Source organism: Sinohyriopsis cumingii, chromosome 7 (genome assembly GCF_028554795.1).
Source record: "Sinohyriopsis cumingii isolate HCF-2022 chromosome 7, ASM2855479v2, whole genome shotgun sequence".
NCBI classification, from domain to species: Eukaryota; Metazoa; Mollusca; class Bivalvia; order Unionida; family Unionidae; genus Sinohyriopsis; species Sinohyriopsis cumingii.
The window spans coordinates 100608497-100833340 of NC_142967.1; the positions used below are offsets into that span (position 1 = coordinate 100608497).

A 224844-nucleotide genomic window follows, 5' to 3' on the forward strand; every position below is an offset into this window, starting at 1 on the left:
GCTATAAGCCTGATAACACTGTAACAAGGACGATCAGAACAAGTATTTACGAAACGATGATACTTTCATGGTTAAATTCGTAGGAGAAATGCTCTCTGACATTAATTATATAACGCGGTAGGGTCAGCATTACGTATAACATACTAGTATTCAATTTGAAGCTGTGAACGGTGAAAATCAAAGAGAGAGAGAAAGGGGGACAGAGAGATTGAATGTTAGTTTAAAAAGTTTACACGATAGCGCGAGTGCTAGACTTAATACATTGCGTGGTATGTATTTATGCATACATCGTTTAGATTACCCCACATTTAAAAGGTGCAGATCTGAATCCAGTATGGTAATAATGGTAGCCTTCCGGAAAATTATCGTATCTCCTCCTCGATGCATGGTAAAGTTGGCATTTTTTTAATATTTAATGGTAGTTTTGGACTTTATTGCCAGCGGCGAGGGATATGGAGTTCAGAGGCAAAGCAGCCTTTATTCTTTACTTTTCAGTAAAGATTTTGGACTGGTCTCAGAATATTGTAGAAATGTTGCTTTATGACGGTAAAGGACAACGTTGTAGCAACATTCCAGCTGATTAATTAGCTATATGAAAATTTGTCACAAATTTAGTGCAACATTGCTTCAAGGTTGAATTAGTGGCAGGTGATGAATGGCATAATCTGATTAATATTGGTAGAAACATTTCGAAAAGGTAAGTTCCGGAGAGGTAAAATGTGTAATCTATCAAAATCATTTACTAATACTTGGACATCTTACACGTTTGATTTTACAACTATTTGTCTGTTGCCATTCAAACAGGTCGAGCAAACGCGGCAAACTAGCTCTACTTGGCTACAACTATATTAATTATAGCTACAGGTTGCTGTATATGCAGTTATCAAACCAGGTTTATTTGCATGAATTCCGTACACCGCTAGACACAGAGACTAATATTGAAACCAGGAAATGCATACTAAATTGGTTTTTCGTAAATTCAAATATACCAATTAAGTATTATTTAGGTTTATTTAAGAATGGGAGGCTTTATTTTGTTTATCAAAATTTATTTATTAATATGCAAGAGGAAGGCGTAGATTACGCAGTAAAATCTATATTAAAAGGTTATAGACAGGGAAATGGAAAGTAAATGTTGTCATTAAGATAAAGAGAGACAGACCGACTGAGATAGAAATAGAGAGAGAGACAGAGGGACAGAAAAAGAGAAAACGATAACAGTTGTAACAAGATAACAGGGTTGCGATCAGATTATTACAAACAGCACTAATGATGGTTAAAAAAACAATGTTTATTTATGAATGATTCAAAGAAAAAGATAGATTTAAATTAAGTGGGAAATCATATGCAAGAAAAAAAGATACAATACAATATTAATGTTTCAAAAAGTGATTACACACAAACAATGGAATCAATGATTAACGTAAACATGGACAATAATCCAAACAAAAATAAGTAATGATATAGTTCACTCAGATAGTGAAGTATGATGTGTTTCACTCACTTAGTGAAATATAATGAGTTTTCACTCAAATAGTGAAATATGATATGAAACATTGGGGAAATATATCTTGCGGAGTCGAAAACAAAGCCAAAATGTCATCACAGCCCCCACGCTCTGTCAAATGGTTGAGTAGATACCACGTACGGTCTGTTCCTCCTGGTCTGCCTAAAGATCCGTAAAATGTCTTGTTCTCTGAAAACCCGATGGCCCAGAAGCCTTGGCTCTTCACCATGTGATGACCTTATCTTCTTCCGGTCAACTTAAGCCCAGACAGCAGCACACTGGGTATAACCCAAATTAGCACCATAGCTAAACAAATCCTACAATACGGTGCATATATTGAGATACAGTATGACTCACTGGGGCTCTCATTCACTTCTTCAGAACTACACTCAGCATTCACCAGTCACCAGTCACCGGCAATCAGTCAATCAATCATCAATCAGTCAGCTGAAAATATAATATCCTAATCCAGGCATTAAACATGACAAGGTCGCGTAAAACAGCACGTAATGATGTTATATCATGTAAGCATGAATTCATTATTGTTTGCAAGTTATATTATCGGGATTACTAAACAATGTCATAATTAGGTTCAAAAGTGAACCTGTGACTGGCAAGAATCTTAACACTTAACGTAACACCTTCTCTTCCTTAATGAATACAACATTATTGCGAATAGAATCGCTGTTTTAAGTTACACACAGATAAACTAGAAAACAGGCTATAGCATTGCATTTATAGGACACATGTCGGAATTTCTTAAAATATAAGAAAATTGTGATGGTAAAACAATTATATCCTATAATACAATTAGGAAAATAATATTTAACTCACATACCTCTACAGCTGGAGATCGAGCGTCATAAAGTGAACTGCTCACTGACAAGACTCTTCGTAATGTGATGTTTATCTCTACGAGGAGTTACTTTATATACAAGCCATGTTGCCATATACTGCTTGAGCGTTCAAGGTATATTGGTATTCCCATTGTAAGCAATTTGCATGTGCAGCATGGATTGAACCGAACCCGCCATTTCAAAATGATATACAATATACGTAATATCCAATATGAAAAAATCGTGCAGTAGACAACGTGGCATATAAGTATCATTTCATCAAACATTTTGTTTTCATGTACAGATTATTTTTCAGTTTGATCCTTCCATTCAATTTCAAAACACAATATTCTTACTTCAGATGTATATGAATAGGCATGTTCAATTCGGCTTTGAATGATCATTCTTAGCATTTATTTCAGTGTTCCATCAGTGTTAGTACTAACACAGCTGTAATGTTTTGGTTTTAAAAATCTATATGTCCATGTAATTGAATATAAAACTCGTCCTAATACTATTGTAATTTCATCTAATTGAGCAAACGAATATTTTGTCCATCTATCAATCCGTTTGTCACGTTGTCATTAAATTATAATGCGCAAAGTTTGACAGTTCTAAATCAAAATATTAGCATCGTAACCTCTTTGGGTTGGGTGACCTCAGATTTGTTGTTTTCATTAACTTTTTTTTTCTTTGTGTGCCTTACAGTTCAGCTTCACAGCTGCTACGGTTAATCCCTGTGGTTGGCTTTATAGCTTGCACCACGTCGAACCCGATCACTCCGATAACTTTGAAAGCTCGGGTCACTCGGATCACTAGACATTCTAGACACTCTAGCCACTCTGGACACTCCAGACACTTTGGGCAGCTCTAAACTCTCCGGACACTCCGGACAGCTCTACAGCTGAAGATGTGCAAGTCCTCCAAGTACACCGCTGACTGGCAAGACTATCCGTAATGTAAAGAGTTTTAATTACGGTGAGGCATTTGTACACAGATATAGTATGTGCATTGAAGGCATTCGGTTCTTCCAATCGATTGCACTTCGCACTTGCGGCACAGGATGAACCGAACTTACTATTTCGAAATACAACACAATATAAATAAATCACCCTCAGGTATCGTTGTACACAAAAAGCGAAAACCCTAGTACATGTATTTAATAAATAAAAGTATTTATACAATTCCGTGACAACCACTTACACAAGAATAAAAACAAATATTTATGAGACCATTATTCAAGGACTGAATAAAGTTTTAAAATGGTAAAACTACCATCTCAACCATTGTGACTTAACACCATTGCAAAATGTGTATATATATAATCCATAAAGGTGAATTGTTGGCTAATTTAAATTATTTTGGATGTGTAGTCATTAATTCACTCCAGCACTCTACTATGTAACCAAACAAAACATATGGCCGATTTTGAGAGCAACTATACATTTAACAACTGCACATTTAATTTTACATTAGATAACTGAAAGGGTCTTGTTAAGTAATAAGGCTGATGAAAATATATAAAATGTTATTCCTGTATAAGATATACTAAAATTAAAAAAGAATGTTATTTTTTATATAAAAAGAAATATGCTGACACCACAGGCAGACATTGCCTAACGTGTAAAGTATGAAGTTGCCCACTAAACGTAATTGTGACAATATTTACATTGTATTTGACATTAGATCACTGAACGGGTCTTCACAAGAATAAACGCTTTTGAGAATGATATAAAATGTTATTCCTGTATACAATTTATTTAATTGTTACCTTTATGATAGCAAGGGATAGCATCATCTTACTCATATTTCCATCTTGTTCATTGATAAGATCCAACCTGATTTAAGGTTTGATTGGAAATTTAATTTAGCACACTTCTTCAGTCCGTATCAGCTATTATTATATAAGGTCATGGTCATCTGACGTAGCAGATGGATGACTAAAATTGAACAAGACTGTTGTAAATAAGCTAAATGTGTTGAAACAACATGTAGCCATTGCCTAAGATATAAAGTATGAAGTTTCTGAATAAACATAACTGTTACATGAGATAATGTTCACATTTAATGATTTGAATTTGTTTTGGATGAAATGGTTTAATTGTTATTCGCAAAAAGAACTGAAATCTGGTACATTGACTCCACATAATCATATTATTGTTCCTGCATTTTAGGTATAATTAATGTATGAAACAATGAAACAACAACCGATTGAATATAAAAGGAGATGTGGAAGATGATGGGTGTGCTGAAAAAGAAGATAGAGAAAAAGATAAAATCTCTCTCTCTCTCTCTCTCTCTATATGGGTTTTGTAAGTCACTTCCAAAATTAATCAAGCAATTATTAAATGCTGACTAACTTGCTAATGTAGCTAATCGAAGCACGATCTTTTCTTACATGAAATAAAATTGCACTTTAATTATTTGGTGCCGTACTTGTAATAAAACAAAATAATGTCTCTAAAATAAAATCTTTCCTATAGCCTTTAAAATTTTCACCAAAAGAAAAAAAAAGATCTGCAGCTTTAGTGATTGCTTTTCCCAGTTGTTTTTAAAAGGAAACGAATAATTTCAAAGACCAGAAAATAATTTTTTTTTAAATTAAAACTTAAAACTGGAAAATGCTCAGTGAAATGTTATATCAGTGAATGTTTTAGTATGTAGTAAACATCTTTCAATCACCTCATAGAACGTAAATTTCTCGAAAGAGCACGCATTAAAGAATATTTGCATAAAAAAAATACGATGCTCATGCTATTTGACTTTACTTAACTCCACATCTTATCCTCGATGTGAAATGATCCCATGACAATCCTTCGTGTTAATTGCAGTAGAGTAATAGGACTTATTAGTAAACACGCATTTTATGACATGCACTGTATCGTTGTCCGAACTTCCTGAAGGCTTGTTAATTCATCATTACTTAAAAATAGAAAGCTCAGAAGCGATCCAACAAGACTTGTTAGTTTCAGATTAATTGTATCTCAGTTACATCTCTGCTTCAACGTACATTTAAAAAAGAACTCGTCTTTTATCCATTTTGATTAAAATATCGAACAAAAGTCAGCTCTAGTGGGAAACTGATAAAGGACTATTTGATTTTGCTTTTGCTTATTCAGAAGTGTAGCTAAACAAGATTATGGCTCACAGCTGGAAAACACAGACAGTATGAAACCGGTTGTATGGTATGATACAAGGTCTGAGAAACTTGGTTTTCCGAAGATACAATTTAGGTGTCACTCGCTGCCGGACACCCATGATATGATAATCCAATATAGATATACCGGCAGCTGGCTACGAAAGGGTAATTCCTTTAGTACTGATAACAAAAAGTCGCGAAATATATATCATGTCCAGCGTAGATCGGATGAATGTGTTACCGGTGCCCTTGATATTCACAAACTGACAACATAGGCAACAATGAAATGTACATTTCGATCCCGAATTAGCCCGATAATCGTACTTAATTGTATGTCTAAGGTCAAATTTAATGACAATCATTCAATCCGCGCCGGTAATTTTGAGATTATTGTTTTAAAATGAAAACGGTGAACAGAAAGCGTTACAGATAAAATTTCACACAATAAATTAATTTTCCGTTTCGTGTGTTTCGATAATTTTTGACGCAATAAATTAGGCTGACCACACCGTCCTTGTGCTTGACCGGAGGGAGGGAGAGCTATTCCTGAAGCCTACAAGATAATAATAAAATTAACATAATTTTTAATAAACAAGAAATAATATTGTCATATATGTAAGACACATTTTTGTCTTCTAAATGATAACCTCTACATTCCTCGATTCCTGTCGTAGGAACCTGGAGTAACTGTGTTCTTAGATCAGAACGAACTACTGAGTCGATATACGGGTGCCTCTGCTACGCCTGTACCATCGTTTAAGAGAGAGCTTAGTTAGTACTGGCAGGGAAGGCGATGAGTGCCATAACACTTGGATCCGGGTCATCATCTATGTAGAGTAAGAATTAAATTCCCTAACCTAACATAATGTGATTTCTTCATGCGTATATATACATATGATCTCACAGACGTTCTATACATTGATTCACTGAGAAATGTCAAACTGGAATTTTGCTTTAAGAAATTTGGCAATAAATAAGTCTTTCGTTGTCATTTCTATTTCCTGCAAAACTGAAAAATATGTTGCTAGGAAATATTTGACCCATACTGATTTGATTACAAACATCAACATGTATGCACACGCACATGTACCTGTAACTAGTAACAGCGCTCAAACAGTTTAAAAGCGTTTGTTCCACTTTATTGCAGCAATTCGTGCATTTATCTTCTTGTTGTTTTTTTTGGTTTTTTTTTGGGGGGGGGGGAATTCCTCTTTTTACATTTACATGCGAGAATACCTAACACTGTTTGGAGTCTCTCTAAATTAATAATATATAAAAGCAATGTGCCCTAAAACTGTATGTTAAGTGTGAATTATGTAATCATGACCTTATCTTACAGGCATTTATTTCATCCTATTGATAATTAGCCATTGAATATATGCCGGGATGGTGGAGACGTTTTATAAAACAAAGTCACATGTGAGAACCTTCATGTAAACTTGATATAAATTACATTTTATTATGTAACACCACACATATATTTGTGCTACATAACTTTTAAATTTCCCTGCAATGTCTGCGAAAACATAAACAAATTTTTCTGAGCTATGCGGCACCACGTTATATTATGTATATTTAATTTATATTGTTTGCCCTTTATCCATGACTAAGTAGAGAGGTTGAATGTGTACCTGATTTGAGACCTGTTTGTAAATTATAAATAAGTTATTTGTTGATATTTGTGTTGAAGTTCTAGCCTTATCAACAAACTTAGAATGTTCTTGAAGGATACTTGTGATCCACGTCCTCGTCGTTTTATTGTGACTTAGGTTTTTAATTAATATTATAGTTAACAAAATTTTGCATTCTTATCGGTGTGTTGAATTACGTCTAGCTGTATTGAAATATAATTTGAGAGGAACATCAGAGTGAATGCACTGATTGTCTTTCCGTGGGCGATCATCGGTGTCTTTAACACTTTCCTGCCATCTAACCCTCATCAGATTTCTCAGGCAGCCCGTGTGAAAACAGATCAGTTGTTTGGCACAGAGTTGGTACATTTTTCAGGTTTCGCAAGCATACAGCAGAGTTAGCAACAAATTCGCATACATATGTGTTTTTGCTGTTGTGGAGTTATAACATTGTTTTGTGTATTATTTTTTTTACAAATAATGATTTTGGTTCAAATCTTAAGTGTAAGTGTAAATTACGTTTGGTATTTTAACATTTGTTTTGAAGATATATATGCGGCACACTTTGGTAGGTTTCCTGCGTCTGCTAGATACTATCAGACGATGATGATGTCCAATAAAATACAAAGACTTCAACGAAAGGGTAAGACGATTGCTTGATATTGTTTATAATTGGAACCTCAAAAACGAATAATCCAATAAAGAAGAAGGAGCCATAAACAAAGAACCTGACAACATGCCCAGTGAAAGAATTTAACAGAAGTCAGTTGATAGACAACGAACTATTTTATCAGGAAGGATTGTGTATGACAAAAACATTGTTTTGTCACTTTAGAACCACAATGCCAGTTATGGAAGAACAGCTAAATGTTGCACATCAAAACGTACTCTGTCTCTGAACAACGAAGGTAATACTTGGCGGTGAAGAGAGTGGAAAGGATATATTGCTAAGGCCTTACATGCGTACGGTACTCTATTTATCAAGTGTTATGTTGTCTTTATACATTACGTCAATTTATCATAATTCATTACATTCATTATTCACAATGAAGGATGAAAAAGCTCTTCAATTATTCTCAGTCTAGTATTATTGTATAAAAAGGTATATGTTGTTTTACCTACGCTCTAATGAAAACGTTTATTGAACCTACTGGTTTTAATTTGACTCCAAATTTAAACAAAATAGGTACATATTAAATTTGAAATGTGAAATTAGTACGTATTAATGCGCTTTGTGTGTGTGTGCGTGTGTGTGCTTGCCGAAATTCGTCAGCAAAAAATAAACTCACCTAATGAAATAAATGTTAATGATAAATTGATTAGGGCTCTTTTGATGTAATCAGTTCAATAAGTACACTACAGTTTGCGTAACGGTACCATAGCGTCCTCACATTACAATTTGAAAACCTTGAATACAAATCTGACAAAGTATGGCGCTAAAATTTATATTTTTGTTTTTTCATCAGAAATTGCAGCCAGCGAATATCGAAATTGCTCTCATAAGATCGAATTTCCTGTCATCTTTATTCTTCCATCATATGCCTGGAGAATACACAGCCACAGTGTATTTACCTCATTTCCGTCAGAAGACCTATTCAGTCTTATCTCGTACATAATTTGTGTTCCCTCCCCAAAAAAGAATTGTGCAGGTTATCCTTACTGGTCATCGAGGTTAGTTAAAACGTACTCAAAAACTGTTAAAATAACAAATCCCTTGATTTTGATGTGCGATTCATCGGTGTAATTTAGGCTATATAGTATACAGCTTGACTTCACTTCTGACGTACATCACTTAAAAAAACTCTTAACCAATTTTACTTTCTGGACTGCAGTGAGAAATATGAAAAGTTTTGCCGATAGAAACCTTTAAGATATTTTTTGTAAATCCTGATTCATATTTTGCGCTTTCAAAGGTTATTATTGTCTAATTTGACAAATTTGTTCTCCCTATTGTAATACCTGCTAGTATATGTGTAATATTGACTAGTTTAGTTATCGAGTACATGTGAATAGGTTATTCCAAGAACTGTTTGCTCTAGCCATCTTATTGATTCCCTATTACTAAATATCACGACATTTCAGTCACAAAACATTAAACTAGATTTCTCTCCATTGTATTTGTTGCAAATACAGCAAAAGTTCTCCTTATGATTACATTCGCTCATAAATCCTTAATAATTTCGAAGTTTAGCCATTACAATACATCCGCCTTATTGTTCTTTGTAAGAAATTCCTTCTAAACGTTATTTCAGCAAGATTTACTCCAATTTTTCGAAAACATTGTTATCTGGCTTTTGTTAGTTCTGTTAAACTGTTCTTTTCTTTTTTTGTTCTCATTTTATTGAACTATAAAGATAGATTTAAATATAATTCATTTTACAATGTAATAACGACGATTAATATTTATATCTTGTTGCCCGTTTGTACTATCTAGATAAAACTCATTGTGTGATGTATAGGTGAACATAATAAGGTAACAACTAAAACATTTATGCGTGCATATGATCCGATCGATGGTTACGTAGATCAGAAGATCTCAAGCTGTGGTACTCTGGTGGTCGGCGAAAAGTTTGCGAAACAATCGAGAAAATGAACTTGCTAAACAAACAGGTTCATCCATTACATTAAGAAGGAAAGATTACTGATATCAAAATATAAGGTGTGCACTTTTATTTGCAGAAGAAAAAAAAATATTCATTATTGTTAAGTTAATTTATATGTAGCGCTTGTATGCAAAGCGTTATATCATAGTTAGCTAACGGTACAATTAACATTTGGAATGGTAATGAAGTGGTTCGCCAAGACCCTCAACAATGATCAAGTGGTCGGAAAACAATACGTTTAAGAAGCACTGACAAATACATTACAGACCTTCTTGTGCTACCCATATTTCTCGATACAGAATATATAAATCTCGCTGACTTACAGTCTCTTTTACCATAGGCAATAATGACCTTCACAATGCACAATCTTGGCTAAAATAGGCTGGAGTTTGAACATCAGTTTATACTCCAAAACTTGAAAACTTAAACACTGCACTGATGTCGTTTTATAAAGTTAATAGGAATTGAGATTAGACTCCAACTCTCAAGGAATCTAAATGTTTATTTTTGTTAACATCAAAGTTGTTTGTTTCTGGTTTACAAAATCTCAAGCCAAGACTCCAACACAGACGATTCATAAACCCCTGTCCAGATGACTTTACATTCCCAAAACAGATGCTTGACAAAAAAGCGACGGGATGATAAAATTGACATATGATGCATGTTTATATCTTCCATAATATTTGACAATTCCATACTTTAATATTTCACACTTGCAGTATTACAATATTTACATTAATTACATCACTGGGTGTATATAGAATATGAAAAATATACCAGTAATTAGTAACGTTGCCAGTCTATTCACAAGTTATAAACCAGACTGATTTCATATTATAGCGTGACGTAATGCGTGATTATCTCTGCCATGGAATCTAGGTTCTTTTTGTTTCAGCCTTCCATTATTTCCGTCGTTGTTACATTTCTCGTTTACTACTGCGTTATGATGTTATTCATAAACCTGGTTGTATACACATGCCAGTCATTGTAAACGTAGTGCTTCAGAGGTTCTTCTTTCTGGGAGAAAAACTAGAATACGTTGTTTGAACCTTTAGTTATCCAAATTGCAGTGATTGCAAAACATATATGATTAAATAATATGACCTCTACAGCCTACTTTACTAAAAAAAAAGTGTGTTTGGACAAGAATATCCGATTTAATCATTAAATTCAACGTAAACTTGTTCTAACCCTACTAGGCTCTAAAAATATATAGAAACCCTCTCAAGGAGACAGCTTTTGCTATATCAACCATAACTGTTGATACAAAAGCGGATAAAATTGTACTAGTCAATATGAAAACCATATTCCAGGCTAATTGTAAAAAGTGCAAAGTAAGTTACAGTGTCAGAGTTGCGCAAGATAGCCGCTATCGCTTAACCGGATTGAATCAGCTGTTCCGTTTTTGGTGCCGTATTGATGATAAATGTGCTTGTTGCCTGTCATAGTCTAGGTTATTGTGTTCATCAATTCGTATGTCTTTCTGCATCTCCTTGCTTTGGTAACGAGAACAATTATACTTTTTCTCAGCTGTCTTGTTCCACTGCTACTACTTCCTTTGTTGTTGAACAAACTGCCATCACGTGATACTCGCTAGTCAACCCGTTTATGCTATGATGGACCTTCGTTAATTTCTTTAGATGACCACTCCTGGGCTCTCCACGTTGTGTTCAAGACTAAACTAACTGGGACTACACTCATCATTACTTAAATGTAAACAGAAGCTGTCCGGCGGAGAACAGGAAGAAGAATTCCAGTTATCTCCCTTATGCCATTTCCGGCTCAACACTTTAAAAATTCGACCCTTAATTTTGATAACCTAATTCCAATTCCTATTAAGTCGTCAACCTTTGTGCCAACTATCCAAGATATAAAAATGCGTATTGCATTATTCAATGCCCAATCAGTAGGACCACCGGAGAAGCTCACAGAAATAGTTAATGTTATCAACGACCAGAATATCGACGTCTTTTTCTTGACAGAAACAGGGATTAAAACATCAGGCGATGAGCCCAAGTTCGCGAATTTAACACCCACTCGTTACTGCATCAAGTCGTTCCCCGCCACTCTCGCGGAGGTGGAATTGCTGTCATCACAAAGAACTCCTTGATCAAATGTCATAACCACACCACAATTTTGAATTTCTACTACAACAATAAGGGCAGGATGATGATGATGCTGTGTCCACATATTATGAGGAGTTAAATTTATATTTCTAATTATTGACAACCTGTTATTATTCCCAAGGTGCAGACAATTGAATAGCCATGCGTGATGGATGGTATTCTGTATGATATATGTATATAATTTCGACCACACATCGTTTGAACTAGTCCAAACCACACTCACACTGGAGCAAAGGTCAGTCCATTTTTCTGCCTATATCGCCCTCCTCCTAGTTGAAAAAAATACAAGCTGACTGGATCTCGCTTTTTTGGAGCAGTTTCCGAATCTCCTGGAGTATGGAAATTTGATAGGTGGCAACCTGGTTATTCTTGGAGATTTCAACTTTCACTATGACTGTCGCGGAAACACAAATATAGAAAAACTCTTATATTCCATTAATTTTTTCAACCTCAAACATACAGTTAACCAACACACCCATAAACATGGTCACATTTTAGACTGGATTCTTCATAGACCTGATGATAACATCCTTCCTGGTATCCCATGAACTTGCATCAGATTACCTATGCATTATATGCCATATTGACATATCAGTCCATAACACTCCACCTTTATCTCTAACTAAGAGAAACAATCGTACTATAAATAGTACCAAACTAATGCACGACATCCAAGCAAACCTAACAACTTGCTTCTCATCTCCTAAGGCAGAACAACTCGATAACTGGCTGCGTTCATTGCTTGACAAACATGCCCCAGCTACTAAGTGCAGAGTATAAATTCAAAAGTGTTCTCCATGGTATAGCAGTGTTTGGGACCAGCTTCGCACTGCTAAAAGAAACCTCCGTAAAGCTGAAAGGCTTTGGCTTTCCACCAGACTCGCTATTCATAAGTATATCTATGAAGCCGCTAAGAAGAATGTCACAAATATAGTCCATGCAGCGACATCAGCCCACTGCAGTACTAAGATCATGGAATGTTCCAGCTGCAAAGAGCTCTTAGAGATTACTACCAAGGAACAACTGTACACCACTTCCTACTAGCTTCTCTCCAGTCGATCTTCCAGACATGTTTGCAAATTTCTTCCATGACAAAGTACAAACCATCAGAGATAAGCTTGACACCACAATATCAATTGACTCGTCGTCACCATACAGTTGGGATACAGAATTTGAGCGGCAACTATTAGTAGCATTTGAACATGATTATATGGATTTCGTACGTACAATCCTGATGTAGAGTGCACCAAAGTCATGTGCACTTGATCCAAGTCCAACACCACAGCTGCTAGAGTGTTTAGATCAATTATTACATTCACTAACTGATGTTATTATTACCTCTCTCTCATCCGGAGAATTCTCATCATTTTTCAACCCTGCCGTTGTAAAGCCTCTGCGGAAGAAACCAACACTAGACAATAACGATTTATAGAACTGCCGCCCAGTTTCTAACCTCCCATTCATATCATAATCTTAGAAAAGGTTGTTCTATCCCAGCATGTATCTCATCTGAAATCTTTTTTTAGCAATGTACAATTTGCATATCGCCCTTGCCACAGTACTGAAACTACTCTTCTAAAAGTAGCTACTGACATTCTCTCTGCGGTGGATAGCGGAAAGATTACAGTCCTCACCCTCCTTGGTTTATCTGCAGCATTTCACATAATACACCATGATAAATTACTTCACCATTTCCAGCAGGTATTTGGGATTCATGCTACAGCTTTACTGTGGTTCAAGTCCTACTTGGTCAGCAGGACACAACTTGTCTCTGTAAATGAAACACACTCAAGCCAGGTTGATCTAAGTTGTGGTGTTCCACAGGCGTCTATTATTGGACCTGTTATCTTCATCCTATACACTCAGCCGCTTTCAAGTGTCATAGATTATCATCCAGTGTCTCACCAATTGTACGCTGATGACACCCAAATATACAAATCTAGCCACCCAACTGAATTTGATGCCACCATCCAAGGTGTAGAGAGGTGCATTTCTGATGTGAAATCATGGATGACATGTAACAAGCTGCAGATGAATGATGATAAAACTGAGGCCATCCTGATCACAACACAAAAACTTTCTCATTTACATCCTTTACCTCAAACAATAAATATCAGCAACATCAATGATACTTAGAATACCAAGATCAGAGCACACCTATCCGCTGCTCTGTACCCTACACTGGCTCTCCATTCGATCCAGAAGCAAACACAAAATGAGTTCTCTGTGCTACGTTTCACTGACGGACTTCAGTCCATCATACCTATCCGACCTCACCTTGTGTACACATCAGCAAGATACTTACGCTCCTCTTCTGACAATCGTATATTCATTATTCCGACTATGAAAACGAAGTCATACGGACAACGTTCTTTTGCATACCAGGACCCAGCAGCGTGGAATGAATTGCCCACTGAACTTAGATGCAAAGACACAATGATTCCATTCAAGAGTGCTCTTAATACAGTTATTTCTAATTCAAGAACAAACTTAAATACCTAATAATGTTTACTACCTTAAATATTTTCGCATGTTTTTTGTTTTCTAATTTCATGGTGTTTATTTTATGTAAGCATATCATTATATGTGTTTCTTATGTTGTAGATGTTGTGTAAGGTTGTAAAGCGCTTAGATCTTCTAAAGATTAGGCGCTGTACAATGTCCACATTATTATTATTATTATTATTATTATCATTATTATTATGCAATTTCGCAGTCCCATGATTTTACCTGTGCTACTCGTCATGGTATACGATGATGCAACAGGGCTTCTGAAAGGATTATTCATTGGAAATAACCTAATATATGTGGCTGATTTAACATTTTCATCAAAAAGCATGATATTCCTCTATGCTTCTTTTTATTGATTTTGAAAAAGCATTTGATTCTGTCCCATGGTCATTAACTGTTAATGTTATAATTTTGTTGCTTTTGTTGACATATTTTGTTGCTTTTTTCGTCTGCTTTTCTTTTGTTTGTGCAGGCTGCTAATTTTCAATGTGAAATTGGGTCAATCTTTCAGTCGAAATAATGAATAAATTATAATTTGTAATGGTCAGCTCTATAATTGGTTTGGTATCCACTTATATAAATGTTTGTATACATACAATTTATCCCATAATATAAGAACAAAATAACAATATGTATGGAATAAATAGTGGTAATATAACATATGCTTTTCCTCGATCGGCAGATCATACATAATTTACTCTTTACTTCTTCTAAATCAATATTCAAAAAAGATTTACCTTAGTAACAAATGCTGACAAAACGAAAGTAATTTGAATTGGAAGTACAGCATGTAGAACATTAAATAATGTTCAGAATTTGGTTTAACCGAGTTTGGGGGTTTAAGTGCACAGTTTTCAACCAATTGTAAAACTATAAGTCTTACTTATCCATCCATAATTCAGGAAATTATGAACCTGCTAATTAAGATGAACAATAGGTCTTAAGAACCATTTGGGAAAATTACAAAAATGTTTGTTTTCTCTACAATTAATCAGTGTGTTTTCATTACCAAAACCGTCTACACAGGTAATTAGCGAAATCAGAAACAAAAGTGTCTCATTTTGTGCAGAATGAAATTATTTAACCATAATTAGAACTAGCTACATCATTCCAAATGGTCACAGCCGAGGACGTATTGAAATAGAAACATGGTTTAATTCTTATAATTCAAAAGATCGAAACGTTTATATTACAAACATTATTTCTTTATCTTTCTTATTTTATCTATCATTTTCTCCTAACTTATTGTGTCATCTCTTTAACTAAATCCAAAATAATAATAGTATTATTGTGCGGAGTAGAAGTTATAGCTGCGCATGTATTAATTGTGAGGCACTTAATGTATGTCGTACAGTAACAACACATGCATATTTACAAAGTGCTCATACATGAATCGGTGCCCCGAGCGGCTTGGTGGTCAAACGAGTCACCGTTATTGATCACTGTCATCTCACGTCTGTCTCCATGGGTTCGCGTCTCGGGCATAGCCAATGCGGGCATGCGACAAAGGTTGCCAGTATCTTCCCAGTCGCTGGTTATTTCTGGACATTTCCTTGGTTCTTCCTCTATCAGTTACACTGACTGCCGTATTTAAAACAAAAACTAAAAGCAGTGTGAATTAAATCCCTAATAGTCCTAAAAGTTATATAAAAAGTCCAAATGTATAGAATATTCCAAACTAGCAATTTATTTAAATAAATCATAAAAATCAAATAAAGTGAAAGAATTAACAATGGTACATGAGTTCCTAGTATATTATCCTAAATTGTACTAACAAATTCACACTAATCCAGAAACTGTCTAAAGATATCCCCAATGAAGGTTCGAATTTGTATACGCGCTTAAGTGCTAGCACCACTGAAGAGTCATTGTTTAAAATCCAAATGGTTTTACTTCAAGGCATTCCTAAAGGTAGGATGCCACTTAAATTCTTAAACGTATCACATAATACAATATAATTATTTAAATATTCAAATCCATAAATAGATTCACATAATCCAATAGGTACTGACTGTTCAAATTAAAGATTAACGACGCTGCTAATCCAGTGAACGAATATTTAAAAAATCATAATTTATTATCAACGATTGTTACGTACAGGCGCTATGTCATATTTATATGTAAACATGATCACCTGATCCTCAATATCGCAATTATGCCTTTCCAAAATTGCGAAATACTTAGTACTAATAGTGATGTTTAGAGGGACAGAGCTCAGAGTTGTGTGGCTTTCAAACACTTGATGTCAAGTTGTTTTCTTCTGTTGTAACAAGTATTGAGATTTTTAGTGTTTTAGATTTTTAGTTTTATTTAAATTGTTCGGGTTCTTAAAGATTAATTCTTTTTTCCTAGAAAATATATGTGCTCATACAAAATTCTTGAACAATAACATTTTCTTTTTTTAAAAAATCGGATTTCAAAAACCGGAGGAATAATTTTTGTGTTTATACAAGATAATGTAGACTTCAATACAGTACAGGTTACAGCATACATAATCGCCTTCTATCTTGGATTCTTCGTTGGGACTCGAACTTGAAATCATTAGAATATTTCATTATTAGGACTTCAAAAATTGTATTCGTGGATTATTCTTGGATTATATTTGGATTTGATTGTTAAAACCGTAGGTTCTTTCTTTTTTTCGTTTGTACAGTAATTTTCCAGTGAAATAAATAATTTGTTACATTTTGTAAAGCTTGTTGTTTTCACTCTTTCCTGTGTTACTGTTTATTCGAGCCTAACCACGTAACACGACTCTTACAGACATGGCACAGACTGAAGATTGAGATGGTGCGTTTTACATTTCTTTATATAGCCAGCACGTACGCATCAAATAAACAATATTTGAATTACTAAACGATTTTCAAACATTTAAAAACTTTTTCTTAAAACAACTCAAGAGTCATGATCTGACCGTATAGAATTACTGAGCCAATCAACATTTAAATCGTACGTGATAACTTTAAGAGACAACTGCGCGCTTTCCTGCTGGTGATGTTAACGTAAAATCCATTCAAAATAATACGTGGCGTATTTGACTGAAATAGTTTTTGATTGGACTTTAGTAATTGACTTTGATTTATAAATGAGATTTCTACAACGTAGTGTACATGTACTTTACTTTAGTACCAGCCACGTTTTTGTAAATTACTAAACGTCTCGATAACTTTGAATGTTTTAGTGAGGTGACATGCCTACATTCTGGCTCCTTTGTTGCATCTTAGCTTTTTATATAATATTGTTTACTTAAAAACGTATTCTTCCTTGCCTTAATCTCTGAAGCTGAATAAGTCAGGTTGTAGTGTTCAATTTTAAAACTGAATAGATTTATTTACTTAAATATCATTCTCTGGAATTACAACGTGGTCACTTATATTCTTTGACTAAAATATCAATATATAAAGATAGTTAATTCAGACAATATCGTCTTGTATTATACTATTGGTATACATCAAACGAATTTTAACACATCCAAAACGCCACCTACCCAAACCATTGCCACATTAACAAATTCGAGACTACAGGCCCACTAATATATTCAATATGAGAATGTTTTGGGCACCACTGGAATTCAACTAGAACTTGATACATTTGGACTTGTAGTATAACTTTTAGGATTATTTGGGATTTAATTCACAATCCTGTAAGTTCTTCGAAACTGTAGACTTCATATTCTACGTAAATAAAATTAATTTTTGAATTATACAAACCTTGTTGGTTTCCTCTCTTTTATGTTGATTAATTAAGACCTTAGGAGTTGTAACAAGTTTCTTTTGGCAAAATAAATGACATATATGATAAAGAAAGGGGCTTTAAAAGACCCGTATTGCATTTCTTGCGTTGCTATCGGTCTACTTGCCCTTTTGTGGAAAGATTGTTTGTCCGACTGCCTGCTAGATTGTTATTCTTGTTACCTAAACTCCATCTACTTCTAGAAAAGGTTTGATATTTATGATGGCTTCAGTCCTGTGTTTAAATTTCATTCTAAGTGGGTGACAAATAACCATAACACAAAAAATCTATTTATAACATATGGTGAAAACTACCGATATGCCTGTTCTTATCTGTCTTTGGGTGCGAAATGCTTGCAAATTACAATGAAAATGATCTCTCCTGCGGTTAACATATCATTGGTATATAACGTATGCTATATTTTTTATATGCCACCTTTTGTATTAAAAGGAAACGAGGCTTGTCGTGTATCCTTCGCCAAATGTATATATGCTGCATTTCAAAGATTAAGCGCACATGCTATGCATTGATTTTATTTATATAACCGATAATTTTTATATACTCTAATCCGAACGGAGTTGATGAATAACTCTTGGAAACTTTACTGACTGCGGGAGTGAATTATTCACATCCCCTCCCACTGTGCCTGCTACAAAATGTAGTTCTATACGTATTGTAGTTATACGCAATCCATTTGAATTCTGTTATTGTAATTTTAATTTGTTTGGTATTTGTATTCATTCATATTTATCAACTACATAAAGTAGATGCTTAGGATTTAAATGTGACTTTTGGTTTAGAGCATGACGAGCACTGCAAGACTAGAATTCCATTTAACTATAGTTAGCCATTCCATCACAGACTAGTGCATCAAAATGAATGAAGAATAATTTAAGAGAAAATGAAAATGATCTATAGGAACAAATAGGCATACAGAACTTCCTTTCTGGTAAAAGTCACATGCTACTAACTAACAGAAGTGGCGATGGGTGGGACTATTACTGACTATAACATTATGTATGTCGTACATATCCCAGTGTATGTGCTAATCGTTTATTCTCTAAGTTTTGTTATCATAAATCGGAACAGGAACAGAGAAGGTGATATTATATATTGGGGCAAAAGTGACATACTGACTGCGCAAACAAAACCGACTCAGTGAGAGAGAGAGAGAGAGACTTTCGGATATTTTAAATAATAGAAACCACCTGTTTTAGAACCTTATACCTTTTTTTGGTAAAAAAAAGCGAAATCAATCATCCAATAGATTATAGTATGTGCATGCTAAGGAATTTACCGTTTGGTCTGCTTATTCCTAAGGATTAATTCATTTTATCATGGGTATCATAAATCACTATATACGAATATCATGGAAGGTGTGCACAAGCCATTATAAGGACTGTTTTTTCCTCTAGGTTACTTGCTAAGGATCAAAGTTTTCATCTGCTTGTAATTCTCTCACTCCACATATTTCAAAGTATTTTTCATTTACTGTATTAAAGCGACAAAAAAAGAGATAAAATATATGTTTCATATTTTGATAATAATTGGCAAGGATAATTATTTACAGATCTAGCGAGTACAGAAGCAAAAGCCTACTCTTGATACCTTAGTTATACGGGTCTTGAAACTATAATTATATGTGTATTATACTCCATGGGCGACTTCCAGTTCAATATATCAACTTGCTCTCAAAGTAAATAAGGTCCGAAGAACTTTATGTAAACTTTGTGAGTAATTAGGTAAAATTTACACATCCATAAACACCCAACCACGATCATTTAATCCTTATAATTCCAATTTACTTCCTTTCTAACCTCAGATCAGCATATTTAATCACCAAAACATTCACTTGTATGTGCATCGAAGTGTTCTGTCATTAGCCTCTTAACTGCGATAGACTACATAGCCCTATCTTCGCTAGCCAAGATCCGTCGATTCTTTATACAGTGATACGAGGTAGAATGTCATAGCGGGTCATGCCAGTGATATATTGTTATGATAATTATTTTAATATATAAACAATGGTTATTGCGGTTAAACTAGAAATATTCCACTTTTTTTAATCATGCTTGCGTATGGCACGTGTTGTTATAGCAACGTTGTTGTTACTTTCTCCGCATTTCGATCTTTCAAAAGCAAGATCGTGTCAATTTTTAGTGACATCCCTTGGTTGACATATCACACTGACCTTTAATAACAGCTGCTGTAAGATGTTGTCGAGGTGAAATGTAATAATTTCCGAAGACCGGCTTCTAAAGCCTGCCATATGTCTTCTTCGGCAAAATGGGTGAGTGTTGGAGTGTAGGAAGGTCAGTTTTTAGAAAAATGTGTAAACTTAATAACTTGCCACTGCTTTCATGTGCGATGATAGTATTACATTACTTACGGTATGTTATACAACAAGGATTGCAGACGTGTTACTGTCGGTGACGTAACGTAAAATGCGTGCTATGGAATATGCACGAATCTTGTATACATGTTATGATTAGGGTTATACGGCGGCGTCATACATCATTGCGCTTGGCTTTTACGTTTCCAAAACTTTATTCTGCTCTGCATAAAATATTTCCATACTTAGACATTCTCCACGGTTAAAGAAAAGCATGCGCTCTGGCACGGTTCACATCTAGAGATGTAATTTTCTACTTAGTAAATTGTTTATAATTCAATTATACGATTGACTTGCAAATGTGTTCGCATATACCAGTGAAGCTTTCCGTCTGTAATAATGCTTGGGACGAAATGTCCACAAAACGTAAGACTCTTCTCTCTAGGGGAATATAATTGTGCCTAGAACTTAAAACATATTTACATCACTAAAGCTCCATTCCAATGATGCATATAAGGCTTTACTGATCTGCGATACTTTTTTATCTAGCTATTGTGATTGTTGCATGAGCTGGCTTGATTGTTGTAGGAACTGTTCTTCTTGAAGAAGCCACCGTAGATGTTGTAGGAGCTGCTGTGGTTGTTGTGGGCGCTGTTGTGATTGTTGTAAAAGCCAGTATGGTTGTTCTCGCATTGAAGTATTACTTGCAGGAGCCAATGCTGATGTTGTAGGCCCTTGTGTAGTTGATTGGGGAATCAGTCTTTGTATGCATAAGCCTCGGAAACACCCCTGTTAAATTATCAATATACAATATATAATTATCTGCTTTTCTATCTCTTTCACTCTCTTTTTCTATCTGTTTGAATGTTAGTTTTCAATCGAATGCATACCTGTAAAATATTTTGTTTCTGGGGGTTCGTGTTGTAAATAGATCAAGCTCAACATGCATTCTACCTATTGGTCGGCAAATCTTATTTCCGTTTTTAGCGACAATAAGAATTGAGAAGGTAAATGGAGTAATATTTTGATTTCCAATACTGACCAGTTTACAATGCCACGCTACGTATGAAGTACTGATGACTCAAGTCATTTTAAACAAAATAGGTGTTGTCAACTGAGGTTAAAGAATGCGGGTAACCTTCTGTTTACTTCCAACTCAAGATGGCATTAAACATGAGATCCACATGAGATATTTCCGTATCGTCTATTTTTGCTGCATGTGACCAGGGCTGATATTATGTGCCATATTGTTGTTGGCTAATTCAAGCCTTCATAAATAGTGGCATTTAACAATTTGAGATAAATACTCTTTACACAGCAACTTAAATGTCACAAATTATGAAACTGACACTAAACTAAACACGGATGCAACTGAACAAGATATAATTTTACAGATTTTTTTCTTCTGTTTTTCTTTGGGATAAATGGCAGCCTTTACTAGGCCAACTTGATAATATATCAGTATTGATCCTGTCCCTTATATTTCATTTTGATTCTCATACGTTCGTCCGTGTTGCTGTCAGTATGTGATTTAATCATTCTCGTGTGTGTTCGGAAAGCATAAATTGTAGCTATCTATCGAGTTGTTTAAAGGTTTTCAAAGTCAACAAAAGAGACAGACACCGACAATCATTTTGTTTAAACTGCAATGACTGAACAATTTTCGAAAACACTTGTCGTTGGGTTTTCATACTCCTTATTCAATGTCACTTATGACATTCAAAGGCGGTTTTGAAATGTACTTGTCTAAAGCGGTCATACCGCTAATTATCACCATTTCTATGTTTTGATATTGTATTTATAACATTGGCGGTATTTTACTAGTAAATAAATTTGGCATTTAAGGTAGTCCTTTCTTGTCACATCTATCATCATCGTGTGAGTGTAATTTGAGCACCTTTAACCCAGGTGTATCACAGCGCTGTGAACTCTGGGACATGTTGCACTGATAATGACATATATAATTATAATAATCACAATACCATTCCTTTGAAAACAAAATAGTAGAGTTATGGCCCAATCAGATGGGATGGACTAGTGGGCCATTTGGCCCTGATCACATCTCCTAAGGGCATCAAAAAGCGTTGTTTTAATAAATAATTCTGAAAAAAATAAACATACTTCGTTTTCTACTTAGTTTTCTTTGAAATCTTTATATTTTAAATCGTATCGGCTTGTGTTGGCATTCCCAATTTCAAGATAACCAGGACCCACGGGCCTCACGCAGTCGAAGTGGCAGTGGGTTCTCTCAACCTCTGAAGGAGCCTGATACAGTTAACCAAACATGATTAAGACCTTTGGAAACCTTTTGTTATTTACGACTAACCTTATTGATATGCATGCGTTTTGTTGTGAACAACCATGTGATCTCAAGAATTGTGACATAGTGAAACCAAATTCACACACCAACCTAGAATTATCGTTGTGTATTTGATATAAGAAGTCTAAAATCTCCAATCTGCGCAAATTTTAGGACTTTTCAGATGCTCATTTATAAAAGGTGACACGGAAATTGTTTTAATAATTTTCTATATAATGATTATTTCTTGCTTTAATAAATGTTAAACTAAATATAGCTGAAGACAACGCAATTTCTTTTAAAACTTACAATCCTATATCAATGCGAATAATGAGCAATCAAGCGGAAAATAGAGCTTAAAAATCCAAACAGACATCACATTCGATATTGTATTTCTCAGACTTTCATTTGACTATTCTATGTTGACTATTCTAATTTATACGTCTATGGTAGCAGTGTACATACAGATAAACATCAAGTAATACAGTTAGACATACAAATCCATTGATATGTTCTATATCTTTTAAATGAAAAATTCGCCTTGTATAATTATGAAACCGTCAGATATTATAAACGCAATGTGACCGCAGAGTTGATAATTCTGATATATTCAAACAAAAAGACAAGTTAATATTTCCCCTTCCAGTTAAGACCTGTTTAGTTCCGGTTTTGTGAGAGAGTCTGAGTTTAGTCGGAGTAAATATATATCTTGGAAATCTTATTATGGCAGTATAGGGACATTTCGAGCAGGTATCCATGCCACGTTATTGGCATTCATTTTTAACTTATTTCAGTGCTAAGACCCCATACTAAAGGTTATATCAATGTTCCAAAATATTTTTTAAACTACTTTTTACATGGAAATATATTTTATTATCTAAGAATATAAACAAAACACAGTTATGCTTACCCCGTGCAGCAGCCCCGGGCATGGGGAATGGTCCAACACTTGGAACAGGGTCCCATTGCAACCCTTTGATGTCTGACATAGAATCCCCATGTAACACATGTCACCTCCCTATGAATTGAAATAAGTCAATTTACCGGAACGAAACTTCACCTGTTTCGTACATTCATTTATCTATCTATAAATATCTTGCATTCGTCTGTGACATCTCAAGATCTTACTCGCATACAAGAATATAGTGTTTACTGAAGAAAATTGAAATATTTCAGTACTTTCTGAAATAACATGTGCTTTATTGTTACAAACGGTCTACCGATTAAATATTATTTCATAAATACAGATATTAAAATCATCATCAATTACTTAATAATGTAAATAGTACCCTAAGGTGAATAAATTAAATTGTTGTTAACCGATTGTGTAGTGACTATTACATTGTTTTCCTATGTCATCTGCATTCATTCATATAAAAGTACAGGAACGAAATTACTTTCAGTAGGAAAGGGTACTCAGGTTTTGGGGTTTCTTTCTATTAATACATTTTAATGCTTTACGCAGTGGGAATAAGGAGACAAACCGTAATATGGACAATGCATCTTACAATGTACCAAACACTTATACCTTGTGAAAAATGGAGTCAGTCACCATGAAATAAAGCCATGAGGACCTATTCTAGAAATACACAATATACATTTATTTTTGTCTTCTCTTGTTCCTCCTGGTTTGAATGCTAGCAGCACATTATACCTAAAATAAAGTGGGCTTTAGCAGTGTAATTGGCCATTCATTTAATGTAGCTTTTGCAGGTATTCATGTTCAAATTATATATTAGACTAAATTATGATAAAGACTGCATTTACGCTGGGTATTGAATAATAATAATAATTCAACGGCTTCTCAGATGGTGTTGAGAACAATATAAACTGTCTGACCTGGAGCAGTCTGTATTGAATATGTCGTTTGGGTAACCTCTGAGTCGCTTTTTGAAGGGATATGAACATATGAGCAAGTACGTAACTATATTGGTGATGAAAAAAGCGGCACAAGTTCGATACATGTAATCGTTTTCAAAAATGCTTAAAAATCACAATAAAATCAAGAAGACGTAGCCTGAAAGAAATCCATTTGGACAGTAGAGTTCTGATCGAAGCTTGTTTTAAAATACCACAATGTTTGATGTTGCTGATGAATGTCGTACGTATACCTATTAGACCCTACGTATGTGTGCATGTACGGACAAGCGCCATCTGGTATCATATTTTCCCCACCATCACCGTCAACCTCATCATTATCATTATATGAAAACCAATTCCAAACAGACCAAAACAACAAAATCAGGAACAAAAGAAAAGTACAAAGAACATTCTACTAGGAGAAAAACAGTGCGAAACAAAAAAAATAAAAACTTGCGATAGCAAAAGGTTTAAAGGAAACAATAAGAGCAAGATAAATAAATAAGACAATAGAGGTAAAATGTTATAGTAAAACATAACATAAGATGAAAGTGTAGAAGAAATTAATGAAATAAAAACGGACATACCGCGTAGCATGCATATGATGCCGATCCAAAGGACAATTGACATTGCAGATCCAAACTGAGTACTTCGCCACCAATATGCTGTGTTCCGTAGGCTGTGTACTCAGCATCGGTGAAAGAATGCTGACATGTGCACCTATCTGTCCTATACATATAAGATATTTGTAAGGTCAAACTCTTGTTACAATATGCATTAAATTAATTTAATTCTTTTATTATTGCAATATATGCGTCAAAACAACGCACATTATTAAGTTCAGGTTGTATATCAGAAATACACAAAATTTGAAACATATAAATAGTATATCGAAATCAGATTAGCTTTAGCGTAAGTACATTATTTTGGACACTATTCAGTAACCGGCCTTTTATTATTTTTACTGCGATTACCAAGATATGTTCTGTTACTTTTAATTCAATACAGCTCAGAAATCAGCATTTTTTATTTATCCGCATGTAACAAACATAACCCAGCGAACATAGTTTGTCGAGATCTGATGTCGCGTGATTCGCCGACGAGTTTTTCTCCACCTCATGCATTAGACGTCATGAGTGCATACGTAAAGAGCCTTTTGAGACACGCCGAAAGCAGAATGTTGATCTTTGGGACATCAACGATTCTGAATCAGAATAAATTTTAAAACGATAACCTTCCTTTGATTGAAATGATACATAATCATTTGGATCATCTTGTCTTACTCTTGGTAATAAAGCACAATATTGTCCTCAAAGGCTTCTGAAACGTGCAATAGCATGTTTATTCGTTACGTCCTTAGCAGATTTGCAACACTTTTACATCAAAGAAGATAATTTACCCCAAGCTATGCAAAAAATTTGTCATAGACTGTATGTTGCAAGAGGAAAATGTGTGCTGGATTCTTAGTGCTGTTTCATTCGCTGCGTAAGGGGACACGACCATGCTGTATCCATACGAACAAGAACTACTTGCGGGCCCATGATCTGCTGAGAGGCTGAAATAAATAAATATTTTCCCTGCAATCTCAAATATGAGAACAAATGAAAATGGCAAATGAGACAATACACCTATCGTTCACAGCATTTATCATTTTGGAAACCCTAATTAAATCATTTAAATCAATTCGTTTAGGGGACAAATATGCAATCAAAACAATATATCGTGCATGTATTCCACAGCAATCTGTATATCCGATGTATGTCAAGGAAACATGTAGCTGTCTGAATACATTTAAAGTCATGAGATAATATATTGTTTGTGGAAACGAAAAGGTGCCAAGCATACCAAGTGCAAACAGTCAATAAATGGCAGAGTTCCATTTTGCTCTTTGATTTTGCTCAGGTATTTATCACACACTCTTTCTGTGTCTCTATCATCTTTATGAAAACCCCTAAAAGCAACCTATCCAGGATATTAAACCATTCTACAGATTGATTCGAAAACATATATTGTTCGCAATGTTTCAGCGCAGTATCACCTTGCACCTTGCATTAATAATTAGCAAGTTCCACCTGGCCTTCGCCACCCTTCATCGGTTATCTTGCTTAATTCAAAATTCAGTGAACCGCTTCTAACTTCAGGTTTGGGCTTGTATGAATCATTACATAATAACTATTGCACTGATACGCTTGTCTAGCACTGAGGTAGATGATTTACTACTGACTATATAGTACGGTAGATATTCGTAAACAACTTGTACACATCTAAATTGTTTAGTTCTTCACTATATTCCTGTGATACGTTTCTTATAACGAAAGGTTAATACTTTAGAAAGAAGATATTCGAATTTATTTTTAAAATATTAATCAGCACTCATGCTATATTGAGTACATTGACACGCTGTTATACTACAAAAATAATTTGACATTATGCTTGAGTTTGTTACATTCATTACAGGTCATGTTTTCTCATACCTTCTTTAATACAAAGCTTGGTTTCAAGTTCTAAGTATGACAGTATATTTATTAAATTTCTGTATTTACAGGTTAGTGACATATATGTTCGGCGCATGTATCATCGGGCTCTAACACGAGATATCTTTTCAGGCTCTTGTGGCCAACAGTTCCTATGTTATGTCCTATCTCCTATATTGCAATATACATTGCTGCTCAACCTAACATGTTCCAGGAGTTTTTATTCGTGCTATAATATGACTTGAGCAGTATCTATTATTAGAAATGCATGTGCTACTTGAGTATAAGCTCATTGGTGGATTAAAAAGGCCTTATTGTAAATGTTGTGGTAAATAATTTATAACACATTGATCTCCCAAACAGATTAATGCTTTTAAAATCTAGGCTTCAAACTAATATTTAAAACTTTTTTAACAAATGTTCCTATAATTAAAATATTGTTAGTTGAATGTCCTCATGAAAGATTTAGTGATTTTTATCATGTAGGGTACGTTTTACAATATATTATCCTTAGTAGAAGAAACGAATGTTCCACAGTCGAGCAAGTGTGTGCTTGTTTCTGTGCGTGTATGTGATGGGGTGCATTTGTTTTGATTTGACTTGTGCAAAATATAAATGCGTGATTTCTGCTTATTATTGAAAATGTACGTGAAAATTATCATTATCGTACTTTGTGGTAACTGATGTATGTACTTGCTGTCTGGAAATACCAAAATAATGAGCATATACCTTGATGTATTTAAATGTTTGCCGTAGGCCTAGGGAGAGAAATTGTACCTTCTGTTTCCACCCTCAGGCTCAAAGTCTTCTTTCGAGTCGTGGCAAAGGTTTACATTGAACCAACTGTGTATGATCCCTATCTTTAAAGTGATAGTATTTTAATGATTCTGTAGGGATGACATCTGCTGCAACAATCCATGTTTACTGAGCGGATCTTTAAGACAATCCCATTACCTTTATATTTTATCAACCTGGTTCTACGTAGTGCTTTAAAGTCTTAAAGAAACCGGGCCAAAACTAATGTGACTGTTACTTTTGATTTGCGTTGAAGAGTCAAAAATAAAATGGAATTGTTTAAATACTCTTAATAACCACAACTGCATTGAAAAGAATAAAACTGCTCAAACGTCAGCAAGAAGTATATGGCATCTGGGACAACAAATATGTATTTAAGCTTACCATAAATCGACTTGACCAAACCTCTGTTAGGAATTTTGTCATAAGTTAAACGTCCATTAAACAGCATGAACCTTTCTCGGTACATTTAACAAGATCAAGTTATAATGCGTAATGTGTGAAACATTTTTTAATTTTGAATTTCTTACCAAGCTACGAATCTATGGAAAGATGGAGAGAGGAATCTGATTCCTTGGGTGTCAGTGTAATAGCATTACTTGGAGATATATAGTTGGTATTTTACAAAAATGCTAACTAATCTTTCATTTACATTTCTTTCACCATTAACTTTGAAAACAATATCCATTTTTAAAGATTAAATAGGAAAATCTTCCAATCTTCCACCTGCAGTCATCCTCAGGGCTAGATTAATTGGTTTTCTTGATGTGTAATGTCTGATTTCAGTTTCGTTATGAACTTGAATGTGAAAAGTAATATCCTAGGGTTTGTTTTGCTGGTAAAGGAGTGTGGTAAGAAAGACACTTGCTTCCATATTCGCGAAAAAGAAATAAAACACTCTGTAATATAGATTTGTACTTGAAAGCATTTATAAGAAACAACAATAACATCAAACATCCCATTATATTCGCAAGACGCTATTACTTTGCAATTTATGCAATAAGTTCTGTTCAAAATACTTACAAATGACCCAGCTCAACAACAGCATCCAGTGGAGTACGGTAACCTCTGTCTTCTATAATGGAAGCATGATAATAGGAATCAGGAAAACACGCAGCCGACAACCAGGTTCTACCTGTAATGCAAGAATGTTCGCATAAAGTATACGGTATGAAATATGTCTAAGTGTGCTATATGATTTATCCTCGCATATCACTTATACAGACAAATATCAGACAAAGAACGAAGTAACAGATTCCTAAACATTTTTCTCAAAACGATATTTTTATTCAAGTACCAATCCCTGGACACACCCATCCTCACCAAACTGATCCCATGAACTGTGTGAAGAGAAAGTGGGGAGGGTGACTTTACCGTTGAAAATTAATTTCCTTTTACTCCGATCTAACCTGCACTACTTTCCACAGAACATCCTTTCGAATCCGATAATATTTGGACAATGGCATGCCTTATGGAAATAACACAAGCGAATTTCAAGGTTTGTTTGGTTCAAAGGGATGGTGTATCAATCATGTATTAATCATTAAAAATTCTCCCTTTGTCGTATTTTCATAAATTATACATACAGCCCATGGTTCCATAAGCTAAGTGTACCGATATCGTCCAACCTCATGAAATCGGTCATGTCTTGCAGAGGCTTGCAAATGGCCAAACCTGAGTAACGTAACTGATGGGTCGCTTAATTGGTGTTTGACAACTCGTCAATATACGAATTTATATCATGATGATATATTGCTATTATAAAAGAAGATGGCAATGACTCGCCGTGTTTACATATAGGTATTGCCTCGAAAACACCCAGAGGCGGCAGGCCAGATCCAGAACGGATTCGAACCTACACCAACACCATATGTCCGTTACACTAATGAGTTGACCTGTGGCTGTATGTAATTAGTTAAGTATGATCACATTTTAACATGGTCGAAATACAATTGTTAAATACTGAGTTGCGGTGGCGTATAGAAAAGATATCTTGAGTTTTTAAAAGAAAATATGCTTGTCCGAATTATTTAGCCAATAACATATACCTGATATCTACATATTTCATGTGCTTTATTCGTCATATTGTTTAAAAGATACAATATATTTTAAACTATAGAATATAGATTCTTAACGATATTAACGTAATGAAAACGTGGCAATATTGATACCCACCCACTCCAGTTCCTTGAAATTTCTTTCTGTAAAGAAATAAAGGAAAAATGTCTACAGGAAACAGTATTTTCTACTATTTTATTTTTTCAAGGCTATTTTATTGTGGATGTACCTAAAGAAGAAATTTAGTTTTGAATTTGTCAAAGCTGAAGGCCTATTATATTGGCTGAAATATGACAAATATAACACAAAGGACGTCTACATAAATTATTCAGTTAATTTGAGACTTAATCACAGTAAATGAAAACGTATATCAAAATATAATAATAAATTGCGAGAGTTTGTGCACTGCTTCTAGATTGTGATATTTAAAAAATTCAAAAGGTATAAATGATACAGAATATTTGCAAATGCGAATTAAAAAACCTTCTGCCAGAGTCAGGTAAATGACTCTTGAATGGCACCAATCAGATTGATTGTTATGATTAATTTTGTCTAGTTGTCTATGAAGCACATGAAATTCAACAATATCCAGTTTAGATACTAACTTAGTCATTGCCATGGCATGGTCATAATGGAGGTTGTTAGCAATTCTGTAGTTCATTTGCCAAGTCGAAAAGTTATTCAAAGCTTTGGATGAATTCAGGTTTCCGCTGAAATCTTCGGCGTCATATGACCATGGTGCACTGGAAGCATCCTGATAAACAAAAGCACCTTACATGTATCATCACCGTCATGACCTTAATAATTGCAATAAATATTTAGTAAATTAATGTAGTGATAGACGCAATTATGCACCAAAACAAAACATCGTTATAATGAAATTAAAAATAACCAAATTTACTGATCCAGATATGCAAATTTTCCACTTCCCCCTCTCTTTCTGGTATGTACAAGACGTTGAAACATATTTTTAATCTACAGATTACAGTTCTATCGATTGACGTGTTTGTATAATCAGAAATATTCGTGGAAATACATTTTCTTCATTTGGAGGCAAATGAATGATTTCGTGGGATTATAGCATTAACCTTAGATTCCAACAAATATTATTTTTCTTGTGAACTTAATTTTCATGAAAATTATCTACCATAGGAATTCTTGCACGTATATTTCTAAAGATGTAATATAGATAAATATACATGATACATCACTAAATACAAATACCGATTAGAAAAATGCATACCTACAAATATGAAAGAAAGAACCAAGTTCACAAACAGAAGAGAAAGACATATGGATTTTGAAGAAGAAAAAAAATGGGCAGAAATTATAACTTACCAAGGCGAAATGAAGCCCCTTTAAGTATAGTCGAATATCAATTCCCAAGGTGCTAGCATATTTCACTTGTTGATATTCAAGATCCATCTTGCAATGTCAGCACATCAAAGAAAAAGACATTAGAAACTGATGTAAGCTGTATATCCGAAAATATATGATCAAACATCACTGATAAATTTTCTAAATTAATTTGTATTTCATAAATAAAGGCATACAAAAAGCAGTCAACATACCTGCCAATAAAAGCATAATATAATGGCAGATAGAAAGATTGATAATGAAACTGTTAAACAGTGGCAGACAGGAAGAGCGGCAATAAGTGACATTATAAGTGTAATAAAGTGGCATACAGCAAGAGAGGCAATACGAGAAAATGAAAGCGTAGTACAGTTGCAGACAAGAAGGGAAGCATTACTTGATAACAAAAGTGTAATACAATAGCAGATACGAAGAGACGCAAAAGTGGATATTTTATTACATCGAATCAATTTCGAGGTAACAGCAAAAGTAACGAGAACTGACTGAAAATTGTGCTTTTATTTTGAAGTACAAATTTCAAACCACGATTAGCCTTGGAACATGACCTGTATGGCAGCGTGAAGTCGAACAAGATTTTCACGAGTTAGAAGCTAGGACATTTCTATTCAGGAGATAAAAGAAACTCCGACTTGGGTCTCGTGCTTTGCGGATCAGACTGTCTCCAATATCTTAAATCGGAAATGTAAATTTTTGTATCGTAGAAACAATAGAATTACCAGCCCGTGGGCGAATATAATTTAAGCTAAAAACAACACTAACTATCTGGGTAGTTCTGTTAAGAAAGTGATTTGACCCATCATCCACATATCTATAAGTCAGACTTCCAAGAAAAACGTTACGGTATGTTTCGTAGGAAAACATCAGTCGATGAAAAGCAAGCAAGTCGAATCTAAGAAACCATGTTCCGCTATGTGATACAGACATGCTGCCAAACTGAGTTTGTTTTGCAATCTGAGAAAACCAGGCAATAACAAGATTTTTCATGAGTGCGTAAAATTACGTCGTTTATAAGTTAATAAGTTTTCAAATCATTACCTATTTCTGGACAACACATTAGAAAATAACACCTAACATCTCCGCGGCGATTATGTTTTCAATAGACAATTAGTAATTATAACAATTTTAGCGTTATCCACAAAGCAACTAGCATGAATTACCTCATTACTGATTATTGCGTAGTACTGTTGCATCATCGCCAAGGCTCTGGTCATGTTGCCATACAAAGCAAGAAACCTACGAATTATGAATATAGTATATATACTCAACATGGTTACATGCAGCATACAATAAGAACTGTCATTGTTTTCCACAGACCAATGAAAAACTACCATATACCAAGTGAATCATGACTTACAGAGTGTGAATCCTTCCATATCAATTTAACTTCTTGGTAATATTGTAATTATAACTTTACAATTGTCTTCTTTTTCTAAATATTAATAATAATAATAATAATAATAATAATAGGAGTAACAATAATAATAGGAATAATAATAAGAATAATAACAGCAGATACTAATAATGATACAAGCAAAACAAAACGTGTCATTTTCGTTCGTTATATTTTCCTTCATTTTCTCTGATAAAAATAAATTATTTAGCTATATTTCAAAATGTTCTATATGCGAGGGATTGTGCATAGTAATACCTTTTGTAGATTGATTCATCTGTGAATATGTAAAGTTCAATTATATCTATCGATACCGTTTTTTTCACTCTACCAGGTTTGTCATCAGTACCGGAGATTTTATTCTGGTTTCCAGATTTGTAACCCGATGGTTGAAGCTCTAAAATAATATTAATAAATATATATAATTGTCATTAATTTTATTGCGGCGACCTAAACGATCTTACATTCCCTCCTGACGTTGTTTATTCTCTTGTTATAGAGTTTAGTCCTGTCTATATCTGTTTTCTAATGATTACGAGTAAGTACCTTATACAGTACAGACGGTACTCTGTTGCTGTATTCATTTAAATAAACAGGCTTGCCTATAATGAATTCGCTTGATACAGGTATGGAAAGGAATACATCTCTAGATCACTACTTATCAAGCTGTGTTGACAACTTCTGGTGCATCCAAATATGTTGATTTTGTGCATAAGATTTGTAGTACATGAACCAAATATTTAGTATGATTATTGTCTAATTTAGTTTGCTCTTAATTTGTTTTTAAGATTAACGAAGTGAGTTTTAATTATGATATAGTAACATGCGAAGCTATAGAAGTGTTAAATGCAACTATAGCTGCAATAACGAATGTGCAGTAAATCATGTTGAATCTATTAAATCAGACGGTTTTGTGTGAAATTGGCTGTCATGCGAGCAAACGAAAGACATTGTACTACATGCAGTAACGTTAAGAGCTGTAGTAATAGTTTTAATAATATATTCATGGTTTAGTTTCGCCATTACTTAATCGCAAGGTACGTGATGGTTTAGGCTGAGACTTTATTAAATGTGTATAAAATTATAATAATGGAGAATGTTATGAAAGCAAACGTTATTTCGTGAACATGCTGAATGAATACTACCATAACAAATATGATGCAAATAGGATGGACTTGGTACATACTTTGTCAAATTATAGATCAACTATACATAAGTGTAAATATAATCATAACAGAGAATTAACGACCACGTTTGTTCTGAGCTGGCTGACTAAGGGACTAATAATGCATCAGTGACGGCGCCCTACACGTACTTAATAATAGAAGGTAGGATGCATATTTACTTAATTTTATTAAATATCTATCTTCCACCTATAACTGGCAATCCATGTACACCCAAAGGCATGTAAGCCATTTACAACATATAGCAATCTATGTATATAGTAAACATCTCAGGTAAATTGGGTTGAAAGCACTTGCCTAAATGCTTTCTTCACATAGTTTTAATAAGCTGAATTTCAAGCAAAAACTGCGAAACTAAGGATGGAAGTAAAGGGAACGGATGATTATGTCTGTGGAAATATTTCAAAACAAATGGCACAGTTTTCATTGTTAGAGAAGACATTACATACACAATGTAATCAAAACGTTGTAATATTGATCAAAACTACCAGGTATCTGCTGTGAATCTCCGTGCATGTCGGCGTCCCTCTTATCTAGACGTATTTCAGTCACAAAGTGTTCTGCTTCTGATAGTTCGCCGGTTGACTCAAGTTTATATTTTTTGCCATTTAACATATACGTGCCATCCTAAAAGAATCATATGATATTACGTTAAAATAACAATTATGAATACAACGTATAATGTTGTGTTATGGCATTAAACTACAGTTAATACGAAAAGTGCTATTAAAATGTTATTCGGACTTGAAGTGAAACGTACAGATTTTGAGGGGAAGCATTTTATGCAGTCGCCTTCTTTCTAAGTAGATATTTAGATGAAGCATTCTTCTTTCGACAAAATAATCGAGATGCGTCTTTGTCATAATGATTTAAGATTCTCAGATTTGCTATAAGATGTTTTTGTTATTATATTTCGATGGTTCATCTGGCGGAGGCATTTGATTTTCCTTTTTATCTGTTTGTGTGTTTGTTGTTGTTGTTGTACTTGTCTTTATTTTCCTCATTACTCTTAGATAGATATTACCAGCTGACACATCCTTCCTAGTCTGTCACATTTTACCATCACCGCAGCTTTTGTCTTTGTATCCTGGTAATAACCATACATCTGTAACAAACAATTTTAGGCGTTAATATTGTTGATCAAACCCTTATTGCTTTATCGTATTTAATTCCTAAACAGATGCGACCGGCACTATCTCCCTGGAATATTAAGTAGATGAAACAGCGTCCTGACCTGTGCAATATGTGAAGGCAAATCTAGCATGTCTAAGCTTCAGTTTCAGATATATAGTTTACAGCTCTCAGCCAATCATAAGCGATCTTCAAACATAATGTCAGTTGTGAATGGTTGAAACAAAATCTCAGAATCAAACTCAAGCTTTAGAGTTTGTGATTACCGAGTATTTTTATTTGCTGAATGCAGCGCGCAATAAATGCATTAACAATTCGTATACATAGAGGCGTTGAAAACTCGTCTCTTGCAAATCAGCTTTTTCATTTCAAACTGTCACTAAATCAATGTGGTTTTTTTAATATTATGAAGTGAACAGTGTCAACAACGTAAGGTTTGAGAACAATACCATTGTTTTCACATATGGTGGATTTAAATTGTATTACTAAGTTTGTCGAAATGAACCACTTAATGTTTGCAGTAATCTAATGGTCAAATTTTGGTTTAAAAATGTCACATTGAAAAGGCTCTAAAAAAACACCAAAACGAATGATATTGTACAAAAGTTATTTATAATCTGCACATTATTTGGTAAGACTAAACAATACCATTTCGAAACCTTTTGACTGACAAATTTATTGAATTGCAATAATGAATTCCCATCTCCTAACCCACATGCACCACAATGCACGTTCTAAATTGCTGTTCGGAAAATAAAAATAGAAAAATTGTCACACTAACACACTTCCCTTAAAAACAAGATAAAGACCAGTGGAAACAATCCCTTACAACTCAGTGCAATAAAAACAAGAACCCACTGCAATATTCCCTTTATCACTGTATGCAATCAAAATATCATTGATACACTTCCATTAATAATGAAACACACACACACAAAGTGAAAGAAAGCAACCAGTTGTGTCAGAAAGGCTATAGGAAGGATATTACATGTTCTGTGGACCTCGTGTCACAGTCAGACATTAGTAACTAATCACCGATACCGATAGTAGTTTTCAATGCACGACAGTTGCTTTCCATCGCTCGTTTTTACCTCACTTGAAATACGTAGGTCAGCAAGTTAAAATATAACATGCAATTCTGAAGTCTTATTAAATGAATTAGAACCCGGATTGTTTTGATCCTATTAAAACAAATGTATACACTTATAACTTTTTTAACTGCTGAATTCTTGCAACAAACCACCCCTTCCTGCCTGCGTGCAGAATACGTTTGGTAAGGAGAGACGAGACATTTGCATCTAACGTTCATAACCTGTAACCTTGTTCAGACGTTAATTAAAGACCCAAACCATGCGCCAATTGATACCATCTTGTCAACATCGCCCCTTCGGATATAAAAGTCCTGCTCTAAAAAGCAAAACAAACTATCGTTTTCTAATTATGGTCAAAACCACTGCAATGTGTCATACTTGGTTATTTAATTAGTATATCAGCGTGGAATATTTGTATAAATCGGAATATTGAGCAATATTTCATTAAGTCTATATAATTACGATCACTAACGAAAGATGAATGATAGAAAGAATGAAGAAGCAGATTAAAGTAAACTGGCAAAGTGCAGATATTGGATAAAAACAATGAACACTTGCAATAGAAGAGTGTAATAATTCACTGATTTATCATCAAAGTGTATACTGTTTTTTTTAGAGATATATGTTCAATAGCATCATGCGATAAATATATAAACTAAACCATTGCTTTTAGATGCAGTCAAAAAAATGGCAAACTTTTTGCAGTACGAATTAATTTCAATCAATCACAATGAATATATACTAAGAGAATCTATGCTGGGGTGTTCACCGAGAGAAAGCAATCCCAGTCATGGGGTTACATTATTTATGTCACTACGAGGTTCTGGCGAGCGGTGGGGCGACAAGACAAGTTAACCCAGCAATTAAGATTTTCTTGTCTTAGTACTAACAGCGACACAGTTTATTTTCCTCATCCAATTTTGTTTTCATTTAAATTGTTAGCAGATTCGAAAATCAGTATTCATCAGGTATTATTTTCCCTTCTCTCTCTGCATGAAGGTAATCAGGTTCTGCGCTTCTTTATGATAATTAGAATACTTATCTAAGTTGAATCTAACTATATACTGCCTTTAGAAAAGGAACACAAAAACTAAGAGAAAAAGCAAGTATCGCATAATGAGCGTCTCGAGCCACTTGCTTTTATGCTTGATAGAATATGGCTTTTTGTAGTCAGAGATGTATATTGAAATTTTCAGGCCAGCGTTATTAAATCTAGCTAAAAGGTATCTAATTTCACGTGAAGTATTTAAAGCTGATAAGATAGTTTTAGCTAGGTTAAATGTAGCTGTCCTGAAAATGTATTAAATTACAGATAGGATATAATTCACCATGCTGTGTGTAGTTTCTAGCATAATACCAAATAACTCAGCCTCGTGCGCGTCTGTATGCCTCTCTTGTATTGTATGATGTGTTATCAAAGTTGGAGAAACCTGAAGTTGGTTTATGACTGATTTTATTTAAATAGCTTGATTTGTGGAGGACAAAGGCAGACGTTGACAGCCTTACAAGGTTTATATTTACAAATTTACCTTCTGTATTGAATGGCGATTTAGCAATAAAACAAGTATTGCATTTCGGTTATTAGTAACCTTCTAGTAGTATGTTTTGTTTCACCAGTATGCAAAGTGCCCAAGTGCCATGTAGTACATGGAATGTAGTGGCTGTATTCTACAATGTAAGACATTGCATATGTTAATTTTTTTTAGTGCCTGATGCTCAAGACATTAATATCAGCGTCGAGGTCTTACATGTAGAACTCGCAGTGGTTGGTACTTTTCAGTTGGATGGTTTCAATAATATAGTACCTGTTCGAACTCTGATACGCTAATTTGTTTTCTGCAGATGTTTAGTTATGTTTATGGTATATTCTCTTGTATATTACAGAGTTTTTTTGACATCTGAATTAATCAGTGAATCGTTTTTGTTTGACATGTTGTGTATGGGCGAGAGCACACGACAAAAGATCCGTACAGTTTACATGTATTATGTATTTCGTAGCTGTATATAAAACTTCTGAATACGTTTTAACTCAAAGCATTCCATTTTCCATGGAACATTGAAAATATATATATGTACAAATGGCACACGGTGCCAATAAATTTATGTTGGATAAAACTTCCATGATAAGCACGTGGCTCGTGTAATGTCACAATCTTCGTTGCATGATTAGTTATGAGAAATGTTCCAGTTATTATGCTTTCATATCTGTCAGGCAAAATAAAATGTCAGCCGATTGTTTTACAGAAATATTGTTTTGATTTTCCTTCTATTCCCCTTTTATTTTCTGTTACATGAACTCACCTCTTTATCATGTTTAGGCGTTTCCATCAGCTTTGTGACACCATTCTCAGTCACGTGTACACTCACATCATCCCTGATAAGGTTGTTCAGGTGAAGATCAAGTACAACAGTTTCTCCGTTTAGTCTAAATATAAACCTTTTATTTGCAGGCATCCCAGAGCTTCTGACGGTTCTGTCCCCTGGCTCCTCGATTGACATTTCTCTTAATGTTACTATTGCATTAGTAAAACAAAATAAAATACATATAGTCATTATTATCATCACGACGGCGATGATTATGATGATGGTGGCGATCACCGGCAGTGAAGACAATGCTGTGGTGTGATGATGATGATGGTGATGGCAGTAATAACGACGCCGTGGTGGTGAAGATGATCAGCCATGCAATATATTTTCATTAGTATAGAGAAGAAAATTAACTCGACTGGTATTGAAAGTGTTATGCATATATTTTTTTAAACTCCTGGTACATGATTTTGTTTATTTTTTATAATTCTTATTCATGCCTGCCATGTGTACAGAATATCTTATGCTAAGGTTGGCCTACGTGATATGAATATGTTAAGAGAATAGTATTATACCGGATTTATAAACAGATGAATACGTATGTGATGACAAGTAGTAATAATAATCTTAATAATAAGACTTACAATTACACCTATGGCGTAGTTCCTCAGTACCTGATGGGATATCGATGTTTCCAGAATAATTGTGTGGCTTCCTATTGGTTGTGCGAGGTCACGTACATATTCTCATTTGACGCAAAATCAATAGTGTATGATGTAACATGGGGTCTATTGTCAAGTAATGTTGCAATATAAGATGGATGAGAAGAGGAAGTTAAGCAGGCGGAGTCATTTCGAAGTTTGGAGTCACTGATGCCTATTGTGTTCCTGTTGTTAAGCCTATAGACGTGTTTGATGTTGTACGTAGATATTTTTCGAGAGGAAAAACATTTATTTGTACCGTTCAGCAATAGAAGGTGATCATTATTTTGACTATAATATTATTCTGGAAGTATCATACATTATTCAAAAGAATTCTGAACAACTCCATTTTAAAATTTCATTTGGAACTTTCCTAGACCTTTATTGGGACTAGTTGTGATTTACTTCATAATAATAATAAGTTCTTCTCACATCTTTCATTTATAACTTTGATAATTAAAATGTTGTTTTAAGTGTTAAACATCTTGTTGGTTTTGCTACGTTTCTGTTACTTACGTTTGTGACCACAGAGTCGTTAAAAAATGGAAAGGACAAAATATTGTAAGATTAAATTGATTATTTATTCCTTACATTGACCACTGTTAGACTGGTTAATACATATATGCGTACATTTCAGGCATAATATAAAGTGATAGACAGATGGGCAGAGGGATCAAGATATACATTAAATGTGGTCTGAAATATTTGAGTAAAATTACTCACCAGTCGTCCTTAACTTCGTGTCATCTTCCACGAGAGGTAGACAAAAGACCAAGGACATCAGTAAAGTAACAATACGCAGAATTAACATTATCAACATGACGAATGACAAAACCTGCGAATGAAAGATGTCCGTCTTAATGCAAGCATTTTTGCGAGACTACAATTAATGCCAAAGAAAAGGTGTATTAATTAATGCTAGCATATTTACTTGCTGACAGAAAATCGAAAAGTTGTCGAGAATATGAAAGTAGTAAGCACTTTGAACCAAGAGGAAATATCAAATGGACGATATAGGCTTAAGCCCTAAACGTAATGACAGCAGAAATGACAAATTTCTATAATAGATGTTTAAAGGAGAATAAAAAAAAACATCTAGAATAAATTATAAGAGAATGATGAATTTATATATTATCAGTATTGGTAAGTATTCAAGTTACATTCAAGAGAGCAAGACACTCTGCAGATCTCAATTTACTTTTTATGTTGACGTCCTCAGTGACTTAACAGTGACTCTTTAAATGAATTTCAATCTTGACAATCTATATGTCCGGATAAGCTTCCATCTACTTGGAAATGTTTTAGGAAAGGTTACTTCATCAGAAATTATATGCGAGAGGAATATTGAAATAAGTAGAATACCAAAGGACAATACGATCAAAATAATTGCTACAAAATATTGAAGAAGGATAAAAAATGAGACATGGGTATACCTCCCATTATATGTTCTTGCTGCACAAGGAAGAGAAAATCATCGTAAACATAATGAATACATACTGGCCTAGCTATAGAGAAGGAAGTTGTCATGAATAGTACTGGCATGGTTCGAGAGGGGGAAAATTGTCAGGCATAAATGACTGCAAGAGCAAAAAAGACCCCCTGATACAAGCACCGTTCCTACCCGCTTATAAGTTAATTACAATTTCAAATTGCACTAACAACGATCTGCGTTGCATAATGTGACGGCAGAACTAGGTCTGTGCAATCTGATAGGAGCAGTCAGTAGAACAAACAACATATATCCTGATCTAAGGGCGCATTATGCTACGGCAGATTTGGATCTTTGTTTCTTGTAGTTTGACTCGTCTTATAACATGTGCATACGGTACGTAATAAACGTTCTGTCTTAATAAATATGAATGGTCTGAAGTAAGGCAGACAGTTCCATCACTTCTAAATATTAAATGCAGTCTTGCCTCGAGCTCCTTTCATTATCACATTCGACACACGAAATTTAAGTCAGAATGAGACTTCACTGTTTAAAACAGTAGTCCAAGTGTATGGGTTTCTTCATAAATAAATAGAAAGAACGAAATACCAAAGAAATAACAATGCATTCTGACGTCCTTTGTTGTTCTTATAACTATCAAAAAAGTAATTTACAGCAAATTTTTGTCAGCTCTGAAAGCTCAGAAAGTCTGGAACAGAATATTAGTCTCAGTTTCACTTAATTATATTTTTTTCAAATTATGTTATATAATTACTGTGCAAGAAACTGGAAGAAAATCGGAGCTCTCAACATACACTAAATAGTAATCTAACGGAGAAACCCGTTAAAAAACTGTTCAAATGAGTACAGCCCTTTTCTCAAAGCATTTTGCCTTCTCATAGAATATCAAAACTTTGTTGATTGTGTAACATTGTATATAAAGAGTTTTTTTGGCTGAAACCATGCTACTTTAAAGATACTTGGTACTTTTTATGAGTTTAATTACTGAAGAACATTCATTACTTACCTGATGTCTTTTGTCTGAAAGGACTAAATAGAGAACTATGTTCCGCATGCACCGTAATATTAGGTGTTATTCCGTGGCTACAATTTAAGTACACTAAAGAAACCTGATTGTATTTTAATTCGAAATGCTCGATATTTTATGATTCAATTCTAAATTTACTTAATCTCCATATATCTGATTTAAAGATATGCCGATATAATAATCTAATCCCTTTTCCTGTGACATAACCTAACACAAATTAAATTGTTTAATTAGTATTTTCCCATACTTTCACATTTTTCAGCTATTGGTAGGGCATAATATGTTCATGAACTTAAAAATAAAATTGTAATTTATATAATTCGACTGTGTTCATCTAAGAATATCGCCGCGCAAACCTTGATGTAAACCTCTAACTAGTTTTAATTTGTCAGTGTATTCAGATGTATAGATTGAGCACTAGAAAAATTGTGTGAAATCAATACACACGAAATACATGTAAATACCCAATGAGGGATGAGAAAGGGTAGATAAACCTGTGAATAAACTTACATAGACTCAGACAGCAGAGAACCATTTATATCTGTATAACGTTTATCTTATTCACGAATTAACATGTGGAACTAATGAGCTAAATCTAAAAGAATAACTATATATGGGAATAAAAAGCGAAAGAGGAATATTACAGGAGGTATTACATTTTCAACGAATACATAAATTAATATTTTGATACCAAACGATCAGCTTACCTAGTGGTTCAATTTCGCTAGATTCCAAACGGTTTCTAGTTAATGCGCTGAAACGGACACACCGAAAAATATTAAACTGCATTCAGATTCGGGGATCTTATACTTCAGGTTATCGGTCTAATATTGCTGACCACTGCACATATGAGCACTAAAATGCTCTTTCGAAATCGTATGACATCAAACGACATAATTATAGGTTATACTAGGTGAATAACTGACCGAGCAAGCCAATACCTAGACTGACTGACGACTTTCAAGCATTAAACAACGGTCAGACTAGGTAAACAAAACTGCCTACGGATTATATTGCCATAATGATAGATTTGTACGGAAGGGTGAATTTCAAGAGCTAATGGACCGGTTTTGAAAGTCGAATTATATTGGCTGTAAATCAAGGAGTTAAATTGTTTCAGCAGTTGTGGCTTGTACGCTTAGCGCCATTTTTTATTACATGATAGACTATACATGGCGGCCAGTATATCTGGTTGAGGACGAACCTGGAAAAATCTCGGAAAGAACTACCAACCCACGGGAAGCTAATAACAAGCTTTCTCATATACAAACATTGACATACCCCGAGACTCAAACGCACGCGGCAGAAGTATGATGTCTGATCGGTAAAGTCGGTCACCTTAGATCACTTGGCCACGCATGTCCCTTGCAACGTGATTACATGGTTCTCATTCCTAATTAAATACTGAAGAAATAGGTTCACCAGATTTTAGAAGCGGTGGATGTTCAAAGAAATATTAGATCAGACAAAATTGAAAACAAAGCGAAAATATTTTGTTAAGTGGGAAGGCCTTCCAGCATCATATAAAAGTCGTATAGCAACAAAGCGCATAAACGACGCCACTCTTAACCCTGCATAAGCAAAATGGATCTATATGTGTACATAAAAAATGACAGTAACCATTACTTTCAAGTGTATAACTTCAAAGTACACTTAAAATTACCACTTTAATGTAATGGACTTTGCAAAGTTGGACTAGCTTCAGATTATGACTCTTTCAGAGAGATGAATGGCCAAAAGGATAATTTAGTCAGTAATGCATTCTGAGTGCAGGCCACCATTTGCAAGGAAAACATTGTAAAAGGATCAGAACAACCTCTTTTGAAAAGATTACAAATCTACTCTCAAGATGGAAGAGTTAAAACTTTGGTATATTAATATATTTACCAGTAAAATAAAAAGAAAATATTATAATTGAATTGTATATTAAGTCAAAAGTCATTCTTGATTTCACCAGTGTCACTGCTACTTCATTTTAAGCAATCTCTTCATTATTCAAAATTGAATTCATTGTTTTAGAAAATGTTACCACCAAGCAGTCAAGTAGATGGATTGAAATATATTCATTCTTTGATAGCATCGATAGACACACATTTAAATCAGACTGATGAACGTGGTCCACCATCGCACGAAGCATCAATAAAATTTGATGATGTAGTACAAATGCAGTTGAACAAGCTAAATACTGAATTGAAACTTGATCAAAATAATATGAATCTTAAACCACTACGCACGTTTGTAATGCAACATAAAGGAAAAGGAAGCAGAAGAAGAAGGACGACGCCATAAAAAAAACTTGAAGGCAGACAAACTCGTGAAAATCAGCAAACAAATCAAAGGGGCGGTCAAAGAACTAGGAAATAATTAGTGATTTATAATTATGTCTCCTATTAAACTTAGCAAACGGTTATAAGGTTTATTGCCAGTCAACTGTGCCTTTAGATCTTAATTCAACAAAGGTAGTGGTATCAGATATATCTAGAAAATTAAACACATTCAGAACTGTCTTAAGACAGTCTTATTAGATTTAGAATCAGTGGACAGACGTCATTGAACTCTTTAGAACTGAATCGTTCATAGCTTTATATATCAAACTGAAGGTGAAAAAGTAGATGATATAAATTTAGTTGACAATAAAAACATCAGACACGTGATTTTTTTTCGCAAGCTCAGTTATCTGTCATAGAAGTTATGTTGCAAAATAAACCAGTTATAACAGTTTATATAGAGCTATGATTGAAACTTTCCTAAACTATGGCCAAGATACTAACTTTGCTCAAATAACTACACAACAGTTTATCAAAGATGATACGAGCACATTTCTTGTGATTTTCATTTTTAACGTAGCTTTAACATATTATTTATATCACTACGATGTCAACAATGGGGCAATATGCCGCAGACATGAAACATCATGTCCCACCCAGACACATTATCCTGACATCTGGCCTACTAGTCCTAACACTAACATCCAAATGCTGAGCGACTAGCGAGGCAGCTGTTAGTACAATTTGTATAAGTCTTTGGTATGACTCGGAAGATCACAGTACATTAAAATTGCAGTCAGCCCAGAAGTGCGATGATATAACAAATATATATCTACTACCAAGCAATGTGAGAGTCAATCCTACAGAGATCTATGGACATTCTAAAATATTTAAAAGCACTAATGCTAATTATTGATTCAACAGTGCAGAGTGGCGAACACAGATAATTGAGACAATAATTACCTCATTTCACTGAGAAAATTTATTTCAAGGACAAAACCCAGTCGAGTCATAGCTGGGTTTGTCACATCAAAGGCATTGTCGGGAGATTATAGTTTAAATAAATCTTTTCGATTTTTCTAACCGTATCCAATATGTTTGCCTCTGTTCTGGTGGTGCTAGAGACAATCCAATAAAAATAGACGTCGATATGTTTGCCTCTGTTACAGTAAACGTAGACTTCAGTACAACAGAGGGCCATGCTATTATGCTAGCATCCACGAAATTATTTCAGTTTACTGAAACTAGGGAAGATAATTCCTGGAAGTATATTACTAGACTAGATTTTGGCAAATGAACAATATGTTTGCATTTCAACCTGAACCTTACTTCTGTCAAAATGGAATATTCCTTTCCCTAGTGACGATGGAGAATGTGACACTTAATGTACAGCTCAAGAATGCCCCGAGCAGTGAAAGTTCGCTTCAAAGAATACTCAATTAAACATTTGAAATGCATAATCGTATTATTTTTTAAATGATTATCATTTCTGTATTACTTGTTTTCTTTCTCTTTCGAGAAATCGGCTGTATAGTATACAGTGTGTCTTCATGAAATGTTGAGAGACAGAGACAGAGAGAGAGAAATCGTAACAGAATTAAATCATTCTTAGATATAGTGTTGCATTCATAGCGACCTCATTATAAGAAAACACATAGATGGCGTTTATTCTGCAGACCTTTTACTAAAATATCTTTCAAGGTTAGCACAGATAGTTATGGAAAAGACCAGATCTCATTGTTCTGACTTATAAAACAAACATGCTACCGTCATTATTTTATTGAAAAGTAAAGTAAAAGTAAATACAAAGTAAATATTCAAACGTTTGTGGAATATAATCTTTTTTTTGTGTTGTTGCTGTTTTCATTATAGATTGAATATACAGCCATGAAAGTGATTGTGAAGTTTTTCAGTTCTATAAATTTCTAGTTTAATGATCTGTTGTTGTGGGTTTAAGATAGTCTGTGCATGGCTGCTAGTATAACGGGCAGAAGAAGAACGCGGGAAAACCTCAGGAAGAAACAACAACCCAATGGAAGCTATTGAAGCTTTTCATTTAACGCCGCTGACCGAGCCCAAGACTCGAACTCACGCGGACAGAGGTGAGATGGTCCCGATCGGCAAAAGCGAGTGCTTTAGACCACATAGCCAACCGGGGCCCAAAAATGATTTATTTATGTATGAATGTATACACTATACTTATCTTCATTGTTTTAAAGGTGAATGCATATATAATAAAAAATAAATAAAAGGAATATAGTGAATAAAAACAAATGATGTATATTTGTATGTATTTGTGATATCTGTTATATTTATGTTTTATTTTGAAGTACATCATCAAAATAAGAGATATGCTATTCTTTTAGATTCGTTTGAGTTTTATTTTTGCATGTGATAATACTATGATGACCTGAAATATGAATAATTCAAGAAGAATTGATAAGGTAATACAATTTTGAATTTCTTTGTATCTGTAACATTGCTGGTTTATCGTACATTTTGTGAAAGCGTGTTTTCAACATGTTTGCAGATCCTCCCAATATAATATTTTATTGCCATTATGTGGAACAAGACTTGTTTCAGAAATTAATCAGTTTGTTCCAAGCAGCGAGTGTTTTGAAGTTTATCATCCAAAAAAAAGATGGAAACGTGTGATGTGGATTCAGAATATAAACTGTTGATTATATATGATCTACTGCAAAAGGCATTCCACAACATTGAAATTGTTCACCTGTGTTACCAATATAGTTATCACCTTCCTTTTTCAGAATGCATTTGCAGGAGGGTGAACAGCAATTTCATTCAATCAGTTTAAATTCCCATTATCTTCTATTGTTCGATAATAAAAGAGACTAAGTTCAAATTTCGGTGTCTAAGACCTCAAAGCTCCAAGTCCTAGGACCTGGCTATTTAGGCAGGTGCAGAAGCATTAGTCAGAACAGCTGAAGAAAGAGATTAAGAGAGGATGAAAAGGGCTTTTGATAGTTATGGGTAAACATGACAAAAATGTATTTAACACGACGTAGGATTTATTTTACCTCATTCTTCATCTTTGGAAATGTGTTTTCTGTGGAAATCAATTTCAAAGAAGTGACTAATTTACAACGTCGTGCGTATAGAACAGAAGGAAATAACTTACCTAATAGGACACGACAGAATTGCAGGTACTCTAGCAAATTATTTCACGATTATATGTCGTTGTTTTAGAGCGCAGTTTCACAAAATCCACTCCCTGCCAGTCAAAGCTATGAAATAGCAACACCTTCATTCAAGATATTATCTGAATTTGAGAATGTATATGTACGACTACGATTTGATTATCCACAGCAACATAATGCACAACCGGTTGAAAGAAGCATGCATTCAGCTTCACGACTGAGTGCTTTAATTATGTATTTCTTAATCAAATCATCGATCGCAATGACTTTGTAAAATATGATTCGTTGACGGACTTTGCTAACATTAAAATGAACATCAAGGATTATTCAAAATCATGAGCAAAATGTCATGGTATAAAATATGACAACTATAGATCCACGCTCGTTTGGTGAAACTAATAAAACTAGTCCTCATTGTCGACGTATGATACACATTACTCTTTCGAATGAAATTTTTAGTGAGTATCAGTAAAATGAATCTTTGCAAAACCATATCGATGAGTTTAGAGAATATCCTAAGAAATGCTTCTCAGCGGAATGTGAAACAATTAATACGATTGGAAATTCCTACCGTGATATAGTCTCTCATACCAGAAACACCTTTTTTTAAAAATATATTTTCCTGTAGATACATCTCCAGATTCGTTAGATCATTACATTCCCTTGAGCATGAAATATACATGGTGGTATCGGTTATCCAGTACCAATATCAACATTGAATAAATTTTTGCCTCATAATCTATGAACTTATGTTAACAGTTTTTCATTTAAAAAAGTGAAATGTTTCCTATATAGATAATTAGAAACTTGAGAAGAATTTCAAAACATGAGCAAATGGTTCTCGTGGAAAATATGGAGAAAAAGGATTTCTAATATGTAATTATTACAACGATTAGCGGATATAAAAATCTGGCCTTCTGCCAATTAAAATTGTCACGAATATAAAACTAATTATATCTGACTCGATATTTCTAGATAGTCTTTTGATGGAAATCAGTGGCAAAACTATTTCATATGCTTCATATAAAAATAAATGTTAAACCAAACAAGAACAAGAACTTATGAATGAAATACAGTCATTAGACAATAGTACTTTGGCTGAAAATTACCCGAAATACACTTTAGATTGTCTACTAAATATAAAAAATAACACAAGTCCTGGATCGGTTGGTTTCGCGGCAGAATATTTGAAAAATCTTCTGCAATGATATTGAGGAATTTCTAGTAAGAGCAAATAACAAAGGATATGGCATTAGATCTTATCCAACAGTTTTTTGCAACAGGGAATTATAACTTGCATACCTAAGTAAGATCAATAAAAAAACAACATCTGTAAAACTATGCCATTAATAAATGTCGCTACACACGAACATCATAATGTATTGCTAATAAAATAAAGTCGGTACTGAATGATATAATATCTTATGACCAAAATGGTTTTGTTAATGGAAGATATATTATTGAAAATACAAGAATTAATTTTGATAGGATGCATGTCACTAAAGAATTACATCTTCCCAGTATTTTATTATTTTGATTTTGATAAAGCTTCTGATTCCATCTCATAGAAATTCTTGCATTATGTCCTAGCCTTTTATAATTTTAGACGGTATGTAAAAATGTATTTTGTAATAACTCTTCAGGAGTGTTTCAGAACGGCTTTATTTCACAATTTTTGTAGATATTTTCAGAGGATGTAGACTGGGCGACCGACTATCTCCATATCTGTTTTAATGCATCGATACTATTGAAAATAAGAATATTAAAGGTATTGCACTAAAGAAAACATGATATTTACTCTCACAGTTTGCGGATACATTGAGTCTTGATGGTTCTTTCGAATCTCTGAAATCTTCCATTAGTTTTATGTGCAAGGATCTCAACTCTGAAATTCAATATTACTATAACAAAAGCAGTCTGGATAGAAAGTAAGAAATACAGTGCAGGAATCTTCCATTAGTTAAAACTGCAATGGGTTACTGAATTTGCTGTATTTGGTATACAGTTTTCAGCCATCCTAAATAAGACGAAACAGATAAATTTTGAAAATAAAACACATGTGATAAAGTACTTTTTGTGGAAACAAAACCTAACACCAACTGGTAAAATAACAGTTTTGACGACCCTAGTGACTTCAAAAGTAAACCATTTGTTCATTTCCTTACCAAACTCTCCTCAAACATTAACTAATGAATGGAATGAAATATGTTTCACATTTATATGAAAGCCAAAAGTAGATGGAATTAAAAGGGTGATTATGTTTCATAGCATCTAAAAAGGAAGGTTAGCAATGATCAATATTAAAACAGTTATATTAGTGCTAAAAATAGCTTGGATTCATAGACTTGGTACAATTCAAAGGATATTGTTTCCGTGTTTGAATAAGAAATATGCAAGATCAAAATAATTGTCATACTAAGAGATACATATTCAGAAAAATAACCAAATATGATGAAACTGATGTTTTTTGTGATGTTTTACTGGCTTAGGGACATTTAATACAACGAAATATAATTCAAGCAGGAGAAGATGTTATGACCATGAACTTGTGGTCGAACACTCTAAAAAGAGTAAACAAAGTGCCCATCGTGTACAAGAAATGGATTGAAGATAATAATATTTATACTAGCAATAAGCAAGGGAATTTTTTCTTCCCTCTGAAAGCTTTAAAGAAATTTAAAACATCATTGTTGTATCATGCCTTCCAGTCTCTCACACAGACTATACAAACATTATGTAGGAGAATAAACATAGAACTGAATAAAGGCACAAATCCCAGACTTATAGTCCGTAACAAATTAAGAATTATTATTCACAGTGATAAAGGTTGCAAAGATTATTACAAATTACTTTTAAGCTTGAATGTTTCACAAACCTGTGAAAATTATGGCAACATAATTTTGACTTTACTAGTGATTATTATCCAGATACATTCTGAAATATTCAAGTAACAAAATATAAAAAGTACAATAGTCTTAATATCACGTTGCACATAAATTCCTACTGATGAATACTTTTTGTAGTATAAACACATGCTAATGATACTGATAAAAGTACATTTTGCAATGGCTCAAAAGAAACAATAGTGCATTTATTTTGGGAATGAAATAAGATTAATAGATTATGGTCTGATGTGTCTCAATGGAGTTAATATGTGAAAAAAATAATCCTTACTCCAACGGCCTACTTTTTTTTGTTAATTCTGAGAGCAATTGAATAAAAATCCTTAATATTGTAATTTTCTTCATAGCAAGTACTGCATATACACATGCACGATGAAAAGAGACATTCTTACATTAAATGGCCTTCAAAGCTTCTTTAAAGCATATTATATATTAGAAAAATACTTTGCAGTCTTAGCAGACAGACAAAAAACATTTCATGATAATTTGTGAACAGTGGAAACCAATACTTCTTTTCAAGCATATTTAAATTATTTTATTAAACTTAATATACACAAACTTACATATGTGTATTGACTGGAACATGACCATTCTCTCTCTCTCTCTCTCTCTCTCTCTCTCCACAACATTGAAATATATATAAATATATGTAATATTTAGAATCTATGTTGATGATATGTAGATGCAACAATATGTAATACTTGCAAGGGAGAAGACTTTAATGTTGTGCTAACACATTGTCTGACCCCATTACCAATCTGTACAGGAAATAATAAAAAATGTTTTGGACAACAATAATTATGCGGAAATTAGAAGTCTTAGAACATACTTAAAACTGTTCCAGTAAGTGAGAGAAATATGCAGTGAAAATGTTTCTTTTCAGTCACTTGTAATGAAATTAATAAATAAATGAAAACAAAGCAACAACAAAAAATGAAAAATTAAAGGGATCTTCTTGCCAGTCAAAATTGTGGATATGGATATAAAATGGATATTTCACACAAACTAAAGCGTTACCAATGTATCCGTTTGTTACGGCCAGAAATCGTGATACTACTGGTACATTGCATTCTGGCAGTTTTCAATATTTCCTATGTGTGAACACATCTGTCAAAAAGGGTGTAGTATTATCAGAGTGTGGAAGACTAGTCACTGTGGTAGAAAATGTCCTGGTTTCTATCATATGTTGGCAGGTCTTGCACCTTTTATCGCCACAGGGGCCAAATTGACTAGTGTGGTCTTGGTTAGTGATTGGCATTAGCTTCGCCCTGACCAGGATGTCCTAGAGGTAAAGGACAGGATGTCCTTGCCAACATATGATAAAAACAAGGACATTTTCTAGCATAGTGATCAGATAAACACTGAACATACATGGTCCAAGCAAAGCGTGCAAAATAGAGAATGTAATTTATCTCATCACATGTTAGATCTGTAGCATTCACTATGTCGGAGAAACTGAAAAACTACACAAAAGGATCAATCTTCATTGATCTGATTGGATGACAAAAAAGCTATATAGAAGACCAGTCGCAGAACACTTCTCCTCCCATGGTCACACTTTCAGTGATATAACACTTGTAGCAATTGCTCACAACCCCAAACGGAGTTCCAAAACCAGGAAAGAAAAGGAATCTTACCGGATACGCCGTCTTAGAAAATTGAAACCATGCGGTTTAAACCAAAAAGACTAGAAAAAGACAGCTATTCACAAATAAATTTATATTTTTGCAGTCGACATGTTTTCTTTTCAATAATTTTCTAAATTTGCTTATTAGTCACCCAATAGCTTTTATAACTACAACTATAATAATGAAATATCTGGGATATAATTTGCGCGTACATAGATTTACATAAAATAACACATGTCGCTATGGCTCATCGATTTCTAGGTTAATATAAAATATCTTCCAGCATCCGTAACAAGTCATAGTCATCTAAACTTTTGCAAAGAAAACGGTTTTTCTATTTTATTTGTTTGTCTTGTCTATGTTCTGTATTTGCCTTTGAAAAAGACTCATTAAGAGTCGAAAGCGCTTAGGCTAGATAGATACTAGTTTTGCACTATTCGTAGTCAGTTTATTACATACATATATATATATATATATATATATATATATATATATATATATATATATATATATATATATATATATATATATATATATATACTGGCAAATTTGAAATATCATTTTAACCTGACCACCTGGGCAGAAAGATAATAAGATATGTGTTTTGTGTTTGTCTTGCTATCTGGCCCTGTCTCTGTAAACACATACACAAACACACAGTCACACACATCCAATCACATGTTCATCAAACCATCAGTGAACACGGATAAATACATGTACTTATTTTGATGATATTTTTCTTTGCTCTTTGTCTACCTTCCTCTGTATTTGCACAATCACGCAAATACACAAACATAAATATCAAATCATATTTTCACCCAAATGCACAAAGCATGAAAGAACAGACTTTCACTTATTTCTTAAAATAAAGTATTTTCCTTATTGGCGTCTTTTTTGTTTTTCTGCCTCTATCTCTCTTCATATAAATACACACACCAGAGCATGCAGATAAAATATCCATATAGAATTTATGTTTATTTATAATTTCCTTCTGTGTGTCACTCTTCATACATACACAGAAACACAGATTTTAAAGGATTGTTTCCCTGAAGCGGGTTCTCTGATACAAAAACAGATACATTTATTTGCATTAATCTCTCACTCTCTCTTTCTTTATTTATGCATCCAACCAGCATGCAATATATGTGAAACGCATACAGATTTTATGTTAATATACTGGGTGTAGGAATCACAACTCGCCGAACCAACAGACCCCATTATTGTTTATGTTCACTTTGATGCAGCTTAATTAATTCCTGTTTGGTTTAAAGTAGCAGTAAGTACAGGAAAAAGATTATCACTGCCTTCTTTCTCTTTAGTATCCTGTGTCTTCAAACATGTCAGAATTGTAGGCTAATGTACACGTTGTTTTAAAACAAAAGCTGGTATCATTATCATTATTATTATTATTGTTATTATTATTATTATTATTATTATTATTATTATCTGATTCATGTAGTTTGATTTCATGGGCACATATGAGAATTGGCAAACTTTAAGACAATTATTGGGTCTTAAAAATAAGGAGTTAATGCATCGGCCAAATAGAATTTCATATTGAGGGTATATTCACATAGTAATAATCAATCACTGTCTAGTGTCTTGTATGACTTAACTGACCATATAAAGAAATTTATATATAATTTCCAAGGCTGGAAGGAGACAGGTTGACCTGTGAAATAATTATTGGTTAAAGTAATTTTGCTACTCTCTTATCAGAGAGAATACAACAAAACCCGTTCATGCGTGAAATTTTCTGATGAGACATGGAGAGTTATTGCTTTCAAATGTTTACTATAATTTTATTTCACAGGCTGAGTAAAATTAAAAAATAAAATAAAATCTAATTGACTTACTGAAATATTGTCTGCGTTTCAGTTAATGCCACTTATCAAGATACATTGCTGCGTTTGGTTTATTATTCGTATGGTTCCGGCAATCGGAATATATCGTAGTTTTCCCCATGGTCAGATTTCGTGAGGGCGATGTCAGGTGTTTGACGTTTTGACAAGACCGGTTTCTCATTAAGGTCACACGCCGATAGCTAATGTGTCATAACCATGTAACACGTTCACGAAGTATGTGTACTAATTATATTACTAATCGGCATAAAGATCCGGCTTGAATTTTCATCTGGTTAAGATTAGAGATGTCAACATTTTGGGAAATATTCTACAGGTGCTCGACGCGAGCTTGATGTTAAGAAAGGAAACAAAAAAAAAAAGCAACAAAAAAAATACCAACACTAATCTGAAGGGGAAAATAAATCATACAGAGTGACAGACATACATTAGATTACCCCTATGACCCGTTCTGGCATGGGACCCTCTCTATCAATATATAAGAGAAAAGGTACGTAACTTCCAAAATACTTCGTTCCACCCATGACCCTCGATTTCCTTCTGCTATTTCCGTCTTTAAAGGCACACGACCATACTATATAGCTTGTTTTACTCCTTAGATATTTTCATATTCATCAAGCCATCATTGACTCTTCTGCGTTGTACCAAACTAAAGTTACGGGCTCAGAAACGTGCGATTTTCGCGAATTTTTACTGCTGAGACGGGTCTCACTAAACACCCCAAGACACCCTAGGACACCCCAATACTGTCAAAAAACACATCAAGACTCAATAATTTACCTACTTTAAATTTCAACAACAACACAAACAAACATACGAATATTTAGCGATTGTTTATTTAACAGAAAAAGTAGCAAAAAAAAAATCGAAGATTTGCCAAGGGAAACAACTCTCGTTTCGACGAAGAGTGTTCGGGTGCAGTAATGTGAATATTTATCAACATTTTTAAATAAGTAGCAATACCACATGGGAGCAAGACATTTCGACCCCAAGAAAATTCCCTAGACATTTCGACCCCAAGACACTTACACTCCATTCAAGGGATAATTCGCCTCCAATTCATGCATATTGAAAATAATAATTAGCACTAATATTAATTTCCACTAATCACGCCATTATTCATTGACGTCTACAATTAACGAAGATACCAACACATCTCTAAGTCGCCAAAAAAGATGTCAACAGTAAATTAAAATTAAAGTCACATTTATTAACTTAATGAATGCACGCTAATCTGAATGAAAAGAAATTACATTTACTGCACACTAGAAATTTGCATTTAAAAAATCCGATTTGTTTTAGAAACAATAATTAGCACACTGCTAATGGTTATTTCCACTAATCACATGGTTATTCATTGATGTCTGCAATAAATTAAAAAGAGATGCAAACAGTTAATTATAACTAAAGTCACTTTTATTAAGTTAATCAATGCACGATAATTTGAATGAAAATAAAAAGGTTTGAAAATTAAATGCACCACATGCTTAAAATTTGTACAAAAGAGCCACACGTGTGTAAATTGTGGATTAATTTATAGTAATTACAGTTCATATTGTGACATTTCGATCGGATATATTTTGGTACAATATGAACTGAAATGTGTTAATTGTTACTATAGCGTTTTATCCTTGTGTACAATATCATAATCATGTCAGGCCTCGTTAGCTTATTTTGTCTTGTAATATATGCAGTAAATGACAACATCGCATTTGCGATACAGGTTAGTGTAATGATTCATTATCCTTTTTTATTCTGTCAGTCTTCCTCTCTTAAATATTTATTTATTTATCTATTTCTGAATTGAACACACCAAGTAGCATAGATGTTGCTTGTATGTTCATACATTTTAGATATAATAGTATATATATAATTATTTTTTCCCTTAAAGATTACCAACTCCATACAGTTATAGAATTTCTTTATTTTTAGAACATAATGCAAATAATTAAATATTGAATCAATTAACGATTAGTAAAAACATCTTACTAATTTCGATATTTCAGGCTGACTCCAACATTGTTTGAAGTAGTTGCGAAAGATTAAATGTTTGACTTTAAATGCCAATATATCATGTTCTGTAGTTTCCAAAATTATTTCTAAATTAATTATTAATGAGCATGAAGTTGGTAGCAAAATATTCTATACAGTAAATCAATACTACGATTACAGATACATGTAAATTCTTAATATCATTTAACTTTCCAAAACACAACATATATTTAATAATTAGTAGTATATAATAATAGCTTTATTAATTACGGTGTATTTTCCATTTAGTGGTTTCATGTACTTTGATTTCTATATACGTGTAATGTCCTTGAGGATGTTTGCGAAAATCTCCGTGGTTTGCTTTTCGGATTTGCACCTCCAGACGCTGTCATGTATGTGAAAAATGTGGGGTTTTTTTTTTCGTTAACTGATAATTCACGCTGTCGTAAAGAGCGCTTCTGTCAACAATGAAATGGTGCTGTGTCATGCTGAAAAGTTTGTGTATTAGTTCTTGCGCGTGTTGTGGTTTCCAGTCAAACGAAAAGTTGTAGAATGTTATTGATGGATGCATTGTCATTAGTCAAATTCATGCGTTCAGTATTTTTGCAGCTATCTTTTTGAAAAAAATATTTATGTAGTCTAGGTTTCAAGTTATTTATAAAGTATAGTGCAAATGTCGGATGCTGTTCTTTGATCACTGTTTCCAAAAGTTCCGATCAACATTCAAAATCTATTGTAGTATTTGTGTCTGTGATGACACCGGTATCAAATATTTGGGTCTTTATTATATCATGTTCACTCTTTTCCACACATATTTTATTTTGAAGGAAGTGCCTGACATTATCTTTCAGATGTGTCGTGCAAAGATAGCGTGTAACCGAGGGGAATACAGGCTATATTGGCTTGGTTATACTCTTCTCATCATCACTTCCAAATTCAATCATCTCAAGCACTTTTACTTCCACGGACTCAACACTTCTATCTAGCTCTGTAGCAATATGTTCCTCAAAGCTCTTGTAAGTTCTGTTAGAAGCGTCTGTATACAGAAGGACAGGATCAATACATATCGGATGATAGTTTATACTGTTTCCGACAACTCATTGATACATTATACCATCGTTTTACTCATCAATAACTCTTTGATACGTTGTGCTATCGTTTTACTCATCAATAACTCTTTATGCAATTTGTTTTGTAAATATAATGCGAAGAAAGCACAATTTGCTAGAGAACTCAATAGTCAATAAATATGCATTGTTTTTTATAGTATTGATAATGGCTTGATTTACTAAAAGTTAATTTTATATTTTCTTTATGGAAACATTGGAAAGTTATTTTGGTAAAAATAAATGTAAATTCGATAGCTCATATATATTCTTTCTGATTTCAGCTAGAAACTTGCTATATTAAATAAATTTAAAACGATGAAAATCTACCTTGTATATTCTATTACTTTGCTTGCGAAAACATTAATAACTTCTAAATAAACCAGTTATGTGTGTTTCATCGTTTTTCTTCTTTTAATCAGTCTGTAATTTGGGTAATATATTTGGCGTGTCTTCTGGATTTGCTATTGAGACAGAGTAATTCTTACTGAGAATTAAACGACTTCGTGGTTTGTGAGTTATTGTTGATAATTAATTGTCTATGTGACTGTACCAATCATTAAATGTCCTATATAATCAGACAGTTTAGATAAATTACATCTGATATATCAAGCACGACATTGATGTAAAATCGAAAGGAATTACAGAGCAACTTTCCTTCATGGCTACATAAAATCAAGGGAAATCACTCGCGTGGAGCTTGTAACACTCTTTGGTCATGTATTCTAAACGTCTCTGTCAAAAATGTTGATGCACGATTTAAAATTAAAATTTGTATATAAACAGTTTATAACAAAATAAATGAGAGAAGTATGGTGCATAGCCATTAAATAAGGAAATTGTTTAATAATATTATAAAATTAAAGAGATCTGATGCATAAGAGTTAGTTTCTGTAGGTTATTGGAAATAGGGACATCAATCAATACTATTAATCATTGATGGTAACAATGTCCGTATGTGTTTTTGCTTTGTTTTCACTTCTTAGTACGTTTTTGAGAGCTTTGGTGCCAATATATGTAATATTGGGGTGTTCTTGGAGAGTCTTGGGGTGTTTAGAGAGACCGCTGCTGAGACAAGTCCGAACTCGTGTGATAATTATAAGTTACTGCATTTGTATAGGAAAATATGAACTCGTTTTTTGGATGGAATACTGCACGACCTTGTGAGTGCAGTATATCCATCTGACAAAACGAGTTCATATTTTCCCATACAAATGCAGTAACTTTTTTATTATATGTTCATTTTCTTATTCTACCTAAGGCTTAATTATATAAACAAAATATGCTACAAGAAACAGCATAAATGAATGTATGCCATATTCTAAATTAAATACACAGACGCATATTTATCATTACACAACAACATTATTACTATGCACATAACTCCTCCCAGATAAATGTGAACTTAGTCACGCACTCGACATAAGTTTCAAAAGAAAATTGCGAGTCTAGTTGAAATTTGGAGTCATATTGTGAATGAATGTGCATTGCAACAACTTTTCCATTTGATCTGGAATGAATAGATTTTGGTATTTTTTTCAATTCTACGAAATTTCGTGATTATGGACTGGATTTGTATGTGACAATTCCACATGAAGTACATCAGATTGAAGAAGCTAGGGAGAAGCGTGTTGACATCTGCAGATGTGTTTCTGTTTCTGTCATTGAATGTTTGAAATCATAATCTGGGATAAATATGAAGTGTTTCAAATGCAATTATCAAAAAGATGCTATGGAATTTAATGCTTATTTCATTTTGAGTACAGTAAGGAGGATGTAATTGCACTTATCGAACTTACAGTACAATTTCGAAATGTGTAATCAAGATTAAGAACCTATGACATGGCTCATGTAATTCGGATCTGCAGAACTAAGAAAGTACATTTTGAGGAAATTCAGGATGTAACACTAAGTATATTTTTTTTGCCATTCTTATCATCAGCTAAAGAAGACAGTATATGACTTGTCACTTGTATGTTATTTGTAAGGACCTTTTCTTACATCTGTTGTATACTGTAGCTAGCCTAAATCCGAAACATTGTATCAGTGCAGAATGTGCCAAAGCAGTTGGTATGTGGCAGTCCACGAAACATGTTTTAGTTCATTCAGAAACAAATTTAAACAACCACAACGTAAAGCGCCTCTTACGCGAGTGTACATGATTTGTTTACAAATCAAAAGGGCTGGCGTCTGCGTCCATTGTTTGTTTACAGTAGAAAGTAGTTCCTTTATGCACGTGAATGCTATATGTGTATTGGCGCGTGGGTTCAGTATCAGGTAATACTGCACGATTCTGACAATGTAAAGTTAACGGGGAAAAAATAGGCATATGATAATAAGTATAACCCACTGAGCCATTCATATTTAGGCATTGACGTGTGTACCACATAGTTTACCTATTTTGAAAATAGAGTTGCATGTATATGATGTATGTGCAGTGAAGAAGACAATGTCTAATTCTTGCATGGAACAGAATCAATGTTGAATCAAGTTAATTATAAGTAAAAACTTACTTTTGAATCTACCACTGTTCTGTGATTCAAGAAGGGATGCATTGTAGAGTTGCAAACATGATACATGTAGCGGTTTTCACATCTGCATGAACTTTGGAGCCCGTAACTTTAGTTTGGTACAATGCAGAAGAGTCAATGATGGCTTGATGAATAGAAAAATATCTCAGGAGTAAAACAAGCTATATAGTATGGTCATGTGCCTTTAAAGACGGAAATAGCAGAAGGAAATCAAGGGTCATGGGTGGAACAAAGTAGTTGGAAGTTACATACCTTCTCTTATATATTATGATAGAGAGGATCCTATGTCAGAATGGGTCATGGGAGTAATCTAAGGCATTTTTGTCACAGTGACTGTGATTTTTTTTACTTCAGATTATTGTTTTTTTCCCTCAACATCAAGCTCGCGTCAGGCACCACTGATATCTACCGGGTACCCATCAGCATGCTCCAGCGTTGTATTATCGGAGCAAATGGGATTTTCCGATTAATTATTTTACATGCACCGTCTAGTGGATGTTTACAGATGTAAAGCTGTTGCCAGTAAGGATGCAAATATCTTATAGCACAATTTCCTCTAAAATATTAACATTTTTTATATAGTTTAGAATGGAAAAGAATGAATATCACTTTTTTGTAAAGTGCATGCAATTACGTTGATAATCATGTATAAAACAGTCGAACTTGCTATACCTGCATTGGCTTTGATAACAAAATATACCCTTATGTCGGCCAGTTTTCTGAACATCAGGTAGTTCTGCGCAATGATAGGTAATTTCTGTAAACATTGGATCTCGTGTTATGTTCGGTCAAAATTCCATTTTGTATCAAGAAAGAATGATCATACTTTAACTAAGAAAAGTGATATTCATAAAGTGTACAAAAAATATACCACATTTCGACTCGAAATGCCTATGAAAATGTGATTTCTAAATGTCAACATGAAGACCCACTCCATGACCTTCTTGAACCTGTAACCCAGAAAATGCTATTTACTATGTACCTTTTAGAGTCATACAAATAAATACATTATTTAAAGTATGGAAATGAATACTTAAAAAAAAATTCTGCATCTTAATCCAAGTTTCCAATTTTGCAAGAAGTTGTCCCATACATACAAATTTGTCTGATACCCAACGTCAACTTGCCGCTAGAACATGATTCTCAAGAAATTCCCCAGCATGTAGTCTGTTTTTAAATTCTTTAGTATTTTTTCCCATAAACAAAACGTTAACACATTATATCCTATTTGTTGTTGTTTCTCTTCTACATAATAGCTAATTTTGTATAAACTGTTGAATTTTTTTTAAAAAATAACAATATTGGTTTGGTTTGTTTAATATCTCTTGCCATTTATTGGCAATGTTATGTTGAGTTTGTACAACTAGCTATAAACCTGACCTAATTACTCAACTGAACAGCTGACAGAAACAGTCCAAAGTAATGTATTTCATTTCTATAGCTGGATGGATAAACATACATCACTTCAAAGCTGTACGCAGAATAGGCCAACATATCACGAGTCTTGCAAATACGGGGGTGGTATCTGGTATATCCAAAATTAATATTATTTTGAACAGAATATTCTGGTGACAGTTGCATGATTCAAATGGTAAGCATTACAGTACTTTATTTTCATCAGTCAATCAAATTTGGTATGCGTTTTGCTTCAGTATTCAAAACGGAAACCTTATGTGCGCAGAAATGCCCGACAGCATTGTATTCAGTGTATCATCAGATGTTTGATGATTATAGGTCATATACTAATCTGACATAAATGTCTTTACAAGGTTAAGAATGCATTTTCATTCCATGGTAGCCAGGATGGACCAAAATTGACCAATTTTGCTTACGATGATACTTCTCATTTGTAAATAAGAATATAATAACAGTTAAACTTACTTGAAATCAGTAATATTTCAGTCATAATAATAGTGTTTATATATTATATTTCTTTGCACACATTGCATTTAAGATTCATATTAAGTTAAATAATAGTTGTTTTTAATTTGTAATGTTGTTATTCCACTTTAATTACATTGGTGTGTTTGATTTGATTTATTGTGTAAATATTCTTCTAGTACAAGCATGGACATTTTTTCCCATAGGTAAATTGCAATTTATGTTTTATTATAATACCTGCATGCTACCATACCTATGTTAGGCAATTACAGCGATAATATAGAGTTGTTCCACCATGGTACTGTAATCTGGGTCAGCCACCATAATATACTGTTTTATTTATATTTACGTTCTTCGATTGACAAAGCTTTTATATCGCAATAGAAAAGAGAAAGTCACTGAAACTTTACAAATTAGTAAACAGCAGTAGCAAAACAGTTTTAATATATACCAATAAGAACATTAAATACCACGATAATACAGCATTCCAGGCTACTAATGATATGTTACCTGAGTACCCGATCAAAGGGAAATTGTATTAAATGTGAATCTGAACTACTTTGATGTAGGTTCACACATGCCAATGCCCAAAGAGGTATAAGCATAATTATTACTAATATAAATGGCAAGAAAGGGTAATCTTAGCATAAAAAGATCAATTTTTATATTACATGCCATAATTACAGAAAAGTGTGAAAAATGTACATTTAAATTTGCTACTTACCAGGATCTGCAGTTAAAATTTTTGCCACAAATTGGCTAAATTCATGTGGATTATTAGTTAGGAAAAGAGTATAGACAAAAAAGAAAGTCTATATGTCTTCAGTAACGTTTGCGAATAGGCGTAAAGTCCACAAATGATGATTGTTGTGTTATCCTCAACCTGCCTTGCACGGTTCATCCCTTAACGACAGTCCGGTGCAAGTTTAACAGAATCCCTCTCCTCTAACATTTTTTAATCATATAACATCCATCAGTCACATTGATACATCGCAGATTGTTTTTTGGGGTTGTTTTTTTAATGATATCTGGCAATGCTTATTTTCAGTTTAGACTGGCCTGCTATCTGGGTAGTATCAAAATAGAATGAATCTGAGGAAAAGTGGTTTCACATTAAAGAACCCGTCTGTTTTCTTGCAACTGTTTGATGTAAAATTCATGCAAAAATTATCACATTTACACATATGGTGAAATTTTATTCGTTTTATTATTTCCAATGTTATTAAATAACAAAGACTTTTTTCCTTTATATTTAACAATTTCAATGAAAAATTTCATTCAGTATAGTTGTCAATTTTGTTCCTTTTTCGTAACATGGTATGAGAAGTGCATGTTTTTGGAAACCAAGAGTTTGTGTTGCCTTTGCTGCGACAAAAAATATGCCTTGGCAAAAATGACATTAGTTAAACCTGGCATTTTTATTGTGCTTTTTTTCATTTGGATTGTAGTATGTATTTAAATTTTATTTTGTTGAATATTTCTTAATCAGTACTTACTGTCACTCTTAACGAAAGGTATTGACCCAGTTAATGTTATCAGGATCTCAAAACAAGTGTGTTTAAGTCACGAGAAAAATGATACACGAACCATGGTTAGGCACGAAGTTATGACAGTCAATCTTGAAATATCAGCATTGATTCTTAAATAGGTCACACAAGAAAGGACTGTATTATTGTATTATTATATAGTACATGTATGACAGGTAAATTGTAAGCAACCATACTAGCCCTATGATGATGAATAAATGTGTACACGACATGAGCTTTGAACTGTAATCATTATTCTGTCTCAATCTGAACTTGGAAAACTTTTCATTTTTTTAAACTGTTAACCGGTTATAATAATAATAATAATAATAATAATAATGACCTTATTTAAAGAGGGTAACACAATTAGCTAAAAACTAATCTACCTTGAGGCCCTCATACAAAGGAATTTATTTATTTAAGCTGCATCTCTGAAGCCACTGGATATATTGGGTTTGGAAGAAGGAAATAGAGTGGGCATTTCTAATCTCAGCTGGAATACTATTCCAGAGCAGAGTTCCAGAGTATTGGAAACTTTTTTTAAATAACTCCTTATTTGGTTTGGGAATTTTATACTGTTTGGTAGACATGGATCGCAGGTGGGGAGTATTACCAGGTAGCCTATACTGGAATAGTGATTGTAAATATTCAGGAGCACTATTCTGAGATATCCTGTACATTAATTTGGCTTTTCTCAAACAGATTCGGTCTTTAATAGGTAATATTTTTAACCTACCAGCTAAACTTTCCTTGCTTTCTTTCTGGATTGATATTAGCCCAAATGCTCTTTTTTGAAGATGTGCCAGCTTTGCTATGTTTTTATCATTTGAATTACCCCATACTGTACTACAGTAGTCCAAATAGGGTTGTATGTAACTGTTATAAAATAGTTTCCTGTGCCTTTCAGGGAGAAAATGTCTTATCCTACTGAGAAGCCATAAACTTGAATTGACTTTTTTACTGGTATGTTTGATATGTTCAGTCCATGATAGGTTATTATCTACCAGAACACCAAGTAGCCTATCATGACAGACTATTTGCAGATTTGTATCCTTCCATGTCAGACATAGTTCATCACTATCAAGATTTGTCCTTCTTTGCCGTGTTGAGATAAGTAATATTTTAGTTTTACCAGTATTTACCACCATGCCATTACATGTGCACCAGTTTTCCAGTTTGTTTAGTGCATTCTGTAAAGAAATTTCGAGCTCATGCTTTGTGTTTTGGATGTCTGACAATGTTGTGTCATCTGCATAGAGATCTGTAGATGATATTGAGTCTCTTAGTAAAAGTGGTAGGTCATTAATAAATAAAATGAATAGTAGTGGACCTAGAATTGAGCCTTGTGGTACTCCATATCTAATTGTTTCAGGTTCAGACAGAACATTATTTATGTAAACATGTTGTGTTCTCTCATTTAAGTATGAAGTAAACCATCTAATTGTTCTTTCATCACACTGGTAGATTTTCAGTTTCTTCAAAAGGATTTCATGATCCACCATGTCAAAAGCTTTCCTGAAATCTACAAATACAGTTCCTATTATTCTACCTTGGTCAAGTGCTTCAAGCCATTTATCAGTTAGGGAGATCAAGGCAGTCTCACAGGAATGGTTCTGTCTAAAGCCTGATTGATTAGGGTGTAACAGCAAGTGTTTGGTTAAATATGACATGAATGAGTCATGGACATGTTTTTCAATCAATTTTGACAAGTTTGGTAGTATTGAAATTGGTCGGTAGTTATCAGCATCATCCTTAGAACCAGATTTGTGAATAGGAGTTACTTTTGCAGTTTTCCATATTTTGGGGACAGATGAGGTTGCAATACTTAAATTAATTATGAATGTTATGCTATCTACAATAGCAAAGGCAGAAGATTTAATGAGTCGTGGACCAATCTGATCAAGTCCTGTAGCTTTCTTGGTATCAAGTTCACTGAGACATTTTTTAACAAAGTTTTTTGACACTGGTGGGATAGAGAAACATACCTCCTTTGAGATTTTACTGCTGCAGAACTTTTTCAGTTCATTAAAGTTGTTTTCTATCACTGGCTCCTTTAACTTTGTGGTAATGTTGATGAAAAAATCATTGAAAATATTTGCAATGTCAGTTTCATCAGTGACTATGGTGTCATTTACCAGAAGTGAGTGAATTTTATTTGTCTGTTTTTTGTGCGTTCCTCCAGTGAGTTCATTGAAGACTTTCCAAATGGAGTTTGTGTTGCTCTTTTTGTTTTCAAGCAATGATTGATAATAAGTTTTTTTAGCTTTTTTGATCATACTTGTTATTTTATTTCTCCATACTTTATATTGTGCATGGTTTTCCATAGCCTTGAATTTGTCTCGTGTTTTCATAGCATCTAGGATTTCAGTAGTAAGCCAATTAGGTTGAATATCAGTCTTTACTCAATGTACTTTCAGTGGTGCATGCTTAGATACTACATCCATAAATTAGTCAGTCCACACCCTCATGGCTTCATCTATGTCATCCAAATTTTGGATCATACTCCATGGAACTTTATATAGGTCATTGAGAAATTGTTCTTCATTAAAAGTTTTGAACGATCTGTAAGTGATCGTTTTATGTGTATTTTTCTTATTTTTCTTGCATTTAACCTTTCTTGTCAAAAAAGTAGGATAGTGGTCACTAAGACCAACATTTGGTACATTAACACAAGCCACATTGTCTGGTAGGTTAGTACAAATGTGATCAATAAGAGTGCATGATATTCCTTTTAGCCATGTGGGCTCATTTACCAGCTGGTCTAGACCTAATGATTCAATAAATTCCGTCCAATTGTTCCTTTTTTGAGTATTGAGAAGGTCCTTATTTATATCTCCGAGTATATATGTTTCTTTCTCCTGTGCTAGAACATTTTCTATTTGTTTCAAAAAGTTATCATTCCAAAATGCTTTGGAGGAAGGTGGTCTATAAATGAAACCAGCTAGGAAAGATTTTGCATTATTTTGAAAAATTTCCACCCAGATACTCTCAATTTCATGTGACTCCAAGTCAAGTCGCCTTTTTACATTTACATCTTCCCTAATGTATACAACAAGACCCCCCCCCGCTGTCTCTCTGTCCCTACGAAATGGTTTATTGTAGCCTTGACAGTGAAATAGATCATCATTGTGGTTAGCATTTAATTTGGTTTCAGTGAGTCCTAAAACATGTATATTATTTTCCATGGAAGACAACATTAACTTAATCTGGTCTATCTTTCCCACTATACCTTGTACATTTAAGTGACCTATGTTAAAACCTTTTGTATTTAGTTTCATATCAATTACATGTATGTCATCATGCAATGGGGTACTCACTGAGATTGTCTCCATACTGCTTTTATCATTCTGACATCCTATTTCTATATTTAAATGTTCATATATATTAGCATCTTCAAAGTCACATACAAACCCTGAAAATCCATTTACATTTGCATCTACAATAGTGTCCATTGAATAGTTAGAGTCAAGAGTCCCACTGGGTACATTTAGATTTTTGGAAATGAAGCGTTGGCATTCTCCTCTTTGCCAGCTTCCTAATATGTATACATTGATGGACAAAGTCTTTGTTTGTGTCCATATTTATGGCACCTAAAACACTCGATCTGTTTGCCATGATGGCATACCTGTGTCATGTGCCCAGTTTCTCCATAGTTAAGACAACACTCTTCATTAAAGTGCTTGAAAATAGGGGCATACATGTTAATATTTCTCAGTAGCTGAGAGGTTCCTTTTCTGCTTAGATGAATTTTGTCTCTGTGGTAGAGACTAAGGTTGACATCCTGATTCTGAATGAAGAAAGATTTGTATTGTGGAATGTTCATTTTATTACCCAGGTTATTATCAACAGTCAGGTACCCAAGTATCCATTGGTAGCTTTAATTAAGACAGATTGCAGAGAAATGAGAATGATCCTAAAATAAAGATAAAAATAAAAAAGCAATAAGATACTGTACATGTACAGAAAGCATGGTTATATGATTTTAATTAGGGTAAACAGTTCTTTGTACAGCTGTCATTTGGCCATTCATTAGAGGTGGAAGTTATGCATCTGATCTTTTGTGCTAGTCTGTCAAAGATAGTCATCAAATAATCCGACCCATTTTGAAATTAAATGCAAATCAAATCTAAGATTTGGTTTCTATGCATATAAATGAACACGAGGCTCATGGTTATAAGGTTATGCCATTTACGTTATTGAGTAGACAGTGATATTGTGGTTACTCTCTATAACAGGTGCACAACCTTTTTTGACCAAGGGCCAGATTGCATTTTCAAAGACCACTCTAGGGCTGAAAACACTAATTTCTTTAATATAATTACTATTCACTGGCCAGATTTCTGTGTTGTTTTAGTTTGCCTGAGGGCCGGACAGAACACGTTTGTGGGCTGGATCTGGCTTGCGGGCCAAGAGTTGTGCTGCCCTGCTTTATAAAGAGACCGATTATGTCTTTATTGGGTGGGTGGGGGGTAAACAAGGATTTTCTTCTAAATTTTATAAAGCTATTTTTATTCCTTTCATCACATAAAGATGTCTCTAACAGTGATGATGAATAGTATGAGATCTTTTTTCTACAAGTTAGAGCAAGATGATTTGTGTAAATTGAAAATGTAACTTTTTGGTTTTTCAGCAAATCTATACAAGATGAAGAGGAACAGTTTGCTTTTTCAATGTCAGGCAGGATTGTGCAATTTACAAAAAACAGGTATTATTAACATACATTCCCATTTGTACTCCTTACCAATTTAAAAAGAGCATCAAGGATATAAAATGCACACAACTTAGGCATTTCAATTCCAGAATGTCACCAGGAGTTCTCAAACAGTGTCAGCTCATTCGGGCTTTGAATTAAATGGGAGCTTCTGTAGTAACATGGCCACTATATTTTCATAGGTGAGTCTAGGTTTTTAATCAACAGATATGATATAGTTCACCATCTTCAATAATTGCAATAATTCCATAAATTTTGGAGTTATGTCTCTTTGAACACATGTATACAAGATTTCCTCCATTTTATTTTGTTCAAGTTGTTTTAGAAGTATTAAAACTAGATATTGCAAATATTGGATGCAGATGACACTGTTTTTACTGAAATGGACTGTGTGACACACCAGATGACACTGTTTTTACTGAAATGGGCTGTGTGACAAACCAGATGACACTTTTTTTACTGAAATGGACTGTGTGACAAACCAGATGACAATGTTTTTACTGAAATGGACTGTGTGACAAACCAGATGACACTGTTTTTACTGAAATGGACTGTGTGACAAACCAGATGACACTGTTTTTACTGAAATGGTCTGTGTGACAAACCAGATGACACTGTTTTTACTGAAACGGTCTGTGTGACAAACCAGATGACACTGTTTTTACTGAAATGGACTGTGTGACAAACCAGATAAAGACAGTGAGCAGCCTGTCTGCTTTTTTACATCGACAACTTCCTTTTTGTTTGATACTAGTTGACATTGTTAAGGACCCCCTGCTAACAGTCAGGTTAGATATTAAAAATCAATGAATGGAATGACTACATTTTTTGCATTTGTTATATCCTTGATGCTTTTTGCTTTTTTAAATTGTTAGGGAGTTATAAGTGGGTGGGTTTGCTAATAAAGGAAAACTCTTTTGAAGTTTGAAACAATGCATTTGCTGCACAGATAAAGGAATCATAAACAACCCAGAGACTGGACACTAATCTTTAGGCTGTGAAGTACAGTATCATTATCGGGTACATTATTCTAGTCCAGCAAATTTTCTCCACCTGATTTTATTTATCTGATATCTTGATTCCCAAAGGGAGTCATTTTTCAGCTATTTATTACTTTGCATTTCAACGTAGAACATTATGGCGTTGTCCTTTTCGTAAGGAAATAGCCATGACAGTCTTAATTGTTTTGTTTGTCTCTTGTTTTTTTCTTTATTTACATACCGGTATACTGATCAGGATTTCTACTGAAGGAAATGGCCTTCACTTTCTCGTATGTGCCCACCTAGAGCCATAGAATTTGGGCAATAAGAGGATTAGATGGAATGGAAGGTAAGGGTGGGGTTTTATGTGGTGTAGAAATGATAACATACAGAGGCGTCCCTATCCTTCAATCCACTTTGAATCTCCCCTGATATGGTCCTGATCATTGTGACGGACTCGCATCTTTGTAAAGTGGCAATCAGTAAACCTGCTCTTGATAAGTTATGTTGTTCCTTGTGATACAGACATTTAGGTCTTTATATATGGCACATAATGGCTTTCTTTCAAATAAAGACTTTTTTGTTTCTTTATTTGTATGGTCTTCATTGGGTGCAAACTGAGTTGGCCTCAGGGCCCTTAGCAACCTGTATGTGAATATGCAGCTCACAGTTTACACAGTAACTCAATTCTGTCTGGTTCATTTCAATATCTGCTCCAGAAACTTCAAAAAGTTCAAAACACAGCTGCTCAGATCATACTTAGAGTACCACGATTAGAGCACACCTCCCCGCTGCTCTGTACCCTACACTAGCTATCCATTCGATCCAGAATCAAACACAAAATTTGTTCTCTGTGCTACGTTTCACTGTTGGACTCTAGTCCAACATAACCTATCCGACCTCACCCATGTGTACACACCAGCAAGATATGTACGCTCCTCTTCTGACAATCGTATACTCATTATTCCCACTATGAAAACAAAGTCATATGGACAGCGTTCTTTTGCATACCAGGACCCAGCAACTTGGAATGAATTGCCCACTAAACATAGACACAAAGACAGTGATCACATTCAAGAGTGCTCTCAAAACTCACTTATTTCGACTGCAAGAACAAACTTAAAGACCTAATAATGTTTCCTACCTTAAATTTTCTCAGCATGTTTTTCTTTTTAATGTTTTCTGATTTCATGGTGTTTATTTTTGTAATCATATCATTATATGTTTTTTATCTTATAGGTGTTGTCTAATGTTGTAAAGCGCTTAGAGCTTCGAAAGATTAGGCACTATACAAAGTCCTCATTATTATTTTTATTATTATTATTATCTGGATTAGAGGTTTTTTTAAAACATTGGGAAAACAAATATGAAAGTTTATTGTCCGTCTACCAGCTCTTATCAATTCAGAATTCAGCAGAATGCAAGATTAACTTCTCATTTTCTCAAAAGTTTAATGGGGAAGGTCAACCCACCCCACCCCATGTTGCATGGGCAGGAAACCAAGCATCTGACACATGCTTGGCACTTCACTTCTAAAATTGTGTGCATATTTCAAAATTCTCAAGCTATGTCAGTAATAGTGTAACATGGATCAAATATTTGACTGACTTAAACCTTACTATTTTTTTTTTCTTTCTGTATGTGTGCAACAACATTAAACACATTACCGGTAAGTAATGTCAGTATGTGATAGATTAACGTGTTATTTTATACAGTTTGATTATAAATGTATTTGCTGCTCTGTGATTATTGCTCTTACAATTTGTTAAGAAATATATGGTCATTAAATATGGTCAGTGCATTTATGTGCTAAGGCATATATATTGTGCAGCACCTAGGCATAGTATATTGTGCAAAACTTCAACACAGTTTGTTGCTCAAGACCTATTCACACTATACTGTACAACACCTATTCACAGAATATTGTACAATACCTATACACAGTATAGTGTGCAAAACCTATACATAGTATTTTTTAGTGCAGCACCTATTCACAGTATATTGTGCCAACTCTTATTCACAGTATGTTGTGCAGCATATCTATGCACATCGAAATAATTAATGTTTTAAACCTTTTATTCTGATTAGGAACATATTTTGATATGATTATAGGTTATTTGATGGTGCTTATTACAAACCTGACTCACCACTAGTGCATAACAGTTAGGGGGTGGATTTATTATTGTTATTATTATTATTATTATTGGTAATTTTTTGTATTTTCCTCATTGGTAGTGGAAAATGTGTTAATATGAAAACTCAGTCAGAATGGCAGAAGGAGGAATTGAAGTTGACAACTATGAAGCAGACAATCTTCAGGACCAAAATGATGAGGTAATGCCACAATAAAATGTAAATGAATGTAAAAACAATTGTGTTTAATTCTTCAAAATGTTGTGTTGTTATTCGAACGTAGAGAACATACCAATGGTGACATAATTTAAGTAGACTTTATATGTTTCTCATTTGTAAATAATAATGTTATTAAAGAAAAATGAAGGTTGATGTATTTACATAATGAAACAAAGAAGTTAATTTTGACTAGCATTACAATTTTGTAATGTTTATGCATGTTTCATAATAAATACCGACATTTTGTTTACAGAAGGTATATTTGACTAATGACCATTTTGGGAGAAATGGCAAACTTGACATATCATTGTGACATGGTGTTTTGTTGTCAACAATTTTTCTTCTTCATGCAACTGAATTAAATTCTGCTCTCATTATTAAAATAAAGGCACCTAAAGATTTTCAGACATTCAGCAACGGATTTACATGAATTTTCCAGACATTTCAGAACCTGTTTTTAAAAAGATACATGTACATGCACCCAGTACTGATTTTTTGTTATTTTTTTATACTATTTTCTAATTTATAAAGTATTTAGAACTTATTAAGGGCCATATTATGGATGTATATTTTACCATTTGTTTATAAATTTTGTTAATTGCTGTAATTCTTCACCAGATTCTGGCCCTGTTGGCCATTTTTGATGGTGATGAGAATAATAGACTCCAGGTTTTGACATCAGCATCTGATCAAGAACAAGATGGAGAAAAATGTGGACAGTGCAATTCTTTACAGGTTTGGATGTCATAATAATGACCCATTTATTCGTTTTGAAGCAATTTACTGATTTCAGGAATCACTTTAAATGCATGGATAGCAAAGTTTTATGGTTGATTACAAGATACCATAATGAATATAAGACTCCGGGACACTGTTCAAGTTGATACTCTTACATTTTTGTGAAAAAATTATTTTTCATGCCATATTAAAATTGGCACATGAAATTATATTAATTTTTCATGTTGTATAGGTCTTGAGTCACCATAAACCTGTTTTTGAAACTTGCTGATATTTTTATTCTAATGTTAGCATTCGTGACTGAGTTGCTGCTAATGGACTGCAGACATTAATCAATTGATAGGATTTTTGTAAGGGACTAGACATTAATTAATTGATAGGATTATTGTAATGGACTACAGACATTAATCAATTGATAGGATTGTTGTAATGGACTACAGACATTAATCAGTTGATAGGATTGTTGTAAATTAGACTGCTAAGGGACTACAGACATTAATCAATTGATAGGATTATTGTAATGGACTACAGACATTAATCAATTGATAAGATTGTTGTAAGGGACTACATACATTAATCAATTGATAGGATTATTGTAATGGACTACAGACATTAATCAATTGATAGGATTGTTGTAATGGACTACAGACATTAATCAATTGATAGGATTGTTGTAAATTAGACTGCTAAGGGACTACAGACATTAATCAGTTGATAGGATTATTGTAATGGACTACAGACATTAATCAATTGATAAGATTGTTGTAAGGGACTACAGACATTAATCAATTGATAGGGTTATTGTTATGGACTACAGACATTAATCAATTGATAGGATTGTTGTAAATTAGACTGCTAAGGGACTACAGACATTAATCAATTGATAGGATTGCTGTAAGGGACTACATACATTAATCAATTGATAGGATTGTTGTAAGGGATACAGACATTAATAAATTGATAGGATTGTTGTAAGGGACTACAGACATTAATCAATTGATAGGATTGTTATAAATTAGACTGCTGAGGGACTACAGACATTAATCGATTGATAGAATTGCTGTAAATTAGACTGCTAAGGGACTACAGACATTAATCAATTGATAGGATTATTGTAATGGACTACAGACATTAATCAATTGATAGGATTGTTGTAAGGGACTACATACATGAATCAATTGATAGGATTGTTGTAAATTAGACTGCTTAGGAACCTCCAGCCAATTTGTATTAAAAGACTTGGAAGTCACTAAATTGCTGTATTAGTTATAACACCTTCATATAACTTGTTGCATTTAGCCTTGAACTCTAGACATTAGGGCAGTAAGGTAATCAGTTAGCAGTTTGTAGTGTACACATGTCAGCTTCATAATCAGATCACTCCGCCACATCTGATTGCACTGTTATAGATTTCCTGTCCTAAGTAAAGTAGTTCCCACTGGTTACTATAATGTGGGGATAGGATGTGCAAATACACCAATTTGTGGTCTTAATAATAATGTTGGCAGGCAACAAAACAAAAAGCTAACAATGGATCAAATGTTAGTCTGATAAAGTCCAAATTTATTTACTCTTCTAATTATCATAAACATCAAAGATAATCTCAAAACAATCTAACTTTCATTCAGATATCCTATTGAAGTGTGACATGAGTGACCTGTTAGGGTAAGCTGAGCCCAGTTCATATTTATTTTGCATGCATGCAATATTATTATCAGGTCAGCAGAGTGTAATTAGTAGTCAGTTTGTTATTGACAGCATATGCTTGGTGGAAAATTCTGCCAGATGTGCATCAAGTGTAATTAGGACTGATGCTCCATCCCAAACCAACATGTGTCATAAAAATGCAAAGGTTGGAATTTCCAAGCATCGGAAATGGTTCTAATTTAAATTCCATGCATCAAAACCTGAGGGTAGGCATATCTATAGAGAATCCTGCAATATCTCCATTTGTCAACAATTTGCAGTTGACCAAACTTTGTGGAGAGGTACTTGGATTAAGGAATCACTGTACTGATTTCAGACCCAGAGGTCAAGGTCACTGACTGAAATAAGAAAAATGTTTTCCACACTTATGAATGTGTTGCATTTAGGGTTCAGAAGCACCCTTTCAGTTTCTGGCACAAAATGTGAAATGTCACTGTCACTCTAACTGAAATAAAAGTGGCTTCAGCCAAGCAATAACTTGAGTTTTCCATAATCGTTTTCATTTACCAATCTTTGAAGATAGCTTGCACTTGAGTGGGGAAGGACCTTATTAATTTTGAACTCAAGGTCAAAGGTCATTGTCAATGTCACTCAAAAAATAAAATGGTTTTACATCACACACTTAAACCAAACTTTGTGGATTTGTTGTACTTGGGGTACAGAAGAAGCCTGTTTATTTTGGGGGTTAAAAGGTCAAAGATCAAGGTTATTTCTGCACCTAAAAAACAATTGGCATTGCTATGCATGTGCCATTCAGAGTACTCTTGTTATCAGTTAGCAGATGTGAGGCCATGAAAATACAGAACACTTTACTTAGCAGAAATATTTGGCACCCCAAAATATTACTTTATGGGTGATAGATAAATGTGAGTTCTGTTGCTTTTATCTTTTAACCTTTGATTCTACTTATGTCCTAGAGTTCATATGTGCTATTTGTAATATGTCTTTTTATGCATTGACACTCTGACAAACATGACTTTGGATGAGGGATTGATGTTATGACAAACATTGTCTTGATTCAGTTGTAAGAGTTTGAGAAGTCTGGAGTCTTTTGCTTTGGAAATGTAGGATGTTGAATTATTTCAGACATTTGAATTACCAAATAATTATTAGTACCCTTCGTTAGCAGCTAGTTATTTTAGCTCAGAGTCAGATGTGTCCAATAAAAGTGGCCATTTTGGAAGTTCTTCTTGTGAGAAGCATTTTTTTACTTTGTTTCAAAGTTGAAAGTAATTTTAAAAAATAGTAGTTCAGATTGCTTCCATATTTAGAAAATGAATGTACTAGGCTGAGTTCACAATTGATGAAATGCCATAGCATGCATATTATAATGGAGCATGTATGTATAACAGCATTCATGTAACAGCTAATTCACTAATGAATAACAGTGTAAAATTATTAAAAATAACTTGAAAGATCTTCTAATAGATTTGATTTCTATAGCACATAAATGTATTTTACATGTATGATGGATTTTGCTTGTATCTATTGAACAAAAATTTTACATTTTTCTTTTGCATATATCTGCATAGATTTTTTATTGCAAAGTTATGTTCCAGTTACATTCCAAGGGGCTTCATCACAAAATTACATTCCAGGGTGTTACAGTCCATAGTTACATTCTTAGTGGTTAACATAAGTTACATTTTGGGGTGTTACAACACAAAGTTACATCCCTATGTGTTGCATCAGAGTTCTATTACAAGGTGTTATAACATAGTTACATTCCACAGTGTTGCAGCCAGAAGCGACATTTTATAGGTGTTGCAACTAAAAACTACATCCATACGTTACATCTAAGGTGTTACACCACAAATTTACATTCCTAGGTGTTACACCCCAAAGTTATACCACTATTTATGACATGACATTAAACTAATAAATTTGAATAATTATAAAAGACATGGTTATTCTTGTGATTTCTTTGTATTTAGATTGATGTGCTAGTGAAAATGAAGGTCTCCTTCATGAAAGTTGATGTCAGTATACCAGTGGAAGATGCAGAGAATAATCATCAGCCACAAGGACAGGCTACCTCCACAGAAGGGGTGACTCTAGCTAGATCAGTATCAGGTTAATTTGATGTTTATCCCCTTAAAAACAAAAGGTTTATTCCCAAAATGTCGTCACCATCATGCAGCCTTATCTTCTGAAAATTATAACTCCAAAACAAAGCATCTATATTGCTAGGGGTGGTGGTGTATATGGGAACCAAATTATATTTCATTATAAATGCTGGAGTGTAAGTGTCCTGTCATTATCATAGTAGAAGTCAATATACAGTGTGACCCCACTGTAACAGGATGTTTGGAGTCCATGGAATCTGACTATTATATATGTACCAAACTGTGTTATTGCCACCCAGTCAGTTAGCTTATGAAAATTATGCATATACCCAAACTCGGGATAAAAAATTGGTTACTTTTGATTGAATGAAGACAAACCTTCTCTGAAGTACTTGTGTATATTGAGAACTAACTTACATTTGTGTAGTTAATTCCTAATGCATTAAGTACTGTGCATGTATAAAAAAATCAACGAATTCTAGTATATACCACATGTTATAAAATTCAAATAACATATATATATATATATATATATATATAAATAAATGGTAGCCCTCATTTGATCTATATCCCATTGTCAACAAACACATCACTTAATTCACTACAATATTATTGAAACCCACCTTGCAGGAGGGGGCGAACTTTGTGAAAGGGACTATGGCTACACCTTCTTTTGGTGCGAAAGAGGAAGTGAGGTGTGGTGTGAGGGTGGATTTGCTTTTGCTGTGAAGACAGATTTTGTTAACAAGCTAGCTGGACATCCAGAGGGTGTGAATGACAGGCTTATGACCATGAAATTCCCACTGTTGAGTGGAGGACAGCATGTCACGATCATCAGTGCCTGTGCTCCAACCATGGCCAATCCAGATAGGACAAATATTATGAAGAACTCCACACTGTCGTAACCTCTGTTCCCAAATCTGACAAGCTCATCATCCTTGGAGACCTCAGTGCAAGAGTCGGCACTGACAACATCTCCTAGGAAGGAGTCATTGGAAAGTATGGTGTCAGACACTGCCACTGCAATGGTCTTCTATTGCTTCACACCTGCGCAGAGCATGAACTGCTCATCACCAATAGTCTTCTGCCTCCCTACTCACAACAGGACGACATCAGTGCATCCCCAATCTAAGGACTGGCATCTCATTGACTACATGATAGTCAGGAAGAGGGATAGGCAGGATGTACAGAAGACCAGGTCCATGTGTGGTACAGAATGTTGGACTGACCACCGGCTTGTAGTCTCCAAGCTAAACATCCATATCCAGCCTAAAAGACGCCCACAAGGCAAGAAGATTCCAAAACAGCTGAACATCACCAAGCTGAAAAACTCAAACTCCAAATTGACCTTTGTCAGCAGACTAAATGCCAAGGTCTGGAACAGAAGAGGCATTAGTCTTCAGACAAAGTTGAAGGTGTATAGTGCGATAGTATTCCCTGTGTTATTATACACCTGCGAAACTTGGACAGTGTACCAGCGCCATGCATAGAAGTTGAACCACTTCCACACTACCTGCCTCAGAAGACTCCTAAATATCAAGTGGCAAGACAGGATCCTGGATACCTAGGTCCTTGCCCAAGAAAGCCTTCCCAGCATCTACACCATCTTGATGCAATCACAGTTGCGATGGGCAGGCCATGTAGCTCACATGCCAACCCACTGGCTTCCAAAAAACTCCTTTATGGTGAGCTTGAACAAGGAAAATGCAAAAAAAAGAGACCAGAGAAAGAAAATAATACAAGGATGTCCTGAAGACAACCATGGCAAGGCAACAGAGGCAGGCCAGGAAATCCAGAGCCAGTAACCCCAAGATCAGCGTTGCTATCATCCCATGTCCACAATGCCACAGAACATTCAGGGCGCACATCGGATCATTGGCCACCTACACACCCACAGACCATTTGTTCCCGATAAAACACTGGTCCTTATTGACTTGATGGATGAACTACAATATTTTTGTCATGAGCATATGGCTATTGTTGTTTACAAGCCACATATAGATGTCCTCAAATTGGCCTAGATTTTAGTCAGCTGGAGACAGCTATCATCTTGCTGATGCTACCCAGGGGATGAGGCTATTCACAGGGAAATGAAAACATTAATAAATTAAAAGTTTTAACACCTTCAGTTAACTTGATGACCAGATATCTATGGTTTCGAAAGATTGGGAATTTAATTTGTGTTTTATGCCACCATTTGAATCGAAATGATTTGCATACAAAAGGAACACTTTCACAACACAATAAACATCTTCCGGTTGCTTTGGAAAATTCAGCAATCCATCAGATTCCATTGCTTTTATTTAAGTTCAGTCCTGACTTCATTTAATGAAAGGAGCTTTGTCTTTATTGAAGTTTATTGTCAGATTGCTTTGAGGAAGGGTGCATGTGTTAATGAAGTCACCGTTAAAGGACAACTTTGGAGGACCAAACGAATGCCCTTTTTTTATTGTGGTGGCAAGATCAGATAATTGTGGAATATTGATTGAAACTGATTTTTTCCTTCATTTGCTTAGTATTTATACAGACAGATCAGTGCTTCAGGGTAATCAGTTTTCTTTGAAGTTTCAGCAAAACTATTTTTTTCTGGCTGGGTACATTAAAATAAATTAGTTATTGTTTGATCAGTTGTAGCTGTTCCTGTTTCTGTCTTCAAGGGTTGCTCAATTGTAGCTTGAGTGTATCACAGCATACAGTACTCAGGCCAGATGTCAGCATAAGTAGATTCTGAAATAAAATTGTACTATTAAGATGGTTTGTGTATGTAACAATAGATAGATTCCAGTGCATTATATACAAGTTTGCAGATTCCTTTCATGGTGGCTTTGAATTTCTCCCCAAAAAAACCAAGTTAAAACAGTCAATAGTGTTGTTGCAACAAAAAAAATGACCAGATATATTTTGTCACCGAGAAGGAAAAAAATCACTATTTGTTATATAGGCAAAGAAGAGCAAATATTTTTCTTGTATGAGAAAAATACATGTATATAAAATTTCAGGAGCTACACCACAATAGTCTAGCATTAGAATTCATATACGATCTCTTCCACAAAATGATAGTAAACTTATGATGCATTATTTTTGGTACTTTTAAGAAAATAATATTTTTTAATGTACAAGAAAAATGCATGTTCATGAAATTTCAGTAGCCATGCCACAATAGTGTTATATATGAAGCAACCATTCCCATTGCCTCTTGTGGAATTTCATTTATAAAAGTCATGCATTCAATGGTCACCTGCATACTGCAGCCAAGTGTATTCTAACTTGAAAATGATATTTGCTTCATAAATTAAGCACTCAAATGTATCTAAAATTCAGATGAAAGCATCTTTTTGTAAAAAGAAATTGTTTGGATAAAGATGTGTCATGTGAATTTATGTGTAAACGTGTAACTTGTATCTGACTTGATGGTAAACAGGAACAAAATACCGTAATGTCACAAAGTCCAACGTTACCTAGATTGTATCTGACTTGATGGTAAACAGGAACAAAATACCGTAATGTCACAAAGTCCAACGTTACCTAGATTGTATCTGACTTGATGGTAAACAGGAACAAAATACTGTAATATCACAAAGTCCAACGTTACCTAGATTGTATCTGACTTGATGGTAAACAGGAACAAAATACTGTAATATCACAAAGTCCAACGTTACCTAGATTGTATCTGACTTGATGGTAAACAGGAACAAAATACTGTAATATCACAAAGTCCAACGTTACCTAGATTGTATCTGACTTGATGGTAAACAGGAACAAAATACTGTAATATCACAAAGTCCAACGTTACCTAGATTGTATCTGACTTGATGGTAAACAGGAACAAAATACGGTAATATCACAAAGTCCAACGTTACCTAGATTGTATCTGACTTGATGGTAAACAGGAACAAAATACGGTAATATCACAAAGTCCAACGTTACCTAGATTGTATCTGACTTGATGGTAAACAGGAACAAAATACTGTAATATCACAAAGTCCAACGTTACCTAGATTGTGTGCCATATGCATGCGTGTGTGTTTTATTTTTCTGTAAATTATATTCATTATCCCTAGATTATCTGATGACCATAAATGTTTGATTGTATTAAAGGTGACCTTGGGATGGTTCCCTGGCACAGTGGTCAATCTGTTATGGGGTTAATAATTTTAATAAAAGAATTAATATGTAAATATGTCTTGTGTATATTCATAATACTCAAGTCAGTCTGTCACACTGTGCCACATAATGTCTGTCAGTGGTATGCAGAGTAATACAGGAATCTATTGAATCAGTCCGTCCACTTTGCTGTACATTTCTTCACAACGCTTTGCAAGTCGACCAACCAGCTATCCAACCAGCTGTACTTGCTTACTGGTAGCCTAAGGTCTGTACATCAGAGAGCAGCTATACCAGCCAGCCATTCCATGGTATGAGGAATTATACTAGGAACTATGGAGTTGGTCCATTCATTTTTCTTCACATTCTGTCTTGGAGCTCTTCATGTTGATCTTCTGAACAGCCAGTGAGCTGACTATCCAACTGGTGTCAAACTGACCATCCAGCCAGGTGAGCTGACCATCCAGCTGGTGTCAAAATGACCATCCAGCCAAGTGAGCTGACCATCCAGCTGGTGTCAAACTGACCATCCAGCCAGTGAGCTGACCATCCAGCTGGTGTCAAACTGACTATCCAGCCAAGTGAGCTGGGTGCCATGAAAGATTTTGTATTGCACTATACCATTGAATTTCAGAATGTACTGCGATATATACCATGGTATATCGCTTTTATATTGGGGGCTTACAATTCAATATTCTGAGGAAGTGCCTGAACCCTTATTTGTTAAATTTCCATTTGTCAATAGTTTGACAGATTTCTTGCTCTGATTTATAGGAAATTAACACCATATTTTAACCATGATATTTTTTGGAAGAAATAGTAATTTTATCTTAGATAAAAGAAAATATTTCAGCTCAAAAGAAAACCGCAACTCCACCCTCCAGAAATTAAACAACCATGACTTTATAGTAGATGAATTTGCAATGTGTATGTTAACTGTTGCATAACTTGTAATCTAAAAACTGTAACTAAAGTAGGATGATTAAACTTACACTATAAATGATACTGTGAAAGACATCATTATGATTTTAGAGAGCCTGTTGATAAAAATTGGAAGTGCTGATACTGAAGCATACAATTTTTCCAACTACACTGTTGATATAATAGACAAGGAAACTTAAAGTGGGATGCCAACGCACAGGCAAAATATTTATCAGAGTGGGCCAGCAAACATTAAACGCACTTACTCATAAATGAGAAGGTATTAAGTGGGCTTGAGAACTTACAACATAATACAAATGTGCTCTGAAATTTGTAGTGTGATTCTCAGTCTTACAGAAGGAATATATATGCTTGACACATTCATATATGCTAGTAAATAACTAAAACACGATGTGTGGTTTTTGTTTTTGTTTTTTTTTTTTTAGATCTGAAAGATAGAGTTTGGCCCAGATATGTTTGATCACATTCCTTTTGCCTACCATGTTGGCATGACACATGTCATGCATGTGATTCAAGGATCATAAAAATAATTATATTTGCAAAATTCACCATTAATTTGTGACATACAGTCCTTTCATATATAAATAAGAGATACTTTTTGAGCTACAGTGTCATGAATAATGAAAACACACTGTTAATATCATTAAAGTTTCCATACATACATTACTAACTGAAACTACCAATCTACAAGTACAGTGAAAAATACCATGGTACATACCACCAGATAAAATACAGTAAAATTGTATACTGGCAATACTGTGTACCTTTGCCCAGCCAACTTTCCGGTCACACTTCCAGCTGTCTATACTAGCAAGATAATGCAACCTGATTGCCTGGCCCTCAATTTAACTAGCTGGGCAGTTATTCATGGAGTAGTCATATGCTGTCTCTTTCTCTTCAGTTTATGTATAATGAGATGTGATAACATAAGACCCTGTACACGCTTGCAGGCATTACTTAAAGTTGTGGAGCACAACATATTTCCTTCAGGTAAATACTGTGGAAGAGGATATACTCTCGCAATCCATAGCAGCATAGCTGAAGTCGGTGATATGCTCAGCATACTTTGTGGTCTGGAAAGATCAGATATGCATTATGAAGATTTCAGCTCACTGGATTAGCATTATCTCTGCAAGTCTCACATTTGAATGCAAAACTTGATCTGAGACATAATAAAAGTTGTTGGCTTGAATGCACAGTCAACCTTCTCAGGCTTTTATTGTCATAATCTAGGTTTGCAGAGACAAGAATGGAATCTGATGGATCCAATGACTGTGGCCCATACTTCCACCTGGCCTATTTCATGTCATCGCATCCTTCTTATGGGCACTGGTTTAGCACTTTTGCTGGATTGGCACTAAATTCATTATTTTCTTCTTATCCATTTATGATCATTAAGGGATATGTAACTGTCAGCTGTGCTACTCTCATGTGGGTTATCCTTATAATTGGGAATCTAGCAATTTGTCCCCTAAAGGGTACCCATGTTAGAGGTAGGATGTACAACATTTCCCCCTCTTATTTTAGTGAATTATGTTTTTTCTGAGAATACTTAAATTTGCTTCTTTAACTTGCTTTGCCTTCCTGGTATGTTCAAGGAAAATTTTACAGACATGGGGGATTATTTTGCCCCTCTAGTAAAATGCCTGATTGATGATGATAAATAATCTGCTTAAAAGAAAAGTGTGTATAATCCGACTAAGGATAATATCATTTTAATGTCCATCACACTTGTTATCCCTGTATTTTATGGCATTTGTGCCATGCATATTGAAGACTCGATTTGGACCTATAAATATTAATGCAAATTCTGAAATTTTCCACAGAATGTTTGTAAATTGCTGTTTAATATTTTTTTTAATATGACAATAATAAAATGACATTTTTCAAATGTAGACACATAATTTCAACAATTGATGATTTTCTATTAAAGGACAGAGACTCCTGTGGTCATTTGAGGCTGAGCACTTAACCCCATTGACCCTTCATCTGACCCTACCCTCCACCTACCCTTCCACAGATCCACCCATATTTGCCTTATACTGTCCCTGGCTTTCTTCGCGGCAACTTGCCACTCTGTGTCAGGAACTGGACCATCTTTGGAAGGAAGGAGGTGGAATGCCTATACTCTACACCTGGATTGACTGGCTACAGGAAAATACACTCAGGTAAAGAATGTCAGCAAAAATATATTTCACAGTGAAACCCCACTAAAATATAATGCTTGAGGTGAACAGTGTGAAGAAAATATTGACTGTATCCTGTTAGCTGTACAAGGCTGGGGTGTGGGGTGGGTGGGGAATAACAATGGACTTAAGAGAAACAGTTGCCAGCTTGATGCATATTAAATGAGAAATGCTTAATAGAGTTATTACATATTAAATATTTAATTTGGGACAGAGGACCATTCATTGGTACATATACATGACTGGTAACTGAAATGTAAATAGATGGAGTATGTGTACTCACAAGTTCAGCTGATGGTATCCACAATACTAATTCCATCAAAAATGTTTATGAACCAGCTTCAACCACTAGACATAACTTGAAACTTCATCAATCAAACCAATTCATATTGAAATTGCTGCTCTTGCTAAAATATGAAAGATTTGACCTAATTATCCATTGCTTTGAGAATGTTGGACTTGTTTAATTCAACAATTTCAGAATTGTTTACCTGATAAAGATCTTTGTTTACCTGCAGACTTGATTGACATGATGTTGATTCAGAAGTTTTGTCCAAATATCAGTGAAGTGTGAATTTCAGTACTTGGCAAGTAATTAGTGTGTATCCCTAGTGCTTCATCAGTAACTGTGCTTCAGATGGTAGTTCTGGTATTTTTGCACTCATGTTGTATAGTGGGACTAAGAGTGCTTGCATAAAATGAGACATGCCTTCATGCAGTTTTAAATTTGTTCACAACAGTTTCAGTGGAATGAAGAATCGGTTTGAATGAGTGTTAAGTTAAATTTTCATAGTCACCACTCTAAAAAAAATTCACACTGATAACTCGCAAACCAACTTAAAGTAGAGGGTCAGGTATGGATCAATTTTTTTTAAATATATAAAGAAATTGGCCCCTATTTGGAGAATGTTAAGAAAATTCACAACTGAAATTGGTAAAAGAAACTTTTGATATATTGCTCATTTTATCATCAAAAGTGGTGGTTATTACCCAAATTTTTTAATCAGCATCATAAAATTCACAACTTTTAATAAGAAGTCTAATATTTTGCTATATTTTCTTTCCAAACAACGTTCTCAGTACACTGTAAATAAAATTATTCAGTGAAATATTGATCAGTGTTCAATGCCATGAGTGCCTACCAGTGGCAACACATCAATGATTAAATACCAAATAAGTGTTGTCAAGCGAAATTAGTGCTTTAGTTCAATTTTTCATTCATTTAAATGTAATAATAACTGCATTATGCCCTCTTGCATTCAAACATGAAAAGTGTCAGTCTATCCTCACAGTTATGTCCACAAGAGTTTTTGTGAAAGCCTAACTCAGTGCTGACTGTGCTTTTATCTCCAGCTTGCAGAAGTATCTATTTTATTGTTACACTCAATTAACGGCAGACTTGCATTGTATTAAAACATTAAATTATATCATTTGTATCAAATCAAATAAAATGGGTGGAATTAAAAAAGAGTTGTTGTTGTTGTTCTAGGGTTTTAACGCCATTTTTCAGCACAAGATAGGCTATACATGGCAGCCAGTATAACTGGTGGAGGAAGAACCCTGGAAAACCCAGGGAAGAACCACCAACCCACAAGAAGTTACTGGCAGGCTTTCCCACATACCCAAGCTAGCCGAGCCATGGACTCGAACCCATGCAGACAGAGGTGAGATGGCAGTGATCCGGAATGGTGAGCGCTTTAGACCACTCAGCCACTCGGGGCCCCTAAAAAAGAGTTAAAGGTGTGCAAATCCTACCTGTGTAAGAGCTTGCATTCATCATCATCCATCAATGGAACACTGGTTTAAATATTATCATGTAAGTATTTTAATTCAACTACCTTGAATTAGTATAATCAAAGTTTAAAGCAAGACAACCAAACAAAATGAATACTTTGCAAAGAAGAACCTTTGTTTCACAGATACAGTTCATTATGAAGAAGTGAGTTACAGGGTTTGTTTTCAATTTAAAATTCCTTATTTGAATAAGTTTCAATAATGCTTGCAATGAAATCATAGTATGAATATTTTGCTAATAGATCAATTAAAAAAAAAACACTTTCAAATTGTACAGTTGTTTCACAAAATAAATGTCCTTGGTTTTTGAAGAATGTAAATCTTGTTTTGTGAATCAACAGCAAAAAATGCAGTGACGGAATGCACAATGTTTTCAGGTACATGTGATGGTTCTCTAAATAATGTTGTTAATAATGTTTCAGAGTTTGGTTATCTTAAGAATAAAGATAATGTGTTCAAAACAATTGAACAACTTTATTAGAAAGAGCTGTTTATTGACAATTATTCCCAGCACGAATATAAAAACAGTATTCAATGATTAAACAGCCTCATTACCAACCCTTGATTTTCTTGATGTCTGGTAGGGATGGTTTCCTCTTAACTTTTTTAGGTCCTTTAATAGCTCATACCCTAGCTTATAGTGCAGTCTATTTTTTGTCATGCCGTGTACATGTTATTGAGGATAGGTGTAGTAGTATCATTTATTGTCTCTTCTTTCATCTTATTCAGATAACCTTAATGCTTGTCATTGTTTCTCTCTATCCTTACTTGCATCATAATATATCAGTTTAAGGCATCAAGTAGAAATCAAAGCTGCCAGATACTGTATAATACATGTGCACTGAAATTTTGTTGTTGTTGTTGTAGGGTTTAATGCCATTTTTCAGCACACGATAGGCTATACATGGCGGCCAGAATTGGTGGTGGAGGAAGAACCCGGAAAGACGCACCAACCCACGAGAAGCTATTGCCAAGCTTTCTCACATACCTACATTAGCCGAATTCAAGACTCGAGCCCACGCAGACAGAGGTGAGATGGCAGTGATCCGTAACAGAGAGCGCTTTAGACCACTCGGCCACTCGGGGCCCTGTGCACTGAAATAATTAAAAAAATGCATTATAATTATTTTTAAAGGGGTAAAATAAAACAAACAGAATCTAATATTTTATTGCCAGATTAAGTAGCTCATATTGATTCTTCAAATACCTTTGTTTATCAGTAGGAATAAAACACAGAAAGAAAATGGATGAGGGTTTCTTTATCGGACATGGCTAATTTTTTGTGGGGTCTATAAATGTTGTCATTTGTGGCAACAAAAAAATCCATTAAAAAAAATTGGGGATAATACACTGAATAGTATTGCTCACTTTGCTCACAAAAAAGTCCCATGTTATCAAACTGAAATGAATATTTCATCATTTTTCATCCAGCTCAAACAAGCTCTTCTCATTTCATATTACTAAGCACCTGTTAGATATTATGCAAATTGCTTTCAATTTTTGAGAATAGTGTCACAGAATTAGGCAAAGAAATAACTTGGTTTTGTCTTAAAACAATTCAACTATTTCTCGTTGTACGCGCGTACAATGTTATCTAGGGTGAATGTGTTTTTCCAGGTAAGCGACTGTATTAACATGTACATAGCCACAGAGATTACTTGTGACAGGTATCATGACTAACATGATATGCATGGGTATTCTACCCTGACTTGTACTCACTCTCCTATGGATTTAAGTAAAACCAATTTCTAAAAACCACACTGGTTGTTTTTGGATCATGTCAAGGTGTATACATTCTCCATTGTTCTCCAGCCATAGGGGTAAGTGTTAAATTTACATTTTCATTTGATATGCGAAGCTTATTTGGTTTGTAATGTCTTATTGTGTAATAATGTATTTATTACAACGCAGATTTAAAGTATTGAATTACAAGTCAGTTAGAGTTTAAAGTATTACCATATATCTAGAGATTATACAGAAACTATTATGACCAATTTGGTTTTATTGTAGCTGATTCTGACTGTGTTTGAAGCTGATTCTGACTGTGTTTGTAGCTGACTGTGTTTGAAGCTGATTCTGACTGTTATTGTAGCTGATTGTGACTGTCGCTGTGATTGTGTCTATGAAGTTTGACTGTCAATGTGACTGAATATGACTAGAGCAGTTTGAAGCTGTCCGAAGCCGTCTAAAGTTGCGTAGAGCTATCTGGAGGGTCCAGAACATTTAATGCTACGTGCTGTCAATATGTATGTATGTATGTACGTATGTCTGTGCCATGGACGTAGACGTAGCAAAATTAGAAAAAGTACTGCATGCTGTCTGTACGTGTAACTTATGACTGTACTCATCGTGGATTCATAAAGGGTGCGAGCGGTCGATAAGAGTGTGGACCAACCCAAGGAATCGTGCGACTGTACTTGGGGTCTAGCAGCATACGTTTTGATCAATTGTTGTTCCATTGCATTTTTGTTTATATTCATAAGATTATTTTGAATCTTCGTTATGTTCATAAGATTATTTTGAATCTTAGTTGTGTTAAGATTATTTTGAATCTTAATAGAATTTATGTTCGAGATATGTGAATCTCTTATTGTGTAAAATACTGTTTGAGGCATATGTGCAGTCCATGAGGTTTCTTGGATCTGTGTACTTCATTTTGATTTAATATTTTTGGTTTATTTTCGATGTGTGAATATTGTGTAGAGTGACTTGAGTAAATCGTATGTTGAGAGCGTGAGAGAATCATTGTATTTTTACATCATATATTTATCTTTATTAATTCATTCATAAATTTCCATCTTTCTCACATTGTGTTTGTCTTATTCATTTAGTCCAGAAACCCACTCGGTGTCTATTCTGCGACAAATAGAAATTGGTGGCACAAAGTGCGTAGAAATAAGTTTAGTATAAATATATTCCTTGTTTATGTGATCATTTAAATTACAAATCTTTTCAGCTCTTTGGAATGAACAGGCAAATTGTGTAATGTTAAAGTTTGCAGCAGAAATGTTCAGTATGCATGAATGGAATTGTACAAGTCTGTGAAAGAAAAGAATGAAGAAAATTTATTTTCATTAAAAAAGGTTTCTGAAGTCACCTGTAGTTAAGTTCACAGGGAAAGATCTAAAATCATTACGGCAAATATATCCTCAGTAAAAAACAAGCTATTTATGTCATAGTTGAACAATTAAATATTTATTATTGATGAATAAACAGTTGCCATCTAAGGAGATTTGCATGCAGATTTTACAAAGGCAGAACATATTAATGCAATCACATTGTCTGTTCATTTGTGCATTTTGGTTTTGATACCATAACTGTAGTTCTAGTTACATATATCAATGAAACTTTGTAAACTTAAAGGCCTTACACATGAAAATATGTCTACCAATTTTAATGACTAAATATCAAAGGTTATGGTCATGGCAGTTTTTTTAGAATTCAAGTAGTTTCTGCACAGTAACTTTACTTCTAGATTATGTGTGCTAACTAAATTGTGCATTGAATAGCTTGCACTTGGGGTTAAAAAGGACACACTATAGTTTTACAATGGAAACAACAACAGTTAAGGCCATGGCAAATCAAGTAAGTAACAGTGGTTTCCACACAGTAAGATTAAATCTAGAGCACAGACCTTAAGTTAGTGAAACTTTGTGAAAGATTTGCATATGGTGAAGAAAGAGACCTATAGATTTAGGCTGCCAAAGGTCAAGGTCACTGACACAAAAAAAGGGGGAAGGTTTATGGAAGTTGAAATAAATTCCAAACCGCATAATAGCTCTACATCTAACTTAGGGTTTGTTGATTGGAAAGGAAATAAGCAAATTTGATGCTAGATTAAATAGCCTATACATTATGATGACAATGACAGAACTAAATACCATTTTTTGACACAATTGTTTGTTTTCACAAAATTTACACATGGTTTGACTTTTGTATAAGGAAGAAACCTATTGCTTGAAGGTCACTGTGACCTATTGGTCAATGCTGTCCAGTGTTGGTCATACCCTGTTAGTGCATACATGCTGAACGTATGGAGTCTAGGAAGGTTTTACTCTTCCATTTATTGTACTCTTGTTCACTTGGGTCATTCTTAGTTTAGCATAAAGACCTGTAAGTTTTGTACAAATGATGTCCATCTTCCAGTAAATATGGTCACCTTTACTAATCATTGAAAATCCTTTAAATGATTTATCAAAACCCAGTCAGCACAATTTGACCAAATTTGAGAGAAACTCTTCTGGCATAAGGCCAATCCTTTATCCAATAATGTTGACAATTACTAAAAACAGGAAAACCTTTCAACAATTTCTTCTCAACACGGCTACGCAGAATTTTGACCAAATTTGACAGAAAGTATTCTAGCATGGATGAAGGGCTTCTAAAGTATGTTAAACAGATGATGAGCCTGCCTTCAGCTCTGGCCTCAATTATTAAAATTTAATCAGCCCTGAAAATGACTTCTCCAAAACTGCAGAAACCATACTGGCATGACAACATTGCAGTTTTATACAGCTGATACTGATCCACCCTCAAATATCCCTGCTATTACTAAAAAGAGAAATAGCTACTTCTTCTACAAAGAAACCTCTAAATGACCATTTCATTCAACATCCATTGAAATGAAATTGACCAAATTTAGAGAGAGCTTCTGGGTAAAAATTACTTTCATATAATATTTGTACAAATAATACCAATTCACCATTGAAAAATTAGAAAAAGATTTATGCTACTTTATCTATTAAAAACAACTGCTAACAGAATTGGACCAATTTTGATGCAAAGCATTATAGGGGCCTTGCCAATTTTGGACAGATAGTACTGATCAACCATTTGATATGGATGCAGGTAAAACAAAAAAGACTCAGTGAAACCTTGAAACATGCAACCAACAACATTAAAAAGACAAGATTTCTTGCCTGCTTCACTTGCCTTTTGCTCATTGATAGCTGTAAGCTAAATAAGCTATGTCAGGCCTACTTGGACCTCACATTTATAGTACAAATATTTTCTTTTCAGTTGCCTTGGAATTGAACATTGTCTATGCATATCAGTTGACACATTTGATGAGGATGTAGATGATCCAAGAGTCCATATTGAATCACTGGATATCAATGAAATTATCACCCTGCTTCTAAGGTACCAGTGCCCATTGCATATCTTGCCCACAATGCTGCCAACACATTCATTCCCTTACTCAAATGGTGAATGTTCATTTGTCTATGAAGTCATACAGCCACAAATCTGTCCATTAATTCAGTCATCAATCCAGCCATCCATAGGTGTATGAATCTTTCTTCCCATCATCACACATGACATCAGTTCCTGTCACCATCTATGTACTCTGTCAGTTTTTTTAAAAAAATATAAAAATAACTCCATAGCCTTTTCTATAACCCCATAAAATGCAAGATTGTACAAAATCATGAAGATATAGCTAATATAGTTTTTATTGGCTTATATTATCTAGTTGTTTATTGTTACTGTAAATTGTGTAGTAGTTCCAGTTGTTAATTTCAGGATTATATTATCCAGGCTTCAGGAAACCGTTATATATGCTAGACATGTCAAGTGGTAATGATAGGTGGATTGGAAAATACCTCTGTTGGATAATTTTAGTTATTAATGTAAAACTTATTATTTTTCTTATACCATCTAGACTGGTATGCATGCTGTCAGACATCACAAAAAATCTCAGTATTACATTGGTGGCATTTCTATGGTTTCAAATAAAAGTAATGACGGAGAAGAATAAGAAAGCAAACAAATAGAGCAAAGCAAAAGACCTATCAAAATTTTGTTAATTGGTTGTTCATAGACACAACAGCCAGTTTTGGCTTACATCACCACTGATTAAAATTTAACAAGTAATACGATCATAGGAAAGACACAGTGAGTGACAAGTAAATTTAAAATGCATGTTTTTGGCAATTCATTGTAAATTCTCACTTATAAGTTGAGTGCAAACTGTACAAATCAAGGTCTGCCAATGCATAATGTGCTGGTAGATTTGGATTTGTGTTGTTTGCAGTTGTATTCAACTCATATCTGTGTATATATTTGGTACATGAATAACACAAGCATAACAATTTTGTTAGTTCTCTTGTTTCAGATTTTTGAAAGTCTGGCCATTTCAGCCACATGGGATGTAATGAAAATATACATTCTTCAAAAGCTAAAAATGTGGCAAACAGCACCACTTTTGTCACATTGTTCAGTAATGTGTCAGATTTATAAATTAAGCTATCACAACACTATTTTGAAACAAAACATTTCATTACAAAGGTAAAACTTCCAATCTACAGTTACTAGTCTCTGAATGAGCCAAGTCAGTTTAATGAATTGAACATTTATTATATGAATAAAATTTTCACTGTTTCTTGCATTTAGATCTTCTATCACTAACTGATGTGACCCAGGGAGAGGTCAAGATATTTGTTAAGAAAGGAAATATTAGAAAAAATGTCTTTCATATATATAAAAATCTGAACTTGAGCAGCACATTGTTTGAAAAAGAAATTAATAAAAGCGCATTTCCACATCAGTTGCACTCATTTTAAACCTCATTTAGTATAGTGTGGTGGAAGTTGGACATTCTAGAGACAAATGATTCGCACAAATGCAGTGATGTTAACTTCCAGCCTTCTGGTTAAAATATAAGAGATAATAGAGTTACCTAGTTGTTTATGATTATATTTCAGTAAAGTTTTAGTTTCTGTATGGATTGAAATGATTGGAAGTATATGCAGTTAAAACAATTGGTCTAGTATGGTCGTTCCAGCACTTCCTACCCATGCTGCTACCAAAAATCATATGTCTAACACCATTTCAAAAACATTTTGGACCTCTGATTGCTCAGAAGACTTTTTGTTTTGCTGGTGCAGTTTGTTTTGAGATAAGTAACATCCTGCTAAATTACCAACAGGGAAATGTCTGTTTTATTTCCTTATCATGACATTGCCATGTAAAGGTTTGTGCATATTATTTACAAATTTATATGTAATTGTAATTAGGCTGACTGGGATGACTAAGAAGTTTGGAAGAAAACTTAAATTCACTGTTTTGAAAATAGAAATACCATACAAGGGTTTGTCTCCTGGAAGAGATGAAACTGACTCAAGTTCTAGTATAGTCCAATGCACAGGAGGATATCCTCTTAACTGACTGGATAGTTAAACTGATGAATACATGATCCTGTCTTTCCTGTGGCTTGTTCCTACCTTTTGTGACATTTTCTTCTAACGTTTTAAGATATGTCATATTCAGCCTTTTTCTCTTCTTTGTTTCCTTTATCCCAGCATAGAAGTCAAATTTGCCTCTTCCTACTTATGCTTTCATTCTAGTTAAAACAATAAATTGAAATTGATTTAAGTTTGTGTTTTAGGCACAGTTATATGCTTACAAATGCAATATTATCAAAAACATTACGGTAAGTCTTTCTTTTATTTTGTATCTAACTTTGTTGCATTTAGTCCTACTCTTTTTATCTGAAATATACCTTATTTTTACCTACTTCTTTTCTTCAGAGAAGTCCCACTTTTTGAAAATTTGGCTGGAAAGGCATGATAAATGAAATAAATACTTATCTCCTATGCTAAAGCTCATTCTTTTCTTTCATTAATATGCTTCCATGTTAAAACTTTGCCTTAGTAAACACGGCCAGTTTCTGTGTATGCATTGTATGTTTTTTCATTTAATGTATTAACGACTATATGGTCTCAAACTAAATAACAGAAAGAAGCTAAGCCAACAAGTTTAGTAAAATCAGTAAAGAAGTTTTTTTTCTCTAAGTTACAAAGTGAAAATTTAACAGGAACTTACACTATTGTGAATCGCAAATAAACCTAAACATTCTGTCACAAGCCCAGAAGTATAAAATGTTCTGAATGAATTGCAATAACCTCAAAAAATTGTTGATGTACCAATAGTTTTGAATGCGCTGATGTACCAATAATCTTGATGTATCACAGTGATATAGTCAAAACATGTCTTTGAATGAATTCAAAATAATCCCAAAGTGTTGTTTTGGTCCAAAATATCAATGTACACTTTGTAATTCCAATGAATAATTTTTAAAAAAATGATTCCTCAAAAATTATATCAGAACACAACTAAAAACTGATTATAGATTCCCTAAAGACATATTAAAACAGGAATGAAAAAAGTTGTTTACCTCATCCTATTTATACACACTGTCACTAACCTATGATGCAGTAGTATTTTCTGGAAATTTTCACTAACTTGTAAGCAAGGTCAAGCTTCTACAAAATTCAAAGTTCATAAATAAGATTAGGCCTTGAACTCAAGATTGAAGTAAACATCTTTTTATTAAAAGTACAAAAATCAGGTAGGCCAAAAAATCTGCCCTCAAACATGGACAAAGGTCAGGCACATAATATAAAATAAATATACGAAACAAATATCCAGCTTGGAAATCATACCACCAAAGATCTGATGTCCTAGTCCGATAAATCAACTCCCCATGTCTGGTTGGTAATATGTGGGTCTGATGTCAAACCTGTGTACACTTCAGATACATACTGGTAATTGGTAACAGCCATATCTAGTGCAAAATTCAGAATGGCCACAGGACAGTGGGTTGTGCTATTCCAGGTGGAGTTACAAGTCACCAAACAGAGGATATGTTCTGGAAATGGAAATATAATGTATGTCACCAAAAGAACCCTTCAGCCGACAGTAGCATGACAGCTGCAAGAAATACCTTTAAGTGTATAAAATGTTCACCGATGTGTGCAGCCAAGATTGACTGCAGACTTGCGCAGGTTTTAATGAATAGGCAATATATGCCCCTAAAACACAATGTTATCACAGGCATGGGGCTGACTTATTGGCCTACTGATGGTCTTCCCTGATATAATTTATTTTCTATCACCAATTGTTCCATTTCTGTATTTGCTTTATCTTTATTTTCTTTTGCAGTAATGATTGCTAATAGAATAATTATGCAAAATGATGTAAGTTGAAAAAGTTCTCAGTAGTACAAAAATAAAATAATTGAGCCCATGTTTGTCCCAGACATTATCAAATTTTACTTGAGAATTAACACTCATCACTTTATTGTCTATTTCATCCAGGTATGACAGACATCAAAGGAATCAGGCTTTCCAGAAGACTATACATGAATGTGGAGTGTGTTTAGAGAAATATTTGGGCTCACATTTTTACACCATACCCCAGTGTAACCATCACGTATGCCACGATTGCATGAAAGTCAGTTGTGAACTCCATGTCAGGGAGGGAACTGTCCTAGACCTACAGTGAGTGCTTGCAACACACAATGTGTCTAATGATATTTGTTTAATTTGTTTATTATTCTATTATAATTCGACTCACCCACCACTCATTCACTCACTTGCCCTCCGATGAATATTTGTTCTTTCTTTTTCTTTCCCTTCTTCTACATGAATTTTCTGGAATTTATCGTACAGTATCTTATAACAAGATGTATTGACAGGTCTGGGATAAAGAACTGCCATGTATTTGAAGGCTTTGTACAATTTTCATGCGTGATTTTTTCATTTAAATTTCCCCCAAAACCAAAACAAACCCAAACCTGTATTGCATTATGAACATGTTTGCAACAAGCAGAATGTAATTGGTATTATTAAGCTGGAAATTATTTTGTTCCAGGACATGTTTCATCAGTTTACAGATATCTTTACTTTATAGTTTGCTGATATTGTAGTCAGTAAAATATTTACATCCTTAAACATCGCTGCATGTAGTAAAATGTATACCAAGATGTTTCATCCAAAGTACTAGAAGGAAATTTTTTGAAATTTATTAAATACAGATTTTCAGGTTTTTATTAAAATCAGTAGTTTCTTTAACATAAGAAGGACATAATTTCATTACAGGTTGCACAACTATATATTGTCAAACCTGCCTTGTTGGAAACTTGACAGAGTCTTTAATGATTAGCCAATATTTTTCAGTGTTTCATCATTTTCAGGTGTCCCAACTTTAAGTGTAAATGCAGCATCCCACCATACATAATTCAGAATGTATTGACTCCACAGGAATTCCACAGATATGAAACACTGTCACTCCAGGTAATGTTAAGAAAGACACCATGAATTGAAATTATGCACATGTAGTTCATTGGGTCCTCCATCTGTTCTTGAAAAGGTGGGGATATGACACTTGTATTTCCATCCATCTGGCAATCACATTTTCATTCCCACCCTGTGCCTTTAATGCTATCTGAGATAAGTTGATGAAGATTTTGTATACTGAAATATCATAACTAGAGGGCGTTGCCTACCACATTTAGAATTCTCATCAGAAAGTTAAGGCGGGGGCTCCAGGTGCTCAAGTTGGCTGAGGTTCTCGATATTATAGCATAGCTCCCGTTTTTTCCCGTATTTTGGACCTGAATACAGATGTACGTATATATAAAAAATTCCTTGCAATTTTCAGTTTAGAACGAGCACTCGGTTCCATTCTGATAGAAATGTATCGCATGTATATAGGAATACAGTTCTACAGTATGATTGGTTCATTCGAAATCGAGGCTACAATGCCTGTCTTTATCCACCATATTGGATTTTGCAAACAGTTACCGCTGTCACTGTATCTCATTTTCGTAATATTCAACTTTTAATCATGTTGAATAGGAAAGCAGAATATTCAGAATTTTCTCCAGGAAAGACAAGAAAACAGAACTAGAAGGACAATTGTGCCGTCTTGTTTAGATTTGTGAAACCATCTAGTAAATTGTGTAATGTGATTTCGCTATTGGGCATGGAGGCACCCATGAATAGAGCACTAATAAACATCAGCTTCTGCTTCGTCAAACACAGCTCAGCCTGAACTTATGACTTATAATTCGATCGAAATTCAGTTTATTAAATTTCTTTTGGAAATTAACCTTCCACTTTCAGTTACTAGTGTTGCTGGCGATTTATTTCGCACACATTTTCCAGACAGTAAAATCGCAAAGGATTACTCGTATGCTAGAACGAAAACAGTTCAATAAGAAAATCACACAGAATTGAGATCATCAATGAAAGTTGATACATTCAAATCGATAATGAATGGAAAAAAAATAAGGTGTGGAAAAGGCTACTACAAACAGCCTGTGTCTGAGTGTGTTGCACTCTTGCACCTTCTGAATGGGCTTCCGAATGAAACATGGTACAACACATGCATCTTTGACATTAAATAATTATGTAAAGTACTGTCCTACTTTACTGATGGTTGTATATGTTGTAAAAAGTTACATATGCATTAAAATTTTAAGAATCCGTATTTGTTCCTGAAAATCAGTATTTTTGTCACAAGAAGTCAGTATTTTTGTATTCGGGGGTTGGCAGCTATGTTATAGATCACTAAAACATCCACCTCTGTCCAAGCAGATGTTTTCTAAGGTAGCTAAACTTCCAATTAGGTATAATACTATGAAGGTTTATTTCCATGATGTGCACCTGTATTGATAAAAATAAAAACTGCTGTCAAATGTTGACATAGCAGGTAACTCTTCCATTAACGATTATCTTTCTTTTTGTATTAAATGGCCCATTTGACAAAACTGTAAAATTGTGCAAAAGTTTTAACTTCTAAGCAGCAGTGGATAAAGAAAGCATTTTCATGATGAATTATACTAAACAAAATTTGTTTAAGAAATGCTAGGTCTCACTTAATATGAATTAGATTAAAACCATCTCCTGTTTAATATGAAAAATACAGTTTCTTTTTAGAGTATATTGCCTGATAATAATATGTTTGAATAACATCATTATGCTGCAAGCTGAGGTTTTATAAGCTAAAAATGATGTTCATCATTTTATTTTGTTACTTGACTTGTTTAGCTTCAAAAGTCTGAAAATAATTATGTTGGCTGAGGCAGAAGTAGTCTCAAGGATATAGGGATTATCACCAAATCCCATAAATCACCAGTTACTAACAATCATTCCTGGTTAGCATGCTGTTACAGGAAGCCTCAAAACTGCCCTTTCAGGACTCACGATACTAATTCAACTCCAATAGTAAACATATGGAAACACTACCATATTCAAAATTCAATAACTTAAAATTTCTGGGTGCTGATAATGAGACCTATAATTCTTCATGCACATCTAACCTTGGTGCAAGCTTATGTGTGGAGAACACCACATGACCCACGGCATTTTGTTTACATACATGTGCGTGAAACACGTGTTATTGATTCTGCACCAAATGAATCAGGTGCTGCTTTCAGCATTGAGTACTCCTGAGTCAAGTCTGTAAAAATGCTAAAATTGCATCAGTAGAAATTTGTCAATATTTTTTTTACATTACATATAGGATAAGCTCTCAAAAGATATTTTTCCTAAAATTTTAATTTTCATTATTAACCAATTATGGACCACCAAACCCATAAATACTCTATTATTTCTTCACCCATTTCTAGACTGGTTCACAGTTCTTCCATATAATTAATACCGTGTGTCCTTCACAAATGTGAGTAACGCTTCTGAGTTTTTATCACCTCAGGAAAGTGAGTAGATAATTTTGCATGTTAGAAATCTTTATCGTATAAGAAGCCAATCAGCATCATTCTTATATGCCTTGCCTGTGGTCTTTAGTACCTCATTTCATCTTAAATGCCTTGCCTGTGGTCTTTAGTATTACAGTTCATCTTAAATGCCTTCCTGTGGTCTTTAGTACTACAGTTCATCTTAAATGCCTTCCTTTGGTCTTTTATACTACAGTTCATCATAAATGCCTTCCTGTGGTTTTTAGTACCTCAGTTCATCTTAAACGCCTTCCTGTGGTCTTTAGTACTACAGTTCATCTTAAATGCCTTCCTGTGGTCTTTAGTACTACAGTTCATCTGAAATGCCTTCCTGTGATCTTTAGTATGTACAGTTCATCTTACATGTAAATGCCTTGCCTGTAGTCTATAGTACTTAGAATTAGTCTTAAATGCCTTCCCTGTAGTCTGTAATACTTACAGTTCATCTTAAATGCCTTCCCAGTGGTCTGTAATACTTACAATCCATCTGAAATGCCTTCTCCTCTAATCTATATTACTTAGAATTAGTCTTAAATGCCTTCCCTGTAGTCTGTAATACTTACAATTCATCTTAAATGCCTTCCCAGTGAACTATAATACTTACAATTTGTTTCATTTCCTACCCTATGGTCTGTAGTACTTACAATTCATCCTAAATGCCTTCCCTGTCGTCTAGAGTACTTACAGTTCATCTTGCATTATAAATGCCTTTCTTTTGATATATAATAATAATAATAATGAGGATTTTGTATAGCGCCTAATCTTTAGAAGCTCTAAGTGCTTTACAACATTAGACAACACCTATAACATAAAAAACATATATACTGATATGATTACAAAAAACAAACACCATGAAATTAGAAAACAAAAAAAGTGCTGAAAATATTTAAGGTCGGAAACATTATTAGGTCTTTAAGTTTGTTCTTGCAGTCGAAATAAGTTTAAAGAGCACTCCTGAATGGGATCACTGTCCTTGTGTCTAAGTTCAATGTGCAATTCCATGTTTCTGGGCCCTGGTATGCAAAAGAATGTTGTCCATATGACATTCTTTTCATAGTGGGAATAATGAGTATACGATTGTCAGAAGAGGAGCTTAAGTATCTTGCTGGTGTGTACACATGGGTGAGGTCAGATAGGTATGTTGGACTAGAATCTGTCAGTGAAACGTAGCAGAGAGAACAAATTTTGTTTTTGATTCTGCAGATAAAAGATTAGAAGTTCTTATGCATTGATCCAACAGCCATCATCCACCAATTATCCATTTTCTATTAAGATCTGTTTATCACTTGTCCTAAACTAGTTGCAAGTCATGAAATTTAGCCCACAGTTTCATTCTTTAGTAGTTGGACCGTTCCGATGGCCGAGTGGTTAGAGCATCCGCCTCAGATGCAGGAGGTCATGGGTTCGATCCCCAGCCGAGTCATACCAAAGACTTACAAAAATGGTACTAACAGCTGCCTCGCTTGGCGCTCAGCATTAAGAGGTTAGTGTTAGGACTGGTCGGCCCAGTGTCAGGATAATGTGACTGGGTGGGACATCATGCTACATGTCTGCGGCATGATGCCCCAGTGCTAGACATCACTATAAACTGCCACATTGCAGACATCATAGCGATATGACTGAAAAATTGTTAAAGCTACATTAAAAATCCAAATCACATAACATCATTCATTAGTCTGATCAGAACATGATGCCACTCAGATAACCAACATTGTACCTTGATGGCCATGTTGAAAATCTTGTCATAATTACCAATTTTCGCAGCTGGTTTTCACTCAAAAATATGTTACAATATGCAGATAGTCCTAAATTAAATTATTGGTGATGCGACCTCCAGATCTTGAAAATAGTGTTATCAATGTATGTATTAAAGGGATGACTGTATGCACATGGACTTTTCACAGAAAGACTTTTGTGATATTAGATGGTCCTAAATGTAAGTGGTGCTGATCTGATTTTAAAAATGGACACTGCCTAGGTGACCATCTTAAAACTCTCATTACCATTACTCCTCCTAAATGGTGATTCATATCTACCTCATTTTTGCAATGAAAGCCCCATGCTGATGTGGTCATCAGTTACTAGTTGTTGCTAAAAAATTTAAGATGTATAGTTGAACCTAAGTGAAAATGCTGCTAATTTGACCACCAACATGGCTGCCCATGGTTTTGTCTTAAAAATCTTTGTATCCATATACATCCCGAATGGATGGTTACACCAACAACCTTTTTCATTAAAAGACATTGTTTTATACCTAGTTTGTCCAATGTGAAAATTTGCTAATCAGACTTAAGAAAAGGGTCACTGTGTCAACCATCATTAAATCTTATTATGGCTACCCCTCCTGACTTAATGGTTGTTTTAATGTGGTTGAAACATTTCTTATGATATGAAATCCTCACAAAATGACTTCTAAGGCGATCTTTAAAATTTTGTTAGTACACATTCTCATGAACAAGTCATATTGAAAGGGGATTGTTATTTAAAGCACTTTAATATATAGTTGGTCCTCATTTAACGTAGTGACATTATTACAGGGTCAAACCAGTCTTTTGTCTGGGGTCCAGGGGCTACCAGAATGATGGGTCTGGGGTTATTATATATTAAATTCAGGTAGCCTAGTGGGTTACTATGTCCAACCTTAGCTTCAAAATACTTTACAAAGGCTTGGTTTGTTATTCTACAGCATAGCTACACAAGTAAGTTATTTAGTGTTGGGGGGCCCCGAGTGGCCGAGTGGTCTAAAGCGCTCTCTGTTATGGATCACTGCCATCTCACCTCTGTCTGTGTGAGTTCGAGTCTCAGGCTCGGCTAACGTTGGTACGCGAGAAAACCTGCCAGTAGCTTCTCGTGGGTCGGTGGTTCTTCCTGGGGTTTTCCAGGGTTCTTCCTCCACCAATTATACTGGCCGCCATGTATAGCCTATCCTGTGCTGAAAAAATGGCGCTAAACCCTACAACAACAACAACATTTAGTGTTGAGGCAGTCTGAGTAAAGTGCCATGCCCAAGGATACACCACTCTGACTTTTATATGTTACAGTAATGGCTAATGAACATGATAAAACAGATGGGTATGGATCAATTGTTATCAAACTCAGCTTTTGTGATATGTCTTAGAAAACCTTTAAATGGTGCCAGTTCCCAATTTTTTATCATAATAGCCTCAGAATACAGTAATTCAGCAAAATATTAGGTATGGATTTAACATTTACCTGTATCCTGACATTATCAGAGGAGGACTCAGTGATCTTCTATCCATAAGTTCAAAGTCAAAGACCACAACAAAAATATTTTGTACTGCACTTACCTTGTGAACATGTCAACTCAAACATAAATGAATTATTATTGCTACCAAATATGTTGTTTTTCTTTCTCAAAAATAGTTTTAATAGTTTCAGTACCCAGCAGTTAAAAATAACAAAAGGAAAGAAATGGACTACTTTTTGTGAAAATCCACACATTATTTTCTAGTGTCTGTCTTTCTAGGGTGTATATTAGACTTTGCATTTTAAAAGCCTAAAAGCATTCAAACTTGTTTAATGTATTAAAGTATTACTTTTGTTTCATTTGATACTTGCAATGTTTGGGGGTGGCATTACAAAAATTAACTTGAAGATGTTTACAGTTCACTTATATTTGATGATGAGAAAATATTTGCTCTTCTCCAAATGAAATTTTAGCACCTTTTTAGCTTGCAACCTAGATAATATGAAATAATTTTCCTACTTCCCATAATGCCAGATTAATGTGAATTCACTGTTTTTATCAGGTACCAATTTTAGTGGATTTCCTGTTTGTTTAAAAAAAAAAAATTTGAAGACCCACCTTACAATGATCCTTCTGAGACACTAGGATGACCCTTCACTTCATGATAAAATAATGATGAAAATGTCATTTATTGTCAAAAATCACAAAAGTAACTGAACTCATGGTTTCTGGGTTGGGCAGTATTCAATCTACATTGCATGGTGCAACATGACATGTTCCTTCTGGAGAACCGGTAAGCCTTGAGTCAGTATCTTTCTTGGTTAGTTGAGCTGCATCATTTACATTGGCAAACCTATTATTTTGCAGAAAGGCCTGGAAGTGATGGGAGACGTAGTATGGTGTCCACGATGTAAAAATCCTGTGATCATGGAACCTGAAGAACAGCTTTCGCTAGCTTGCTGTACAGCTTGTATGTTTTCCTTCTGTACAGAGTGCTTAGAATCATGGCATCAGGTATAATACTGCATGTAAAGAAGTTGTATACTCATGCTGGTGTAAAGTGTTTCTCTTTGTAGTTCACTGATACATGTGCATGTTCACACTCCATCTATCTGTATGTTCTCTTTCTCTACAGAATGCTTGCAATCCTAGTATCAAATATGCTAGATGTTAAATTACATGCAATCCTACACTAATGCCGATCAGGAGTATTTCTGGACATAGTTAATTGATAAACATTTAGATCGCTACTCAACTTGTATGTTCTTTCTTCTGTACAGAGAGGTCAGAATCCTGGCATAAAGAACACTACAAACTGAGATAGCATGCCATCCTTCAATCCTGCTAGTGTAGAGTGTTGTCAGATTCAGTTTAATAGTACATGTTTGCTCTACAAATTTGCTTGTCCTAATTTGGTACAAAGTTATTGTAATTCTGTATGTCCAATACATTACATGCTACGTGGATGGGCAATACAGTTTTTTTGTTCATGTAGAGTATGGCTAGTTGTACAGGTTGTTTATATTTTTTGTTGTTCATGCTGTATGTTCTTCTGAATGATGAAAATCCTTGCATTAGGTACAATATATGCTGTATAACTGTGCTGACAATAGTGAATTAATTGCTAAAGAAGAGTATTCCTGGATAAAGTTCAGTAATGCATTGTATACGTTCACTGTAATATATTTTTGTTCTGCTCATGGTACTACATGCAAAGAATATAGGCCATCATACAGTCAATTTGGATACTTTAGACTTTTACGTTCAATGGAAATCTGTAGCAAATATAGTACAGTTTTAACATGAATAAAAATTGTGATTTTAGACATTTTGTTGCTGAAAGTATAAATAATCCTAAGGTAAAAAGATGTTTTGAATCCATGTTCAGAACATTTTATGACTGCTATTTGGAAAGAATAAGCTCAGCATGACATGAATATTTTCATATGCATATAAATATGTGGGTATGAATTTTGAAAGAACAATCTTATGAAATCTGCTAGACATCCTTATCATTCAAAACCTGCTTGGCAGAAATAAATCATCTTGCAAAAAATTTTATAGAATGTTAGGGTTGTTCCATTAACACATACATGGGACCCAGGGAAGGCACTTTTAAGGTGGGCTACTCACATAGAGATGTAATCTAGAATTATCTAATCATTTTATTATGAACCCTGTGAAATCAAAGTACCCTGGCATATATTTTGAAAACCCTGCCTTCCCTGGGTACCATATATGTTTAAATGGAACTAGCCCTAACTTATCAGGTAATGATCTAGGTACAGTGTGACGTCACAATAACACGATAGCAGCTGCTGTCATCCATAGAACCTGACCCTGTTATAGACCAAACCATATTATAACCAACCAAGTCAGTTAAGTGATGAATATGATGCATTTTCCTAAATTATGGCGAGGAAGGTAGTAAAAATAGGCACAAAAATAAGTGATTCTGATTAAATGAAGGCAAACTAGTCTGAAAAACACTTGTATATAGACAACTTACATTTGTGTAGTACAATCCATAATCTGTTAAGTACTGGACTTGTATATAATAAATCCATGAATTCGAGTATAGATCACATGTTTTAATTTCATATATGTCTCACATCCTGTTAACAAGTATATATTACTACAAATGGTAGTCCTCGTTTTGATCTACATCCGATTGTCACTTAACAATTTGCTACATTTGTCACAAATAGCACTTGGCTGTAGCTGTTTACATGTTACATGTACATGTACTTAAATTGGCCTAGATTTTGGACAGCTGGAGACAGAAACCTCTTGCCGGGGCTAGCCAGGGTATGAGACTATTGATACGGAATTGAAAACTTGAACAAATTAAAAAGTTAAACAAAATCTCCACTCCATCTTCAGTTAACTTGATGGCATGTTATGCTGCCCTTGGTAGCCTCGTAAGCATACTCTTTTCCTGCAGAATTTGAACCTCTTATGGTACAATATTATGTTTCAGTCACTTTGGTAAATGCAACAATCTATCAGATTCCATTGCATTTTTTACAGTTTGGTGCCTGCTTACTTTGATGAAAAGTTATTTATTTTTATTGAAGATTTTAGTTGGCTTTCTTTGATGAATTGAGCATGTGTTATTGAAGTTACCAGTAAAGGACAGCTTTGGGGGACCAAACAGATGTATGTTTCTCACTGTGGCCGGCAACATCAAATAACTGTAGAACATCAATTGAGACTGATTTTTTTTATCTCATTTGCTTAGTATTTATACAGAAAGATCGATGCTTCAAAGGTGATCAGTCTTCTTTGAAGTTTCAGCAAAATTATTTTTTGTTGGGTATATTTTAAAAACAAAAGGAATTAGCTGTCATTTTGTCAATTGTAGCAGTTACTTTTCCTGCTTTCAAAAGTTGGTTGATTGTACCTAGTCCCGGTAACATAGATAGACCAACAAGTTGATCTCAGTTTTTGTTTGTGGTTTTTTATTATTGTTTTTGACTGTGTGTGTGTGTGTTTTTGTGACATTTCTGTTAGCAGAATAATACTGCCTTTCATGCATGCATCAGAATTTTTTTTGTAAAAAGGCCAACAGATGATGAATACACGTGTTCTGTTCTGATAGAGATTACTACAGAAAATATGAGTGTTCTGAAAGATTTAATTCAGTGAGCAAAAAGAAGAGGAATTTCACTTACCATCTACTCACAGAGGTCAGTCAAAATAAATATATTAATAACTAGCGTACAGCCAATTATCCGACAATATTTTGTCGGAAAGATCCAGATGATCTCCGCTACCAGAAATGTTTAAAAAACAAAGTACAGAGATCATTCAGCATACATTACTAAGGCCAGGTGCCAGAATAAGCGGATTATGATGTAACTATGCACTGTTGAGGTGGTTAGTCAATACAAACAATGAATTTGTGTATCTATCAATATATAAATTCCAGTGCATTTTATATCAAGTTTGCAGCTTTCTTCATGATGCCTCTGAATTTCTTCACTCCAAACCCAAGATATATATATACAAGTTTAAACAGCCAACAATGTCTGGGGGGGGGGGGGAATCACCAGATGGTATATTTTGTTGCCAGTAGGGAAAATAAATCGCAACTTTCAACATCAGCAAACCCCAGCATGATCCCTGAATAAACATTTTACACATTATTTTTCATAATTTTACAAAGAAAAAACTCTTTTCATGTACAAGATAAATACATGTATATAAAATTGCAGGAGCCATACAACATGATTTTTATATTAGAATTATCTCCTCCCCAAAAATGTTAATAAACTTTTTTAATGTTACTTTTTTGTACTTTTAAGAAAGAAAGAAAGAAAAACATTTCATATAGGAGAAAAGTACATATTCATGAAATTTCAAGAGCCACACCAAAACTGTGTTATATCCGAATTCGCATTATAATGGAGTGTGCTATATTGGGGTCACACTGTAGTTATTTTAGGAAACAAAACAAAGTACTACAGCATTCTACAAACTTCATAATACCATCTTGCTTGAAATATATTTTATAAATTTTTCAATTTCAGATTGCTTAGCTAAGACCGTATTGTCCTTCATAATCTTGTTAGAGAGCTGCTAGGTTGTATTAAAGGCTATTTTCTAAAAATAGACATTGCATGCAAAGACAAACAGACATCATGAGGTCTGCATTGTAATACACACTGTAATGTCACTCCTGTATTTCATCATCTGCTAACTGTGTGATACATATTGTGGTATGTATTGTGTCAGTACCATAGTATCATGATATGTTTTATAGAAGGCAATGCATAGTGCTACTAGCAACATTGTCATCCATAGCAACCATATGAATAACCAGTTTCTGACTTTTTCCCTAAAATAGCTGAACCAGTTTTGATTGTAGCTGTGAACATTTCTTATGAATACTTTATCTGGGTTGTGTTCAATGCAACTTTTATAGCAACCATTTAGAAATTTTATTGTTAGCTTCTTCAAAACTGGTGAGCTAATCTTGATCAAACTTGGTGGGAATGTTTCATTGGAAACATGCTGTCAAAATTTTTTATGGGTTGGTCCAACAGCAATGTTGTGACTTCCGTGGCAGTCAGATAGCAGTCCTATTTTCAACTACTCTAGAACAACTCATATGACATGTCCTGTTTATATTCAGTTGGCTTTGGGATGGTTTCCCTGGCAGAGGTATGACTTCAGTAACAGCTAATGGAAAACCTGCTTTTAGCACCAGAAAGGCTGAGACATGACATAGTAACAGTGTATTTAAGTTATACTTTGCCAGATTTGTGTGCAGGATATTCCCTAGATGTGATATGGCTTTCATTGAAACCATGTGGTAATCTTTTTATCTTCAAAATTCTTCTCTAGATTTCCTGCAGCAATTTTGATTACACATTGTATGTATAATTCATATTGCCAGAAAATTGTGTGAATTGTATTGCAAATACATAAAAGCTTATTTTCAGTTTGTTCAAAATGTCTGAAGATATTCTGATCATACTTGATAGAAATTGGGGTATACCAAGAGAATTAATGTTTGTAAGGTTTCCTCTAATAATAATGTGGCTTCCATAGCAACAAAGTGAAATAAAGGATTTTAACTGATTTTAGCTGAGCCAGTTTTATAAAATCTGGTGGGAATGATTCTTAATACATACTGTAACTGTCGTGACTCGTACCCGAAAACAAGGTTGTAACTTCTATAGCAGCCAGGTATAAAACCTAGGACATGCCGTGCCAGAATTGTGCCTGTAGTGGACTCATTAATAGTTGCATGGCTTCTGTAGTAACCAGGTGTAAAACTTACAATTGATAATTAGCTCCATATATATATATATATATATATATATATACTTCTGATCATTAAATAAATTTCTCTCCAAAACAATCTGTCACCATATCAGACCAAATATGATCACTGAAGTCTGAACATGAATAACTTTCATATTCATATAAAAGGTGTCATACATTATCTAGTTCAGCTGAAGTTAAATACGCTACCACCATTTTCAGACAGATAGCTGGAAATTATCCTCATAAGGGTGCCTCTCAACCCAAGTGACCTGCCTTATACATCCAGGCACCCTACATATTGACATTTGGTGGGACATACTAGGGTCCCCTTGTTCTTCTGTCCATAACAGTTTTGTTTGCTTTCAGCACCTGAACCTTTGAGATATTTTGTAAAACTTGGTATGTTTTGTATCAAGGCTAGAGTTTTCTGATCTGCATTGTAAGAGTTAGCTGCAGTTTTACTACAAATTATTTCTCTCCAGCCATCACCCTTTTGTTCAATTAATATCTCTTAACCAAACATTTTCATGAAACTTGGTATGCATTTTCATTATATCAATAGTTTGTCTCCCAGGATGTGGATTTGTCAGAGTAGGACCCTTCTCCCCATTCTTTGAAATATATTTTCTCATTTATATCTTGCATTCATGGGGGAGAGGGTATTCTGTAAGCACTCACTTAGTGACAGATCTACATGATACTACATTAGCCCTCTTTAGACCAGGTGTGATATCAAGTTTTATTACATACCCTTTTAATCTTACACAGATGTTCAGTCCATATTTCTATATCACACACCCAATCTGCAAATCAATATGCACTGAATCAGACTTTTATAAAACCCAAATTGCTTTGAACTCTATTCATATTGTGTAGAAAAAAAAATGTTTGGAAAGCATGAAGAGAGAGTAATAAATACAAAATTACAATCATATTTTGTTCCAAGTCAATGGGAAAGAACACTTTTCATATGCCATATGAATATGTATTCTTTTAACTTGTTTTGTGGGAACCTTGTTTAAAAAGATTTTTAATAAGTAATATTTTGATCAACTCTAGTTATGCACGTGCAGGGACAATAATCTGTTGTATGTAACAGGGTGAGGATTGCAAGACCAAGTTGCAGATGCTAGAAGATGCCAGGAGAAAAACGGAAGAAAGGAAAAACCAAAAAGAAGAAGATGCACAGGAACGTAGAAGAAAGTTGAAACTGTTGGCAGAAGAACATGAAAACCAGATTTATATTGAGACAAAAACCAAAAGATGTCCAACCTGTATGGCACCCATTGTTAAGATATCAGGGTAGGTAAACAATATATATATATATATATATATATATATATATATATATATATATATATATATATATATATATATATATATGAACTACATTATCAAGCAGTGTATGATTATGGTGATCAGGAGTCACATATTTCTTAATGGTAAAATGACCAGCCAGCTGTCCAGACAGACTGCATAACTAGTCAGCCAGCTGACAAATCGACCAGAAAAACCAGTCCAATGAGATTCATAGCAAACTTGCATTACTAATTGGAGCTGTCCAACTGACCCAAACCAAATGTGTCAGACAAGCATTCTACAATGTAATCACTACAGACTGTATATCCAATGGATAAAATCATTATACTTCAACATCATTTCTTCTTTGAAAAGATTCACCCTTACTTTACGAATATTAGCCTGCTGCCTCATGAATCCAGCCATACTAAAAGACAAAAGTCTTCTTTTCCTTGCTACTTCAAATAGACAAAGGACAATAACTCTAGCCCATTACTTTCCCTTGGCACTACCAAGTGTTGCTAATTTTAGCTTTGCTGCTGTACTGGTCACATTGTATAATTTATACTCTGACAATATAAGCTGGTTTTGTGTTCTAATTGGCCCCTCCAATGTTCCTTTTGGATCTGTTGTGAGGATGTATCAGTCTGCTGCAGGTTTTATACATTATTTTTACAAATGCTGCCAAATTTGAGTTATTTTGTAAACTTTTGAGACTTCATCTTTTTAAGACTCCATCCTACCATGCTATCATTGACCTCCTACAACATCACGAGTTAGCATGACTGTGACTCATTTTTGCTTACAGCATTCATAATGGAACATTTGTAGCAAGTTCTAAGGTATGCATTGTAAATTTGTGCTTGGTTTCTTCTTATTTGTTGTTGTTTTGATACAATTTTGATATACTTGTTAAACTAAGCATTTTACGTAAGTTCATGGCCACAGGTTTCTAATAAGATCCTCTTCATTTTCCATTAGTGAAACCATCAAGCTTTTACAATGTCATAAAAAGTGGAGAACTTTATTTTAAATCCTGCCCAGGTATGGTTAGACTCCATGAAAAAGGATGAATTGCACCAGCTTACCAGAAAATATGATCTTTCTGAGGCAAAGGCTTCTTCAACAAAGCAAGATTAAAAATTATTTTGGTCCAGTATTGAGTAGAAAAAAATGTTTTGGATAAATTTGCTTTGGATTTGGTTAGTAAGTCACTATGCGGCTCCAACTTGCAGCTTACAGAATTGAAAATAAAATAAAAGAATGAAATTGAGTTCAGAGAGCTTGAGCTTCAAAAATGACAAAAAGAAGAAAGACAAATGCAGTTAGAGAAAGATGAAAGAGAGAGGAAAATGCAGTTGCAGGGAGAAAGAGAAAAGGAAGAAAGGAAATATCAATTTCGATTAAAGGAATTAGAGCTAGCAAGTGAAACACAATCCTCCACCTTACAAATTTAAGTTCTGATGTTACTAACAATGTTAAGTTAGTATCCCCCCTTTAAAGAAAAAGCCAGTGAAATGCAATCCTTACAAATTCAAGTTTTGATGTTACTAAGAATGTTAGGTTAGTATCCCCTTTTAAGAAAAAGAAAGTGAAATGCAATCCTTACAAATTCAAGTTTTGATGTTACTAATAATGTTAGGTTAGTATCTCCCCTTTAAAGAAAAAGCAAGTGAAATGCAGTCCTTACAAATTCAAGTTTAAATGTTACTAAGAATACTAGGTTAGTATCCTCCCCCCCCCCCCGCTTTTTTAAAAAGAAAAAGCAAGTGAAATGCAATCCCCCACCTTACCAATTCAAGTTTTGATGTTACTAAGAATGTTAGTTTAGTATCCTGTTTTAAAGAAAAAGCAGTAGATAAGTATTTCCCTCATTTTGAACAAAGTTGCTGAAACTTTGAAATGGCCAAGAGAGTATTGGACTTGTATAATTATAAAGTGCACTTTTTGGCAAAGCTCATGATATCTACATTTCCCTGTCAGTACAGTAAAGTGCTGATTATGATTTGGTTGAGGAATGTATCTTGAAGGGATATGAGTTGGTACCTGAGGCTTATTGACAAAAGCTTAGGAAGTATATAAAAGAAACTGGACAGATTCATACTGAAATTGCAAGAGAAAAAGAGCAGTTATTTGATAGGTGGTGCATCGCAAAGAAAGTTGGTTAAAATTATGAAACTCTCATCATCTCATATTAGTTGAAGAACTGAAAATTTGCATCCATAGTAACATTAGGACTTACCTTGATGAACACAAGGTAAAAACTTTACAAAATGAGTATTACTTACCTCATAAAGTTTCTTTTGTTATTGGAAGACCTACTCTTCCCCTCAGCAATCTTCTGGTAAAAACATATTTCAGCCTAATGTGGCACAACTTTTAGCATTCAAGTTTCTGATAAAATTGATCAGGAGTCCTTATCTCTTTCTATGTTTACCTATTGCAAAGAAGAAAGGGCACATTGGTTCTGATTGTTACAAATTGTACAATCACCAACAGATTCAAAACAGACCTATTTTAAATGTTCTTATTTTTAAGAGGTCATGGTCATGTTCATATATTGACAGCAATACATTTGTGGGGTCAAACAAACCCCAATTTGATTTTATTATGGAGAGTTATGAACCATTCATGTTGAAGGGTTCTATGTGATTCATGAGTGATTCTGCCAATCCTATCCTTATTAAAATTTTAAGGGACACAGGAGCTTCTCAGAGTCTTTTATTATCAGGTAATTTGTCTTTTTTCCAAGAAGTTTTCTGAAATTAGAGTGTTTTTATTGAGGGAGGGAGTAGAAAGAAGCTTTGTTAATGTTCCTCTCCATTGTGAAAATTTGTCATTAGACTTTGTCTGAGGGTCCATGACATAACAGTGTCATCTTTACCCATCAATGGTATTAATTTATTAATAGACTGTGACCTAGCTAGATAAAGTTGCAGTTAATCCACTTGTAACTGACAAGCTTTGTTTCAAGCAGAAAGTTGATCCTATTGAAAAATAAATCCCTGATTTATACACAGCTTGTGCAGTTACTAGAGCTATGGCAAAGAAAGCTCTTGAGAATCATGTTGATCAGGAAAGTATTCCTTTATGTGACACATGTATTGGTCAGGCTTTTGATTAGAGCATTTTCACTCATCCTTTTGATCACTCAAAGGGTATTGATCAATGATCCTCATTTTTCTACTCCTACTCCTTAATCTAATCAGTTACAAATGACAGCCACTGTCTTTTCTAACAGAAAAAAAGACCCTGAGATATCTAGTTTGTTTCAGAAGGCTATTAGAGAAACTGAAGCCAGAAGAGTAGCTGTTCGTTATTTTGTTAAAAATTGAGTCCTTATGGAAAAATGGAGACCACCTGAGGTACCTGCTGGTGACGAGTGGTTGGTAAACTATGAAATTGTAGTTCCAGTGTTGTATAGACAGGAAATTCTTAGTCTAGCCCATGAAACTCCCTCGACTGTTCATTTTGGGATCAATAAGACTTATACAAGATCTTGAATCACTTTTATTGGCTAAAAATTAAAAGTGACATTTGTAAATGATGTAGATTTTGTCACATTTGTCAGATGGTAGGAAAACCCAATCAGAAGATACCTAAGGCTCATCTGCAACCTATTCCAGCATTTGACAAGCCATTTAGCAGAATAATGTTAGACTGTGTCAGTACCATACCTAAGACCAACTCAGGCAGCCAATTCTTGTTCACAATAATGTGTGTCTGCAAGATTCCCAGAGACAATTCATTTGAGGAATATTAAAACTAAAAGAATAGTAAAAGATTGATGAAGTTTATTACACAGTTTGGCCTTCCCAAATCTGTCCAAGGGTCACATTTTATGTCTAGAATTTTCCAGCAAGTTAAGCATGAATGAGGCATCCAACAATTCAAGTATTCTGCCTATCACCCTGAAAGCCAAGAGGCTTCAGAAAGATTTCATCAAACTGAAAAATATGATTCAATCATATTGTTTTGATACTGAAAAAGATTAGGATGAAGGTGTTCATTTACTGTTTTTTGCTGTTAGGGAATCAGTTCAAGAATCTTTAGGATTCAGTCCCTTTGGACTAGTTTTTGGACATACTGTACGTGGACCATTGAATTTATTAAAAGAGAAACTTCTTTCAAATGAAGGTAAAGAAAAATTAATGTTCCAGTTTTAAATACAACTTGTCAAAGACTCGTGAGGTTGCTAGAATTAATCTGCACTCTACTCAGCCAAAAACTAAATTAAGGTATGACAAAAATATATAGCAAGATAGTTTTCAGCCTGGTAATAGAGTTCTGGCCTTTTGCCCATACCATAAAATCCTCATCAGGCTAAATACATTTGTCCTTATATAGTTGAAAAGAAAGTGAGTGATGGACTTTATCAATATAAAGTGATGCCTTTTGGGATCATGAATGGTTCACTATGTACTTTTCAACAGTTAACGAACATCATTACATCTGGACTAGATAATTGTGATGCTTTTATTGATGATGTCATCATTTACAACACCTGGAAAGATCCCTTAGAGACAATTCAGAAGTTCATTGATAGGCTCCCTGATGCAAATTTGACATTTTATTTATCAAAAATAAAGAGTTTTGTTGTGCTTGTGTTAAATTTTTATGACATAACATGGGATATGAACAAGTTAAGCTAATAAATGCTGAAGTCAAGACTATCTTTGAATTCCTTGCCTATCAGTAAAAAGCACCTGATGTGAATTTTGGTATGGCTGGATACTATTGGAAAATTTGCTCCAATTTTTCCATAATTGCTGAACCCCTGACAAATTTATTAACAAAAATGAAGTTTCTTTGGTCTGAAAAATGTCAGGAGGCTTTTGATAAGTTATAGGCCATACCTAAGAGTGCACCAGTTCTTTCAGCTCCAAATTTCAGTCAATCATTTAAAATGTCTGTTGATGCAAGTAATGGTGGGGTTGGAGCAGTACTGATTCAAGAAGACAAAAATGGTTTAGGTCACCCAGTGTATTATTTTTCTAAGAAATTAAATAAGCACTGGAGAAATTATTCCACAATGAAGAAGTAATGTTTGGCTTTGATATAGGCTTTGTAACACTATGAAGTGTACATTAGTTTGTCTCCTTCGCCACTTATTGTGTTTAGTGATCACAACCCCCTTACTTTCACTGGCAAGATGAAAAACAAAAATCAGAGATTATTAAGGTCGAGTCTGATGTTACAGGAATTCAGTATTAACATCAGGCACATCAGGTGAAAAGACAATCTAATAGCAGATGCACTTTCACATCTATAGGAATATTATTACATTGTTCACATATACTTTGTGTCATTCTTAAGATTTCATCTTAAGCAACTTTTTATCACATGTATATTTGACTAATAGTAAATAGAAGCATTATTAAATAAATCTTTTTCTTTATTGAGGTATGTGTTATGCATATTTGATTTGCATTGTTTGTTTTGTTTTCTTTCTTTTTTTTCATTATATGCTATTGTAATATAACATTTTGTCTTGGCCTTGACCTTGTCCAAAATCAAGTTAATTTTCTACTTGGCCTGTATCATAAAATATTATATATGTGTATGGGTTTAATATTAGGATCGTTATTAAGTGAACGAAACATATTTATTTGGATTTGGGTCTCGGTGATTGGAATTCCCCAATAAATATACCTGGCCCACCTGATATATTCCACATCCTATATTATAATTTTAGTAACAAACCTTCTAACTGTAAATAAGATTTTATTTTTGTTAACATTAAGAAGTTTGTAGAAGGTCTTGTCCATGAAGTAATAATTTGGTTTGTTTTAGAAAATGCTAATTGTGACCTGAGGTAAAGTAGAAGACTATATATTCTTGACTCTGGAAACATCTTTATTTGTGCTTTAAGAACTTAGCAGAAACAGTTGTATTATTGTTGTGTCCAGAAATTCATTTGTGCTGGAATTTCATTTATTCAGATTATTTAATTCAAGTTATTCTTCTCTGCAAATACAGAGTGCTCTTCAGAACAACATTCATTGGTAATAGAGACTTGAATTTACACTGAAATTTAAAATAAGGATTTAATTCTTGGATTGTATTATTTTGATCCAAAAAAAGACTGTTGGTACATCATCAAGACACTGGCCACCACAGACATATCATCATTGTATTTAATTTGGATTTCCACTAAAGTTTATTAAGAACTTTAATCTTTAGGACTTGTGTCTGTAATACTAGGATTATTTGGGATTTCAGATACAATACTGCTCTATTTTTTACATTTTCACTTTATATTCACAGGCAATGAATTATTTTTTGAATTTTGCTTGTTGCTTCTCACTCTTTTATGTTACTTATTTTAAGATCATAGAGTCATAATAATATTAATGATAACATATTTGTTAAATATATAATTACAATAAACATGCAGTATCTGAGGTATGCATTTTTATTCTCCCATCAGGTGTAACAAGGTGATCTGCACCAATTGTATGAGTCCATTATGCTGGGTCTGTGAGACAAAGATTAGTGGCTATGATCATTTCATTGACAATATCCGCTGCTCAACTTTCTCTTTAACTGATGCTGATGATCCTGATGTTAATCTGTATCCTAGGATGCAGCCAGTACAGCCAGCTAGACTCCCAAGAATTGTTCATAAGGCGGTAGGTTTACAAGTTGAAAACGGGCTGCACAAATATGTTTCATTAATTGTGTATTTTAGGTTTAGTAATGTAATAATTGTTGTGAAAAGAAAATTTTGACAAGTCTATATGTGGTATAATAATGATCATCTGCATGCTGTTCTCGCAAGCATTTAATAAATTAGTAAAACAAAATTTAATCACAACAGTGGAGAGTGATATAATGAAATTGAACTGAATTTTATTAGATTATATGATAGATTGGATGATATTTTATTAGATTATATGATAGATTGGACGATATGAAATACTAACCAATGAAATTTTGAGTTTGTTCATCAATAATTGCAGCAAGAAGAAGTAATATATTTTAAAAAATGACTGAGATGTTTAACATTGCCACCCCACAAAAAATTAATAAGGTATCCCTTTCGATTGATGACACACTTTAGGATGAAAATGATATTTGGGGTGGATGCCAAATATATGAAAATTATTTCTGTGGAAGATAAAATGAGATCATAAGAAAATATTTTACCCAAAGTTTGTGGTCATTATGGAGTGACATTCACTTCAAACAGGTGTTTCCTTTACCAGGTCTGGAAATAACAATCATCCAGATGATTGGTTATGCAAGAAAATACTGTCCATAGATTCTGGTAATTTATATTTTATTGTATTTTCTTCCACAATTTGCATCTTGGCTAAACCTAATTGAAGTTTGAACCACTTTATGTTACACTGGCTTACATTTGTGGACCACAGGGCTCCTATTTGCTTTAAGATACATTAATTGCACAATCATTAAAGAAGAAGAAAGCAAGATTGATTTTGATAGGAAAGTTCAACAAGATACTCTTAGTAATTATTAGTGAACATTTTTTTTCAAATCAGTAAATCATTGAACTTGGAGTCAGCTGATAACCAAAAAAACTAAAAATTAATATCAAAATTTGTTTAAGCATAGTTAAGCATAATTGTTTATTAATAAATTCACTGCTTATCTGAACAAAAACATTTAAAAATAAATTTCACTTCCCAGTTGTTACCATGGCCATGGCAGTTAAAAACTTAGCAATTCTTTGGACTGATCATCACAGTGATAAAGGTTAGAAGAGAATTGCTACAAAATTCAGCACTATTTAATCCAAGTCAAACTCAACTAAATGTTAACATATCTGGTTGATTCCACTGTATTGGGATACACTGACATCCCCATCCAGGCAGATTCATGGCGAAATACACCCAGACTGTTGAAGCAATCACGCACTAATCACTGTATTGGAAAGATGACATGGAAGCATGGTTGAACTATAAGCATTTCAACTAATGTAATAATTGAACATCATATTTTATAGGATTCATGAAGCCAATAAACTTCAAAATTTATTACACTCTACTTGAAGCTAAAGTCTATATGTAATCAATTTTCGCAGTTCATAAATCCTATAAAACATGAAGATCAGTTCATATACAGTGAAGCCCATCAAAACCAAAACACCTTGGAATTAGTGGGAGGGGGTAGTTTACTGATGTTATTCAAATCTTTAAAGGTTTTTCTAGCGCTTATGTGATTACAATATATGTAATTTATGAGTGCATCAGTGGCTGTGTGTGTAAGAGTGCACAAAATTAAGAAGGCTATTAGTTTTTAAATTAATAAGTGTATTAATGACAAAATAGAAGAACAATGTATGTAATGAGAGAAAATCACATCCTGTCATATAAATAAATAAATACATTATTCCACAAGGAAATACAGTCCTCGTCACAAGAAATATTGGAGGAATGAGTTCTTGCATAACTTTATTACAGGCACATTTGAGTTATAAATGATTGCTTGAATACTCTGTATAGTTCATAATGTTCACAGTTCAAGAGCATGGCTTGGAGCATTGTCTGTTGTTTCTAGTATTCTTTTGCTAACCGTAATTAATAAGCATAATTAATCTTTTCTAGCTTGTATCAGAAATTTAGCAGCTTCGATATATTTCAATGTTTGCATTTGAGTTTATTTTGATGTTGGGCTTTTAAGCATAAAAATTTAAATTTAGGATTAAAATATATTTTGGTATTCATGGTTGAGGGTTTCAGTTTACTATAAAATATTATACTAAAGAAGGAAAATTCAGGACGTAAAAATGTTGGTCTTGATTGGATTCCATTTTAATGAGGTTTTAGTTTTAAGGAGCTTCACTGCACATGTATTTATAGATATTTATAAAAATAACAAAATCTCAAGAAAAAATAGCAGAGCTGTATTTTGACAGTCGCTTTTGGATATTATCAAAGAACATAGAAGGATGCATGAATACATAATTAGTTGCTTTCTGGTGTTATGAACTAATAACTTCTTCTTTTCTGCATCATATGATCTTAACCAATTAAAATGCTACAAATTGTAAATAAAAATGAATACAGATGGTTCGTGGTAACAGTAGCTGTAAACTAAAGAAATTAATGTCACCATAATATATCATAAAAGTAAAACGTTTTATGTCTCTTGAGACCCTTCAGGTACAGTAAATTCATCTGTATTTGCATGTATTCATTTATGTCTCATTGAGATTCCTCAAGTACACTAAATTCACTTATATTTGTTCATATTTTTACCGCTTTGAGAGTCTTCAAGTACGGTAAATTCATCTATATGAGAATGTTTTATGCATCTTTGACACTCCTCTTGTACAGTAAATTCACTTATATTTGTACATGTTCATTTGTTTTGTTGAGACTCCTGAGGTAAAGCAAATTCACTTTTATTTCTATGTATTCATTTTTGGTTCTTTGAGACTCTTCAGGTACAGAAAAAGTCTTTTATAATCATATGTATTCATTTATGTGGCTCATTTACCACATCCCCATTACTTTCTGATGCAAGTCAAATAACTTTGATGGCCTCAGACGTAGCCCTTGTGATACTTTATAAGTTGGTCGGGGGGGGGGGGGGGGGCAGGTGAACATTCAGCTACATGTAGAAGAATAGGTTTTTTTTAAATGATAGGTGTTGAAAATAACACCCAATGCCATTTCATTGATGAGTGAAATACCTGCACCTGTAATTGATATTTGTTATTCATTGTTATTCATGCAGCTTTATAAGATAAAATAGAAGAAATCATTTGGTTTAAATAGCCAGAAACCATTCTTCTTGTTGTTTTTAGTGATATTTGATCTTGTCATTGTAACATCAGTGAAGTTATGACATGATAGCATGGGCTTGAGGGCACTTCAAAATGGACACGTTTTACATCTGAGGTTTTTTTTGTAGCATACAGTGGAAAAAGTCCAGGATATTCCAACTGTTATATGACATTTTTCAGTATTTATATTTGTGGATTGGGGAAGAGTGTTAACATTTTATGGAAGAATAATTCATTTTTTGGCTCAATAAATGTTTTTTTATATAGAATTAGTCACATATTCCATGAGAACTGGGTATTGTTATGACTAATAGGGCTTAAACTAAGTAGCAGAAAGAGCATAAACCAATATAATTTAATTCCCTAGAACAGAAAGTGATAATTAATAAAAGAACTTAATTAAATCCCCAAAAGTCCTACAAATTCTATCAGAAATCCAAAGGTATAGAGTATTCGGAATTAATTCTGATCTTGAAAGTGCTTATGTACCAATGCCTGGAATAATGTTTATGTACTAAAAGTCTTGATTTAACATAGTGATACAATCGAAAATGTTCTTGAATGAGTTCAAAATAATCCCAAAATAATGACATAGTCTGAAATGTATTGATGAGCACATTTATAGTTCAAATGAATCAATTAGATAAATTAATCCTCTAAGATTTTAAATGTACTAAACTAAAATTGATTCCTCTATAGACTGATTATAAGATAGGAATAAATAATTTCTGTTTTCTTGTCCCTTATATACCTAAGTCACATTAAGAGGACCAGGATAAGGGTTGAACGTCCATGTCTACAACATTCTAAGTTGTGACAATGTCTGCTTTTTTACTAACACTTTAGTAAAAAGATGGCAAACAGCATGTACACAGATTTTTCCCAGGGGAAAACTTGTGTTCTGTACTCAGATCTAAGTAAGCATGTTTACATTCAAGTGATATTGATCTCAAATTATAATTAAAATCATAGACAAGAATCAGCTATGTAATATGTTGCTTACTTGCAACAAGACATTAGTCATGTAGGCCCAACTCCTACCCTTCGTTATGGACAATGGTCAATCACACAGTATAATTTAAATATAAACAACATATTGTTATGTATATTTAATTTGTATTTGTTTCTTTATCTCCATCATTATGGCTTATGTAAAATTGTAATTTGGTAGATGACCAAAATCAAGTTCATTTTCTACCGGACCAGAAGCATTGATTTTTTTGTAAGCAGCATAAATATTATGATCATTATCTTAATTTGTTTCAAGGACGTTAGTTTTCTGACATAGTTGGATCTGTTGTATGTGATGTTTATCACTTTCTTTATTATAATTTTAAAATCAGATTTCATTTTTTTTACAGACTTGGCTCTGACCTCAGAATCTTCTAAACTTGAAGTTTCCATTAAGTTAATAGTATTTTCAGTAAATTCTATTTGTGACCTAGGTCAGGCAGAAAACTATATTGTTATGTATATTTAATTCTGCATTGCTTGTGATGTTCTTTCGTTCATTATATGCTATGGATCATCATTATTTTGGACTTGAGCATGTCCAAAATTAGGTTCATTTTCTACCTGACCTGAATCATTGATTTTGGTTTTGTAAACATCTATTTTCGATCTGAGTCCGAGGCCACATTTTATATTATAATTTTAGAAACTATCCTTCTAATTATCATTAAGATTTTTTCTGTAAACATTTGGAACCTCCCAGAATGAAATTTTCCATTAGCTAATTGGGTTTATTTTAGAAATACTAATTACGACCGGAGGTCAAGTAGAGGACTATATAATCTTGTTTTTCTTGAAATTATTCATTCATGCTGTAAGATCTGAGCAGAATTAGTTGTATTATTGTTGTGTCCATTATTTTATTTGGGCTGGAATTTATTTATTCAAATTCTTTAATTTAAATGATTCTTCTGTGGAATTACGAAGTGCTCAAAAATAACATTCTTGGAAAAATAGAGACTTTGATTTTATAGTAATATTTCAAATAAGGATATATTCTTGGATTGTATTATTGTGATCCAACAAAAGACTTGGTACATAACCATGACATGGGCCACCACAGGTACATCAACACTTCCAGTGTTGGATTTATTTTGGAATGCCGCTAAAATTTATTTTGAACTTTAATTATTTGGACTTGTGTTAGAAATTCCAGGATTATTTGGGATTTATTTCACAAAACTATAAGTTTCTTTTAGATTTTAACTTGGTATTCTCAGAAAGTAAATTATTTGTTGAATTGTAAGACACTTGTTGCTTCTAACTTTTTTCAATTGCTTATTTTAAGACCATGTAGTCGTAATAATGTAATCTGATCTACTAGTAAAATTGTTTATTCCTGCAATAACATCTGGCCTGAAATCAGTTGTTGTGTTCATTATTTTGAGTTGGATGAAATTATTTAATTCAAATTATTTTTCTCTGGAAATACAATGTGTTCTATAATATCTGGAAAGAGACATTAGCTTGGAATTATAGTGAATTCAAACAGATAAACCTTAGATTATACTACTGTAATTCAACAAAACACTGTTGGCACATATTTACATTTCAGGCCATTGGTACATTAGTTTATTAGAGACTACAGGCCACATCAACACTTTCAGCATTGGAAATTATTTGGAATACCACTAAAGTTTGTTCAGAATTGTATTCATTAGGACCTGTGTTAGAAATTCTAAGGTTTTTTAGGATTTAATTCACAATACCCTAAGTTCTTTTTTACATTTTCACTTTGTATTCTTGGGATATATATTATCTGTTGAATTTTACAAAGCTTGTTGCTTCTCACTTTTTTCTATTATATTAAGACCACAGAGACATAATTCATTTAAATAAATATAATCATGGAAAACAGCCAACAAACAATATAAATTAAATATACATAACAATACCCAACAATAAGTTATGAATTTACAATATTGCTGAGTTTCATAGATACAGGCATACAAATAACAAAGATGTAATTCTGATTTCAGATACTGACAGACATAAAATTAGCAGAGCGTGACCCTGAACGTCAAAAAGACCTTGTTGTTTGTCCAGGTTGCAAACAGCGTAATCTGAGAGAAAAGAAGAATAATCACATGAAGTGTTGGAATTGTAACACAAACTTCTGTTTTTCTTGCAAACAGAGACTGAAGGGAACTATCAGCAGTCACTTCTCAGGGGGATCTACTTGTAGACAACATGTACAGTAGATAAAATTCTTTCTTGTGCATTTTTGTCTTGCCTGCATCACACCTGATGAGACTTTTTAAATTTTTTCTGATGGAATATCATTGATCATTATATTTCTCAGTGGTGTATCCAAAAGCAGATCCAGAAATGTGTCTGCTTGGGTTCAGTTTTGAGAGGGTTTACTTTTCTACATGGAATGCATTCCTTGATCACATTAACATTAGGAAACAAACTTCACTACCTCCTAAATCCAACATTCCAATAAAAATGAAAATGCCTTCTGTCCCACCTGTTTAAAATATAGAAAAAAAGAAAAATCCATCACTTTTTACCTACAGTTGCCACTGCTAGGTGGCTACCATCAGCTAGATATTTGCTAGTATAAGCTTTCACTCAGTACAATCAACATTATGAATTTGGATAATGTGTGTGAATTTTTTCATGATTGTGGACTTGAGTATTCTGATCTTGCCCTTTGGCACAGTATTATTGGTGATGATTGTTGGTTGTTTGTGCACATTCCTTATATTTTTCTCACATTTTTAAGTAACAGGCATTGATTGTATAGATCAATACTTTTGGGATGTTAATTTTTAAATTCTTTTGTCATTTTTGTGTTTCAGTATTGAACGATGCTGACAAAGTGCATGAGGTGCAAGAGATTTAAGGCCACTGAAGACATGCTTGAGACATTCACTAAATGCACATCCACTTTAATCTGCAGTTGTTGCACAATTTGGTAAGAGGGAGCTTGGTACACAGTGTTTAAAAAATGTAAAGAACAAGAAGAGGTAAAGGAAGCACATATCAGTGTGATGTTCTGAACCTCCATCCCAAGGTGTCTTCATTTGTGAGCGTTGTTTGGAAAGCCATAAGGGTTTGATCCCCCCATCCTGAAATGATGTAGTCAGTGCCAGTAGCAACTTAAACCTCTGGGTAGTTAAAACTGGAGGAGCAAAGAGTGGTGGAGATGCCAACCTTGCATATTTCACAGACCATACTGGAAGTACAGAATGATTCAGGAAGCAGCAATGCAGTTGGTAGCCTCAGGTGGGTCTTTTTTTGTCTCTGCATCCATTGCACAACTCCAGTGATGGTTTGGAGACAATGGATGCACCATATTCCTCCACTTCAGCTGTCAACCAGCCCTTCCAGTAGTCTGGCCTGTTGTGCCACTTGATAACTGACCATGCATCCATTACTTTGGAAAGCCATGCTATATACTGGCCAGCAAGCAGATTATTCACATCACCAATTAATCTTCCAAGTCTGTGCCTAGAAGACCATGCAGCCACCTGCCATGCCAACCATCAAGATAGATGCAGAATCCACATTCTAGCCATCCTACTTACCCAGACACCCATGCTGATAAAACAAGCTGTTTTACTTGCCTGGATGCCAATCCAACTGGCAGGTCAATTTTGAATGCTGTATCGGTTGGGGAGGTAACATGCCAGTAAAAGGCATGAAGACACCATCTGAAAACAGGCAGCACAAGAACTCTCTCAAGTCTTTATTGCCGCAAGCACCTTTCTTTAGGCTCATTCAGTCTCAGCCACAACAGTGAGACAATTGCTTGCAGAAAGATACAAGGGTGAGCACTGCATAACAGCAATAGTTTTGACCTCAGTCGAATTTCAGGTAGCAGCAGGCCCTTCAGTTCCAGAGGCAGATTAATAAAGGGGATAGGAAGCAAGGTTTCTCCTTCCCAAAGCCTCCCAACAAATGCTATTGCCTTCCCACCCTGCACTGCCATGGACAACCTGCCATTTGGCTCAAGACATACATTCCCAGCAGTCTTCGATCTGCAAAATGAATGGGCAATCCATGTTGTTTTGGGGGGTCTTCAGGTTTCATTTATCTAGCCTCCTCCACTTACATCTCCTTCCATGCCAGACACAGTCCAGGAAAGGCAGGAATTTTGCCAAATGAGGTTTGATTAGCACTCCTCAAGAAGGTGGAGAGAATTTGCACGCTTTACTCTCTGGAGGTTTACTCCAGGTGGTTTCTTGTGTTCAAAGCTAATGTGAAATTCAGGCCAGTTATAGACCTCAGCAAGTACATTGCTCTACTGAGGTTCACAATTGATGTGGTACATTCAGTCAGTCTTTCAATTAAAACAATTTTATGCAGTAAGTTAAGACCTGGCTGTTGCACATTTTCATATCCTATACACCTTTGTCCAAGTTCCTTTAGTTCAGGTTCCAAGACGTTATATACGAATTTTGCACACTCTCATTTAGTCTTCACATTAGTCCATGTGCATTTGCAAGGACATCAACTACAGTATTACATTCATTCTTCAACATTGCCAGTAGTAACTGGTATATTTTGATGACATCCTCCAAAAACACATGGTAAGTGCATCTTTGATACAGGGCAGAAACAATTCTTTCCTGCCTGAGTTATTTATGGCTCCTTGTGAACTGGGACAAATTCAGATCTCATCCCATCCCAGCATTTTGTCCTCATGGATGTGGAAATCTTGACTATTCTCAACCTTGTTTGCCTCCCACATGTACATGTGGTGCAGATTATCAAGGTTGAGTTCAAACAGAGTGGATTTCAATGAGAGTTTATGCAACTCCTCAGTCTACACAATGCAGTAGCAGATTAGGAAATTCTCAGCTACCATTTCATGTATCTTTTATGGATGGCCCATAGGCACCCTTTTTCAGACAGGCTTAGGAGGGAACGAGTCACCCATCACCCATCCTGTATGTTCTTGTTTAGGACTTTACACACTTGTATGCCTAGCTGAAGATAATGGTCCAGATAAGGCATATCATCAGCAGGCTCAATGTCCTGTCTATCTCACTGTCAAGAAGGGGCGACACCCTTCACAATAAGTGGACATGCCATCTGTCAGTCTTTCACAAGATTTGCACCTTTGTGACAAGGTGAAATCACAAACTGCACACCTTAATCTCCAGTCCTGACCCAGATGTCTGAGCTGTAAAAGCCTTCCATTTAGTTTGGCGGGTTTGGGAACTGCATCTATGCCACATCAGAAATATAAAGCAATTCTGATAGTCCACCACAGGTGAGATAAGTTCTGGGTGAACTATCAGCTCAACCTAACAACAGGACTTCCCACCCACCCCCGACCAAACTTCCTTATGCAGCAATGAACAGTGGTTAGAAAGACTTCTCCTTCATGCCTTGCTCATTTCAGGAGAGCCTTGTGTTGAAAAGAATTTCAGATTTCTGTCATGGAGAGAATCTCATGAGCTAGAAGGTGCTCCACTTGAAAAGCTTACAAGGGAAGGTGATGGATTTTCATGGACTGGTGCAGCATCAACAGCATTGTCCATTTGATTTTTTCAGTATCACTGCTGGTTACCTTTTTCTCTGTATTTACAGGAGAATTAATTATCCCTGTTACAATAAAAAGGCTACTGTTCCAGGATTGCTTTTAAGTTCAGGCATCATGGTAGAGTGAATATTGGGCATGATGAGGTAGAGGCCTGCTAAACAATTTTGATATAAATAGACCCAAATATTTTGCTGTCTCAGAAATGAAATCTGTCTTTGGTTCTGATGTGGTTCCATTCAGAGAATTTTGAGTTTGTAACCAGGATCTTTATTAAGCTGATATCATCCAAACTGTGATTTCTAATAGCTCAAAACCTTGGTAAGCAGGATCATGAACTTTCAGAGGACCCAAACTATCGACCTGGGCTTTGCAACTAAGAATAGGTTTCCATCAAGGGAAGCCTGGAAAGATTATACAACTCCTCAAGCCATAGTATCATGGCTTAAATGGGTAATATGCTGATGTACTCTGAGATTTCTAAAGATCGGGAATGTCTCATAAAGATCTCAGCTTGCGAGATTAGAGTGATCTCAGCAAGCTCTGCCTCCAAATTAAAATTTTGATGTGATACATAATAGAAGTCATTGGCTGGCCTGTGCAGTCAACGTTTTCAAGCATGATCTAACGATACATAGACGAGAATTGAATATGCAAGGGGAGGTAATGAGTAAGAGTTTTCTCCCTTGATTTGTATGATTTATAGACATGAAAGACAGAATCTACCATCTTTCTAGAGTTGCAAGATTCGGAAGGTAGCAAAAACTATTTCCTAATATCAGTGCTATCAAACAAGTATTCTCAGATAAGTATGATTCACTGAAATATATATTTTTTAAAGGTGAATTTGGCTGAAATCTCCCCAAACCTTCTGTAAATCTCTCACTGGTGTAGATTTTATGATTGTTAGAATTCATCATCATTGTCATCATCAGTCCCTTAACCCAAGAGGTCATTGAGGCACCACAGTTGACTTTACAACCAATTTTCTCTATCTTTCCCTGTTCTCTACTGCCCTTTGGGAATCTCCAAATCCCATGCCTGTCGATGTCCACTCCTTAATGTTGTCTTCCCCCCTCTTTTTCTGTCTGCCTCTTCTTCTGCACCCTCACACTGTGCCTTGCAAGATTGTTTTTGCCAGTCCAGATGATCTTGAGACATGACCGTACCACTTCTGTTTACACTCTTCAACATTGGTCAAGAGGTCCTCATAGGATCCGATGGCTCATTGGATCCTGTTTTGGACTTCTTCATTGGTTACATGGTCAGTGTATATGCCCAAGATCTTGCAGCAGCATCTGATTTTGAAGGTTTGCATACTTCTTTGTAGATCTGATGTGAGTGCCATGTTTCACAAGCATACAGAAAGATGGATATGACAATTAAGTGCATCAGCCTTATTTTGGAACCAAAAGCAATGTTGGTTTCTTTCCATTATTGGTCTCAACCTTGATATTGCTATTGTTGCCTGGACAATCCTGCAAAGTTGTGTTGTTTTGGAGTCCTCATCTGTGGTAATTGATTCCATGTACTTGAAGCTTATGTTAGAATTCATCAAGAATAAATTATAAAAATCCTGCATAAGCCATGTATAATAACTGCCATCTGTAGTTTTAGGATTTTTTATTCCTAAAGAATATACCTCTTAAGAATGTTTCAAACAATTTAAAATAATTTTTTTGCAGTGACATCTGAATTACTACTTACTACAGTTTAGCACATTTTTATATTCATCAAAAAATATTATGTACTTTTGTAATTACCATGACTAATTATTGGCAAGGATTATACTAATTATATTTATGAATGTTTTTACTTGTCTTTGTTACACATTGAATGATTGTATATTAGAAGTGTATTATGAGAAGTATTTATTTTTAATGCAGACTTATTTAGAATCACCTATTCTGGAATTTCTAAAGGACTTAGTTACATGTATTGTCATTGGTGTTTTGCAAGTCGCATATTATACATTTCTGTACATAAACGCAATATGACTTCAGAATTGTTAAAGCTACGTTAAAAATCCAAAACACACACACACACACACACACACACTCTCTAATATATTAAGAAATATCTTATTTGTTTCTGATTCCTAAGAAGCTAATTCATTTTTACATTTTGTAAGTCTGGTTGAAGGTGTCTGACATACATGCACAAGTTCACAAACACAGTATAGCATAGTACTGTTTATATACTCTTATAAGTCAAGTCAAACTGCAGACACCATAGACCCTGATCTGCTCTCCCATAATGCACCTGCAGATATGGGTCAGTGTTATTTTGTTCTTTAGATTACTCCTAACAAACTGCACAGACCCAGATCTACCAGAACAGTATGCAACAGCAGATCTGGGTCGGTGAAGTTTACAAATACATAAATACATAAATACATTTGTGTGCCTTCTTTAAATCATTAGCACATTGTCTTTTATTTTTTAAATCTGCTGCAGAGGAACTTAGAAAATGGCAACATAAATATCTATGTCCTCTTTTGCACTATGCTTCAAATGAGTCAGAAACTTTGAAAATGGATTTAAGGTTGGTTTCTTATGACATGTTTAAGTATTCATTTGTTTCTAAACTTAGATAGCAAGGACATAAAGCAATCCAAGTCAAAGATAAAATACAGGTTGCTGTGCATTTTCTTGTGCTAAACTTTGTTGAATATCTATTTGCAGGTGTGGGTTATTGCAATGAAAGTATGCAATAATGTAGCATGTCACTGATTGCCTTTAAGATAATATTTGAATGAAAATTATTCTGATATGAAGATCAAACTTATCTTACCAAAAGGATAAATTGGCTTCATAATTTTATCTGTTTGATGCAGTTATTAATATCACATCAACTTTTTGCAAGTGGAAGCCAGCATCACTGATAAATCATTAAAAATTTCCAAGAGCTCATCTACTTTTTGTTGACATATTTTCTTTCACAAGATTGTTATTATGATTATTAATTTTTTTTTTTTAAATGTAATATTGTCTTTACTCTGCATTTTCAGACTGTCAGCAATAATTATCATTTCTAATGCCACAAACCTAGTAACAAAGGAAATAATTCACATGAAAATTGTCCAGAAACTTAAAGTTGGCATTGGGTTGGGGCAGAAGCAGCCTCAGTAGTTTGTCAATGTCAGTGAAGTCCAAGTTCAACCGTGGGAACTGCTATGCATGGTCATTTCACTGTTTATTTAATCTTTTGCTTATGGCAATAGTTTCATTAAACAGTTTGCGGCATGACGTTAAACAAGTACTTAATGATTCAGCTTTTAAGAAATTATATCTATACAAATATTTTATTGAATAATCTTGTTTTTTTAATTGCATAACATTAGTATGTCATAGCTGTGATATATCTATGTGATAACAGCATGGTTACCTTTTATAATTTGTATTAACATCTGTTATATTTATTTTCTTCCATATAATAGATTTATCCTTGTAGATGTTTTCTAAATACTTGTGTATTTGTTGTATATTTGTTTTAATAGCAGGGTCATAATCAAATTGTAGATTTGTTGAATATTTATTTTAATCGCAGGGTAGTATGTAAACTAACTGTTAGCTAATTATGGCACCTTAGATTAAAACTGTTATTATTATTATTATTATTATTAGGGATACCCCGTTACAGCAGCTGACATTTTGCCTGATGAAACAGAAAGGTAATTGGATAACACATCTAGATTGCTCTGCACTATTATCCCTGTTAAAATTGAGGGTATTTAGAAAAATCACTTTTTTCTAAATGTTTATTGTTTATCATAATGCATATGCTGTGAACAAAATATGTCTATACCAGTGTCAAATACTGGCAGCTGTCTTTTCAGATTGCTGTGTTATACTAAGATATGTGTACATGTACTAGTGAAGGTTGTATTTTAGAAATAATATACTATACTTGATGCTTTGTCTTTAATTATATTTAAACCTCCCTAACTGTCATCAGCAGTTTACATTATTTGTACTTTGATAATCCCTGTGTTGGATAAAGCAATCACATTTTCTTGTTTCTGTTTACTTTGAATTTTCTTTGGAAATTCCTTTTCATGCAATTCTTGATGTTCACAAAATAAAAAAATTTAAGGTCACATACAATGCTTAACATTTAGATCCATTTCCAAGTTACTGACATAAATGGCATTTTTTCAAAACCATGAAAGTGTATCCACAAAAAAATAAAAATTTCACATTATATATCACAGCAAGTGAGTGCATGCTGTATCTGCATAGAGAGAAAAGTTCATATACTTTTAGAATTTTTTTCATTGCATATAAATAATTAGCCACTTTTCTTCTTTCAGTAAGCGACCTTGAGCTTTGCCTTTTGACACCAAATGGTAGTCTTCTAAATTACATTAAATGCAAGCTATCCACAAAGTTTTGGTCTAGCTCTGTGGCACAGAACTGATTTTATTGTGCAGAAACTATTTTTATTTTGTCAGTCAAACTTATCTTTTACCATTGACAATTTGACACCAAAATCGCATGGCTTCTTCCTTTTTCCAAGTGGTAACTGGATGGTGAAGGATTCAAATTATAGTATAGAACCCAATATACTTCTTTCAGTCAGTGACCTTAACCTTTGACCTTTTAAGCCCAAAATCATAAAGGTTCTTTTTAACCCCAAATGCAAGGTCAACTTAGTTTGGTAGCTGTTGATGGTGGAGAGCTCAAGCTACTCAGCAGAAATAAGTTGATAACAGACAGAGGGAGAGACATCATAACATAATGTGCACCACCATGATGTTGGTGTATAAAAATTCAAGAGGCAAAAATGATTTGTAATATGGTACATTATGGTGATAGACCTCATACCCAAAACATGAATGTTTTTTTGGGGGGGAGGGGGAAGTGTACCATTTTTAATTGTTTTTCTTGTATAATTGTTAGTAGTGCCCCTAAATAAGTTGTGTTTCCCCTGCTCCAGCAGCTTTGATAGCCAAGGTTCTGATATATTATCCTACTACACCTTGGTGGACCAATCAGATATTTGAGTGCTTCTGGCCAGTGAATTTCACTAGATATAGCAAGGAAGCCACTGCATCCAAACAAAATCAAGTTGTTCAAATTTGAACAATGTACCTACATGCTCGAGACAAGGGGGTTACAAAGCTTGGATGTTTGTACTTACTGAAAAAGAACAGAGAAGTAAAAAAAACAGCTAAAGTAAAGATAGGAAAGATGTGTAGCTGTCTTTAAAAAATAAATTGGTGGACTCCCCGAAAGACTACCAAATAAAATCTTCTGTAAGTATGGAGCTACTGTCATCCACAAACCCTATAACACCATCCTCTTAATTTTGGTACATCCCTAAGACCACACTCCTTTGAATAAGAAGTGCTTAATCATCTATAAGCTCAAGTATGATAATTGTGGAACAGACTATACTGGGGAGACCGCTAGAAGACTTGAAAATACAGTTAAATGATACACGTACACCACAGGGAATCTCTGACAGCAGTTTGGGATAACATGAGTGTGCTCAGTAGGGAGAATAATACGCTAAGGAGAAACACAAGCGAAGATACTGAAATCCTGGAAGGGGAGCCAGTGTTAAATCATGATTCTGAATTGGAACTCCTGCCGTCAAACAGGAGTTTTGTCACATGATCAGGATTCAGCTAACCAAGTGACTCCAGTCCAGATATTATTCCTCTAATGAAGACCTTGTGAAAAGGTCAAAAGCTTAGAAATCAAAATGTTTATACTAGAAAAATGTATCTATTCTTAGTTTTATAGACTGCAAATGGCTATGGCAGGTAACAATATTCATTCAAGAATTATACTAAGAGAAAGAGAAATTCATCTTTTCAACAATAATTGCATACTTTACATAATCTATGATTTCTTGGTAAACTTTTGCACCCAAACTTCCATTTCTGAATTAATTTGAAGAGTCTGTGGCCAGAAGTTCTAATTTTTGTTGCAGCTGATATAAATTTTGATTATTTACTCATTTTAAGTATCATGGTATCATGCTATATTGTCCACATAATAAAAACGTTTACCTGCATACAACTATAAAGTTTTAGAGAATAATATCAAAAATCATACCACAAGTAATCATTTGTTTCATTGTTCAATATCTATTCCAAACAATACTGTAAGCCTTTTAAGGGACTGAATCAGCATCTGATACATGGTGTTGTCAGCATTTCATCCTTTTCCAAGCCATATGAGGGGTATGTCACAATCTTTGGTCTTAAATGGATTTGCTTATTTCATGCAATTAAATAAATGGAAAAGGACAGTTTATAAACTAGAAACCTGACTGGATGTTCTTGCAGTGCTCCAGAAATATTTTTCTGACACTGGACAAGATCAAGTAGTTTGAAGAATCACTCGACTCCTATAAAATTAATTTGCCCTGAAAAATTTGTACTATTTTGAACAAGTAACCCAAGTTGGCATGAGGCCACTCACCTGGTGGACAGTTGCCTAACAGCCAAATGCAAGAGCAGTTGGCCATTGAATCTGGATCAGTAGGATGCTTTCAGTAGAAATTTGTATCAATGTTGATTGCATTATTTCAAGTTTGTTTTATTTTCATTCTATATTTGATGACAAATTAGCTTCATTTGTCCAATACTGAAAGCCTTCATGCCTTCTCTCAAGTAGGGATTTTTGCGATCAACTGTTTAAATGGTTTTTTTTTCTTTCTATATTTAGTGATGGTGAATTGACATATTGTGGGCCTTGAAAACCCTTCATGCCAGGATATTTTCTGTAAAACTGACATCAAATTCCATAAGGCAGTTTTTCATAAATCACTCAAAAGATTCTCTAATTTAAGTAATGGTAGCCACATTTGATAAATCAACATTTGAAAATAACATGAATGATTTTCATACCAGAATGTTTTGTCTTTGAATTTTATTAAGTGTTATTTCTGAGAACTCATCTTAAGGTTATGGAGAAGTCATCTTAAAGTTACTGAGGTGTCTTTTTATGGTAACAGTATTTTTATGATATACCTATCAATATCTATTAGCATGTCAACAACATCTGCATCAACTTTAAAACCATTCTTAATCCATAATGCCTTTTTCTTCAAATTTAGTCAAAATCTACTGAATGGTTTCTGAGAAGTAGTGGTTTGTATGTGTTTTGTAATGGCAGCTAATTCTGATTTTGAATCATCATCATCTGTATGAACTTGTAATCCCTCATGCCAGGATCTCTGTCAGATTGGATCATCATGTTAAGTAGTTTTTGAAGTCATTTAAATATCTGTTTTTAGTAATGGCATTGAAATTTGCTGGCAGATTGCCATCAATTGTACAAACTTGAAAGGCCTATATTCCAGAATGTTCTCATATTTGGTAAGGTTATTTGTAGCTGATTTGAGAAGAAATTGTTCAAATGTATTTCATTTTTATAACTGTTTCCCATATTTGAGGGCAGACTGGCATCATTCGCTGCTGAGCCCATCAGTCGTTTGTGACTTACGAGTGATGAGACCTTGAATGAATTTGATTGATGTCCACCATTTCACCACAGCATTTTCAGGATGAACGGGCCTCGACATTCCATCATCCTAACATTGGTTTCCAAAGTATAATTTTGGATTTGAATCAAATCTGAATGCATCTGTAAAATGATGAGACCACAAAAGACTTTAACTTCATGTATTCCACATTATTTATTTATAAGAGTTATGCCCCCTGATTACCCATCCTCCTAGCTTTGTTTTCTGCAGAATAATTTAATTGCATTTCAATCAAAGTTATTATGCATCTTTATACTGATTAACTCTTTTAATGAGTTGGATTTCCAGCATTCCATTTATTCATTTTCAAGTGTTAAGTCCCATCAATGCCAATCTCCAAAACTTTGATTTTCCAACAATATTTCATTAACACGTTTAAGGTCATGCCAAGTTATACTGTAATTGTTGAGTGGAAGACTTTCTTAACATGTTTAAAGCCCTACTAAAGTACACTGTAATTGTTGATTGGAGGCCTTTGCAATGTACCAACAGTTCTAGTTACTTGTCTCTTTGGGTGTTATTTTATATTCCATGAATGTGTATAACAGTGTTTAGCAACTTTCAGTTCCTAACCTCAACTTTTGTTTCCATATGTACTTCAGTCCTATATTTTGAAAGGAATCTCTCAAAGTAATCATGAATTTCTAAATTACAATTTACTGAGCATAATGTTTTTAATAAAGCCCCATCCTGTAGCAAAATAACGTGTCCATATCAAATTGTATCTGTCACTCCTTTTATTCAAAATAACTTTGGAGCATTTGATGGGCTCACTATTTAATTGGGAGGAGGTATGTTTTTTTTACCACCCTTTGCTATCAATTTAAACATCAGTGTGTCACATAAAGTCAAGTTTTAATATTCTTCCAGGATCATGTATGATAAAGATCTGAGACTTGCACGAGTACAATAAATTCTATTTTCCTCCATTATCAAATAAAGATCCCAAAAATTTTCCAGCTCTTGGGACTTTTTAAAAAAGAAAACAAACAAAAAAATGTTCATTGGACGATGCCAATATGGTGAAATTATATCAAAAACCTTCTGCAAGCCGTAATATTAAATGTTTCAGTCAGCCGAGGACTATGATTAAAATTTGTGAAACAAAAAGTGGAAATTTAACTTCGATCTTATTTATTGTAATCCTACAACCAAAAGTTCTTCAAAATTTTTTGCACTGAAGTAAAATTTATGATCAAAAGGCAACAATGGAAGTCAGACATGGGCATAATTAGAAAAATCTTAATACTTCATTTAGTAGCCATGGATTCATAACTCCATATCAAACAATTCTATGGCAGATAGGGTCTAAGTTGTTTGCAGTTGGACCTTATTTATAAGTGTATATACATTACAGTATATTACTGTTTTATATACATTACAGTATATTACAGTGTATATACATTACAGTATATTACAGTGTATATACATTACAGTATATTACAGTGTATATACATTACAGTATATTACTGCTTTGTTCATGAGCAGAATACACGTAGTAATTTGTAGCAACAATGTAGAAAGTGTACAAAACTTCCGTGTAAAATACAGTGTAAAAAACTTGACAAAGCAAGCCTATATTTTGCCTAAACATTGTTAATAGGCATTTTAAATATCAAATACCATAAATGGTACAAAGTGCCAGAATTTATTGTTGAAGAATATGTTTTAACCTTCTATAATGAATATAAAACTCAGTTTTCTACAACTGAATTTGAACTATGGCTATTCATGATTGTTAAATAGCAAAGGGACCTGCTCATTGCAGTTTCTTTGAGAAGTCCTTAAAACAGGAATTTGTGATGGGAAAGCAAAGTTAGGAGAATGGGTAATAATAGGATATAACTCTAAACCAAGAGAGAGAACTCTAATTCAGGCAAGGTTTCATCAATATAAAGGTACATAATAAATTTTAATCCAGCATTTCTTAGTCAAGTTATGCCATCTAGGACCATGACCTTTCTAGATGATGATGTGGAATCATACAAATTAAACTCTTTCAAAGTTTCATTGTATAAGCTCTATGCCAAATTTGGTTGAAATCCAACACTCCTTGGTAAACACATGCAGCAGAACCAAAGACACGAGGATGTGCCATCAGAAGGTGGTATAACGCATGTGAAAGATGTCGTAGAACAATGTCAATCAAACCCATTCATGGTCTCATCAATACAATGCCCAACACCAGATTTATTTCAAATTCAGCAAATTATGGTAAAGTTATACTTTTTTATCTTTGCTATTCAGGGGCAAAACATGAACACCATGGAACTATTTTAATTAGCATGCAACCTATAGCATTATATGTGTTCTATTTTTCTGTCTTTTCACTTGTAATTATTGTAATGTATTTAAAAGATACTTAATTTTTTTAATTATAAGAAATGATCAGTTATGTTTCCCGATTCAATAGCTACATTTGAAATATTTCTAACCTCTCTATGAAGCAAGTAATGAAATCATCTTTCAGTGTTATTTATACACCCTCAAAGTAAATCCTTTCTTATCTCAATGAATTTGCTCTGTACATATTCAATCAATGGTGTGGGAAATGTTATTTTATGTGTTTTCTTGTATTTTATTAGTAATGGTAGTCATATTTGATGGCAGTCTGACATAATTTAATATAATTCATGCCAGGATACTTTCTCCCAATAGTATTAGTTAAATTTTGTTTAGCAGTCATTTTGTTGATTTTTTAAAAAGTTTTTTAAAGGGATTTTTTCCTACTTTTAGCATAAGTATTTTACCGCAGACTAGATCACAAAATAAAAGCTCTTCATGCCAGATGATTTCAGTCAAATTTAGTCAGATTCTAAACTCAGGTTTTTAAAAGTGGTTTTAAGGGTGTTTCTATTGTTAATAATTGTGGCCATACTGTATAGTCGATCAACATTACTTGTATAAAACTAAAATGCTTTCAATGCAGCATAATTTCCACCAAATTTGGTAAATGTCTGTCCAGTGGTTCTTGAGAAGTTAAAAATAGTAATTATTAATGGAAACATGATGTACGACACATGAATGATGTAGAGCCAAACAATAAGTTGACTTGGTCTACATTCATGTGAGCTAAAAATGCCAGTATAAACTCGTGTTGATCAGGCTATAGTCAAACAGAAAGATGGCAGCATAATGCAGGAATCAACACTTTTACATGAAAAAGAGATTTTATTGGGAATTAAAATGCATCAGCAAAATGTTTTTGTGAAACATGGTACATGTATATACTTGTAATCAGAAAGTGTTTATGATGTTATTTTCTAGTTGCTGCATTATGATTCCAGAAGTTCCCAGAGGGCAGCCAATGGCAGGACTGTACAAAACTGGGTAGTCTGATACCTTAAACTAGTAGATTCTTTCTGACAAAATCTTTACAAGAGTTTAGTCCCAGACAAGTGCAAGTTTTCAAAAATGAAACCTCCCAACTTCATTTACAAGATTTATATACTGCTTTATCTCTAGTACTGTCCTCTTTCAGAAAAATATTTTTCATCTAAACCATGGTATTATTAGCAAGGAGCCTAGATTTCACTCTTGATGTGTGACGATCTGGCACACTCGAATTGACTCTTAGCAAGTGCTGATTTGGCACACTGGAATTGACTCTTAGTAAGTACTGATTTAGCACAGTGGAATTGACTCTTAGCAAGTGCTGATTTGGCACATTGGAATTGACTCTTAGTAAGTACTGATTTAGCACAGTGGAATTGACTCTTAGTAAGTGTTGATTTGGCACATTGGAAATTACTCTTAGCAAGTGCTGATTTGGCACATTGGAAATTACTCTTAGCAAGTGCTGATTTGGCACAATGGAATTGACTCTCAGTAAGTACTGGTTTGGCATACTGGAATTGACTCTTAGTAAGTATTAATTTGGCACACTGGAACTGACTCTCAGTAAGTGCTGATTTGCCACACTGGAATTGATTCTCAGCAAGTGCTGATTTGGCACACTGGAACTGATTCTTTTTAAGTGCTGATTTGGCACACTGGAATTGACTCTCAGTAAATGCTGATTTGCCACACTGGAATTGATTCTCAGCAAGTGCTGTTTTGGCACACTGGAATTGATTCTTAGTTAAGTGCTGATTTGGTACTCTGGAACTGACTCTTTGTAAGTGCTGATTTGGCACACTGGAATTGACTCTTGGTAAGTGTTGATTTGGCACATTGGAATTGACTCTTGGTAAGTGTTGATTTGGCACACTGGAATTGACTCTTTGTTAAGTGCTAATTTGACACACTGGAATTGACTTAGTATGTGCTGATTTAGCACACTGTCCTGCAAGTACAGCAAAACAGAGAGACCCATAAAAGACAAGCAGGGAAAGACCATAGCAAGTACAGAACACCAAATGAATAGATGGGCAAAACATTTTGAAGAACTGTTGAATAGGCCATCACCACTAAATCCCCCAAAAATCCACCCAGCCAATGCAGATCTCCCCATAAGCTGTGACAATCCCACCAGAGACAAGATCTGGAAAGCCATCACCCAGCTGAATAACGTCAAGGCAGCTGGACCTGATGACATCTCGGCAGAAGCCCTCACAGCAGACCTAGAGGCTTCAGTGGAAATGCTATACCCCCTCTTTCATTATATAAAATAAAATTGATAATTATTTACAACAAGGTTATGTATTTTGTCCTGTAAAGTGAGGCAAAATTAAATGTCTTTTATTAAACAAGTGTTCTTTGCCATTATAGTGGAGACTGACAATAAAAATAAGAAACTATTCTCCATATAATAATCTGAACAATACAAAGTTGATGTAATTCTGACAAACAGGCAACTAAAGAAATAAAAAAGAACAGTTTACTAAGAACTGAAATTACACATGCAGTATATGACAGCATATCATATATAAACAATGTGGCTACATCACATTGCATTTCATACTCTAGCACCTAATAATACATGGGCATTATAGACAAAATACACTAGCAAATGAAGAATATTATGAAATCGAAAAAATCAATATAATGAAGTGAAAAGTTGGATACGACAAGCCACATTTCCGAAGTCACTTGTCCCTAAACAAATGGATGGTACTATGAACAGTCCCAAGTTTAAAATTGTCACTTCCCAATTCTTAATTTTATGTTACAAATGCAATCATTTCAATTGCAACTTGGAGTGCTAGAAAGTCATCTGGGGTCATGTCATAACAACACAGTCATTTGGAGACATGTCAAATTTTTGTTTTGGGATTATCGCCATTTCTTGGTGCAAGAAAAGCTATACATGGCAGCCAGTATAATTGGTGGAGGAAGAAGCCAGGAAAGCCTTGTTAAGAACCACCCACCTACAGGAAGCTATTAACAAGCTTTCTCACATACCCACAGCCAAGCCTGAAACTTGAACCCAGGTGCACAGAGGTGATGGCAGTGCTTTAGACCACTCAGCCACTTGGGTCACCATGTCAACTGGAGATGATTCTGTATAAAATATCAGGGCAATGGAAGGCCCAGAAGCATGCACAGTTTGAATTATGTAGCATGTAGCTGATTCATGCTACCAAGAATTTTTAAAATAATTAACCCCTCCGAGGATTAAAATGTAGATATAAAAAATTTACTAACTGCTACTCCAAGTTTAATTCTAACTTTGCAGTGTGGTAGTATTATGTACCTTATAAAGCATTCAGTCAAACCTATGCTGAAGACACACTGCTTATTAGACCATTTATCTTATAAGGTTATTAAGCCTGATTCTATAATAGATACATCTAGCTGCAAAAACAAATAAAATAATTTTGAAGGGCCACCCGAGTGTCTTTAAAGACTACTTCTGCAGATTCCAACAGGAAGTTTCTTACCAAAGTTCTATAGTAATATAAACCTCAGACACGAAATCAAGTATATAAAAAAAAGGACATTACAGCTAAACCCCGTCTTGAGAGACGGTTCATCATGTCAGATTAACTGATTATATAGTCGCAAAAACCCATCTATTTTGAGACACCATTACATTTTGGAAGAAGGGCTGTTCTCACAAAACAGGTTCTACTGTAATACCACCCAAAAATCTTTGATACCCACATACTTCACATCCATTAAAAAAGTCATTTTCTAAGAGAACAAACTCTGACGAATTCTGAAGCTTCACAATGTCTACAAAAACATGTACAAATATTTCCAAACATTTGGCTTTTCTCATCCCAGATATTCAAATGCTAGCCAGTTTTAGGAAATATATTGTTTCCTTTTAAAAGGTAACTGATTATACGAGAAATGAATATCAGTACATGGTCTGCAAAGTTCAAATATTTCTTTATATATCTGGGAAGAATGTCAGCCTTCAAATTAAAAATATTTACCAGCATTCTAACCAAATGCACAGCATGTGGAAATGAGATCCCACTTTCAAAATTTCACAGACTTCCAAAGTAGTGACACATTTTGAAATGTTTAACCAACATATAAAGGTGAAAGCCCAGCACAGTTGCCACTTATTAGTCAAGTTCAGCTGCAAACATTGACCCTGATCTGCCATTTCAGATTTATGTTGTTTGTTCTACTGAATACTCCTAGCACATTATACAACAGCAGAGTTCAGTCTACGCAGCTTATCGACGGATTTGACTTGTTTGTATATATAGTGATCAGGTTTTGCAGAAAAATGAAAACAATTATTGGAAAATGAATGTTTCATGGATACTAAAAGGTACATTTTTTCAAGGCAATAAAAATAAGGACAACAATATTTTCAACACCTGACCAGCTGTATACGATTTGACATCAATTGTCAAAGTCTTGTTACTCTAATGCATCTTTTACTGCACTTAAGCTGATTAATCAATATAACAAACAGCACAGACCCTGATTTGCTGTTGCATAATGCAGTAGCACATCAGGGTCTATGTTGTTTGCAGCTAAACTTGACTCATAAGCAAGAACATACATTACTATTAAGACTGTACTAAGAGATTAACGATTGGAAATGCCAAATATTTAAATATATTTCACAATTAAATCTAAGAAGTCCATTTCCACAGCACTGTGAAAATGTGTAAATAAAAGTTTATGAGACTTGTACAGTGTTCAAGCTAGGTATAAAAAGAGGGACCTGCCCATTATTTATATGCATGATTCTAATTTTACACCATATGTTTTATATTTTATCAAATCTAATTATCAATCGATAGATTGACAGACAGACATGCATGCATACATACATACATACATACATATGCATGCATGCATACATACATACATACATGCATGCATACATGCAGACAGACATACATATATTCATGCATGCATGCATGCAGACAGACAGACATGCATGCATGCAGACATACATACATACATACATACATTCATGCATGCATGCAGACAGACAGGCATACATACACACATACACTGAATCATTAACTGTTAATGTTTGGGCCAAACCTGAAGTTTAAATCTATGGGGCTTTTTCCAAATACAAAAAATTAAAGCTCTTTTTACCAACATAGTCTTTCTAAATATTTTATATGCATATATATATATATATATATATATATATATATATATATATATATATATATATATATATAGTTTTAGTAAGGCAGGGATTCCACAAGATATGCACTGATCAGAATCTATTGGAACCCCAAGTGGAGTTCCCAAACCAGGAAAGAAAAGGAATCTTACTGGATACACCGCCTTAGAACATTGAAAACAAGCGGTTTAAACCAAGAAGACTAGAAAAAGACAACCATGCACACAAAAAAATATCTTTTGCAGCCAACACATTTTCTTTTAAATAATTCTCTAAATTTGCTTAATAGCCTATGACTACTATAACAATGAAATATCCATGATATAATTTGCGCTTATATAAATTTACATAAAAAAACAGATGTCATTATGGCTCATCAATTTCTAGGTCAATACAAATATTTTCCAGCATCAGCAACAAACTGAAATAAACTAGTTGAAACATAATAAAGTTAAAAGGTTTAATTCCTGTAGAAACAGCCATGTAAAGTTTTTCATACATAACCATTTTTCTGTTTTATTTGTTTGTCTTGTCTATGTTTTGTATTTGCCTTTGAAAACGAGTCGAAAGCACTCAGGCTAGTTAGATACTAGTTTTGCACCATTTGTTGTCAGTTTATTGAATTTATCTAATCAATCCCTGACTTACGTGATCCCTTGCTGGATCCAGTGCACTTGAAAGGATTCTTATTCATCGTATGATTTGTATTCTTTATATATATATATATATATATATAGGGTTGCATCTAAGATGCATGATTGTGCAAATCCCCCCCAAAAAAAAATTTAAGATTTCCCACAAGATTTTAAGTCCTATATGGACAAAATCACACAAAAAAATGAGAATTGTGTGCATTTTTTTCGTGAAAAATGTGTTATTTTATTAATTTGTTTTGCTGTAAAATTCCCAGTTGTCACTCTTGGTAAATATGTTATACTCGTATAGTTGTAAATATGTCTCTTATTTCTGTGTGTCATGTGCTCAATTCAGACTGGCTAATAAGAAAGGTCAGAAGAGCATGTTTGATACAGAGGTTGGCTTGGCGGGATGTGTTAAATGGCAAAATCAGATCAAACTCAGGCACTTTTTCATTATCTTAACAGTAACACTTCTGATAAACAGGGTGCAGAAGTTTCTGTCAAATAGGCACAATGACAGCGAACATACACTTCCTCAGGCTAATCCCGTATCAGACAATGCTATTGATGATGTGCTTAAAGATGGCAGTGATGAAACTATGGGTCCATCTAACAACAAAAAAAAGGTACTCTTTCAATTCAGACTGGAAACAAAATTGACCATGGCTGGAAATGAATGAAAAAAATGAGATGCTTTGCAGATGGTTTTTTAAAAACTGGCAAAAAAATTTCTTTCACAATTTCAGGACATCAAGTCTTGAAAGACATGATGAATTACCAGCTCACGAACAGGCAATTCAGAATCTGAAACTAAGTGAAAATCTTAAAACTAAATGCATGACAGATATCAGCAAGAAATCTGAATCAATTATTCATGCTATGTCAGTTGCCTATTACTTGGTGAAGGAGAATATTGCTTCTCTAAAATATGGTTCACTGTTGGATATTATTGACTTTCTGGGTGTTGGTGTTGGAAAAATGAAAGCAGGCAGAAATGCAACATATTTGTCAAGGGCTTCTGTAGAGGAATTTCAGGTTAAGTTCTTTTATTTTATTTACATTTTTTCTATTTAAATTTAGATGGAAAAATAGTATATACTAACAAGCAATCAAAACGTGATCAGTTAGGTTCCGATCAGTGCATATCCTGTGGAATATGCTATCTTACTAAAAATAGCACCAAGCATCATGATCGGCCAATGAAATTGCATTTGGTAGCTTGTCATCATAACTTCCTGTCAATGCTTAATGGTGGATAAAGTTTTTCCTTTTTAATTAATCTGGATCATTGGTAACTGTTTCTTTTGTCATGAAATTTTTTCCTGTCTAGACAGGTCACATTTCAGTATCACTGTATTATGGGTTTTTGTGTTTCAAATGATGATACAGTTTCTGTTGTTTGAATAATTTCCTGAGCATGTAAGGAGTTGCTGTCGACATTGTGATACCATACAGTAGTCAGCCACCACTTAAAACTTATATAATGCTTTAGCAAATAAGTTATTATTATTATTTGCTATGATGGTCATTGCAGCAAATGACATTGACCCTGATCTGCTTATATCACAACTGTGCATATGTAGGGACCCATCAATGATGTATACAATACCAACGTATTTTGTTTTTAAAGTTGTCATATACAGACAGGCATAATCACTTCCTTCATTTACTATAACTGAATGACTTTAATTAACAGAGAGAGAGAGAGAGAGAGACACAGTAGTGCCATATTATTTTAGCATTTAAACACCTTGATGTGATTTCTTAAAACAAGGACTGAATTATCACAAGGCAACATCATTTGATACTCCATGGTCTTAGGTTAAGGTTCTTGCAGAATTTGCATCTGATTTTGGTCATTTTACTACGGTTTTTTAAATATATTTGTTTTACATTTCTCAAATGCTTTAATAATAATAAAACAATAATAATAATAATGATAATATAAGTTTTATACTTTAATTTATCATCTAGCTTTATTTTTTTCCAAAACTGCATAGCAACAGTGATAGAATCTGAGTTAATGCAGAAAGTACAATGTAGTCAATTCATTAGCATCTTAACTGATGAGAGTACGGACATTTCAAATACCAAGAGGCTGGTCATTTATGCCAGAATTATTGACCCAACCATGTTTGTTTCTACAACTCATTTTCTTGGTAATGTGTCAGTGTAAGGCCAATCACACGCTGCTAAGTTCTTTTCAAAGAAGTTGTCCAGTTCTTGGAAAAGAAGGAGATTCCTCTTGAAAAAGTTGTTGGTTTTGGCAGTGATGGGGCATCAGTGATGACAGGTCACAAAAGTGGTGTAGCAACACGGTTCAAGGAAAAAAGCCCTCACTTGATCAGCATTCACTGTATGGCTCATAGATTGAATTTGTTTACCTCTCATGCATCAAAAAACATTCTGTACCTCAAGGAAACCTTTGAAGGCACAGTTAAAGACCTGTACTATATTTTTAATAAATCTGCCAACAGAACAGCTGAAATGAAGGAAATCCTGAATGTTCTGGACAGTCCTCAACGGAAAGTCAGAGAAGTGCATGCAATTAGATGGCTGGCATTTTATGATGCACTATATGCAATTTTTCACAGCTGGGGGGCTATTGTGAATTATTTCAAAAAGAATAACAAGACAAAAGAGCGTCAAGACTTGTTGTATAAACTCATAGACTACAGATTTGTGGCATACATGAATATTATGATGGATATCTTACCTCACTTAGCACATCTAAATATGCTTTAATTTTACAGAAATCTGACTTGGATATAGCAGCTGTGTCACCAGCACTTGATATTTTAAATTCTACCTCACAGAAAGCAGACACGTGGAAAATCCTATCACCAGACCTGTATGTCTGAAAAATTGAAATCATCTAAGGATGGAGACAAAACTAAAATCACTTACAATGGTGTTGAACTCAAGTTACACAGAAGCACACTGAAAAAAGTTTCAGATGATGTGTTGAACCTTTGCCACGAGTTTGTTACAAATTTGCATGTGGAGATGGCTGCAAGGTTTCCAAAGAGCAGCACACAGATGGCAACAGCATTTGAGGTTCTTGGTCTACATAACCTCATTTTCCTATCTTCTGAAGAACAAGAAATGTATGGTTATCACCAAATACAAATTCTCTGTGATCATTTTTGTCAGGAGAAGAAATCCAAAGAAGCTATCAGTCCCCTTTTGTGTGACCCAAAACATGTTTTGACAGAGTGGTCTCTTGCTAAGACTATCATTAAATGAGACAAAATGTGCGGACTCTGGCACATTGTACATCAACATCATGCAGACACATTTCCAAATTTTTTTCAATTAGCATCAGTGGCCATGGTTATGCCATACCAAACTGCTGACTGTGAGAGAGGATTCAGCAATCAAAATCGAACCAAACCTGCAGGAAGAAGCTGTCTAGAAGAAAGGGTTCTCAACAGACTCATGATGATTTCAACTGAAGGACCTCCTCTGAGAGACTTCAACTTTAACTAGGCATTGGTTGAGTGGAGGATGAGGAAGGACAGGAGGCTATTTAGGAAATAGTGATAATATTTGCAGAATAATGCAGTCACAATTACAGTCAGTCTGGATGCAGATGTATATATGTTTCAGTTAAGAGTTAACTGTTATAGAAACTATATATATACTTTCCCTAATTCATTCTGAGCTTTGGACTCTTCCTTAAAAATTATTTTTTGTCATCCATGAAAGGAAAATATGTGCTCTTCTGATCTTTCTTAGTATGGATTTGTAACCAATCTGAATTGAGCATGTAAGAAGCAGGAAGTACATGACACTGTTTTTTAAGATTGGCCAGAGGAGTGACACTATTTTCAGTCTTTGGTTTGATTCTTTAATGGTTAGTGTGTAGATAGAATATTGTTATTAGAAAACATAAGACTTTGATTTCAGTTTTAAGTGTGTAGATAGAATATTGTTATTGGAAAACATAAGACTTTGATTTCAGTTTTAAGTGTGTAGATAGAATATTGTTACTGGAAAACATAAGACTTTGATTTCAGTTTTAAGTGTGTAGATAGAATATTGTTATTAGAAAACATAAGACTTTGATTTCAGTTTTAAGTGTGTAGATAGAATATTGTTATTAGAAAACATAAGACTTTGATTTCAGTTTTAAGTGTTATACTATAATATACAGAAGACATGATATACATTTAATGCACTTATTATACCTGCTATTATTCTTTTTGAATACATTTGAGGTTTTTTTTTACACCAGACTGGAAGGCCACCCTTTTTGGATACATTGGCCCCACCCCTTTTTTAAGATTCAGTGGGGGCAAGTACCCACATTTATCAAATCCTAGATGCAAGTGAGTTTTGCTCTGTGTGTGTGTGTGTGTGTGTGTGTGTGTGTGTGTGTAATTACTGTCATGCAATAGTCTTCAATTCAATATGTTTATCCTTCATCTAATAGTATAAGCTATATTCATCATTCATTCATTGTACGATTTACAACATTTTTATCAAAGCATATGATATATGCACCCTATATATTTTCTTCTGTCAACAGATGAAATGGAACATGAACAATGAAATATAAACCAGTTGCTTTTATAATAAAACAAAAATATCTGACAAGTATGAAAATTATGTTTTTACATTAAACTAACTCTTTTCTTTTTTGAAAAATATTCTAAATTAAATCTGACTGAAATGACATGGTATCAAACGACAACAGACTGTACGTAATGTGGAAGAGATATTTCATTATTTACATTATGTGGAGGGACAAAATTATATTTCACTGCACACACTGAGTTTTGAAGTTGGACGTTTTATGATATTCATTTTTCAATTATCATATATATTGCATTAGGCAGACTATAAAGTCATATGTTACTAAAATTATTATTATTAACAACTACTACAACATTGTATATATGAAACTTCCGATGATAATAATAACTACTGGAGCAGGAAGAGCAAAATAACCTTACAGACATATTTGTTTTTGATTCTCTCAAAATGAACCTAGTTAGGAAACCAGAATGGAGGAGATTGTAACAGCACCAAAATGCTATAGCCACTGAGAGACTGTAACAGAACCAAATGCTATAGCCACTGAGAGACTGTAACATATCCAAATGCTATAGCCACTGAGAGACTGTAACATAGCTAAATGCTACAGCCACTGAGACTGTAACAGAACCAAATGCTATAGCCACTGAGAGACTGTCACATAACCAAATGCTATAGCCACTGAGAGACTGTAACAGAACCAAATGCTATAGCCACTGAGAGACTGTAACAGAACCAAATGCTATAGCCACTGAGAGACTGTAACATAGCCAAATGCTATAGCCACTGAGAGTACAGAAGGAGACTCAGATAATATTGGCAAGGGACAGTGGAATATAGACAGCCACAATGTTGGCATAAACAAGGCTTGGAAGTCTAAATTTCCTTGGCTATTATAATGGACTGAGGAAGATTAAAGACGGGTTACAAGTAGATGTCATACACTATTCCATCTGTAAGAAATCCTACACTGTTCCATCTGTAAGAAATCCTACACTGTTGAATCTGTAAGAAATCCTACACTGTTCCATCTGTAAGAAATCCTACATTATTCCATCTGTAAGAAATCCTACACTGTTCCATCTGTAAGAAATCTTACACTGTTGCATCTTTAAGAAATCATACACTGTTCTATCTGTAAGAAACTGTCACATGGAGCCAATGGAAGGAAAAACTTATCAGAGAGATGATACAGCCAACTTCACTATGATAAAATTACCCAATACAGGTCAGTGTACATTATAACTATGCATTCTCAATGGAACAAAATGACATGGATGACTGATATTAGTAACACAAAGCCAGGAAAAGGCAGTTAATGATGCCCTGAAAGTTTTACATTTCAGACTTTAAAACATTCCAACTATACCAGCTGGGATAGTGACCAGGAGTTGCTGACACTTCTAAGTGCCAAAGTTGAAGATACTTATCACAAATGTTCAGAACAGTCCAACCTATTATTATATAACTGATGAAGTGTCGGATAATCAATCAACGAAACATCTTGCCATATGCACACAATACAAGCCTTCAGAAGAAGGTAACTACATTCCCTGCAGACAAAGATCGCAGCTGACACAGCAGAAATAATCACTGATGAATTGCAGAAAAAACTGAAAGACAAGCAGGAAATGTCTGGATTTCCATGTGATGTGGCTGTCTTTTAAAGAATAAACAATGGACCTGGGTAGTGACTTAAAGACAAGAATGAGGAACATAGAGTGTATCAATGCAAGGACCAAAGATTAGCAATGGCAAACAAGGACTCTTTTGCAGGACTGCCAATAATGAAGAAACTAGTCAGCATCCCAAGAACGCCTATATAAGTTCTACAAGTACAGATGAAGAACACATGAAGTATGAAGGTCATACAAAACAGTTTTAATAAGGCTCATCTTTGCAGTCAAGTACGCTAAACATTAAACATGGTATGGCCATTAGCAGACAGCTGTTAAGTGTTGCAAGGTTGTCATTACCTGGAATCTTACACTGCAGAAGTGATCCTGTTTTGTAACAGATTGCTGAAAAACATGAAAGATCCAAATATAATTTATAAACTTATCCAAATTTTGATGCAAGATAATGCAATATTAACAGATGGTTAAGAATAAAACATTGTTTTTTTCATACTTTTGTAATTTCTGAAAAGACAATGTGCCAGACACAAAAATGCATACTGGTTAAGAAAAAACTTTGAACCCATCAACATACACCTGAACTGCTGACTGATTAAATTTGTAAGCTTACAAAAAGAGTAATTTTAGTCCTTCTTCTTTGGTGGTTCTTTGCCTTGCGGCAGAGGTTTGGGCACCACCATGATGGATTTATTGACCAGGTGGTGATCCTGTGGCTTGAGACACCATGGAGTCTTTTGTATATCACAGTACAGTTTGACATTAATAAATTCAGCTGGAGCACCATCAATAACTAGAGTATTGGCACTGATCATGTCATACTTGGCTGTTTTTAGGCCTGTCTCCCTATCCATCCGACTGGTTTTCTAGAAATAAAACAAAATGTAAATACATATAAAAATTACTTACTTCAGAGGCTTATTTTTATGAAAATGCCAGAACTGTCTCTGTTTGACTAAAATATGACAAATCAATTAAATAGTTGACTCTGACATTTCAGTTTCATCTAGATACTTGATAACGGGAAGTAATCAAATGAAGCTCTTTCACTTGCTCTCATTATTAACTGAGTTGTATCCCATTCTTAATTGACAAATTACTCTGACAAATGATTTCCAGTTTTTAAATAGTCATTGCCCAAGTTCCATAATTTCTGTACATTTATAATTAACTCCTTGTGCTAGATGGAATCAATAATCAGACTGTCTAACAGAAGGAATTATCAACATTGATTAAGAATTAACCATTTAAAACAAAAAATAAAAGATTTGATTAGCTCAATCCCCATCTTTTGCACCTGATTCAAAATGTATTCCATGAGTCAACAGTTGCATATGTGGTCAGCTGCCTCAATGTATCCTTGGGCACAGCACTTGGGTTGCATTTTCTTGGCATGATATAGTCAATAATATGTTGAATGTGCCATAAGAAAACAACACAAACACAAACATGTATTTCCCTTCAGTTATGTGTGTGAACAGAAACTCTTGAAACTGATTTGTTTATCTACCCCCATAATTTAAGTTTTCCATGCACAGTAAATCTGTATAAGTCTCATTACTTTCTGAGTTATGATCAGGGCCACACTTGTGGAACCTATTAGGGACTAACCATTGAATCTTTGGGGCTGAGGGGGACCTGGGAGTTTCTTTCTGACCAATATATTGTTTTCTTTTATCTCAAATTGTTTTTTCAGCTAATATGGCATCAAATTAACCCAAAGCCATCTCCAAGTATTATTGCAGAATTGGAACAAAACATTCAGCTTAATGAATAGAACTCAAGCAAAGGCACCACATTCATGTAACTCCGTGCATTGCCTGCAAACTACTACATTATGATGTACAAAAAATTATAAATGAATTTCAATAGCTTTTACAATAAACCCATATACAGTTGTATTAATGATTACAATGATACCATCCCTGCAAGAAAAGTTACACCTATATCGTATTGTCATCAAAAGCAAGAATGACAGTCACAAATGATATTTATGGACAAATACACAGTAAATACATCCCTCACTAGAAATCCCTCCCTGTAAAATGGCCCTCACTATAAATCCCCCAGTACAATGGTCCCTTACTATAAATCCTCCATTATAAATGTTCCTCACTTTACATCCCCAAGTACAATGGTCCATCCTTGTTATAAATCCTCCAATATAATTGTACCTCACTATGAATTCCCCAATATAATGGTCCCTCACAATAAATACTCCAATATAATGGTGCTGTACTATAAATACCCAGTACAATAGTCCCTTACCATAAATACCCTCAGTATAATGGTTCACAAATATAACTGTCCCTTACTATAAATCTCACAATACAATGGTCCCCTCACTATAAACCCCAGAATATTATGGTCCATCACTATAAATTTCCCATATATAATGCTGCCCCTTTTTATAATCCAGGTATAGTCATAGATCCCATTAAACTGGCCACTTTTTGTTCTACCATTGCTATTTCACTATATTTTGCTCCTTACCTCAAGCAAACCAATTATACTTGTACTGTGATTTGACATCATTAAACACTCATTTTAGTATTTCAATGCACTGTTTAGACAAAGCATTGTGAAATCATTCCTCAATTTAATGCTCCAACACTTATAACATTGGTAATTTTTATGGCTCCGAAAACCAATGTTATAAAGAGGAATACTGTATGTAAAATGCACAAACAAGAAACTGCTGGGGATCATATTGCATGCTACTTATTTGCATAGCCTAGAAAATCTGCATTAAGGGTTCCATGTGTGATCCTTTCATTCTTTATTATTAAACCTTACCAGATGCTCCACTCAATTAAAAGTCAGGTTTAACTGCAAAATGCATAAACCCACATCTGCCATCATGAAATGTGCCAGCATGGGCCGTATCACCCATTTTAGGGTCCTATTCAATGTGTTTCTCCACGTTTTTGACACTGCATAATTCATAAATAAGAAGTCTTTTCCTTACACATAAAATTAGGTTAATAATGTAGCTATCAGGAAACAAAAGCTTGACAGTTTTGTGTTTTTTTGTTGTTTTAGTTCAATTTATAACAGTTATTGGTCACAAATGTTTGCATTGTCCACAACATTTCAGCTTTCATTACATCATTTTTTTTGTTTTCATCAAAGCCAGAAATACCTTGCATGAAACTGTGAGGAACAAAGGCTTGCTGGTGGAGGGAATGGGATGAAATGTACACACTGTGAGTCACTTTAACTTGCCACTGTATTATTTATTTTCATTTTACACTCAGCCATATTCAAGCTTACTGTACTCACTGGTATCAAATATGATTTTTTTTCGCAACGAATAAATTTATAAAGGATTGTGATTCCAAAGATTTCACAAGTGTTGTTGAACACACACTTTCCAGGATTGACAAAGCAAAATATATCTTCATTCATGCATGTTGGCCATTTGTATTGTTAACTTGGAAATTGCTCTGCATTTTCGGTGACATCAGAATATTTATTTTTCCTCTACCAATCAGTACATTTGTATGCTATTTAAAAAACTGCTGTCTTTCCTGTCACATCAGAATTTTTTTTCTCAACTACATATATACATATATACATTCTTGTATATGCTAACTCATTCTGTGCATTTCCTACTAATTTGTTAAGTGCCAACATATGCTCCTGACATGCAAGTAACACACTTTGGTTTGATGGCCCTTTTTGATAAAGAAGCTATATATGATTAATCCATAAGAATTCAGGGACTGAATAATTGCAGTACATATTCAACATGCTAAGCTAATCAGTTTTAGTGTTCACAGCAATTAAATGCTACTTTCATAATTGTTGGTGTATTAAAGAAATGAAATGCATGCATCATTCACCATACAGCTGACAACTATCCCAGAGTCTCTAAAGATGAGAAACAACCTAAATTATTAGCATTCTCTGCCACTAATATGCAAAACATTCATGAAAAACCCACAAAAACATGTTTCACTATAAGACGAATTTGGATATAACATGCTCTTGGCATGGTTACCAAACTGGTACAACCTCTTCACCAATTTCTCTTGAATGATTTCTACATCACTAAAAAGTGTTGTAGTCACTGTAAATAAGTGCTGCATTTGTTAATCTGGCTACATGTTTTAGTATTCTGAAAGAAATAAGATTGTCTTTCCTTAAATGAATACTAATGTTAGAAGTTTCTACTTGTGAATGTGCATTGCAAATACGTCAATTTGAATCACTGGATTGTCATTTTTTAAAGACACTAGCTCTTAATAATACCCTAATAATTTTTAATTTTTAATCTAATTTGCACTGAACCACAAACAGAACAACTAATAATTCTTCTTGGTGTTCGCATCCAATGCACTGTACATATCTGGTATTCACTCCATTACAAACAGTAACTCACAAAAGCTTGCACAGTTAACTAGTAAATACACATGCACCATTCAGTTTGTGTGTATCTGTGTGTGTGTATGTGTATTTTTAACATAGCTTTAAAACAAAATCAGTCATATCGCTATGATGTCTGTAATGTGGCAGTTTATAGTGATATCTAGCACTGGGGCATCATGCCACAGACATGGAGCATCATGTCCCATCCAGTCACATTATCCTGACAACAGGCCAGTCAGTCCTAACCTTAATGCTGAATGACTAGAGAGGCAACTGCTAGTACCATTTTTATAAGTCTTTGGTATGACTCTGCCAAGGTTCAAACCCTCCTGCATTTGAGGCAGGCACTCTGACCACTTATGCCACAGGAGTGGTTTCAATCAAACTGATAAAGAGTTATATGACCTACCTAATTAAGTAAATTCCAATCACCTAAATTACTTCCACAGTGAATGGTTGTTGGAGTTATCAGGTACTGCTTTATGTATCTATAAGGCAAGAATCATCTTCGTATCACACTGATATACCCAATCATAATATACCTTAGGAGAACTACTACCTTGCAAATCCACCCCAAAATTAAAGCTAAAAGTTTTTAGGTAAAAGTTATCTGCCTACCTAGGTGGCAGTTAGATAGCATGATCTCTTCTTGATACTGAGACTGGCACCAAATCCCATGAAATTATGAATTACTACTGGGGAGAAAGGCATGCTCTTGAAATGGATGTAACTGCAGGGAGGCTGGGGGGGGGGGGTGTATGTGTATTATGATGGGTAAGTATTATCAAAGAAACATATTTTACTAGAAACAAAATTGGTTTTCTTCTTCAAAATATGATTAATACCTTGGGACAATAGGTAAGAGGTATAGAGGGAGATACATGACCCTTATCTCAGAGGTCTCCTTAGGTACGTGAGACAGCTTCTAGATAACCCAAATGGAAACAGACTACATGTGTTGGGAAGCAGTTTGGAAGGGGAAACTTTTTCCCTTGGGTGGAAGTCATGAAGCTGCATCTTTGTGAAGCTGTCAAACAACCTGGAAAAGTAACTTTTGTACGATGGCTAAAGGTTCCTACAGATCAAAATTAGTCTTTTTGGAGGAAAGATTTCCATAAAACTGTAAAGGTATACTCAGATCTCCAACTCACAGCATGGATAATTACAATCAGAGAACAGTTTCACTCATACATTAGCCAGCATAAGACATGTCAAACGTAAACCTGGATTGTCCTTGATGACACCACTTTAGTAAAACCCCAGCAAGAACACAAAGGTCTGAGTACTTGTTTCCACTTTTCTGTTTGAGATAAGTCACCACAGTGAAGTTATTGGGCATAATGAGAACTCATGTAGGTTCTCCAGCCACCAATGAAAGGCTTTCAAAACAGCTTCCATTTCGAGGAAATTGATATGTAAATAATGATCTTTTGAGGGGCCACACCCCTATGGCATTCCAAAACGGTAGGAGTCTTGCTTTCCCTATCCGATGTGTTCACATCCAAAGCAATCATGGCTATAGTGATCATAATTATTGGAGGATGTGCTTGCAGAGGTGTCATCAATGCGAGTCAAAAGTGGTTCTCCCTGCCCTCGAGATACAACCTCCTATTGTTGCAAACTGTGAGAGTTGATCGAAAGGTCAAAAGTTGGACCAAATAATCATTGTTATGGAATCCCAATAAAGTGACCAAGGACTATGATGCCTGATGCTGCATTGAGCAAAACTTGACCAGAGAAGGAAGTCTCTACAGGTGGACTGTTCCATATTGGCATGGAACATATCATTGCATGAATTCAATTCTCATTCTTGGGGGAAACATATTCTTTTTACCTGAATATTGATACCAGACCTAGTAGACTGAATCTTGAATGGGTATGAAGTCAGATATGTCCTTGTTGACAAGGAGAATGAGACTGAAGAGAGGGTAAGACGTGAAATCACATCCTGCCACAAAATATAGCTTGTCTGCTGCTTTGTAGCTTGTTGCAGGCAAATCACATAACTTCTGGAAGCCGTTTGAGCAGGGACATGAAATTATGCCTTTTTGTAAGTCCACATTGAGTGTGTAGTCTCTGCAATCGATGGTATTTGAACCCATTTTTGTAATTTTATCATGAACCCAAGTGTGTAACAGTGCTGACTGAATGCACTTAGGATGATAACAAAGTCATAAGATCTGCATTGTGGTTGAAAGAACTCTAACCAAAGGCTTAGTAGATGCAGTGAATGTGATACATAGTTCCAAACAAACTACTATCATGTACTCATGTCAGCATGGTAAATCGTCACCATTCAGTAACGAAAAATTGGAGCTTCCTCCATACTGGGATTGGTGATAAGGAGGGTAGGGTAGACATGTAAGTATGTCATTTGAGATTCTTGCAGAATGCTGGTGAAAATTATCAACCTCCCTTTGACTCTTCCACTCAATTTGTAAGAACTGGTTTTGGACAGTTGCAATTCAGTAGGACTGCTTCTCAGTTGCATGGACTCTAGCAGCATCCCTGCAACATCTTCTTGGTTGTCTTGCAAATCCCTCCACTGTAGCTGAGACTGTGAGGGATTGTGTCTTGTTGTGAATTCTGAGAACCTGAACACTAACGAGAATAGAAGAACATGGCTGCGAGCCCATGATGGTCTTTAAGGTGGAGATAGAGGGCACTGCATCTCATTCAACCTGTTGTAAGTTTATAGCTGCTATTACTGTATGGCCATGGTCACAGTATGTTGTGCTTCTATGTTATTAAGCAGACCAGAAGTATCTTAAGTACTATGCAGGTAAGACTAATCCATGAGGGTGCCTATATCAACTGGTGAGTCAGGGATTGTCACCCATTGCATGTGAAGACTGGAACTGGCGGACTGTGCAGAGGAACCACCAGCTGGTCAACGGGCAGAAAGGCGGACCCAGCAAAGCGATGTGGAACACTAAGAGCAAGGCAAGACACATAGAACGCCTTGGTCATCCACTGCATCCAGTCTCCATTCCAGCCATCTTAACTACATCTTGCAACTGGACAAAGTGGAGCCTGAACAAGAGAGTGAGGCTGACGCAGCACAACTCTTCCTCACTTTAATCCAACTCATGCGCAAGTCATTTATGTCATCACCCATACCCAAGTCCTGCGGCGATGGGTGAGCTGCGACGCGGCAGGTGTGGATGCACTGGCAGCCGTAGTAGCGGGCCTGCACACAGGCGGCTCAGGCCATATGGTCGTCTTCCACTGATCTGAAGTAGAAGTGGATTTCGGCAGCCATCTGAGCGACTAAGCAGACCTCTTCAGGATAGCGCTGCTTACCTCCATAGCCTGAGGATGGGGCTCGAAAAGGTGCCCTAAAAAAAGCCTGCTTCATCTACCCCAACCAGCTTACCGTGGCTGGAGGTGGTTACACCTTTTTCTGGAGGCTGACAGACCAAAGAGAAGAACTGCCCCGATTGCAAGAGAACTTGCTCACTACAAGATAGAGATAGCAGCCCTAAGTGAAACTCGCTTGGCTGATGAGGGCCAACTGACTTAAGTTGGAGATGGTTACACCTTTTTCTGGAGTGGACATGGCACCCATGAACGTCAGGAGTCTGGAGCTGGATTCGCTGTCAAGTCGAGTTTGGTGAATAAGCTCTCCATCTTACCAAAGGGAATTAATGACCTGCTTATAATGCTGAAGCTACCCTTACATGGAAAAAAGCAAGCCACACTCCTTAGTGCTTATCCACCAACTATGACCTACTTGGAGGAAGCCAAAGACAAGTTCTACCAGGATCTGGAAACTCTGATTGCTTCGGTACCAAAGTAAGACAAGCTGATCATTCTTGGTGATTTTAACGCCAGAGCTGGTGCGGACCACATCTCGTGGAAGAGAGTTATTGGTAGACATGGAATTGGCAACTGCAACAGTAATGAACATCTACTCTTGAGAATGTGCACAACATTTGATCTCCTGTTCACAAACACCATCTTCCATCTGCCTAACTGCAATAAAACAACTTGGATGCACCCACAGTCTAAGAATTGGCATCAGATCGACTACATCTTAGTTCATAGGAATGACAGGCAGGATGTCCATGTGACCAAGGCCATGTGTGGTGCTGACTGCTGGACAGACCACAGGCTACTGATCTCCAAGATGAATCTAAAAATTAAACCTCCCAGATACCCACAGGGAATTAAAGTCCCTAAACGACTCAACGTCTCCAGGCTGAAAGTCTGCAACAATGAGCAAGCTCTGTCTGAAGCTTTGACAAGCCAGCTAGAAAGCACAGACTCTGATACCAACGACGTAGTGAAATGCTGGAAGGCCTTCAAACATCTGTTGTACTCCACTGCATCTGAAGCACTTGGCGTCACTGCGCGAAAGCACCAAGACTGGTTTGACGAGAACTGTGAAGAAATACAGTCCCTGCTAGAGGAGAAGCATCATCTCCATCATGCATACAACATCGACCCCAAGTCCACTGCAAAGAAAGATGCCTTCAGCAGAGTCCACCAAGCTGTGCAGAAAAAACTACGCGAGATGCAGGTCACATGGCTGAGCTGAAAGGCTGATGATATCCAGTCCTTTGCCGACATACACGACATGAAGAATTTCTATAGTGCTCTTCGTGATGTTTATAGCCCAGTAACAGCAGGCACAGCCCCACACTTGAGCTCCAATGGCAGCACTCTCATAACTGAGAAGAAGATACTGGATCGCTGGGCAGAACACTTTGACGGTATCCTCAACAGACCCTCTTCCATCAACAATGAAGCAATCAACCGTCTGCCACAGGTGGAGATCAACGATAGGTTTGGCTGACCCTCCAACAGTGCTGGAAACTCATAAGGCCATTGAGCTCCTATCTAGTGGAAAAGCTCCAGGAGCAGCCTCCATCCCAGCTGAGATCTACAAGTCTGGTGGGCCTAAGTTAGTGGGAAGACTAACAGAGATGTTCTGTGACATGTGGAAGATGAAACGCATACCCCAGGAATTCAAAGATGCATCCATCGTCCACCTTTACAAACGCAAAGGCAATCCTGTGACAACCATAGAGGAATCTCTCTACTCTGCATCGCTGGCAAGGTCCTCGCCAGGGTACTGCTGAACAGACTCACAGAACACCTTGATCATGGCCTACTGCCAGAAAGCCAGTGTGGCTTCAGAAAGGAGAGAGGCACCATCGACATGATCTTTGCTGCCAGGCAGTTGCAAGAAAAATGTCTTGAACAAAATGTCCAGCTATACACCACCTCTGTGGACCTGACTAAGGCATTCGACACTGTCAGCCGGGAAGACCTTTGGAAGATCATGGCCAAATTTGGATGTCCAGAAGTCTTCATTGAAATGGTGAGACAGTTTCATGATAGCATGCTTGCCAGAGTCCAAGACCAGGGTAACTATTCCAAACCCTTTGCAGTTACAAATGGTGTGAAACAAGGATGTGTCTTAGCCCCCACTCTCTTCAGCCTCATGTTCTCCGCAATGTTGATGGATCCTTTAAAGGACAGCGATGTTGGTGTAGGTCTCAGATACCATCTGGATGGGAAGTTGTTCAACCTGAGGAAGCTCCAAGCCAAAAGCAAAGTCCAAGTTGAGAACATTCGCGACCTGCTGTTTGCAGATGACTGTGCCCTCAACTCCAGCACGGAGGCAGGCATGCAACAGAGCATGGACCTTTTTTCCACAGCGTGCTCCAACTTCGGACTCAGCATCTCAGCAAGACCGAGGCTCTGCATCAGCCAGCTCCTGGAAAAGATTACATGGAACCATCCATCACTGTCAATGGCCATAAGCTCAAAAATTTAGACAGGTTCACATACCTCGGCAGCACCCTCTCACAAGCAGTCCACATAGACGATGAGGTCAACACTAGGATTGCCAAAGCCAGCATAGCATTTGGTAGACTCCGCTCAAATGTCTGGGACAGGAGAGGCATCAAGCTTGCCACCAAACTCAAAGTCTACGCAGCAGTTGTTCTCCCCACCCTCCTCTATGCTTGTGAGACATGGACTGTGTATAGCTGCCATGTTAAAAAACTGAACCACTTCCATATGAGCTCCCTGAGGAAACTGCTGAAAATCAGATGGCAGGACAAGCTACCACACACAGAGGTGCTCACTATGGCCGGCATGACAAGCATCCACACCATGCTGTGCAAGGCACAACTCCGATGGGCTGGACATGTTGTCCGCATGCCAGTAGAACGCCTACCTAAGAAGGTCTTTTATGGAGAGCTACAACATGGCAAAAGATCTCACCGTGGTCAAAAAAAAGAGATACAAGGACACCCTCAAGGCTTCGCTGAAGAACCTAGGCATTGATCCTGATACCTGGGAGAGTGTAGCTGCTAACCGATCTGCTTGGCACAGTCAACACTTGTGCGGAAGCCTTTGAGCAGAAAAGACTGGTGGACGCAGCTGAAAAACGTGATCTGCGCAAATCCAGGAACATCAGTTCTGCAACTCCCGGCCAGCAACCTGCACATCCATGTCCCCATTGCAACAGACTTTTCCGGGCCCAGATCGAACTGATCAGCCATCTCCAGACCCACCCCCAGTGAATCGATGACATTAAATGGTCCTCATTGACACCAATGGATGAACATCATACAAATCCAGCCACCCAACTGAAGTTGATGCTACCATCCAAGGTGTAGAGAGGTTTATTTCTGACGTGAAATCATGGATGATATGTAACAAGCTGCAGACGAACAATGATAAAACTGAGGCCATTCTGATCACAACACAAAGACTTTCTCATTCACATCCTTTACCTCAAACAATAAATATCAGCAACACCAACATTAAATTCACACAATCAGTACAAAACCTAGGTGTTACTCTGAACAGTACTCTCACATTGCACCAACATGTCATGAACATATGCAAGGCTGCATATCTTGAGCTGAGACGCATCAGCTCAATTCGCAAATATCTTTCAGTTGATGCCAATAAAACACTTGTGTGTTCATTAGTACTTTGAAGACTGGACTATTGTAATTCAATTCTGTCTGGTTCATCTCAATATCTGCTCCAGAAACTTAAAAAAGTTCAAAACACAGCTGCTCAGATCATACTTAGAGTACCATGATCAGAGCACACTTATCCGCTGCTCTATACCCTACACTGGCTATCCATTCAATCCAGAATCAAACACAAAATTTGTTCTCTGTGCTACATTTCACTGCTGGACTCTAGTCCAACATACCTATCCGACGTCACCCATGTGTACACACCAGCAAGTTACTTACACTCCTCTTCTGACAATCGTACACTCATTATTCCCACTATGGAAACAAAGTCATATGGACAGCTTTCTTTTGCATACCAGGGCCCAACAACGTGGAATGAATTGCCCACTGAACTCAGACACAAAGACACAGTGATCACATTCAAGAGGGCTCTCAAAACTCACTTATTTTGGCTGCAAGAACAAACTTAATGACCTAATAATGTTTCCTACCTTAACTCTTTACCTTCTGCTAACGCATATATGCGACCATAAAAATAGCCTTGTAACCCCAGAGACACATAGACAAGCTGCTAATAATACTCTCTCTGTCCCGGCTGACTCATACATGCGTTTCCGGCCAAGGGTTGGGAAACCCCAGATACGCATACATATGTTTTATGTTAAAGCTTTGTATTGGATGAAATTACAATCATCCATTCATTTTTAAAATATTTAGCAAATGAAATTAGTCTTTATATAAAATGATGAACGTATTCCATTAGTAGTTTTACAGCATATAAGTGGGAAATTCTACTGAAAACGAGGTCAATAGTGAATGTAAAACAGAATGGCAACATTCATGTATTCCGACGACGATTCTGATGCTAGTTTTGACAGATTTGAAAGTGATGATATTGCAAATGACATTGATTTTAATCAGATTCAAGATGAAGGATCGGACATTAGTATAAGTCCGGTTTCAACAGCTGACATTTCAGATTTATCTGAATCCGAGGATGAAACGCACGACAATTAAATCTGGTCGGAACAATTGAGACCGGTAAAAGTGGACGAAATTACAGAAGTTTCAGGGACAACTATTACTTTAGAAAAAATGCAAGGGAAATAGATTTCTTTTTACGTTTTTTTCCAGAAGAAATATTCCAGTTACCAGTAGATAAAACAAACAGGTACACTGGAAAACAAATTGAAGAGAAGCCTGATCCCAAGTGGTCACCTACTTTGGTAGCAGAAATGAAGGCATTTCTTGGAAAACATGTCGTTTTAGTATTATGCAAATTCCTGAATACAAGATCACTTGGAACACAGGTAACTTTTATGGAGTACCAGGTATTCCAGATGTAATGACAAGAGAACGATTTGAAAAGGTGTCAAAATATTTTCATGTTAACGACGTGGCTAACAAGCCTCCACAGAGACAACCTGGGCATGACAAGTTGTTTCATATTAGACCAGTTCTAAAAACTGTCCTTACAAGGTGCCTTGAAAATTATAACCCACCCAAGGATCAAGCTGTTAATGAGGGTATGAAAGTGTTTAAAGGCAGATTATCTTTTAGACAGTACATGCCAGCAAAGCCTACCAAATCTGGTATAAAAGTATGGGAGAGGGCCAAATCAGCAAATGGCTATCTTCACAAGTTTCAGATATATTGTGGACGTGAAGGTCGAGGCACTGAACATGGCCTAGGATCCCGAGTTGCGACAAACTTGACAAGAAGACTTGTTGGCAAGAACCACCATGCTTACATGGATAATTATTTTTCAAGTCCGGCCCTTTTCGAATCTTTGCTAACTGACAAAATATACTGCTGTGGAACCATATGTGCAAATAGAAGAGATATTCCTGAAGCGATAAAAAAATCCCAGAAGCCATTCTAGAGGCCAGTTCAGAACAATGCAGAAGGGAACATTGACAATAACTTCATGGAAAGACCGAAAATTTGTCCATTTTCTTTATAACAACATCAGCCCTGGAGAAGAAACTGTAGTTCAGCGATGGCAGAGAGATGGTGTTCACCAGCAGATAACAGCACCTGGTGTGGCCACATTGTACTCCAAGAAGAAAATGGGTGTTGACTTGGCTGAACAGATCAGAATGCAATATGGTACATGCAGAAAAGCAAAGAAATGGTGGAAGTATCTGTTCAGGTTTTTATTTGATATAGCCCTTTGTAATGTCTTCCTCACATTGAAAGAATCCCCAAACCATCTGATTATCACCCGGAGAGGAAGGACCAAAAATCGGCATCAGCTGAACTTCCGAAAAAATCTTGGACAGCAGCTTATTGCAGGTTACAGAGGATCAAGGAAATGGACAGCAGTATCAGCTATAGACAGCGAAGGTAAATGCCACTGGCCAGTCAAATTTGACAAACGAGCTAAGTGCAAACTTTGTTTGCAGAATGGCAGCAGACATGAAGTCTTTATTGGCTGTGAAATTTGCAAAGTTAAATTGTGTGTAGACAGAGACTGCTTCAGGCAATATAACAGGAAATTGCCAAATCCGCAGTAAAATAGTGGACACATTGTTGTGAAAAATAGTGTAGTGAAAAGAAGTCAAATATACATTATATACACAAACAGATATCTTGAGGTCTATTTTTTATTATAAATATGTAAATATAAACCTTGAATCCTGTGGATTATATGTACTTTTTAGTGGAAATAAGTGGCACAAAACATTGGTAAGTGTTTAAAATTTCATTTTTCATTAAATTACATAGTTTGCATGGGACAAGATTGATATAGAAAATGTAGACAGCATGTGCACTAACTCAAATAGCTCTCACCCAGGCAGCCATTATGATGCTCTGGGGGCTTCAGCCTACAAACAGCTGCTAGAAGGTAGGCTGCTTATAAGGCTTAGTAGGCAGGGCAGCAAGTACTTGCAGAAGGTAAAGAGTTAAATATTCTCAGCATGTTTTTTTAATGTTTTCTAACTTCATTGTGTTTGTTTTTGTAATCATATCATTATGTTTTTTATCTTATAGGTGTTGTCTAATGTAAAACACTTAGAGCTTCTAAAGATTAGGCGCTATACAAAGTCCTCATTATTATTATTATTATTAAAGTTTATGGTTTTGCACCCACCTCCATTACTCATCTCACACTACCTAGATTGCATACATGCAACATTTTCTTCTGTCAACTAATTCCTTTCAGTATTGCATGATATGTTAAATTATGCTATCGAACTCTGTAGACACTGACCCTCATGTTGCAATATAGTTTCCCTGTAGTCAGCATATGCAGGTGAAAGAGAAAAAATCTTTTGAGACTTAAGTTAAGATGGGAAATATCCCAATAGGAAACTGCCAAAAGTCTAGACTGTTCTAGAATTGCCAGCAAGAAATCTCAACTCCTTGCCAAATTGTACAGAATAGCAGTTTCAACCAGAAGAGACTCCATAACAGCAAAGAAAATGATGCAGAGACAGCTTAACAATTGCCTGCAGCAATGACAACTCCCACCTTCTCTCCCAAATGAAGAAAAAAGACTTATTTGAGTTAATCTCTACTAACAAGAGACAAAAGTTTAACAGTCAACAAACATGGCCACTGTTAAACAAAGGTCACAAGTCCATCTATAACTGATAAATGGATACAAAAAAATGCGCCTTTAATTTTACAGGAACATGACTCAGACTGGCCTTTAACTCAAAAAGAAAACCATGTTAAATAAACAATACTGTGTGCTATTCTAAGCAATACAAGATCATAGACTTTCATGAATTCAAATGGTGACTATAAATAATTCCATTTTCTTTTTATATCCAGACTATAATGACTATATAGGTGTGCAGTATTATCAGTATACTGGTCTACACTGGTATTTTTTTTATGGTGGTACATACCAAAGTATATATTTTCACTGTACTGGTACTTCAGTAGTTTCCGAAAGTAAAAAATGTGCGGAAATTCTCAAGTAGGCTTGCTGCCAATTTAATGATATTTTAAGCATCTTTTCATTTATCATGGAAAATTAATTCCAAAAATTAATAATGTTTTTAAAAAAGGTGTATGCATGACAAATGTCTCAAATATGCCATCATGATGGCCAAAAAGAGATGTTATAAAAGATATTTAGACGAAACACTTTCAAACTGAAAAAAGAGGAAAAAATATCATTTTTAAAGTTGTCTGTTAGCATAATGAAATTTGTTAAATAAATGTATTCCTTTGTAAAACGAAGAATCATCCTATGATTTTCAGGAGAGCAGTTGCTTTCTGTTTGAATTTTAAGCAATTTCTCTATTTCATTTGAATATTTTCTCATTTGTTGAATCAAAGTGTTACTGGCCCTCTCTAATAAATGCCTTCACCAGGTTTTGACATCCCATTCCAAGTTTCCCCTTCTATTACAGTAATAGCATAGTTAGTAAACTACAGGCTTCAGTGTGTCAATACTTCCAATTTGGATCAACAAGCCCTCTATTGTCAATGATTTTCTTTCAAACTGAGATATTTTCTTTTCATTTATCTTACAATAATGGATAAAACATAGACTTAATTGGCTTGAAATCAGAGCAAGATATTTTTTTCAACATTTAAAAAATCTCAGGCCCCTGCCCCAGAGAAATGAATTGTATGTCCCTAACATAATTGCAGTTTACCATGGCACATATTGCTGTTCAGAAATACTGTAGTATATCACATACATTTTTTCATTGTACCCAGCTGTAGTGACTATGGCATATAACTGTGTCAAAATTTAGCACAGGTGTAAAGGTCATAAGAACAACTTCAGTGGTCAATGGATGAGCTGTATGCTATCTGCTTATCAACATTTACTTAATGTTTGTGTCTTTTACTGTATATTAAGCTGAATAAACAGAGCCTGGAAATGCAAACTACATGTAATTTGATCATATCTCTTATCCCTCCCCACACACTGGTATATTTCAACATGTAATTTGATCATATCTCTTATCCCTCCCCACACATTGCTATATTTCAACATGTAATTTGATCATATCTCTTATCCCTCCCCACACATTGGTATATTTCAACATGTAATTTGATCATATCTCTTATCCCTCCCCACACACTGGTATATTTCAACATGTAATTTGATCATATCTCTTATCCCTCCCCACACATTGCTATATTTCAACATGTAATTTGATCATATCTCTTATCCCTCCCCACACATTGCTATATTTCAACATGTAATTTGATCATATCTCTTATCCCTCCCCACACACTGGTATATTTCAACATGTAATTTGACCATATCTCTTATCCCTCCCCACACATTGGTATATTTCAACATGTAATTTGATCATATCTCTTATCCCTCCCCACACATTGGTATATTTCAACATGTGTTACAACCTGGCATGTCATTAATCACATTTTTGCATATAAAAATTCTTTCTTTTAGGCTCTGATTGCAAACTGATATGACTGCCTTGTCCATTTGCAAAGCGATTCATAGGAATAAATATGCAGGATGTACTGTGAGTATGAATTCTTAGCCATTTTAACAAGAAAATTTAACTTGCAAATGTTTTCTGCTTAACTCAGTCTCTTCTTTAATTGCAATGACAACAAGCTGGTTACATATGTGACAAACATATCTATACAATTATATCATATAAAAGAGTTGTAAGTACTTACTGAACTCTGTTCAAAGTATCTCTTATTGTCCCTTGGCTTATTTCTTGTATTATGAACATGTTTGAATGTTTGCTTGCCTGTAGTAATATTTTTTGGCCGTAATACCTGAAAATTCGATAAAGGTATGTATCAGCAATGTTCACTGCATGAAAGAGCACTTAATAAACAAACTTGTTACAAATAATTCACTGGCACTCATAGAACAATAATTTCCAAGGATCTTGCTAATTATAAAAACCAAACAAGGTAAAGTCCTCAAAACAACAAAAAACATGCTAAGACAAAAGGACCATCTTCCCTAATCCAAGATCTTATGTTCCCCATAAAAATGTAAATTTTGGCTAAACGAAGAAATCTGATATCAACATAGTGTATATACTTACTTATCAGTCAAGTCCAAACAACATCGAATGCAATCTGTTGTCACATCATATGTCAGCAAATCAAAGTGTATGTTGTTTGTTGTGCTGACTGTACCTAATAAACTGAGTAGACCAAGATATGACAATGTATTATGCAATAGCAGATCTAAGTCATTCCAGTTTAGAGTTTAATTTTTGTCTTCTAAGTCAGTATATATGGTAAATAAATAACTTAGCAACATATCACATTATATTTTAAAGAATGCCATTCTTGTGACAGGCCATTGTATACATGGAGTTAAATTAAAATGGTCTCTAACTTGGAGGACATTATCTATCTGAGAGGTCGTCTTATTTCATCATATAATTGATTATTTGGCAAAAACATCAATTAATGTAATTATTATTAAAGAAGTGGTTTCATGTTTGGGTGGTTACAACAAAGACTGTACAAATCTGTCTACAAAAGACTCATGCTGGAATGCCAGACATTCACTAAAAAAGAGGTGACACTATCAACAGGTTCATGTGCACTGTGTTGCATTCAAAAGGGACTTATTCTTCCTAGCTTCAACATACAGATAGCTTTTAGACAGAGGTGACAGAGCAACAGGCAGAAATGAATTATGTTATAGATGAGGTTATAGAGTGCTCAAAAAATCTGATAGCCCAATGCCATGGGCCCCTCAAATTTCAGATCGGACCCATCTTGTATTCTAAGTGAGGTGCCCATCAGCCTGTCCAAAAAAATCTAATTTGCATGAGGAAACTTTAATCTTGCTGATGAAATGTGTAAATGGATTTTCAAGATGTTGGCATACCTGCCATTACATGGTGCAATCTGAATCAGATCACCACTGTCCTATGTCAAACTGAGAACTGATTTTAATCAAAACTGAAGCATGGCCATGTAATGCTAAAAATATGATTTTGTACTCCCAAAATCCCTGTGTCTCAAGAAAACACCATTTTCAGTAATCTTCATAAATAGAAAAACTAAACCAGTTTCAGTATATGCTTGTTACATGTAGCATGTATAAACAGCAAACAATCATTATTGGAGCAGATGTAAACTATCCCTTGGCAAGTAAAGGAAAATAGGTCATGTATAAACCACATATTATTTAACTGGCTGACAATAGCTAGTGAGATGTGTTTGAAGGCTGAAGTGGGTGAGCCCATTGTGCAAATTTGCATTGGTAGGACCAGGAAGTAGAACAACTATTATAGGTAAATCAAAGAGATGCTAGATGCATGTACAAGAACAAAAGTTATTACAAATCATTGCACTGTATGAGAATTTTTAAGCTATATGCATCATGGATTTTACAAGTTTGTGAACAATGCAATGTTTCTTCAAAGTCAGATTTTACTGCATATATAGAATGCAAAGCATGATCATTTCAGTTGTCAGAATATTGTTCAAGTGTAATTCATTTTTGAAGCCGATTTAGGAAGCAATTAGCTACTAGCAAAGCTGAACAAAAATAAATTTCAAAACTGTTGGTTGCAAGAGTTGTACACTGTGAAGATTGCAAGCAAAACTATATTTTAAAAACGATGGGGGTGAGGCTATTAACTGTTTGCTCATAATGCAAACAACACATCGAATTATGTCAACTCGGTTCTGACCATCATTCACTCAGAGAATCCAGCAAAGAAGTTTGAACACCAATACCTTCTAGTCCCTAGTGAATGTAGTGATGAGCACTAATGACACTTGCATTACCTTTAAACCCTTTTAACCCTAATGAATTTATATTCAAATTTTAGCTACTCTAACATGTGCCAATATTTAAAAATGGGGAAATGTTGGACATGTAAAAACTGGAGTCTGGTGTCTTGTGGAATTTCAGTCAGGACTTGTGAGTTTATTTAAGTCACCAGCCCTGAGCCTGTGTCTAAAAGAATGTTTCTATGAGCACTGTTATATTATTTAAAAAGGAAAAAAGTTTTTCTCTCTTCTAGGGGTGGGTCAGGAAAAAGGCCAGATGATGTCTGATTTATTATACACATACTAGTTACATCTAATGTTCTAAAAGCTGCAAAAAAATCTGATTTCTTAAGCACAACAATCTCAAATGTGATCCACAGACATAAATGTATGATGGAAACCTACAAGGATAAGTTTCATTCTATGGTGATGTACGTCTGTGAAAGCAAAGGAGTCATGGGGGTCACAATAACAATGAAAATCACAAAATAAGCAAGATAATCCCTTTGTGTTCCACCAGCCTTTCATTTTACTTAGAAAGTAAAACACTTTAACTTGAACTGACTATAAAAAATACTGTAAAAACTAACCTTAATCAAGTTGTGAATGATTTAAGGAGGTACAGAAGGGCATGCAGTGTTTCATCCAAGGGGTGAATAATTATGAGTCAAAAATCTCTTTAATGTCAGAACTGGGAGTCTAACCAAGTAATAAAACATCTTGGTGTCAGAACTGAGGGTAAAATTAAAAATTATGGGCTCTCTGACACACACTGAAGGTAGAATGAAACTAGCGAAAAAACCTACATGGACATGAAGGCCAAGGTGATCACTATGTAAAGCTTCCATGAAAGCAGGCTCCTGGTTAATGGTTGCGTTTACAAAAAACTAAAGTTTATGTACAGCTGTCATATAACTTTCTTATGCTGGAGAAATGCCATGTTTAACTAGCATTTAAAGAAATATTGATGAGGATATAATCAGTAAAAATGATTCTTACTGTCAATCCTGCTTTTTTCAGTCGTACATGGAGTTCATCGTCTTCTCTTCCCCATCCCCAATATCTGTTTGACATTCCATTTATCTTAAAAAAATACAAACATATCTTTTACTAATTAAGGAACAAGTAATACAGATAGCTAAACATATATGATTTAATGATTATCAATATAAGAAACATGTATGCTAACAATGAAGATATGAAAGTCCACTGGACCAAGAAGTCAAAATGGTTCTAAAAATCAAATTTGGTCATCTGCATATGAACAGAAACATTCCTATGAGACTTAAATGGATTCTGTGTAACCATGCTAACAAAACTTTCACTTTCCCATTCTCATCTTCCACCCACCCTCAAAACAGAAAAGTCCAAAAATTAAAAAAATATTAATGAGAAAAATTGTTTTAAATGCATTTAAAATCTAATCATGTAATCTCATTATGCATTTAAGCTCTCTGGAGGTGAGGCATGATTGTCCTAAATTAACTTTCTGAAACAGAAAGGCAAAAGGAAGACAGATATTGAGATGTATGGATGACTAACATAGACTGTATGGATGACTAACAGACTGTATGGATGACTAACAGACTGTATAAATGACTAACATAGACTGTATGGATGAATAACATAGACTGTACGGATGAATAACATAGACTGTATGGATGACAGACTGTATGGATAACTAACAGACTGTATGGATAACTAACATAGAATGTATGGATGAATAACATCAACTGTTTGGATGAATAACACAGACTGTATGGATGAATAACATAGACTGTATGGATAACTAACAGACTGTATGGATGACTAACACAGAATGAATGGATGACTAACATAGACTGTATGGATGAATAACATAGACTGTATGGATGAATAACATAGACTGTATGGATAACTAACAGACTGTATGGATGACTAACACAGAATGAATGGATGACTAACATAGACTGTATGGATGACTAACATAGACTGTATGGATGAATAACATTGACTGTATGGATGAATAACACAGACTGTATGGATGAATAACATAGACTATATGGATGAATAACATAGAATGTATGGACACTGACAAGCAGCACATTATCCAACAAGAATCCCTCCAAAATATGGATACTCTACACTACTGTGTGTGTTAAAATTATCTCTGATATGCTTGTGCAATAAAAAAAAAATCTTCAAATTAACCACTGTAGCAGCCATATTGGATTAAGACTGGCACCATTTCTGTTTAAGACAATCCAAACACAATTAGAAGACTTGTAATGAAAGCCCAATGTTGATATGACACTCTGTTTGGGAGAATTAGTTTCAAAATGTCCATTGTGGCAGTCATAGTTGCAGTCACTACCATAATTAGTCTTATGGTGAAATTCCATGACAATAAGACTTTATGTTTAGGAGATCTGTAGCAAAAACAAGATTTTCAAAATGGCTGCCATAGTGGCCTTGCTCATTAAAACCCAAAGTTGATCATGGCTTTCCATCTAAAAGGAATAATTATATGATTTCTAAGATGACCACTGAAACATCAGAGTAGGTCAAACTATATAACACCCGTAAACTACAAAGATGTGGCTTGAGGGGTGATATCCTGCTTTCCTGCCTTCTTTGGCAGAAATGGGGTTTTGTGGTTTCCCATGACTTGTTTCTGTGCACTTCAAGTAGTGCTTATGGATGCAGATAGGATCTTGCATGGCTGCTGCTCTTGATTTATCTATAGATGAGAGAGAGCAAATGACAACTCTCTGACTGCCCACTGACAGTAATGTTTATTGACCATGATGCCTGATTGTATCATGAGGTTCACTTAACCAGCTAATCTGAACTTAGTGGTAGTTCTGGTTGACCAATAGGAGATGTAACTAACTCACTCACCCTGCAAGACAAAGCTAAAGCTTTCAGAAAATAGGTTTTGTATTATAACAGCTGAAGCAAGGCCCTGGCTAATGGCTATAACTTTTCTGCACTGAGACATGTTAGGACCCAGGGCAGATTCTATTTTGGAAACAGGCTGAGGAATTTTGGTCTATTCAAATAAAATTGGCTAGAGGTCTGATAGTATCTCCACTGCCATGGTGCCTGAAAGTGTTAAATATCATGGAGTAATAGCCTTTGATGGTAACTAGGCAAGAAAAACTAGCTGAAGACTCAATGCACTAAAAGGGATGAGTCCCTAGCAACATGCCACATCCCTCATAAGCCTTCAAAGTGAAAGGCCTTCTTGCACATGGAATTCTCTCTGCAACTGAAGGTCTGAATTCTTTTTCTCTCAAGGCTTTCCTGACAAGAGAGAAGAATGAAGGAGATATTCCAGTCAGCAACGAAACACCTGTGACCTTAGTTGTTTGAGAAAATTCTATTTTGCTATAATCTTCCTGGATAGGCCTTATGCTTAGCTGGATTAGATCATGTACTTAGGACTTGACCCATATGAAAAAACTATGAGAATTAAATTGCAATTATGACCCTGTATTTTACTTATTACTTTTGGTAAGAAGACCTCTGGTGGGGGAAAGCAAAGGTCCACAACCCATTGCAACTGATTGACAGCACATCCACAGTCTAATCTGAGTCCAGGACTGGTGAGACAAAGGTGGGTAGCTTGTGGTTAAACCTTATCACAAACAGCTTGATCATCGGATACCCTCAAATCAGATGAAAAACAGACAGATAACTTTGACTGCAACATATCTGCAATCGTCTCCCCAAAATCTGTCATAGTGGTCAAAGATTCATCCATCTGATTTAGGAGTAGGGAGGGCATTGAACCCCAGAAATGATATTGTAATAATAATTACATCTGTACTGGTCTTGTCAGCTTTTCCCCTCTTTTCTCTGCATTTTGTTCATTTTTGCAGAACAGCCTGTGTTTTGAACACAAGTAGATCTCATGTATGTCATGCCTTGCTTTGTACGTCTTGCATTTACTGCATTCAGGAGATATGGAATGATTAAAAATGATTAAAAACAAAATAAAACATGTGCTATGATGTTGGTGGCAAAGAGAAGTAATGGGCAAGAGTTACTGTCATTTGTCTAGATACTATATTTAATGTATATTTTTTTTTACCTTTTAATTTTTTTACACAATAAAGCTATAAAATAATAATTATTTAAATGTATATTTTTTCACACATAGAAATTTTAATTTGTTGGAAAATCTTTCAAATTATCGTACATAAAAGTTCTGCAAAGAAGGTTTATGCTTGCAAAGGAGATTGAAAATACCATATTGCCATTTTGTTTTACAAAAATTAATCAGAATATAACCATAATCATGTACAGTGAGGGTGGATTTTATGGTTGTTTTACTGTTTTGTATAATTTTTAAAACTTAAGTTTTGATATGTTAAAATTGGGAAGGCTTCCATTTTAAACAGCTTAGAAAATATGCAGCGGTACAATTTAGATATGTCCAATGATGAAAGTATTGTTTTGCTAAGTGTACAATATAAAGAGCGATTAACTTTGCTTAAATTCTTAAGTGAAGTATCAAATAATGAAATAAGAGATTAAATAATTAAAGAATTACCATTTATGATTGCAGAGAAAGTTTACTTATCTTTTTTTTACTTGAATCAAGAAGTTCAGGTTTCAAATGGCTTTTAAAAAATAAAGATGTAAGATACTGATACTTCAAACTACCTATGTATTTTATTCTGATCATATGATTGATATAATCCTAAATGAAAAACAACTATTTGCTGCCTCAATTAACACTTCAACAGTTTGATAATTTCATGTACATTTTTAACTGAGGCATCAAAAAATGAAACAGCAGATAAGGAAATCAAATAATCACTATTGTTTATATTTCATTTCATTCTTTTATTACTTTCTAACCACATATTTTGATATTTTCGTTATCTGACTCAAGAGATGTTCACATCTCAAATAGCTTGGAAAAAATACCAGTGTAAGATATATATACGTCAAGCTATGACGTGCCAAGAGGTCACTGATCATTTCATTCTTTTATTACTTTTTAACCACGTATTTTGAATTTTTTTTTATCACTCATGAAGAAGTTCACATTTCAAACTGCTTTCAAAAATGACCAATGTACCATATAGGTATGTCAAACTAGAAATATATTTTTTGCTGAGAATATGTTTCATATAATACATTTTGTACCAAATAAGAAACGTAATTATTTGATTTGTTATCTCAAATAAAACTAACCCAAACTATTTGTTAACTTCATGCATCACTGTGAAATGGGAGATGAGAAATAAAGAAATAATGACCAGTTATAATCGTACAGAATGGCTTTCAATAATTTCTCACTGAAATGCAATTCTTCTGTTAATCTACTCTTGTTCATTGATCCACCCTTATTTTCCTTCTTTACTGGTGAGAAAAGACAACGATCGATGCATAAACTCTCTTATTGTCATTACAATATCAACTGGTATTTATTAACAGCTAGACAAAGGCCTTTACAGAACAAATACTTAAATATTATGGTTATTAAGTCTGTCACTGTAACAAAATACATGTTTTAAAATAGCTTGGAAGCCCTTTGATGTTTTCTTATCCAATACAATTTATATCTCAGTACATGCTAAAGTGAAGATCAAGACCATTTGTCAACTAGTCTTACTGTTTGATTATGGTCATACAAACATGAAATATAAAAACCTTGTAATTTTCTATCGTAAATTTTAAAGCCATTGACTCCATAAAATTGTTTCATATACATACTATCTTGTAAGTACTTGAAATGTTTTAACTTGGATATAATTAACATTTTATTGCAAATCTATTCAAAATATATACCCCTCTACTGTTATCTTTTATTACTAAGAACAAATAAAAATTGATGCATATGATCGCTTGTCCTTAAATCTGTATGTACAATGACCTTAATAGCACACTGACAGACTTTCATTTCCTTAAAGACAGCCTCATTTCCCTATTAGCAGTCTTGCTGATTTGACCTCTTCTGTCAAATCTTGCCCTCTGTTTGGTTTCCATTGGAATAACCTGACCAAATCTCTAAGCATATTCAATTAGCATGTAAATAACACTGCATAACCATGTGATTGTTGTAAATATTTATAATGTAGTATCAATAATTTTCATGGGGGACCAATTTTTGTGGTTTTGGTTGTTGCCCAGAACCACAAATTTAAATCCCCAAAGAAAAATGAGCCTCATAGGATGATGACCCCTACCCTGTTTTCTTACAGTGTTTCATTCCTAGAGATTAACACAGCTACTAGTATTTGATAAATCAAGGTCAATACTGTAATCTGGCAATTAAATATTAGCTTTTACATGTTTGTTTTTAGTTTAACCTTTTTTTTTACAAGAATTATAAATCATTTTATATTGTTTCAATGCACATGCTCAATAAGGTATCCGATAGCTGTAATTTTACACTCACTGCCATAAATCCATATGTGAGGTAAGTAAGGATAGAGAGAAAATAGAGAAAAAGCATAAGGTATTCAAACAATAGTAATACCGAAAATGAAAGACAAAATAATACAAAATAACATTATATGAAAATTAAATGTAATACTTATCCAAATCGATCCTTCATTCAAGTACAACTGTTGTTGAAACATTTAAATCCTTCTGAAAGCACATTTCATTTTATCCATGCATTTTTAATCCAAAAGAAGAACAATCCTGTAAAATACTATCACTATTTCTGAAACACTATTATTAATGGAACACTATGTATATACATTAACTACAGCAGAGTATTAAAGCTCACACTTCACAGGTTTTTGGACAAAGCCACTGTATCAACATTGTGACAATCGAGTCTCATGGTACCCATAAGTGATTCTCAGGTAAATAATCCCCAAATTGCTGAATTAAACAAGTCCAGCTTTCTCAAAACCACTGATAATTTGGTCCTGCAATTATTCATTAGCGTGAATTGGCTTGAATAATGAGGTTACAAGGTTTACTAATACTGTGCACTGATCATCGAAAGTAACATCTTTTTCCTTAATGGCGTCCATGACCTGTTCAGCATACCACTCATGGAAGTGTGACTTTAATTCTTCATTAATAACCGATTGGCCTAGTGTTGTTGGCTGTGTCGGCTTCCTTTGATGTTCAGCACTCAAACAAAAACATGATGAAAGTGATTAATCTTGACAAGTGTTTTATTTATGCTCTTAGAGATGGAAGTACTGCATCAGTGTTGTTGGCTGCATCAGCTCTGACATATTATTCACTTGGTCGAAAACACAGTGTAAGTATTGAACTTGCCAGGTCTTCGATTTGTGCTCATACAGAAGGTAGTATTGCTTTAAACATTAAAGTAACCGCCAATTGCGTCAGAACAGTTTTATTATTTTGTATTCTTTATTTTGAGTATTTGTAGAGATTTGTAGAGGTTAAATAATGAAATTAAATACCTACTAATATGCAAACTTTGACAGGCAAAACCATGAATTTAAGTACCCAAGAAAATGCCTTTTTTTTTACAAAACCTAGAAAACTGAGCACAATGAAAATAAATGATACTACAGTATTGTAATTAAAACAAGAATGAATCGTTTATTTAAAATTGTGTTAATTGATAACGGAATATAGTAGTGTCCTAGTTATATGATCACAAATCATTAGGTAATTAAAAATACAGATTACAATTGACCTGTAACCTCTCTTCTCTCTCTCTTTCCAAAAGCTACAAATATAAACTATAAATAGAACATAATACTGTTAAGAAAGTGCATGCAAGTCTACAGACAAGTGTACTCTTATGTTGTAGTTAATTAGAAGCCGTATTTTCTAGAATACAGTCTGAAAGATTAATGGGATTTTAATAATAATGAGAAAACAAATGATTAATTGTTTAAGGAGCGGGATATACCAAAAATGCGTAATCTGAATAAATTTACGTATCAGGCATAATTTAGTGAAAAAAAGCATAATGATTACACCAAATGGATAATGTTTGGTATGTATGAGGAGGTAGAAGGCTTACATTCCTATATGCTACATGTGATCATGGAATGTTTTCAAAGGAAAAACCCCATACTGATATGACTTTCCATTCGGAATGAATAGAAATAACAATATTTTCAATATGGCAGATGTGGTGGCCATACTAGATGTCAGATTGGCACAATTTTTACTTAGGACCAACTAGACATTGCAAGTCTTCTGGTCAAAACCCATGACAATATGACTTTCTGTTCAGAAGGAGTAGAAAAAAGAAGACTTTTTAAGATGGCTGCCACTGTGACCATATTAGAGATCAGATTGACACCAATCTGATTTAGGACCAACTAGACTTCATAAGAAGTCTTTCAGTGAAAACTCCATTTTGATATGACCATCCATTCTGGAGGAGTTCGATTTACAAATTGGCTGCAATGGTGGCCAGATTGGATATCTGCAATACCATTTTCACTCTAGTCCAGCTAAAGCTTAGATTAAATGTGTGAGCAAAGTTTTATGGCAGTCCTTTAAATAGTTTAGGATTAGTGGTGATAACAAAGTTGAGCTAATGGATGGATGTCAGGCAATATACCATCCCATAAGCTTTTTTGGTCTACACCCAGAAGTGCTAAAATGAAGAACTATATAAAAATAAATAATCATTAGGTATATAAACTCTTTCAATTGGAAGTATGTCTAATGCTATTACGCAAACATAATCTTTCTTCAGCCAAAGTGACCTCTGTTCTTTTGACCCTGAGATTGATAGGCTTCTTTCTTTCTCAATGTACAAGCCAGAAACAAACTTTCATCCATGTCTTTGTTATGGAACTAACATTATTGTGCCAAAAACATTTTCTTCTTTCAATCAGTAACCTTAACATATGAGGTTTTGATCCTGAAATTGATAAATGTCTTCCATACCCCTGGTGTAAGCCATCCACAAAGTTTAGTCCAAGTATATGATGTATAACTTTATTGTGCAGAAACAAGATTTGTCCTATCAATGACATTGACTTTTGACCCTTTGACCCCAAAAATTGACTGGGGTTTTTTCCTTACTGAAAGATTACTTAACCATACAGTTTGGTAGAGGTTCTTCTTGTTCTGCCAAAATTAATAAACAGATGAAGAGATAGGGTTCACAGCATAAATTCTGTCAAAATGGCAAACATAAAAATGATACATCTTGTAACTCTACATCACCTATAATAAATTAAAGAATATTAAAGCTTGACCCTATCCACCTTTCTCTTTTAGGATCATTGTAAAGCAAGGTAAATGGTTTTTCCTTACCATTTCAAAGTGCTTGTTGTTAATAAGCAGTATGCCTCCAATGAAAGTGGGATAGTTGTACACAGGATGAAGACCAGGTGCAGACACATGAAAAGGACCTTTGTCTGGATAGCTGTAGCTGAGATTTGCATTCAGAGGCAGTAAATCCACATCGTGCATAGCAATGTAATCACACTCATTGTGACTAAACTGAAATCCAACATTAATGAGATAAGCCCTATTGAATCTGCAAGAAATACAAAAAAATGGAAAACTCAGTGATGTAGAGTTTCACAGTATCTTCATATGTTTAACATTTTAGAAAAATCACACATAAATAACCTTGAAATTACTCGGTAAAATAAGTTCAAAATGAAATTTAAGTTTACAATTAACAAATTTTGATCATACTTTGCTGCACGTAAGGTATAGTACATGCAATAGTTAAATGAAAAGTTCAATTTTAACCCATTTACTTCATACCTAAATGGTAATGTCTGAATTAGCCTATTATACAGTAAAACTATTCTTTTAATATTAAATGTTTACTATTAATTTCAATTAACCCTTTACCTCATACAACCGTCTTCGGACGCCTTTACAAAAGTCGCATCGAAGCGACTATTGACGCTTCTACAAAAGTCCCATAGAAGCGCCTTTTTACGTCTGCTGTAAACAATGGCCATTTTAAGCCGGTTTTCGTAGCGCCACCTTCGGGGAAAACCCCTTATTAGATACTACATTCATTTCTGTGAATGACAATTACGTCAGATCACGTGGTCACTGTTTATGTACTGGTCGATATCTGCTATTTAAAGTAACTGGGTCGTAATCTCCACTCTCCAAAATGGCGGTCGCGGATTTCATTCAGTACTTACGAAGTTTTCATGATTAGAATCACAACTATGAAAGATTCAATAACCTAGGTAAAGGCTCTGATATTGATATAGGCTGCAATTAGTTTTTATAAATTATCAAATTTAGGTGACTTAGTGATGTAGACACAGATGAAAAACTTGTAAATTTCGAGTATGAGAAATGGCAGCTCTACGGTTGGTCACACGGCCTCACTGATATGATGGTGAACGAATTCTCTCCAGATTTTAAAGCACATAACAAATTCTTCCGTGATAAATAATTACACAGCTATAACAATTGGACTTTACTCTTAAATTGTTCCACATGTAATAGATGTGTACCAAAAATGTAAAATGGTTAAAAATGCTGTTAAACGTAACATTCACTACATTGCTTAATAGTTCACAGGCAAGCTATGCATATGCGGTCGACTAGGTAACCTGTGTTCTATGTACAGCGAGCTGCACTTTGTCACTATGCTCTATGAGGTAAAGGGTTAAACAAGTAACATATCTTAAAACTGACCATAAAGAAAGGAATTCACAATTATTTAAAAAAATTCAATTATTTACCTAAAATTATCCATTTGATTGATGACGTATATTTTGTGTCTAACTTTCTTACTGCTAAAATAACTATGTATATAGGGTACAAATTGTACAAGTTCTTCTATACGGTCTCTGAATGGTACTATCACTGCCAGTTTATGTTGGTCCCAGCTTGTGTTATCTCCCTTGGAAAAGTTATCTTCTCTTGGCACTGCTGCACTTTGATCAATCAGATGAGATCTTGATTTTACATTTTGATTAATAATAGTTTCAGGACAGGGACATGAGTTTATGTTTACAGCACTCATTGAGTAAAATCCCAGTATGAACGTTACTCCCAAGGCATACAGAATGCAACACAGTATTAAGCATTTCAGAATTGATAGTTTTCTTGCCATATAATCAAAATTCTGTTTCTTCCATCAGTAAAAATAGTGCCTGCAAGAAATTATACATCTGTTACAAGCGTTTAAATAAATATTTGAAACAATACAACAAAAAATAAATAATTTTATTTCATACCTGAAGCATGTGTAATATCTATGTGACAAATGTTGGTGTTACGATATTATAATGATCATCATCCTTGGATTGCACAGGTATAAACCTTCAATGCTGACCTTGCAGACACCTAGCTTGACAGACAAAATTTCAATTCAGTAAGTATTATCTATTAAAGTCTTTTTTTATGCCAACAAAAATTTCTTATTTTGTCATTAAACCTTATTCAAAAGTAATGAAAACTCCATTCCAATCTATGTAAGTTGTTGCCACAGCAAACACCAATTAACAGAAATGTCAGATACACATTTTGAACAACCTTTATTTTAATTTTTTTTATTATGAAACTATAATAAACTAATAGTTTGTTATCAAAAACAGACTGTCTAGTGTATAATAATAGATCAAAGTGTAAACAGTAGTAAAATTAGATTATATAATACTGCAAATAAAAAATATGCAATATTAACCTGAAAGAGTGCTAAAGCAAATGAAACAGAACATAACAACAACTGAAAAGCATCCTCAGAATAATTTAGTTTAAGAAGTAATTTGCAATGTTTTAAACAAAAATATAAATCTTTTAAGTAACAATCATCTCTGCAATAAATTTGACAATTTCATAACAGTTCCTGATGTAATGGAAAAAAATACAAAATCCAGAATTGCTTGTTGTAAACGACTTAAAAGTTACTCTGTCATTTTTTGGTGGTTGTGTGGTTGGTGGTGCCTGTTTTCATATGAAACCTTATAATTTTCATTTACCTCAACATGAATTTTGAACTCTATCACTAGTGGGATACTAATTTAAATTACATTTCCAGAAGTAACATAGTAATACAGTCACTCTAATGAAAACATATCCCACCCCATTCACCCTACACATATTTCCTGCCCAATTTTTACTGTCATTGCTGAAACCCTGCAAAATCTTGGTTAAAAAAGTAATCCAACGCATAACTAAATCACTGGCCAAAGTTTTGCAAAATCTCTTCAGATGATGCAAGTACCTTGAGCATCACACTCAACACTGAAATTAGATATCTTTAAAATAACCTTTTAAAAAACTCAAGTAGCAATTTAGTGAACGTAATTTTGTGTTCTCTAATACAAGTGAAATTTTTGTAACATTTATCTGAAATATTGTGTACAAAACAACTTCATAAGTGAAACATTATAAGATTTATTTCAGACTTCATGTTCTATACATCTAAATTAAAATATATATGCAATGTTCTACCTAGTTCCTTGTAATGTAGCAGTCCAGGTAAATTATAATTTTAACCTGTAATTCTTTAGACAGTTTAAAACATACCACTATGCTATGCAATTGTGCCTCTACACTTTTGTTTCCCACATAAATAAACATCCTCTCACATAATTCAAAGCCCTATTAGTCAAATGACACATATTCTTACCAATTTTGGGGTATTTAATTAAGATAATCCAGCATAATTACTCTCTTACTTATCCATTATCTTTTGTACCTGGCTTGCCTGAATGCAAGCGTGTGAGATTTTTTATGCCACGTTATTCTGGCACTGACATAGGTATGTAATCATTATCATTATTATTATTATTGCACAGACATAGTCATGTAACGGTATTCAACACTGAATGGAAGATTTCATTTCCTTGGATGGAAATTTCTCCATTGGATTATAAGTTTTCTATACTGCAAAATTGTGTGTTCAGTTCTACTTAGTAACCAACTGGTTAAGATGAGGATGGTACAAAAATGTTTTACTTCTACAGTGAAAATCGTAATAGCCATTTTCATATGGGTGCCAAATCTGACAATGGGCTCAAACATCAGACAAGGGAGCTAAAATGAAACAAAATCTGATCAAATAAAGCAAATTAAGAAGTTAAGAAGTATAACGGTAGCATAACGAGCACTACTGTACAAACTAAAGTTCATCTTTGAAAAAAATGTTAACTTGTGAACTGCTGATTTTTTTCTTAATGACTTTATCGTGCAATTAGTTGTGGCAGAAAAAATGATGATGATGATAACGATGATGATGATGATGGTGGAGGGGTGGTGTTGGTGGCAATGATATCAAAATTACGTTTTTGTACACGTTTCCAAATCATAACGTGAAATGTTGAATTACCTTCTTTGTGAAGAGTTACTATACAGTTAGTCTGGTTCCCTGAATCGTCAGCATTCCTGCCTTGTACTTAGCAATGCAGGGAAAATACAAAGTAGGAAACCAGAATACAATATAGCTTGCGAACTTTACAACTTCACAATTTCCTTCTTTTTTTTTTCTTCTTTTTTTTTTTTTTTCTTCTTTTTTTTTCTTTCTTCATTTTCTTTTTTTGGGGGGAGCGACTATGGCGCGGAGTGTACAGCAGAAAATATAATCCTGTAAAACACACCTCAACTATTTCATTCACTAACATTGTCCAAAAGAAGATAGCTCAAAAACACCTTCAATACTTTTAGTGCAAAATTCGATTGCAATGACAGTAATATCGTGTCACAATATATTTAATGTTGCGCAAATTCGGAACATAATCATCATACAGGGGGTAATGGGTAAATTGCAAAACATTGTCCTTCAAAACCAAACCGGAAAAATGTAGTAACTTCTGGTGAAGCCCCGTTAATATTGCTTCTACTTTTTATAGTTAAAGTTGTTATCATTCAAGAAAGAAATATACAGCAAGCCACACTTTTTTTAAATATAAAAAGTACCTTTAAAACAAATGGAAATTTATAAACTATATAAAACGCAATTATACTGAATCAACAAGCAGTATTAGTAACTGAAGCCTTTTTGAGAACTATTTAAAAAATTTAAAATACTTTTCATTCACAAAATAGATATGACCAATATATACATTTTCTAGATAGCCTTTTAAGTTCTAATAGAAATTCACTCCTCCACGAAAATATCATGCAAGCAGTTTTAGCAAGATGTGGAAGATACAAATCAATTAAGATACATGTTGTTTCTTATGCTGGACACCCACCAACCCACCCAAAAATAAACATTTTTATCTTAAAAAATAAAATTTTCACCTGACAGGAGAGTAAATAAGTAATATCAGTGATATGATATAACCAAATACTTAAGTACCTGATGTGACACAGGAGATGGAAAAGCCAGATGATGCCAGATCTCATTTTATTTTGATACGTAAATTATATTCCTGTAGTGTTTGTTTAAGTAAAATCATTCAAGGCAGAGTTCCACTTGGGATATAAAATTAGCTTGGCTTAAATAGGTAACTGTTTTAATTTAGTTGTTACTGTGTTTCATTGGAAAGAAATTCATAATCTTCATAATCATCATCATCATCATCATCATCATCATCGACGCGCCTAATTACCAAGCCTAAACAGGCAAGAGAGCTACGGAAAGCTGAAAAGACCGGCAGGCGGTATAATGAAACACTGGATGACAGCAATAAAACAAATCACCCACAGATCATTAAATATGACTTCATACAATAAAACCTATTACCCACAGGTCAATGAAAATGGTTTAATTCAAGAAAACACATCACTCACAGATCATTAAATATGACTTCATACAATAAAACCTTTTACCCCACAGGTCAATGAAAAGGGTTTAATTCAAGAAAACAGATCACTCACACATCATTAAATAAGGTTTCACCCAAAATATTTGCCCTAATAATGTATCTTTCACTTAAAACCATTGTAACTTTATTTGTTATCAGAACTGATCACGTGAACACCCCTATATTTTATTTTGCTTGGTATTCCAATCGATCTTTTTTTATGAATGTGTGCGTATTTGCGCGCGCACGTGTGTGTGTGTGTGTGTGTGTGCGCGCGCGCGCGCGCTCGCAAACAACAAATTCAGGACATAGTGTAGTATCAGTGGCACAGTTATTGTTTATGTCTGCGTAGCAGTTAACCACCTGACGACTGCTTTCATTTGATGACCATGGATGGATAGGCGTGAGAATGTTTTGGGAACATAACAACTCTTCCCGACAAATTGCCGTCTTCGTAATGTGTTCAGCTATAATTAAACACCCCCCCCCCTCTCTCTTTATGTATATCTATTTTTTGTAATCCCAGGTGCATGATTTTAGCTAATTTTTGCAACTTTTATTCATGGCTATAAATTGTACAAATTTTACATACGTTATTAGGATATGTTTTAGGAATACTAAAAGCGTAAAATTATATAAGATCTATAAATAGATGCTTACGTACGTCTTGACAGTTGCTGATAATAGAACTATCAGTAGGCACATTAGCGAGATCCTGCCTTTTTCCCCACTGAACAGGTCAATTAAGACGTTTCTAGAAGAATTAAGTTAATTCTTATTGAATGAGTTAGGTCAAATGAATATGTATTTTTAAACATTCAACTGAGTTGTATGGTCTGAGTGTGTGGATGTGTTACAAAGCATAGTCGTGACAGAAAGTGTATATAAGGAGAGAACTGTACAATCATATTGCATTCTTATTTTGGAGTGATTCTTATTTCGTTTGTTCCTGTTGTAACACCAAGTCTGCATAGGTGTTTTTTGTTATACTTAAAAATCATTTGAGGGGAAAAAAATTTATTCGGACTTTTCAATTGAAATAGAAAGTGCTCCGTTTTTAGACTATGATATTATTTTTTAAACTGTTGTGAATTATTCAAAGGAAATCTGGACAAAGCCATTTTGACAACGTCACGATTCTTGGATGACCAGTAATTTCCGGTTTTGGAATTAAATTGGCACGAACTTTTCATTTTTCTGGACTTTCATAGAACTTTATCAGGATTGTTTTGGAATTAAATTGGCACGAACTTTCCATTCTTCTGGACTTTCATAGAACTTTATCAGGATTGTTTTGGAATTAAATCATGAAACTTTGTCTTTCACATTTTCATTTTGTAACATTTTGGTTCTGCTTCTTTCTGTTGCCATAAAGCAGCAGCAGCAACAACAACAACAACAAAAACAACAACATTATAATAATAATAATAATAATAATAATAATAATAATTTAATAGTTTCTATTTATAATACAGGTCACTGTTCCATGATACATAGTTTTAGTGCATAACAAGAGAACATGGTACATATTGGAAGTGTTATACAGGAAAGTAATCATTACTGCATTTTTTCGAACCCATAAATCCTGTATGAAGCAAGTTTTGTGATCCTGATATAGTCTTACGTAGCAGAAGTCGATAATAAAACCGTTTCTATAATCTTTAATGCTATCATAGCAAACATTGCTAAATTACTCATCAGATTTTTACTAGGATCATTGTGTATAAAAGTCTTACACTTTTCTAAAGTAGGATTTTTATATAAAACTGTGGGTTAATACTTTCTTCTTTATTCTCCAAATAACTGACAGCCAGTAATAAAATGGATTTCTTTTTTTTTATATTAACATTGCAAATTTCATACATGCTTCTTCATAACCAGCATTTTCATATCTTCATATGTTACTTCTGATTGGAAAGTTTTAAATCCCACTCTAAGTAATGTGATTATTTAACAAAATTCGCTGTCTCCTAACAACTTTAGATACCTTTGACAAGTGAATTTTATTCCCAATGACCTATAGAAACGCATCGACTTAATCTCATCCTGAACAATCTCAGAAATGCATTTTCATCATTTAGGCCCTGAGTAGACAAGACATTGTTATCCCATTAATCGTAACCCCCAACCCCTCTTAATTGTAAATTGTACCATTAATTAAGATATGTCTTCTGCCTTTTTAGAATTTATAGCCAATATTTCAAACTACTTTTACGTCTGCATACTAATTCTTCCTAATTCATTATATACAAATGTATTTGAAGTAGACTTAGATTTGCCAAGAATATGTCTGACTGACTATTTGAATTTACGTCGTTTTCACCCAACTAGGGCATGTACGACGGATTTCAGCCAGCAAGGCTGGCTGTTTTATTAATAACGGGGTAAGGAATTAGTGCCTCATCCTCCAGGCATTTATATGTTCACAGAACACTGACTAATTAGGCCGGCAAGTCTTGGGACTAATAAATCCCTAACGACCTGAATGAAAGGCCGTCATGAGTGGGAATGAACCCAAGCAGCAGAGAGGGCGATCAGACCACTTAAGGGAGTGGTCACCCTTGTGTTTGGACCAAAAAAAAACAGTGACCCTTCATAGAGGTCAATACCACGTCTACGATTATTGTTTGTCCCAAACAGAATTGTAGACGAACCCTCTCTGCTGCTATTCATGTTGCAAAAGAAATTTTTACTACCATATCAAGTTTGATGAATATTTCTCAACGCGTTCTCCTCATCTGAATCATGGGAATCTTCATCTGAATCATGGGAATCTTTTGTTTTGTTCTTCAAGTAATATTCAAGTTCTGATGGTGGTTTTTCTATTTTTCGATTTATGTTCTTTCTGTGTTTATAATATATCATCAAACTTCTGTATCGATCTCCACCGCAATTTTTGCAAATCTGATATAATCCTCTAACGCCGTTGTTACATCCAACACAACTTCGTGGACCAGCATGAGGATTTTTCTTTATAAGATAATTATGTTTTTTGCAATATTCTCACGGCATTTTTTATCACATTTGTTAGTGGTTCCTTGACGCAGCCACGCACAGTTGTTCATTATATGAATGATATCTTTTTAATTAAATTTATTAATTTATCCAAATGTTTTATCAAGACCCACACGATATCTTGTTCTTGGATCATGTAGATTTATTGTTATAAATCCATGTGGAGTAGCTTGCGCTCGTGAAAAGAAAGTTTTGAATTTAATTATATCCATGTCACCACCACACCAAGTTTGATGAATATTTCTAAGTGTGTGTGTGTCTACGCCATTAAACACAACTAAAATGTTGCAGTTGTCTCTAATCACCTTCGGAATTTGTGTGTATCGTTGAGTAACATAGATCACGTCTGTATTTTTATGTCTACCTCGGGAAAATATTCTGGCTGGATTTGATTGTTTATCTAGCATCACATCGTCGAATACAACTAAATTATTAATAAATCCGTCTAAAACATCTACGGATGGTGCTTCATCAATATCGGTTATAAACTCTATAACATCATTACCTTCATCCAGTAATCGCGCGTTTTCATTGAAATCTTTAAGTACATCATAACATCGTTGATCATCAGCGGATGGTGCTACTAAATACAATTTATCCCATTTCAACCATCTCATTATCAGATTAAGTAATAACTGCGTCTTACCCGATCCAGATGGTCCTATGATAATCATTCTGATGGAATTTGGTAACGCAGGGTGGTGTTTAACTGGCTCTCGTTTTCTTGTTGCTGAGAAATCAATTATATCCATATATATTATGTCATGAATTTATATTGCTTACGCTGTAGAGTTAAAACTCCAACTACTGATTTAGCTACGGTTACAACAAAAAATAAAAAAATAGCGTATGGTGGAAAATGTTCTGTGTGCGGTAGAAAGAAATTTTCGTTTTTACCTAATAAGCGCGGTGGTGATATTGCTAAAATGATGTCAAACTTTCCAGGTGCTCCATGGGCTAAATACAGCGGAGAAAAACATCTACCAGGATATAATTATTGCGGTCCTGGTACCAGACTTGATATCAGGCTCGATAATCAAGATCAACCAAAACCAGGCGAGGAACCAATAAACGCTATTGATCGAGCTTGTCACGCTCATGATGTAGCTTATAAAAGTAAAAAACCTACAAGATAGACATATTGCAGATGTGAAATTAATTCACGCGTTAAATTCCATAAAAAATAAAAATATTAGAGAATCATTAGCTAATTGTTTAGTAAGATCCGCGATGAAAGGTAAATTAGCGCTTGGGGCTGGTAATTAATAATGGAATCGATTTATTATTCACCAAGAGGATACTGGAGAGGCAAAGCAGCAATTAGTAAACTTGCTGATGCAGCAGCGGTTAAACATTCTACTGCTAAAACGTGGTTATCCAAACAAGCAATATGGCAAATTTATCTACCACCACCGAAACGAATTCAGTACGCGTATTTCGATGTCAGTGTTCCTAATGAAGTTCATCAAGCTGATATTCTGTTTTTACCGCATGATAATGTGCGTAGAAAAACATACAAATACGCGTTAACCGTAGTTGATGTTGCAAGTAGATATAAAGAAGCAGAGCCGCTATCAGCGAAAACATCATCTGAAGTAGCCGATGCGTTTGAACGAATTTATCAACGAGGACCATTACGATGGCCACAGCTACTACAGGTTGATACTGGTAAGGAATTTCTTGGTCCAGTATCATCGTTGATGAAACAACATAATACCAAAATACGACGAGGTCATACTGCAATTCATCGTGATCAGGCAATTGTTGAGCGATTTAATCGAACACTCGCTGAGCGGTTATTTGGATATCAATACGCGAGGGAATTTATTCAAGATAAAAGATCTCGCGAGTGGGTTGCAAGATTACCAAGCGTGATAGCTGCATTAAAAAATGAGATCACACGAACAACCAACATGAAACCCATTAATGCAATTACAAAAAAAATATACCAACACAACGAAAAGATGTTGAAAAACAAAAAATACTGGGTGATGTTACAGTCAGATATTTATATGAACCTGGTGAACTTGAAGGTGGTAAAGCGAGAGCGACTGATCCTATTTGGAGTGTTACCACACACAAAATATCCACCGTGACAAGATCCTCAGGTAGACCTGCAATCTACAGATTAGATTCGGCTGCTCCTCAACGTGGATTTACACGTGAACAACTACAAATAATCCCCGCGGATACACAACTACCACCGCGATCACTTAACTAGCGCCAAGGGTGCTAGCACCCCGACGTCGATTACACTCAAAACAGGTCAACATGGTATTTACACGAGGTATGACCGCGACTATTATCTTTTCTATCTACGGTAAATTGTCTTGAATCATTACTCGAATACCTCCACAGCATTATGCAATTACAACTTGCGCAATGATTATTCTGCTGCTGTTTTAACTCAATAATAAATTCAACATCAAGATCAAAGTCGCATTTATTTTTTTTTATCAGATTGTTTTTATCCGATTAATTTTTTTCTTATTATATCATCATCGATGATGTTACATTTATCAACGATTTCAGGAATTATAATTCTACGTAATTGAGATATTTTTCTGACCCTCGATACCGCTAAATAAACTAAATTTGACCACTCGATACCATCGTCTACAATCCAGACTCGTGTATCAGAAATAGTTAATCCCTGAGACGAGTGGATCGTCATAGCGTATCCCAACACCCATGGAGATTTGTCAGCGCGTAATGCATCTTCGACCACATTGATATCAACGGCGACAATATCATTTAATACGAGATTCTGTTTTTCAGTCTGTCCTGGAATATCAACATTAATATTCTGTTTTCGTGTATCTGATGGTCTATAGCACAACGGTATGGGTAATTCTGGGTATTTTTCTTTATGTAGTTGAAATAACTGCTGTTGTAAATCGTCTCTGATTATTTTTCTGCTTGCTACTATCAAATCGTTGGGTCTCCATAAATTTAAAAAATCACTCATTGAGGTCTCTGAGATCACTCCACGTATTATTTCACACTGAATTTTGTTTGATTGTAATCTGATTAATTTTTAAACTCCTTTAAATTTGCATCGAGAGCTCTATGATCATCATCTATTTCTTCGTAATAATCAACGAAATTTTTTAACCAATCTTGTGGAGATGGTCCAACAAAAGGCGGCGGTTGACCATGATCGCCACACATTATTATAGCGGTATTTTTCGTCAACAACCAATCAAGAAACGTTTTTAATGTATCCAACGACACCGTGCATATCTCGTCCCAAATAATTATTTTAGGTATATATTTTTATCCCATTCGTTCAGGAGTCCATGTATCCCCGCGCCATCGAAAGAAACTATGATACGTACACGATTGTACTTGCCGCTGTTTCATCTCGCGTGCAAGTCTATGTGTGGGTGTCAGCACGATCATATCTGAATTTCTAAAAACATTAATTGCTCGAGTCGTTTTGCCGCATCCACGAGGTCCATTGAGATATGCTGTCTTATATCTAGTTATTGGATCACTCAACGATGGCGCTTTCGACATTTCTGATATTTTATTACCCTTACGATAAAAATCTCTCATTGGAACATCTGCTGATTCTGTATAATTGTGTAATAATTCTTTTTTTATCCTCCACGAACTCCATCGTTCATCATTACTTGTAAATTTCATAACAGATTCTAAATATTTACTTGAAATATAAAACGAATCTGTTGCGACTCTGACTGCGGTCTCAGGAAATCTATTAATCATCGATAATAAATTTATGGAAACATAAGCCAACATGGAAGATCTTAGATGAGTATACTGTGGGGAGATGTCATTTATGTAACTAACGATCGTACCCAATTTTGTTCCGTCGGATAAACACTTTCTCGATTTACAAATATATTTCTCGCTGTTGTATCAGCGATTATAAAATCGTACTCGGCATCATCTAAAATTAATCGTGCGTGATGTCTTTTATGATCATATGCACTACCTTGAGTAAATTTACCTATAATTTTTCTACCGAGATCTTTTGCGGTTTTGAGTTTATTCTCGAGAATTTTAGGAATATCATCTTCAGAAACATCAGGATATTTTTCCTTAAACTCGCTAATAACTTCATCGAGATTGATAGAATCTGACATGGGCAACCAAACTTTGGTCTGTGCATGATATGATATAATCGCCTCACTGACCACCAACGATGTCAGTATCGCACAATCTAGCATATATCGTAATAAAACTATAGGTGCCCAACGTTTTTCACAAAAATGTCTACCAAACCAAACATAACAAATCTTGTGAAGATTTTCGTTAAACTCGAATGATTCAACACAAGCGAATCCAGTCAGATCAAAATCAGGTAATGGTCCATTAATTGCCACTCGCGTCATCTCGTTTGTTGGGTGACCAAATCTTTTAAAGTACACAGAACAATCTCCGTATCCTAGAAAACTTCCTGGATAACATGCAACCATATCGACCGAAATAACATCATTGTAATTATATTTGGTATTCCATAATCCACCGTGTCCGTATTCGACGCAACTTGCGCGTACGTCCTCGAATAAATCAAATCGTGTTGGTTTCCATGAATTTTTTTCTCTAGCAAAATGAGCCGCAACAGATGGAACGGTAAAACAATTAGTTAGTAATTTGTCAGTATTTTCCGCGTGCTTGCACTCTAAAAACTTCTCCGCAAGATTTTTCATCTCGTCATGGAGGGATTCTGTTTGATATATTTCACCATTTGGTCTGACAAACTGATCAAATCCACCTTCCTCATCACTTTTAAATAACCATACTGATACAGGATCGTTTTTACTTATTTCGTTGATAAAATCAAACATACTCATATCTGAGGGGTAAAATCTAACAGTTCGATCACGTGGAAATATTGTTACTGCGCTAGTCCATGCATGCGCGTTATGATCAATAATATTTATTGGAGCTCCTTTCGATTTATATTTCGATTCGTACAGTACCTCTCCCGTTATTGTTGATACTGCTATTGGAAATTTTAATATTTTTCCTAACTCAGCAACATCTTTTATTGTAGCACCGGTATCCTTAACTGAATCAGCCCACGAGTTTACTTTTTCACGCCTTAAATCAGTTAATCCATTTCCACGCATCGCGTTTGTAAAGTGTTCTATTACTCGTTCGGCTACACAATTTAACCTTGAAAATTTGATTGGTGCCAGTTTATCAACGTTGGGTTTTTTATTTATCTCATAGATTCCATAAATAACCGCTGTTACAGGATACGCTCGCTCAAAATACGGTTTGTTAATACCCGTCAGTAGACCCGGTCTGGAATTTTTACTTAATATGACAGTTTTATTATTACCAAGGACAGGATCATATTTGTCACCGATAATCCAACTACCTGTTTCTGTTAATACAATAAATTTTACTCTGAAGAAATATTTTTGATTGCCCTCGTATTCAGCGATGTAGTTAATGATAGTTGCCGCTCGCTTGTCATTCATTGTGGCGTCCTTGACAGTATTGCGTATAATCTTGAACGTTGACCATGTATGAGATGCACCATCCGTGTAAAATTCTTTCTTGGCGTCATGAATTTTCGAGATCAGACTTTTATTTTTCGGATCAACCAAATCTCGCACTGGCAAGTCTGGAGATAATCTGTCGAGGTTGAATTTATATTTAACAGGCCTAGTTTGGGATAATCTCTCAAACTCATTCATATAATTAAAACAAATATTTAAATAAAGAAAATTATATATATACAATGTCTCAATGCAAATGGTTGATGATCGGCTCAGTAAATCGATGCAAGAAATCCTGCAGAAAGGAATTTTGTTGGATGCACTTACAAAACATACGACGAGGAAGTCTAGGACCAATACCATGTCTGCGGTGTGGTATTGGAGTGCGAGGAAAAACAGGATTATGTGGAAAGTGCGGTGGAAAACGGTTCAGAGAACTTAATAGATATTATGACAAAAAAAATAATAATGGTGAAAACGCTATAAAATCCGTGGAGGATTATATATCAAGATTTCAGACAAACAATGATTTAAACAAATAATATTATTATAATGGAGCAAAATATATTTGTCCCACATCACACAATAACAAACTATGAATCAGATATTAATGGTGTGATCAGACACTGCAGGTTAAAAAAACCAGTTGGTTATATTAATAATCATGGTTATCTAATGTTTACTGTTGGGAGGAGAAAACATTATCTGTGTCATAGATTTACGGACGAGTGTTTCTCCGGAGTGATCAATGACGGTCTAGTGGTCGATCATATTGATGGGGATCCTCAAAACAATAATTTATCCAACCTTCGTGTTGTCACGCAAAGCGTGAACTCTGCATGTGGTAATACAGGAAGATGTAAAACAATCGGAAAGAGGGCGGTAAATTCCACAAACACAGAAACTGGCGAAGTAAATATATTTCGTTCAATATCTTCTGCTGCGAAATATTTAGATATTCACCCGCATTCAGTACAAAAAGTAGCAGAAAATATAAATAAAACCGCTTTCTCGAAAAAATATAAACAGAGAATCACCTTCCGATATCAATAATTATCATCACCACCTCGAATTAAATTTTTTTTTATTTTAAAGATGTATATATTACATAATGAACCATGAAAATATCAATGATGTAATTGCTGCTATTAAAAAATTGAAAAAAGATGGAATTAATATATCCGATGAACTAAATCCTGAAAAAATAGTTTCTGATTTTGAGATTTTACAAGAACGTAAAAACCAAGGAACACACACACTATCATCTGAATACAAGCTCATGAAACGGATTCAGGCGGCAATGTTTCAGTCGCTAGCTACCGTAGAAGATAATCAGGTGAAGGAATTCGTTCCTCTCTCTGCCGCAGTAGAAAGAATTAGATCGCTGTTATCCCACGAGTACGAGGAAAAGAAAACAATTAGTACTCGCATAAGACTATTAAGAAAAATTATGTTAGCGAGTAACCCCGTTACTGGTGAAACGATCCAAAGTAATAATTCTGGTGAAAATGAAAATGAAAGTTTTGGTAACTGGGGTCCCTGTCAACGCTGACCACGTGTAGATCTTTGATCAGAAATTGATGGGCTAGAATTATGTAAAATGATCAAATTTTCAGAAAAAAAATAAAATATTTCTGAATAAAGACATATTTCTGAAATATTTTTTTGCAACGCTGATTAATTTGTACCAAACACACAATCTGATTATTTTGTACCAATCACCATATCAGTAATAAAAAAACATTTTATTTATTTTGAAATATTATTTTTTTTAAGTTGAACGAATTTAATACAGCAGTAAGTCTGATCTCTGTTACAAAATGTTCTTGTGTTAATAAGAAATCCTCGTGTCCGTGTTCATCAATAACTAAATTGATCCGTGTTTTCAAGTGTATAAAAACACTCACGTGCTGGTACATTACATAATATTTAAGATTTCACATACAGATTTATCACAAGTTCTTCTCCACGTATGTCAATTAAGCGATTAAGGTGGTCTGTGAGTTTAAAATTTATTCGTGTTAACATATTATTGTGACACCGCAGATGCACAGGATTAGTTGGTTCCTGCACGATTAAACTTCCGGGGGAAACTTGTGGTGTAAATGTGTATAAAATATATCCTTGTTGAGCCTGATTTGATTTTCCGAGATCTATTTGATAGCTGCCATCGACTACGTCACAAATCAGATTGACCACGATCGTGCTGGTTATATTAACGATTCCCGGAGATACGTGTCTGCCGCCGCCATGTGGATCATTATCATATCTAAGAACAGTTGCTAGTGGTGCTAGTTTTCTCCATGCATCGAGTATTTTAGGAAAAAACTCATCAATGACATCATTGACAGATTTTCTTAATTTATCTGGATTATAATCAGGAAACTTAAACGTTACAATGTCAGCTTCGGGTCTTTTGTATTTGGCTGCGAAGGATTTTTTGTAATTGCTTGATGACTTAAGAACCATATCTCTAATTCTATTATAGATAACTTCAGAAGAATTAACTATATAATTTAAAACTTCTATGTACCTAATAATATTATCGCGCGCAGATGTCAAATCAGATAAATACTCTTGAAAACTATCACGTAAATTATTTACCTATATTTCATGGTCTGAGTTTATTGAAGCAAATATAGAATCAATATTCAAAGCAATAACACGTTCATTAAGATTATAAAAAGGAGCTTTAGGATCATATACAGGATATCCCCTCTCCCCCCCCCCCCCCATTCTGGTTTTACTTCTAAGTAATCTAACCAATCTGAATTCATTTTAATATCATGACGAAAACTATTCTTTGACGTAAAATCACACCTCGTTGGTTCTGGTGGTCCTTCATACACCGGGGGGATTTCAGGCCAACCTAGTACGGATCTGATTGAAGATTGATAAATATCAACGACGTAATCGGGATAATGTATCTCAACCGTCGAGGACAGGGTCGGTTCATGAACATTAATTGATATTTTTGCTTCTTTTCCGGTTATTGATTTTATTCTACGCTGAAATTCCTCATTGATTTATTCGACCTCATAACTGCCAGTTGGTATTCCAACAACAACCCAGTCAGGTGTTCCATCGGGTTTATTTTTATTAGCAAATACAAGCGAATTATTTGCTGGTGTACCATGAAATGATTTTGATCTGATATTTGGCCAGCTGTAATATACCCGTAATTGCGCTAGTGCTATTTCTTTTACTGGAATTGCAGTAGGAAAATTAACACTAAATTCAGGATTAGACGAACTTACCGAGATCATCGTTATCTTTGGCGGAGTTGTGTTGGTCACGATCTGCTGGAGTAATTCTGTCATTATTAATACTTGTATCTTTAATACCGATACCTTCGTCGTATATTTTAGTCATCATTGAAAACTCGAAATCAGATATAATTCCATCACTGAGACTCGCTGATAATAACGAGGATAATTTCGAGTATGCTACCGTCGCTGTGTGTAATTTTATTATGTAATCGGATAATTTTTCGTTCGTGCAAGTACATATTTTATTTTTGCGATGATATTAAGCACACCTGCAATAGTTGTTGCTGCTGAAATACAAATAGTTACAACTGCTGGTGACATCATTGTCAACGCTGATAATATGACACCGGTTCCAGCAACAACATCGGATACTGAATAAACAATTACATCAACGATAACTAATCGTAGTCGATATTTTTTTACTTTTACTGTATATTGATCGACTTGATCTTTTAGCGCCGCCTGCCATTCACGCGCTTGATTGTACCTGTATTGTGCACCATCCATATATTTTTATGCAGTAACCAATTGAGGTGTTTCAGCTACAAATTCAAAACACCACCAGTAAGATGCTGCGGTTAATTTCTCATCAGCTGCTTCCAGAATAAATATTTCTTCGGTTCCGCTATTTAATATAACAGATACAACCCAGGAAAACCTATCGGTTGAATGACGCCATGGAAACGTTGTAAATATTTCAAATTTTGCAGCACTGAACACGGACAACCTGTACACGCCAGTTACTGTTGCGGTATATTTGATAGTTTTATTTTGCTGCGACCATGTTGCAAATCCCGATGATAACGTGTATACGATGTTTGTGATATGTCCGGGAGTTATTCCAGCTGAAATTTTAATCAAATTGGTTTTGTTGACGATCTCAGGAATTCCCGCTACGATGTCTTGCTGTGTTTGTTTGATCGTGTCTAGGTTAGTTTTGATATCAACGAGTTTTATATCAATGGCGTGCGGAGTGCCAAAGAATTTATTTATGGATTCGTCGGTTTATTGAAAATTTCTTCGAAATCTTCCAAAAACGCCCACGTGAACATCATACTCGGCCCGCAGCGTGGATAGTTTTCCATCCACGTTGTCGACGTATTTTTTTGTTGCTGCGTCTTCGTCAGATGTTGGATCTCTTAAAACTACTATTTTATTTCCGTTCATGCTGAATTCACCCATCATTGTGTCGCCGGTGTTTTTCACGCGATTAGCAACGCTTCTTGCAATTTCATTTCTAATTGTTGCAAACGATATACTTGAATCTCTGATTCTACCACCGTCAGTAGACACGGGAATATTATCCGTAACTGCACCGAGTACTCGTCGAACTATATCATTCCATCTGATATTGCTCGTTTTTAGTTTACCATATCGATCTTGAAAAATAACAACCTCATCTGGGTCAACTCCAGCCAGGTTCATGATATCAGCGAGGTCATCTTTAGTCACATACTTCGACAGATCAACGTCATCGAACTTTTTCTTAACGCGTGAGTATCTTCTTCCGTAAATATCAACCATTATAATAAGACCTGTTGTTTAAAACGCTTTACGCGTAACGAATCGGTTACTTGTGTAATCATGCACAACTTTATGTGGTGGTTTGGATGATTTTGATATAGCGTCGAGTACATTAATTACTTCACGGCCGCATATTGGCGGATCTGTCATTGTTTGTGTGGGTAGCGTTGAATAACAAACTTTATAACCAGAGGTTCTTGCGTGAAGTGGTGCGACATACTTGATAAATTCAACGGGTGGAGTTAACCCGTACGAATCAAAATAAACGATTCCACGTGGATCAACCGCGTATGATACCCAATGAGTACCGGGTCCTGAATTCGAGTCTAGATTAATAATACCTGTTTCGAGTTTGTTTGGTTGTTTCGGTAATTGATCTCGCATAAAAACACCTCTAAAGGTTTTTATTTTTAATTTTTTAGCAGCATCAAGTAAATCAAAATTTGATGCTGGAACGTCTAACGTGGAAGCCTTAGACCTCTCCCCCAACGAGATCCTGGCAATCTTAAGCCGCGTCCCTTTATTTGTATCCATTTCCTGTTGCTTTCTTTAGAGCCATTCCAGCAGCTGTTCCAACAGCACCTAACGCGGTTGCTTTTGCTACGGCTGGAGCAGCAGCAGCTATTAACGCTGGAATAGCCGCAAGAAGTGGAAATATGCCACCTATTTTAATCATGTCTTTGATGGCGCTCGGGGAAAGATGAAATTGAACTCCAGTTTTTGATTCCAGGGCTTTATTGAAATGTTTAATCTGATTATTTGTCAACGATAATTTGTTTGGACCACCACTAATCTGATCTCGTTTTAGTGATATTTTAGTTCCGCATTTGTTGGCGGTTTTTGATTGAAGCTTTTTTACCTGACCAGGAGTCAGAGTAACATTAACATGACTGTACGACATTTTTATATAAATAATATTTTTCTGAATAATTAAAGATTTTCCACTGGTGCATCAACGACTCTCATTCGACCACTACCGCCTTCAAGTAACATGGCTTTATCGCTAAGTATGACCGCGATTGCTCTGTAGAAGGCACCACCACCTGGCGGGTTAGTAACACGAGCTCGAAAGTGTATATCAACGACAGATTGCTTGGATAAATCAAGATGCTCCAGCGAAAAATAATAAATCGGATATAGACCTGTAAAATCTAGTTGTGATATTTGCAAACCAGTATCTATATTTTGATCACGTCCCATGAATGACATCAAACGATGATATGTACGCGCTACATGATTTTGATTAAAATTTAACAATATATCCTCAGCCGGTTCTTGATGTCCATTTATCCGCAAGGAAACTTCATTAACTCCAAGGTTATCAAATATCATATGTGAACGTTCTTGATTATTCGTCCGAGCATTATCTTGCAGCGCAATAAAAATATGTCGTGGTGCAGAAACACCCTGTTGTGATGCTATATGCCATGTAAATAAACCATTAACATTGCTTTGAGCAGCATCTGTGGTTACTGTCAACCATGATAACAATGAGTTACCACCTGAATCCATAAAAGATAGTAATTTTTGTTCTTCAGTAATAGATGGTGTCATTACTGGCATCCACAATGAGAGTTTTGATATATTTACTTTACCTTCAGCAACACCAGCACCTCGCCAGATTGCATCATTATCATTACCCTTTCTTACGAGTACAACTGTGTGTTTAGCTCCAACGATTACCTTTCTAACATTTCTGCAAAATCCAAAGATGTGAGATAATGGAATTGCACATGAAAAATTTCTATTATCTCCCGACAACGCTGATCGGCGTGTTGCAAATCCTAGGTTGTAAGTCGCACTAACACTTTTTAAAATATCAAAAGCAGCACCCGGTCTGTCTGCGTGTTCAAAATCAACTGGTTGTGGATCAGTAGCAGTATTCTGTGGGGTCTGTAACTTAATATACTGAACATGATCAGCGTTATCAGTAATATCCTTGGCAAACATCATTGTTGGACCGGCTGATCTTGTAAAGTCGTCAGAATATCTCGCTAGACCAATTATTGTTGTAGCAGCATCAACATCCTTCTGAATTGATTCAATATTTTTTCCATCAATCATGTATGTGGCGCTATCAAACAGTGCCATAATTCCGTTGTTGACAAAACCAACACGCAAATTGGCAGCATATGGCGTATTAGCTACAACATTCGTTACAAGTCTACCTTCTACTTCAATAAACGCCTCAGCGGGTAAAAAATATCTACTTGTATCGTGAACCTGTAATTCGATTCTCCCCCGCTGATTTGGTTGTATTGCGCCATAGGAATAAAATTGATAATCACGTACAGATTCATACTTAAGGACAGGTGCCTCCATATCAAATGCTGGGTCTGATTCGCGCTTGAACATTTTTATTATAATTACCATTTTTCAAATGGTGATCATCGTCGACGAAGACCGCTTCCTGCCATTAAATTCGTTGTTATATTTTTCTCTGCTTCTTCAGATATCGCCGCTAGTTTTTGATTTGCAGCTTGATTTATTATTTTACTGACATCTGCAGGCATCACCTCAGTACTTGGTAATTTTACTGGTGGTTGTCGTTTTCGTCGCAATAATCGTGCTAGTCTTTCTTTGATTGCCGAGAACGCCCTACCAGCAACATTGACAATTGCACCAGGAGCTTTATCACGAACAATATCAATGGCCTTCATTGATAATTGTTTTGCAACGGGTGCTACTTTTGGAGCTATCCTTGTAAATAATCCCTGAATAACATCACCAAGTCCATCTCCGTAAGAAGCTCTGTAGATTGGTAATCGTGAGTTTACCGCTCTGACCTGTGCAGGTTTGCGATGATTATTATGTATTATCATCTTATTTTTATTTACCATTTATCTAACAACTAGTCATCAACAAGTTCATCTATAAGTTCTCGGTAAACGCCGATATCCATGATACCACCTTGAAATAATCGCCGACAAATATCAGATGCTTCATTAATTAATTCTGGTGAATTATTTCCGGCACGTTTTCCTCCTATGAGAACTTCTAACCGTGACACGTCATTGATGATATTATCAGGACAAACAAAATCATCCCCCAGACCACTGCCAGTAGCACCCGGTACATCGTAAAATTCTTCTTCTGGAGATTGCGGTCGAAGAGGTTGTTGCTGCGGTGGTGGAAGTTGTTGCTGCGGTCGAGGAGGTTGTTGCTGCGGTCGAGGAGGTTGTTTTTTTCTGTTGCTGCGGTGATGGAGTTTGTTTTTTCTGTTGCTGCGGTGATGGAGAAGGTTGTATTTGTTGTTGTTTTTGTAGTTGATCAAAAAATAAATCTATTGCATTAATAAATGCAATATATCTAGTATCACCGCCTCTAGCCTGGTCAACATCATAATGTATACGAAATATCCACTTGTATCAATTTTCACGACTTATAGTATCATCGGCATACTAGGTTTTTAAAACTTCTTTTCGACGATCATAACTCCGTGCGGCATACTCAGCTAATTTATCTATATTTTTAATTTCCTTTATGTAATTAATATGTTTTTCATTAAATTTATCTTTTTTATCAACCCTTTCCTTGATTTGTTCTGTTCCTGTTTCTGGTACATGATCTTTCATCTCACCTATTTCACCAACAGGTTTAGGCTGATCCGCAGCTATATTAGTTGGAAGATTTCGTAAAATCTCCATTGTCTGTCTAGTTCTTCCTGCTATCTCCTCAGTCTGCGCTGCAGTTTGTTTTGATACCGGAAGAAGATCTTCTTTGATGACAGTTGTAACTTTCTCAGTAGCTGCAGTGACGGGTTTAAACAGTTTTTTAGTGTCATCTTCATACTCATTTTGTGTTTCTTGCTGCGCTTGCAGATTTTTTCTGAATGAGTCTCTGACAGGAAGAAATTTTTTAATTGCTTCTAATCGTTCTCGAGCTATTCTTGCAGTATGAGATTCCGAATGTATCTTTATTTTTTAATATAACAATCTTTTAATTAATATCAGCAGAAGGGGTGTAAATTTAATTAAAAAGATATCATTCATATAATGAACAACTGTGCGTGGCTGCGTCAAGGAACCACTAACAAATGTGATAAAAAATGCCGTGGAGAATGTTGCAAAAAACATAATTATCTTATAAAGAAAAATCCTCATGCTGGTCCACGAAGTTGTGTTGGATGTAACAACGGCGTTAGAGGATTATATCAGATTTGCAAAAATTGCGGTGGAGATCGATACAGAAGTTTGATGATATATTATAAACACAGAAAGAACATAAATCGAAAAATAGAAAAACCACCATCAGAACTTGAATATTACTTGAAGAACAAAACAAAAGATTCCCATGATTCAGATGAAGATTCCCATGATTCAGACGAGGAGAACGCGTTGAGAAATATTCATCAAACTTGATATGGTAGTAAAAATTTCTTTTGCAACATGATTAGCAGCAGAGAGGGTTCGTCTACAATTCTATTTGGGACAAACAATAATCGTAGACGTGGTATTGACCTCTATGAAGGGTCACTGTTTTTTTTGGTCCAAACACAAGGGTGACCACTCCCTTAAGTGGTCTGATCGCCCTCTCTGCTGCTACCCAACACGCACTCATGTTCAAAGATGAAATTCAGTCTGTCACAACTGAGGAAGGGTGTCAACCAAAGCGGTATGTGACGCCAGTATCAATTGATCGCCACTATGACGTCACATCTCCGTCCATGTACGAATGTCATAGAGAGGCAGGAGAGGCAAGAAACTCAGCAAGCCTGCCATGGATGTTGTGTACTCCCAGAAAAGCCAGCCCGAACTTATTTCAAATCTACTCCAGTTGTTACTAATGGACAATAAAAAATTCCAATAATATGGAAGCCACCTGTGCAATTAGATCAGATCCAACAAGTCTAAAAATTTCCTACTCCTTAACATATCTATATAAATCTGGTAAATAGTGTACATAGTAAATGCCCTAACTGTCCTATTTAACTAATATGTCTAAGCGACATATAAAAAGCTTGGTCACTACTGGGTAGTAAAAGTTTTAAGTTTTGATTTGGCGGTCCAAAGGATCAAGTTTGTGTTGATTTTATCAAAATGGGATACGAAGCAAAATGGTTCGCTGGATAAGAGGCCTTCTGCTTCTTTACATTTATTCGCAGTCCTTCTTTCCTCTCTGAGAATTTCGGGGAAGTGGTAACTGTGTAGCGAAGAAATGCAGTAGGCTGTTTCCACAAGCTGATGGACTGGGTAGTTTGTGTAGACCTCTTGATAGAATTAGAGAGAATTCTGACCACATAGTACCATTGCATCGGTCGGGGTTGGAATGAAACCAGAGCAAGCCAGGTGAGATATTTTGTCGCATTGATATAATGTCCCGCCTTTATGTCGTTCAACCTCAGCCCCATAGTTAAGGATGGGTGATACCTTCGAATCAAACAGATGAAACAATCCAGTTAAGGGTAATTTGCCACATTTTACAAGACTTTGCTTCGATACACGTATAGCCTTCAGCGCCTGAAAGGATAGAGATTTCTGGCACATATACCAATAGATTTGGAAGAAAATATGCATCCTAAACACTTGTCATATGATTCAGTCTTTACCTATATGACCATAGTATCACTTTTCGTAACGTCTGAGATAGCGACCTCTGCGAAATACAACCATTCTTGTTTTTTCCATATTCACTTTTAAATTTCACTAATCTAATATACATGCAGGACGATTAAAAGCTCAAGATTCGCATTTGCGTTGTTAAGGTGGAAAGACTCTTTGTTGCGCTTGGCTGTAGATGCCATTTCTTGATGAACTTCATCATATCGGCCAGATCCTTGTTCAGTACCCCCTCAAGCTCAGCAAATTAGTGACTTTGGTCCCGAGAGCAATATCATCAGCATACATGAACCTGCGTGACTGTGTTACAGGTAAGTCATTGATATAGACATTGAACAAACTTGGTGAAAGAACAGACACTTGTGGGAGTCCATTAGACTGACGCCTCCACGATCTGCAGCTCCCTCTCTGATGTGCACTCTGAAGCGCCTGTTGCGAAAGAACAGTTCAATAGTCTCAACAATCCGACGAGGCAAAACTCTGGAAATTTTCAAAACCAGACCTGCATGCTAGACCGTGTCATATGCCGCTGTTAGATCCAGAAACACAACTCCAGTTGTAAGGTTCCTCTGAAACCCATTTTCAACAAATGTAGTCAGGGCAAGGACTTGACAGCAAGTGCTATGGCCATGCCTGAAGCCTGCCTGCTCGACAGTTACGATATATTCTCCAAGTCAGGACATATTCTTTGGACAATCAGGCGCTCCAGTACCTTAAGACAGGCCAAAAGCAAGGAGATCGGCAGATAACTCGCCGCATTGTTGGGATCTTTGTCAGGCCTTGGGATCGCAATAATCTTTGCCTGGCGCCACAATGTCGGCATGCACTTTTCCCTAACAACCCGGGTGTAAAAAGTGCCAAGTCATTCCTTTACCTCCGGGTCAAGATGCTTCAAGAACTCAGGCAGGATGTTTTCATATCCTGCTACTTTGCCTAATTTGATGCAGCATAGCACCGTTTCAAGTTATGTTGATGTAAATGCCTCTGGAGTTTTTGACCTAGTTCATCTTACTTCCGACGGCAGTTTTGTCGCCACTCATCTCGTACTTGAGGTCGGTACTATTTCTCCAGGGGTGCTTTTGCCACTTGTAATAAGTGGTTAGTTACAGCATTTGGCTTGACAACAGCGTGAGCTTGAACTGGTGGTTGCTGAGCGGCGCCAAATCTTCGAATCAAGCTCCAGAATTTCTTGCTGGAGCACATAAAGTTGAATAATCCTGCTGTTTCCTCTCAGCGAATGAGTCTGGCAGCGTCCAGGGAATCGATCAGGTGATCTGCTATTTCTGGGTCTCCAGATGTTTCATATTCCTTGAGAAGAGTCTGACATTCTTTATCCAAACAGTGTGTATGGACTGGGCAGCGATCACGAGGAACAGACTGAGTGGCTGCCTTGTATATGGCTCTTTGGAAGTGGTAATAGGATTCCTTGATTGGGATGCAGATAGATGGTATGGTGACTATGCTACACTTCATTAGGGTGCCGCTGTACAGTTGCGTATTTTGCATAGGTTAGGATTTTAAAGAAAAAGAATTTCCCCGGTTTTCCTCACTGGTTATACTGGTTATTTAAGAAAGACCTTGTATATCTTAGGTATAATGCAAAGAACCTTTAATTCCCTTTATTTTGATGTATGATTGATGGGTGTACTATAGGTTATAGAGTATACAGCTTGGCCTTACTTCAAATGTGAACTTTTCAAAAAAGTGCTAGCTCTACTTGGTCATTTTCACTTCCTGAACTTCAGAGGTAAATTGCATAAAAAAATGAGTCGATAACACTTTTTTTACATTTTACATATTTGGTAATTCATTCATTGCACTTTCAGAAGCTGGTATTGTTTAGTCTGGCAAAATTCATTTTCCCTATTTTAATAGCTGCTATGTATAGTGTACTTTAGACTAATTCAGGCTGATTTTTTAACACAAGGGAGCAGTCATTTTAGTTAGCCATGTGCTTAAATCATGTAAAATTTCCAAAAGTACAATATCCAAAAGAAATATCATCCACATTACATTAATGAAGCATAGAGGTATGCCAACATTCTCTCCATTGTGCATGTTTTAAGTGCGAACTACTTCACCTTACATACGTCACTCTCTCTAAAGTACATATTAATTGGTGAGCGCCTCCAAAATGCCTTCGGCAGACATTCCGATTATGAAATACCGAACTGGTATAACATCATTGCTGATTGGTCAATTGCTGAAACTTGACAAATCAAACTTTATCTTCTTGCGCCATTCTGTCAAAGGTTCCAATATGGCCGTCAGAAATTGTCAAATTGTGCTTGAATAAATATCTATACTTTGAACCGAAATATTTTATTTGGAAAAGAAAGAACACCCCAGATTAGAAATGTCACTTTTATCAAGTTTCACATCTCAAGCTCCAAGGGCGTTTACAGGATTAGGTGTTGGCAAAACTGGTCTGATACAGTGTGTCCGCTGGAGAAAACCTCGATGGCTTCCGAAGGCCCCGAGTAAAATATTCAAGGTTAGAAAGCCAACACCTATTGATCCAGAAGAGGATGCAATGTTGAAGACACGTTTTTGTCATTACAGGACATCGGTGAGGGCTATTAGGTAATTATTTTTAGAGATGAAAACTAATAAAAACCTAGACCAACAAGTTGTTCTCCACCTTTTTTTTTTCGGAGACCAACATTTGGCTTAATATGTGCTGGAGCGTTAGGGTTTTGATCTCGCAGACTATCGGGTCGCTCCCTTGCAATTTATCGACTTAGTTCGGCCTCTATGCGTACGGTAAGTAAAATGCATCATCATTTATGCCATGTTATTATATCCTTCAAAGCACTAACTTTTTTATATATAGTATTAATCACTGTCAGAAGAGAATACCTACGTATTCATTGGTTATTAACCTAAAATGTACAGTTCTGGTTCATGCATGGAAAGCAGCATCACCCCAATATAAGCAATATCAGTTCTGTTCCAAGTAATAGTCATTGCCTTACATTGTAAGACATCGACCTAATATTTATGTGTTGGGGTTGGCACCATATTGCCTAAATAATGGTGTTATGTAGCGTTATCGTGGGTCAACTGACAGGGAAATGAGAGGCCACATTTTTATGAAGAACTTGTACACTTGGTTAGTCCTACAGTGTAAAATGCCTCCTAATTTTGTTTTTACGGTCACCTTCTACTGCCTCAATAATAGTGCTGTGGCATGTTCTGAGGTCAGCCAAAATCAGAATGAAAAGTAAAATATTCAGGAATATTTCGGACTTGGTGGTCCATATAAAAGCTTTTCTATAAAGTTAAAGTGATATTGCTTTAGACTTTACTTTACGTTATGATTTTTTCTAATAAATTCAAATTCTGACATAAGCAAATGGATATCTTTTCAAGTTCTGTTGACTTACATTTCAGCTAGCTGGTTTGCAATGAAAGCCATGAATGCAGAAAGCTGATTAAGCTGAAATTTATTTCTTCTATAATAAAAAAAATATATATTAATATAGAGTGTTTAGATAGCTTCATTTCATGCAAGATCCTTTTCATCCTTTTAATCAATATTGGCATTACTGGATGATTGTTAAAAAAGTCACATTAAATATTATAATATATTTAAAAAAATGACCTGTCTACCCTAATTTTAAAACCAGTACATTTGGAAACATATTTTTTTTGTTGGTCTGAGTTGTTTTCAAAATAAATTTTTCTATACTATATTTGAATATTGATCATATTTGCTATAATCTTTTTTTCATTGTCAATGAAGGATGCTGTATCCTTACATGGCACACCAAAATAAAGACACTGAAAATGGAAGTAATGTTAGATCAAATAATGTGGAAGACAGCTTTACTGTAAAATGAGGCTGAAAAGGTAAAGACATGTTATTTCACCTTGGACATTAGCACGAATTCTAGTGTTAATCACACCCAGCTAGTCCATCGGTCATTGCCAAAAACGATAAGTATTGCTGACCTTATTTAATCCTTTTTAGCTATGATAGATTAGGAGGGTTTGTGATAAACAATGAAAACAGCAGTTTCCTAAAATGTACAGATTGTGAAAGAAACATTGTTATGTTACAGACCATATACCGGACTAAAGTACTTCAGAGGTGCTCCAAGGATGTGTAATCATGTAATTTGTGCAAAATTTGTACAGATTTACACACTTGGAAAATGGTTATGCATGAGAACTCTTGCAAATTAATTTCAAGTTGCACATATGAAAATATATTATGTACAACTTTATTCAGCTGTTCACCCTTAAAGTGTTTGTAGAAATGGTATAAATATTATAGCACTTGTCACAATGTTTTCGTAACTCTTTACACATCTGGTTTCTTTGGCTTGACATAAAAGCTGGTTAAACTAAATTTTATGGCACATTGGGCACTGTGACAAGCATTGTCTAAGTTTGAACACCTTGCATCAAGAAAGTTTTACAAATGTGCATTTATAATACAGGATATATAGAAGATCCAAAATGGCTGAATCCCAGTGTTGTTTGGATGACAGTTAGTTCAGCAGATACTGTAATAATGGCAATTTATTTTTAAAGTTAAGAAGTATATCATAGTATAGGAGCTGGGAAAGTAGTAATGGAGTGATTGTGCCCCTTAAGTGTCATTAAATATGAATCTGGTGTATATGCTAGATGGACAAAAACAGGACATGCCAATCAACCCCTCATACCAATGGCATTTTGAAATGTAGAAAAGACAGACAAGTCAAATGAAAATACAGACAGTTTGAAAGTAGAGTACACTTTGTGTTTCTTTTCTTGTCACGTTTTGGCCCTGCATAGATCATGTGATACAAAACCATATACCCTATCAAAAGTAAAGATAAATATTTGATCTAAATACCTCTGTTTAAACAAGTAGACTATGGCATTAATGGACTTGAAATCCTGATACACTATACATGTACAACAATACGGAATAGTAAATCTGGCATAGTGGTCAATAGATTGCTAATTCAAGAAAGTTAAACTTTGGCATTGCTTATGTTAGTGAAAAATCTCATTTTTCAGCAACAGAGGTCTCTGAAACGCTTAATCACGCATATTTGGATGCCCAATATTTATCTGTGGCACATAAAATCACAGAGGCGGGAGTCCTCCGTATGCATGTAATAGGTGTGCGGAAAAATTCAAACACTTGCCAGTCCTGCTTCAGCCACTTGCTTTGTGGAAAAATGTGTTGATCAGTTAACTGTGCTGACATTTACAGTGTTAGAATTCAGTGGCTGAAAGTGAAAGACCTCTTGATGTACATGTTGCCATTATAAGTGTACATCAAAAGAATATGATGCAATAGCTAGGTGGCAAGTTCAAAGACTTTGACTGGTGGCCGGGTGGGAAAATGTACTGATACTTACAGTGATTGAATTAAGAGGCAGAAAGACCCAGAGATGTACATGTGGTCATTTATAAGAGTACATCAAATAAACAAGTTCAACTTTCATTATTGTGTTCATTTCCAAATGTAGCGGAATAAGCAGTGCACGTGTTATCAGAATCAAGACATGTTGAGACTTAGACAAAATGCCATTCGCAAATTTGGGTAAGTATTTTAGGGTTAAATGGCAAACTTAAGAAGATTGTAACAAGGTTCGGAAGAGTGCTAAAATTGATAGTTTGGATGGGACAGTAGCTAAGTGTAAGAAAGTGTGTTCTGTCTAGCTTAGTGTTTGGAATAAGTCCTTACTTGGATTAACAAAATACAGTCCCACTCTGATAGACAAACAAGAGCTATGTCTGTTATAAAGAATGCTGAAATTAAACTCAGTGGCAACCAATAGTTCCTTCATAGTTTTTTTTGGGAGGGCCAGGGGTCATGCTACCAGGCAAAGTGGCGTGACTATGTCGCCTAAAAAACGCAAATTTTGCCCTCTTCTTTTAGAAAAGTGAAAACAACTTTGCCCTGTGATTTTGGAAGAGGTACATTGACTGATCATACTTTTTTAGATGCCCCCTCATCATAACCCAGTTAGTTCTAGTGTGGTAGCGAAATGAATTCAAGACACCAGTAGCTAGGTCTAGTTTTGATATCAATTACATTGACAAACAGACTCTTTATGTGCTTTGATAGCTGATTGACCATTAACTCTTTCCCCGAGTGGCCGAGTGGTCTAAAGCGCTCTTAGTTACGGATCACTGCCATCTCACCTCTGTCTGCGGCGGTTCAAGTCTCGGATTCAGCCAATGTGGGTATGTGAGAAAGCTTGCCAGTAGCTTCTCGTGGGTCGGTGGTTCTTTCCGGGGGTTTTCTCAGGTTCTTCCTCCACGATTAATACTGGCCGTCATGTGTAGCCTATCGTGTGCTGAAAAATGGCGTTAAACCCCACAACAACAACAACAACAACTTTCCTAAGGTAGCAATTTTCACTGCCCTATTTTTCGCATGTTTCCTTTGATGATAAAAATATGCAAACTTGTGTTTCAAAACTTTAACAATAATGATTAAATAGCAATTTGTGTTTTAAGATCAGAATCGGTGATCTGGATATTACCTCATATACACTATTTTGTCATAAAATTAATTTGAAACTGTAAGTGAACCAGTAGCCTAACGGAAGATAATGGTGGATATCACCAAGTATGGGATGTAACAGTTTATTAAATTGTTTTCGTAAATCATCGTTCAAATATATTTAGAAAAATATATAATTCATTGAAATTAAAGCCTGTGTGTTATTTTATTAAAGATTTAACTTTAAAATGCAAATTATGTAGATCATAAACGTATGGTACAATGCTATGTTGTGGAATTTGCGTGATGCACTGTAAGGTCCAAGTTGTCTTTTAACTTGACACATGTTTGTAAAAATACGGAAAAAAGAAACAAAGCAGATACTATTTAACCATTGCCTAAAAATAGACAAATAAATAAACCATAAATTTGCAATCCTGTCAGTGCATGTGTATGTATATATATATATATATATATATATATATATATATATATATATATATAAAATTTCTTGCTTTGCGTCCACTTCTCCCTGCTGAGCTCTCACTTCTCCCTGTTCTGTCCAAAAGGAGAAGTCACTTCTCCCTAAAATTCAAGTCTAGCTTGACCCCTGGTGGGACTGCAACTTTTGCAGGTGGGACTCCTATTTTTACCAAAATGGGAGTCCTGGGCTCCTAGTTTCAAAATCCTAGTGAGACCTCTGAGCAAAATTATATAAAAGACAATACCTGGGAGCTGTGAAAGGGAGTTCTCAGTACAGATCAATATTCATACACAGATAACAAACATATTAGGTGAGAAACAATGAACAGTTTAATGCTTATGCAGTTAGAAACAACAGCTTTTAAAGATTTTGGTTTGAATAGGGAGCTTACAGAGAGGATTAGGAAAAAAGAGATGGATATTGAAGTGTTATGTAAATATTGGACTATGGGCATTTCCCCCTCTCCCTCAGTTTTGTTCTACTTCCCACCCTCATTAAGATAAAATCGTGGGAGCATCTCTGAAACAGACATTTTGTTCAAATTAACCATTCCTTTATCAAAGGGAGTAGTCATAGATTTACATAGCCAGTTCAGAGGTTTATGGTTTCTTTGAATTATGTCAGAGTAGCCTTTGGATGGGTAGTCCTGTTCATAGGATGTATACATTGATAAGGATTAACTATTGAATGTCACTTTTGCAACTTATTTACACTTATTGTTAAACACATCTGGCTTCATAGAGTCTGGTTACATAAAATATCAAGGAGATCATAAGGAAATTTTAATGTCACATATGACATTGAAATACCAGATGCACTAGCTACTGTCTTTGATGTTTTCATAACACCTTTCATCATATATCCCTTCTCTTTCATAGTTTTACGTTGCAGAATGTGCAAATGTTCTGGGCTGCAATTTGAATTTCTATAAAATGCACTTTTTTGTTGATTTGTACTTCCCAAAGTGGCAAGTGAATTTTTCATTTGTGCATCTTTGCACCATGTGCAAAATGCATTTTTCTGTCCGTAATTTTTCATAGATGCTTCCATCCAAGGAAACTTTTTCTTGTGCAAAAGGCTTGCATTTTTGTGTGCATTTGGAAGGTATATCTTCTTTCCATCTAATACTGACCTGTTCATTTTCAATGAGTAAGATTTAGTCCTATGCCGACTTTTCCAAGAGAAGTAAGTCAAACAATACATCTGATCCATTATATTTATATGTAATACAGTAGAACCTGTCTTGAAAGACCACCCCTTCTGCCAAAAAAATAATGATCTCTCATAACAGGTCATAACACTATATAATCAATAAATCTGTACATGGAGAATCTGGTCTCTCAAGACAGGTGGTCTCTCATAGCAGTGGTTTCTCAAGACAGGTTTTACTATACATACTTAAATTTGACAACCAAATTTGATACAACTTGGTGTTGCACAGTCAATAATAGAACAATGTACAAAGTATAACAATAAAATATGAAATAATTCACTTATATGGCAGAAGCATGACCAGTTATATAGAAAATCACAAGGCTCTCATTACTCTAAGGTTAAATATGCATGAAATTCTCAAAGGATGCACAGCTGCTCTGTGTAACGAGTCCCGGTGAGGTGCCTCATTTTCCCAATTTATCATCTTTTCATAACATTATTATTTGATAAAATCAAATGCACAAGTACCACATAGACAAAGGATATATTTAATTTATATTATCTAAATTATTACCATGCATTTGACTGGTGTTTTGTTTATTTCCATCCTTCTCCCTCAGCAACCCATGACACACACAGTCATCTAATTGTTTATTCTCTCTGTTCCATGGTGCAGTATAGAATGCAGTTTTCAGTTATGGACCACAGCTTACCATGCTATAGCAAGGGGGAGTTGTTTTTAGTCACAAGGCTTACAGACAGAACCAAACCCTAAGCTGCTTGATAAGTTTTATATTTATCTTGACATATCTGTTGTTTCAGACAATGTTGATTAAAAGTGTCTGTAGTTACATAGTATGCTGCAATAATGAAATCATTTTAGAGTAGAAGTATGAAATTCTCTTGCATTCTTATTATTTCTCTATGCAGATCTTTTCTACTTAAAGAAGACATAGCTAAAATGAACAAAGCAGCCGTAACTGAGGAAGAGAAGCAGCGATTAACCCAGCAGGAATGGGAATGGATGGTTGCAGAGAATTACAAGTGGAATCAAACAACAGCAGTTGTAAGGTATAATGGGGGGGGGGGGGGGCTTGCAGGGTTGGCACTGGCTTTAAAAAGTTGTCTCTAAAAAAACTGCCAACCTCAATATTTTCGTAATGCAATACTATCTGTTTATCTCAACATCCCTATACCAAAGTACCATGTTTGCTGGCCTATAGGTCGATGCGGAGTATAAGTCAAATCAGCAGAAATGGCAAATCTTCCATCCTTCATCCACATATAAGTCGATGTTGAGGATAAGACGAGGCCAGATCAATACCTCGGATTGTGTTTTTCACTTCTTTCCACACAGCATCGCAACTTTTATCCTATCTGTAACTCTGTAACCTTTCCAGTCAGGATCATTAAATGTAACTAAAAGTACCTAATTTGTTTCACATAAAGTATTTTAAATTTATCATGTACTTTTAGCTACATATAATGACGCTGACCTGAGAATTTATAGTTACATATAAGATGAAACTTGCGATGCTGTGTGGAATTAAATTATAATAACTTCTGGTTTCATAATTATTACAAGCATCACTGTATGCTATTTTAGAATACCAGCAATAGGGAAATTGCATCATTAATACTAAAACCCTTTTATCATATTTTTTTGTTTGTTTTCTTTGGGGGGTGAGATACAGAGAGAAGGATGCATTTGCGTTCCATTGCGTTTTTCTTCTTGCACCTTGTGATCAAAATAAAATATGGTCCGATATATGTGTGAGAGAGAGAGAGTTCAGCTCTTCGTGTGTGGGGGGTGGTTTTTTTTTTTACCTCGTGTTGCTGAAGGTTTTATCAAAGAGAGTAAACATTAATAAATGAACAGTAAACATTAATAAATGAAACAGTAAATGTAAACTTTGAAAATACATACCATACTCGTTCAGGGTTTAAATATTGAATATAGTTATATCCATATAGTCTCCATTAGGTTAAATCCCTAGAATGACCATTTTACATGCTGTAATAATTTTCTTTGCAAGTATAACGACCTCTCTATTCCCAACAGATAAGAACTAATAGAAATGTTCCCAATCAGACCTCCAATATGGCCACCACAGTGGTTATCTTGTAATGCTACTTGTTAGTGCTACTTCTTATGAATGGATTGTCACATCAACATGGGATTTTCATTAAAAGACTCCCAATAATACTAAGTTGTTCCAAAATGAAAATTATGCTGAGCTGGTATCCAATATGTTATTACTATTTCTTCTGATCATAAAGTCTTATCAACATGAGATTTTCACTAGAAGACTCTTTATGATGTCTAGTTGGCCTAAATTAAAATGGTGCTGATGTAACATCTAATGTAGCTGTCATGGCATCCATCACAAACATCTTGCTATGGCTACTCCTGCTGAATGGAATGTCATATTGACAATGGGCTTTCACTAAAAGACTTCTGCTGTCTAGTGCTCCCAAATGAAGATAGTGCCATTTAGAGTAAATGTACATAGTACCATTTGATAGATAGTCTTGTCAGCATGAGGTTTTCTTAAAAACATATGTCATATCCTATTGGACCTAAAAGCAGAATGGTGATGATATGACATCAAATATGGCCACCATTGCAGATATCTTGAACATGGTGCTCTTGCTACTACTTTTTGATGGAAAGTCATACCAGGATGGGATGTTCATCAAGAGACTCGTGTGATATGAAGTTGGACTTAAATGAAAATAGTGATTATTTGTCATCCAAATAGCCATCATCTTGAAAATATTTTCTTTGTCCAATTGCAAGTATTATTGTGATGTGTTTTATTTTCTTCACCAAAAGACTTCTTATGATATTTAGTTGGTTCTAAATTAAAAATGTGCTTTTCTGATCTTCAGTATGGTGCCATGGTACCAATTTTGAAAATCTAGTTATTGCTGCTTCTTGATGGATGGTCCTATTGATATGGGGCTTCACTAAAAGCCTTTTGTGATGTTTACTTGGTCCTAAATGTAAATGGTGCCATTTGGACAGCCATTATGGCCACCACAGCAGACATTTTGAAAATCTTGTCATCACTACTCCACTTGAATAATTGCTTTGTATTTACATGGGGGTTTCACCAAAACATGTCTAATGATGTCTAGTTTGTCTTAAATTAAAATGGTGCCCATCTTTTGTTCAATATGAGTGCCACGTAGTTTTAAACTCTTGTTGTTGCTTTAAAAAAGCACAGAGTTGTCTTTCTTTGAATTCCTGTAAGTTCTGTTCAGTCAGTAGACCACCGGTCCTTGTTTATTTGTATATAATAATAATAATAATAATAATAATGAGGACTTTGTATAGTGCCTAATCTTTAGAAGCTCTAAGCACTTTGCAACATTAGACAACGCCTATAAGATAAAAAAAATAATGATATGATTACAGAAACAAACACCATGAAATTAGAGAACATAAAAAAACATTCTGAGAATATTTAAGGTAGGAAACATTATTAGGTCTTTAAGTTTGTTCTTGTAGTCGAAATAAGTGAGTTTTGAGAGCACTCTTGAATGGGATCACTGTGTCTTTGTGTGTAAGTTCAGTAGGCAATTCATTCCACGTTGCTTGGCCCTGGTATGCAAAAGAATGCTGTCCATATGACTTTGTTTTCATAGTGGGAATTATGAGTATACAATTGTCAGAAGAGGAGCGTAAGTATCTTGCTGTTGTGTACACATGGGTGAGGTCAGATAGGTATGTTGGACTAGAGTCCGACAGTGAAACCTAGCACAGAGAACAAATTTTGTGTTTGATTCTGGATCGAATGGATAGCCAGTGTAGGATACAGAGCAGCAGGGAGATGTGCTCTGATCGTGGTACTCTAAGCATGATCCGAGCAGCTGTGTTTTGAACTTTTTGAAGTTTCTGGAGTAGATATTGAGATGAACCAGACAGAATTGAGTTACAATAGTCCAGTCTTGAAAGTACTAATGAACACACAAGTGTTTTAGTGGCATCAACTGAAAGATATTTGCGAATTGAGCTGATGCATCTCAGCTCAAGATATGCAGCCTTGCATATGTTCATGACATGTTTGGTGCAGTGTGAGAGTACTGTCCAGAGTATTGTGCATTATTTTATTGCATTTCAGATTTTCAGTGCAATTATTCCTAAATTATTTAGAATGCATTTTTTGTATTTCTAGCTTATATAGTAATAATAAGAACAATTCCACAATATGCATTTCTTCTTAAATACCATCAGATGTAACTACCAAAAGTAAATGAACCCATTGTCTGAGAGAAAAATAAACAAGCTGTGACATAATTTTAATGTGGTCATAAATTAAACCTATATCAGTAAACTTAACTTTTAATATCCTGGACAAAACTATGCATTTTAATTATGCCTTTTGTAATTTTTGTTTGTCATGCTATGGTAAATAGGTAACATCAGCACCATGCAAAGTTTGGGAGATACTTTACACAGATTGTGTTAACACAACCAGTGCCAATTCTGCTTGTGCTGGTTATTATTATTATTATTATTATTATTATTGCATTCTCTTCTGTGTAAAATATTAATAAGCAATTTGTCAAGTATAGTTTACACAAATCTGATGTTCCACAGTTTTAGACATGGCCAAGTCAATATTTTGTTAAAGGAGACTAAATCTGAAAATGGTATAAGTAAGGATTAGTTCCTGCTACATGCAGAACATATAATCACTAAACTACATGCTACATAAGTGTAAAAACATACACATGACTATAGTAGTGTTTCTTATACTTAAAATACTTGCAGCTCTGTGGTGCAAATGAGAAGTGTAGATCTGATTATTGATACACATGCTGACATTCAATTTAAAACATTCTGGGAACAAAAGCATGTTTTGTTGACATAAATATTTTTGTTTTGCTTGAAATCTCATGTGTCATTGACTCTAAGTGAAATTACGGATGTTAGTGAAATATTTCATGGAAAGTTAAGATATAAAGTTATAGAGACGGTGAATTGGGTTCAGGTTAAAAAGCCATTAGCATGGGAGTTTGGCAAATCATTCCCATTATTTTCAGAGTGATTTATTTTCTTTCTGTCATCCCCCACCAATCTGACAATTATGGTGGATGAATCAAATTGAAAGACTTTAACAATGTTTTCTTCCAGGGAGGCACGACAGAGGATAGAAGAACTTCAGCGTAAAGATTTGCAGGAAAGAATTGTGAAACGAGATGAGGAAGAACGCCTTAAGTTGCTGATAGAAGCCGAGCAAAAAGTCTTACGAGAAAAGGTGAAATAAATTGGATTTGCGCGTGTTGATATTAGTATAATAATGACTAATTACCTTGCCACGTTAACTTTAATTCCTATATTTATTGATGCAGACTGTACTGCAAACAGTGTATATACAGATCTAGTATTTCATAATAGCTGGCAGTTCATGGTCTAGGTCATTAATTCTAGTACAAAAATGAGCAGTGTGGACTCAGGTTTCTTGGTGTATTATTTGTTGCAATATCTGCATCCAGAGTTCTCAAAAATGATTAATCAAGTGTATTTAGATGCAGATCTTTTATGTGGGACAAAGAAAATCACTTTATACACAGGAGTCCTCCTTTCACATGCAATAGTTGGATGGCCAATTCAAAGGCTTGCCTTTTCTGCTTCAACAACCTGCTGAGTGGGAAATTATGTTGCTCAGTTAATCATTTTAGCTGTGCTGATAATTACAATGAGAACTTTGTAGCTGTAAGACACCACCCCACCCCACCCCCACCCACCCCACCCCGGACGTACATATTGCCATTGGAAGAGTACATAAGAAGAACACGACACAATAGCTGGGTGGCAAGATCAAAGACTTTAGCTGCTGAGTGTTGGGAAAATGTGCTAACATATACAGTGACTGAATTCAGAAGCAGAAAGGCCCAGTGATGTACATGTAGTCATTAAAAGAGTACATCAATGAACAACTTTAGCTTTTATTATTGTGTTTGTTTCCATGTGTAGCCAAATAAGTAGTGCATGTAACCTCGAAATCAAGATACACTGAGACTTTGACAAGATGCTGTTGCAAATTTGGATATGTATTATTGGGTTAGATGGCAAAATTGGCGAAGATTATGATGAGATTCAGAAGAGTGCTAAGGTTGCTAGAACTGATAGTTCACATGGAACAGAAGCCAGATGTAAGAAAGTGTGTGATGCCTAGCTTGGTACATGGAATAAGACCTTTCCTTGGCCTGACATAATTGTCTCACTCCAATGGACAAATGAGAGCTATATGTCATTAGTGTAAAGAAGTTAGAAAATTAAATTCAGTGGCAACAACTGGTTCTTCTCATCTGGACATTTAGCTACTTCATGTATGCCCAATATGCTTCTGTGAGGGATTGCAACTATTGCTGGTGGGACTCTTATTTTATTTTACCCAAAATAAAAGTCCTGGACTCTTAGTTTTAAAATCCTAACAAGACCTCTGCTACATCTAAAGTGTAGACCCTGATTTTCTGGTGCAATGTGTGATGGGAGATCTGGGTCTGCACTTTATTTTACTTGGGATTTCCTAAGTTCCTGGTGCAGTTTGTGATGAGTAAACTTGGTCTGTATATAAACCTTAATTTCCTGAAGAACTGTGTGATGGGACAGCTGGGTCTTCATATAAACCTTCATTTGTTTGAGTATTGTGTGATGTGAGAGCTGGATCTACATATAAACCATGGTTTGCTGGAGGATTGTGTGATGTGAGGACTGGATCTCCATATAAACCATGATTTGCTGGAGTATTGTGTGATGTGAGAGCTGGATCTCCATATAAACCATGATTTGCTGGAGTATTGTGTGATGTGAGAGCTGGATCTCCATATAAACCATGATTTGCTGGAGTATTGTGTGATGTGAGAGCTGGATCTCCATATAAACCATGTTTTGCTGGAGTATTGTGTGATGTGAGAGCTGGATCTACATATAAACCATGTTTTGCTGGAGTATTGTGTGATGTGAGAGCTGGATCTACATATAAACCATGATTTGCTGGAGTATTGTGTGATGTGAAAGCTGGATCTACATATAAACCATGATTTGCTGGAGTATTGTGTGATGTGAGAGCTGGATCTCCATATAAACCATGATTTGCTTGAGTATTGTGTGATGTGAGAGCTGGATCTACATATAAACCATGATTTGCTGGAGTATTGTGTGATGGGATAGCTGGGTTCACTGTTTGTGATCTGAAACACGTTACATACAAGGCCAAAAAGGAATTTGTTTCTTATTGTACTGGTTTTAAAATTATAGTAAGTAGGTAGGATAGTATGATTTTTCAGCGTTATATATATTATAATGATTAGTATAAATAATGTACTAAGAGCTTTAAGTAATGGGCTAATCCAGCTCCATTAGATGCACAAATCAATTTTCAAGAATATTTTCCAGCTAGAGATACACATATTTGTTTTGTTGCCAAAGTAAATATATCATATCCTGTTTGCAACACTATGATTTCAGTCACATTTCAGCAGATCATATATGTGAATCGTACACTGATTCTGTAAATGTGTAGCAACGGTTTGCAGCATCTTAAGTTTTTACCCTGTATATGCAAATGGTTGAAGAGTGTTTCTTGGACATCATTTGCAGATGTTCATACTTTATTGATCAGGCAACATAATGCATTTATTTGTGCAAACATAATCAGCATTATCCTCCAAACAACTTTTTACAGCTCAGTCCAAAGAGTGCATAACCAAGGTTGATTTCTCCAAAGCAACCTTTATTCTCAATAATAGTTTACACAGTATAAATGCTTTTTGAAATAAAAAAGATAGGACCTAATGTTATCTAATGCTTTTAGCAAAGTCATCATTGCCAGTGGAATTTTCAAATAAAATTTACAGATAATTCATTTAATTTAGAAAATTCTTCACTCTGATTTATTGTCTGTAACTGGAAATTTCTCATTTTGTAATAACTTTATTTTGCATCTTCCATCTTTACATACTGGGAATGACTTTATTTTCATGGGTATAAAATTGTATAGTTTGGTTAGAAAAACATTCATGGGTACTTAATTTTGTGGATTTGTAATTTCAAGAAATGAAAGAAAACTGAAATATTGAGTGGCAGTGCATAAGTCTAGAAAGAGTATACCAACATTCAAGATTATACCATGCATTAGTAATTGAAGAGGTAATGAAATAGGTCTATCCTTAATATGATGGTCGATAGAAAATGGGTGAGCAATGTGCAGCATATTATTGGATATTGGTGAGTGTTGGTTCATTTTTCAGGGATTGTCCTGGGCTTCACCAATGTCACAAATTGCAATTTTTTTTTCCTTATTGGTGACAAAAATATCCCATCTGGCGATTTATTTTGGCGACATACTTTTTGGTTATTTAATTTGTACATACAATCATGGATTTGGACTGGATAAATTAAAACGCAGAACGAAAGGAAGCCACAAACTTGACTAAGCAATGCATTGGAATCAATCAGTTACACAAACGATCCTTTGTTCTTATTGACAACCCCATCTTTACAGTGCATTGTTACATCATAATCTGCTTATGCTGACATCTGGGCTGAGTACTGTATGCTGCGATACAGTCAATCATGCTACCGCACTATACCTGCAACTGACCGACTTCTGAAGATGTGAATAGAACAGATACAATTAATTGTATGGCTAATCCTTCTGTTTTTTTTTTTATACATATACCAATACAATAGTTTTGCTGAACCTTCATAGAAAACTGATAACCTCTGAAGTACTGACTACTGTGTATAAATACAAAGCAAATGGAAAAAATCTCAATCACAATTACATCTGTCGCCAGTGCAGCATTTTACTCATTGATCTTTTCCTTTTGCCATCAGTCCTGTGTTACAGCTGCAGAGACTTAAACTCCGCAACAAGAAATAGCAAAAAAAAACAGTTTTGCATAATTAATAATAATTATTTATTTCTCAAAATACAGGAGTGAAAGAATTCCTAAATTGGGTGTGAATTTATGCTTATATATACGGTCCAATATTGCCAGGTGTTGACCCATGTAAGTTTCATTCGTGGGAATGGAGATCCTATTTTTCTTGTCGAGAAAATATATACAGCATTCAGTGATCATTCTTGGGATTTAGGAAGCAATTCGCTACAAGCTTTGTGAAGCTAGCCATAAAAGGGGGGATGGGCTGCTGAGAGACTACTGTTGTCACCTGTCAGCACTGTGGACTGTGAACGTGGATTCAGTAAGATGAACCTCATAAAAACTGACATCAGAAATAAGCTCTGCATCTCATCTCTCGAGAATTTAATGAGAATCAGCATGTACAGATGTGAAAAATTAGACTTTGAAACTGCATTAAACAAGTGGGCAGCCCTAAAATCGCGACGGATCTTCATGTAACACTTTGTAACATTTTGTTAATGCTTGTTGTAATTAAAGTATTAACTAACCCATATTTTGTAATTTTCATTGCCTGTTACATTAATAGACTAAATTAACACTTGGAAAAATATACACTACTTTTTTTGGCGACACTTTTTGAAAATTGGCGACAAAATATTGAGGTTGGCGATTTTTTTGGCAACAGCTTTTTAAAAACCAGGACCATCCCTGTTTTTACTTTGTTTTTTATATATACCATTGTGACTCTAAAGTTTTGGTCCAGCTTAACCACAAAAGTCATGAAACTTTGTAATGCACAATTTTAAAGTGATTCACAAAGTTTCAAAAAAATGTCTTAGAGTTGGTTGTCTCTAGTTCAAAATTTATTTCACTCATTACAATAACTAGAAACAATTTTTGTTAGAAGTTGATACAGTGAAGTTAATAACTGTAGTCAAATTTCAGATTATACCTGTTACTTTGACCTTGTATGTCCGACCTTGCCCCCAATATGTTTTAGAATTGTCCATCAAGGGACATAATCCACCATGGGGAGCATCTGCAGCAGCAAGAAGAAAATTGCGATTCACAAGTATCTCTTGACAATGGCATTACCCATAAGGTGACCTGATCCACTGTGAGAAGTATCTATAGCAACAGGAAGGAAATGGTCACTGCCAAATGTTTATGATCTGCTCATATTTAAGTGCAAAATCATTTTGAAATGTGATCAGATGATATGAATATGGGATAAAAACGGAAAGCATTGGGTTTCAGGGATGTAATTTTCCTTAAGCAGTTGAGATAAAGACAAAATACAGGCTTGATTGAACTACTATAGTCACCAATGTCAGAGATCAGAACTGGAGACATCCCTCTTTATCTTACAATATCTGTTAATGAACTAATGGCAACACTTTTTAGGGATGGGTTATAACAAACAGAGGTAATTAACACCTATTGAGTTTGCTTGGAGATGCTCCTAATGTAATGTCATATAAAGCACTGCAGCAGATGGCAGCAATGTGCAGTGTGGAGAAAATGTACTATGAATAGTATCTTGACATTAACAGCAGGATCACTGTACCATATTGGACAGGGGAGAATCCTCTTACTTGCTCAGGGAAAGCTGGTTATATATCTTGGATGACGTTATTTTCATAGACCATTGTTGTTTATTTGCAAAGGAAAGTATGTCATTTTCTTGACTCTGACACGAAATAGGACCTGGCAAAATTATGTTATTTGTAATGAAAGGACATTATATTAATTTCTATATATTAACGTAATGTTGCTTGATACATACAAATTTGCCAGATCTGGTGACACTATGTTCCACAATTATTTCTGCATTGAGAAGGATTGGGACATGCACATAAAAGGATCAAGTCATTTCAGGTATATTGCCAATTGATGCAAAATTTTCATTTCACCTCTCATTGCAAATAATGAGTCAGAAACAACAAATATTCTTTTTGAAGTAAATGTCATGTTTGTGTGGTTGTAATTTGCATTACCTAAATCTGAATCTTATTCAGGGGGTACAGTGTCAAATGTCACCAATGTATGATGAGGACTGTCCCACTAAAATGTACTATGGATCCAATGAAGGTACTTTCTTGAGTATTAGTCATTCATAGATGCAATTTCAAAATTTGGTGTTATATTTTATGTGAACTCTGTAGGTAATCAGAGTACGCTGGCTTCAGTATTTTTTAAACTGCCTTCCCTGGGTGCCATGTATATTTAGACAGGTCAGTTTCAGATGGTGAATCCAGAACATTAGTTTCATTTATCTAGATATGATGCAAATACTTCAAAGGAAATAATTATATATAAAATGTTTATAAGAGATCATTCCCTTGTGATTGACAAATTATCTATCCATTCCTTTTTATTTCCAGGAGGCTGCCGCAACATTCATCACTCCGGAAAACCTGGATATAGAAATAGAGAGAGTTTTGAATACAAGGACAGACTATGAATTTGCAATCACAGAAAAAGGTCTCAAAGTAGTGACCAATACTGAGCAAGAAAAAGTGAGCAAGAGCAGCAAGAACTGATATGAAAATATCAACTATGGATTGTCAGAATCACATCATTATAGCATTTTTCAGCATTCAGCCACAGAAGATAATGGCATTGCTTGAAATATGGTCCCTTTTATGATAGCATTGGTTGGCATCATAGGTTTATCAATGACATGCAGTTTTATCTTTTTTTAAAAAAAGAGCATTCTGATAAATAAAATCATGTTCATGACTGTTTTTAAATAAAGCATTTCTACTGAAATTCATTTTGATGACTTAACAGGAAAATTATTTTGTAACATATCTTTAATACACAGCAGTTCACTTTCCATTGTTGGCATGAACAGTTCATTATGGTTTTAGTTAAAGATTTTGAGTATCGCATTGACTGTGGGCATAACATGCAGGCCTTGAGTAGTGCAGTAACATTTTCAGTGTCATTGGCAGTGTCAACAATGTTAGGGTCCTGTGTTCACATTTTATCAAAGTTGTATGTCTTCTGCATCAGTTGAAACCTTGATATAATTATTGTCCATCTAAACTTTGTGTGGGAGTTCCTGTCTCATCGGTGTAAACTAAAGCAATGTCATAATAATGCCATTTAAAGGTGAAACAACATGTATGATGAATCACTTGTTAGTCAGTGCAAGCCAGACGTCCTTAGTAAAATGAACTCTGGAATAATAATTAAAAAGATACTACCTTTTCACTATGTAAAGCAGATTTTTTTTGTTTTTGAATAAAGGTAAAATTCTCAGATTATAGATGGATGGAAGAAATTGCATTTTAAATGTCTTACTTTAATTTGTTCTTAACAATGACAGACATATTCTGTACTTAATGATGTGTCTGTACATTTGTACACAGGATGCCTATTATCTTTTATGTTTAAAATACATTTTATATTTTAATTTCGGTGTATGGACCATGCTGTATGAAATAAAGAATTATAATGTTATCTTAAATGAAAAATGCACAGTTTGAAAACCAACTGTTGTGCAGACTTTTACTGTATTAAGTAGTTCAGGAAAAATCATTTAAAATTGGCCATTTTCCTTTCATTAGTGCAGTTTGATACATTTCATATTTAATTCATTTTTCACTTAGAAGAGTGCAAGTTACATTGTGCAGTATCTGATTAGTTTATTCATCAAGAGGGCAAGCTAAATTCTACAGTATATGGAGGGTAACCTATATTGTGCAGTATTTTGTTAGCACGCTACCTTGTACAGTATTGGGAAAGCAAGCTGCCTTGTCTAGTAATGAGAGATTAGGCTACATTGTGCAGTATAGGGAAAGCAAGCTACCTTGTCTAGTAATGAGAGATTAGGCTACATTGTGCAATATAGGGAAATCAAGCTGCCTTGTCTAGTAATGAGAGATTAGGCTACATTGTGCAGTATAGGGAAAGCAAGCTACCTTGTCTAGTAATGAGAGATTAGGCTACATTGTGCGGTATAGGGAAATCAAGCTGCCTTGTCTAGTAATGAGAGATTAGGCTACATTGTGCAGTATTGGGAAATCAAGCTACCTTGTCTAGTAATGAGAGATTAGGCTACACTGTGCAGTATAGGGAAAGCAAGCTACCTTGTCTAGTAATGAGAGATTAGGCTACATTGTGCAGTATAGGGAAATCAAGCTGCCTTGTCTAGTAATGAGAGATTAGGCTACATTGTGCAGTATAAGGAAAGCAAGCTATCTTGTCTAGTAATGAGAGATTATGCTACATTGTGCAGTATAGGGAAAGCAAGCTGCCTTGTCTAGTAATGAGAGATTAGGCTACATTGTGCAGTATAGGGAAAGCAAGCTACCTTGTCTAGTAATGAGAGATTAGGCTACATTGTGCAGTATTGGGAAAGCAAGCTGCCTTGTCTAGTAATGAGAGATTAGGCTACATTGTGCAGTATAGGGACAGCAAGCTACCTTGTCTAGTAATGAGAGATTAGGGTACATTGTGCAGTATAGGGAAATCAAGCTACCTTGTCTAGTAATGAGAGATTAGGCTACATTGTGCAGTATAGGGAAATCAAGCTGCCTTGTCTAGTAATGAGAGTTTAGGCTACATTGTGCAGTATAGGGAAATCAAGCTGCCTTGTCTAGTAATGAGAGATTAGGCTACATTGTGCAGTATAGGGAAAGCAAGCTATCTTGTCTAGTAATGAGAGATTAGGCTACATTGTGCAGTATAGGGACAGCAAGCTACCTTGTCTAGTAATGAGAGATTAGGGTACATTGTGCAGTATAGGGAAATCAATCTGCCTTGTCTAGTAATGAGAGATTAGGCTACATTGTGCAGTATAGGGAAAGCAAGCTGCCTTGTCTAGTAATGAGAGATTAGGCTACATTGTGCAGTATAGGGAAAGCAAGCTACCTTGTCTAGTAATGAGAGATTAGGCTACATTGTGCAGTATAGGAAAATCAAGCTGCCTTGTCTAGTAATGAGAGATTAGGCTACATTGTGCAGTATAGGGAAAGCAAGCTACCTTGTCTAGTAATGAGAGATTAGGCTACATTGTGCAGTATAGGGACAGCAAGCTGCCTTGTCTAGTAATGAGAGATTAGGCTACATTGTGCAGTATAGGGACAGTAAGCTACCTTGTCTAGTAATGAGAGATTAGGCTACATTGTGCAGTATAGGGACAGCAAGCTGCCTTGTCTAGTAATGAGAGATTAGGCTACATTGTGCAATATAGGGAAAGCAAGCTACCTTGTCTAGTAATGAGAGATTAGGCTACATTGTGCAGTATAGGGACAGCAAGCTACCTTGTCTAGTAATGAGAGATTAGGCTACATTGTGCAGTATTGGGAAATCAAGCTGCCTTGTCTAGTAATGAGAGATTAGGGTACATTGTGCAGTATAGGGAAATCAAGCTACCTTGTCTAGTAATGAGAGATTAGGCTACATTGTACAGTATAGGGAAATAAAGCTACCTTGTCTAGTAATGAGAGATTAGGCTACATTGTGCAGTATAGGGAAATCAAGCTACCTTGTCTTGTAATGAGAGATTAGGCTACATTGTGTAGCATAGGGAAATCAAGCTACACTATATTTTGTAGAGGGTAAGCTGCATTGTGTCATATGTAGAGGGCAAACTACATTGTGCAGTAAGGCTAGTTTATTTACCAAGATGGCAAGCCACATTTTGCAGTTTGTGGATGGCAGGCTACTTGGGCAATATGTAGGTGGGAAGCTACATTGTTCAGTTAGTGGAGGGCACGCTTCATTGTGCAGTCTCTGGCTGTTTATTCATTGAAGAATACAGCAAAATTCTGAATGAAGCAGAGGTTTTCTTCTACAGTCTATCATAAAGCTTTTTGGTGAGGGCAGAAACTTTTTAAGTGTTTATAGCTGAAGAAGGTGAATGGATACTTATATGTTTATCTTTCCTACTAGTTGAAATACAGTTTTTCTGGTACATAATTCTCAAAGTGAAATCTGGGTCTAATTTTATGGCTTTTATAGGATTACATTCATTTGTTTCTGAGGCCCCAAGTGGTCTAAAGCGCTCTCCGTTATGGATCACTGCCATCTCACCTCTGTCTGCATGGGTTCGAGTCTAGGATTCAGCCAGTGTGGGTATGTGAGAAAGCTTGCCAGTAGCTTCTCGCGGGTCAGGGGTTTTCCTGGGTTATTCCTCCACCATTAATACTGGCTGCCATGCATAGCCTATCGTTTGCTGAAAAATGGCGTTAAACCCCACAACAACAACAAAAACAACAACATTTGTTTCTAATATGACTTGTTCCTTGTAGAACAGATTTAAACCCAAAATCTTTGCACATGAGATACTCTTATAATGTAACAATAAATATTTGTTATCTTGAAACTGAAAAAGAAAAGATGAAGGAATCCTGGGATTTTAATCAGGATATAGGTAAATAAAGGCAGAGCTGTTAAGGAATGATTAAATAGAACAATACAAATAAGTACACGGAAATCTGCACAATCTTTTATATGAATGAATAATATCAGTTGGGTAAAAAAATAACATTAGATAGAGTATTGGAATTAAAAAGACAGAAGACAGACCAATTCAGAAGTTCTATTACAAAGTCTTTATTAGAGGCTAAAAAAATTGATATTAATCAAGCATGACATAAAATGTATTATGAATTATTACATATTGCACTATATGAAAATGAAATGAAATTTTAGTCCGATTCCTAAGTTCTGTGGAGATCCAAGTGTTAAAGCAAACCATAAATGCTCCCAGTTCTTGATAGTCACAGTAACCTAAAATGTTTGTTGAAAACATTTTTTATTATCTCTAGTTAGCATAGCAGTTTATGTCCTCTGTCGATGTAGGTTAAGTTGTCTTCTCTCTACAGCTGATTATAACCATGTATTGACAGGGCTTGGAACTATAATCACTTTGTCCATTAGGGTACATGGTACATGCACATTGCTGTATTTGTTAAAGGTACCAGCTTCAAAGTGGAAAGAGATGGGTATAATGTACAATAAAGAAACTAGGTTTATGTTATATAATGAAATTCTCAGTGATAAAAGGAAATAGAGGCATCACACCCTCCCCCATCCTCACTCGACATCCCCACTGCCTTCCAGAACTTCCAAATTAATGTCTTTATATACACTATGTAATTTTCCACATGGTTGTTTTAATATAAATCACATTCTACTGAGATTAAACACCAGGTGGCAGGTTATGCTATCACCTGAAATGTGAAGTATTTATGAATATTGTCACAACTGTCAACAAAAACCGGTTCTTCAAAGAGTGCCTACACGCACACACACACATCATAAGAAATTTCAGATTGGGAAAAGGATGCTCATTTTATAATTTAGTATAAAATAAATTAATGCAAAAACATTTTGTGAAATAAAGTTTCTGCCTAGATTCCATCTGTATTGACAGTCTATACTTCTTGACTAGTTTGTGAATTAGATGGCTTGTTTTTATACAGGACTATTCCAGTCACAGAACGTGTGTCAGTTTAAGTATGGCAATTACAAAAATTAATGTATTTTGACAAATGGTTAAAATTAGGTTGTAACCAGGCTAAAAGTAAAATTCTTGCCTTTTGCATGACTCCGGTACTTCTTGGATTACATTAAAAAAAATTAATAAAAATTCATGACTGATCTTGAAACATAGGAAAATAAATGCTAATTACATGTGTTTACTGTAAAGGACTGTATTGATGTTGATGCCACTGCAGTATCCTGCCAGTGTAGTTCTGGGTAAGTCCTGACCCAATATAAAAGGTTTGCACATTTCGTCTTGTTTCTAATCACATGAAGCACTAAAAGTTGTCTGCCCATCAAGTGAGGCACACAAGAATTGTCTCACCTTGGATAGAGACCGCTCCGGTGGCCTAGTGGTTAGAGCGTCCACCTCGGATGCGGGAGGTCGTGGGTTCGATCCCCGGCTGAGTCATACCAGAGACTTAAAAAATGGTACTAACAGCTGCCTCGCTTGGCGTTCAGCATTAAGAGGTTAGTGTTAGGACTGGTCGGCCTGGTGTCAGGATAATGTGACTGGGTGGGACATCATGCTACATGTCTGCGGCATGATGCCCCAGTGCTAGACATCACTATAAACTGCCACATTGCAGACATCGTAGCGATATGACTAAAACATTATTAAAGCTACTTTAAAAATCAAAATCACACATCACATCACCTTGGATAGAGGGACTAAATTACATACTTAAGTTAGTACTTCTGATCATCCTAGGAAGCATGCTGGTTTTTCTGGAGACCTTGCAACCCATTTTACAATCTGTACCTTGTCATGTAGGGAGGGATTCTGTGGAGTTCCTGCACTGATACATGTACTCCAGCTATACGTCTGCTTTTTGTTCAGTTCTATCCAAGATGAAGAATTTAAACTTTATCGGTACAAATTTTTCTTTCAATAAACGTGTCTGATTTCAACAAAATGGGCAGAACTAGTTGCATGACTATAAGATATTTTATGCTGGAATGAAGCCATATCATCATAGGCATCACATACAGCTCCAGGTCCACCCTTACTTCCATGATCAGAACATATCTTCTCAATGTTACCTCTATGGTCAATTCCAGTTTAGTACAGCAACCTAGGTGGAACAGCTATGGTATCAGAAGTGAATTGGCTGAAGTCAAAACCAGCTCCAACACAACCTCAAGGGACCAGGAGGGACTGGGTACAGTGATCAAATATCCTGTCTTACCCAATCCCAGGATCATAAAATTTGCACACACATCAAAGAGCAAAATGACCTCTATCTGCCAGGGCCAGACTTTGGCATCAGACGTGTAATGGCTCCTGTCAGAAGCAGCTCAGGCTCAGCCTCACCTGATGCATGAAGGGCTGGGTATGGTGATAAAATATCATCTTACCCGATCTCAGCATCATGAAATGGGCACCAGCATCAAAGAGTGAATGGCTTCTTTGTAGTATCAGGGTCCTGGTGTTGTTAGGGACTTATAGCAGACAGCTCCATCACCAGTCCTGTCTCCACCACAACCCATCATGGCTAACAGTGGTTTGCCAGTCCCAGATGCCTGGCACCATTCCTGGTCAATGCTTCGTGCAGGGTACAAAGGGCTGATAGGTTTTTGGTTTAGCAGGTAGGAAAGGTCATCTCTGTCTGCCGTCTCATGGCTTGGATATTATTAGGGAACAGTTGCATTGAGGTGATATGCTAGGGGTGACTACCCTGACTTTGTTAGCCAGTATGCATAAGAAATTCATTAGGTCAGTGGTTATTTCTTTATATGTAGAGTGAATAAGTAATCATTATGGAACTTGAACCGATATGCCATTCTGTACCTTTCAATGGTAAAAATATGCAGGGTCTACCTATTCACACTGGCTCCATTTGTTGCAGGCACCACTTAAAAACCCATCTGGGGTCTTGTAGATGGGACAAATCAAAGTTTGCCAGAAGATTGGAGAGCTTTTTCATTTTGGCCTTTGTTCTACTTTCCATTATGATGAAACTTGTTTTAGATTGTGGAATGTTATTCTTTTCATGTGATTGCATCAATTTTTTGTCTTCAAAGAAATTGAGGATAAAAGTTAGCTTTTTGTGGTATTGAGGCCTTTAATGGAGCAGCTTGCACCACTGGGAGAAAACTCCACTATCTTTGTTATTTTTCTAAGTGGTGGGCCTTCTTGACCAAATGATTCTGTCCACCAATTATTTGGAGAATTGTTTTCACATAACGGCTAGCTTACAATGAGCCATGCACACAGGTTCAACCATTCCAGGTTTGAATGAAATGTCTGTGTTTATGAATACTTCAGCAGGAGGGAAAAGACAGAATTTCTGGGAAATTACCACTGCTAAGTTTAATAAACTGTTTAACTACCGTCTTTCCCACTTCAGGACAGCATTTGATGGAAAAAGATTACACTGTCTAGGCATTGTATCTGGGACAGGAAAAAACAAAAGAAGGTAGCTTAGATCCATTAGTGTTTGCCCCCATTGGGTGCAGATTCATCTGAATACTGATTGGCTAACTGACTATTCAGTTTGAATTAACTGATTCTGTCAGGACATGTGTCCATGAGAACACCAAGTCTATTCAGAATGTGGCAGACTTGAATGTGGAGTTTTTGCTCATGACATCACCTGAGAAAATCCCAAACTAGAAGTCTGGGGATTTGGTTTCCACTTGCCTTCTGATTTAGCACACTGGATTTATCAGATAGAATGAAGAGACTGGTCTATAATAGTCTAGAAGGGACCATGATATTCTGACAAGTGGAGGCATTAGGCTCCCAGTCTGCCATGCAGATCATGATTTCCATAAACAATTCTTCATGGGACTACGCACAGTAAGCTAGGTGAGATTCTCCCATTTGTTCAGATGGAACCTTGTTATCTTAAAACTGGCATCACTTGATCAAGTAGGGAAAGCTTCAGTCTTTATTTGCAGTTGTCTTGTAAACATGTGACTCAAGTCAATGAGATCTGCTTGGGTTCGATGCAAAAACCGGGTATCCCCTTGCTCAGCAGTTCTGGAGAAAGTTTAACAAAATTTCCAGTAAT

At 35.0% G+C, this 224844-nt stretch overlaps 5 protein-coding genes across 7 annotated transcripts; 3 read left to right on the plus strand and 2 right to left on the minus strand.

The window, feature by feature from the left end:
- Window positions 1-20640: 20640 nt before the first annotated feature.
- Window positions 20641-39383, minus strand: LOC149795822 (snake venom metalloproteinase H4-like). Its single transcript, XM_089964142.1, has 13 exons — window positions 38378-39383; window positions 34879-34959; window positions 34343-34481; window positions 32929-33067; window positions 32438-32513; window positions 31242-31328; window positions 30509-30657; window positions 30021-30046; window positions 28869-28980; window positions 25976-26131; window positions 25164-25305; window positions 23627-23734; window positions 20641-21206 (listed from the first exon to the last, which is right to left on the minus strand). The coding sequence occupies exons 1-13, from the start codon at window positions 38636-38638 to the stop codon at window positions 20967-20969; spliced, it is 1716 nt and encodes a 571-aa protein (XP_089820268.1). The 5' UTR covers window positions 38639-39383; the 3' UTR covers window positions 20641-20966.
- Window positions 39384-53464: 14081 nt separating this feature from the next.
- On the plus strand, window positions 53465-126966 carry LOC149795823 (E3 ubiquitin-protein ligase RNF14-like). 2 transcript variants are annotated; one of them, XM_089965721.1, is made up of 13 exons: window positions 53465-53595; window positions 67046-67120; window positions 70342-70440; window positions 71077-71193; window positions 74838-74976; window positions 81949-82183; window positions 89015-89134; window positions 93091-93273; window positions 93969-94068; window positions 100588-100734; window positions 106595-106797; window positions 113225-113426; window positions 119539-126966. In XM_089965721.1, the coding sequence occupies exons 3-13, from the start codon at window positions 70375-70377 to the stop codon at window positions 119758-119760; spliced, it is 1734 nt and encodes a 577-aa protein (XP_089821847.1). In that variant the 5' UTR covers window positions 53465-53595; window positions 67046-67120; window positions 70342-70374; the 3' UTR covers window positions 119761-126966. The 2 variants fall into 2 exon arrangements, with proteins under 2 accessions (XP_089821847.1, XP_089821848.1); XM_089965722.1 differs by having other exon boundaries at window positions 53498-53546.
- Window positions 124213-142700, plus strand: LOC149795824 (zinc finger protein 862-like). The gene is made up of 4 exons (XM_089963864.1): window positions 124213-124363; window positions 140893-141407; window positions 141564-141747; window positions 141931-142700. The coding sequence occupies exons 1-4, from the start codon at window positions 124213-124215 to the stop codon at window positions 142170-142172; spliced, it is 1092 nt and encodes a 363-aa protein (XP_089819990.1). The 3' UTR covers window positions 142173-142700.
- LOC149795825 (beta-1,4-galactosyltransferase 7-like) lies at window positions 133705-177096 on the minus strand. 2 transcript variants are annotated; one of them, XM_089965725.1, is made up of 7 exons: window positions 177044-177096; window positions 174495-174908; window positions 173086-173311; window positions 164875-164958; window positions 161800-161904; window positions 145470-145722; window positions 133705-134838 (listed from the first exon to the last, which is right to left on the minus strand). In XM_089965725.1, exons 2-6 carry the CDS (start codon window positions 174866-174868, stop codon window positions 145483-145485), a joined length of 1029 nt encoding a protein of 342 aa, XP_089821851.1. In that variant the 5' UTR covers window positions 174869-174908; window positions 177044-177096; the 3' UTR covers window positions 133705-134838; window positions 145470-145482. The 2 variants fall into 2 exon arrangements, with proteins under 2 accessions (XP_089821851.1, XP_089821850.1); XM_089965724.1 differs by lacking the exon at window positions 133705-134838 and having other exon boundaries at window positions 143242-145722.
- A 22483-nt stretch (window positions 177097-199579) lies between these two features.
- LOC149795826 (small ribosomal subunit protein mS26-like) lies at window positions 199580-217103 on the plus strand. Its single transcript, XM_089965727.1, has 4 exons — window positions 199580-199934; window positions 206375-206515; window positions 210588-210711; window positions 216712-217103. The coding sequence occupies exons 1-4, from the start codon at window positions 199708-199710 to the stop codon at window positions 216868-216870; spliced, it is 651 nt and encodes a 216-aa protein (XP_089821853.1). The 5' UTR covers window positions 199580-199707; the 3' UTR covers window positions 216871-217103.
- The last annotated feature ends 7741 nt before the right edge of the window (window positions 217104-224844 follow it).

What these genes read in the sequence shown, in the direction of transcription:
- LOC149795822 (XM_089964142.1), bottom strand. Translation starts at nt 38,638, where the DNA reads ATGATAATAATGACTATATGTATTTTATTTTGTTTTACTAATGCAATA. An exon ending in AGATTCACAGCAGATACCTG is followed by an intron (nt 33,068 to 34,342) that starts GTAGTTTTGATC and finishes ATATTATTTTAG; the next exon opens with AGCTTCAACCATCGGGTTAC. An exon ending in AATTTTTTGCATAGCTTGGG is followed by an intron (nt 25,306 to 25,975) that starts GTAAATTATCTT and finishes TTATATGTATAG; the next exon opens with GACAGATAGGTGCACATGTC.
- LOC149795823 (XM_089965721.1), top strand. Translation starts at nt 70,375, where the DNA reads ATGGCAGAAGGAGGAATTGAAGTTGACAACTATGAAGCAGACAATCTT. An exon ending in ATGAAACACTGTCACTCCAG is followed by an intron (nt 94,069 to 100,587) that starts GTAATGTTAAGA and finishes ATTATTTTGCAG; the next exon opens with AAAGGCCTGGAAGTGATGGG. An exon ending in CAAGAATTGTTCATAAGGCG is followed by an intron (nt 113,427 to 119,538) that starts GTAGGTTTACAA and finishes TTCTGATTTCAG; the next exon opens with ATACTGACAGACATAAAATT.
- LOC149795824 (XM_089963864.1), top strand. Translation starts at nt 124,213, where the DNA reads ATGACCGTACCACTTCTGTTTACACTCTTCAACATTGGTCAAGAGGTC. An exon ending in TGGATATCTTACCTCACTTA is followed by an intron (nt 141,408 to 141,563) that starts GCACATCTAAAT and finishes AAATCATCTAAG; the next exon opens with GATGGAGACAAAACTAAAAT. An exon ending in AACAGCATTTGAGGTTCTTG is followed by an intron (nt 141,748 to 141,930) that starts GTCTACATAACC and finishes TCATTAAATGAG; the next exon opens with ACAAAATGTGCGGACTCTGG.
- LOC149795825 (XM_089965725.1), bottom strand. Translation starts at nt 174,868, where the DNA reads ATGGCAAGAAAACTATCAATTCTGAAATGCTTAATACTGTGTTGCATT. An exon ending in TGAAAAAAGCAGGATTGACA is followed by an intron (nt 161,905 to 164,874) that starts GTAAGAATCATT and finishes TCGAATTTTCAG; the next exon opens with GTATTACGGCCAAAAAATAT. An exon ending in GATACTTTGAACAGAGTTCA is followed by an intron (nt 145,723 to 161,799) that starts GTAAGTACTTAC and finishes TTTTATTTCTAG; the next exon opens with AAAACCAGTCGGATGGATAG.
- LOC149795826 (XM_089965727.1), top strand. Translation starts at nt 199,708, where the DNA reads ATGTCACTTTTATCAAGTTTCACATCTCAAGCTCCAAGGGCGTTTACA. An exon ending in ACATCGGTGAGGGCTATTAG is followed by an intron (nt 199,935 to 206,374) that starts GTAATTATTTTT and finishes TTCTCTATGCAG; the next exon opens with ATCTTTTCTACTTAAAGAAG. An exon ending in AAAAAGTCTTACGAGAAAAG is followed by an intron (nt 210,712 to 216,711) that starts GTGAAATAAATT and finishes TTTTATTTCCAG; the next exon opens with GAGGCTGCCGCAACATTCAT.